We start from the raw sequence: 259,445 nt of genomic DNA on the forward strand, positions 1-259,445 counted from the left end.
ACTCTCAGCTCAGCATCTCCCAATTCAGTGAGAACTGTGCTTCCCAATTCAGTGAGAAAAGAGAAGCCATCAGAAGAGACAAAAAGCTCCTCTCCTCCCACCACACTTCGCTGTGCCTTCCTCTTGTTATTAGGGCTGAACTAACCATGCTTCCAGCTAAGGTCAACCTGCCACTACTTCCCATTTCATCATCTTGTTTTCTTTTTGGTTGGATCACTACCATTAGTATATAAATATGATTTTTCCCCTTCTTGTCTTAAAAAGGAAAAAAAAAGATCTTTTGAATACACTATACTCCTCCCATTATTGCTTCACTTCTTTGTTTTTGAGAGAGACAGCACATGCGCGTGCACAAGCAAGGGCCAAGTGGAGGGAGGGAGGGAGGGAGAGAGAGAGAAAGAATCTTGCGTGGGCTCCACGTGGAGCTGCCGGGCTCAATCTCACAACCCTGAGATCATAACCTGAGCTGAATTCAAGAGTTGGATGCTTAACCGACTGAGCCACCCAGGTGCCCCTCTTTGTGGTTCTTTATAGCAAAACTTTTTTTTTTTTTTAAGATTTCATTTATTTTATTTGAGAGAGTGAGTGAGAGAGAGCATGAGCAGGGGCGGGGGAAGCAGAGGGAGAACAGACTCCCAGTTGAGCGGGGCTCAATCCCAGGACCCCGAAATCACGACCTGAGCTGAAGTCTGACGCTTAACCAACTGAGCCACTCAGGTGCCCCAAATGATTAGCATTTTTAAACAACATATTTTTTTAAGATTTTATTTATTTGACAGAGATAGCGAGATCCGGAACACAAGCAGGGGGAGTGGGAGAGGGAGAAGCAGGCTTCCTGCTGAGCAGGGAGCCCGATGCAGGGCTCGATCCCAGGACCCTGGGATCATGACCTGAGCCGAAGGCAGACGCTTAACGACTGAGCCACCCAGGTGCCCCTAAACAATAAAAGTATTTTTTGATGAAGGTATGTACATGGCTTTTAGACATAATGGTATTGTATACAATAGACTACAGTGCAGCATACACATGACTTTTATGGGCACTGGGAACCAAAAAACTGATTTGACAGGCTTTATTGTAATATTCACTTTATTGCGGTGATCTGGAACCAAACCTGTAATATCTCTGAGGTATGCCTGCGCTTGATTCCTACCTTCTCCTCCACCACTTTCCTCACTTGTCTTCTAGAGCACACTCATGGATTTCCTCCTGCTCATTCTCTTTTGCTTCCTCATCTTAACTCCTAGGTCTCAGAGAAACAGCCAAGATGCCACTGTGAACTGGAGGCTCCATGGAAGACTGAGAGCTCAGTCCTCAGACTTCTTTTCACCATTTACACCGACTCCCTCGGTGATCTCTTCCAATCTCATAGTCTTAAACACCATCTCTATGATGGCGCCCCGAGGGTGTTATCTCCAGCCCAGACCTGAGCTCCACACTATATGTCCAACAACGTATTAACACCTCTGCTTGGACTTCAAACAGGCAGCTCAAGCTTGGCATGGCCAAAATCAATCGCCTAAACTTACTCCCACAACCTACTCCTTTCGTGGTCTTCTCACCTTTCCATTTCCTTAAGTAAAAAACCTTGGAGTTATGCTTGAAATACCCTCTCACAGCCCACATCCAACCCATTAGCAATTCCTTTTGCCCCTTTTATTTTTTTAAGGTTTTATTTTTTTATTTATTTGAGAGAGAGAATGAGATAGAGAGAGAGATCATGAGGGTCAGAGGGAGAAGCAGACTCCCTGCCGAGCAGGGAGCCCGATGCGGGACTCGATCCCGGGACTCCAGGATCATGACCTGAGCCGAAGGCAGTCACTTAACCAACCGAGCCACCCAGGCGCCCCTTGCCCCTCCTTTTAAAATATAACCAGTATTGGGCACCTGGGTGGCTCAGTTGGTTGAGCGACTGACTGCCTTCGGCTCAGGTCATGATCCTGGAGTCCCGGGATCGAGTCCCGCATCGGGCTCCCTGCTCAGCAGGCAGTCTGCTTCTCCCTCTGACCCTCTTCCCTCTCGTGCTATCTCTCATTCTCTCTCTCTCTCAAATAAATAAATAAAATCTTTAAAAATATATATGTAACCAGTATCCAACCATATCTTATCACCTTAGTCCAAGCCACCATCAGCTCTTACCTGCAATATGGCAACAACCCCCTAACTGGTCTCCTGCTTCTGCTCTTGCCCCTGCCGTCTCTTCTCAACAGAGCAGTTGGAAGGATGCTATTAAGGGGCGCCTGGCTGGCTCAGGCAGTGGAGCATGTGACTCGCTCTCAGGGTGGTAAGTTTGAGCCCCACCTTAGGTGTGACATTACTTAAAAATAAAACCTTGGGGCACCTGGGTGGCTCAGTCGGTTAAGCATCCGACTCTTGATTTCAGCTCAGGTCATGATTTCAGGATTGTGGGATCGAGCCCCGCACCGGGACTCCACAGTGGGTATGGAGCCTGCTTGGGATTCTCTCTCTGCCCCTCCCCACCTCTCCCTCTCTAAAAAATAACAAAATAAAATATTTTTTTAATGATGCTATTAAAGCAAGAATCAGTTCATGATGCTTCTTTAAAAAAAAAAAGATTTTATTTGACAGAGAGAGACACAGCGAGAGAGGGAACACAAGCAGGGGGAGTGGGAGAGGGAGAAGTCACGGGGCTCGATCCCAGCATGACCCGAGCGGTAGGCAGACGCTTAACGACTGAGCCACCCAGGCGCCCTGATGCTTCTCTTTTCAAAACTCTTCAACAGTTTCCCATTTTCCTCAATGTAAAAGCCGAAAAGCCTTAATAATTAGGATAACCACACTTACCTCATGATTCCTCAACTACAGTCCCACTACAGTGGCTTACGCCTGTTGCCTGAGTTCAATTGTTAACAAATCCCTTTGCTCAGAAGCGACCCAGGGTGGTCTATATATTACATGGCCACTCTACCCCCCCCCCCCAAGCCCTACACAATAGGCAACCCACCCTCACCTCTCCTCGTTTCCTTGCCCCAGCCTCCAAAAACGCGCTGTGGCCCAGAAGGCATGAGCTCCCTTTGTGTTCTGGACGCAGATACTGACTTCATAGTGAAATCTCCTCCACCAATCCCATTTAAATTGAACCACAGCCTTCACCCCATGCCCCTTTCCTATTTTTTCTCTATAGCACTAACACCATCTATGTCATGCACTTGTTTATCTCGTTCCCTGACTGCCTAGTCCCAACAGAAAGTTAAGCTCCACGAAACAGGAACTTCTGCCATAGCTTCGCACCCCTAGCTCCGCTGCTTCTAACAGACCCGGGCTCGGGCGGCGGGGGGGGCTCCTCACGTCACTGCAGCGGCCCCCGACCCGCCTGCTGGGAAGGGAAGATGGCTGCGCCCAGGGTGGCCTCGGAGAGAGAGGGCAACCAACGAGAGGGCGCCTGCCCGCTAGAGCGTCCACGCCTCGCCTAGCTCTGCGGTTGCGTCCTGAGAAGGCGCGAATTCTGGGGCTACGTGCTGGTCTTCCTCCTCACCATTTTTTTAAGGAGGAAGGAATTAGCTCGTTCTCTGAGACGCTTGGTGTGACCTGCCTACTGCTTGCCCGCCGCTTGGGATCCCCGGCATCCGAGGCTTGTTGGACGAGGTTCTGGGATTCAATATATGGGTTTTTCTCCCCTGGTACTGCCTCCTGGATCAACCTATGAAGTGACCTTAGAGTGTCAGTCCAGCCTCCAGTTCTGGGCACCCCCGAACACACCCGAACCGCCCCTGGGGACAAGGACGTCCAATCCAGCCCGCAGGTGCCCCACTCCGATTTTAGGCCCCAAATGGGAATTCCCGGGCGACCCACCGTTCCCACCCCCGCCGTGAGCTCCCCAGTATTGTCTGGTGAATCCGGACCCCCTCCCCCAGGCCCCAGGGGCAGATGAGCCCTTGGCCACCGCCCCTGCAATTTCCTGCAGACCCAGCAAACAAAGGCTCGGGAAGAGAGGCGAGGCTGAGCTGGGCGCCCTTCCTGCAGGAACAGCTGATGGAGCAAAATGGTCCAGGAGGGAGCGGAGGGGAGGGATGAAATTCCAGGATTCCTGGAGGACCAGAGTGGGAGGCCAGACTCTGGATCCCGCGGAGGGAGGGATTCCAGCGAAGTGGATGTGGAGGGCCCAGGCAGGACATCGGAGTTTGCTGGGCTCCGCCAGATCCCAACTGCCCTGGTGGGGTTGATGTCAACTTTTGGGAATGGAGGGGGTGGGGTGTGTGTGGGGGGGACACTGGAGTTCAGGTGAGCTCTCAGGCCCACAGGCTGGAATGGGGGGGGGTTGGGAAAAGCCTGAAGCCCTGCGTCATCTCCTCTGGGGCCCAGCCTACCTCCCCCTGGCCCGACCTGCTACCCTCTGTGCTGGCCCCACCCAGGTCTGGCTTCCTGCTCCTCCGGAGGCACAAAGCTTTTTCTGCTAAACCCCATGAACCAGCCCCCCTGGGGTCTTCTGGTCCTTTCTGGACCCTGGTAGTCTAGCCCCCAGCCACGAATAGTCCTTATATTCCCTCCTAGAGCCAAGGCCCCTGCCCCCATTCCTGTCAAGGACACAATGGTAAGGGAAGGGCCACATCCAGTGGGTGGGGGGATGCTGGCATGGAGGGGGGGCTTGGCCTCATATCCTGTCAGGCTGCCAAGGGAAGAGAGGAAACAAAAGACTTCCCCCTGCTAGGACAATGAGCCTCCCATACCTCTCCTCCCCTACTCCCACTCCTCCACCTCTCCCTTTTAGCTCTGGTCTTCAGCCCCTTCACTCTCCCTTCTCTCGTTGCCCGCTGGTAGCCTTGGCTTCTGCTGTAAGCTCTGCTGGTCCCCTTCCCACCTGCCTGTTAAGCTTGCTCCCAGTCCTAGCTGTTTCAGTCCGCCTGCAATTCCCTCCCTTCTGTCTCCAGCGCCAAGATCGGGGGGCTGGGTGGGCAAAGCTCTAGTGAGTGTAAATCACACCCCTTTCAAGCTAGGGGCTACACAAGAGAAAGGGGCCAAAGCAAAGGACGGGAAATGCCCTCTGGCTGGACTGGGCGAGAGAAGAAAGAAGAGGCGGTGCGGTGTCCTACAGGTCCTTGGGGTGGGGCTGGGAGGCCTGCCTTTGTGTCCTGAGCGCCACAGTGGAGTCGGCCAACCTGCTGACTACCGGCTGAGTGCACTGGACCAGCCACTTAACCTGAGCCTGTCTCATCTTTAAAGTTGATGTCGGGGGCGCCTGGGTGGCTCAGTCAGTTGAGTGACTGACTCTTGATTTCAGCCCAGGTCGTGATCTCGGGGTCCTGGGATCAAGCCCAGTGTCCCGGCTCCATGCTCAGCAGGGAGTCAGCTTGAGGATTCTCTCTCCCTCCCTCCGCCCCTCCCTGCCCTTGTTCACACATGCTCTCTCTCACGCATGCTCTCTCTCAAATAAATAAATCTTTAGAAAAGAAATAAATAGGGCGCCTGGGTGGCTCAGATGGTTAAGCGTCTGCCTTCGGCTCAGGTCATGATCCCAGGGTCCTGGGATCGAGTCCCACATCGGGCTCCCTGCTAGGCGGGGAGCCTGCTTCTCCCTCTGCCTCTCTCTGTCTCTCTCTCTCTCTCTTTCATGAATAAATGAATAAAACATTAAAAAAATAAAAATAAATAAATAAGGTGGATGTCAGAATACAGCCCAACCTGCCTCCCTAACAAAGTTCTTTTTTTCCTAAGATTTTATTTTATTTTATTTTATTTAAGGTTTTATTTATTTTTTGACAGCGAGAGAGGGAACACAAGCAGGGGGAGTGGGAGAGGGAGACGCAGGCTTCCCGCGGAGCAGAGAGCCCAATGCAGGGCTCAATTCCAGGACCCTGGGGTCATGACCTGAGCCGAAGGCAGACGCTTAACGACTGAGCCACCCAGGTGGCCCTATTATTTTATTATTTTTTGTTGTTGTTGTTAGAGCATGAGCAGGAGGAGGGGCAGAGGGAGAAGCAGACTCCTCGCTGAGCAGGGAGCCGATGCGGGGCTCGATCCCAGGACCCTGAGATCATGACCTGAGCTGAAGGCAGATGCTTAACTGACTGAGCCACGCAGGTGCCCTTCTAACAAGGTTCTTATGATGAATTAAATATGATAATACTTGCTTCTAAAAATAAGTAAATAAATAAAGGTGAAGTGTAAGACTTTCCTCAGCCTTCCCAACCTATAGTCTCCTTCCACCCTACCCCCCCGGCCCCCACACCACGGGGCAGCCTCCATCACCACCATATACCAGTAACTCCTGAAACTTTATCTCCAGCCAAAAAGCTGCCCATGAGCTCCAGACCCATTGAGCTCAGTTCTGGTTGCCTGCCTATCTTCCTCCCCTTGTGGCCCCTGGTTCCCTCGCTCCTACCTAGTTACCCAGGTCTGAAACTTGAACCATTCCCATAGCTAGGCTCCAAGACCTACCTGCTCTAGCGTGCCCATGAACACTCTGTCCTTTCGAGCCCTCACTGTCGTTTGGAAAAACTCCATAAGGTTTCTCTGCCTTCGGTCCTGATCCCTTTCAGTCTTTTCTCCAAAGTGGTACAAGTGGGATCTTTCTCTACAAATCTGATGGGATTGCCTAAAACCCTTAAGTGGTTCCCAAGGTGTTCAGGACAAGCCTGCACTCCTGGAATGTTCTTTGATGACAGAGGCTGGCCCCTGCTCTCCTCTCTAGCTCATTCATTGTCACAGTCCTAGCAGTCTACACCCTGGTGTCCCAAACTCTGGCAGCTCAGGGACAATCTCACCATATCCATACTCTTGTATTTGCTGGTCCTTCTGCCTTTTTTTTTTTTTTTTTTTTTTTTGAAGAGAGAGCACACTGGGAGGGGATGGGCAGGGGGAGAGAGAGAGGGAGAATCTTACGCAGGCTCCATGCCAGCACGGAGCCTGACTCGAGACTCAGTCTCACGACCCTGAGTCTGAGCCAAAATCAAGAGTCAGATGCTTAACCATCTGAGCCACCCAGGTGCCCCAACTGTTCCTTCTGCCTTTAAAACACCCTCTCCCACCAGTCTCCTCTAGGGCTCATTCAGACAGCGTCATCTTCAGAAAGCTCACTTTAAAAAAAAAAAATTTTTTTTATTTATTTGTCAGAGAGAGCACAAGCAGGGGGAATGTCAGGCAGAGGGAGAAGCAGGCTCCCTGCTAAGCAGGGAGGCTGATGTGGGACTTGATCCCAGAACCCTGGGATCATGACCTGAACTGAAGGCAGACGCTTAAACCGACGGAGCTACCTAGGCATCCCCCCAGAAAGTTCACCTTGAACCTGCAGGTTGGATTAGGTGTGCTTCCCCCGGTAATCCCATAGGACCCTCTGGACGCCACCACTGATGCTCCACACATAGCCTCCTGTGTTCTATTGAAGTTTCATGCCTACTTACTCCCCTGGGCTGTGAAGGATGACTTTGGGTCCCCAGTCCTGGTCCATAGCAAAACTTCAATAAAGAATTGCTGAGTGGGGCGCCTGGGTGGCTCAGTTGGTTAAGCGACTGCCTTCGGCTCAGGTCATGATCCTGGAGTCCTGGGATCGAGTCCCACATCGGGCTCCCTGCTTGGCAGGGAGTCTGCTTCTCCCTCTGACCCTCTTCCCTCTTGTGCTCTCTGTCTCTCATTCTCTCTCTCTCAAATAAATAAATAAAATCTTAAAAAAAAAAAGAATTGCTGAGTGAGGGACGTCTGACTCGTGATTTCAGCTCAGGTCATGATCTCATGGGTCGTGAGATGGAACCCTGTGTGGGGCTCTGCGCTCAGTGGGGAGTCAACTTGGGGTTCTCTGTCCCTCCCCTCGCTCACTCTCTTTCTCTAAAATAAATCTTAAAGGAATTGCCAAGTGAATTAAAAAATAATGATTTAAAGGAATAAGTAGTTAACACATTTACTGAGTATTTATTACGGGCCAGACCTACACTGGACTCAGCAGTGAGCACAACATATGTTGTACCTGCTTTCATGAAACTTGGGGCCACAAACAATCAAAATACAATCACTAATAAATTAATGAAAGCTTTACATGTGTGTCTATTACAGCTTCATGTATGATGAGTTCAGCAAGATTTGTGGTGGTCAGATAAGGAATGGATTCAGGTTTCGTGAGTCCTGAAGTTATTACGATTTGGGGAACCCATCCTAAGAAAAACAAAATTATGAACATGAAATTAGGTATAAGAATTTCACATTTATTTATTTTTTTTAAAGATTATTTATTTATTTGACAGAGACACAGCGAGAGAGGGAACACAAGCAGAGGGAGTGGGAGAGGGAGAAGCTGGCCTCCCGCTGAGCAGGGAGCCCGATGTGGGGCTCCATCCCAGGACCCCAGGATCATGACCTGAGCCGAAGGCAGACGCCTAATGACTAAGCCACCCAGGCGCCCCTCACGTTTATTTAAACGTAGAAATCACAGCCAGTTGCAAAAGTTAAGGTGACAAATTCTATAAATAGTACCAAATCTGGAAAAACAACACAATAGGTATGGTAAATAATTGCCCAACACCCCTGTAATCATACTTTCATGTCCTACCTCTTTCTTACATGTGTACCCAGACTACCTCTTCATATGACAATGACTGTGATATTTCCTATTTCTCTACATCTCTGTCTCCCTGCTATTACGGCCGGTTGAAATTTTTTTCTTTCATTATTGAAAGTTTACAAAGATCTCACTGAGCTTTACAACTCATTCTTGGCAATGTGGAAAGCTCTACCAAATTCCTTTTGTGTAAGAGCCGGAAGATTTCAGGCCACTGCAAACATTCTTGTGCTGGGATTCACCTTAAAAACTGTTTAAATTGATGGCACTCATTAACCAGGGCGGTGGGAGGGGCCAGGTGGGTGAGGGGTGTAAAAGCTTAAACTTCACCGGCTTCCAGTAAACTTAACTCTAGATGTGACAGGGTGAGGCAGACCCAAAGAGAGGGGGGCTGGGATATGGGAAAAGGAGTGACAGTTTCTGTAATTTATGGTGAACGGGGATGATTTGTTGTTTACTACATATAGGAAAAATCCTAACACCGATGCTGCTCCAAATAACTCATGGTGTGGAGAGCAAAAAGAAAGCCCAGGACCCCTGGCTGGCTCAGTCGGTAGAGCATGGGACTCTTGATCTCAGGGTTGTAAGTTCAAACCCCACATTGGGTATAGAGATTACTTAAAAATAAAAAAAATCTTGGGTCCCTGACTGTCTCAATCGGTTAAGCGTCTGCCTTGGGCTCAGGTCGTGATCCCAGGGTCCTGGGATGGCACCCGTCAGGCTCCCTGCTCAGCGAGGAGTCTGCTTCTCCCTCTCCCTCTGCCCCTCCACCCCCCACTCATGCTCGCTCGCTCACTCTCTCAAATAAATAAATTTTTTAAAATCTTTAAAAAAAAAAAGCCCAACCAGCTGTTGGAGGTGGGGGGTGGATGCTCCACACAGGTACTCCCATGGCAATGAGTGATAGCAGCATACTGATCATGGGCAGGGAATGGGGTGATTGCCTAATATTGGGGTCGGAGGACAGGGAAAGTGCTCCAATAATAAGGAAAGGAGGGCTTGAGCTTTGTTCGGGTCTATGGAACAAGCATCCATCCAGGTAGTGACATGGCTGCTCACCCATGTAACATAATACTGTGGGATAATGAATTAGCTTCCCTAGGAAGTGGTCCTGGGTGGACGGAGGGTGGAGGAAATGACCTCACACCCACAGGATAGACACTCCTGCGCATTGGAGTGCAACTCTCAGATACCATCTCCATGAAAAGGGGAAATAATGGGATTTCTGCCCCATCATAAGATCTTTGAGACCAGGAGCCATGCCTTAAAAATCTTCAAACTAGCAGTGATCACTTGGCACACAGTAGATGTTTAATAAAGGTTTTGTTTTATTCATTCTTCTACTTTTTAAAAAAATTTTAAAGTTTATTTACTTATTTACTTATCAAGCCCCCGACATGGGGCTTGAACCCGTGACCCTGAGATCAAGAGTCACAGGTTCTTTATTCTTTTTCTTCATTTCTTCATTCTTTTATTGGTTGGTATACATTTACATTAGATATTGGGAATTGGATTACATGCTGGGAGGTGGGGGCTGAGGACCCATGACACAGGATCGACTGGGTATTTTCTTACCTAACTTGTTCCCTTCCCTCTAGCTGAGGGGGCCTGGTTCTCAGAAATCTAAGGTTCGAATCTGCGGTGAGCTGTTAGACCTCTGCACCCCTCTGTCTCATCAGCCCTCATCCCCACCACCCCCGCCTCATTTCCCTGTGCATCTGGGTGGGTCTCTCTCTACCATCCAGGTCATGCAACCCACACACACCCCCCATAAGCATGAACTGTATCCCCCACCAAATGAGACAATTCAAACAATCAAGGGCCAAGGGAGGTTGAGCACAGAGCTCAGGGGGAGATAGAGACATAATTTTTAGAGGAAAGAATCTTGAGTGCATAGTGAGAACAAGCACAAGTGCGTGTGTGTTCTGAGTGAGGAGGTGGGTGGATAACCTGGAGGAGAAGCTGAATAAGAGAAGGGAGACAGGGCTTGAATCAGGGAGGGAGGAGGGAATTCCCGGCCAGGGGCTGGTCTGCCTGGCTCCAGCCAAGCCGGCTGTTTCCTGCCCTCTGTGACCCCCCACCCCGGTGCAGGACCCAGGCAGGGCGACGAGGAAGGGCAGGGGTGTGGGGAGCACCACTTGTGGCAGGGAGATAAGTGCGCTGGGACAAGAGGTCACTGCAGGTCTGGCTGTCCTCTCTGCGGGGTTAGAGACGCTTGGCCGTCCCCTACCCCACCCCCCCCCCCGCACCCTCCCCAACCCTTCAGGGCATCAAGGATTCCTCCTTCCCTCTCTCGGCTCCTAGGGAACTCCAGACTCTGTCTCCCTTAAATTTCTGAGTCTAAACCCTTTCCTTCCAGCTCTTCACTGGCGGACTCCAGGCAGCATCCCCCATCCAAACTGCTACCCACACTATAGGTGCCCTGACCTAGAGGGGGGTTGGTGGGAGGAGCGCTGCTTTCCTGGACCCTCCCCTCTAACTGATGGGATGGGGGGGAGGGAGGTGGCGGCAATGAGAGGAAGGGCCCTCCCAGACATCCCGAGGGCCCCCAGGAGCCAGACAGGAAACAGCCTCGGGAAAGACAGCAGCGGCTCCGGCCCAGCCCCAGGGGTCAGGACTGCGGCGGCCGGGAGCTCTCCCAGCGAGAGTGAAGACGGTGATTTTGGGAATCCATCCAGACCCTTTACTCTCTCGGTCCCACCTACCTTTTATTTACTCTGCTTCCCTTGTTTCTATACTCCTCCCCATCTCAAGCCAGGTGCCCCACTTTCCACAGTTTCCTGCGCTATGTTGCGCGCACAGTAGGTCCCCAATACCTAATGTTTGTTGAAAGATTGTGTGAACGTTCGCTCCAGGGTCATCTAAGCTGGGGTCGCTGCCTCGGGGCCCAACGCGCCACCCTCCATCCTCAAAAACTTCCCCCAAACATGGTCCCCTGCGCCAACTGTGGGATGGTGGGCGCATCCAGAAATAGAATCCGAAGTCCGCAGGAAGGTTGGAGCGGCCTTAGAGTGCGTGGTGCGCGTTTACGCGCACCTCGGGGGAGGACCTCAGTGCTGCTGGATGTGTTTCTCTGCTGCCTGCTGCGTGCTGGGTTCGGACCTGCCCCGGGGGTCGCTGGGCCCCGGCCCCGACACGCGCGGTCCCCGTCGGGGCGCACGGCCACTGTGCACGTCTGGGCGATCCCCGGCCTCCGAGGCCGCCGCCCCTCCCCCTTCTCCAAACTTTCTCCCAACTTCCCGACCTGCTCCGCTCGGCGCCCCGCTCTGCTTCTCTCATGAATTATTCAGCAGCGCGCGCTCCAATCAGCGCGCCCCGGCCCCCACGCCGAGCCCGGGCTGGGGGAGGGGGGAGCTCCCCCGCCCCCCCCCCGCGCGCCCCTCCCTCCCCCGCCAGGCGCCGCCCGGCCCAGTCCCAGCCCGGCCCAGCCCCGGCCCGCCCGGCCCCGCGCCGCAGTCTCCCTCCCTCCCGCTCCGTTCCCGCTCCGCTCCCACCCTCCCGGCCGGCGCGGAGCGCAATCGGCCCGGTGGCGCGAGCAGCACCGCTCCAGGGAGGGGGGGAGACCGCGAGCGGCCGGCCCACCCCCAGCCAGCCGGGGCGGGACCCCGAGGCCCCGGCGGGACCTCCAGCCACGTCTCGCTCTGCGCCCACCCGGCGCAGCCAGTGTGAAGACGCTCCCCGCCCGCCCGCGCGCGCGGCGGGGACGCGGGGCCACACCTGGGCGCTGCCGCCCGGTGTCGGTGCCGGGCGCGCCCGCATGGGCCCACGCTGAGGGCCCCGACCGAGAGTCCCGCGCGGGGAGTCGGCGTCTGCCCTCTCAGGGCGGGTTCAGACCTGGGGGGGCTAGTGCCCCCCAAACTCGGATCGGATCCAACCCGAGAGAGACGGCGCCATGGAACTCCGGGCTCTGCTTTGCTGGGCTTCGCTCGCCGCCGCCTTAGAAGGTGAGTTTCCCAGGGGGCACCCTGGCACTCGAGGGGCCCCTAAAGTTGGGCCTCGGAGTGAAGGGGCCGGTCTCTCTGCCCCTGGCCCGGCACCCTAACCCCGAACACCTCGGACCAATGGTGCTAGACCGGGCGGGGGGCGGGGAGGAGGCGGCCCAGCGGGGAGTGGAGTTTTCTTTTGTTTGGGAAAGAGAAGGAGTGGAGCTCCGTCCCGGGATGTGTCCCTGCCGCAGCTTCCCAGACTCTGAGCCCTGATTCTGTACGCGCTTTTGGCAGCCTTTCCTTTTCTCCCTACTCCAATCTCTCCGAAGTTTCTGTCCCTTTTCCCACCTCTGGCAAACATGAGGAAACGTTTCTGGAGGAGGAACTGCAGACAGGGCAGAACTTCGTGCTGGGCCAGAAAACTGCCCCCACCCCCCATTCCTCAGCGTTCACACCTTGATCCTGCTGTTCCCCGGGGCCTCTGGTAGGACGGCCGCCTTCTGCGCTCACTCTCCAAACGCCCAGATCTCTCCCAAAGCCACTGCCTCTGCTGCAGTGAGTCCCCCTCCCTGGTTTCCCCAGGCTGCCCCCCCCCCGCCCCTTAAATGCTGTCTAGACCCCCAGCCCTGCCCGAGTTCCTTTCTCCAACCCTAGAGGCCAGCAGAAACTGACCTTCACAGCCCCCCCGGGGCACCTGAACTTAGCCTAACTACCCACCTCTCTAAATTTCTGATTTTTCTGTGTCTCCCCCCCCAAATGTTTCTTCATCCATGAGGCACTTCCCTCCCCTCACCCCTTAGAGGGGGAGCCAAGAGCCCTATAAACCCTCCTCCTACAGCCCTAATCTCCTCTCAATGAGCTGTCTCCTTCCCCCCCCTTCACTGCCTGGAATCAAAGGGGTCTCTGGGGGGTGGGCCGGGGGGGCGCTGCTGAGGAGGAGTAATCAAAGGCAGTTAGAAACCCCTCTCCCCGAGGCTGGGCAGTGCTGCTCTGGGCCGAGGATCAAAGGCTGGGGATGGGGAGAGGAGACCCTTGCCCGGCTCCGAGGCAGAAGGGGAAATAACTGGGAGGAAGGCAGGCAAAGTGGGGAGAGTCCCCCCCTCCAGGGCAAAGTGTGGTGAGAGGGAGGGAAAGAGGCGAAGAGAAAGGGCCTGCCACCTAAGTGCTTTCCAAGCCCGAGGCGCGCACTAAGCGCTTTACATTTTCACCTTCCCAACAGCCCTGCAGTAGGAGGGATTGTCACCCCCATTTTACGGATGGGGAAACTGAGGCTTAAAGAGGCGTTAAGTAACCTGCCCACGGCCTCGCGCCCCGTGAAGGCAAAAGGCGGGAGGTGGAAAATGGAAGAGAGACGGCGACAGTCTGAAAGGGAGGTGGACAGAGCTGGGGAGAGAGGGGAGAGGCAGAAGAACTGACAGATCAAGGCAGGCTCTCTGAGCCCGAGATAGGAGGAGAGAAAGTGAGTCGCTGCGAGCGTGGGGAGGACAGCCCTGAAACAGACAGTGTGTAAATTGGAGACAGGAAAACACTATCCAGGCTGGAACAATGGAGGGTGGGGACGGCAGCCTCTCTCCACTCCCTTCCCAGAACCCCGGCATCCTGTCCCCAGCGTGCAGGGCTGGCTCCTGCCACCCCCGGGGGGCCCAGGCCTCACCTCGGCCTGGCTGGGGTCCTGCCTGACCCCTTGCCCTTGAGTGGACATCACTTGGTCCCTGGGAGGAGGCTGCCCCACCCACCCACCTTCCCTTCCCTTCTCTCCTGTGGCCCCCACAGAGCAGGGGTGGGAGCGGGGAGGGAGGCTGGGGGAACCTGGTCCCAGGTGTGCTGCTGGCTCTCCTGGGGGCCCCCCACATGGCACTGGCCTCCCGGGGGATTCCCCTACCCTCCCTCCACCCTCCACTGCCAAGGGGCTCTGATGTTTCTCCTAATCCCCCCCTTCCGCCAGAGCCCCACCCCTCCCTCCACGCCCCTCCCCTGAGGCCAGGGCGGAGCCAGGTGTGTTCACCCCTCCCTACACACACCCCTAAAATCTCCTCCCCTTTTCCTTCCCGTAACCAAACCCAGATGTGAGGCCTCTGCAGGCGGGGGCCTGGGCAGGAACCCAAGCGTCCTGGCCTCCAGCATTTCCTCCTCTGACAGCAGGGAGAGCTCGTGGGGGGCGGCAGGGGGTGGGGGGCAGCAGGGCTGGGCCTCAGGAGCGGAGTACCACCCTCCGGGATCTGAAGGACTGGAGGGTTTGGTCTGAGAAGGGGGTGTGGGCCTGGAAGAGGGGAGTGGAGTTGGGGAGAGGGAGGCAGTGGCTTCTGATCTGGTGCAGGGACTGTGGAGTGGCGGGGAGGCAGGCCCTGTAAGGAAGGGGTAGCCCCGCACCTGCTGTTCTTTGCCCTCCTCAGGTCAGGCCAGGTGGGGGCTCTACTTTAACCCTGTCTGAGCCATTTGGCCTTCCTCCCCTCTCCTCAGGGCACAGCGCACAGCGGTTCTCGGAGGCCTAGATCTGGGAGCCATGGGGTGGGGAGGCAGCCCGGTGCCTGCCCGCCATGGGGGGTGGGGTTGGCGCTCAGAAACAGAAGGACGAGAAAGGGGACAGCAGAGGGCAGGACTTGTCCCCCTCTTCATCTCTCGGCCCAGTCGGCCCCAGTGCCACCAGCTTGGAGCTAAGAGGACCCACCTGTCTCAGTCAGTTCCCAGGGACCTGGTCTTCCTGGTGTCTCCCTCAGTGCTGACCGTCTGTCTGTCTGTCTGTCTGTGTTAGAGACCCTATTGAACACAAAACTGGAAACTGCCGATCTGAAGTGGGTCACGTTCCCTCAGGTGGAAGGGCAGGTAAGAGCTGGGCCCAGGAGCCGGGGCCTGGAGGGACACCCAGGGAGGAGGGACAAGGCACGCCACCAACCCCCCACATCCCAGCAGCTGGGGCATATGACCTCCTAGCCCTTGCTCTCAGGGGTCGCCTCCCTCTAGCCGCTCCTTGCTACAGGACGGACATCCTCCCACTGACCTTCACCCCCAAGCTGACCCCCTTCTCCCCACAGTGGGAGGAGCTGAGCGGCCTGGATGAGGAGCAGCATAGTGTCCGGACCTATGAGGTGTGTGATGTGCAGCGGGCGCCGGGCCTGGCCCACTGGCTGCGCACCGGCTGGGTCCCGCGCCGAGGAGCCGTGCACGTATACGCGACACTCCGCTTCACCATGCTCGAGTGCCTCTCCCTGTCGCGGGCTGGGCGCTCTTGCAAGGAGACCTTCACCGTCTTCTACTTCGAGAGCGATGCTGACACGGCCACAGCCTTCACGCCGGCCTGGATGGAGAACCCCTACATCAAGGTACCCGGGCGCCTGGGGCCCGCCGCCGGCCAGCATGGCCTAGGAGCAGTGGATGGGCTTCCAAGGCCCTGGGCAGGGGCACTGCGCCCTAGAAGCAGGAGGCTCCAGTCCAGGGAGGGAAGAAGGTGGTCTGCTATGTGGAGCGGTCATGGCCAGGGCCTCTCTGGCCCCCAGGGGCGGTCGTCTGGGCCACCCTCTGCCGCTTCCCACATTCTCTGATCTGAGCACCACCTTGCCCTTCAGAGACCCCTCCTTTGTGTCAGCTGATGCCTCACCCCGGAATGCCGTCTCTCTGGGTCTTCTACCCAATTCCTACTTGTCTTGGAAGCTTCAACTCCCCTGGGACGCCTCTGCTGCGGTGCCCACCCTGGGGTCTCACCTGTCCTAGGTCTCATCATGCTTTAAACATACCTATTTCCTTCATTTCGGTTCCCTTGGCTTTAAGTCCTGGGCCTGGCAGAGAGTAGGTGTTGATAAATGTCTGTGGGATGAGTGAATGAACAGAAAGGGGGTACGGGACAGAGACTGGGCACGTGGTAGGAGCTCAGCAAGCATTAATGGGTAATGTTGGGGCCTGCAGGAAAGCGCACGCTGGGAAAGGTGGAGAGAAGGCTCTGGAATAGGAGCTGAGGCGGTCAGGGAGAGGGTGAGCTGGGAAGAAGGAAACAGTTCGCCTGCCTGGTCCTTGGGGAGTGGAGGACCACAGCAACAAGTCCCTTCCCTCACCCGGCAGGTGGACACAGTGGCCGCTGAGCATCTGACCCGGAAGCGCCCTGGGGCCGAGGCAACTGGCAAGGTGAACGTCAAGACACTGCGTCTGGGCCCACTCACCAAGGCTGGCTTCTACCTGGCCTTCCAGGACCAGGGAGCCTGCATGGCCCTGCTGTCCCTGCATCTCTTCTATAAGAAGTGCGCCCAGCTGACCGTGAACCTCACCCACTTCCCGGAGACTGTGCCTCGGGAGCTCGTGGTGCCCGTGGCAGGGAGCTGTGTGGCTGACGCCGTCCCTACTCCCGGCCCCAGCCCCAGCCTCTACTGCCGGGAGGATGGCCAGTGGGCCGAGCAGCCGGTCACAGGGTGCAGCTGTGCTCCCGGGTTTGAGGCCGCCGAGGGGAACACCCGGTGCCGAGGTAAGGGCTGGCGTCTTTTCTGGATAGCTTGGCCATCCAGGCGGGGAGGGTCCTATACCCGGCTCTTGCACCCACTTACATTTCCATTGGGAACATTCTTGGTTCTCGGGGGCGCTTGGAAGGCCTGTTTCCAAAGCCCCGGGCAAAGGTCTGAGCTCTTGCACCCTCTTTCTAACCCCTTTCTGGACGAGGGATGCAGGACTGTCCTCAGGATGGCGGGGCCTTGTTGGGCTCTGAGGACAAAGGCATCATGGTCTCTATTTCTTGCTCACTTCGGGTTTCCTCTGACTCCCTGATACTGAATTCTCACTCAGCTGTTTCTCTAGAGTGGGCGTTCAAAACCCGGGCTTTGCAGATAGAACGTAAGGGATCTGTGAACTTCTATAGAGAAAGAAAATGACGTTATTGTCCCTCGTCTCTGCCCGAAATTGGTCTTGTGTGTGGAATCACAGTGACAGGGCCCAGCGGTCACTTGCACATCCTTCAAACCCTGGCTATTTTCCCAGCCTGCTACAGATGATGCAAGAATATCAAAATGCTCTTCTTGGCCCATGATGTCTTCAGTACTACAGTGGCCGTTAGACCTGCCCCTCTATCTTGTAAATAGAGAAATGCACGCGTTCCTGTGGCACAAACCTGCTTTCTTCATGTTTTGATCGTTGTATTTATTTTATTTTTTTTTAAAGATTTTTATTTATTTGTCAGAGAGAGAGAGAGAGCACAAGCAGGGGGGAGCAGTAGAGGGAGAGGGAGAAGCAGGCTCCTCACTGACCAAGGAGCCCGATGTGGGACTCGATCCCAGGACCCTGGGATCATGACCTGAGCTGAAGACAGACGCTTAACCGACTGAGGCACCCAGGCATCCCCACTGTATTTTTTTTTTAAGATTTTATTTATTTAGGGGCGCCTGGGTGGCTTAGTCGTTAAGCATCTGCCTTCGGCTCAGGTCCTGATCCCAGGGTCCTGGGATCGAACCCCGCATCGGGCTCCCTGCTCAGTGGGGAGTCTGCTTCTCCCTCTCCCACTCCCCCTGCTTGTGTTCCCTCTCTCGCTGTCTCTCTCTCAAGCAGGGGGAGTGGGAGAGGGAGAAGCAGACTCCCCACTGAGCAGGGAGCCCAATATGGGGCTCGATCCCAGGACCCTGGGATCATGACCTGAGCTGAAGGCGGGCGCTTAACGACTGAACCACCCAGGCATCCTTTGATCATTGTATTTTGATTCACTGGGTTTCCTTTGTGATCCTGTGTGTTTTGTGCTGTGCATTTATTTTTTTAATTATTTTTTAAAATGATCTACTTAGGGGCGCCTGGGTGGCTCAGTTGGTTAAGCGACTGCCTTCGGCTCAGGTCATGATCCTGGAGTCCCGGGATCGAGTCCCGCATCGGGCTCCCTGCTCGGCGGGGAGTCTGCTTCTCCCTCTGACCCTCCCCCCTCTCATGTGCTCTCTCTCTCTCGTTCTTTCTCTCAAATAAATAAATAAAATCTTAAAAAAAAGTAAAATGATTTGTTTATATGAGAGAGAGCGAGAGCACAGGCATGGGGAGGGGCAGAGGGAGACGGAGAAGCAGGCTTCCCGTTGAGCAGGGAGCCCGATGCGGGGCTCGATCCCAGGACCCCGGGATCATGACCCGAGCCGAAGGCAGATGTTCAGTGACTGAGCCAGGCGTCCCTGTGGTGTGCATTTAAAAACATACTTCTGGGGCACCTGGGTGGCTCAATTGGTTAAGCGACTGTCTTCAGCTCGGGTCATGTTCCTGGAGTCCTGGGATCGAGTCCCACATGGGGCGCTCAGTGGGGAGGCTGCTTCTCCCTCTGATCCGCTCCCCTCTCATGCTCTCTCTCACTCTCTCTCTCTCAAATAAATAAATAAAATCTTTAAAAAACAAAAACATACTTCTGAGCAGGGATCTGTAGGTTCCCCAGACCGCCACAGGGTGTTTGGTGATGGTGGGAGGGTGTGTTGAGGTTAACAAAGCTTAGAGTCCCTGATCTGAAGGGAGGGTCTCCTTCTCGTAGATGTTCAGTTTTTGAGCTCTTTCTTCTCTGCTCCCCACTTTGCGCTCCATGCAACCTTGGGAGCAGCTGAATGTTTTTGATGCGTGTTCTTGATGAACGCAGTTTCTCTTTCAGCATGTGCCCAAGGCACCTTCAAGCCCTTGTCTGGCGAGGGGTCCTGCCAGCCGTGTCCAGCCAACAGCCACTCCAACACCATTGGCTCACCCATCTGCCAGTGCCGCAATGGGTACTTCCGGGCCCGCACGGACTTCCGGGGTGCGCCCTGTACCAGTAAGTGACCGGTGGCCCCCGGGGTGGCGGGCGGGCACCCACGGCAGCCCCCAGCCTCCCTGGCCTTCCTCCGCTTGGCCCTGGCCTGCTGGTGCCCAGCCAAGACAAGAAGCCAGCGGGGCTGCCTGGGTGCTCCGCTGTCCCCCCTGCCCCCTGCGACGATCGGGTCAGCCTCTGACTCCCTGATGTCTCGCAGCACCACCCTCTGCTCCCAGAAGTGTGGTTCCCCGTCTGAACGGCTCCTCCCTGCGCCTGGAGTGGAGTGCCCCCCTCGAGTCCGGGGGCCGAGAGGATCTCACCTACGCGCTGCGCTGCCGGGAGTGCCGCCCCGGGGGGTCCTGCACACCCTGCGGAGGAGACCTGACCTTCGACCCTGGCCCCCGGGACCTTGTGGAGCCCTGGGTGGCAGTGCGCGGGCTGCGCCCAGATTTCACCTATACCTTCGAGGTCACCGCCTTGAACGGGGTGTCCTCTTTAGCCACCGGGCCGGTCCCGTTTGAGGCTGTGAATGTCACCACTGACCGTGAGGGTGAGGCGGGGAGCCGGTGGTTGGCCGGGAGGGAGGCGGATAGCCTACGGGCCCGAAGGGGGAAGAGGCAGTGGTGGGGCCCTGGGGTCCCCAGGAAGCATGGAAGGCCAGGACTTGCAGGGTGAGAGGCAGACAGAAGAGTGAAAACAGGTGCAGACTTCAGGACGGGGCAGAGAGGGTCAGAGGGAACTCTTGAAACAGCGGGGGCGCTGAGACGAGTGTAGCCGGCAGAAGCAGAGCTGGGAAAGATCGGGGCAGATCTGCCACGTGCAAATCCCCTAACGTGTCCTCCCCCTCACAGTACCGCCCCCCGTGTCCGACATCCGGGTGACACGGTCATCACCCAGCAGCTTGAGCCTGGCGTGGGCTGTTCCCCGGGCACCCAGCGGGGCCGTGCTGGATTACGAGGTCAAGTACCACGAGAAGGTGAGACCAGGACGCACCCCTAGGGGCTTGGGGTGGATAGTGGGACGTGTTCTGGGGGCTGGCTGAATTCCAGGCACCTGAGAGGCGTCTGAGGTCCAGCTGTGCTGAGTACTAGCTGTGTGACCTTGGGCCAGCCCCTTGGCCTCTCTGAGTTCAATATCCCCAATGTAGGACAGTTACAATAATGGTACCGGTCCCACAGAATTGCGGCGAGGATTAAATGCCGTTAACGAAAGCCAAACACACAGCACAGTGCATTCGTAAATGAGCACAGAGGCCCCACCTGCCACACCGTGGAACCAAGATGCAAGTCATGGGGGCACAGGGTTGGGGGAGAGACGTGGGAAGAGCACTGGAAACCAGGGAGCCCTGGCTTATGGCCAGCCTCCCCCGCCCCCCCACCCCTCCCCACCCTGACAGGGTACAGAGGGCCCCAGCAGCGTGCGGTTCCTGAAGACGTCGGAAAACCGGGCAGAGCTGCGGGGGCTGAAACGCGGAGCCAGCTACCTGGTCCAGGTGCGGGCACGCTCCGAGGCCGGCTACGGGCCCTTCGGCCAGGAGCACCACAGCCAGACCCAGCTGGACGGTGAGTCTGGGGAGCAGGGCATGGGCAGGGGTGCTGCCCCTCCATCACGCGGGAGGCCTTGCCTGTGCCCTCGAAGGACCCCTAAAGTCACATTCGCATGCTCCTCTCTCTATCAGCCACGAGGCATTTTTGGCCTAGTGAGGAGAGCATAGGCTGCAGAAGCCAAAACCCAACAGCTGGGAGAGAAGGCCTGCCCAGTGGCTTTCCAGCTGTGTGACCCTCAAAAGCCTGACCCTTAAGCCCCATCTCTCCTCCCCAAATTGGAGATATCACAAGGCCTCTCTCCCAGGGCTCCAAGGATTAACTGAGGTGACACCTGTTCATTTTTTTTTTTAAGATTTTTTTTGGGGGGCGCCTGGGTGGCTCAGTTGGTTAAGCGACTGCCTTTAGCTCAGGTCATGATCCTGGGGTCCTGGGATCGAGCCTCCTGTCGGGCTCCCTGCTCAGTGGGCAGTCTGTTTCTCCCTCTGACCCTCTTCCCTCTCTTGCTGTGTTTCTCATTCTCTCTCTCTCAAATAAATAAATAAAATCTTTGGGCGCCTGGGTGGCTCAGTTGGTTAAGCGACTGCCTTTGGCTCAGGTCATGATCCTAGAGTCCCGGGATCGAGTCCCACGTCGGGCTCCTTGCTCAGCAGGGAGTCTGCTTCTCTCTCTGACCCTCTTCCGTCTTGTGCTCTCTATCTCTTATTCTCTCTCTCTCTCAAATAAATAAATAACATCTTTAAAAAAAATAAAATCTTTAAAAAAATCTTTTTTTTTTTAATTCATTAGAGAGAGAGTGCAAGCATGAGCAGGGGGGAGGAGCAGAGAGAGAGGAGAGAAGCAGACTCCCTGCCGAGCAGGAAGCCCGATGTGGGCCTCGATCCCCGGACCCCGGGATCATGACCTGAGCTGAAGACAGATGCTTAACCATCTGAGCCACCCAGGCGCCCAACACCTGTTCATTGTAATACGCTTGTTGGCCCGGTGACTTTCTAAGCCTTTTAACGGTTTGAGACGATTCACATACCATATGATTCACCCTTTAAAGAGAGTACAGTTCAGTGGCTTTTAGTATATGTCCAGAGTTGTGCAACCATCACCACGATTCATTGTAGACCATTTCAGCCTCCAAAAAGAGACACCCCTTCAGTCACCCCCAGCCCCCAGCAAACACTACCTTACTTTCTGTCTCTATGGATTTGCCTATTCTGGACATTCATACAAACAGAGTCTTACGTTATGTGGCCTCTTGTAACTGGCTTCTCCCTTCAGTCGGCACAATGTTCGCAGGGTTCATCCATGTTGGGGTGCGTATCTGTGTTGTTTATGGCTGGAAGATAGTCCATTTTATGGCGATAGCATGTTTTATTCATCCATTCATCTGTTGACGGACATCTGGATTATTTCCACATTTTGGCTACAGACCTTTCCATTTTTAGCCCTTGGGGCCTTCTGTGGGCCACCAGTATGTATAAGTGAACAAAACCAAACCCGCTCTTGCTGTAACGAACGAGGTTGGGAAACTTCCTCCCTTGCCCTGAGGGACTTCGGGGGAGCCCGCGCCGGTGGAAAGCAGTTTGGAAACCACTGTGCTTTCCCGCACCTGCCACACCTCCGGGGGCCTGTTCTCAGGGGAACACAGCTCATGCCTTGAGGCTGGTGTAGGGTCCCCGGGGCCCGTCGGCTTCTTTTGATCGCAGCTTTTCTCCCCTAGAGACCGAGAGCTGGCGGGAGCAACTGGCCCTGATCGCAGGCACGGCAGTTGTGGGTGTGGTGCTGGTCCTGGTGGTCATTGTCATTGCTGTTCTCTGCCTCAGGTGAGCACTCTGGGGCACCTGGAGGCCCTTGGGAGGAGGGCCCGTGTAGATGGCCACCTGCCCTCTTGCTCCAGGCAAGCCTCCCTCAATGCCCCAGGATACTTGTTTTCTCTTGGAAGCTTCTCTGATCCCCGCTCCTCCTCCCCTCGGTCCTGTCCCTCTGGAAACGCAGAGATGGGTGATTCCGTTTACCTTTTCTTTCCCATCGGCCACAGGAAGCAGAGCAATGGGAGAGAGGCTGAGTACTCGGACAAACACGGACAGTATCTCATCGGGCACGGTGGGTAGGCCTATGCTGAGGGACACGGGGTTGGGGCAGGGGCGGTGAGCCCAGAATCCGGGCCTCGGAGTGCAGGGGAGGTTGCCTCTCGGTTAATGGGACCCCGCATGGTTCCTCAGGGACTAAGGTCTACATTGACCCCTTCACTTACGAGGACCCTAATGAGGCTGTGAGGGAATTTGCAAAAGAGATCGATGTCTCCTATGTCAAGATCGAGGAGGTGATCGGCGCAGGTGAGAGGGAAGATGGGCGCCCGGGGTAGGGGTGCGGGGTGCGGGGGGAGTAGGGGGACGGAGGGCCAGACAACAGGCAGAGGAGGGCTGACCCTCAGCATCCTTCCCGAAGGCGAGTTTGGCGAGGTGTGCCGGGGGCGGCTCAAGGCCCCGGGGAAGAAAGAGAGCTGTGTGGCCATCAAGACCCTGAAAGGGGGCTACACGGAGCGACAGCGGCGGGAGTTCCTAAGTGAGGCCTCCATCATGGGCCAGTTCGAGCACCCCAACATCATCCGCCTGGAGGGCGTGGTCACCAACAGCGTGCCCGTCATGATCCTCACCGAGTTCATGGAGAACGGCGCCCTGGACTCCTTCCTGCGGGTGAGCCCCCTGCACCCCAGCCTCCCGCGGCCTCCCGTCCTCCCCCAGCACAGCCAAGGAGCTCAGGACCAGGATGGTGGGGTGCACATCCCACCCCCTGTGCCCCTCGTTCTCCCTCCAGGACAGCTAGAGTTCCCAGGACTCGCCTTTCCTGCGGCCGCGAGTGGAAATGGCCCGTCTGTGGGGCCAGCGGACCCAGGACTTGGAGGGGTGGTCATTCGTCCTCTTGACAAATGCTTCCTGAGCGCCATCTGGTGTGTCAGTCACTGTCTTAGGCCCTGGGAATAAAGCCGTGAACATCTCTGCCCTTGACAGTGTAATGGAGGAGACAGGAAACAAACAAGCTTTTAAGAAACAGTTTGGAGAAGTGGCTTGAGATGCTGGGGAAGACCTTATTTTATTTTTGTCACTTGAACAGGTTTTACTGGGTATTATTTTATTTTTCCACTTTACTGTACATCCTTTTTAAAAAACCAAAACGTTTTCCTACAGAGCAAAACATTGCATTGGACAGAATTGTGACACTTTCATGGGATCATCCAGTACCCGGTCACTATTCACATTTCCCTGGTTGTCCCCCTACATGTCTCTTCCTCCTGGTTTCTCCAAACCAGGATCCAGTTCAGGATCAAGCATGGTACCCGGTGGTTATTTCTTTGAGCCTCTTCAACATCCAGGACAGTCCCTTGTTATGACACTGACATGCTGAAAAGCTGGGCCTCTTATCCCCCTGAATGTCTCTTCCCTGTGGGGTCGGTTAGCTTGTTTCTGTAATTAAGAGAAAATAGATCTAATGTTTTGATAAGTCCAAAAATCAATATCCGTGGCCAGCCTCCATCGGGGGTGCTGTGTACCTTGCATGGCACCCCATCCGGAGACAGGCTACCAGGCTGTCATTGGGAGAGATGCCAAGGCAGACCCCGGGTAGTGTGATGACAGCCGGACCCTCCACCGTCGACACAAGGGTCTGTTCCGTTGGTACCAGACAAAGGTCCGGTTGCCTGGGAGGAAAGGGGATTTATTTTAGAGGAGATGGCTTTTGGGTAGAGAAAGAGCCAACCATGAGCAGATGGAGGAGAAGCACATTGGGGGAAACCAGAGTGGGCAGGAACCCGGCATGTTCAAGAAGCAGAAAGGTCAGGGGCTCCTGGGTGGCTCAGTTGGTTAAGCATCTGCTTTCAGCTTAGGTCATGATCCCAGGGTCCTGGGATTGAGACCCACGTCGGGCTCCCTGCTCAGCGGGGAGTCTGCTTCTCCCTCTGCCTCTGCTCTTCCCCCTGCTCGTGCATGCACGTGCGCGCTCTAATAAATAAATAAATAATCTTTACAAACAAAACAAAAGGCCGGGGCAGAGGAGCAGTGGTAGATCTCAATGTACGTGGTGGTCACACCACGTGAGCCTCGTGGCCTTAGTAAGGAGTTTGGATTTGATTAGAAGTTCCAGGGGAAGCCTTTGGAGGGTTTTCAGCTGGAGAGGGATGATTTTCAGAGCTCCCTTTGGTGGTGCTGGGGAGTAAGAGCCAGGAGCCAGTGGGGAGACTTGCAGTCCTTTGGGGTGTGAGGGTTGTAGCAGGGTGGGGAGAAGTGGCTAGATTCGGGACATGTTTTGGAGGCAGAACCTGCTGATGGATCGTAAGTGGCGGGTGAGGAAGAGAGGAATCACAGACTCCAGGGTCTGCCCTGAGCATCTCGCCAGCAGTGTTTCCACAAGCTGACATTCAAGGCCTACGGTGTGCAGGCTTGGAGGATGGGTTCAGAATTTTCAGGTTTTGGACTCTGGCCCTGGCCCTGCTTGGCCGCCAAGGGTCCCCTGCGTGCTTGCTGAACCCAGAGTATGGGATTCTTTTACTGTGACTGGCTAGCTAATCTGGTAAGAGCAGACTCTGTCAAGATCAAGGTCAAGCTTTAGGTCTTGGTTTGGGGGCTGTGGTCATTGATCACACCCAGTTTTTCACTGCTTTCTTGCAAGCTACACACAGCTGGCCCAAGAGAGCTGAGCAAGATTGCTTTGGTTCAGCACGGATGCATCTGCACCTGTAGACAGGTGGCTCCGAGCCCACGCCGACTATCAGAACTCTGTGGCTGTCCCATAAAATGAACATGTTCAATCAAAAGCATTTGTTGAGTATGCCCTGGATGTAAAGCTCTGTATTAGACTAAATAGAAGAAAACGTTAAAGTGATCTCCTTACAACATTTTTTTTTAAATCTTTAAGATTTATTTATTTATTTGAGGGAGAGCACGCACAGCAGGTAATGGGCAGAGGCAGAGGCAGACGGAGAGAGACAACCTTCAGACTCTGTGCTGAGCACGGAGCCTGTTGCGGGGCTCGATCTCACGACCCTGAGATCATGACCTGAGCCAAAATCAAGAGTCGGACTCCGAACTGACTAAGCCAGCCAGGAGCCCCTCCTTAGAATCTTAAGCATTGTGTCGGGTTAGTGCGGTGAGAGCTGAGAGGGCTCAGAGTAAGAGAAAGGAAGAGGGCTTACCTGGGGGGTGAGCAGGCCTGCCTGGCAGGGGAGCAGCACATGGATCTGCGAGTGGCAGATCTGGTTCAGAGCGCGGAAGGCGTGGGCAAGGGCGGGTGAGCTGTCCTGAGCCGTGTCCTCTCCCTTGTCCAATCTCCAGCTGAACGATGGGCAGTTCACCGTCATCCAGCTGGTGGGCATGCTGCGGGGCATCGCCTCGGGCATGCGGTACCTTGCTGAGATGAGCTACGTCCACCGAGACCTGGCCGCCCGCAACATCCTGGTCAACAGCAACCTTGTCTGCAAGGTGTCCGACTTTGGGCTTTCCCGGTTCCTGGAGGAGAACTCTTCTGATCCCACCTACACGAGCTCTCTGGTGAGGCCAGGGGACCCGCGTCGGAACTCAGTTCTTAGGGCCAGGTGGGGAGGGAAGGTTGGAAAGGTGGGAGGCGGAGAGTTTGACAGTTCCAATTCAGGGACTGGACATAGGCACAGACCATGGAGGGGGCGGTCAGCTTAGGGAACCCGACTTCCAGTGTCCAGGAAAAGAACAGAGTTGAGGAGCTGTGTGTCTGAGTCCCAGAAAGAAAGGAGGCCCGGGGGAAAGGCGTGGGGGGGCTGGAATGCCTGGGTCCTGTGAGTCCCTCAGCTCACCTTTTCCTCTCCCATCTTTAGGGTGGAAAGATTCCCATCCGATGGACAGCCCCTGAGGCCATTGCCTTCCGGAAGTTCACATCTGCTAGTGACGCCTGGAGCTACGGGATTGTGATGTGGGAGGTCATGTCATTTGGGGAACGGCCATATTGGGACATGAGCAATCAGGATGTGAGTGTCCCGTGGTCCTACCAAGCTTTCCTGGAATGTTCTCTCACCAGGGACATGGAGGTCGGGGGGAGTGGGGTCCCCAGAGAGCTCATCACTGTTGGGTCCTTGAGGGTGGCAGAAAGGAGAGTTAATCTTTGCATCCAAGACTTTGATACAGCACGTCTGGTCACAGAAGGACACGGAGGAGGAGGGCAGGGCTGGGAAGTTACTCATCTAGATCTTGGCCCAGGAGCCACTGGGGCATCCAGCCACAGCCAGCTTCGGCCCCGGCCAGGAGGACCCCGAGTCTGCCATTCTCGGGGCCTATGGCACCTCTTCCAGCATCTGCTGAGTCACCTTCTTCTGGGGGTCCTTTGGCACCCTTGTTCTCCCGGGAGATCCTCACCCAGTGCTTCTACCTGTCATTCCAGGTGATCAATGCCATTGAACAGGACTACCGGCTGCCCCCGCCCCCAGACTGCCCCACTTCCCTGCACCAGCTCATGCTGGACTGTTGGCAGAAGGACCGGAATGCACGGCCCCGCTTCCCCCAGGTGGTCAGCGCCCTCGACAAGATGATCCGGAACCCGGCCAGTCTCAAAATCGTGGCCAGGGAGAATGGCGGGTGAGGACCCCAGAGGGTGGGCCTCCTTCCTGCACTCTGCCACCGCCTGAGAACCCCCTCCTTCCCCCTCAGAAGTATCCGGCCCTCTGGTGGTACGTGGGATTGTCCATTGTCCCCGTCCGCTGCTCCAGGGCTGGGCTCAAAGTCCCCACCCTGACGTAGCCCCGGAACTCAGCCCACCCCTCCCCATCCTTGCCTTGTCCAGGGCCTCACACCCGCTCCTGGATCAGCGGCAGCCTCACTACTCAGCTTTTGGCTCAGTGGGTGAGTGGCTTAGAGCCATCAAGATGGGACGATACGAAGAAAGTTTCGCAGCCGCTGGCTTTGGCTCCTTCGAACTGGTCAGCCAGATCTCTGCTGAGTAAGTCGTGGCAGGTGCTGGAGGTGGCGGTTGAGAGCTAAACAGTGTCGGGGCACCTGGGGACCAGAATCAGGCCCGCCGGTTTAGCAGGGACCTTTGGGGGCAACTCCTGGTGCCAACTCCGTTATCTAGAACACCCCCAAAGTAGCAGCTCCGGGGGCTGAGAGCCCAGGGAATCTTCCAGCCCCGCAGTGCCCGCCTCACCCCCCTCACCCCCCCCACCCCCGGGCCATCTTGCTCCTGTCCTGCCATGGTTACCTATCCTTGTGCATCTATCTACATTCCAGACCCTGTTCCCACATTAACAAAGTGTCAACTCTGGCTGCTTCCTCACCCGTAAAACGAGAAGGTTGGACTGGGTTTTGGAGATCATTTCCAGCTTTAATGTTAAATGGTTTTATGGTTCCAGCACCTCCCGAACACTGTGTTCCCCTCGTTGGCCTCTCTGGTTCTCCACCTTTCTGCCTGCCCGTTTCCCTCCCAGCTCTCTTCGCAGCCCAGGTTTGAATAACACATGGAAGGAAGAGAAATCTGGAACCAGAGGGCGGGAGGCAGCCTCCCGGCAGGGCAGCTCATACACCCGCCCCCCTGCTCCCTGACTTGTTCCAGAGCCGCCCTGACCCAGGTCCCTGCTCTCCATTTCCCACCTCTGCTGTTTTCCCTTATCTCAGGCTCCAGGCCTCAGGATGGGGGCCGGGGCGGGGGGGGGGGGGGGGGGGGGGGGGCGGCGGGCAGCTCGTTTTCGCCCCACCCCGCCCCTTCCTCCCCACCCGCTCTTCCTCTCTCAGGCCTTTTCCTTCTGACTTCTCTTCTAGAGCAATCTGTGCAGCCCTTCCCCCACCCTCATTTTGTGCGCTTTTCTCTCTTTCATTCCTCCCCTTCGCTGATTCTCTGCCTTTTCCTAATCCTTGTCGGAGCCCCAAGCTGCACCCCCCCACCTCCCATCTCTGGCCAGCCCTGCTCCACCCTGTACTGCGGCTGCGCAGAAGGACTGCAGCCGTCTCCTGAAAGCCTCTGGAAACTGCCCTCAACTATTGGCAACTGTTGACGTGTACCCCTCCCCTGCTGGCCTTCCTGATTGGCTGACAGTCCAGGGCGGGGCGTGGTCTCGAGCTAAGTGACCCTCCCCAGGAGTCCCTGTGGCCTCACCTAGCTCTCCCTTCTTCCCCAGGGACCTGCTCCGAATTGGAGTCACTCTGGCGGGACACCAGAAGAAAATCCTGGCCAGTGTCCAGCACATGAAATCCCAGGCCAAGCCTGGAGCCCCAGGTGGCGGGGCGGGAGCACCAGCCCCCCAGTACTGACCTGCACCTGCTTGTCTGGCCCCACCGCTCCGGAGCGGCAGGAACTCCTGGCTGGGGACACAGCTCCCCTTCTTCCTGGGGCAGAGTCGGATGGGGACCCAAGAGGCCGCCGTACCAGGGCCCCACTGGATAGCACTTTGAACCCGTGGGGGTGGGGAGCTGGCAATTTGGAGAGACAGGATTTGAGGATTCTGCCATAGGAGTGTAGAAATCATCACATGCCCCCCAGGCGGGAAGCCCTTCCCTCAGGATTGGGTGTGACCAGAGGGAAAGGGAGCGCCTCTAATCTGCCAGCTTCCCAGGGGTGGTTGGGCTCGAATCCCACAGCCTCCCTCTGATCCCCAGTTAGGGCCCCACGTGCCCCTCCTCACCTGGAAGGGCCGATGCACTGCCCTACAGACCAAAGAGAAGAGGGTGACTAGCCTGTGAGCTCGGGAGTGGAGCGCACCCGTCGTGGCGGGAGGCGGGAAGGGGCGTTGTGGCCCAGTGACAAAATCATTGGACCCAGATGTCCCCAACCTTGCTGCTGTCTTCCCGAACTCAGTTTTCCCTTGTAAATGCCCCTCCCCCATCTGCTGCCTTCATATTGAAGGTTTTTGAGTTTTATTTTTTGTTTCTGTCTTATTTTTTCCTCCCCCCCCATTTTTTGTCGTTGTTTCTTGTCGTTTTGTTTTTCTACTGTCCTTGTCATAACTTTCTGTGTTGGGGGGGAACCTGTTTCGGTATTGCCTCCTTTGCCTAGGGTGAAACAGGGGCTCATCGTCCTGTTTCCGGAACAGTGCCTTGGTCGCACCGCAACTCCCAGACACTTTCCTGCCCCCAAGTAGCCCCAAGCTGTGTCCGTGAGGGGGTGTGGGGGGGTGATGTGGTGGTGGAAACCAGAGACAGACACTGGTGCTTGGAGGGGTTCTTAAATTATATTTAAAACATTTTTTTTGTATAAATAAAAGAAAATGGGAAGCGAAGCAGTCCTGGGGGTGATTGGGGGCGGGGGATGGACTGGGTTCCTGCGGAGACTGGGGCCTGGGTATGGAGGAGGTGTCGGAGGTCTGGAGACAGGGCTGTGGGGGGCTGCGGGCATGCTTCCCCGTCCCAGGATGTGTTTGAGGTGGTGGGGTGGGGGCAGTGGGAGATGAGTCATTGGCAGCTGCTTCTAACGGCTCCAGATGGCTCTGCCAAGAGCCTGGGGCTCCTCCGGGGTGGGGCTGCCCCATCCCTCCCCTGTCCTGGTTCCCCAGCCCTGGTAGGGGGCCACGGGAGGCCGGGGAGGCCTTGAGCTTATAGCCCTGCCCAGCCCCCTGACGGGGAAGAGGGGGGCATTGGCTGGGGTGGGGGTCCACTCAGATGGAGACAGATGTGGGCCAGATGTTGACAGCTGGGGTTGGTTCAGAGGCAAGGGGGGGAAGAGTCTGCATGGGCTGTGGGGGAGGGGCAGAGAGCTGGAGTGAGGGATGTGGACCCCCCGCGGTATGTAGATGTACACACACACACACACACACACACACACACACACACACACACACACACGCTGGGCTGAGTCATTGGGAAGACAATTTCCCCTTTCAAGATGCTGCCCAGGCAGGTTCTCCCAGCCTCTTGGGAAGGGGAGGGGAAACCACCTGAGTGTCTTCTCCCAACTTCTGTCTCCCAAACAGGAAGACGGGAATGGGGTCAAGCCCCTGCGAGTCTTTGTGGCTGTCTTCTGTTCCTTCCCTCCTAGTCTGCCCACCCCCGGGGACACCTGCAGGGGCCAGCGCTGTTTACCTGGGGCAGCCTTGCTGTTTCTGCCTAGTTGCCCCCTGTTGTGCTCGGGTCTGTGCAGGACCCCAAATAACAGCTTCTGCCCTTCCCAGCCCAGGGAACCTTGGGTGGTGATCCTGTCTACAAGTTCCTACCTACCAGAGTCCCTAATACTCTGGAATCCTCTGTCCCTTCCCTCGATGACCCATCACCCATGTTTTGTACACCCAAGGGGTCTGTGGGAGGGACTCTATCCCGCCACAGATGGAGGGGATCTGGGTCCTGGAGGAGGAGGTCTATCCGGAGGATGCCCACCCAGGCCAACCCTTTCCTCTGCCAACCAGACATCCGGGCTAGATAAGTGACCTTAGTTGTTGAGGGGAGGAGCTGAAGTCAAGAGGACAGGGCACAAATGAATAACCGGCCAAAGGGCAAAGATGAGGTGAAGGGAGCTGGGGGGGGCAGGTGTGCAGCAGGGAGCCCCACCATGCCCAGGCTAAAGCATCAGCAGTTCATGGAATCCCCTGAGCGCTCCTGCCATGCCCAGCTCCAGAGTGGGAGCTGCTCCCCGACGGCTAGCCTGGTGGGGGGCCATCCCTCCCTCCCCAGGGCCCTTCCCCACCCAGCTGGGATCTCAATTCCTTAAACATAGGTGGCTGCTGGGGTCATCTCAGAGAATAAGCATAGGACCCAGTGTCCTGTCTGGTTGGGCACCCCCCTGTCCCTTGGGGTCTTCCATCCTGACCACTCCTACCCCAGCTGGTGGTCTTCCTTTCCTTCTTGGGACCCAAACAGGATGTCCCAGCCCCCACCCCCAAGCAAGGACCTGCCTGATGGGAGGCACGGGACCCTGGGGGAGGGGTCAGAAGTTTGCCCTTTGGCCTCAGGCTGAGGTGAGCCAGCCACTCCTCCTAGGATGGGGCTCTGAACTCCTGGGCCCCCAGACCCCACCCTCAGTTGCCATAGTAACCCCTAGGCCCTTTTGGGAAGTGGACCGGTGCAGAAGGTGGAGCCCCCCCCCCCCACCGCCGCCGAGGGTCACAGGCGGTTGGCCCTTTGGAAAAAGCCACATTCCCCATCTTTAGCCTGCACCCAGTGATGAATCTCATCGTTAGAAATGTCAGAGTCCTCAGGATCGCCTTCCACAAGCCATGGATTCCTGTGAAGACGGACAGTGCAGTCTTTTCTCCTGTTCCCCAGAAGCCAGAGGGCTGGACGCCCCACCCCCAAACGGCTTTGTCCAAAGAACAGCCAGACTTCGGTCCCCCTCCGTCCCCTCTGGACGTTTTGCAGGGCACCCAACCCTAGCCTCCCCCACCGCCCGCACACTGTGTCCCTCCGTCCCATTTCACCCCCCTCACAAGACCCACCTCACAGACCCTTCCTCCACCACAATCATGTGGAAATTCACATTTCAAAAATAAATTTTATTTTCTCTCTCCCTTTCTGAGGACAACTCAAAACTGAGGGACTTGAAGGGCATGCTCCGGAACAAAATCTGAGGAGTAAGCGAGAAAACCTGTATCAGAGGTGGACTCAGCTCCCGGTTGCCAAGGTTCTGGGGTGGGAATGGTTCTCACCAGCGTCTGCCAGCCTGCCTCTGTTCTGGCTCTGCGTTTTCTCCCTGGGGGTTGTGGGGAACAGAGGAGGGTAGGTGCCCGCTCCCCTGCTGACTCATCCCCACCCACCCCTGCTCTTCCCGTTTCCCAGAACTCACCTCCTCCTCCTCTTCCTGGAAACACATTCTCTGGTCACTGTGGGCACTAGGACCACCACAAGCACAAGCGTCCCCAACAGGACGGCCCCAAAGTTGGATGCTTCCGGGGTGCATGAGACCGAATGTAGGGACACAGGTCAGGAAAGCATGGGGGGAGAAGACACTCCCTTTGTTTGTTTGTTTGTTTGTTTGAGACACTCCCTTTGGATCCTAAATTGCCACCTAGAAAGGACAGCGGCCCCTAACTCGCTGGGTGTGGCTAGGTCTCCCTCCAGAAGGCTGTTGCTGCAAGACCTTGGCACCATACCCCTAGGATCCCTTTGAGTTTCTGGACACACAACGCCCATCAGCCTTGTTAAGGGAGATGTTCATCCTGCTGGTCCCCTAGAGTACCATCTAGGGGGTACCATCTTGGCCAGTGCTTCTCAAAGAGCAGACTTGGAATCACTTCCCTCAGTCACCTGGGAGCTTGGTAAAAATGCAGATGTCTGGGCCTACTCCAGACCTACCTAATCCAAATCTCGGGGCGGGGTGCGGGGGGAAGTCCTGAAACGAACCGTTTGAAAAAGCCACCCTTCCCCACCCTGGCCCGATCTGAGGGGAGATAAATTTGGTGAGAACTACTGACCCAGGGGCTCAAGGGAAGTCTAGTTTGGGATGGGGAGAGGTACTGGGGAGGCTCAGGAGGGACACAAGGTGGGCAAATAAGAGCAGGGTGAGGCAAGACCAGAGAAAGGAGCGAGGCTTCAGAGAGAGGATCCCAGACTACGGCCAGTAGCCCCCTCATGGAGTGCTTGGCTTTCCACAGTTTCAGCCACCCACAGTCACCCGCGGTCCAGAAGCAGATGGTGCTCCTTCTGACGTAGCATCAGAAGGTCAATAGCAGCCTAAGGCGACCTCACACGGCCCACGTCATTCCGCTCACCTCATCCCCTCCCTTAGGCACCTTATCATTTTCCATCATCACGAGAAGGGTGAGTACAATACAACCCGACAGTTTGAGAGACAAACCACGGTCACGTAACTTTGACTACAGTGTATTGTTATAATTGTTCTATTTTGTTGTTGTTAATCTCTTATTGTGCCTAATTTATGAATAAAACTTCATCATTAGTATGTACACGTAGGAAGAAACACAGGGTTTGGTACTGTCTGTGGTCCCAGGCATCCACTCGGATACGGGTCTCGGACCACAGATTAGCGGGGGCTACTGCATGTTGGTAGGGGCTGGGCACAGGGACTCAGATTCTTTGAGAGCCCTCATTCTGCTAATATCTAGGGCTCATATTAGATCATTATATTTTTTTTAAAGGGAGAGTTATATTTTATTGTTTTAAAGATTTTTATCTATTTGACGGAGAGGAGACAGCGAGAGAGGGAACACCAGCAGGGGGAGCGGGAGAGGGAGAAGCAGGCTTCCCGCGGAGCAGGGAGCCCGATGCGGGACTCGATCCCAGGACCCTGGGACCATGACCTGAGCTGAAGGCAGACGCTTAACGACTGAGCCACCCAGGTGCCCCGAGATCATTATATTTTATAGAATACACATTATATTAATAATATGCTATCTGTTATAGGTCTATAATAGATATCTATTAAACGATAATATTCTATCTATGGAATAATACTAGAGCAGCTGGTGGTAGGGAAGGGGCTGCGAGGCTACAGGGCCCGGGATGGAGTTCTCACCGGCCTCTCCAGGGGGTGGCACATCCCGAGGCTCCGTGCAGAGGTGTCCCCCATAACCAGGTTCGCACTCACAGGCGAAGTGGGTTCCCTGCTCCCAGCACCGCCCATCATTCTGACAGGGGTTCCGTAGACATGGGCTTTCTGTGAGGATAAATGGGGTTATGGAAAGTTCTAGGAGGACACCCACAACCACAGAGAGGGGAGGTCACAGAGAGCCAACGCCAGGAGAAGCCTTCAGCACCGGGCCTGGCAGACAGCAACTGTTCAGTCCCTCGGCCCCTCCGCAGAAAGGAGGAAAGAGCGGGATTACGCGGCCCGACTTCCTGACGGCGAGCAGGAGGGTCTCAGGCACAGGACCGGGAGGGATGATCCTCCATCCAGCACCCCCACCCCACATACGGGGGCAGCTTGAAGCCCCGGGGAGGTCTAGGCTCACCTCGGAAGCAGCCACGAGTGAGGTTCCCCAGGGTGCAGATCTCCCCAGCACGGCAGCTGAGGGGCTCACACACCAGCACCCCTGAGCGGGCACAGGTGCAGCGCTGGGAGCAGTCCTCAGTCACAAAGCTGTCACCCCGCTGGAGAGGGGAGAAGGGCCGGGAGGAGACGGGATGGCTTTCCCCCCGCTCCTCGGGCTCTCCTGCCCTCCGCAGGGCCTCCCCCTCCCAGCGCGGACCTGGTAGTAGACGCCGTGGTTGGTGCAGCCACAGTGGGCCAGGGGGAGGCTCCGGGCCCCACTGTAGATGTAGCCCGGGAGGCTGGCACAGCCCTCCACACAGGGGCCCTCGCAGTCCCTAGGGGCCGTCGGGTGGGCACAGGAGGCCGGGCAGGGTGTCATACAGCTCTGGTAGACGGTGTTGGCCGGACATGCCAAGGCTGACGGGAAAGTCGGAGTGAGCATGAGTGGGTGGCCGGGCAGGGGTGGGGCCAGCAGGTATGGGGACCGTGGAGCTGGCAGCTGGTGGGGGAACAAGGTCACCCACCAGGACACAGAGCTTGGTATAGGCCCGGGAGGCCGGAAGAGTGGGCCGGCTTCGGGTGCCTTCTGGTCTGGCATTAAAGCGTGCTAAGGACGCGGAGGAGAAAGCTGGGCACTGACTGGCAAGAAGGAGAAGGAGCGGGATGGGCTGACAGGGGTGCGGTGAGGCTTCCTGGGCGCGGCAGAGAGGGAGGCTGGCTGGGGAGCACGCTGACGTGGGGCGTCGGGGAGTCGAGGAGTCAAGGGCAGGGCGGGAAGGCCAAGGCGGGCAAGGGTTGGGGCTCAGAGCTGAGCAGAGGGCAGAAATGGCCGAGCAGGTCGGGAAGCAGCTTCTGGGGAAGGTCAGAGCCTCACCGCAGCGGGTGTGGTCCCGCCAGCTGGTCAGGGTGGCGCCCGCCTCCTGGCAGATGATGGCGTACCCGCTGAGGACCTGGCAGCGCAACTCCTCCTGCTCTCTGGGGCTCCCGGCGGCACACAGATCCAGCACACAGTGCCTGGGGGCAGCAGGGCGGTCAGGGGGCTGTCGGAGGTGGGGAGGCAAGGAGACCCAGCCCAAAGACATCAGGCAGGGTGTGCGCGCGTGTGTATGAGTGTGAGCACTTGGGGGGCGGGGTATCGCAAGGACCTCAAGCGACAAAGAGAAAGAAGTGAGCCATACAGAGCTCGGATCCCAGAACTGGCAGCAGGACCCAGAGAAAGGCCACTCCCGTGGGGCCTGGGCCCTTGACTCACTCCTGGAAGGGCTCTGGGGCCACGGTCTGGTGACAGGCGGCAAAGGGGCCCTGGGGGTCCACCAGCACCCCACACGCCTGGGTGCTGTTGATGAGCTCCAGCTGCTCTGGGCTGCATTCCGACACAGGGAAGCCTGACTCCTTCCCCTCCTCCTCTTGTATGGCCCTGGGGCGGAGAGCAAGATGGGGCCAGGTGAGGCCCCTGAGGATCGTGACCTTGAGAAGAACTGGGGAGGAGGGGTGGGGAGGCACGCGGCACAGCCTGGGACCCGGAGGGCCGGTGCCCCCACAGTCAGTCTGAGAGGCAACGGCAGGATGAGAAGGTCAGACAGATCTGTCTGGGCTCTCGCCCTCGGGAGTCCTTCTCTGCTGAGGGTACGGGGTGAGCGGGCGTGGACAGAGACCGGGCTGCTACTCGCCTCCCCAGGGGCCAGGCCTCCCTGCTCCGAGCCCCAGCCCTCTCACCTTGAGAAGCGGGCGAGGTCACCTCCCTTGATCCTCTGTACCTCCCAGCTGTTGCCAAAGCCGACGAGGTTCTGGGTGACGGTGCCGTTGGGCAGCATAAAGTCATTCCTCTTGTTCCCGTCATAATTCCCACACAGGCCGCGCACGAGCCCCTTATACTGGTTGGGCAGCATGATCACTGCAGGAGGAAGGGGTGTCCAGAAGTGAGGCGCCCCCACCTCCTCTCCACCCCTCCCGGCTGCTCCCCTGGCGCTCGGGGCCCTGGACCCACTCGGGGCTCCTCACCGTGGCTGGCCCCCCGGCCCAGAAACACCCCCTCTGCTCTCCCCCTCCCCACTCTCAGATACCTGCGTTTTTGCCTCCATCGAAGGTGACAACCATCTTGAAGTCGGTGATCAGATACAGGCGATGGCCCCGCAGGGCAACCTGCAGACGGTCGCTGGGCTTGTAGGGGATGCCCATCTTCTGGTTGTTGACCTGGAGAAGGCAGCCAGGAGCCACAGAGAGTCCGGGGTCGACCTAACCCTCCACTGCCTCTCCGCACGCCTCGGTATCTGGGTGCCATCATTCCACGGAACGAGGTACCCCCGTAGGCCCTGCTGCCCCGCGTGGCAAAGGCTTCCCCAAGGTCTACGCCCTTTGCAGCCATAGCCTCTTCCTTGCAAAACACTTGACAGAGAGGACGCCCCCCATACTACTCAGCCCGGCTTCCCCTTTGCACCCCATGTTCTCTCCTTCCCTCTCTCTCCCTGTCTCTCTCCAACCTTTCGCTCCAGCCAACTGCTCTCCGCTGCCTCTCCCCAGGATGTGAGTGTGGCACCGATTCTGACCTCAATGACCTCGATGACGAGGCAGCCTGGGCCAGGAACTTCCCGGCTTTACTGTGTTCAGTGGCCTCCCACAGCCCAGCCTGCCTCCCCAGCCCCTCCTGGCCTGGCCTGGCTCTTACCACCAGCTCCAGATGAGCCTTGAGCTGGACTGTGTAGTCGTAGATGATCACGATGATCTCGTGCAGGTAGATGGGTCTCCAGGACGAATACACTTTGTTGCGCCCCTCCACGACCAGAGGCACCACCCCAGCAGGGAGCTTACCAATGGTCTTTATCAGAGTGTAGGTCATGCGGCCCCGGAAGAGGTAGGTGAGGCCATCAAATGTACGGTAATGGGGGTCCCCATAAATGGAGCATTGTTTGGACTCTGCCAAGAAGGGCCAACCCTGAGAAGGGACCCTGCCCAGATATAACAACACCCCCCCCGAATCCCTCTATGGCCCTGATGTCTCTGGTCACCCTCTCTCTTAGCCCTGGGGTCCCTGGCTCCTTGATCTTCAAACTTCTCCCTTTCCCAGCCCCAATTACAAACCTGGTTCCATCCCCTCTTTCTGCACTTAAGAGAGTGAGTCCCAGAGTCGGCCACAGAGCTGGTGAGAGCCCGAATGAGGCCCCAGGCCCACCCTGCGCCCGAGCTGGGGCCCCTTCCGTCTCCAGACCTGCCCAGCCTGAGCCCCTCTTGTCCCGTCTCTTGCTCTGCCTCCCCGATGAGCCCTCTTACTGTTAATTTCACAGCCACCAGTGCCCCCAGGCTGGGGCTCGCAATGGGAGCCAGGGGGGCACCTGAAGGGCTGGCAGTGAATGGTTCCTGTGGTGCAGGCACAGCTCTTCGTGCAGCGAATGGAGATCCAGGTCTTACCGTCCTAGAGAAGCCACGGGGAGGACCAGGGAGTGAGGAGGGAAGGGCCAGTTCCCCTTCCTCCCGCCCGGTCAGCCTAGGCCCATGGTCTGAATGGCTTCGTTGGCCCAGGCCGGAGGCAGTTACGGGACACCTGCGCCCTGATGTCCCTGTACCACATCCTAGAGGCATCGTGTCTGGTGTCTTACATACGTTGTTCAGGAAGTACCCATCTTACAGATGACAAAACTGAGGTAACAGACTCGGGAGTGGTACCCGCAGGATTTGAGCCAAGGCCACGCTCCTTCCGCTATGCCATGCCCCATCCCCGTTATGTGGATCCCTCAGGAAACCCCAAACCACCACGCACCCCCAGCCCAGGCCTGGACGGACAGCACCCGGCCCGGTCCCCAGCCTGCATCCCCCAGGGCCAGCCGCGGACACACGGGTGCCCCAGGCTGACAGAGCCACAGGGAAGGAGAAAACGCCAACCTCGAGGTGTCCCCACCCCTATTTCCTGTCCCCACTCACGGGGAAATAGCTGCTGTAGTCGTCCGTGCAACCACACTGAGTCCTGCGCACGCACTGTTGCCCACTGAGCATGTAGCCAGGCCGACAAAGGCAGCCCTCCTTGCAGGTGGAGGGGACTTTGGGGCCACTGCACCGGCCCGTCAGGTCCAAGCAGGAAGGTGGGCAGGAGGGAAGGCAGGTTGAGTAGCTGCTGTGGGCAGGACATTCCAGAGCTGGGGGAGGAAGGGGGGAAATGTGTACTGAGCGTGGGCTCCAGGCCAGGCTCCAAGGAAAGAAAGGAGTAAGAATGGCCCTCCCAGTCCAGTGTGGGAGACCGAGGTCAGCCAGCAGCCACAGCATCCTTGATATGTATGGTCAGTGAGCGTGGGACAGGCGTGCGCAGGTGACAGGCTCACAGAGCAGGGCTGCTGGAGGAGTTCAATAAAACCCTTTAAGTGAAGTACCTGTGATCACATGGAAATGTTCGCGGATAGCAAGAGTCTGCAACATAAAGAAGTCAGTTGTCCCTAAGTTAGCGTATTCGTTTCAGATGATCCCAATAAAATACACCGGCAGGATTTTGTTTGGGTTTTTAGTAGGGCGAGAAGATATTAAAGTGGAGAGGAAGATATGAACAAACCAGAAAAGCCAGGAAAACGCTAAAAAAGAAAAAAGAAAAGAAAAGAGCAGTGAGTAGTGAGTAGTGAATGTCCCTACCAGACATGAAACACAGTTGAAACTCTCAACAAACACAACACTGGGTTACTGGTAAGTGAAGACAGATGGATCAATGGAGGGGAGAGGAAGCCCACACAGGGACCCAAATACGGACGGGAACTCAGTATAGGATAAATCATGGCATCTCGGTCAGTGGGAGAAGAGACTAGTCATTTAAGTGGGAGAAGAGACTGGTCATTTAAGACACCCAGGTGTCTGCCAGGAGGGGTGCCTGGTTGGGTCAGTCGTTGGGCGTCTGCCTTCGGCTCAGGTCATGATCTCAGGGTCCTGGGATCGAGTCCCATATCGGGGGCTCAGTGGGAAGCCTGCTTCTCCCTCTCCCACTCCCCCTGCTTGTGTTCCCTCTCTCGCTGTGTCTCTCTCTCTGTGAAATAAATAAAATCTTTAAAAAAACAAAACAAAATAAAAAAGTTCCTGAACCATGTGAATGCATCACATACTAAAAACATGTTAACCACTGTCTTAAAGTTTAAAAGGTTCTGGAATTACATAATGTGTTGGTTGCAGAACCTTGTAAAGATCCTACAAAACAGTGAATTGTATATACTTTTAAAGTGGTGAATATCATGGTATGTGAATTCTAATTTGAAAAAAAATGTTTTAAGAGCTACAGAAGAATGCCCAGGTGTCTGCCAGGAGACAAGAAGAAAGAACTTTCCAAGTGCCGGGAGCAGCATGGATAGAGGCAGGGAGGGGTGTGGAAAAGCAAGGCCTGTGGGGGGGGGGGCGGGGGAACAGGGTAATCTGGTGCAGGGGGTGGGCAGGCACACAGGGAAAGGGTCGAGAGAGGACAGGCCAGGACAGCCGGCAGGGTCTCAGCCGTCTCCGAAAGGAGCTTGGACTTAACCTTGCAGGCAGGAGCCATGCAGAGAAGTAACAGTCACATTTCCTTTGGGAAAATGGTGCTGGTGAAGAAGCGGATGAGAAGCAGCCCGTGCTGTCCCGGTGGTAGGAGCGCCGGCTGACAGTGTATTGTGAACGAGCCACGTCAGAACAACGAGGCCAGGCATAGGTCAGGAACAAGGAGAAAGGAGGACAGGGAGCTTTAAGGAGTACAGAGACAGAAACGAGGTGCGGGAGGGCCTGCGGTGACCGTAGGGGACACTCACGGCAGAAGCTGCTGTTTCTCCAGATCGGGGGCTTGAGCCCCTGGGCCCGGCAGGCGGCCCCGAAGCTTTCCAAAGATTCACAGAGGGTGCGGTTCAGGCCTCCAAACTGACAGAGGTTGTTGGTACAGCTGAGCAGGAAGGGCCTGAGGACCATGTGGCTGGCACACTTAGCCCAGGCTGGAGCCTGAAAGGCCTTCTGGCACCGTTCCTGGGCTCTGGCTAGGTCAGCCTTCCTGCAGTTTGTATTCGGCTTCTCCTGCGTTTCTGTTTGGATCTTCTGGTCATCTGGTTGGCATCTGCAGGAGAAAAGGATCATCAGAGGGACGGCCACTGCCCCCCCCCATGAAAATGACTTGGCACTCCCAAGTGACTCAGAAGACACCCCCCCACCCCCGCTTGTCTTCAGCAGGAAGCCAGTCTGAGACCTGGCCACGTTCCCTGCAGCCTCCGTCCCCTCCCACGTTTTGAAGCCAAAAAAGGGAAGACTTTCATGTTTCCCCAGGTAGGTTCCCGGGACCCAGAGGCCATGCTCTGTCAAGGTACACACATACGGGAACGCTCCGGTCCTCCTACCCCCTGCCATATAGTCTGGGATCCCAACTCGCGTTCCTATGAAGATATAGAGGCTTCGGGGACAATTACTTTGGGTCATTCGCCCTATCTTGCCAACTGTCCACCAATTCAGTGTCATTCTGGGCTAGTTCATCACTGGGCATCATGAGCTCATCTTCTTCCTCATCATTGAAGTTCCCACACAAGCCGCAGACCTGGGGGGGGGGGGGGCAGGCGAAGGTGCTCTCAGTGGCCGGGGGCAGGCAGAAGAGTCTTTCTCCTAGGTGCTCGCATTTCCACTCCTAAGAAAAAGGCGCCCTCCCGGCCCTCCTCCTTTCCGGGGAATGACCCCTTGGGTCTGGAGAGGGCTCAGCGCCCTCTGGAGGCGGACTCCCCTGGAAAAGAGCTAGGGGTTTCCCCCACCTTTTGGTAATAGGCCGTAGGGAGCTGAACCTCTAAGAAGCCCTTGCCGTCAAACTTGACCTGCAGCCCGATGTTAACATTGAGTACGGTGTAGATGCCGCTGGCTATGATTCTGACCCCCCGGATCTGGGTGGTCGAGGGAAGAGTGACCCGTGTGCCGTTGATCTACAGAGGCGGGCAGGGCAGGTGAGTGGGAAGAAGGACCGGAGCCCCCTCCCCAGAGCGGGGCTGGCGTCCTCCCTTCCCCACCCACGCCGCCACCCAGCTCACCAGCACGTGGTGGTTCTTTCCCAAGGTGACCCGGGTGTCAGAGATGTCCATATTGACCCGGCGGAGGTAGAAAGCAGTGGAGCGGCCTCTCAGCTTCCCGTGCTTGCCACTGATCTTGAAGAAAGGCAGGTCCATGGTGGAGTGGCACACTTTCACCAGGACATAAGTGCAGGTGTCCCGGATGGTATGGCGAGCGCCATCGAACGTCACATACGGGGAGCGGTCCGAGGTATGGCACACTCCCATGCCTGGCAGAGAGGCAAGGGTGGCTGAAGAGCCGTCTGGCCCCCACCAGGATGAGGCTTGGAGGCCGAGTGGGGATTATTGTCCCGTCAAAGCTCATGGCTGGGAGAACCATGAGGTAACCCGAGGAGGAGCCCTTCTTGATGGCACAGGGGTCATCGTTCCCCACCAGAAGCTCTTCGGGACAGCATGGAGGGGAGCCGGAGTGCTACAGGTGGCAGGAGACCGGGAGGGGGAGTCGGGGAGAGCAGGCACGGTGACTTCAAGGGCCTCCTACCCGCTTGGCGGCAGCGCAGCAGGCCGTCCAGGGGCCAGCACAGCCGGCCCGGCTTGCAGGTGCTCTGGTGGCAGGAGATGTTGCTGTTCGCGGAACAGGTGCAGAGCCTGGAACACGTGTTGTCTGTGTACCAGCTCTCCCCGACCTGTGGGACGGGGGCATCGGCAGAGCCAAGGGCAGTTTGGAAGCCGACGATGGACGGAAACCCCCCTCCCTGCGCCCCCGCCCCCGGGCCCGCTGCCCTTGACTCTTTGTCTCCATCCCTAGCCTTCCTCAACCTTTTGGCTTCTGGACTGGCTGCTCGGCCCCCTACACGGGACTCCCCGCCTCCCCCACTACCCCTTCACAGGCTCTGAGCCCTCTTGCCCTCAAACATGGGGCGCTGCGGTCTAGCCCCTCACCGGATGGTAGGAACCGTCCTGGTGGGTGCAGCCACACTGGCTGAAGGGCACACAGGAGGTTCCGCTCAGGATGTGGCCTTTCTGGCACTCACAGCCTTCGGTACAGGGCAGCCCTGCTGGGCAGTCTTTTGGGGTGTTCAGGCTGAGGCAGGTGACCGGGCAGGGATTGGCACAGGGGCTGTAGCTGCTTCCGGGGGGGCACTTCAGAGCTAAGAAGAAACCAGGGTGAGGAAGAGCAGTGATTTCCAGCTCCCTGACCTCGGGGCATCGAGAGTTCCCGAGAATGTTCATCAGATGAATGGATACATAAAACGAGGCCTATGCATAGAGTGGAATAATTTTCAGCCTTGAAAAAAACATACTCTGGCCCACGCTCCAACATGGATGAACCTTGAAGACATGCTAGGTGAGACAAGCTGCTCACCAAAAGAGAAATATTGTATGATTTCTCTTATGTGAGGTCCCTGGAGTTGTCAAATTCATAGACACCCAGCAGAATGGTGGTTGCCGGGGGCCGGGGAGGGGAGAATGGGGGGTTCGTGTTTCATGGGTGCAGAGTTTAAGTTTGGAAGATGAAAAAGTTCTAGAAATGGGTAGTGGTCCCGGGTGCACAGCAGTGTGAACATACTTTATACCGCAGAACTGGATACTTAAAAATCATTAAAATGGGAAATTTTGTGTTATGTATATTTTACCACAATTAAAAAAACAAAGTTTCTGGAAAAGAGAGTAAGAAAGGAAGGGAACAGCGCTGGCCTAGGTCAGACAGGAAGAAGGCAGAAACCAAATGGGGGTGGAATGTCTTGGCGAGGAGGGAGTCAGATGGAGGAGGCTCCCAGGGCTAGCAGACAAGTTGAGAAGGGGGATTGGTCTTGGAGAGACTGGAAAGAGGGCAAGGGAGGAAGGTTCCCTGTGGGGCTGAGGGCCAGGCTGTGAAGGGAGAGCAGAGAAGCAGACTTGAAGGAGAGGAAGAGAGAGAGGGATCTGGCAGCTTTGGGAGCAGGTGGTCGGGTCACTCACGGCAGAAGCTGCTATTTCGCCAGGTGAGGGCCTGGCCGGCATGCGCGCACAGGGATGCATAGGCCTGCAGGGAGCGGCACAGGGTCAGGGAGTCACCCGTGGTCTCACACTGGCCATACACACAGCTGGCGAAGCTGGACTGGGGGGGCACCACCCCGTGGCACTGGGAGAAGGGTCCTGGAGGATGAAACAATGTACCGAGCGTCGGCTTGGAAAGGAAAAGAACCACCTAACTCCTTTAGGGTGAATTCAACATCCAATTCAATCAAAACCCAGTAATTATTGGGGTGCTTGGGGGGCTCAGTCGGTTAAGCACTCGACTCTTGGTTTCGGCTCAGAGCATGATCTCAGGGTTGTGAGATCGAGCCCTGCGTCAGGCTCTGCACTCAGCGTGCGGAGTCTCCTTGAGATTCTCTCCCCTCCCTCTCTACCCCTCTGTTCCTCCCCTTGCTCGCACTCTCTCTCTCTTTCAAAATAAATAAATAAAATTTTTAAAAACCCGTAATTATTGAGAACCTACGGTTTGAAATGCAAAAAAGAAAAGTGACCGATCCATCTGAGCTCCCGAGGTGAGCACCACCTCTGCCTTCCCTTTGCTTGCCTTCCTCCTGACTTTCCCTCTATTTCGTGTCTCATCCTTCCTCCCTCCGTGACCAGTCCCCCTCCTCAACCTCCCCCGGGGTGTGGGGGGGGAGCAGCTATCAAGGGATGCTTACCCCGAGGGTTCATTAAGATATCACAATGCTTTTCCCAGTTGTTTGCCTCTTTGTTCTCCAGGCATCTGGAGGGCTTGCCACCCTCAACAAAGCAGCTAAACAAGGAGAGGGGAAGGGATAAGAATTTAGGATTGGAGGAAACTCCCCAAACACTGATGCAAGAGTGGAGAGGGATAAGGACTGGAGGAGAGAACAAAGTGGTCCCTCAAGTAGGAAGGTCAGAAGATGTAGCAGGAAGGAACCAGGTTAGCTTTCAGGATGGACTTCCCAAGTGGTCTCTCCAAAGACAGATTGGTAAGCACAGGAGCAAACGGGAGCAAAGGAGGTCCAGGCCAGCCTTGGGGAGATCAGGGGTGCCCGGAGGAACCCCCCAGGCTGCCCACCGAGGCTCCTCCCCAGGTCCGGCTCCACCACATTCCCAGCTCACCCCGGTTCAGAGTACTCCGGTAACTTCCAGGCGACCCCCAGGTGGACAGAGCTGGCCGTAGGCCTTTTACTGGGGAACAGACTATCATCCAGGCTATTGTTGTTGTAGTTGCCTGGAGGAGGGGCCAGTTAGAGGCCACTGAGGCACGCTACCAGGCGACCCAGCCCGGGACCACCACCTGCCTCCCAGAAGAGTCAACGCTCACTCTGCCCTCAACAGACCAAGGTTCCTCTCTTCTTTCTCTTCACCTTGGCGTCCCTTCACACCTACCCTCATGCACAGCGCCCTCAAACAATGAACGGGCAGACAAGCACTTAGGGCACCTAATTAAATGTATGGATGAGCACGACCAGGACAGACTCCTGCCCGTTGTCCCCACTTTGCCCGCAGATGCTCAGGGAACTCACCACACAACCCGCAGAGCTGCCCGGTGTAGGAAGACGGCACTGTCACTTCGACCAGGTGATTCCCATCATAGCGAACTTGAAGCCCAAAGTCCGTGTAGAGGAGGGTAAAGGAGCCACTGGGCCTTATGCTCACCCGGCCTTGTGCGGGCCACAGAGGCAGGGCCACCCGGCGACCGTTCAGCTACAGAAGCAGGGAGGATGCGGTAGAGAAAGGCGCTTGGGACAAGGACAATGGGGGGGGGGGGGGCAGGACCAGGGAGCAGACAGGGATGGCGATGCGTCTCTGGAATCGGGGCTGGATCTGCTGTGAGCTACCCCCAGGGGCTCTAGAAGCCGGACAGGTGGGTCTGCCCCCCGCAACATGAGGACGGGCATAGAAAAACCGCTGACCGGGCTGGGGGTGTGGGGTCCTGGGAGGCGGGCGGAGGCACGCACCATGACCTTATGCCCTTTGATCAGTGAGATTCTCAGGTCGAAGACCTGCACATTGACGGCTCTGACATAGGAGGCCTCCAAGTTCCCGCCGCGAAACTCATTGGTGGTGCTCACAATGAAGTAGTTCTCTAGGTACCTAGACTGGCAAGGTCGGGTCAGGATATAGGCGCAGGTGCCCATGAAGTGGTGCAGGGCTCCGTCGAATGTCAGGTAGTGGGGGTCCCCTGAGACACTGCAGGTGGCAGTCCCTGGGGTGGAGGAGATGGAATTCAGAGACCACCCCCCCACCCCGAACGCTGAGCTGCCATCCCAGCCAGTCCATGTTGGATTGGGACCCAAGGCTCCTCTGTGGGGTTGGCTTGGCCTGGAAAGGTCAGGCACAGGGACTGCCCCAACCTCACTGGGTCCGTGAAGAGGTTGCTCAGGCTTGGGCCAATACCTTCCAGCCCCCAGTCAGGCCCCAGCTCTCTGGGGTGCCTGCTTTAGGGCAGAGCCATGTCCCCGCTCAAGGCCACGTGGGCAGCCCCCCTGCCCCCGTCCCAGCTCACCTTCCACCTGGCTGCTCACCTTGGGCATGGCAGCCATAGGTGCCATCCTGCTGACGACAGATCTCCTGGGCCTGGCACCTCCACTGCATGCAGTGAACTTTACCGTTGCCCGCGCAGACACAGAGCTGTCTGCAGCCTGGCTTGAGCCACTGCTCCCCTACCTGGGGGACGGAAGGAAGGAAGGAAGGAAGGAAGGAAGGAAGGAAGGAAGGAAGGAAGGAAGGAAGGGAGGGAGGGAGGGAGGGAGGGAAAGAGGTCATTCCCAGGTCTGACTGCCGGCCCATGGCTACTCAGATCCCTGGTTTGCTGGCCAGGGAGCTGTTCCCGTCATCCTGAAGCTCCGGGCTTAGCTACAAAAGCCTGGGATTCGCCCTTATTTAGTCATTCACTTGTTTGCTCCTTTGCTGTTTCAACAGATAGTTATCTCTCTGCACTAGACAGGTGTTAGGGATTCAGGAATGAACTGGATGGACCATGTCCCTGCCCTAACAGCTCACAACCCAGTCGGGAGGATGGTGGGGGCAGTAAACAAGTAAACTAATAGATCAGGGGCTCCCACACAATATGCACCCGAAGAAGACAATCAGGGGACCCAACGAGAGTTTCCTGCCATCCACACAGACAACAAGCACTTGCAACGGAAGTTTTGAGGGAAGCCTTCTGACTCTGCTTATCAGGGAGGCTTCAAGGAGGAGGTGGCTGTGAACAGAGCCTCAGAGCAAGGTGAAGGACTCCGGCAGGCACAGTGGCTGGGGGCAGAGCAGAGACAAAGCGGCTGCAGAGAAGGTGAAACTGATAGGAGAGCAAGGCAGGGATAGTGTTTGGTGGGCCAGCCCGGAGCGGGGCTGAGGGCTGTGACGGACACCATTCCCAGGGACAGGGTGAGGGACAGGCAAACAAGGAAAAGAGAAGCACTGCAGACGAGGGTCTGGCTCCAAACACTGCTTCTGAGGGAGTGTGCAGACAAGGGCCCAGGCTGGGGCCAAAGTCGTTCATCAGGGAAAGGGGCCCGTGACAGGGAGGACATGGTGTTTGGAAAGATGTCTGCGTTTGTGCAGATGACACAGAAGTGCCTGGGCCCTCAGAGGACGAAAAACTCCAGGAAAAATGATTCAGGGGCATGGAAGGGAGAGAGGCAGGGGTCTCAGCTCTGCCGGCAGCGTGGGCAAAAGCTGCTAGGGCTCCCTCCCAGAACTGGAGAAAGAAATGGGGAAGCAGATCCGGGCCCAAGCATCCCTTCCCCCAGCCATCCACGCACCGCATGGCTTCCCGGCCTTCTGTCCTACACACGGCCTCGCCCAGACTTCAGAACCCGAGGCGGCAGAGCGGAGCGACCCAGGCCCAGAGGCTCACCTTGAAGTAGCCCACCATGGGGTCGAAGCACCCGCACTGGGACCGAGGGACACACTGGAGACCGCTGAGCACGAAGCCCGGGTTGCACTCACAGCCCTCCACGCATCGGTTCTGGCAGGACATCCCAGAGAAGCTGGGATGGCAGGTGGCTGGGCACAGCCCGGCGCACAGAGTGTACCTGCTGTTGGGCGGGCAGGTCAGAGCTAGGGGAGGGAGAAGCAGACGTGAGAAGAGCAGAGGGCGGGACAGGGAAAGGGAACGAAGTCCATTCGGAGGCCAGCGTTCGGAGGGCCCACAGCTAGAGGCTTCTGCCCAATCCCAAGAAGCAGAGAGCGACCAGGAGAAGCGGGACCAAAGAGAGTGACCTGCAGGGAGCTACCAAGAGGCAGGTCTGAGAGCGCAGACAGATCCAAGCGTCTCAGCTGCTGTATAGACATGCCCAAGTGAGAAGTCAGGGTGAAGGAGAGCAGGGGAGAACACCCATGGGGCCTCGATCAAGGGCATGGCCGTGCCCTAAAGCAGGCTCCCCGGAGGCCATGAGGGGGCTGTGAGCCAGTCACGGTGCACCCAATCACGCTGGGAGTCTGTGTTCTGTTTGCGGAGGACGACCTGGGCATGCGTCTACACAGACGTGCGTTGCTCCGCATAGCCTCGAGCGGCTGGGAGGGCTCCGAGTTTGCCAGGGACTATGATTTTTCTTGGTGGAGGTTTCTGACTGCAGCTTTCCCTGTGCAGGCGTGGAAGCAAAGGGGTTCCACCAGGGGTCCCCCAGCCTGTGCGAACACTCGGATGCCCGCCCTCTGCTCGCACCTGCCTGTGAAGGAACGGGCCCCGACGCTCGGCACAACTCACGGCAGAACTGGGGTCCCCTCCAGGGCTTCACTGCGTAGCCGGCATCCTGGCAGATCTCGGTCAAAGCTGCCATGTGGGCACACAGCACTGACTGCAGCCGCTGGAATTTACACATGTCAAACACGCAGTTCTTGAGGAACAGAGAGGCCTCGAGGTGAGGCAGACATGCCCTGAGGAGAGAGGCCAGGTCAGAGGGAACGACCCCAGGTGCCAAGGGACCCCCTCTCACAGCCCTACCGTCGGTCGCCCTTCATACTCAAAGGCTCCGTGGGTGTTCACGAGCCGTCCACACAACTCTAGTGCCGACAGACTGTTGAGAAAGCCCCGGTTGCAAGACGGAGGATTTGCCGGGTTCCTCTGGCACCTAGAAGGGACCCACCCCACATGCCCTGGAGGCTCGCATCCCGGCCCCGGCCCCGCCCCGGCCCCGCCCCGGCCCCGGCCCCGGCCCCAGCAGTGTCGCGGCTCACGGCTGCCCCTAGTGGACAGCGTCTGAACGCCGAGCCCGAAAGGAGCCAGGAAGACCTGGGGCTGAGCCAGCGGGGGAGGCTGCTCAGTGTCCCCCTAGCGCGGCCGAGGTGGGGGCGAGCGTGGTGGCCACAAGCTCGTGAACTTGGCCGCAATGGGAGCAGGGAGAAGAACGACAGATGTGGGGGGGGGTTGCATGCAGGAGAGGAGAAAGAAGAAAAGGGGTGGTGCCGGTCGGGTGCGTGCTTCTCAGAAGGGAGAAGGAGCAGAGGGCCGCGGCGGGCGTGGGGGTGTCCTCACTCCTTGTCCTCGCCCCCCGCTGTCTGCCAGCTTTTGCCCAGCTCCTCCACGTCCTGCGCTGGGCTGCCGTCCGGCTTCTGGTTGTCGTTGCTGCCGTCCCCGTCGTAGTTGCCACAGAGGCCACAGAGTTTCCTAGAGTAGGTGCTGGAGCCATGGGGAGTGGCGGCGGCGTTAACGGAGAGAAGGGGCTCCGATCGCCCGAGGGATCAGGGCAGAGAAGGGCAGAGCGGAGGATTAACAGGGTGCAGCGGCGAGCCAGGGGACGTGCCAGGCACCAAGTGCACAAGGACCTCCCACCCCTCACCCCGGAGCCATCCTTACTGCTCCCTTCCACTCACACGCCATCTCCCCACATTCCCGTTTTTTTTCCTTGCGTTGGCATTCACCACCTGCAAAGGCATTCTTTCCCTGGTTGGTTCCTCTGGGGAACCACTCTCTCTGGAAGACTGGGGTCAAGGGACCACTCTTCAGAAAGCTCCCAAGGCCCATTATCGACTCCTTCTAGCACATTCTCAAAGCATTGTGTGTATATCCTGCTATTATCACACTGCCCTGAAGCCATGTCCCCTTGTCTCTCCCTCTGGAGGGAGGGAGGTCGGCCAGTGGATGTACTTCCTACACCCGGATTAAGAGTTAGTGCCTGCGAGGGAAAGGGCGGGGGAGGGGAAGTGCTGGGAGAGGGAGGGAGGGGCAGAGCACGAGTGGCAGCCGCCTGTGCACCCCTCACCTGGGCACACTCATATACAGCTGCTGGTCACCATCCCATCTCACCCGCAAACCAAACACTGTCTGCAGCTCCACAAATCGCCCACTTGAAGCCAGGAAAATGCCTTTCGAAGGTATGGCGGGGAGGGTGACTTGCTGACTCCCAACCTGGAAGGTAGGTAAAGGGAGGAGACGGAGACACAGATGGGGGGGTCAAGGAGAACCCTCCCACCCCAGCAGACTACCACGTCCATGCTGGAAGGCAGGACAGCCCTCCACAGCAATCCTTGGTAACGCACGGAATGCTCTGGAAGCTGTCCCTGAGAAGGTCGGAGGCTGCAGGTGCCGGCCAGGACCTGGCAGCCCACAGGACAAGCCACAGCCAGGCCTGGAGGCCCCGGTACAACTGAAGAGGAAAGGACACTCACCAGCACGCGCCTGCCCCTGAGCAGCGTGATGGTGACCTTGGGTAGTGTCACGTAGATTTTGCTCAGGCTGGAGATGCTTTCCTGTCCTCCGCCCTCATTCTTCGCCGCCACCTTGAAGAATGGCTCTGGGTGGGAAGAGGGGTGAAGAGCATCCAGGGGCTCATTCAACAAGCATTTCTTTCTTTCTTTTTTTAAAGATTTTATTTACCCATGGGCGCCTGGGTGGCTCAGTCGTTAAGCGTCTGCCTTCGGCTCAGGTCATGATCCCGGGGTCCTGGGATCGAGCCCCGCATCGGGCTCCCTGCTCCGCAGGAGGCCTGCCTCTCTCTCTCCCACTCCCCCTGCTTGTGTTCCTGCTCTCACTATGTCTCTCTCTGTCAAATAAATAAAATCTTTAAAAAAAAAGATTTTATTTATCCATCTGAGAGAGAGTGCACATGTGCGAGCACTGGGGGTGAGCAGGGGCAGAGGGAGAAGCAGACTACCAGCTGCGCAGGGAGCCCGATGCAGGACTCAATCCCAGGACCCTGGGATCAAGACCTGAGCAGAAGGCAGACGCTTAACCAACTGAGCCACCCAGGCGCCCCTCAACAAGCATTTCTGAGGGTCCACTGAGGATGGCGCCTACACCTGGCGCCGCAGGGATAAAGACCTCCCCAGGCCCTGGCTCTGCAGTTTGGGGGGGGGGGCAGATGTGACTGTCGGAGCGCCTGTAACTCTGTTGAAACTCTGTCTCCCCTAAGGGACTGGAACATCCTCCAGGGCAAGGCATTTATAATAGTTCACTCCTCCCGCTATGGCCATTATTCCAGGCGGCCCCTCGCTGAACGTGGGCCCAGAAAATGGCTGATAAAGGGAAATGTCCTACAGTGCATTCTTGCCAGTCCTGCGAAAGTCCTGTTTCTGGGGTGGACGTGTCAACCCTTACTCTACAGAAGGCCTTGTTCCCACCTTGCGTCTCCCGCATCTGCCCCCGCCCCCGGCCCTTTCCTGCCTTCCACTGTGCTCCCACAGCAGCTGTTCTGACCTTAGACCCTGGCCCAGACATCTCCAGGGCCCCACCTGTCGAGTTGCCACAGGGTTGGGCCAAGATGTAGGTGCATTTGCCCATGAAGTTGAAGTGCCTCCCATCAAAGGTGATTTGATGAGGGTCTCCATAGACGACGCAGGTGGCACGGCCTGCCGAAGGGAGGGGGTGGAGAGCACATGAAGCAGCAGGCTAGGCCCCACAGCCACCTCACCCACCCGGTGGCATGCCCCAGTTCCTCTGGTCAAGGGAGGGATTGGGACACTGGTGTCGTACCCACTCGGACAGGCTGGCGGGCGGGGGTAGCATGATGGGAGGGTCTCACCGTAGGGCTGGCATCCGTACTGGCCGTTTTTCAGCTGGCACACCGTGTGAGTCCCGCACTGGAAGATCTGACACTCCATCCGACTGCCAGGCTTGCAGCGGCAACGTTCTGTGCAGTTGGAGCTGAACCACTCCGCCCCAGGCTGGGAGCAGGGGATCCAGAGTCACAACACTCTAGCTCCTGGGGCCCATCTCCCTTCCCCACCACACCTTGCAGACCTAACCTTGCTCATACTCTTCCTCTTCCCACCCCCTACCAGATACTCCTGTCTACCACAGGACATTGGCACATGCTGCTCTCTCACCCTGGAATGCTCTTCTGTTCCTTTCCAAATCGTTCTTATGCAACCAGCAAGCAGAGTTCAGCTCAAGGGTCACAACTTTCTCGGGAAGACTTCTCAGACCCCCCTGACTAGGTCATCCTCACAGCCCTGGGTACCTTTCTTTCCCAGGACTTACCACAATTGCACCTTCGTGTTAATTTCTGCGGTTGTTTGATTGCAAGCACTCTGTGAGGGACCATGTCTCTTTATTCACTATCGTAGCCTCAACACAAAGCACAGTGCTTGGCAGGAGTTCTCATTCAAGAAACGCTTGCTGTATCAGAGTGACCCAAGACCCAGGGTGTCCCCCAGGGTCTGAGAGCATTAGGAGAGCAAGGACCATGCCCTATTTGTGGTGGCCCCAATTCCAGGAGGGTTGAAAGTACTCAAGAAACATTTGTTGGATGCATAAATGAATCTTTATAAGACATGCATACATGTCTCCTGGGGCTGGCAAGACATGCTGAATGCTGATGGTTCTTTCTGAGGCTGAAGCTAATCCTAACCCTGACACAGGGACACCCAGGAGACTGGTTAAAGGGAGGTGGGGGAGAAAGTGGTCCCCAAACAGACAAATAGGAACTCAGATGACAGATGGGAAGAACACCTGTTCTGAGAAGAGCCACTGGACGGTAGTGAATAGCTTAAATCACTTTTAATAAATTACATGTGATATTTATCATAATTAGCTAATAGTAGTAACATTTATTAAGTACTCGGTCTGCATCGGGATCTAATTTCATCTTCACAACAATCTTATGAGGTAAGTAGAAATTATGGGCATATTTTGTAGACACAGAAACAGATCTGAAGAGGGAAAGAATCTTGCCCAAGGTCACCCAGCAAGTGAATGCTGGAGCCCAGATTTAAAGCTCTGATCTGCTTGACTCTAGGGTGGCTCTGTCCCAAATAGCCGCCACCAGCCCCTTGTGGCTATTGAGCTCTTGAAATGTGGCTGGTCCAAACTGAGATATGCCCTAAGTGTAAAAATACACACTGGATTTCAAAGAATTGGTATGGGGGGAAAAAAGGAATGTAAGCGATCTCATTAATAACTATTCATCACATGTTGAGATGAGAATAGAGATCAAGTACATTATTGGAATTCATTTAACCTGTTTCCTTTTACTTTTTTAAAAATGTGGCTATTAGCAAACGTAAAATAACTTTGAGGCTTGCATGCTAGCCCTTTTGGACAGCAATGGCCCAGAGCCTGTGCCCCTTCAGAGCCTCTGCATGCGTCGAGTCTTCCCAGGTCGGGGGGGCTACCAATTCCAGGAGACAGTAACTGCCATGTTTTGACAGGATTTGCAAGTTCCTTTGGAAGATCCTGGAATGCTGTGTTTTGCCCTGAACACGCCCGAAGCTCTACTCAGCATCCAGGACTCTCTGCATATGCAGGGACCCCCAGCTTTCCTTAAGAAGGAGATGAGGAAGGCCTTGGACCACCTGGCTGGCCCAGTGGGTCCTAGCTGGGCCCAAGTGGGTACTTAGCAAATATTTACTGCATGAACAGAGAGGACAATGAAAAGCCACATTTGCAAAGAATCACTCCACCATTGTGTAACTCCACCAGCTTGACAGCTGGCCCTGTGGGACTGTTCCACAGATCCAAAGTCCTCTCTCCTGGGGAGCAGATGGAGCCAGAACCCACTCCCCATCTCCCTTACGGGCTCTGGCATCCCAGTGGTCTTACCTTATAGTAATTGTTGTTGTAGAAGCAATTGCAGGAAGAGGGATGGATGCAGCGGGACTCATGAAACAAAAAGCCAGAATTGCAGACACAGCCGGGTTTGCAGGGGGGCCCACAGTTGGGCTTGGGTCTCTGGCAGGATGCTGGGCAGGCGCAGGGCTCATAGTGGGCATTTGGGGGGCACCTCGCTAAGGGGAGAACGGCCTGCGTCAAACCTTCACTCTAGTGCTTTTCTCAGGGAGATTTCCTGTCTCCTCTACCCCCACCCTCAGGTTCTCTAAGAAGGAGGTCCCTATGATTCAGCCATAAAAAGGAAGAAGATCTGACGTGTGGATGAACTTGAAGTTCTAGCACACGGACGAAGCTTTAAAACGTGATGCTGAGTGCAAGGAGCCAGTCACAAAAGACCACATGTTACATCACTCTACGTGTGTGCAATGTCCAGAACCGGCAAATTGACAGAGACAGAACATAGATTAGGGGTTGCCAGGGGATGGGGCACAGTGGGGGTTGGGGAGAAGGTGGTGACTGCTAATGGGTAGGGGGTTTCTTTGGGGCTGATAAAAATGTTCTGGTTTGGGGCGCCTGGGTGGCTCAGTCATTAAGCATCTGCCTTTGGCTCAGGTCATGATCCCGGGGTCCTGGGATCGAGCCCCGCACCGGGCTCCCTGCTCCGCGGGAAGCCTGCTTCTCCCTCTCCCGCTCCCCCTGCTTGTGTTCCTGCTCTCACTCTCTCTCTCTGTGTCTCAAATAAATAAAAAAAATTTTTTAAAAAAAGTTCTGTATTTAGAAACTGATGTTTGCACAATCTTGTGGATACACTAAAACCACTGAATTATACACTTTAGAAGAATGGATTTTACGGTATATGAATTATATACCTATTTTTTTAAAAAGATGTTGTAAGCCTAGTGCTTGGCTCCCAACAACCTCCACCCCACCTATGCCCTGCTTCCCTCTTGGTCAGGGTGGTCCTCATTTTTTCTAAAGTTACCATGTCCCATTCATCTCTCCTCTAAGATCGCAGTTCTCTATTAGACGCATCCATTTATCTAATTCTCATTCCTATTCACAGTCTCTTACTTTCAGCTGTTTGTCCAACGCTCCATCACATACCTGGAGTATGTCTAGGGGTTGTAGTGGTCATGGAGGTACTTGGAGTAGTTGTAGGAGGCATCACCAAGACTGTTGGCCCAATTGGTACAAGTGTTGGGCTGGGCTGGGGTGTCGTAGGAACTGTGTGCCTTTCAGTGGGGACAGTAGATTTTTCTGCGGGGATGGTGAGTTTTTCTGTGGGGACAGTGGATTTTTCTGTGGGGATGATGGGTTTTTCAGTGGAGACGGTGGGTTTTTCTGTGGGGATGGTGGTCTTTCCAGTGGGGATGGTGGGTCTTTCTGCGAGGATGGTAGTTTTTTCTGTAGGGACAGTGGGCTTTTCTGTGGGGATGGTGGGGCTTTTAGTGGGGACAGTGGGTTTTTTTGTGGAGATGGTGGTCTTTTCAGTGGGGATGGTAGGCCTTTCAGTGGGGATGGTAGGCCTTTCAGTGGGGATGGTGGGTTTTCCTGTGGGGACAGTGGGTTTTTCTTTGGCAATGGTAGGTTTTGCTGTGGGGACAGTGTGCCTTTCAGTGGGGATGGTAGATTTTGCTGTTGGGACGCTGGGTTTTCCTGTGGGGACGGTGGGTTTTCCTGTGGGGACGGTGGGTTTTCCTGTGGGGATGGCGGGTTTTGCTGTGGGGATGGCGGGTTTTTCTGCGGGGACGGCGGGCTTTTCTGTGGGGATGATGGATTTTTCCATAGGGATGACAGGTTTTTCCGTGGGAATGGTGGGTTTTTCTGTGGGGATGGTGGTTCTCTCAGTGTGGACTGTGGGCTTTTCTGCAGGGATAGTAGGCTTTTCTGTGGAGATGGTGGTCCTTTCAGTGGGCATGGTGGGTTTTTCTGTGGGGATAGTGGGCTCTTCAAGGGGTACAGTAGTCTCTTCAATGGGGACAACAGACTCTTCAGCAGAGGCAGTGGATTCTTCAGCGGGGATGGTAGACTCTTCAGTGAAGACAGTGGGCTCTTCAGGAGGAAGAGTGGTCTCTTCAGGGGGGACAGTGGTCTCTTCAGGAGGCACAGTGTTCTCTTCAGTGGGGAAAGTCGGTTTTTCAGTGGGAATAGTGGGCTTTTCTGTGGGAACTTTGGGCTTTTCTGTGGGGATGGTGGGCTTTTGAGTGGGGATGGTGAGTTTTTCTGTGGGGAAGGTGGATTTTTCTGGCGAGACAGTGGACATTTCTGAGGGGACTATGGGCTTTTTTGTGGAGACAGTGGCTATTTCACTGGGGACAGTGGGTTTTTCTGTGGCAGTTATAGGTTTTTCTGTGAGAGCCACGGGTTTTTCTGTGGGGACAGTGGCTATTTCACTGGGGACAGGGTGTTTTTCTTTGGGGACCATGGGTCTTTCTGTGGGGACAGTGGCTATTTCACTGGGACCAGTGGGTTTTTCTGTGGGGACAGTGGCTATTTCACTGGGGACAGTGAGTTTTTCTGGGAGAGCCAGGGGTCTTTCTGTGGGGACAGTGGCTATTTCACTGGGGACAGTGAGTTTTTCTGGGAGAGCCATGGGTCTTTCTGTGGGGACAATGGCTATTTCACTGGGGACAGTGTGTTTTTCTGGGGGGACCATGGGTCTTTCTGTGGGGACAGTGGCTATTTCACTGGGGACAGAGTGTTTTTCTGGGGGGACCATGGGTCTTTCTGTGGGCACAGTGAGTTTTTCTGGGGGGACCATGGGTCTTTCTGTGGGCACAGTGAGTTTTTCTGGGGGGACCATGGGTCTTTCTGTGGGCACAGTGAGTTTTTCTGGGGGGGCCATGGGTCTTTTTGTGGGGACAGTGGCTATTTCACTGGGGACAGTGTGTTTTTCTGTGAAAGCCATGGATCTTTCTGTGGGGACAGTGGGTTTTTCTGTGGGAGCCATGGGTTTTTCTGTGGGGGCCATAGATTTTTCTGTGGGAGTCATAGGTTTTCCTGTGGAGACAGGGGTTTCAGAAGGGCCAGGGAGGGAAACTGGAGATTTGGAAGGAAGCTCTGTTGGCACTGTTCCTGCAAAGAAAAACAAAGAAACAAACAAATCCTGGAGTTTAGTGAAAATCATACCATCACCTTCTTCACTCACTTCGAGTTGGAGTGGGTAGGCTCAAAGAGTAACTGACACCTCTCCCATTTCCAACCCCAACCTTCACTCACTTAACAAACACTCAACAAACACTGCTCCCATTTCCAACCCCAACCTTCACTCACTTAACAAACACTCAACAAACACTGCCCCTCAGAAATGTCCACTGTCTTCCCCAGATACGGGAAACACAACAGGAACAGGATGTCGGTCCTCCCTTCAGGATCACCGTCCACTAGGTAAGGGGTTGTGGATCCAGCCACAGAAATCCAGAGCATCAAAGTCACACTCACTCCAGCAAGCATCCTGGTAAGACCAGGAAGGTAGAGGTGGGCAGAACATGGAACACAAAGCTGTGTGAAAACTCAAGCATGACCGAGAACTTGATTTTCAACAGTCCCAGAGATGGTCATCTCAGAACATGGCCCCCTTTCTGGGGCCCTGGATTTTGTCTTACCTCGACAAGTCCCGTGATTGATCAAGATAAAACCCACAGCAACGACAAAGGCACTGTGGGTACCCCTGATGGCCTCCAGGATCAGCTGAAGGTAATGAGGGACAGAGAAGAGAGAAATGCAAGTGAATCCCCGGCAGCTCAGGGACTCTCCCGGTCAGTCTGTCCTCTGCCAAAAGGCCACCTTGTTCTAGCCTCGACAGTCCAACTCTGCCCCCACTCCTTTTCAGGAGCCAGGTATCCCTCTTGGGGACACCAAGTTCACCTCTGCTCTCTTTCCAGTGGCCCATCTTGTCAGCCCTGGTTGTACCCAAACATTATGTCCCCCCCCCACCTCCCGTCACCACGTTCCACACAGACGCTGACAGGGCGCTCTCTCTCTCTCACCTGCATGGGCTGTTGATGCCCCGAAGGGATGGTGACAGAGGTGTTCAGCCAGCTGGGACTCTGAGACCCAACGCGGTGCCAGAGAGTGGATGGGGCACTGCCCGCAGGACTCTCCAGCAGGAGACTGAGCTTAGTACCCTCTCCGGGGCCATACATGTGGTAGGGAAACTCCACACAGATCGCAGCCGGGGCACAGAAGGGCCGGCTCACCAGTCTGAAAGACTGGCCCGCCTTAGAGAACTTGTCGGCCTCCACGTAAATATAGTGACCTTCCAGGCGGAAAAGAAGGGAATCGAAAGGGTAAGATGACAAACCTCCACAGGACAGCCTAGTGTTTTCTCTCACAACACCGTGCTTTCCAAAGAGGGTCTGATGCAAACACGCAAACTCCCTACATTGTAGCAGGGTTGGGTTTTTTTGTTTTGTTTTGTTTTTTTCCCTGCTTGTTTTGGACTTCTAACTGAAGAAGGCAAGATCAGAAAGAAAGGGAAAACCAAGCCAGCAGCCCAGACTCCTTTGCTGGCTGCATCAGTAAATGTCTTGACTGAAAATGAGAGTGTGGATTTTGAAGCCTTGGGCTCAGCGAAGTGAGATGCCTGCATTTTCTGGGGGGGAGGGGTAGTTTAGGGACCCCACAGCCAAGAGAATCTTTAACTCACTCTACTTCTGTCATCTCCACAGCTTGGGCCCCATGGCAGCTTCCCAGGAAATACCTGCAGGCTGATCTTCACCACCTACAATATCTTCTCCCATCAATCCAGCCAACCCCCCAGCTGAGACAAAACTCAGTAATTTTGAGGGGTCCTAAATCTCCTCACCTTCAAAAGCGCCTGCACCCTGGATGTGCATACTTTTATTTCCCCGGGTCCAGCGTCCGCCATCCCCTAATGCCTGGGCCCAGTCACAGAAGGGATGGGCATCATCTTCAAAGTCACACTGAGGAAAGCTCTCTAGGGGGTCAAAATGGGAGATGTGAGCAACGTGGGCCATGCTCTCTATTCCTCTCCCCCCCCCCCGCCCCGTCCCAGCCCCAGTTCTGAGCGATCTGGTCCTCCCGGGCCTTGTTCTCACCCCCACAGGGAGCAGTGCTGATTGCATCCACTGCCACAGCTGGCTCTGGGGTCTCTCCAAACACACCCACCAAGGTGAACTGAAGAGAGAGAGAAAGGGTGCTGGGAGTGAAGAACCAGCCCAAAAGCCCCAACCCTCCCCCCACCTAATTTTATTCTATTCAGGAACCCAGGCACCCTGCTCCCAGGGCCCAGACCCTCAATCCCTTTCAATATCAGAGGTGCCTACCATGTGCAAGGAATGCTGACCTCTTTGCTCGTCTGTACCTGAATTTGTCCCTGGCCTGTGTAATTGACAGAAACAGGCTGCCAGTTGGGTCCAGGTTGTCCTGAGAAGAGAGTGTGTTTCCGGATGCTGCCTGCAATGGAAGGAATCCGAGAAATAACTGACTTATTAAGGGGACTGAAAAATGACTTCAAACCTATACTCAGGGACGCCTGGGTGGCTCAGTTGGTTAAGCGACTGCCTTCGGCTCAGGTCATGATCCCAGGGTCCTGGGATCGAGTCCCACATCAGGCTCCCCCTGCTCTGTGGGGAGCCTGCTTCTCCCTCTGCCTCTGCCCGCCACTCCCCCTGCTTGTGCTTTCTCTCTCTCTCTCTGTCTCTGTCAAATAAATAAATAAAATCTAAAAAAAAAAACAAAACCTATACTCAGAAGGATGAGTAGCACAGAGACTACTTGGGAGTGTATTCTTCTCTCCCAAATGCAAACACAACCTTCTCTCTCACTCTCCTGACACTTGTATCTGTTGTTCCAGAAGCCGGTGCTCTCCTGGCTCCCTGATTCCACTCCATGGAGTAACCTTGCATATATCCTAGATTTCCCTAGACTCTGAGGGATGCCCCATAGTTTCCCGTCAACCCAACCCTGGGAGATGAGCCTCAGGTCCGTGTAAAGCCAGCGACTGCCAGTCTTACCCAAGACGGAAGCATAGACGGTGAGGGCTGCACCAGGTGACTGTCCATGGAGGATGTAGTGGAAGGACAGACTCAGACAGCCAGAGGAATGGCTCAGGGGGCTCAGGAGGACAGATTTCTGCCCCGGTTTTGCATTCTTGGGGTCCAGGAGCATGTAGAAGCCACCTACGAAGTAAAAGGCCAGTAAGGTGGGGTGGCTGAAATTGGGGGAGTCCCGCACAGGGATAGGGCCCTGTGCCGGCAGGGGTCCTGGGCCTGGGAAGCCCCAACAGCTGCCTAGGATCAGCCAGCGCTGAGGTGGGCCTACATCTGGCCAAGGCCTTCGAGCCTTCCGGAAACGCTTAGCAAGAGTGGCTTACGAGGGCGCCTGGGTGGCTCAGTTGGTTGGGTGGCTGCCTTTGGCTCAGGTCATGATCCAGGAGTCCCTGGATCGAGTCCCGCATCGGGCTCCCTGCCTGGCGGAGAGTCTGCTTCTCCCTCTGACCCTACCCCCTCTCTTGTGCTCTCTCATCCTGTCTCAAATAAATAAATAAATAAAAATCTTAAAAAAAAAAAGGGTGGCTTACGAAATGCGGCATCCTCTCAAAAGCAGCAGCCAGAACCCTGCCCTTTGGGTTCTGATGCTTTAGGTCCCCGAAAGTCATGCCCTCTTCCTTTTCTTGATCCACTGGATATAGTTGATTCACAGACTAGCGAGAGAGGGCCGGTCCAAGGCCCAGAACCGAGCATCTCCCCACCCTACCGACCCCAGCAGCTCAGGCAGCCAATCAGCTTGGACCTCGCTCCCTCGCTCCGTGACGCAACTGGTAGCCGGGGAGGAGAATAAGGCTGCGCAGGCGTGCTGGTCCCTGACTCCCTCGCGTTCCTGCCGGGTGAGCGCGCTCGCACCCGGCCTGGAAAGGCGGGCTTCAGGGAAGCAGAAAAGAGGGTTTGAGGGGAGGGAGGGGGGGGGTAGGGAGTGGGAGAGAAGAGAAAAGAGAGGAAACAGCAGGGAAGGAGGAGGAAGGGGAAGGAAGGAAATGGTAAGTGGTGAAAGAAAACGCAAGGAGGGCGACGCTGGGATATCTGGTTGGTGGAAAGGAGCAGGAGAAAAAGAAAGGGAAGATGGAAAAATGCGAAGCAAGAGGGGAAAAGCAAGAGAGAGAAAATTAAAACAACCGCCAACATTTACTGGGCTTGGCCTGGGGTGCTGATGCTGCGGGGCGGGGTGATGCAGAGATGGGCTGGCCCGCCCTGCTTTCCAGGGCGTCTGAGTGAAGGGGAGAGGTGGTTCTCCAGGTCTTTCTAGAAGGCAGACCTCAGGGAGCGGGAAAGGGCACGGGAAGGAGAGCATGCCCTTGGAGTGAGCCGAAAGGGCTTATGGGCGGTGGGGGGAGACGGAGGGGAAGAGGGAAGAACAGGAAAACGAAGGGGGATGATTGAGAATGGAAAAATGCAAAGGGACGGAGAACAAAGAAGTGGGAATTTAGAAAAGAAATTAGGGAGCGTGGGTTAGGATTAGTTTGTGGGACGGTAGGGGGGGAAGCTGAGTGTGTGGAGTTTGCTTTCTGCTGAGTAACTTGAGCTGACAGAGTTTTGAGGTTGCTGGCGTTCACCCCAGGCCATCCCTGGGCAGTTACTGTTAGGCAAACATCGTAAACTCCTGCAGAGGTCACTAGAAGCCCAGAAAGGCAAAGGATGGAAATATGGCCTTTACTCACTACCAGGGCTAGAGAAATCCTCAGGCCACACGTTCGGCACCCCGGACGACCCCTTCTTCTGGACCCACTTGGCCCCAGAGGCTGTTGGGATCCAGCTCCAGCCACAGAGATCATTTGGAACATCGAAGCTGCACGTCTGCATCATGCAGACTGAAGGGAAGAAGAGCGGGGAGGATTTAGCTTTTTCTAGGAGGATGCAGCTCCAAAAAGCATGCCTCAGCCTGGGGTCAGAATTCTGAGTTCCAGTCTGTGTCCTACTGCCAGCCATGGTGGGCTCTTGAAGCAGATACAGTCCCAGCCCTTAGCAGTTCATTCCTGGGACAGATTATTTAAGCTGCCTGTTAGTTTCCTCATCTATAACTGGGAACAACAGTACCCACCTGTCGTAAGTTAGATCGTATGTGGAGAGCAACTGGCATAATCCTGTGCTCAGTGTTAGTTCCTTGCACTCAGGTTCTGGAATTTTCCTTCACTTGAATTTGCTCCCCTTGAGTCTCTAAAGCCCTCAGCTTAGAGGGCTGATCCTGGGTGAATCTGGGGTAATAGCTAGGGTGACCAGACATCCAGTTTGGGCCAGGAACTGAGGGTTTCCTGAGATGCAGGATTTTCAGTGCAAAAAAAGGGACAGCCCAGGGCAAACTGGAATGGTTGGTCACTCTAGGAAAGGTATTACCACAACCCCGTTAAAAGAGAACCTCTCTTTAGGTGTGGCTGCTTCAGGATTCAGAGATGTGAGATGTAGAGGCAGAGGGAAGCATGTAGCCCCAACTCTGGGAGAAAGCAGGACCGTGATCCCTGAGCTACTTCTGCCACGCTGGGCAGCTGGTGGAGGCAGAGAGGAAGAGGGACAGGGGCTTACTGCGATTGCAGGAGCCCCGATGGATAGAGATGGCATCCAGAGAGATGTCCAGGTAAGCCGTGCTGCCCCTCACTCCCTCAAACACCACCTGTGGGAGAAAGCAGGGGACCACCCACCCTGTAAGGTCCTTTGCCTCAGGCTCCCAGTTTTCCTGCCTGAATTCAGATGGCTCAGCCCCGCGCCCCCTCCTTGCTCCGGGCCCTCCTGCCCACACCCCCACACACCCAGGTTCCCCCCCCCCCCCCGGGACCCAAGGCTCTGGCCTCAGCCTCACCCGGCTGGGCAGGACAAGCCCCATAGGCACGGTGACAGCGATGGGCATCCAGGAGGGGCTCTGGGTGTTAATATGCTTCCAGAGCAGGCTGGGGTGCTTTTTCTTGGTGTCCCTGAACAGTAGCAGTCTGAGCTGGGCGCCCCACGACAGCCCGAACATGTGGTAGGCGAAGTGCACGCAGAGGGGGCCTTGCTCCCATATGGGGGGGCTGCGTAGGCGGGCCACCCCGCCCCGGTGGAAGGTGCTTGAGTTCATGTGCAGGTAGTATCCCTCTGGGGGAGGCAGAGCCCAGGATGGTGAGGAGGCCCTGCCACCCCTGACGACTGCCTCTCCCACCCCCATCCAGAGTCCAGGCACCCCCTTCCAGCTGCCTCCCTTCTCCCTATGCCCAGGTCTGCCCGACCCCAGCTCCCAGCTGTCTCCCTAAACCTTAGGCTTCCTCACCTCCATTAGGGTACCCCCCGGGGGGACCAGCGCTGCCGGTGGGGGAAGGCCCACTGGTTCGAATCCAGTCCCCGTCATCTGTGGACACTTGGGTCCAATCACAGAGGGGTTTGGAGTCATCCTCAAAGTCACACTGGGTGAGAATAGCTGGGAAGAAAAGACCGCCCTGAGGCCAGGATGGGGGAGAGGGCCAAACTGGGGTCTGGGGGTTGGCCGAGCTGCTAAGTGCAGAGAAGGCAGCCACTAGGAGATTTAGGGTCCAGAGCAGAGCTTCTTAAAAGAGAATCTGAGAAATAAGAATCTCTTAGGAGAAATTCAGGGTGGGGGTCAGGGCAGAATGACTTCTGGGACAGGGGTCACAAACTGAGGTGCCAGGGGCTGGATTCTCCCCGGGGGGGACAGGCTTTGTCTGGGTGCATACATTTTGTTGTCAATTTGAACGTGACTGTCCCAGGTAGGGCTTGGCCTCTACTCCTCCATGTTTCCTCCACCCTCTAACATTCACTACATGTCTGTGCCACCACTCAGCCCCAAGGGCACTGGAGGTGGCCACCCCTGAGGGCAGAGAGAGATCTGAACGGTGCTGGTTTCCAACTCACAGTTATCCCTAGAGCTGCGAGCAACTGCCTTCCAGTCCGCAGGCTTCTCTTTCCTTGGGGTTGGTTTGGAGAAAGAAAAAAGAAAAAGAAAAAAAAGGGGGAATACTTGTCATTATCAAGAATCATAAACCTTGATGAGCGTGAGCTTTCTGAGCGGTCACTCATGGAAGACTTCCTTTCGTGTTCGCCGAATTGTACCAAAGTGTAGGCAGTGAGCGTATATTTACTTGTCTTCTTTAAGGTTTTCAAAAGGCCACCCAGCCTCCTCATGTTAAATTCTCATCTATCTCCTAAAGAAAAGAAAAAGCGTCTCCCCTCCGAGCTCCTCCGAGCTCCTCCCATCCCCGCGGTTTCCCTCGGCTCCTCTGTGCCCGAGGTACCATGAGTGGTAGAGGCTCGCTCAAGGAGGAACCAGTTCCTGTGTTTGGAGATCCTACAGCAGTACTTAAATGTTGGCACCTGGGGAAGCTCCTTCCTTCGGACTGAAAGTGGGGATTCTGTGGGTCCCAGGCTGCCCGGTGGGTGGCAGGTGGTCCTGCCTCAGTTACAGGCCACTGAACATATAGATGAGTTACAGAGGGATGGCCCCTCCGAGCCCTCTGAACCCCGCAGAGAAGCCAGCTTCCCCTCCCCAGGTGGCACGGGCCAAACCCAACAGTGCTCCCCTTTACTTGTTCAAGTTCTACTTGCTCAAATCCCCCCAGACAAGCTCCAGGATACCAAGCCATCCATCATGTCTCGCTGCCTCTACTTGAAGTGTCCTATCTGCTGAATTTGCTCTGGGTTCGGCCCATTTTCTGAGAGCCCCAGCTCTCTCTCCTCTCTGTCTCCCCAGCTCCGTGCCTCCTCCCTCTCTCTCACGTCTGGGCTCTGTCCCGTTCCCGCTGAGCTGCTCACACCCCTCAGTTCCAGGCTCTTGGGCTGCAGGGCTCCCCCCACCATTCCTGTTTATCATTCTCTTCCCAGGGCTGTGCCCTTTGTGGTTACCCTGCTTGCCCCCTCCAGCTTTGCCCCTCGCTCTCCCTCGGAGCCACCCCTAATCCCCCCCTGAGCCCAGCTTACCGGACAGGGGCAGGAATGTGGCCCCGGCCCCAGGCAGCCCCCACCAGCAGCACCAGAGTCCAGACTGGAGGAGCCATGCGGGACCTCAGAGGCAGCTCTCAGGGGAGAGGGGAAGGCACAGTAAGCCCAGACCACTTTATCCACCCCTGACCCTCCTCACTTGACAGCCTTCGGAGGATGCCGTGAAAACCAGACAGAGAACACGGGAGCGCTCTGGGAAATGGAAACTACAAGGGTGGAAATGTAAAAATCCAACGGAGAGAAATGAAATGAGAGCAGGAGAGAAGGAAGGCAAGAAAGACACTCGGAGAATCCGTCCGGGAAGTCTAACATCCAACCAAAAGAGTTCAAAATAGAACCAAGGAGAAGAAAAGGCTTAAGAGAAACCACACAAGAAGATTTCTCGGGACCGAGATACAAGTCTCTTGATTAGAAGGGGTCTCACATGATGAATGCAAGGACACCCACGGAAGGCATGTCATAAGATTTGAGAGTAGCAGGGGGCAAGAGAAGACCCTAACCACTTTCAGATAGAAAAAAGCAAGTCACATACTAAAGGATCAGGAAGCAGCGTCAGGCTTTTCAATAGCAACCATGGGTTCTAAGAGGCCGTGGAACATTGTCTGCAGAATTCCAACAGAAAATCACTTCAAACCTAAAATTCTATAGGGGGCAACAGCGGCATAAACGATTGGCTGGTCAAATAAGGTGGAACTGGAAACGCTTAATGGCAAAGAACAGAAAAACACAAGTCCCAGAGTGCCAGACGAGCCACCAGCCAGTAAACATCAGAAAAGATGTTGTGCTTCACTTGTACTAAGGAAAATGCTAATCAAAACTACAACTGTGATGGTGACCACCATTTAAGAGACTGAAAGCGTTGCGCGTTGGCCAGGATGTAGGTAGACACACTCAAACACTCTGACGCTAAGACTGTAGGGTGGGGAAAACTTCTTGGAAGGTAATGCGACAGTGACTCTCAAACTTTGTAGCGTGCATGGTTTTGACCCCGCCTTACCTTTCTAGGAATCTCCCCACAGAAATCCGTGTGTATTTGCCCAAATCTGGGCACACCTCAAAGATGATCACTGTGGCATGGGTTATAATGGGGAAAAAAAATCGAGATTACTTAAATGTTTACCAGCAGATAGGCAGTTGGATCATAGTCAAGGAATATTTTTCATATGAAGGAATATTATGGAGGTATTAAAAAGAATGGCGCTCCTCCAAAAATTAAAAATAGGCTTATCATAGGGTCCAGCAATTGCACTTCTGGGTGCGTAGACCCAAAAGAATTGAAAGCAAAGACTTGAAGAGATGCCTGGACACCCATGTTGATAGTGGCAGTACTCACCATTGCCAGAAGGTGAGAGCAACCCAAGAGTCCACAAAACAAACAAAATAGGGTGTATTCATACAATGGGATATCATTCCATCTTTGAAGTGAAGGAAATTCTCACACAGGCTACAACCTGGAGGACACAATGCTGAGTGAAACAAGCCTGACACAGAAGGACAAATAGCATAGGATTCCACCTATCCAAGGTACCTACAGCAGTGAAACTCATAGAGACGAGAAGTAGAACGGCGTTTGCCGGGAATAGGGAGCTAGTGCTCCCTATTCTGTCCCAAACTGGGACAGAATTTCAGTTTGGGGAGATGAAAGTTTCCGTGGATGGCCTGCGGTGATGGTTGCACAATGTGAATGTACTTAATGATGCTGAACGGAACACTTAAAAATGGTTAAGACGAGGGGCGCCTGGCCGGCTCAGCGGGAGGAGCACAAGACTCTTGATCTTGGGGTCGTGAGTTCGACCCCATGTTGGGGATAGAGATTACTTTGATTAGAAGATTTTAAGATTTAAAAATGGTTAAGAAGGGGCACCTGGGTGGCTCAGTCGTTAAGCGTCTGCCTTCGGCTCAGGTCATGATCCCAGGGTCCTGGGATCGAGCCCCACATCGGGCTCCCTGCTCGGCAGGAAGCCTGCTTCTCCCTCTCCCACTCTCTCTGCTTGTGTTTCCTCTCTCGCTGTGTCTCCCTCTCTCTCTGTCAAATAAATAGATAAAATCTTTAAAAAAAAAAAACATTATTAAAAATGGTTAAGAAGATAAATTTTATGTTATGAGTCTATTTCCACAGTTAAAATTTTTTTTTCAAAAATATCACTTGACGTTCTAACACTGTTCGTTAAAGTTCATTCCTGACTTAAGAAAGATAGGATGGTAGATGGTAGATCCGTATGTTCTGATGGTGGAAAGAGGAGCTGCATGTTATCAAATGAAAGAGCCCAAAGAGTCCAGAACACAGACAACAGGAGGGACAAGCCAGCTCCGGGAAGGGAGGGAGTGGGGAGGGGACCTCGCTGAGGCATGTTTAGCAGCCTCTGTTTTTTGTTTGTTTTTTGAAAGATTTGATTTATTTATTTGACAGAGGGAGAGAAGGAATAAGCGGGGGGAGCAGCAGAGGGAGACTAAGAAGCAGGCTCCCCGCTGAGCAGGGAGCCTGACGCGGGGCTCGAATTCAGGACCTTGGGATCATGACCTGAGCCAAAGGCAGACACTCAGCGAACTGAGCCACCCAGGCACCCCTGAAGATTTTATTTTTAGTAATCTCTACACCCAAGGTGGGACTCAAACTCATAACCCTAAGATCAAGGGTTGCAGGTGCCACTGACTAAGCCAGCCAGGAGCCCATAGCGGTCTCTGTTCTGTCTGTGAAATAGGAGGCGAGTGGAGAAGGCTCTGGTGGCAAGCAGGCCACAGCAGTACCCCTCTCGGGGGGGCTCCATGCCAGTCCTGCCCACAGCCAACTCACCCCTACCTTCCAGCTCGCGCTCATGCGGGCCGCCCTCCTCTGGCCCAGGCCTTCCTTCCCACCTTGCTGCAGCACACTTTACAATCATCAGGGCTTCTCTCCACACACACCCCCTAAGGGACTGGCCGGTGGCCAGGCAGAGAAACACTCTGGTAGAGAGAGTGTGGAGGGGGTCCCTGCCCCAGGTCACTGGAGACAGGAAGGGAAGGCTTTTGGAAAGAGGTGACACTTGAGAGGCTTTCTAAACCACAAAGACATGGTAATGAGGCAAAGAAGTTGGAAAGGCACATCCAGGAAGAGAGAACGTTCCAGGCTTAGAGGGAGAATGACATTTTTGAAGAATGGTCTGGTGGGGGGAGGGGAGGGCGCCTGGGTGGCTCAGTTGGCTAAGCATCTGATTCTTGATTTCAGCTCAGGTCCTGATCTCTGGGTCTTGAGATCAAGCCCTGCGTGGGGCTCAGAGCTCAATGTGGAGTCTGCTTGAGACTCTCTCCCTTTCCCTCTATCCCTATTGCACCCTGCCCAGCCAGACCATGCACACACGCACGCATGCACACACACACACACGTGCTCTCTCTAAATAAATAAAATCTTAAAAAAAGAAAGGAATGGCCTGTGTGTGTGTGTGTAACACTGGGAGGAGGCAGGGGCTCTGTCTTGGAGAACCTTTGAGGAGCCACCAAAAGTTTTTAAACAACCAGGGTGACTTGATCTGACTGGCAGCTCGGGCAGCCTGAGCAGCTGTGGACCCAAGGGGACCTGGCTGGAGCTGGGGACACAGGAGAGGAGGCTATCAAGGGTGAGAGATGATGGTGTAGTTGGACGCTAACATTGAGACAGCAGGAGTGTGGACATGAGTGGATCGAGAACTTTCCGGGAGCCAGAAACAGCCATTCTTGCAGGCTAACCTCACTGGACCTCATGTCCTCCTCACTGCGAAATTGTTGTCCCCATTTTCCATGTGTAGAAACTGAGCTCCGGAGAAACGAATCCAGATTTCCATATCCCAGCACACCCAGGTGTTCCTAGAAACCTTCGGTTTCCCTCCCTTCACCTCGGCAGACCCCTACTCTTTGCCATCAAATCGATGCCCAGGGCACCGGGCCTTTGCCCCTGGCAAGTGACGGTGATGCCTGGGGCAGCCATTCTCACGAGCTGTCAGGGAGGGGCCAGCAGGGTCTTGCACCAGGCATTGAAGACGAAAGTCCCAAACCCCCTCACAGTCCTGGGGACTCCTGCTCAAATGAGCACCAATAGGACCACGGAGGGGTCAGACCTGGGGAGAGAGAGAGATCCTCTGCCTCTTGACATCAGAGCGGGACATGTAAAGGATGCCCAGCCGCGACCCTGATCGACCTTTCCTCCATACCAGGTTAGGAGAGCAATCAAAAGAGGGAAAGAGGGCACCTGGGTGGCTCAGTCGTTAAGCGTCTGCCTTCAGCTCAGGTCATGATCCCAGGGTCCTGGGATCGAGCCTCACATCGGGCTCCCTGCTCCGCGGGGAAGCCTGCCTCTCCCTCTCCCACTCCCCCTGCTTGTGTTCCCTCTCTCGCTATGTCTCTCTCTGTCAAATAAATAAATAAAATCTTTAAAAAAAAAAAAAAAAAGAGGGAAAGAGCCAGGAAATGGTTAACCCAGGGAAGAACCACCAAAGCCAATTGATCCACAGCCCCTCCTGGTTGGGCAATAAGTCCTCTGAGGGCTGCTTCCGCTGACCTCCCTTTGGCGCCATGGACAGTTCCAGCTTCCAACCTGTCTGGGGCGGGGGTTGGTGTGCAAGGCAGGACAGAACAGGATGGCGGTGTGGAAAGGCACCACGGGGCCCTGCATTTTGAGGGGTCGGGAATGCGCAAGGCCCCCGAGAGTTTGTCACTTGTCAAGCCTAGCAGCTGCAGGCATAGTGTGAGGGACCCCGGCATGTGGAATAAAAACCCCCGGAAGTGCTCCAGAGAATTTACGCCAGTCTTGGCTTCGCGATGTATCCTTGGACCCTTCACTCACCCTCTCCGGGCCTTAGTTTGCTCTTCTGCAAAATGGAGAGACTAGCATAGCTAAGTTTGTTGTTGTTTTTTTTTAAAGCGGAAATTGCGTGCGGGTCATGTAATTCTTTTTACTAATCAATTTTTAAAAATCAAGAAGTGAGAGTTCATGGACATTTGGGCATGACTCACATAAGTTGGGAAACCATACTACTGTCTGCTTTTCTGTTGCCAATCATCTTTCCTAACATCATTTTATGATGGAATTTTAGAGGAATTAGCCTCAACCAGCTGGGAAAAACGTAGTTAACATTCAGCTTAGATTCCAATGTCTAAGAGGCCCCATTTAGCTAATTCAAATCCAGCAACACTTGTCTGCTGTGATGCTTAGAGGATTCTGAGTAGTTCCAGGAAAATCTTAGGTGGTCTGTGGGCTGGGGTCAGATCGGTGCATTTGGTCAGCCTGATGCTCAGGCCCAGGGAGGGAGTTTGGGCCAATAGGCGGCAGTCAGGGTGGGAGCTAGGGCTGCAGGAGGTGGCTGAGTTGGTCCCGAGCACTGGGAGACTTGGGTGGTGGGGAGGGTAGGAGGGGAAAAAAGTGGGAGCCCAAGGCAGTAGATGATGTGGGGGGGAGGTTTGTTTTTTTTTTTTTAAAGATTTATTTATTTATTTATTTATTTATTTATTTGAGGAGGGGCAGAGGGAGAGAATCTCAAGCAGACTTCCTGCTGAACGAGGGTCTTGATCCCATGACCCATGAGATCATAACCTGAGCCAAAACCGAGAGTCAGACACTCAACCAACTGAGCCAGCCAGACGCCCCTTGGGGAGGCGTTGATGCTGAGATGGATGGGCCTCCTTCTTTCTCCCCTCCAGCCACTCCCTCTACTCTCCTTTCCCTCTGATCCCTGCTTCTGCTAGAAGAGGGAACAGAAGTCAGAGAGCCTGGCTCCTGGTCTTTATCTTCCTCAGTGTCTTACGGCCTGGGCCAGGCCCATAATCTCTCCGGGTCTCGGTTTCTTCCTCTGCAAAATGGAGATCCTCTACCATCTCTGCCCTCCTCGTGCAGTTAGGAGAATAAATAAGAAAATGCCCAGGAAAGCACCCATGATCTTACATACATCTTACATTACAATCGCAAAGCGCTCTACCAACAGAAGACATCTCCATTAAACAATTATGTAACCCGCTGACTCAGAACTGGGCCGCCCTGGCTCCCGTCCTGCCAGGAAGTTAGAAGAGCTGGCTCCGCCATTTCCCTGGTGGAACTTGGTTGTATTTTTCCCCATCTGGCAAATGGGGATGATACCTGATGATACCTAAGGGCCCCCCGTTTCGTGGACTTGTAGTGAGAATCGCAGCAGATCATGCAGGCACCAGAGTTTAATATGTTGTGGATCATCACAATAATAGCACAGAAGAAAGTTCAAATTCCCAGCCCACACTTGAAGACCCTCTGAAATCTGACAACATCCTCCTTGTGTATGTGTGTCTCTCTGCAGGGACATGGGCCCTCACCAGGTCCTTCCCGTCCCGGGCCTGTCCACATGCAGTCACATACCAAGCTGGCTATACCCTTAATGAGCTCGTGTCTTTTCGCCTCCAGGGGAATCCCGGGAGGACCCTGGGCTGCGAAAGGCATAGACTGTCATTTCATGTTTTCCTAACACTTGGTGCAAAAGCTGCCACATAGTTGGCACTCCGTAAATGTGGAATAAATGAGTTATGTTTTTAATGTTTTAACATACTGGCCCGGGGCATATAGTTCAGGTTCCATTGACTTTTTTTTTTTTTTTTTGTAATAGAAAGCAGTAAGTAGTCTGAAGAGAAGTCAAGGAATAAGGTAGGTGGCCCTGACTTGTGGGGAAAAAAGATCCAGGTACTAGGTGGGCCTGGGGATGTCTAGGTGGCCCATCAGGCTAAGGTGTGCTTGGGGGTTATGAGTCCTAAACCTTGTGTTTGGGTCCTAGCTGCGGGTATTAGCAGCATGCCTTGGGTTTCAGGATACCTGTCTTAGTTTTGACGTTGCTATCGAGAAAGACAGATTCCTCCCTTCCTGATTCACAGCAGTGGGACAAGAACCAGATGCCATCTGTGGAAACCGCAATACAAATTTTTATTGGAATGTGCAAAGATCAGAGCCCTAAGAGTTCTTTCCCTTGTAGATTTTGCTAACATTTCCCAGTAGGGCCTGAAGAGGGCACTGTACCCCAGGAGCTGGGTTGGCCAGGGTGAAAATTCTCCTTTGGGTCCACCTCTCCGTTGATTCCTCCCACCGCGCTTCACCACGGCTCCCAGCACCCACATATACATGGCAAATACCCTCCAAGCCTACCCATAATTTGCCCTGCTGCAGATGGCAAAAATTCTCTCTTTTGCATATTTTCAGGGGTGCAGGCTGACTTCTCTAAGTTTTGTGATAGGAGCAGAAAGACTGATCCCCACATACATGAGAATGGTCAGGACTGCTGTCGGGTGGTACGCTGCAGCTGAAGCATTATTTCTGAGAAGGAATTTGAGGTGGATTGTTGGAGTAATGGGTGAAATTAGAAGTAGGGATGGAGAGCGGAAGCTCAGTTAGTTTGTTCCGTGTCCCGCATCCCAGGGAACAGGGCACAGGTAGGGATTATGAGGAAGGATAAGCAGAAGAGGAAAGGGATAAGAGCTGGGGGCACTGGGGGTTCCTGCTGTCTTGGCTTTGGGCAGTTAGTTTATTTCTTCATCTGTTCCATGGGAATGACAGTGGAAACTTTCTCATAGAGTTGTGCAAGGAATAAAATGAGGTCATGTAAGCAAACCACCTAGAATAGCCCTGGGCACAGAGTGAGTGTTCAGCGAGACCGCTGTCGGGGACCATGGCTCCTTCTGCAAGTTCCAGGGGAGAGCATTAATGGTGACCATCCCCAGGCAAGGAAAGGGGTCAGCTGGATTGAGAGGTGGCAAAGGCTGATGCGGGAATGTGGCTTTAGCCAGAGGCACCACAGAGAAGAAGCAAGAAATAAATAAGGGCCCAGTGGCCAGGACTGGAAGCTACCACCAGCCCCTCTGGGGGCTCCTGGTTCCTTGATGGCAGCTGTAGCTCACGAAAGAGGGTTACCAGCTGCCTACTGAGGAATAGCCTTGAATGGAACCACCTTATTGACCAGCGTGGGCAGAGTTTGTGGCCTCAGGCCCAGTGGGGTCAAGAGGTCAGCCAGGCTATGCGAGGCAGCACGTAGGGCCCGACCCCCTCCACCTCTAGTTTTCCAGGACTGTGGCCTGCTGCCAGCATGGGAGCAGGGCCAGGGAAGTAGGGAGCTCCCGGGGAAACAGAAAAGTCAAGAGCCATGTTGTGATTTCAGTTCTTGCCAGTGAGATTGAAAAATACACAAAACTTGGGCCCAATGAGAGCCAGGGGCCAGCCCCCATCCCATCTTCATGGCTCCCACCACCCTTCGTCCAGTGGCTCTCGCTGTCGTGGGAGTATCCATGAGACCTGGAGAATTCATGGCTTGCCACCTAAGTTCTCCAGTCCCTCCTGTCCCTGCCTCATAGGTGCAAAAAGAGATATTTGCCCTCCAGTTTGTCCTGGCATCACCGCTCGGCAGGGCACCAAGGTGAGTTTGGGTGTCTCCCCAGCAGGGCTCTGTCCCCAAGCTTAAGCTGATTTCCTCCGACTTCCTCCTGCTTTGGGGCCTCAGGCTGGCCCTGTGACATCCTTCGATCTGAGTTGAGCTCTGGACAGTTCCTCTGGCCCTTGAGATGTCACCCGTGGCCTTGGAGTGTCCATGGGACAGGCTGGTGCTGAGCTGCTCACCCCTCGATGGGTCAGGAGTGGTGGTGCAGAGGCGTGGTACAGGCAGTGGTGGTGAGGGAGGTGGTGGACGTGCCCGGGGTGGGAGCACCTGGTCACCTGTCCCCTCTCCTGCAGGCCTCCCCCGTGTACAGCGTCAGCTTTCCCCGCAGGAAATTGGAGTAGATTCGGAAAAATTTGCACAAAGTATCAACAGTGAATGTTTGGAGTGGAGCAACAGAGGCTTCCTCTGGAAGGGAGATGGCCTCCTTCTGCCAAGGAGAGAACAAAAAAGTTATCGCAGTGCCGTGCAGCACCGGGGGAACCCTGGAGGGAGAAGGGATTCGGGACAGAACCGGAGGGGGGATGAGCAGGGCCCTTCCAACGAAAGTGCGTGCGAGGGAGGCTCCCACCCACCTGGGCTCCCAGCGCCCGAAGCAGGGAGGTGAGGCTGCGCAGGCTGCTGATGGCTTTGTCCACATGCAGCCGGAGGGTCTCAGATGGCTGCGAGGAGTTGGCCAACAGGGCCTGGCCCCGCAGGATGGCTTCTGAGAGCAGGGCCAGGCCCTGCCAGACTTCCACGGCCTGCTGCCTGACCTAAAGGAAATGGAGACTCGGGGTTAGTGGCCCAAACAAGCCCCTCCCTCTCAGCAGCCCCAAGCACCAAGCTGAGCAAAGTGAAGACTTAGAATCAGTTTGGTTGAATGAATGAATGAACAAAGAACAGAGAACAAATGAACGAACATATTGCGTCCAGCCCTCATCTTCTTCTGTCGTTCTCCCGAGCACCCCCTCAGGTTCCCCAAGATGAGACTCCCCAAGAAGAGGGAAAAAACAAACTCACGTCCATCCTCTTCCAGGTATAGAAGTTAACCTTGGTGTCTGGGACGGTGATATTCTCACTGAAGCTGCAGCCTTGAGCACAGCCCATCTGAAATGCACGACCTGGGGTAAGGGGCGTCAGCCTCCCCAAAAGCTCCCTCCACCTTTGCCCCTTACCTAGCTTCCAGGTATGCACTGGGGGCTACCACTTGTATCACTTTTCCTGGGGGCTCTGGCTTCCCACCCCCATCCCTGAACCAAGTGCCAGGAAGGGACTCCAGTTCCTGGATCTTGGAGGAAACCCCTGGGCTCTTGAGAGTGAGTTCTGTGGAATGTCCTGAGGAGGGGGCCTCACCGTGACATTTTCGGCCTCCCTGGCCTCCAGGATGTACCTCTCCAGGACTCGGCTGTCACAAATGAGGCGAGGGGGGGCGCCCAGGACTGGGAGGCCCAGAGGAAGCAGCAGCAAGGACAGCAGAAGCAGCAGAGCAGGACATTCTAGAAAAGAGTGCCGGGCTGAGTGTGTGGGTTTGGAGGGGCAGGTTCACACATCCCGCTCCTCTGCCCCCAGCGAGGCGCTCCCGACCCCCCACCTTCCCAGCGCTCAGGTTCTGCCTCCTCTGCCTTCATTCAATCCCGCTGCGACGCGCACCCCCCACCCCCTCCCCAAACTACCGGCATCCACTTCTCCCGGCCAAACTTCAATCCCGGTGTGACAGAGGCTTCCCCTCTCGCAGATCCCGGTGATTGCTCCAAGACCCAGGTGTCAGCTTTCTCCCCACGCACGTAGCAGCCCCCTCTTTTCCCCGAACCCCGAAACTGCGTCCCAGTGTCCAGGTCAGATTTCACCTTTCCCAGGGGCTCCCTAAGCCCTGCCGGCACGTGGAGGCTGCCCCACCCCCCTTGCCCTTCCGGGGTCCTTGGCAAGTTGTCGGTCCTTGAACCCAGCCACCTCGGGGCCACTAGCCCCAGCGGTAAATTCCTGCTCAAACAGGGGCCCGGGCGGGCGGGGGCTCCTCCAGCCGGCGAGTACTCACCGCACGCCCCCATCTCCGCGCCTCCCCCGGCCCCTCAGCGACCAGGGGCTCGGCCGGCGCCCTTGCCGGGAGCCCTCATCCCGGGAAGCGCGGTGGAGCAGGGCCGTCCCCACGGCCCGAAGGAGGGGGTTGCCGAGCCGGGGTCGCACAGAGCGAGCGCAAGGCTCTTGGCCAGGGTCCGCGAGGACTGGCGCGCGGCGAGCGGCCGGGGTTGGCCCGGGGACTGCGGCTCCGCCGGGGGGTCGGGGCTGTTATCAGCATGTGTGCGTGCGTGTGTGGGGGTGGGGGGCAGGCTGCGTGCGTGAGGGGTCGCCAGAGGTAAGGGCCAGAGGGGTCAGACCGGGGCAGGACGCCTGGGTCGGGGGCTCGCTGGGGCGGGAGCAGAGCGGCCGCAGGCGCGGAGCTAAGGGCACGGGTCTGCCCCGCCGACCCCGGGTTCTGGGAGGCGCGGCTGGGTGCGCACCCGCGGGAGGAGTACCATTGTGGGAAAGGCTGGGGACCCGACGCTCCCTCCACCCGGTGGGGGAGGGGGGGCGCGTCCCAGTCTTGGGCGGGGGTTCAGAGCTGAGAGCACCGGTTCCTGCGAGGCAGCTGGCTTTGGACGCCGGGAAGGGGCTGGCGGAGGCAAGTTGCCTGCCTTCTCACAATCCCAGTACTTGTTCTAGAAGCCGGTTTTGTTCGTGTTGAGGAATCTGATGGGGGCACACGGAGTAAGAAACTTGGGGGTCTTCTAGCCCCCACTCTTTACTTTTCTAGGACTCCAAAAACCCAGAAATTGAACGTTTAGGGCACAGGATATGTGTGCAGGACCTGCATGCACTTTGACATCCTTCTTGTTTTTTGTTGTTTCTGGTTTTGACCTGTGATATAGGTTAGCCTGCATGGCAAAATTCGTTAGAACTCTAAAAGAGAGCTATCCCCCAGACTGAGGTGGTTCAGATTTGCAGCGAAGCCTTCAGGGCTTCTAGGAAGCAGGGGGGCAAGCTCCCTAGAGCAGAAGTCTGAGGCTGGCTGGCCTCTCCAACCTTGGACAGTGGTCTCAGTCCTGAGCCTCAGTGCCCTCACCTGTCAAAGGGGGGTGATGAAGTCCCAGTTCCAAAGTCCTACAAATACAGGTGGTTATGTGTCTTCCCTCACTTTCTTCCCAGTTCCATGAGATTAAAGATATTTTATTCACACAATGATCGGTGCCTTCTTTGTGCAGGTCAGCTGACTACACACTTTGCAAGACGAAAAGATGTGTTTGAGAGTTCCTGCCTCCTGGAGTTTATAGCTTTCAGCAGAGATAAGATGGGTACACAGTGTGGTGGTGTGTGAGGACCGGAGTGTTCAGAGCCTAGCCGGAAGAGTTTGGAAGAGGCAGAGCTCACTGTTAGCTGGGGGAATCAAGGAAGATTTGATGCAGAAGGTGACATGAGCTCAGCCTTAAAGGGCCCGTAGGATTTTAATAGGAAGAGATGTGAGATGGGGATGAAGCTGGTTCAGCAAGGGGAAAGGGGGGGGGGGGTCAGGTGTGTCAGGATGGAGGGTGTGGACTGCAGAGGTGGAGGAGACCAGGCCAGAGGGCTGGTTAGGAAGTGGTCAGGCTGTGAAGGGCCTTGAATGACACTCAAGGATTTGGATTTGGGGCGCCCGGGTGGCTCAGTCAGTTGAGCATCCAGCTCTTGGTTTCAGCACGTCGTGATCTCCTGGGTCATTGAGCTAGAGCCTCGCATGGGCCCCAAGCTCAGTGGGGAGTCTGCTGGGAAGATTTTCTCCCTCTGACCCTCCCCCCAATGTGTGCAGGCATGCTCTCGCACTCTAAAATAAATAAAGAAATCTTTTAAAAATTTTTCTAAAAAAGGAAAGAGTGTAAAGAGTGGGGAGCACTCATTCATTCATTCATTTGAGAAATGAATATTCATCTAAGAAATATATATGAGTACCTCATGGTGGCCGGGATCTGGGGATGGAATGAAACAGACAAGAGGGCCTGCCCTGGTGGAGCTGACATTCTAGTGGCGAGGTGGGATGACCCCAAAAATGAAAAATAAAAGACCACGGCAATAAAGGACCAAGGAGAACAGGCGTGGAAGGGACCAGGAGTGTTGGAGGAGGCTGCACATTTTGATGGGGCAGTCGGGGAAGCCGTGCTGAGGGTGACTTGAATAAAGGCGGATGGAGGTGAGGGAGGGAACCCTAAGGTGGGGAGGGCATGATTAAAGAGGGGGTCAGGAGAGGGAGAAGCAAGATGCAGAGGCTGGTGTGCTTTCCGTGGAAAGTCACGAGGGCCTGACTTGTTCCGATCCTGCTCCTCTGCCCTCTGCCCACCTCCAGGCCCTGCTCTGGGGTCCCTCCTCAGCCCTGGCATACTGACTCTCAGTCTGCACACCCTGCTATGCCCCGGGTCCTAGTTTCCCTCTCAGCACCCAGGCAGCTTCCCAGCCCTGCTTGGCCTTTGGAGCCCAATTCTGCTTCCCTCCCAGATCCCAGCTGTGGGACAAGCGCACACACACTCACGTCCACACACGTCCACACATGCGTTCTGTCCCGACCCCCCCCCCCCCCAGCCTCTGCTCTCTGGTCCCCTGACTCCTGCGTCACTGCCCTGACCTGACCATGGAGAGGGGCCGGGGACAGATTGGGGGGGGGTGGGTAGACACCGCCTAAGGAGACGGAGGAGAGGAGGAGCCTTGTGGGCTGTGGGACCTGCTGCTTCCCTCATAGCAACTTGGAGGCCTGCCTTCACTCCTGCCTTCAAGGAAGGAGGGGAGATGGGCCATAAGCACCAGAGCCTAGGTGCTAGGGCCTCATGGACAGGGCTGGTGCTGGCTCATCCTCTGGGACTTTTGGAGAGAGCCCTTTGGTCGCAGCTTGGGAGAGAAGGGGCAGGAGAGGATCTTGGTCCACCCCACACCCACCCCCGAAGTTGTAGTAATCCTACCAGAGGGCAGTTTGGGGGCCATCTTCAACCCAGGTGCTCTTGGCTACTGCCCAGCAGGGTCCAGCTACCTGCCCTTGATATCAGGACCCTGAAAAACAGAGAAAAAACAGGAAGCTCCTTGGGGCTCCCCCTCTAACACCTCCCACCCCCTGCCAGTGCCCCCTCCATCTGCCTCCTTGTGTCCCTCTGGCATGGTGCTGGCCACTGCAGAGGGTCTCCTCCCTGACCGCTCCAGTCAATCCCCATCAGCTTTCCCATTGAATAGACTCGTTCGTGTCATGCTCCTGAGCAGGAGCCTGCCATGGCTCCCAGTGGCCCCAGAACTAAGACCCTCTGTGTTCTGCCATCCACCTACCTCTGCAGCCTATTCTCCCACTTTGCTCATTCCCAATCCTTCCATGGCATGAACTCGGTTAGATGCTTCCTGCCTTTTGCTCACTCTGTGCTTTCCACCTGCATCACCTTCTCACACTATCTCCCCCCCTCCCCGTTCCTCAAAGCCCACCCCCAAGCCTTAAGCTCTTCTGTGAAGGCTTCCCTGATCGCCCCTGCAGAAAGTTCTCTCCTTCTGCACTGCCATCATTTAGGGATGTGGCTTAGGCCTCCTACCGGCTGGGCCACCACACACAGCTTTCAAGATGGAGCACTGCACAACTCCAGGGGGCGCCATTCACACAGACTCGCTAGGAATGGTACTCTCTGAAGTCATGCAGCACAGGTGACCTCTTCATCAAAATGAGCAGAGGACAGTGTATGGCGGGACTCGTTCACCTTGGGACCCCCCAGGGACCCAGCAGTTGCCTATTTATGGTTATGTGTGGCTGGTATGAGGTGGTCCCTCCACTCCAGGCACCTCAGCCAGAGAATGGGAGATGTAGAGTGGGGAAGTGAGCCATTCATCCTCTGAGTGCTTGCGGGAGCCAGCCTGGACAGCCCAGCTCTGGGATCTCGGGGGCCTGTGAAGCCTCCATCTGCTTCCTGAGCACAGCCACTGAGGCAGGGTCTGAAAAGGGATGGCTGTGACAGGAGGGTGGCGGGGGTGGAGGCAGGCTCTGCTCCATGGAGTCTTCCTGGCAGCCAGTTCAGACTGAAAGTCCAAGGAGAAGCAAATTTACAGCTCCCCTGAGCTGCCCCAGACCCCAAGGCAGCACGAAGCCCCAGCTGCCTGGAGTCGTGTTGGGGACAAAGGGGGGCCTCTGGGCCTCCCTTCAGTGGCTCCCGGCTTGGCTGGAGAGTTCAGCCAGTGGCCCACAAGACCTTCTGTGCTGGGAAGTGAGGTGGCCAGGGACTGGGGAGGGTGTGGTGGGGGAGGGCTTCCTGGCCCTTGGGGAATTGGGAAGGGAGCAAGAATACTGGAGAACAGATTCCTGCTGGAGAACCGAAGAAAGTCCTGTCCAAAGGCCGATTTGGAGAAACTGAGGCAAGGGCTGCTTGCTGGGCCATAAAGTAGCCAGGAGAACCGGACATCCAGGTGTCTTCTCTCAACAAGCATTGGCTCTGTAGCCCAGCAGCTTAAAGGGGGTTGTCCTGTAAACAGGGGAGCCCAGATTAGTGGCCTGAGCTCTGCCACTTGCTAGCAGCCGGCTTGGACGTGTGACTTGACTTCTGAGCCTACGGATGGCAGACGGTAGTAACTGCTTCCCACGGCTGTCGTGGGTTATGTAACACCTGGAGGAGGGTGATCAATAAATTCTGGTTGTTATTACTGCACTCACTCTGCTTTAGTATCCCTCCTACTTGTCTTCACTTTGGAGGCCTAGAGACCAAATCTCCAGCATATTCTCCAGACCCCCTCCAGCACCCTCCCCTGTTCCCTCTGGGGAGCTGGGCACAGGCTCATGGCACCGTCTCTGCCTTTGTAGCTGCCCCGCCAAGCAACTCGCCCGAAGACATCACAAGAATAGTGGGGTGTGAATGGAGGTATCTCTGGGTATATGCGCTGACTGCACTTTGGAGAAACTTGCCCCTGAACACAACTGCATGAAATGGAGTCTGTGGGAGTTGCTGGTGGGTTAAGAGGCAGGTATCAAGCCTATAGGCTCTTTTTTTTTTTTTTTTAAGTTTTTTAATTTATTTGACAGAGAGAGAGGGAACACAAGCAGGGGGAGTGGAGAGGGAGAAGCAGGCTTCCCGCAAAGCGGGGAGCCCGATGCGGGGCTCGATCCCAGGACCCCGGGACCACGACCTGAGCCGAAGGCAGACGCTTAACGACTGAGCCACCCAGGCGCCCAAGCCTATAGGCTCTTTCTACTTAGAAGAATACAGGCCAAGATCTCCTCAAGGGAAGTTTATAGAGGCCTTAGACATACTCGTAAGCATCCAAATTTAGTGAATACTTTCCCAAATGGTTCATGGTTCACTGAGAACCAACAAATACCCAGAACCTATTGCTTGACCCCATAGGCATCCCCTGATCTGTATATAAGGGAGCTTTTCTGCTTCTGTCTTATTTCATGAACCAGAAAATGAGTTTAATACTTTCAGGAAAGTGTATTTTTCTTGCAGCGAACAAAATTCACAGACTCTGAACTGGAAAGGATCGAGGAGGTCCCATGAAAGCGAAGGTCCACCCTCGGCTTGCAGTAGCAAGACATACGGTGTTTCTCGTTAGAGCAGAGGCTTGTTATAGAGTGGACAGCAAGCTGCATCCGTCCGCGCAGCGATATTTATTAGTTACTGGATTGGGCAATGAAATCACTTCTCCTTGAGATTATCTCATCAGTCTGATAACTAACTGCCCTAATCACCCCACCTAGAGAACAGAGCAAAGGAACAAGCTTTGTAAAAAATTACTGTTTATTACAAAAATGATCTGTTATCATTGAGAATTAGGAAATATGGCTAAACCAAAACATAGGAATGAAAAGCACCCATGGGGTGCCTGGATGGTTCAGTCGTTAAGCATCTGCCTTCGGCTCAGGTCATGATCCCAGGGTCCTGGGATCAAGCCCCGCATCGGGCTCCCTGCTCCGCGGGAAGCCTGCTTCTCCCTCTTCCACTCCCCCTGCTTGTGTTCCCTCTCTCACTGTGTCTCTCTCTCAAAAAAATAAATAAAATCTCTTAAAAAATAAAGAAAAGGAAAAAAAAAAAGCACCCATAGGGCGCCTGGGTGGCTCAGTTGGTTGGGCGACTGCCTTCGGCTTGGGTCATGATCCCGGAGTCCTGGGATCGAGTCCCACATCGGGCTCCCAGCTCAGTGGGGAGCCTGCTTCTCCCTCTGACTCTCTCCCCTCTCATGCTGTTTCTCCCTCGCTCGATCTCTAATAAATAAATAAAATCTTAAAAAAAAAAAGAATCACAACAGGTTTAAAAAAAAAAAAGCACCCATAATGCCATTAGGAAGGCAGAGTCTTTTTTTTTTTTAAGATTTTATTTATTTGAGAGTGAGAGAGAACATGAGCGGGGTGAGGGGCAGAAGGAGAAGCAGACTGCCCCCTGAGCAGGGAGCCCAAAGCAGGGCTCAATCCTGGGACCCCGGGATCACAACCTGAGCCGATGGCAGATGCCTAACTGACTGAGCCACCCAGGCGCCCCAGGAAGGCAGAGTCTTAAATGGTCGTGTCCAGACATCTTTCTTGGTGGGATCACTTTCACTTCACCCCAAACCTCCATGCAGTTGGACATCTGCTCCCTGGGGCACTACGTTGAGCGCAGACTTTTAGTCCAACTTCTCCAGAGGTTCAGGAGTTTACAGAACATGCCATTCTTTTGCCAGCTCCTGACCAAACACCAGGAACTCACCTGAGACAGAGTACAAGGACCTCCCTAGGTGGGTCATCACCCCATCCAAACCAGTTCGTGTGTCCTGAGGGCCTGTCTTCTTCCCTGCCGGGCAAACCACAAACATAAAAGCTAACAGAACTAGTAGCCTGGCCTTGTAAATCAAACACACACAAATCACCTTTCTTCCCCTCTCCCTATTCCCACGAAGAGGCCCGAAACCATTTTTTCACAAAATGACTCATACTAACCATAGCAGCTTTTTTTTTTTTTTTAAAGATTTTATTTATTTAATTGAGAGGGAGAGAATGAGAGATAGAGAGCATGAGAGGGAAGAGGGTCAGAGGGAGAAGCAAACTCCCTGCTGAGCAGAGAGCCCGATGTGGGACTCGATCCCGGGACTCCAGGATCATGACCTGAGCTGAAGGCTGTCGCTTAACCAACTGAGCCACCCAGGCGCCCAACCATAGCAGCTTTTACAGCTTAAAGAGCCCTATACTAATGCCAGGGACAGTTCCAAGCACTATGCCAATTACTTGTCTTCTTAAAATCCCGCCATACTCCCTATTGACTTTTTTTTAAAAAGATTTTATTTGACAGAGAGAGACACAGCGAGAGAGGGAACACAAGCAGGGGGAGTGGGAGAGGGAGAAGCAGGCCTCCCGCGGAGCAGGGAGCCCGATGCGGGGCGCGATCCCAGGACCCCGGGGTCATGACCTGAGCCGAAGGCAGGCGCATAACGACTGAGCCACCCAGGCGCCCCGCCCTGTTGACTTTTGAGGACCAGTTTATACCTTTCTGGGACGGCCAGGCGCTTAACACAGATCCCTACAACTAACGCGTGCTCAATAATGCTATGGGTGATGAGCAGATGTCTGCATCCTCCTCCACAACAAAGCATTTCAATTCTGGCCTCTGCGGATCTGAAGTTGGGGGTCACTTCAAACTCACTGTGGCTTCTGCCGCTGTTGAGTAAAAAGAAGGGGGGGCACTCATGTGGACACACCTTCTTCCCCTATCCCCAGCCCTGATGGAAGACACTTCAGTCAATAGGAGGCAGGGGACCAGTGGTAGTCGGCCTCCCTACGGGAGGGACTCGGAGTTCCCTGCCCTGCCCACCGTGCCGGGACTCCAGCAGATGCAGGAGCCTTCCCCACGCCCCCTACCTGCCCACACACGCAAAAGGGTGAGCTCCCGGACCCTCACTTCCTTCAGCAGCGAGGTCTAGGGGCTGTTTCAGCGGACCTGCCCCTGAGGGAAGCCCCACTGGCAAGCAGTGAGAGAAATGGAGTAGAAACAACAAATAGGCTGGGAGAGAGAGCTGCCAAAACAAATGCAAAAGAGTTGCCTGCCACCAGCTCTGCCGGGCCCAGGCCAGGAGCATGGAGAGACAAGAATACATACATGCAGGGAAACATGGTTCCAGCAAGCTCCCTGCTGGCTCCCCATGCTGCTACTGGGGGCTCTGGGGGCAAGGGGGCCTTGCAGTCGAGGCTGACAGGGGAACGAGGTGGGCGGTATGGAGGGCAGGGGGGATCTGAGAGAAATGCCTCTCATCTTGTCTCCCTTAAGTCTCCCCAGTGCCTCCTGCTTTCTAGCCACCCTGAGTGACCCTTAAGTCCCACAACACCCTCTGCCTATTCACGAACCCCCTTTGCACACGTGGACCCCTCTGCCAGATATGTCCTCTCTTCTCTTTGCCTGGCAAACTCCTATTCATCCTTCAATACCCAATGTCAAAGGTGAAGCATTTTGGACCCCACCCAGATGCTAGCCATCTCACTCTCCACATTTCCAAATCGTGTCTACTTTTTTTTTTTAATTTTATTTATTTGAGAGAGAGCGAGCACAAGAGGGGGTAGGGTCAGAGGGAGAAGCAGACTCCCTGCTGAGCAGGGAGCCCGATGTGGGACTCGATCCCGGTACTCCGGGATCATGAGCTGAGCCGAAGGCAGTTGCGTAACCAACTGAGCTTAACCAACTGAGCCACCCAGGCACCCTCCACTCTTAATTCTTACATAACTCACCTCACTCACAAAAATGGGTATATCTACCTTCCCAGTGAAATGGGGGAGCTCCTTGAAGGCAGGGGCTTTTGAACTGGTTTTTTATCCCCAGGACCCACCCTGGGCCTTGGCCCAGAGTAGGCACTCCGCATGTTTGTTTGAATGAAGCACCAGTTCTCCTGTCAAGAGTCTGCTTTCTTGAGTTGCAGGCAGTCATCATCCAGTATCCAAGTCCCTCGACAGGCATACCCAAGCCTGAGGGAGGGATTTTGATAAATGAGAAGCCTGATTTTCAGACCCCCAAACCAAACTGCCTGCAAGCAAACTTGAGTAACATTGTTACTGTTAGATCAGAGGCTTTCAGACTCTTGTGATTTGGATCAACAGTAAAAAACACAATTTATATCGTAACTAGCACATGTGTAGTACACACAGATCTGTAACTGAAAAGCACCAACAAAACATGACCATTTCAGGTCCATTTCTGTAAAAAGAGAGAACTTTTAAAAGGCTCGGACCCAGTAAATTGATTTTGAGACCCACAAATGGATCACCACCCACTTTGATAAACATTGCTTTAGATGACTCTAGCTTGATAAACATGAGAAATCAGATCCCTTTACAAATATCTGAACAAAAAATACTTATTATCTGTGTGCCCGGTAATTCAGGCAGGAGGCACTCCCTTCCCACTAGAGCAGCCCACCCAGGAGGGTCTAAAGAACTCTGGACCACAGCTGCTTGGAACCACTTGGGCCCAGCAGGACCGGGAATCAAATGAAGCAGTGTGTTAGTCCCTATCACAGAGCCTGACACAAAGGAGGTCCCAGTCTTTGCTCCCTTCGTCTTTAAATGCTCACCTCCCTCGTCCTGGGAACCGCCACCAAGAAGCCTGGTGCTTCCTGAGTTACAACCATCCCAGCTGCGCTTTCAGCAGGTAAAAGTATATACCTTATCCACTCGGCCTGCCTCTGAGAGTACAAAAAAATTTAAAGCAAACACTGGGATTCTCAGGCTTTTGCTTGTACTAAAGTTTGTTTTGTTACACTGTCCGTAGTACTATCTCTGCTCTCTGCAAAGGCAAGAAACACCTGGGGGTCCCTCCTGTATGTAAATACTTGTAAAGGTGCCTACTCTCCCTTTCCCCGTACATACAGAATTTACACAGGGCAGAGACAGTGGCAGTGGGGTGGCTGCATACTAACACAACTTGGTAGTTTTTATTGTCTAGGACAATGGTTACAGACCACAAAGACTCGCGAAGACCCATTGCTTGGGCCCAACAAGAGACAATACTCTCCCTCGCAGTTCAGAGTCCTCTGGGCTGTAAGGGGACAGGCTTTTTCTTACGTGGCTCTGGTAGAAGGTCCATGACTGTACTCAGTACAAGAAGAGCCATAGCTGAGCCTACTTATGTGGGGGTGGGTGGATAAGGTGGCCATCCTCATTGCCATTACTTGGGTGCAACCCTGAAGACCCGGATGTGGATGGCCGAGTTGTTGCGGATGCGGGTCAGAGGCTCTCGTGTATCAGTCTCTGGTTCCAGCTCATCGACAAGCTCCACGGTGGAGGTATTGGCAGCCACCTGCAAGGACCCGAAGCTGCCTGCCTGAAGCTGTAGGGCAATGTTGATGGCACGGTTGATGGCCAGGCCCAAGCCATGAATGTAGATCTCACTGCATGAATTCTGACCCCGAGCCCCTCCGTCCAGAAGCTTTTGGCAGCGAGCCAACTGGGCCTTAAAGTCAGTCTTCATGTTGACATAGATGTCATTGGGCCTCCGGGGCAGGCGGTGGGGGAGCCGCTTCCGAAGGGTATACTCCACCGGATCCAGCTCAGCCTCGACGGCCCCGCGGGGCTCTCGGTTTTCCGCCATGCTGTGTGCCCTGACGCGGGGAAGAGAGATCAGAGAGAGGTGACAAGAGACTTTGTTGCCTTTGCCACCCCGTTTCCAGCCCAAACGGTGCAGAGAGGAAGGGACGCACTCAAACGCCCTCCTGCCTTCCGGCCTCGGTTCCCTCCCACTCACCTCAAGCTCCCGGATCTCCCTCACCCCCAGGTCCTATTCATTGAGGGCATCGCCCCCAGCATCAGGCCCCTCCACCCGCTCCCTTCCCCCGCGCCTACACTCTCCAGTCCACAGTCCTCTTCCCGAGCACGCGGCCCGCTCCGGGCCAAGCCACTCAAGCGCTGCGCCCACCCGCTCGGACTGAGCGCGCGGCGCCGGACACGCAGGACCGAGGAAGAGAAGAAACGCGGCGCGCCGGAGGATCGCGAGACCGCGGCCGCCCTTAACGGCTGGGGGTTCCCGAAAGGGCTGCGCAGTACGCACGCGCGCCCGTCCCCCGCGATCCACGAATCGCCTTCCCGGCCTCCGTTCTCCCCGCCCCTCTGGGCGTTCGCGCGACCGTGCGGTGTGTCTAAGTAACGCGAGAGCGCTGGGAGACCGGCTCCACCATATGTACGCCACGCAAGCGGGGTGCGGAGGCAGGAGGCGTGTACTAAGTCAAAGCTTGGGAGGGTAAGCTTTTCTAGGTCAGTCCAAGTTCTTGGACCCTACGGAGGGGTCCTGAAGGGGAGAAAGGGAGAGAGGAAACTTTTCAAGAAGCGCGGAGGATTTGGGGTAGGGGCTTACAAAGACAGCCGGGAGGGTTCAAGAAGATTAAGGGACCTAAAGGCAAGGGTGGACTCCCGCGTCCGTCGCAGTACCTCTGGTCAGAGGAGGCGTGGCTGAGTTGGCAGAACCGATCTCCTGCCCAAGGTCCCTGCTGCCCAGAGACTGAGTGGGGATTGAGGGGTGAGGCTGGGCGCTCGGCAGACGCCGCCGCCTCTGGTCTCCCCTGTAGGACACGGGGACCCGTTCTTCTCCCCTGTGTCTTGCAAGGGCTGACCCCTCAAGTCAGCCTTTGGGGCCCCAGGCTATGAACCGTAGGCCCTACCTTCACGGCTCCCCCGAGAGCACGCTGACCCACCCATACCCCTCAACCTTTACCGATCACCTAGCTCATCGGCCTCTGTCCACCCCAGCAGGGACGTGCGCCCCCTGGCGGGCAGGGCGGGACGGCACCTGGAGGTTCGTGGCTCCCAAGGGCCAGTAGGGAGGAGTTTCCTCTGGCCAGACTGGTATAGCTTCGGGAGAGTTCCCTTCAAAAATGAGTTAGACCTGCACTGGGGACCTAGAACTATTCCCTACTTGAGTTGTCCCAACACTCAAATGGGGAATGATAATTCCTTTTTTGCAGTTGTGAAACCCAGTATAACCCTGTGAACTGTAAGCCTACACATGAGAGTTGGCATTTTTATAAGCCCATTTGACTGGAGGTTGGAAGGGGGTCAGGTTCCTGAGAACTTCGCTCCCAGCACCATTTAAATCCTGTAGTTCTCCTTTTAGCTTCAGATTCTTTCATTAATCACAAGTTTGGGGGTTTATGTGGGGGTAAGGAGGAAAAGCTGGCCACAACCCTATTCAGCCTCCTTGAGCTGAGTTGTTTTAAGATTTTATTTATTTATTTGACAGAGAGAGAGCGCGCACAAGCAGGGGGAACTGCAGGCAGAGGGAGAGGGAGAAGCAGGCTCCCCGCGGAGCAGGGAGCTGGATGCAGGGCTCTTTCCCAGGACCCTGAGATCATGACATGAGCTGAAGGCAGATGCTTAACAGACTGAGCCACCCAGGTGTCCCTGAGCTGAGTTTTGATGGATAAACAGGAGTTCTTCAGGGAACCAAGTATTCTGGAAACACTGAAGGGTATTTTTAAAAGAATGGAAGTGTAATCTAAGCTTCCACCTCAAGGAACTAGAAAATGAAGAGCCAAATAAACCCAAAGGGAAGAGAAGTGAGGAAATAATAAAGAACAAAAACCAATAAAACTGAACACAAAAACAGTAGAGAAACTCAATGTAAAAGGTGGTTCTTTGCAAAGATCAATAAAGTTGATAAGCATCTAGCAAGACTGACAAAAAAGAAGAACGAGAAGGAAAACTGGAGGTGCCTGGCCAGCTCAGTAGAGCATGCAACTCTTGATAGGGGGTTATTAGTTTGAGCCCCATGTTGGGTGTAGAGATTACTTTAAAAACATCTTAAAAAGAAGGAAGACTCAAATTATGATTACCAGAAACGAAAGCAGGGATGGCACTAAAGATCCTCATATGCAAAAGATACTTAGAGAATATTACAGGCATGCCTTAGAGATATTGTGGGTTGGGTTCCAAACCACTGCAATAAAGTGAATATCACAATAAAATGAGTCAAATTTTTTTTGGTTTCCCAGTACATACAAAATTTATGTTTACACCATACGTAGTTTATTAAGTTTGCAATGGCATTATGTCTAAAGAAAAGTAATTTAAAAAATACTTTATTGATGAAAAATGCTAATCATCATCTGAGCTTTCAGTGAGTTGTAATAACTGATTACAGATCACCATAACAAATATAAGAAGTTTGAAATATCAAGAGAATTACCAAAATGACAGACACAGAAGTAGGCAAATGTGGGGCGCCTGGGTGGCTCAGTCGGTTAAGCATCTGCCTTCAGCTCAGGTCATGATCTCAAGGTCCTGGGATTCATCCTTGTGGGGCTTCCCTGCTCAGTGGCCTGCTTCTCCCCTCTCCCCCTTGTGCAGGAGCACTCCCTCTCTCAAATACCAATTTTTTTTAAATAGACTTTATTCTTTTTTTAAAAAAAATTATTCATTTGACAGAGAACACAAGCAAGGGGACCATCAGGCAGAGGGAGAAGGAGACGCAGAAGCAGGCTCCTTAGCAGGGAGCCTGATGCTTGATTCCAGGACCCTGGGATCATGACCTGAGCTGAAGGCAGATGCTCAGCCACTGAGCCACCCAGGTGTCCCAATAAATAAAATCTTTTTTTTTTTTTTAAGAAGGAAACAGATGCTGTTGGAAAAGTGGTGCTGACAGGATTGCGACAAATGTTCAACTTGTAAAAATTGCAGTACCTACAAAGTACAATAAAATAAGTTATGCCTGTACAAACAACTCTATATATACAAATTCAGCAACTTAGATGAAATGGACCAATTTCCTAGGCAACCACAACCTACCAAACTTACCTGAGATGAAGCAGATCATCTGAATAGTCCTGTAATTATTCAAGTAATTACATTCATAGTTAAAAAAATAAACCTTTAAAAAAAGAAATATCTAGGTCCACATTTCAGTGGTGAACTCTACCAAAAAAAAAAAAAACAAATTATACACAATCTCTTTTCTATAGAGGAGGAACATTTCCTAACTAATTTTATTTTATTTTATTTTTATTTATTTATTTTTTAAAGATTTATTTGACAGCAAGAGAGGGAACACAAGCAGGGGGAGTGGGAGAGGGAGAAGCAGGATTCCTGCGGAGCAGGGAGCCTGATGTGGGGCTCGATCCCAGGACCCTGAGATCATGACCTGAGCCGAAGGCAGATGCTTAACGACTGAGCCACCCAGGCGCCCCTCCTAACTAATTTTATGAGACCAAAACCAGACAAAGATTATACAAATGAAAGCTACAGACCAAAATTTCTCATGAACAAAGACGTAAAAATTCTCAACAAAATTCTAGCAAACTGCATCCAGCAGTAAGTATATAAAAAGAATTATAAATCATGACAAAGTAGAGTTTACTCCAAAGTTGCCAGACTGGTTCAACATAAGAAAACCAATCGCTTTCATTTACCATATTAACAGGCTAAACAAACAATGTATATGATCATACCAATCAATACAGAAAGAAACATTTAACATAATTTAGTATTCATTTATGAAAAAAAAACTCAGCAAAGAATAGAAGGAACTTCCTCAACCTGTTAAAGAACATCTACAGAGGGGTGCCTAGGTGGCTCAGTCAGTTAAGTGTCTGCCTTTGGCTTAGGTCATGATCTCAGGGCCTGGGATCAAAACCAGAGCCCCATGAGCCCAAAGCCCCATGAGCCAAGAGCCCCAGGAGTCCCACTGCAGGCTCCCTGCTCAGTGGGGAGCCTGCTTCTCCCTTTCCCTCTGCTGCTCCCACTGATTGTGCTCTCTGTCAAATAAATAAAATCTTTTTTTTAAGATTTTATTTATTTATTTGACACACAGAGAGAGCGAGAGAGAGAGAGAGAGAGAGAGAGAGAGGGAGGGAGAGAGCACAAGCAGGGGGAGCGGCAGGCAGAGGGAGAAGCAGGCTTCCTGCATGAGCAGGGAGCCCGATGCAGGGCTCGATCCCAGGACCCTGGGATCATGGCCTGAGCCGAAGGCAGCGGCTTAACCAACTGAGCCACCCAGGCGCCCCTAAATAAAATCTTTTTTAAAAAAAGTCTACAGAAACCCTACAGCTATAATCATACTTAATGGTGTAATACCAGACAGTTTTCTCTTAAAATCAGGAACCCTCTCTCGTGGTTAAAGTCCCAACCAGTTCAATAAGGCAAGGAAAGGATACAGTGCAATAAGGCAAAGAAAAGATTAGAAAGGAAGATATAAAACTCTCTGTTTGCAGATGGCATGACTGTATACATAAAAAGTCCCAAGGAATCTACAAAGAACTTGTATAATTAATAAATGGGTTTAGCAAGTTTAACAGGATACAAGATTAACATACAAAAATCAACTGTATTTATATATACTGTCAATAAATAATTGGACACCAAAATTTAAAATACAATACTATTTACACGGGGGGGGGGAATACAGGGGGTGAGGAGGGAAGTAGAAGGAGGGAGAAATATTTAGGTGTAAGTCTGACAAAACATGTATATAGAATCTGTATGCTAAAAACTACAAAACCCTGATGAAGAACTTAAAGAAGATCTAAATTAATGGAGAGATGTCCATATGTCCATGTATTGGAAGACTGAACATAGTAAAGATACCAATTCTCTCCAAACTGAACTCCAGATTTAAGGCAATTCCTATGAAAATCCCAGCAAGAATCTCTGTAGTTACAGACAGCTTCATTATAAAGTTAACATGGAAGGGCAAGGGAAGTTAAAGCAATTTTGAAAAAGTTGGAATCGTGCTGATTTTAAGACTTACTACTACATAAATACAATATCAAGACAGTGTGGTATCTGCCAAGGGATAGACACACAAATCAATAAATTGGAATAGAGAACCCAGAAATAGATTCACACAAACACAGCCAGACAAAGGTGCAAAAGCAGTTGAAGGGAAAGAATAAGTCTTTTCAGCAAGTGGTGCTGAAACAATTTGATAAAGAGGCAAAGAATTGAACCTTAGCCCTACGCAAAAAAATTAACACAAAATGGATCATAGGTCTAAATAAAAATGTAAAATTATGAAACTTTTAGAAGAAAATATAGGAAAAAATCTTCATGAACATAGGGTCAGGTGAAGAGTTCTTAAGAAACAACACAAAAAGCACAATCTATTAAGAAAATTGATATTTTATCAATTATATCTCATAATGTGGCAAAAAGTGGAAAAATCAAAAACTTTCACTCTGTGAAAGACCATATTCAGAGAATGAAAAGAGAAGCCATAGACTGGGAGAAAATACTTGCAAATTACTTATCAGACAAAGGACTTGTATTCCGAATAGAACTCTCTAAACTCAAGAGTTAGAGGGGCACCTGGGGGGCTCACACGGTTAAGCATCTGCCTTCAGCTCGGGTTGTGATCCCAGGGTCTTGGGATCGATCTCTGCCTGCATCAGGCTCCCTGCTCAGCAGGGAACCTGCTTCTCCCTCTCCCTCTGCCTGCTTCTTCCCCTGCTTGTACACTCTCTCTGTCAAAAATAAATAAAAAATCTTTAAAAAAAATAAAAAATAAACTCAAAGAGTTAGAAAACAAACAACCCGATTAGAAAATGGGCAAAAGTCTTGAACAAACACTTTGGCAAAGAGGGTATAAGGACGGCAAATAAGCACATAAGATAGTCAACATTGTTAACCACTAAGGAAACGCAAATTAAAACCATGACAAGGGGGCGCCTGGGTGGCTCAGGTGGTTAAGTGTCTGCCTTCGGCTCAGGTCATGATCCCGGGGTCCTGGGATTGAGTCCCATGTCGGGCTCCCTGCTCCTTGGGAGCCTGCTTCTCCCTCTGCCTCTCTCTCTCTCTCTCTTTGTCTTTCATGAATAAATAAATAAAATCTTTAAAAAAAAATAAAAATAAAAAATAAAATAAAATCATGACAAGGTACCACCACGTGCCTAGTAGAATGTCTACAAGGAAGAGTCTTGACGATACCAAGTATTGAAGAGAATGTCTCACATACTGCCAGTGGGAATGTTAAATGGTCCAGGTACTCTGGAAAATAGTTTGGCAGTTTCTTCTAAAATTAACCACCAGACATACACTCAGCATACGACCCAGGAAGAGCACTCAAAGGCATTTAAAAACCTGTTCATGAATGTCTATAGCAGTTTTGTTTGTAGTAGCCCTGAACTGGAAACACCCCAGGTGTCTTTCAGTCGGGGAATGGTTAAACAAAATGGCACATCCATACCATGGAAAAGTCCTCAGCGGTAAAAGGTGGATCAAAAAGACTTGACAGGCTGTTGGAATACTAGCTACATCACAGTACACCATGCTGAGCAACTCGTGGAAGGCAAACAAGATGAGCAAAATAGTGTGCCCAGTGCTAAATGGGGAGCATGTACGGGATTCAGTGGAACCCCAAGGAGGAATAGTCAATATGACCTTGGGGAGATCTAAGGTTTTCCAAAGGAAGCAGTGGCTAAGCTGAGATAGGAATGTCTAGCAGTGGGGCTCATAGTCAGTGCAGTCCATCCTGTTACAGTGGAGAGGTCTGGAAGGACTGAGTCCTGTGAGTTAAGGAAGAAAGAAGGAACCAGCAAAGGACTCAGAGCAGCTGGTGAGATGGGAGGAAACCCAGGGAGTATGGTGTCCTGGAAACGAGGTGAAGAAAGCATTTCCTGGAGGAGGGAGTGACCAGCCTGTGACATATACCGCTGACAGGCCAGGTAAGATAATGGACCAGTGGATTCAGCAAAGTGTAGGTCATTGATGACTTGACAAGCTGTTACATTTGATAGACTGAAAAACTTAGCTCATGGCAGAAAGTAATTCTGAATGCAACAAATTCATTTTGAGGCCCATTTTGTCTGATAATTAACAATAAACATAGTTTATGAACGATTATCAGTCCAGGGGCATCTGGGTGGCTCAGTTGGTTAAGCGTCTGCCTTTGGCTTGCTGGTCATGATCCCTGGGTCTTGGGTTTGAGCCCCATGTGGGGCTCCCTACTCAGTGGGGAGTCTGCTTCTCCCTCTGCCTCTCCCTCTGCCCCTCTTGCCCTGCTTGTGTTCTCTATCTCAAATAAATAAAATCTTTTTTTTTTTTTAAGGAGAGAGAGAGGGCATGAGCCAGGAGGAGAGGCAGAGGGAGAGGGAGAAGCAGACTCCTTGCTGAACAGGGAGCCCAGTGTGGGGCTCAGGTCCAGGAACCCTGTGATCATGACCTGAGCCAAAGGCAGATGCTTAACTGAGCCCCCCAGGCGCCCCAATAAATCAAATCTTTAAAAATTTTTTTAAAAAGGAACTATCACTCCTTTACTCAGGGTATGTGTCTTTTCATGAGATCTGAAGTATGTTTTCTAAACTTTGACATCCAGATAAATATAAAGGCTCATGATATAGGTGGGTGAAGTCAGGCACTGTAATAAGCTAATTTGACATTAAGATGGCCCTTATCTTTTTGCATTTCGTTGAAGGCAAACACCAGAGAGGCACTGCCATTAGGAAAAAAAGGCAGAGCTTGGCTTTTTAGACTTGAAACCTCCCTTTCATCTCAATTAATCCCCTAACCAAATCTTTCTTTAGTTCAAGAGCGTGCCAATTTACTTATTTAAGTGTTTATTTGAGGGAGAGAGAGCACAAGCAGGGGGACCGGCAGGCAGAGGGAGAGGAGGAAGCAGGCTCCCCGCCGAGCTGGGAGCCCGACGTGGGGCCCGATCCCAGGACCCTGGGATCATGACCTGAGCCGAAGGCAGATGCTCAACGACTGAGCCACCCAGGCGCCCCACAAAAATATTTTTTTAAAGATTTTATTTATTTATTTGAGAGAGAGAGAATGAGAGATAGAGAGCACAAGAGGGAAGAGGGTCAGAGGGAGAAGCAGACTCCTTGCTGAGCAGGGAGCCCGATGTGGGACTCGATTCCGGGACTCCAGGATCATGACCTGAGCCGAAGGCAGTCGCTTAACCAACTGAGCCACCCAGGCACCCCACAAAAATATTTTAGATCTAAGTGATCTTTTGGTAATTCTTTTTCATTCCGTATGGGAGATGCACAGTTCTGATTTCAGTTTCCTTTCTCAAAGAGGGCGCTTAACAGATTCAATTCCACAGTGTCTTCAGCAATAGGGGCAGCAGCATCTTTCCCAACTTGACAGTTGGAGGAGATTACTTGGCCAGGGTCACAAGCTGGAACACAAGGCACCCTCGGTGATCACTCCAATCTTGTACCCTGGAGTCCAGCGTGTGCTCCTTGCCAGACTGCATCTAATGGGTTCTACTCTCAGATCAAACACATTTTTATGGTGGCATTCAAAGCCCTCAGCTGAAGTTCTGCTCCCCTTCACACCCAAATAGCAATCCAGGTACTCTTCTCCCATCAGCCTGGATTGCGGCTATTGTAAAGCTGACCCCCACTTTTCCTAAACCTACCCAAATGCCTTCCATCCAGCTGAGCACAGGCCCCCACCATCCCCTACAGACAGCATTCCACAGAGGGCCCCCCTTCCCCTATACCATTTCTCCACCAAAATTTGCAATCTGGCATTTGCTAATTAACAATTAAAACATGCTAAGACCTTACTCATTCAGAGATTAGGCTGCTGGGAACTTGAATGGCTCAGGACACACTCTAGAAAAGTTAAAAACAAACAAAAAGCAACAACAGATTTTGAGTAACAAAAAACTGTTGTCTGTTTACGAACTTTAGGTGAAGAATTCTCACCCAAGCCTGGATTCTATTGATACATTTTTATACAGTGTTAACAATCTGAACATTGTCCACCCTGTTGGAACCAGAAGCCCCTGTCAGCTAACATTTGTGGAGTACTTGCCCTGTGCCAAGCACTATGTTAAATGCTTTACCATACATTCCAGAGACGGAAGAGATTATTTCCAAGGCCACCGGCAGTAATGAATAACACCCGCATGGGAACCCTTGCTTTAAACAATTGCCATTTTCCAGCCTCCGAGCAAGCTGGGAGACTGGCAGCATTAAGACAGAAGTCCTGACTGCAAGAAAGTGAAAGGAACTGAAAAAACAGACCCTAAAACTACAAGTGCATAGAAGCCTGGGGAACACTCAGTGCAGGAACAAAGGGCCTTCTGGTAGCTCCTGAGGTCTGTGCTCAAATATGGCACAACACAAGGGCCTCAAGTTCTCAGTCTGACTTTACTTTTCCCTGTCCTGAGAAAGATTACATTGTGTTTGCTAACAGCTGTTTCAGGACGCTGGAAAGTGAAATATACATTCTGGAATTAACTATCCAAAGAAAAAAAAGGTGAAAATACACAGGAGGCAAAAAAACAAACTTTTCGTCCCCAAAAGTTCAGGGATTTGGAAGTATTTCTTGGAAAACCACTTTCTTCAAACAAAGGAGGTGTCAATCTACTTCTCACATTTGCATAATAATTTCTCTTTTCACAGCTTTTCATATTCACCTATTTTAATTCTTTCAGCACTCCGGGAAGGAGAAGCGTGGAGATCGGGGTGGGGTGGAGAACAGCATTAACACCTGGCTGTAAAAGTGAAACGGAGGTCGAAAGCATCAACTGCTTTCTCCCGGGGTCTAGAAGCTAGTCAGTGGCGGAGCCAGATGGAATGGGTCTCACCAGTCAGCACTGCCTCGGACAGTGTCCAAATCATTAATTCCTCACTTATTTCACATATCCCAGGACGTCTGATGAACGCACCTCGGGATTATATGTTATCTCCTTCAATCCAGGCGGGCTTCCTGGAGGAAGCCGACTGGCGAGGCAAGCCCTGCGATGCCACCTGCGGCGGCCTCCGTCGCGACGGTCGCGCGTCACGTGCCGGAGAACAGCCGGGGAGCGCCCCGGGGGGACCCGCGACACCCCCCCCTCCGGCCCGCTGCAGGCCCTGCATCACGTGACGAGCCAGGCCCCGGGTCACGTGCCGGGGGGGTCGGGGGCGGCGGGCGTCCGGGCTCCCCACTGAGCAGGCGGGGCGGGCGCGAGGCCGTGCGGGTGGCTAGGGGCCAGAGCCGTGGAGGGGGCCTGGGCGGCGGCGGCGGCGGGGGCGGGGGCGGGGGCGGGGGCGGCGGCGGCGGCGGCGGCGGCGGAGGGGGCGGCCCCGCGGCCCCGCGTCCGCGTCACGTGGTGCGAGGCGGGCAGCCATCTTGCTACAAACACAAACAGAGAGGAGCGGCCGCCGCGGGAGCGCCAGCGCCCCCTCCCCCGCCGCCGCTGCCGTCGCCGCCGTCGCCGCCGCCCCCTGGCCCGCCGCGCGCGCCGCCAACGCCCCGGGACCGGAGCCTCGCGCCTCCCGCCCGCCGCGGTAAGCGCTCGGCGGCCCCGCGGACCCCGGCCCGCCGCGGGGCCCGGGGCAGGCCCGCCCCCGACGCCGAGGCGGCCGCGCCGAGCCTGCGAGAGTCAGAGCGAGAGCGCGGGCCGCCGGCACGGACCCTCCCGCGTCTCTGTCCAGGCCGCCGCCGCCGCTGCCGCCGCCCGGTGCGTCCGCCCTCCCGCCGGCCCCTCCCAGGCGCGGCCCCGAGGGAGGCCGGGCTCCTCCCGGTGGGCGACCGCCCTCGCCCCTCGCCCCGCGCACCTGGCGCCCCCTCCCTGAAGGGCACGCCGTCCTCCCGGGCGGCCCGCCTCCTTCCCACCCCCGCGCTCCTAACGGTCGTCCTCCGGCCCCTCGGCAGCCCTGCCCGGCCCCCTCCCGTCCGCGCGCATCCTCCGTCGGGCCCGCCCGGGGGCCCCCCGACCCTAATGCCCGGCGCTCCCCGGAGACTTCCCCAGTGTGCCTCCGGGCTCTTATCGGAATCAGCTGGGCCCTGCATGTCTTAGAGTCCAGGCGTTCCATGACTTTGGCCAACGTGGAAGCCTTTCTTCTTACGTGAAGCACCTCCGCTGGGTCTTCACCTAAATTTCCTTTCAACGACATTAGTGCTTGGTCATTGGGGTCTTCTTCCTCCTTGTTGCTGGGCCGTTTCAACACCTTAGTCTTTCGTGTCTCCAGGCCAGTCTCTTCCCAAAGCCCCGCGCCTCTGATGCAGCAGCTCCCTGGCCTCGGCCCCTCACACTTTGCCTCCCCCCGCCCCAAGTTAACTTGAAAGAGATCCTCATTTTGCATTTCTTATCCAGTCATTACCACAATTCCCAGCAAGCGTCCCGCTCTGGTCTTTCATAGGGCTCCAGCCCTGGAAGATGCTAAGTCAATTGTCGGCCTGTTCTTTCGTCCACCCACCCCAGTCTCACTCACCTCTTGCTTCTTATTGCTGCTTATCCAAAACTTAGCCTGCACACCACATCTCCACTGTTTCTCCGAGCTGACATGCCAGTTGCACCTTGGCCCCCCATCCCTGGACTCTGCATCTGAAGCCCCATGGATACCAACAGGCTGGTCCCCCTTGCCATTCATGATGTGGGAGTTTGCCCTCAGGATCCTTCATCTGTACTTTTCCCTGTGCAGTCCCAGGCCACCAATCCCTCAGCCAGCTCCAGAGGTCTGCTGTGTAATTGCAAAGGGCTGAAACAGATCTGGACTTGGCGTTGCTGCCCCGGCTTGGGGACCAAGGGCCTTAAGGGTCCCATATGGTGATTACAGTCAAGTGAGTTGTGTTCCTAGACCTCTGGCCTGGCTTTTTTAGCCAGTGGACAAATGAGTTTTGTTGTGATTTGATGTATCCAAGGACCCCAGTTTGCCCTTGTCTGTGGTTGGAGTTAGGGATAGAAACACTTCAGAACAGAGAAAGGGAGAAGAGGTTGCCATGTGAGGAATTTTAAAAAATCTAAGGAGAAATTTAAAATGGCTTAAAACTCACAAAGTACTTAGGGAGGTTCCTGCTGCTTGTGCATCCCTTCTCTAGTCTCGAACGGAGTGTCTAGGAACACGGGGTACCCTGTGGGGGCAGCTGCATCTTCCTTTCCTTGTTTTCCCTGGCTGGGTCCCAAGACTGGGCAAGTGGGCAGAAGGGATCAAATGAGGTAAAGTGTGAAAGCGCTTTGAAAACGTAACCAGTAGACGTGCCAAGGGGCGTTATTTGTCATGACGGCTCAGAGAGTGGAGAGCTGCGCTAACTGACCGGGCGGGGGGAGCACGGGCTCGCACCCTTCCTAAGCCTCAGAGTTATCCTGCCATGCATGGAGAATCTTTCCATCCTGAGAAAGGGCGGAGTCACCTCCCAACAGGCTTGGGACTGGGCGGTTGCTGGTTGCTCAGATGTTGGGGAATTTGGGACTCCACTTTGTTAATAGTGGTACCTTTCCGTGCCAAGGCACATTGCTCTGGAATGGGGCTAATTTTAGGGGTGATGGAATGAGGAAATAATGTTAACTTAGTGTGTACTAGGACTGCCTCTTGTTTGGATCTTTTTCTTGTGAGAGTTTTGAACCCCAGAGAACAGGCTTCCCTCCTGTTCTGCAAGCCTATTGTGAGCACCCTGGACCAGTGTGTGTCCTCTCTTCTCAACTCCAGCAGGGGGCGGCCTTTTAATAGCAATAATTCCAACACCGAGGGAGGGAGAGTATGCTGAGGCCTGAGAAAGAAGACTGGGCAGGCAGGCACAGAGGGAGTGCGTTGGGAGATGAGGCAGACAGATGCTGAAGGTAGGACCATGGGGTGGCAGGTAAGCTGGAATGAGCCTGTGAGGAGAGCCTTAGATTAACAAGCCAGGAAAGGGTGCTGTGCCCAGTCCTGTGTGCTGCCTGTCCCTGCTCTTTCCTTCGCTGGAAAGGGACCCAAACAGCTGGCTTTGAGAGTTTGTGATAGAGAAACTTAGCAGAATGTTTTAAACCTCTTCTTGAGGATTTCCCTCCTGGCAGGATTTCAGATTTCTCTCATGGGGTAGTATAATTAGGAAACGATTTCCTTGTTTGCTCTTTAGAGGGGAGACTGAACTGGAATAAATTGGTTTCTCTTGTCTCCGTTCTTCCCCATAAACACCAAGTAGGCTTTACCTGCGCTCGTGATACGGAGGAAGGGTCCTCAGCCGTGGCAGTGTTGATACGTTGGGCCAGCTAATTCCTTGTCGTGGGGGGGCTGCCCTGTGTATTGTAGGGTGTGGAGCCGCATCCTTGCCCTCCACCCGTTAGAGGCTAGTGGCGCCTTCCAGTCATGCCCACCAAAGCCATCTGCAGATACTGCCACATGTCCCTTAGGGAGCACAGCGCCCCTCCCCAGTTGAGAACCACTGGCTTGGGAGGAAACATGGTGCCAATGCCGCGGGTTTGGAGGGGTGGGCACCATGGGGCGGCTCGTGTGCTGCCTCACAGGCCGGCGGCCACCAGCTGCTGGGACCATGTCCTCCTGTGGCTGGGCTTGCCTGGAGACGCGACTTCTTTCTCTAGCCGCTCTTCTCCTTCCTCTGCCCTGACTGCCTCTTCCTTGCTTCTGCAGTTGCCCTGCTGCTCACACCAGGAGCCACTCCTCCTCAGTTTGCTTCTGACAACCAGGACGGAAAGGTGAAGGCCAGAAGCGGAAGCGTCAAGGAGAGCCGCCTTTGCCACTCCCTGGAAGGGAGGGAGAGTGAGTTGTCCCCTGTCCCCAAAGCCTTCCGCACCCAGAGGGCTCTTCTGTTCCCCACCTTCCCCCTGAAGATGGGGCCCTTCTGGAACGAACTGCAGGAAGCTCAGAACAGTCTTTCCTGAGGTTTGTTTGAAGGAATGTGGGGTGTTTTCCTTGGAGTGAGGAAGACTTAGGTATGCAGTAGCTATTCGCAAATGTCTTTTTGTTTCCTAAACCTTTTTTTTAACGGTGGTTAAAATGTACCATTTAACTGAGTTTTCAACCGAGTTTTTGAGTGTCCAGCTCTGTGAGGTTAAGTATGTTCGTGTTGTGCAACCGTCACCACCATCCATCTCCACAGCTGCCTCATTTGCCTCATTCAGGCTGAAACTCAGTACCATTGAACAGCTCCCCGCTCTCCTCACCCCCCAACCCTGGCCCGTTGTTCTACTCCCCGTGTTTCTAAATTTGATTCTTTAGGAATCTCACATAAGAGGAATCCTAGGGTATTTGTTCTTTTGTGACTGGGTGGTTTCCATTTGGTGTAATGTCTTCAAGGCTGATTCACTGGTCAAATTAAGTAGGGATGGTAGCATCGGTCCTGCGAGGCCTGCTCGAATCCAGTGAAAGGGAGAGCTTTTCAACAGATGTGTCTTCTCACGGTTGTGTGTGCCGTGGCATGCTGCATCACCAGCAGCGGCCAGCGAGGGCTGTTGTAGAAGAGATGCCCATGTCGGGGGAGGTCCACCCCGCTCGAGATGCTCTCCAAAGCTGCATTCCCTGCTAGGATGCTGGGGTTCTGGGACTGGGTCCCGCCTCTGTCAGAGCATTTTGCTTCATCTCCCCATGTGCAGCTGTACGTGAGAGCTGCTCTCCCTTGGCCCCTCTGCTGGAAACCCTTCCTCCTCTCTTGCCAGAGTTGTGGAGTCTTGGAATTGATGGAAACTGTGGAGGTACTCGGGTCCAGCCTCCCCTCCAGCCAGTGAGGGAAGCCCCCGTGCAGCTCCCCGAGACCTTGCCCACCTGTCCTCGCTCGGAACCGCCAGGGATGAGCCGCCTCCTGAGAGCCTCCTCTGCTGTTCCTTAGAGGGATAGGTCATTGCCACTGCCACTGCTTCTATCAGCCTCATTTCTGCTTTATGGTGAGGGGAGCGCCGTACTAGTCTGTAGCATAATAACGTTCTCTCCTTGGTTCTTAGTAGTTACGGTGGGCTCTTCCTGATCCATGGAAAGGGTCTGGGTGTTGATTCCTGGTGGGTAAACCAGCCCAAGGAGGGCACTGGCCAGACTTACCTGCCCGCAGCCTTCCGTGTGCCCTGCCTTTGGCCCTTAGGGCCTCCCCACCACCACTCCCCTTTTTCTGGCCCCCTCCCCCCAGTTGAATCCCTAGATTCTAGCCACCAAACAGGCAGCCTTGAGTTTTTTCCAGAAGGGAAATAAGTTTGCTCCCAGACTTCGTGTGTAATTTTTTTTTTTTTTCAAAACGAATGTTTTTTTGTCTTTAGAATATCTGTGGCTGTGTTGGGTTTTTTGTTTGTTTGTTTGCTTGTGTTTTATCTTTGTGTTGAGCATTCCCACATACCTCAGCCAGCCCTTTACCGAGTGCCACACCCCACTGCGAGGGTGCTGAGACCAGTGCCTCACTCAGCTCTGCTGAGGGAATTAACTACTCTCGAGGCCTAACGTGGGGGACAGAGATGAGGAGGAGCAGAGGGTGTGGTTCTCTGCCCTGGATAACTGGAAGCGTCCAGCATCTGTAGATCTCCCCATTGTGCAGGACAGAGGAGGCCCAGAAGTGGGGAGGCCCATCTGGCCCACTGGTTTAACCCCAGCTTTGTTTCCTCACCTCTCGGTAAGGATCTTTCTCGGATGTGAAGCTCCCTCCTCGGGCGCCACTGCAGTCAGATCATCGTCCTGTAGCTTGGGGACCTCGGTTCATTCCAGCATAGGCCCCTGCCTGAAGAGAGTCCAGTCCCGGCCCTACTTGCTTCCTGGGGGCAAGGCTGCCAAGTGAGTCTGGGGTGGAGGGAGGCAACCCCTGCTGGAGCTGGAAGGGGCTCTAGCTGCCCTGTTTCCTCCCTTCCCCCAGGTCTTCCCTCATCGTGACAGTTCGCCTCACTCATGCTGGGTGGCACGTGGCTGGCTTAGGTGAGCCCTTTCAGAGTTCAGTAGGTGGGAATCTATACCTTACTGCCTTGTGGTTCTCCGGGTGTGCTGTCTCCGAGGCCTAGTGTCCCGGTGCCTCCACAGGTGTTTGGAGAGTGAACGCCAGGTCCCCCCCTCTTCCCTTCAGCCCCTCTGACCTCGAGGACACGCCCAGCTCCATCATGGCAGCGGAGACCCTCAATTTTGGGCCTGAGTGGTGAGTTAGACATGCTCTGGATGGCCTGGAGAAGCCAGGAAGAATGGGGTTGCTCAGACTCCTGTCTCTTTCCTTCCCTGTGTCCCTTTCCTAGGCTGAGGGCCCTTTCCAGTGGCGGCAGCGTGGCCTCCCCACCCCCATCCCCTGCCATGCCCAAATACAAGCTGGCTGACTATCGCTATGGGCGAGAAGAAATGCTGGCTCTCTACGTCAAGGAGAACAAGGTGGGGGGCAGGCGGGTGTGGGGTGTGTGGCCCCGTTGCCTGCTTGGTCTCAGCCAGTGGAGAGAGTCCAGGAGCAGGTGGGATCCCGGCTCTCCTGCCCCGACTGACAGGTGCCGGATGAGCTGCAGGACAAGGAGTTTGCCGCGGTGCTGCAGGAGGAGCCGCTGCAGCCTCTGGCGCTAGAGCCTCTGACTGAGGAGGAGCAGGTGGGGCTGGGCTGGGGCGGTGCAGGGCAGGGCGCTGGGTCTTCCCCTTGCAGAGACGGCCTGAAGCTGGGAAGATAGGTGGTGGAGGTTGTGGTTCTGGGCAGGGATCGGCGGCAGGGCGGGGGGGGGGGGTACGCAGGTGCCTGGGTCCTCACTGCCACCCTTGGCTCCCTCCTCAGAGAAACTTCTCCCTGTCAGTGAACAGTGTGGCTGTGCTGAGGCTGATGGGGAAAGGGGCTGGCCCCCCCCTAGGTGGCACCTCCCGTGGCAGGGGCAGCACTCGGAGCCGAGGTAGAGGGGGGTGACGGTGTGTTCTGGGGGCGGGCTGTGGTTTTGAGGGTGCAGAGAGATGGCCAGGCAGGTTTCCCACGTGTATCTCCTCCTTTATCCAGGCCGAGGCCGTGGTGACAGTTGCTTTTACCAAAGAAGCATTGAAGAAGGCGATGGGGCCTTTGGTCGAAACCCCCGGGAGATCCAGCGTAGCCAGAGTTGGGATGACAGGTGCTGGCAGCATAGTGGCAGAGCGGAGAGAAGCCCTGCAGCGCCGTCCCTGGACGGTGGCTCGGGTCTTTGTCCGCAGAGGGCAACAGGAGACCCACCAAATCAGCCCTGGCCACAGAGTGTCCCCTTTGCCTCTGACTGACTTCCTGTGGCTCTCTTCCTTTGCCTTCTGATTCTCCTAGTCCTCGTTTAGCCTGCGACCTTCTCTGCGTGCCCCTCTGGGCTCCCTTCCGAGGCTGACATCTCCCTAGTACCCCGCCCCTGGGCCTTCCCCCTTCCCACCGCTCTCAGGACAGAGCGGACGGGCTCTGTGGGCGTTCCGCAAATTGGAGGGCGGGCTGGGATCCATCCTCCTTTGACCTAACGCCTTTTCCTTCTGCAGAGGCGAGAGAAGGTTTGAGAAGTCGGCCAGGAGGGATGGAGGTATGGAGAGTGGCAATGGCCATGTCCCGGAGGTCACTGGGGGGGGGGGTGGGGGGGGGGAGTGAAATGGGCGGTGCCATTAGGGGAGTGTTTTCCTGAGGGAGGTGGGGGGGGACAGGAGGGCCTGGAGCTGGACTCCTTTTTACTGCAAGGTCTGTAGTAAGAGTCTTCCAGGGACCGTGGCTGCTGTTCCGCTGACTGTGTCTTCCCCACCCCCAAGCACGATCCGGGTTTGAGGAGGGAGGGGCTGGCCCGAGGAAGGAACATGCCCGCTCAGATAGCGAGAACTGGCGTTCTCTTCGGGAGGAGCAAGAGGAAGAGGAGGAGGGCAGTTGGAGACTTGGGGCAGGACCCCGGCGAGATGGCGACCGCTGGCGCTCAGCCAGCCCTGGTGAGGTTGGGGCCGGATGGGGGTCGTGGGGTCAGAGGGTGGGCTCCCGCGGCCGGGTGGAGGGACCAGAAAGCTTCCTGGAGTGGACAGGGGTGGGAGGGCAGGCCTGGCAGTGCCGGTTGGTCCCGGGGTGGAGGGGGAGGTCCCGGTGGGCAGCAGAAAGGCGAAGGCTGGCTTGACCGGAATACCGACCTTCCTTCTTTTGACTTTTCCCGCCCAGATGGCGGCCCCCGCTCTGCTGGCTGGCGGGAACACGGGGACCGGCGTCGCAAGTTCGAATTTGATTTGCGAGGGGATCGAGGAGGGTGTGGTGAAGAGGAAGGGCGGGGTGGGGGAGGCAGCTCTCACCTCCGGAGGTGCCGAGGGCCTGACGGCTTTGAGGAAGACAAAGATGGTCTCCCGGAGTGGTGCCTGGATGACGAGGACGAAGAGATGGGCACCTTCGATGCCTCTGGGGCTTTCCTGCCTCTCAAGGTATCGGAGGAAACACAGGGAAGGTCTCCGCTGGAGGGGGAGGGGGGTGGGACCTACCCTGGTGGTGGCCTCTCCCACCTGTTCATCCTCTGCCTCTCGCTCCCCACCGTGTCCCCTAACCCTGTGCAGAAGGGCCCCAAGGAGCCCATTCCTGAGGAGCAGGAACTCGACTTCCAGGGCCTGGAGGAAGAGGAGGAAGAGCCTCCTGAAGGGCTAGACGAGGGGGGGCCTGAGGCAGGTGAGCCTGCGGGGGGCGGGGGCAGTGCCTTGAGCCCAGGCCAGGCAGGCAGAGGGGCCCTCACCAGGCTGTGCCACCCACCTTTAGGAGAAGGCAGCTTGGGCGAAGAGCAGGTGTTGCCGGGTGGGGGAGGAACGGAGCAGGGCCGTGTCTGAAAGGCAGAGTGTCAGTTCAAATTCAGGCACAATCAAGATGATCTGTGCAAATCCTTGAAAGAATCTGAAGAACGCAGTGTTAAGTCCGTGGTGGTATGTGTACGGTCTTGGGCAGTGACGCGGACACGTGCACAACGTGTCCAGTGTTGCAAGGTGGGGTTTGTGGTGCTGATTTGCTGGGTGTTAGCAGAGTTGAGCAGTTAGATGGGTGGATTCAAGGCCCAGAGACCTAGGTTCTGGCCACAAATGGGAGACCCGTGTCAAGTCATTTTTAAGGCCTTTTAGCTCTTTGTTTTGAATTCTGGTAATTACCCGTGTCTTTCAGGAGGGAAGGAACTGACTCCACTACCTCCTCAGGAGGAGAAGTCCAGTTCCCCATCCCCACTGCCCACCTTGGGTCCCCTCTGGGGAGCTAATGGGGAAGGTGACGACGCTGCAGACAAGGACCTGCCGGCAGCTGAAGGTAGTGGAGGGGGGGAGACGCTCCTCTTCCTTGGGGTGGGATGGAGGTACCTAAGGCGTCTTGGGTGGGGGAAAGAGGTAGAACTAGAGTCCACTTTTCTGGAACGACGGTGGTTAGGGAAGCGTCTCATTCTCTTCTCTGGACCACCATTTCACTTGCTTTCTTTGCTTCTAGATGATATGAGGGGAATGCCGCTGAGTCCTGTGGTAGGCTCACCCTCTGGCCCGCCTGGAGATCTGGAGGATGATGAAGGCCTGAAGCACCTGCAGCAGGTGTGAGGAACCTCAGAAGGCTCTGGGGATCCTGCCCTACGGGGGACGGAGAGCCGTTGCTCCCTCTGTCCCTCTGCATTGTGACCCGACCTCTTGACTGCACCCTGATCTTAGCCCCAGCCCCGTCCTGATGTCATGTTTGGGCTGTTGAGGCTTCCTCTCTCCCTGGTCTCCCAGGAGGCGGAGAAGCTGGTGGCCTCCCTGCAGGACAGCTCCCTGGAGGAGGAGCAGTTCACGGCTGCCATGCAGGCCCAGGGCCTGCGCCACTCAGCAGCTGCCACTGCCCTCCCCCTGAGCCATGGTGCGGCCCGGAAGTGGTTCTACAAGGATCCCCAGGGGGAGATCCAAGGTGCCTGTGGGCAGTGGGGACCGTGCCAGCGGGGCTGCTGGGGGCAGGGGGACAACACCGTTCTTGTTCAGGGCTTCACCGGCTCGGCTTTCTGACCGAGGTCCCCCTTCCCTTGGTCCAGGCCCTTTCACAACACAGGAAATGGCAGAGTGGTTCCAGGCGGGCTATTTCTCCATGGCGCTGCTTGTGAAGCGGGGCTGTGATGAGGGCTTCCAGCCACTGGGTGAGGTGATCAAGATGTGGGGTCGTGTGCCCTTTGCCCCGGGACCCTCGCCACCCCCACTGCTGGTGAGCCCGGCCGCCTTGGCGAGGAGTGGGGTGGGGAGGGGAAGCGGGAGCTGCGCTGGGGGCACAGGGCGGAAGGGCAGAGCCACAGGCGCGCCATGGGCCTCGCACAGGGCAACATGGACCAGGAGCGGCTGAAGAAGCAGCAGGAGCTTGCCGCGGCCGCCCTGTACCAGCAGCTGCAGCACCAGCAGTTTCTGCAGCTGGTTGGCAGGTACGGGGGCGCCTAGAAGGCTTTGGTGGCCAGGCGGGCTGCGGGCTCGGAGCTGGGGGCCCCCGCCCTCCTGACGCCCATGTCTGGGCCCGCAGCCGGCAGCTCCCACAGTGTGCGCTCCGGGAGAAGGCGGCTCTGGGGGACCTGAGCCCGCCGCAGCAGCAGCAGCTCACCGCCTTCCTGCAGCAGCTCCAAGCTCTCAAACCGCCCAGGTTCAGGGGCTGGTGTCTTTTGGGGGCGAGGGGGGCAGACCCAAGAGGAATTCGGAGTTCTGAGAAACCCTGCTCTGCTCCTCAGAGGCGGGGACCAGAACCTGCTCCCAACCATGAACCGGTCCTTGTCAGTGCCGGATTCGGGCCCCCTCTGGGATATACATACCTCAGCCTCATCACAGTCAGGTGTGTGGCCCGCCTGTTCCCTGCCCCCATGTTCTGAGCCGCCCCCCCCACCAAGTCCCTGGGTGAGTGGGGGGGAGGGCTTTGTGTCTGCTCCCGCCTTCTGGGCGCTCCAGCCCAGCCTGAGTCGTCTGCTGCTGCTGCCCTTGCTTCTGCAGGCGGTGAGGCCAGTCTTTGGGACATACCAATTAACTCTTCGACTCAGGGTCCAATTCTAGAACAACTCCAGCTGCAGCACAAAGTGAGTAGGCTTCCTGGGACTGGGGTCCTCGGGCAGCGAGGGCCGGGCCAAGGCAGAGAAGGCCGGGGGTGTGTGTGGGGGGCGCCCAGGTCTGCCACCTGAGCTCGTTGGACATGCCAGTTCCAAGAGCGCAGAGAAGCGGAGCTCAGGGCGAAGCGGGAGGAGGAGGAGCGCAAGCGGCGGGAGGAGAAGCGGCGGCAGCAGCAGCAGGAGGAGCAGAAGCGGCGGCAGGAGGAGGAGGAGCTGTTCCGGCGCAAGCAGGTGTGTGCCCGGCTGCCCCCAGCCCCGCTCGCCCACGCCCCCGGGGCCCAGGCCGCTGGCCCTCACCACGCTGCTGCCCCGGCCCAGGTGCGGCAGCAGGAACTCCTGCTGAAGCTGCTGCAGCAGCAGCAGGCGGTGGCGGCTGTCCCGGCGCCCCCCGCACCCCCGGCGCCCAGCTCCCCGCCCCCGCTGTGGGCCGGCCTGGCCAAGCAGGGGCTCTCCATGAAGACGCTGCTCGAGCTGCAGTTGGAGGGCGAGCGGCAGCTGCACAAGCAGCCCCCGCCCCGGGAGCCATCGCGGGCCCAGGCCCCCAACCACCGCGTGGTGAGCAGGCTGGCCCTGACATTCCCCGACCCTGCCGACTGCCAGTTTTTGAGCCCTCGGGAACCCCTTCCGGTCAGCTCCCAGGGTGACCCGTGGGGTGGGGGGAGTCGCTGAGCCCCGACTTTCCAGCCTGAGCGCTGGTCTGTATCTGACTGTGAAGCGTCTTCTGGGCGGCCCTCACCTCGTCCCACTCGGCTATCTCCGTGAGCCTCCCCACCTAGTTGTTCTAGAGTGAGAGAGAGAGACAGAGAGACAGAGAGAGAGAGAGAGTGTGTGTGAGAGAGTGTGTGTGTGTGTGTGTGTGTGTGTGTGTGTGTGTGTGTGTGTGTCCCCGTGTGTCCGTGTCCGTCCATATTGGGGCTGATTTTTGCCATCTGTAGCAGCTTGGGGGCCTGGGCTCGGCCCCCCTGAACCAGTGGGTATCTGAGGCCGGGCCCCTGTGGGGCGGGCCCGACAAGAGTGGGGGCGGCAGCGGCGGCCCGGGGCTCTGGGAGGACACCCTCAAGAGCGGCGGGAGCCTGGCCCGCGGCCTGGGCTTGAAGAACAGCCGGAGCAGCCCCTCTCTCAGGTGGGTGCCGGGGCCTGCAGGCTCCGTCCGGTCTCGGGCAGGGCTTGGAAGGATGTGGCAGGCCTCCGCTGACCTCTGATTCGTCCCCGGCCCACTCAGTGACTCGTACAGCCACCTGTCCGGTCGGCCTGTGCGCAAAAAGACCGAGGAGGAAGAGAAGCTGTTGAAGCTGCTGCAGGGCATCCCCAGGCCCCAGGACGGCTTCACCCAGTGGTGTGAGCAGATGCTGCACACGCTGAGCACCACGGGCAGCCTGGATGGTACAGGCGACAGACCCGGGGAGGCCGGGCGGGGCCGGGGCTTCCGCACCTGCCTCAGTCAGGCGGGCCCTGACTGCCCGTCCCCTCCTGCCCTGTAGTACCCATGGCTGTAGCGATCCTCAAGGAGGTGGAATCCCCCTACGACGTCCACGATTACATCCGTTCCTGCTTGGGAGACACGCTGGAAGCCAAAGAATTTGCCAAACAGTTCCTGGAGCGGAGGGCCAAACAGAAAGCCAGCCAGCAGCGGCAGCAGCAGCAGGTGAGGCTTCAAGGGCCCTTGGCAGGTGGGGTGAGGCTGCCCCTCACCGTGCTGACCCAGCTTCCCTGTCTGAGCCTCACAGGAGGCGTGGCTGAGCAGTGGCTCCCTACAGACAGCCTTTCAGACCAACCACAGCACCAAACTCGGCCCTGGGGAGGGCAGCAAAGCCAAGAGGCGGGCGCTCATGCTGCACTCAGATCCTAGCATCTTGGGTGAGTTTGGGGGTGTGGCCATGAAGGGGGCTTTTTACTCAGCAGGGGCCAGGAGCCTGGGGAGAGCTCAAACCCAGCTTCTTCCCGGCTTCAGGGTACTCCCTGCACGGACCTTCTGGTGAGATCGAGAGCGTGGATGACTACTGACCAGCCCGTCCCACCAGCCCCTGGGCTGTAGGCCAGGGGCGGCAGCAGCGGCTTGGACCCGTGGGTCCCCAGCCTGCAGGCTCCCCACAGGGAGCATAGGAGGAAGCAGGGGCAGGGTCCCCAGCACTTGTTACAAACCACACGATGCACCTTAACTCACCCACCACGAGGCACTTTACAGATTGGGGGGAAGGGTTTTTGTGTTTTGGGTTTTTGTTTTTGTTTTGTTTTTGTTTTTTCTTTAAAACATTTAAACAACCCTGAAGAAAGTGTTAGGAGAGACAAAAAAAAAAAAAAAAAACATTGTTAAAAACTAGACTCTAAGCACCCCTTCCCCCTCTAGGGACAGTGAGGGTGACAATGGAAGGTCCACAGAGGTTTTTTGGGACTTTTGGTTTTGGTTTTTTGTTGTTTTTTTTTTTAAGAAAAAAGAAATGAAAAAAAAAAAAAGGTTAGGAGATTGAAAGAAAAAAACACACTGTTTTTTTGGGGCAGTGGGGACACAGGCCCCACGGACCTGTTCTGCCTGGCCCCCAAGGCTGCACTTACCCTCCCTGCCCCGTAAGGTGGGCCATTGGGGTAACTGGAAGCTGGGGTGCCAGCAGTTTGCACAGCGAGGCCCCCTCAGCCCCGCCAGCCGGACCCGCTGTGAACGGCTCCCTTTGTTGCTGTGACTGTGGCGGAGGTGTCCGGTGTAGGGGCCAAAGTAGCCCCTTGGCTTTGCTGCTTTGGGGGAAAGTTGCACAAATGGGCCGGGCCGCCTCAGCTCTTCAGGCTGCCGTCCTGCGCTGGCTGACGAGGTAGAGGGGGAAGGGCCAGCCAGTGCCAGCCTCATCTGGCTGTCAAGGTGGAAGAACTTCCACTCTGGCCCCGGTGAGGGTTTCCCCCACTGCTGCCATTTGCAGGGGACGGCCTGGGTGTGAAGCTGAAAGCCTCAGCTCCCTGCCTTGCCACATGAATGTATTCTTTGGGCCACAAGCCCCTGCTGCGCCTTCTGCCTCAACCCTGTGCGAGGTGGGAGCGGAGCAGTTCCTCCAGGAGCTGGAGAGAGAGGCACCACTTAATGACTATTTTCTCCTGTGAAAGGGGCAAGAGGAGGGCCTAGGAGGCCAAGGGCATGGGGGCAGCGTGGGGCTTCAGGATGCGGTGTAGGGGCTGTTAGAAGGGAGTTCCCTGCTTGCAGCCAGCTGTGTGGGACGTGGACCACCCAGCTCTGCTCTGACCCCTCCATTGACCAAATGGGGAGGAGCAAGTGGCCTCTCCCTTTTCTGCTCCCTGATGCCGTTTTTAATGTTGGGTAAGGTGCGAGGGTCAAGAATAGAAGTGTTGTCTCTCCTGGGTCAGGGGTAGGCTGCCCTTCTGTTGCTCACCAACTTATTCCCAATTACCTGCCTGGGTTTGTCTCCATTTGTGGTTTTTTTTTTGTTTGTTTTTGTTTTAAACAGTTTGTTGTATCTTTTGGGTTTCTCGAACTTCTCCCATCGACCTCATTGCTCAGAGCGCAGTATTAGGGCAGGACTCTGCCACTGCCTCCCCTCCATGAATGTATTTATCCTTCCTGCCCTGGGGAAATGGGGAGTTCCCATGCATCCCCAGAGAGACCACATTTTTTTTTTTTGTTTTGTTTTGTTTTGTTTTGCACCAAAGTGGCAACTGGGTCAGTGTTGGGGGATAAAGCTGGCCTTGGGGGTGGAGGGCTACCCTCCACCTGCTTCTCCCTGGTTTCAACAGTGTTAGCATCCGTGAAAAGACTTTATTCTCTCTAAAGCAATAAGGGGGTGATGGGCCAGGGGGAAATGTCTTGCTGCTGCTGGCCCCCCAGCTCCCCCCCTTCCTCACGCCAGTATTTGGCGGCATTAGAGGTGTCGGGGGGAGTACTGTTGTGACTGAATGTAACTGCCCCCACCCCTGCCGCAGCCAATGCAGGGGAGGGGGGTGACACTCTTCCCTGTCTCTTCCTTCCCCTTCACCCCCAGCTAAAGAGACTTTGAACTTAGGGGGCCCTTGAGCCTGGAGAGGCCTTAACCCTGTGAGGAAGTGTAGGGGGAGCCCTCTCCCACCCCCATCCCCTTCTGAGAGTGGTCAATGTTTACAAGCCCCTGAGCCCCCCAGCCCAGGGACTCCACCCCCATTGCCGTCCTTTCCCACCTGTCTTCCTGGGCCCCAGCTGCTCTCCCACCCTCCTTGGGTTGGGGTGGGTGCAGGGGTTCTTCTGTATCCCCTTGTCTGCCTTGGGCCCACAATCTCCCCTACCCCCACCCTGTGTGACTCCCTTCTCTTCTACCTGCCCATGTAAATATTCCTTCCCCCAATAAAACTTGGCGTGTGTTCTCCCCTTCTGCTTCTGTGTCTTTTCTTGGAAGAAAGGGTCTTTGGGGAACAGGGACAAGGCTAAGCGCAAGGAACTGAAAGAGCTGTGGCCAGGGGCAACTGTGGTCAGCCAGCCAGCCAGCCAGCCAGCCAGCCAGTCAGAGGGCTGTGTGTGTTTGGGAGCACCCACGGCCCTGCGGGGCAGAAGATCCTCCTGCCTGACTTGAGCTGAGAAGCTGTGAGAATTTCTCTCTGGTCCCTATTTATAAGGGGCTATATCCACCCCCCACCCCCCACCCGACACACACACTGGTCTACCCTGGGAACAGAGATCTACCTGGAGTGAGAAAGACACAAGGGTAGAGACCAGGTACAGAGTTGGAATTGGTTCCTTTATGGAAAAACTGAAAATATAATAAAAATTAAAATAAAACCAGTTTTAAAAAAGCCAGCCCCTGGAGTTTCTACCTCCTGCCTCTGGCCCTCCAGAGGGACAAGGCCCCAACCCCAGGGCAGCAAAAGGATGAGGGCTTTCTGCCCCTCCTCTTCCCCCATTCTATCCCCATCTTTATCTCCACAGTGGGGGCCCCCGGGAGGAACCAAACCTGGGTAGGGGAGCAGGGACCCAAGGCCCCGTGGCCCGGGGAGGGAGGCTTGGTGTGCACCCAGCCCCAAAGCTCCCGGCCTGTAGTGTGGGCATGGGCAGGGCCCCTCTTGGCCTGGGCCCAGCGGGGTGGTAGCTGTTAGTTCCAGATCTTGAGGAAGGAGTCCCAGGAGCCTGTGGCCACAGCCATGCCATCATCAGTGACCCCGAGGCAGCTCACACGGTTGTCATGGCCAGCGAGGACACCTGTGAGGAAGGACCGTCAGAACCCCGGCTCCCTGCCCGCCCCCCCACACCCCGTCCTCCTCCCAGCGCCCAGCACGCACCTGCGCGGTCGCCCTTCATGGCGTCCCAGATATTGCAGTTGAAGTCGTCGTAGCCGGCGAGCAGCAGCCGGCCGCTGCGGGAGAAGGCCACGGAGGTGATGCCGCAGATGATGTTGTCGTGGGAGTACATGAGCAGCTCCTGGTCAGCCCGCAGGTCGAAGAGGCGGCACGTGGCGTCGTCCGAGCCAGTGGTGAAGGCGTAGCCGTTGGGGAAGAACTGCAGAACACAGGCCCCGAGCCAGATGAGGGCACAACAGAGCTGGGAGCCTGGCAGACAGGCCAGCCCAGCTCGACCCAGAACTTACCGCCACGGCATTGATGTCTGACTCGTGGCCAATGAAGGTCTGTCGGCACATGGAATCCCGCACGTCCCACAGCTTGATGGAGGCGTCACAGGCACCAGACACAAAGGTGCGGCCATCAGGGGCCAGTGACAGGGACATCACATCGCCACTGTGCCCAGCAAAACCCACCGTCTGCTGGCCTGTCTCAATGTCCCACAGGGCACTGGAGAGACAACAGAAAGAAGGAAGGGATCACAGAGGGGTACAGGACAGACTCCCTGCCCTCCGCCATCCTCTCCCCCATGTGAGCCCAGCCCTGACAGAACCTCCAAGGAAAGGGCACACGGAGCCACTGGGTCACAGGAAAGGGAAGTGAAGTGTTCAGAAGGCCCCTGCTCGCTCAGGGCACGTACTACATGCAAAGCACCAAGGCAGGGGCACCCCAGGCAGTAAGTATAGGTGAGCCCCAACTACCTAGCCCTGGCAGGGCCTCACCAGGTGGTGTCCCCGGAGCTGGTGATAATTTGGTTGTCATCCAGGAAGCGGCAGCACGACAGGTACCCTGGGGAAAGAGGCTGGTCAGCCGAGTCTCTACGGGCGGGCAGCACAGCCCCTCCCCCCGCAACAGCGCCCGAGCCCTGCCAGGTCCCTCTCACCGGTGTGGCCGGGCAGCTCCCGGCTGACCCGGACATTGCCCTCGCGGGTCTTGAGGCTGTAGATGGAGCAGATGTTGTCCAGCCCTCCACAGGCCACAAAGTTCCCTGAGGGCGCATAGGCACAGGTCATGACCCAGGAGGAGCGCAGAGGGATGGCATGGACCTGGAGAGAAGGGGGCAGTGCCCAGGGTCGGAGCCAGCCAGGGCCCGCGGCCCCACCCCACCCAGCCTCAGGCACCACCTCTACCTTGTTGGTGGTATAGCTGTCCCAAATGATGAGCTTCCCATCCTGGGAGGCGCTGACCAGCAGCCTATTAAAAAAGTGGCACGGGAGAGGCAAGAGGGGTCAGGGTGTGAGGCTCCCTCTGGAGACAGGACACCTTTCCTCCTCTCTCAGCCGGTGGGAGGCCCTCCGAGACCACTCCCGGGAGCAGCCGTGGAGTTCCTGCCGGAACCGGTATGGTCCTGTTTCCCACCGCCCGGGGCTCCCTGTCTTCCCAAGCACACGTTCAGCAACATAGGCATCCTGTTCATCCCAGATCGGGGAGGCTGCAACCCCTGCCCCCCTCTGCCTGCTATAAACTCAGCCCAGGGCAGACACAAAAGCTCAGCACACGGCCCCAGCCACACACCCACACACCCACCTTGAGTCTGTCCCCCAGTGCATGGCATAGATTTTTGCCAGGTGCCCACGGAGGGTCCTCCGTGTCCTCATCTGGATTCTCCCCACTGGGTCCAGCCCAGCTGTGATCTGGAGGGAGAGGCAGAATGGGCTCAGGGAGGCTCGGGCGGCATGGCCCACCAAGCACTATGCCTCAAACCCTTGCTCCTTCCCTAAACCCCAGGTTCAGCCCTGGATTCATCTCACCTGGGTCAGTGTTGAATCCCCACATGCTTTTCGGGCATCCTAGAAGAGATGGCAGAGCCCATCAGAAAGGGGCAGGAGGAGAGGGGTTGGAGGAGAAGGAGGAGCAGGCAGGGAAAGAGGTGACAGAGGAGTGGAGAGGAGGAGACAGTGAGACACCAGGGTAGCCACACACACACAAATCCACCCCCCACCAAGCCAGTACATGCAGGCCACCTGGCCCTGCCCGCTCGGCCTCCCCAGCCCAGCGGCCAGGCCCTCTCACCCGGATCTGGTTCCGGAGCTGCTCAGCCTCCTGTCTCAGTTGCTCCAGCTCACTCATGGCGCCGGGCCCGTGGGGCGGGGTTGGGGGCGGCTGGGGGCCGCGGGACGGGGGCTGGGGGAGACAGCTCCTCGCCGCTGGCCCGAGGCCTGGGGGATGCAGGGCTGACGTCAGGCCCAAGGCCGCCGGGGAAGAAGGGGGAAAAGGCGGGGTTGAAGCGCGGCCCGGAAGGGGTAAGCGCCGGTCGGAGGAGGGGGAGGGGACAGCAGCGGTGGCCGCGGTCCCCCAGGCAGAATCCGGGTCTCTGGCACAGGAGGGAGGTTGCCCAGTTAGAGCTGACTTCCCCAATCTTCCTCCCGCCCCCCGGAAACGGAGCGGGAAGTGCAAGAGGAAGCGCAGGGGAAACCCCTCCCTCGGACAGCAGCCCGGGCGGGACACCCGCGGCAGGAACTGAAGGGGGGGACGGGGGGAGGGGGCGGGGAGAGTCCCTTCGAAAACAGACCTGGCGTCCGCCCGGGCCCGCACAGGCACCGCCCTCCTAGCACCTAATTTTAAAAGGGGCGGTGCCTCTTTAAATTCACCCCCACACGCCGCACACCCTCCACACACACCCCCAGCTTCGACTGGGGTGGGGGAGAGACCAGAGGGGGAAGCTAGGCTGTTCGTGGGGTTGCCTAGGCAACCGTCACCCGGACTAAGAGCACCTCATTGGTGAAGTGCCCCCACCCTAGCCCTGTTGCCAAGGCAACCGCATCCACGGCAGAGACCTGTAGGGTGGGTGACCCCACCCCCGGCCCCATCGCCCCCGCCCGACCCAGCCTCCCGCCCCGACCCAGAACCGGCCAGGGTGGCTGTTTACAGGATTTGGGAAAGCCGATTGGCACTAATAGGTTCGGGACGGATCACCCCGGATAATCCCCGGGCCGGCTGCGCCCCATTAGCCGCCCCCCGCGGGCGGAGGGGAGGGTGGCGGGGAAGGCAGCCCCAAGCCTCTGCTCCCTCCAGCGCCGAGGCCGCCCGCCCCGGCGCGCCCGCAGAAAGCCCGTGGGAGCTGCTCTCGGGTAATTAGTGCTCCGAGGACAGGTCCCCGGCCCCGAGGCGCGGAGCTGCTCTCTCCCAGACGCGGGCCGGCGGGCGGGCTGGCGTCGCCCAAGCGGCCCGGCCCTACGCCCTCGGCACCCCAGGAGCCCAGCCTCCGAGCTCCGCGCGCCGGGGCCCCAGGGGCCTGGCTGGCTCCGCTCCAGGGCCCGGAGTTCTGCCCCCCCCCCCCCCCCGGACACCTGTGTGCTCCGGCCATGCTCACTGCACTCTGCCGACCCAGACGTTCCCCCACCCAGCTCCCACTTCCCCCAGGCCCTGGGCGTTCCTCTTCCCCACTGACATTTCCCCTCTGCCAGTTCAGCTTTCTACGCTAGCGCCGGGGGATGCCCCTCCAAAAAAGCGGGGAGCTGGGGGGGGCGCAAGCAGAGTCTCCCACTCCACGTCCCCAGCTCCGGACAAAGCCCCTTCCTTCCAGTTGCCAGCAGTCCAGGCCGAGAGGCAACGCCAGAGGCCAGGGGCAGAAGGAAGCAGGCCGGGAGGAAGCCGCTGGGGGCAGGGGCGACGCTTCCAGCCCTCAGTCCCCATCACCCTCCAGGGCCCCCTCGGCGACCCCCGGATTCTGGGCATACAGCAGCCGGGGCCCTAAGGAGAAATGGGGGTGCCACCGCCTCCGCAGGTCTGGCGGGGCGAAGGGGAGGGGACATGGGAGGGTCCCGGGTCTGGCAGCTGGAAGGCGCGGGCCGGTGCCGCGCTGCGAAGCGCAGTGGGCCCGGCCCTCCGGCCCCCACGACCTCCATTTTGCCCAAAAGAAAGCTAGGCGTGGGATGAAGGCGTCCCGGGAGCTGGGCTTGGGGTTAGGGCTAGTAGAGGGAATAGGGTGCCGAGGTCCCCGGTCTAGAGTAAGGGGGCCAGAAAACACGGACAGAACCCAAATCGAGGGGAGGGTGGGGGCGAAGGGAAGGGTGGCCTCGCGGCCTTGCCTGCCTCTCTGAGGATTCTGGAGTTTTGCAAGGCGAACGCCGGCATGGGTGCAAAAATGGGAGGACACGAGGGGTGCTACCCAGGGGCAAACGGGAGGGTGGTGATGGGGAAAGGGGGCGGGACGGGGCCTAGAGGAAGCCCGGAATTTGGCCCCCCAACTTCTCAGGGAGCAAGAGGCAGGAAAGGCTGGGATGGGGTCTGGGGTGAGGCAAAATGCCCCTGACGGTGCAGGGAGGGCGTGCATTACTGGGGACGAGGGTCCCCCCAGTTCCCCTTCCGGGTTTGGGAGCGACGGAGCCAGAGGAAGGGAGGGGAGGTCTGGGGTGCTACGTCCGCTCCCAAGAGGCCAGACCAGGGAGACAGAAGGAAGAGAGCTTCCCCCACGGGAATTTGGGGCTGGGGGAGAGGAGGACTTCTTTTGTCAGCGGAGGTACCTGTGGCGGTGGGATTCTGCGAAGGGTCGCTAGAGGAGCGCGAGAGGTCCGGTCTTCCTCCGCGGCGGAGGCGGCAGCGGCGGCGACGCGGATGGATTTCCTCAGTCACCCCAACTCAACCGTCCAGCGCTGCTCTCCCCAGAGCGGAGGGATCCCGCCCGCCAGTGACGCGGCCGTCGCCGCCGCGCCCAGGGCCCGGCTGGGCGAGACCAACTCCTTAGTGGGGGGACGCCGGAAGACAGAAGACCCCTTAAGGGGCAAGGATTAACTCCGTCACAACAAAGATAGCACACCACACGATTTCGACGCAAAAAGGACCAAAATAAGTGCTTTGCTTCCCGAAAAGGAGCAAGACCTCCCCCCTGGGACTGACAGAGGTGGTACCGGCATAGGGGAGGGGAGGGGGAAACCGCTCGCTGGTCACGTGACCTGCTCTCCCGGATTGGGCGGCTCCAGACTGGGCAGGGGAGCTTGACGCCCCAGTTCTCGGTTCAGCACGCCCCTGCACCCGGCGAGGCCACGCCCCTCCACGGGCTGGGACCCAGCTGGAGAGATCCCGACCCGCGCGGGACGGGGCTGGCGGCCCTGACGCGGCAGAGGGAGAGAGCTGCTCTTGTGAAAGTCCTCGCGGAATGGTGCGGGGCCCCTGAACCTGGGAATGGTGAGAAGAGTCGTGCCCGGAAAGTGCCCCAGCGTTGCCCACTGGGCTTTTGTAGAAGTCTACCGGAGTGCGTGACACTGTAACAACAACTCGTATTTATTGAGTTCCGTACTTAATCCTCACGACAGTGCTGTGAATTTCGGTACTAGCGTTGTCCCCATTTTATAGTAGTGGAAACGGGTTCCTAGGACTGCAGAGTTGAGATACGAACCAAGGCAGCTTTAGCGACTTAACTGTGCAGTCATATCAGTACTAGGCTCTTGAGGAACTCTCCCGTGGACCATCCCTGTAAAGGATTGAAAATGTAAGCATAGGTCTTAGTTTCCACCTCTGTAAAATGAGTGTTGACTGCTGCCTGCGAGTCACGTTGGAGTGCTACGAGATTCTGACAGGTTGTGAAAATGCTTTGGAAGGTTCAAATCAATGAATAGCCTTCACTGAGTCCTCATCCAACTTAAAAGTGAAAGTATCGAAACAGACAACGTCTTGCAGCCTCCGTTAAAGGCATCACAAAAAGCGTTCAAAGCACAAGATATATTTTTTAAGAAAATAAGAAACCAAAGTCATATTCCTCGTTGTGCACAAACCCCATTTATGTGCACTTACCAGTTCGATGATATATTAGCAGGAGATGATAGATGTCAATTAGGCATTAGAATTTGGAAGGGACCTTACAGATGATTTTCTTCAATTTCCTGTCAATCTACAGATGGGCAAAGTGACTTCCCAAAAGTCACTTAGAAAACTGGCAGCCTAGGACTAGAACCCGATTTTGTTAATCTCCATAGGGCATCTGACACTGCTTCCTCTCACTTTTGGCTTCACTTTTCCTCTCACTTTTGGCTAATATGGTTTAACTCATTCAGCAAACGTTCACTTAGTCTCAGTGATGTATGAGGCACGGTCCTAGGCACCAAGGATACAGCCATGAACACGTGCACCCTTCCTCTACCTGCAGGGAGATCATCATCTACAGAGGAGACAGATGGTAGATGATCGTTGAAATGACAATTAGCGCTGGTGGCTTGGAAGTGCCATTTGCTAAGAGCAGAACATTTGCGAGGGGACACATTTGGGGAGGAAGATCAGAAGTTTTAAGTTGGCACATGTTAGGTTTGTAGTGCCTAGGAGAAGTGCAAAGAAGAATATTCAGAAGGTGGCTGTCAAAGCAGGTCTGGGGCTCAACAGAAGAATATGAGTTGGAATAGAGCCTTGAGAATGAATAGCGTTTTAGAGCAGATGAAGTCAGAGAGAGGTTCAGGAAAAGACAAGATGGCCTAAGACCAAGCCCTGAGGAACTCCAGCATTAGAGGTCAGGCAGAGGAGAACAAGCTGCCAAAGGAGAAGCCAGAGAGCTAACAGGAAAATCGGGAGAATGTGGAGTTCTGGAACCCAGAAGAAAAGAACGTTCCAAAAAGGGAATGACAAACTGTGTTGAATGCTGCAGAGGGATGAAGCAAGCCTGGACTGAGAAATGTGCCTAAGATTAAGTAACGTGGAGGCCATTGGTGACTTGTGTCAAGAGCACTTGCAGTGAATGCTTCGCTTGCAGTGGGCTGAGGGTAAGTAAAAAAAAAAAAAAATGAGGCAGTGGAGACAACCAAAGTGGCCAAAGCTCTGGGAATCTTGACCTGGAGGGGGTGGGGCGTAGAAAGTTGGGGCTGCGCATACGGTGAGAGGAGAATTTCAAATCAAGATATTTGCATTTTGATAGGAGCTCCTGAAACTTCTTTACATGATAATGGGAAAGATGGGGGTTGGGGGAGGTGAAGGACACAGACGGGTAGGGGATGGCCAATGGATGACCAACTCCTCTGAGAAGGCAGGCGCCCTGGGGCAGATGTAGAGAACCTGGCTCTCATGGGGCATGGGACACTTCCTCCTTCCTCTGACTCTCCTCGGTCCTCTCCTCCGCCTCCGGGCATCTGTATACATTATTTCTCCCAGGATCCCAGCTTCAGTGTTTTTTCACTGGTGACTTCCTCCATTACTGTGACGATCCTTGAATTGCTTGTACCTCTCAAATCTCCATCTCCAGCCCAGATGTCCCCCTGCCCTTGGTGTATACTTGGTGTATGTCCAACGGCAGCCTGAATATTTTCACCTGGATGCTCACAGACACTGGTGCGCTGGAGTCAGCTGTGGCAGTTCACACCAGCTCACAAGAGCCCAGTGTGTACCTCTTTTCCCAGCTCCTTGTTCAGTGAAGTCATGTAGATAGTAGTTAATTTTTAACTGTCATGGTGGGAGTATTTACACCATGGAAATCGGCAAAGGCTTCAGATCAGGGCTCCCCTTTCCAGAAGAGCTGATTTTTATTTTTTTTAAAAGGTTTTATTTATTTGTCAGAGAGAAAGAGAGAGAGAGAGAGCACAAGCGGAGGAGGGGTAGTGGGAGAAACAGGCTTCCTGCTAAGCAAGGAGCCCGAATGCGGGACTCGATCCCAGGACCCCAGGATCATGACCCAAGCCGAAGGCAGATGCTTAACCGACTGAGCCGCCCAGGCATCCCAAGAAGAGCTGATTTTTAAACCATTTACTATACACCACTGGTCACAGACGTGTCACATTCAACACATTCAAAACTAAATTAATCCTCTTCTACCCCACCCCACCCCACCCTGCCCAACCCTACCCTTTGTCTGAATCTCTTGGCCCAGTTAATAGCATCTCCCACCCAGGAGCTTCTCAAGCCCTCATTCCCCATTATCCAAAGATGGTCAGCTAGTTATGGCATAGGCCAAGCTGCTATAAGAAAGAGACCCCAAAATTTGACGGCTTAAGAGACAACTTTATTTTTTTTTTAAGATTTTATTTATTTATCTGAGAGAGAGCACAAGCAGCGGGGAGGGGCAGAGGAAGAAGCAGACTCCCCGCTTAGCAAGGAGCCCGGTGCTGGACTCGATCCCAGGACCCTGGGATCATGACGTGAGCCGAAGGCAGATGCTTAACCAACTGAGCCCCCCAGGCGCCCCAAGAGACAACTTTTTAAAATAGATCTTCCAGGGATACCTGGGTGGCTCAGTCGGTTGAGCGACTGCCTTCGGCTCAGGTCATGATCCTGGAGTCCCGGGATCGAGTCCCACATCGGGCTCCCTGCTCGGCAGGGAGTCTGCTTCTCCCTCTGACCCTCTTCCCTCTCGTGCTCTCTATCTCTCATTCTCTCTCTCAAATAAATAAATAAAAAATCTTTAAAAAAAAATAAAATAAAATAGATCCTCCAGGACTAAAGGGGCATCTCTGCCATCCTTAATATCTAGCCTCCATCTCTGTGTCTAGTGTGGCCCAAGCAGCTTTCCACAATCATACCTGAATTTCATCCATTGGGAACTGGGGTGGGGTGGAAAGCACAAGTTCTTTCCTGTTTAAGGACAACACTAACATCTGCTCAGAGGTTGGCCAGTTGCAAGGAAGGCTGGGAAATGTAGGCTCTAGCCATATACCCAGCTAAAACATTATTAATAAAGCAAGAAGGGAGATGGCCATTGATGTAAGCCTAGCAATCTGTGTCATTGGTGGATACCTCTTGTCCATGCTCCCTCTTGTATACTGCTTAAATCCATCCCTTCTGCCGTACGCCAAATGCTATTACCCTGGTCCTCGCCTATATCCTGGCCTCTAAGATAGTTCCTCTCTATTCATCTACCAAATAGCTGCCAGACATACCTTTCTAAATCACAAATTAGATCGGGGCGCCTGGGTGGCTCAGCCGTTAAGCATCTGCCTTCGGCTCAGGTCATGATCCCGGGGTCCTGGGATCGAGCCCCGCATCGGGCTCCCTGCTCCGCGGGAAGCCTGCTTCTCCCTCTCCCACTCCCCCTGCTTGTGTTCCCTCTCTCGCTGTGTCTCTCTCTGTCAAATAAAAAAAAAAAATCTTTAAAAAATAAATAAATAAATAAATAAAAATAAAAAAATAAAACACAAATTAGATCATATAACTTTGTTGGTCAAAACTGTGCAGTAGTTCCCCCACCCCCCAGAAGGGCCAAACTTCATGACACACAGGCTGGGTCCTGTCCCCTCCCAGAATGCCTTCCACCCCCACTCCAGTTCGACTTCCTTGTCAGCTGGGAAAATGCAGTTCCATTTTCTCAGGCTTAGTTTCAGTACTGCCTCCCTGACCACACTGTTGTTTGTGCCCCACTGCAATGCTGGCCCCGTTCCTATTGCAGCCTTTACTGGACTGTTTATTTCTGGGCATTCACCACCTTCACTAGGGAGAGGCTCCCTGTGAGGCCAAGACACTTGATTTATCTGGCAGAGGACTGGGGGAGAGCTCACCAAGCAAGGCACAGACCCTCACAAGATGCCAAATCATTTCCAAAGTGTGGGGTCTGAGGGTCCTGGCCCTACCACCTTTAACCTCATTACCAGATGTTCAGCTTTGGCCAACCTGAATGTAGGCCTGGAGGGTGTGCGAACCTCCAGATGATTTTGATGAATTAGTTATTTAACCCTCCATCTTCCAACATAGACATTAAACCCAAGGAGAGTCACATCAAGTTATGTGAGCCATTTTATTCCTGGTGTCTTATCAGGCACCTAGAGAACATCAATGAAATGAATAGAAGCAAGGCAACATTTTCCCCGGGATCAGTACTTTTCACACGCCACAGTTTAAATCTCAGCTCTGTCGCTTACCAGCTGAGTGACCTTGGGCAAGTCACTTAATCTTCCCATGCCTGTTTCCCCTACAAAGTGGGGATAATAATCAGGCCATTATAAGAGCTAAATTACTTAACATTTGTAAAGCACTTACAATGCTTTACATCCAGGCACTGGATGTTTTGTGTTTGCTAAACAAAAATTGAGTTTAGGTATGAACGAATTGGTCTTTGGCCACTTTTCCAGTCTCATTTCCCCCTGACTCTAGTCTCTCTGCCACCAGCTCATCTGCAACCTTCCTTCAAGACCTAGCTCCCAGCTCCACAGATGTTCATGTCTCTAGAGCTTTGCACATGCTATTCTCTGTGTGGAAGACCTTTCCCACCTTGTTCACCAGTGAACCCCTATTCATCCTTCACAATTCAGCTCAAACTTTGCTTCCAGAAGCCTCCCTGGACTCTCAGAAACAGGTATCCCCTCCCTCCTCTGGGCCCCCACTCCCCCCCCCACTTTCATGCATGTCTGAGCTCCTCACTGCACCAAAACCCCTTGAGAGCAGGGATAGAGCTTATGCATCTTGGTATTCCCATGCCTTGCACAAAGATGTTTGCTGAATCAATGAATGGATAGTGAAATATATTAATAAGTTTACCATATCCTCTTACATAATACACTAGAATCATAATACAGTACAATGACACATGAACATTGGCTACGGTTGACTGGTAGGTAAATCAAGTCCAGTCATGTAGTCAGCCAGCTGTAGTTTTTCCACCAACCATTAGAGGAAAATTCAGTTCTCATTACAATACTACAGATTTCTAACTTATGAATAATAGTAGTAAAGACTCAAAAACTCCCAGGAACATTCTTAGGACCAGTGTTTACCGAACACTCCTGCGTGCCCAGCCCTGGCATCAGATTGAGTCCTCACTCCCAGCTATCCTTCAGCTAGAGAGAGTGAAGCTTGGACTGGGACACAGATTTTGAAATAAGGTCATCTCTCAACTGGTTGATGAGAGATTTGAGTTCTAGTCCTGGCTCTGCCCCAGTCGACTGTGTGACCCAAGACAGGGCCCTGCCTCCGTCTGGGGAAACCCCTGTGAAATCTAGGGTCCGGATCCATGATCAGTAAGGTTTCTCCTGGCTTGGGGCAGTCTCTGAATCTGAGACCCTTGACTGGGTAAAGGGATGGGTGATGGAGAAGTGAAGTTTTGTCATTAAATGTCAACAAAAGGAAAGATGCAGGCCACGAATAGAATCACTTTCCACTCCAGTGTCCCTGTGAGCCTCACCTCAGCAATAATAATAATAACAATAATAATTGTGTAAGATAAAGAAATGCAGGTGCCAAGAGGTCAAGGGGCTCATCTGGTCATCCAGGTCTCATCTATAGAGGCCATGACTGAGTCACTCAGGAATATTTCAGTTTCCCAGTAGAGTCAGCTCTCTCCCCTACAGCTCACCTCTCCCACTTAAGCCCGGAGGCCTCCAGTCTGAGGTGCTAGGCCTGGACTCCCAACCAACCTTGGGCATGTGAAATGCCAATGGTGCCAATGGGTAATCAATGAGCCACCTTAAACCATCCGTCCTTTGGGTGGGGACAGGTGAAGTCTCTTCCAGAGTCGGCATCTGGTGAGCAAACTACTGGAGCATTGGCTGTCACAAGGTACCCTCTTCCTTTGCCATCCATGGTCTTTTTGGGGGGGGCGGGGCTGAAACCAGCCATCCATGGTCTTAACGCTCCCCCCACCCTCAGCAAGTAGGTGGGAGTGCCCTCAAAACAAACATTCATATGCATATACGTACACACACGCACACATGCACACGCACACATATCCTGACACACATAAGCCCATACATACAGGCACACACCTATGCACATGCTCACAAAGGAGTCTCTCAGCTAAGCCAGGCTGTCAGAGATGCTCCTTCCCCTTTGCTATTAAAACTGCTGTGGAGGTGGTGGCAGGCCAGGAAAAGAGCTAGGGAGAAATAATGAGGAAAGGAAGCTAAAGATGGGTTAGCTGAGCACAGGTACACGCGTATGTATAGGACCCACGCACCGGGGATGGGAGAGGAAAAGAGGGGCCATTAGAAAGACAAGGGTGGTTGGGGCGCCTGGGTGGCTCAGTCCTTAAGCGTCTACCTTCCGCTCGGGTCATGATCGAGCCCCGCATCGGGCTCCCTGCTAGGCGGACAGCCTGCTTCTCCCCCTACCACTCCCCCTGCTTGTTCTCCCTCTCTCACTGTCTCTCTCTCCGTCAAATAAGTAAAATGTTAAAAAAAAAAAAAGCGGTGGAAAGAAACAGGGAGAAGATGGAGACACACCCCCTCCTGTACTTCTTCTTCCCTTCTTCCTTTCCCTCCTTCGCCTGGTGATTTCATTCAGGCTTCAGTATGGCAGAACCTTGCTCAGGAGCCTGAGCATGGACAACTCCAGGGCTATGGTGCCCTCTCCTCGACCCCATTTAAAAAAGTAAGGGAGCAGGGGCCCCATCAGCCATCCTGCGGCGTCCTGGTCTCCAGATGGGCAAGGTTTCCATCTCTTTTGTACGCCTGCTCTCCACCTGGCTATCCCTGAGGGTCAGTCTCAAAGTCCTTGCTATCCTCCCCCAAATCTTAAAGTTGCGGTGTCTGCCCCTTTAAAGCAGCAGCCCCCGGTCAGGTTATTGTCTAGCCTTGCAGCCAATCGGCGGCGCCATTGGGGGCGGGGGATCCGGCCTCCTGATTGGCCACCGCGCGCCCCGCCCCGCTCGGGATCCCCGGAGCTGTCCGGCCGCCTCGGTGCTGATCCCGCCGCCGCCCACGGGCCGTGAGCAGAGCTGAGAGGGCATTATGAGCGGGGGCGTCTACGGCGGAGGTGAGCTAGCCTCGGGCTTCAGGCTCCCCAGCCTGTAGCGGCCTCACCGGCAGCCCTGCACCCCGAACCCGCGCGACCTAAGCTCTGGGCACCCCAGGGCCTGTCACCCCGGCGCTCGAACGGGTTTGGGTCCTGCGCCACTCCTACCTTGGTCCTCCCAGGTCGGTCGGTCGCTTGCGCGCCCTGGGCTCACTCTCCACCATCCAACTCACCTCCTCCCGCCCCCCCCCCCCCACCGGCCCCTTCTTTCCCGGCAAGGAGAGTGGCCTGAATAAGGCCACCGGGCAAGAAGGGACGCTGGAGGCTTGATCCCCACTCCCAGAACCCCGGACTCCAGGCCGAGCTCCCACCTGCCCCGGCAAGCGTTGAAGGTGGCGAGACTGTGGCTCTGCCCTGACCTCCTCTTGGAGCTATCCAGGGGGAGAGAGTTTGGGAGAAGTCCCCTCACACACCTGTCTCCCCGCACAGATGAGGTGGGGGCGCTGGTCTTTGACATTGGCTCCTTCTCTGTCCGCGCTGGGTACGCTGGGGAGGACTGCCCCAAGGTGAGCCTTCCAGCCCCGACCCCAAGTCCTAGGGGCTCCGGACTCCTCTCAAGGCTTCCCAGTGACCCAGGGTTCTCACAACACAGAGAGCAGCTCTGCAGAGCGGGAATGTGGGAGTAAACCCAGGGGCGGGCTGAGGGCCTTGCTATGGGCCTGGACAGGGGCAGGAGGTTGATCCCTCTTCCTGCCCGTGCCCCCCTCCAGGCTGACTTCCCCACCACGGTGGGGCTGCTGGCCGCGGAGGAGGGGGGCGGGCTGGAGTTGGAGGGGGAGAAAGAGAAGAAAGGGAAGATCTTCCACATCGACACCAACGCCCTGCATGTGCCTCGGGATGGAGCAGAGGTCATGTCGCCCCTCAAGAATGGCATGAGTAAGGAGCCCCCACCCACCGTCTCCCGCCACAGACCCGGAGCCCACACACCACAACCCGGGACACATCACCCCACACCCATGGAGTCTACCTTGCAGCTGCCCACAGCTGCCTGGTTCCCAGCCCAGGGTCCCGACAGATACCTAGGAAGGGGGGATTTCTGCTGGAACTGATCTCACTTCCCCTCCCCTGGACTTGGCCTCCCTCCTTGCTTTGCTTCCTGTCCCTGGACCCCTGCCGGCCCGCCCTCATCTCTCCATGCTGGTCTCCTGGCCCCAGTTGAGGACTGGGAATGCTTCCGTGCCATCCTGGATCACACCTACAGTAAACACGTCAAGTCCGAGCCCAACCTGCACCCAGTGCTCATGTCTGAGGCCCCGGTAAGTGCCTCACCCAAACCCTAGTCCTGCCCCAGGGGCTCCCTGCCTCCTTTCTGCCATTCACTTCTCCCCTGAAAGCATCTGCCATCCATCACTCCAACTTAACTTTTCAGACTTTTCTTCCAACTCCACCATCTTCAAGCACTTTTTTTTCCTCCCTGGTTTTAGTCTCTCTCCCTCTCCCTCCTCCTGTTTTATCCATTCATATCTTTTGCCCATTCGGGCTTACCCACTGCTGTCCCCCCCCGCCCCCAAAGTCCTTTTTGGACCTTTTAACTTAAAATTTTTGTCAATGTTATATATGCACATAACCAATTTGCTTTATAAAGTATGTTAACAAAAAACTGCCATTCATATTCTCTTCCTTCCATTCCCCTTTTCCAGAGGCAACTGCTTTTCTTTTAGATAAGTTTTGTCATGTTCTTCCATATCTCTGAATATCATACTCAAAATGCTACTTATGGATTTTTGGGGTTTAGGCATTGATTTCCCACCGTAGAAAATAAACATTGAGGGGCACCTGGGTGGCTCACTCGGTAGAATGTTGGGACTCTTGATTTCAGCTGAGGTCATGATCTCAGGGTCATGAGATGGAGCCCCACCTGGGGCTTCATGCTGAACTGGAGCCTGCTTGGGATTCTCTCTCTCCCTTACCCTCTGCTCCTCCCCTGCCTCGTGCACGTACACTCTCTGAAAGAAAGAAAGAAAGAAAACATTGAGCTCTCTTTCCTCCTGCAGCTCACACCACACACTTCCCTCATTCCCCAACTTTTTTTTTTTTTTAAAGATTTTATTTATTTATGAGAGAGAGAGAGAATGAGAGACAGAGAGCACGAGAGGGAGGAGGGTCAGAGGGAGAAGCAGACTCCCCGCTGAACAGGGAGCCCGATGCGGGACTCGATCCCGGGACTCCAGGATCATGACCTGAGCCGAAGGCAGTCGCTTAACCAACTGAGCCACCCAGGCGCCCTCCCCAACTTTAAATACAGTTGTATTTTAGATTTTTAAAAAAATCATTATTCAGTATTTACACTCTTATGTTTATATATGCTAATCAGGTCTGAGGCGGGCAATAAACTACAGTCACTTTTCTTTCCTGCACAGCTGTTTTCCCTAGAACTGAAAATTGTGCTGGTTTTTATTTTGCTTAGCTTTCTATTTACTTAATAATATGACCCTAAGTTATTCATCTGTTTATTACTCATCTGCTTATGTTAGCTATATCCTTTCTCAAAACATTAACTCCATTAGGTATTCTGTCAATTTCATCTTCTTGAAGAAATCTCTCCAAAGACCCACTGATTTGCTCCACTTTGGACTTTTTGCCTTCTACACAGAGGACACAGCTCTCATCCTGACATCTCTCTTCACCATCATCTTAAAGCATCCCTTCACCTCTCTCCTATGCTGGAAGTCCTATTTCTTGTATCTCATTACTCCTTTTCTTGATGTACTCCCTTGTTTTCCTGGAGCACATCCTCCAGTAACTTTCTTAGAAAGCTCATGAGAAGTAAAAATTTTTAAGACCTTGCATGGCTGACCCTGATCGATAACTTAGCTAGGTATAACATTCCAGATTGGAAATCGTTTTTCTTTAAAATCTTGAAGGTACTTTTCCATTGTCTTCCAGCATCTACTGTTGCCATCTAGAAGGCAGAGCTATCTAATTCCTGATCTTTTGGTGTAATGTTTTTCTTTGTGAAAGTTTATAGAATTTTCACTTTGTCCGGGGCACCTGGGTGGCTCAGTCATTAAGCGTCTGCCTTCGGCTCGGGTCATGATCCCAGGGTCCTGGGATCAAGCCCCACATTGGGCTCCCTGCTCGGCAGGAAGCCTGCTTCTCCCTCTCCCACTCCCCCTGCTTGTGTTCCCTCTCTCGCTGTGTCTCTTTCTGTCAAATAAATAAATAAATAATCTTTAAAAAAAAAAAAAAGAATTTTCACTTTGTCCTCAGTGTTATATAATTTCTGAATATTGTATTGTTTAATATTCATCCATTGCTCTAGACACTCAATATGTCCCTTCAATCTGAAAACCTATGTCTTTCAATTCTGTGAAAAAATAAGTCAGTAATTATTTGATTAAATAGTTTTAATTACTTATTTGATGATTTATTTCTCTCAATAATCTCTGTTCTCTCTTTTGGAAAATATTATTTGGGTTTTGCACCTCCTGAACAGGTCCTCTCATTTTCTTATTTTTTTCTTATGTTTTCCTTCCTTTTCTCTTTTCCTCTAATTACCAAGATTTTCCCTCAACTTAATTTTTCAACCCTTCTATTGAGTTTTTCATCTCTCCTCCTGTATTTTCAATTTCCAAGAGCTCTTTTTTGTTCCATGAATGTTACTTTTTAGGACATCCAATCCTTTCTTCATGGGTGCAGTATCATCCGTTATCTCACTCAGAATATTATTAGTTTTGTTTCTGTTTTTGGAAGTTTTCATGTCCCTGCATGATCTCTGTTCTTCCAAATTGCCTTTTTCCCCCCTGCCCTTTTTTGGGGGAGTCTCTATCTCCTTTTTGAGGCTTTTCTCAGATTTCTGAGGAATCCTTGTTGTCTGCTTATGTTTGCAAGTGGTGGACTGAAACACTGTTTGGAAGCTGTGTGGGACGGGGCACTCGTTGACTGTGGTGGTAAAGGATGTTGCTATAGGATGACCTGCCTGGGATGATTGTTAGGCAGCCTCTGATAATTGGCATCTTTAGATCTCTGATGTAACCCACAGGGAAGACTTGTACCCTACATAGAGGCCTGGTCACCCCCTTTCTGGGAGCCAAGTGAGGGAATAGGGCTGAGGTTCTCATCATTTAATATGCATGGAATCACTTACTTCTCCTGTTTTAAGTATAGTGTCTTCACTCCTGACAGTGTCAAGTGTCCCACCAGTCCAGAGACCCTCAGTTTTACTCTAGGGAATAAACTTCCCGTCTTCTGCAGAGGTTGGGGTGGGTAATAACCCAGTGACATGGAACTGGGAGTTTCAGGAGCCGTCACCTGAATAGCTTTAAACAATCTTATTTTAGCTTTCCCTTAACCTTAACTGCCAGAGGTACCCGAAACTACCAGTTGCTGAGCCCTCTGAGGATTCTGCAGTTTGACACAGGCTGTTCCTGGCTTTTTCCACTACCAGCTTAGAAGTCAGTGTTTTTGAATCTGTTAAGTCGGTTACCACTCAACTATCTGATTTCCAACCTTCAAAACTATGTTACTGTTTTCTCCTTCCTTATTATTCCCAAACCTTGAGGGTGTCTGTCTATCTCTCCCTCTCTCTCTTTTTTGAGTTAAAATTCACACAACATAAAATTTAACTTTTTTAATGTTAACAATGTGGTGGCGTGTAATACATTCACAGTGTTGTGTAGCCATCATCTTTATCTAGTTCCCCAACATTTTCATCACCTCAAAAGAAAGTACGTTTTCATTAACCAGTTTCTTTCTACTCTCCCTGCCCTTGGCAACCATCAGTCTGCTTTCTGTCTCAATGAATGTATCTATTCTGGATCTTTCTTATAAGTGGAATCATACAACATGTGACTTATGTCTGTATTCTTTCACTTAGCATATTTTCAAGGTTCATCCATGCTGTAGCATTTATCAATATTTTATTCTGTTTCATGGCTGAGTAACATTCCATTGTATGGATATACCACAATTTGTTTTTCCAATTTATCCATTCATGGATTTTTGGGTTGTTTCCATGTTTGGCTATTGTGGATAGTGCTGTTATGAATAGTTGTGTATATGGATTTATTTCAGTACCTGTTTTCAGTTCTTTTGGTTATATAACTAGGAGTGGAATTGCTGGGTCATATGGTAATTCTATGTTTAACTTTTTGAGGAACTACTGATTGTTTTCCACAGTGGCTGAACAATTTCACCTTCCCACCAGCAATGTACAAGGGTTTCAGTTTTTCTATATCCTTTTTTTTTCTTGATTATTATCAACACTCTAGTGAGTATGAAGTGGTATCTCATTGTGCTTTCGAATTGCCTATCCCTAATGGCTAACAATGTTGAGCATCTTCTCATGTGCTGGTTGGCTTTTGTGGCTTTATGTCTTTTTTTTTTTTAAGATTTACTTATTTATTTTAGAGAGACAGAGAGAGCACAAGCAGGAGGGGCAGAGAGAGAGGGAGAGAGAATCTCAAGCTGACTCTGTGCTGATTACAGAGCCTGATGAAGGGCTCAATCTCACAACCATATCACGACCTGAGCCAAAACCAAGAGTCAGACGCTTAACCGACTGCACCACCCTGGAGCCACCCCCTGTTTTAAAAAAGTAACCTCTGTGCCCAATGTGGGGCTCGAACTCTTGACTCCAAGATGAAGAGTTGCATGCTCTTCCAACTGAGCCAGCCAGGCATCATGGGTTTATGTCTTCTTTTGATTGCCATCCTTTTTTAAAGATTTTATTTATTTATTTGAGAGAGAGAGAGACAGAGAAAGAGAGAGCACGAGTTGGGGGGAGACGCAGAGGAAGAAGCAGATTCCCCACTGAGCGGGGAGCCTGATGCAGGGCTCAATCCCAGGACTCTGAGATCATGACCTGAGCTAAAGGCAGACGCTTAACCAACGGAGCCACCCAGGTGCTCCTAAATTACCCCTTTATTATACTTTTGCTGGGATCTTGGAAGAGGATAAAATTGGATGTTTGTATTCAATCCACAATTTCTACCAGAAATCCTCTTCCCAGCTTTCTTGCCTTTGAGATGATTAAAATGAGGAAGAGGGATAAACTCCTTTCAGTAGCCCGAAGTATATACTGTACAATAAAGAACGGTGGGCCAGCAGTCAAGAGACTGTGACTCTACCAAGCTCTACCAAGGGCTTTGTGTGTGAATGTGGTCAAGTCACTCTCCCTCTCTGAGTTTGGATTTCCTTAGCTGGGTTTGGATTGTAATCTTTAACGTTCTTCATAGTTCTCACATTCTTAAGGTCTGTGTGGATCAAGAGACCTGACCTCTGTCCCCAGTCCAAGTTGTGTGTGTGTGTGTCTGTGCCTCTCCCTTTTTGAATCCTCCCCTCCTGCACTTTCTCCCCAGTGGAACACACGGGCCAAGCGGGAGAAGCTGACAGAGCTGATGTTCGAGCAGTACAACATTCCTGCCTTCTTCTTATGCAAGACAGCCGTGCTCACCGCGTATGCTCTGGCTTGAGCGGCTCTGGCTGGGTGGAGGGCCAGGGTGGGGTTTGTGGTGTGCCAAGCTGGAGGCTGGACCTGATTCTGTAGAGATCACTGTCCTGGATGGGTAGACACCCACCCTGTGCCCCATTAGTGCAGAGGGGCCCCTGTGGGCTAAGTGCTTTTGACCCTGGGGTGGCCAGATCAGCAGCTCTTTCCTAGTCCTTGGATCAGGATGAACGGGATGGGGGGTGGGAGGGGTGGGGGGGGGAGAGTAGAACCATGTAGATAGCAGGGGCTGGGATGGGAGAGAACAGGGAGGAATATAGAACACTGAGGAGTTTCCTCCCCAAGCAGCCAATCAGCATTCATTTTTTAAGGATCTGCCTTGCATTGACCCCTGTGCTAGGCTCTCGGGCAATGTGGCCCCTCATTTCAAGGGGCCCACAGAGCACTGAATCAAGACTAAAGAGAAACTGGGAGCTCAGAAGGAAGGAAAAAGAGGAAGAAGCTGTGATTCAGACAGGGAAGAAGAGACAGGGGTCTCAGGAACCTTTCTCCAGTGATGGGTCATAAACCAGAATGAGAGATCAGCAGACTGTGGATAGGCTGGACCAGGAGAGCAGAGTGACCGGGCCAGACCCCAGTCCCAGTCCCCTCACTTGCTGCCGCTGTCTCTTTGACCTACCCATCCCACGCCAGCTTTGCAAACGGACGTTCCACGGGCCTGGTGCTGGACAGTGGGGCCACCCACACCACAGCCATCCCAGTACATGACGGCTACGTCCTGCAGCAAGGTGGGGCCTCGACCGGGGTCCCGGATGCCTTGGGGGGAGGGGAGGGACCAGCCCCTAACGCCCTGTCCCTTTCCAGGCATTGTCAAGTCACCCCTGGCAGGAGATTTCATCTCTATGCAGTGCCGGGAACTCTTCCAGGAAATGGCCATTGACATCATCCCGCCTTACATGATTGCAGCCAAGGTGGGGCTTCCAGGGAGTCTTGGGCACTCACCCTATGACTATTGACCCACGGACCCTCTAGATATCAGAGAGGGGAGCAGCAGGGTCCCCAGAGGACCCTCGGTCCAGTTCCTTAATTTACAATCGGACAAGCTGAAGGACGTGGCCAAGGTCATATGGGCAGCTGGTAGGAGGATGTATGGGGGCCAGTGTGATAGACCCAGGTTCAAGGTCTGCCTCTGCTATGTGAGAGCTGTGTGACCTAGAGCAGGAGATCGAAGCTCCCCGCACCTCAGTTTCTTCCCCTGCAAAGTGGAAAAACAGCATACAGGGTTGCTGTGAGTGTTGAGACACTGCATGCAAGCGTCCACCCTGGACCCCCATGTGGAACATGGCTGCTTCTTTAAGGTTCTCGTCTCCCAGTGTATTCCCTATGCCCTCCGCTTCCTCTGGCTGGGGCCTTTCAGATCAGCTGTACCTGCTGCATGAGTGGTGGACATAGGGACAGGCTCTCCCCATTCTCTCCTTTGACAGGGAAGGAGAGACCCCTTTTGTGGGCAACAGAGCAGAGAACCCCGTGCCTGTTAGCTGCAGGAGCACAGGTGTGGTCAGGGTGGGCTGGGCAGGGGTGGAGTGGGGAAGGGTGCTCATAGGCTTTGTGCCCCACAGGAACCTGTTCGGGAGGGCGCCCCTCCAAACTGGAAGAAGAAGGAGAAGCTACCCCAGGTTTCCAAGTCCTGGCATAACTACATGTGCAATGTGAGGAGAGAGTCCCCCGAAACAGCCCCGGCCCCTCCCCAGCTCCTAGTCCCCTGCCATGAGTAGAGGGGAAGGGACAGAGAGGCCCTGCAGGTGCGCAGCTTGGGGGTGCTGTGGAGGGAGCCCAGGCCCTCACTAGCTCCCTGGGTCCTCAGGAGGTGATTCAGGACTTCCAGGCCTCGGTGCTGCAGGTCTCAGACTCTCCCTACGATGAGCAGTAAGTGGAGCCCACGGCCCAGGCGTGGGAAAGAGGGCAGGCCTGGGACTCTGGGGGTAGCTCTGGCCCTCTGTGAGCACCCCCAGGCAGAGTCTCTCTCTCTCTCTCCTGGGCAGGGTGGCCGCGCAGATGCCCACAGTGCACTACGAAATGCCCAACGGCTACAACACAGACTATGGGGCTGAGCGGCTCCGCATTCCTGAGGGCCTGTTTGACCCCTCCAATGTCAAGGTTGGCCTGCGTGGAGGGTATCGAGGTGGGGGCTGGTTGGATTTCCCAGATGCCAGCGTGTGGGGGTGGGGGGCTGGGAAGGATCCCTGGGGTCTGGGGAGAGAGGGCAGAGGCCCACAACCCAGGTCACCTTTCTCGGCAGGGCCTGTCGGGGAACACCATGCTTGGTGTGGGCCACGTGGTGACCACCAGCATCGGCATGTGTGACATCGACATCCGCCCGGTGAGGCCCGAGCCTGTGTCTGGGCAAAGGGGCCCAGGAGCAGTGGGGAGATGGGGAGGGGCTGTGCCCTGAAGGCACACTCCTCTCTGCTGTCAGGGCTTGTATGGCAGTGTCATTGTCACGGGCGGGAACACGCTGCTCCAGGGCTTCACGGACAGGCTCAATCGAGAGCTTTCCCAGAAGACCCCGCCGGTAGGAGCCCACCCCGACCAGGGTCCTGGCTTAGCTCTTCAGGACCCAGTCCTTCCTCCTTCCCCAACGGCAAGCCTTCGGGCCACCAGAGCAGACCCCTCCCCCTGTGGCTTCCCAGTCTTCCCCACTTCCAGCCCTGTCCCTTCCCAGAACCCAGGTGTCTGCTTCCCCCAGCCCCTCTTTCCCCCCAGAGCATGCGGCTGAAGCTCATCGCCAGCAACAGCACCATGGAGCGCAAGTTCAGCCCCTGGATCGGGGGCTCCATCTTGGCCTCACTGGTGAGAGGGAAGGGGCCTTGGCCTGGCACTGACTGTGGGAAAGAGGCAGACCTACACAGCCCCATCCCCTTGCCCGCCGCCTCCTTATTCATTCATTCAACAAACATTTATTTTTGAGAAAGAGCAGTCAGTGCTTCCAGAAGGGTGAATAAGCCATCGGGACAAATCAGGGGGCAGGAGGACAGGAAGCTGGAGAGATTGGTTGGGTGAGGCACCCGCTGTGCTTAGCAGAGGGGAGACACTGAAGGTTTGGGGCGAGGAAGTGATGTGACAGTCCCAGACATGTTTGGGAAGCCTACGTCAGGAACGAGTCTTTGGAGATCAGGGTGTGAGCTGGACACGGGGGGACCTTGGGAGGAGGCTCCTTCCATTGTCCCAGAGTCCCAGAGTGAGCAGCAGTGAGGATGGGGTGGTGGGCAAGAGGCAGATAGAGAAGGAGGCAGGCTCTTTCTGGAGCAGTAGCTGGAGTTTTGTCTGGGCCTGCTGCTGGGCACAGGCAAGATGCTGAGCAGGGAACTGGAGATGCAAACTTTATCTCACAGGTGTAGGTCACACGGAGGGAACAGTGGGGCTATGACAGAGCAGGAAGGTCATCTCCTAGAAGGACAGCCCCCGAGGAGACAGAAACAAGGGTCAGAAATGCAGGAAGCTGACGGTGTGAAGTTAGCTGGGGGCTGGGAACCTGTCAGCCGCCCAGTTCCTGTGGGCCCACCTGCATGCCCGACATAGTCCCCGCTCCAGGAGCAGGCCCAGTCCAGAGGCTGAGAGCATTAAACAGGAAGTCACCACAAAGTGTGGGGGGTGTTCCTTCAAGGGAGGACCTGATCTAGTTCAAGGGTCACGAAGGGCCTCCTAAGGAGCATTCAAGCTGAGATGGAAGACTGAGTAAGAACTCTTGAGGCAAAGAGGGAGGGAAGGTGCCTGGGCCATGGAGAGAGGCAGGCGAGACCAAAGGCAATGGACAGACGTGGACCCGAGGTCAGGAAGCTCACTGGGGCGGTAGAGTGGAGGGTGGCTTGACCGGGGCTGCTGTGGTCTCCACTGTGACTGGGGCTTGACAGAGGAGTGGGTATCAGGCTGTGGAACCGGGAGCTCATCAGGGGCCCAACGGACAGAATGTGGACAGCTTTTGGCTACAAGAAGTTAGAGAGGAGTCCAGGACAATGCCCAGGATGTTAGCTCCTGGCAGCTATATCCAACAGGAATGTAATGCGAGCCACATATACAACTTTAAATTTTCTAGTAGCTGTATTTTAAAAGAGCCCCAAGAATCAGGTGAAATTAAGTTTAAAGAATATACTTCATTTGGGGCGCCTGGCTGGCTCAGTTGGTAGGGCATGAGACTCTTGACCTCGGGGTTGTGAGTTCGAGCCCCATATTGGGTGTAGAGATTACTTAAAAATTGAGTCAGCCAGGGCGCCTGGGTGGCTCAGTTGGTTAAGCGACTGCCTTCGGCTCAGGTCATGATCCTGGAGTCCCGGGATCGAGTCCCGCATCGGGCTCCCTGCTCGGCGGGGAGTCTGCTTCTCCCTCGGACCCTCTTCCCTCTCGTGCTCTCTATCTCTCATTCTCTCTCTCTCAAATAAATAAATAAAATCTTTAAAAAAAAAAAAAAAATTGAGTCAGCCAGACGCCCCTACTTAAAAATAAAATCATAAAAAAAAGAATGCACTTTATTTAATTCAATATATCCAAAATATTATCATTTCAATGTGTGATCAATATAAAAATGAGATTTTTACATTCTCTTTCCTGGACTTAGTCTTCAGTATCCGTTGTGTGTTTTTTAACTGTAGAGCACATCTCAGTTCCGACTAGCCACACTTCAAGTGCTCTAGGACCACTATATTGGCCAGTGCTAATATAGAAGGTAAGAAAGACCACCGAAGCAGCTTTGGGCTAGGCCTGGGGGAGCTCAGTGGTGGACATGCTGAGTTTGCGGTCCTGAGGGACTCCGAAGGCTGTGTCCAAAAGACAGCTGAGTATTTGGGTCTAGTATTCAGCTTCAGAAACGGGAGATTGAGGGAGGAGTAGGGTTTTAGTGCATGAGCAAAAGTCCCAGGAGTGGATGAGCTGGTTCAGGAAGGCTTGAACTGTGAGCCCAGGAGACAAACAGGGACAGTACCAGGGGCACAGGCACTAGCTTTCAGGCAGAGATTAAGCAACCATCAAAGAAAAGGGAAAGTCTGAGATGCCCAGCACAAGAGACCCTCAAGGGGCAAGGTTCAACGTGGGGAGTGGCGTGCAGAGTGAAGACAACTCCCATCCAGAAGTTAGGTGGTACAGGAATGGTGAGGGTAGAGGAAAGATTCTTCTTGGGAATGTGGGAGACTGGACAAGTTTATAAGGTCTGATGGAGTGATAGGTGCAGGAGGAATTGGGGGAGGGAGGTTGGGAGGCCAGGCTGGCTGGCCTGAGGCTGTAAGCTCCACTACCCAGCTCTAGCCCAGCGCCTGGCCCAGGGCAGACAGATGTGCAATAAATACTTGTTGAATGAATGAATCAACGTCGTGATTGAACGACTGGAGCAGGGGTATTCACCCTCTGAATATGACGGAGGGCTGGGAGGCTTGGGGAGGTCGCTGCGGAAGGGATTGGGCGAGGGTCGGAGGGCAGGGGGAGGTTTTCCGAGGGGCTGGGCCTGCACGGGTGGAATGTGGGGAGGCGCGACCACCCCCCTTCCTCCAGGACCCTCCTGATGGCCTCTGTCGTGCCCCCGCCCCCAGGGCACTTTCCAGCAGATGTGGATCTCCAAGCAGGAATATGAGGAGGGAGGGAAGCAGTGCGTGGAGCGGAAGTGCCCCTGAGGGCGCCCCTCAGCACCCACACGCCAGGCCGCCGCGCTGGGGTAGGGGACGCCAAAAGGCGGGGAGAGGGTTTCCCGGCTCGGCCTCGGCTCGGCCTCCGCCAGCGCAGATCGAAGCCCCCACCCCCATGCCCTCGTCTCTCCCCATCCCCTCTCGTCCGCTTAGATTGTGATGTTTCTGGGTTGAAAGGAGTAAAAATGTTTTAAGGAAAAAAAAGTTTGGCCTCCTTGGTGGGGGGCGGGAGTGGGGCAGGGGCCTGGGGGGAGGCGAGGGGAGGGCCACACCTACGTCCCTTGGTGATCCCACGGTGGACGCCGGGGCAAAGTCTGCGGGCCGGGGCAGAGCCACAGAAGCCTCAGGTTTCAAAGGGGCGGCGACCCAGGGAGGATAACGCAGCGAGGATCCGGCAGAGGCCCGCGAGAAGGCCCCCCGCTAGGAGCGGAGTTGGGGCGGGAAGGGGGCGCTGGAGACCCGATCCCCGGGCAGGGGTGGGCGGGGCCTCAGGTGGGAGGCGGTGCCTAAGCCTCAGCGAAACGGCTCTCAGGTGAGCCCGGCTGCGCCGCGTCTTCTTTCTTTGGGTTCTTGGCACTGGCGAGAATGGGGCGGGGACTGGGGCACTGGTGCGCCCCAGCAGCTCTGAGTTTCTCTCCCAATTTGGGTAGGAGCTGAGGTTTCCCAAGGGAGACCCTGACATGGGGCCCCTGAGCCCTTCTCTTTCAGAGCTACTCGTCTGGGCGTCCTCCGTAGGGCTTGGGGACCTGCACCCCCGCTTAGTAAAACTTAGCCGTTTGTGCCTGTGATGTGTTCCTGGGGTGCCCAGACCCAAGAGAGGTGGAAGTCAAGTCGTCCCGTCACCAAAGAGACGCAGGTGCCCAGAGAAGACCATGAGTTGTTTTTTTTTTTTTTCTTTTAAAGATTTTATTTATTTATTTGAGAGGGAGAGAATGAGAGACAGAGAGCCCAAGAGGGAAGAGGGTCAGAGGGAGAAGCAGACTCCCCGCCGAGCAGGGAGCCCGATGCGGGACTCGATCCCGGGACTCCAGGATCATGACCTGAGCCGAAGGCAGTCGCTCAACCAACTGAGCCACCCAGGCGTCCAGACCATGAGTTGTTGAAGGTCATCCGACTCTGGCCAGGCCTTGACCAGGGCTCTTTCCGTCAATGCCTGGTGGGCCTCGACCCCGCAGCTCCAGGAGAACCCCAACATGGAGCACGCGCTGGTCCCGCTTAACCATATGCTTCCACCCAATGCCCCTCCCTCCCCAGAAGTTAATAGGAGCCTGAGACCCACTTTTCATCCTGATTGCAATGAGACAGGCATCTACATGGCCAGACCAACGCCCCCCCCCCCCCCCGCCCCCCCCCCCCAGGTCACACCACTGTGGCAACTTCAGTTTAGGATCGCTTGGGGGCAGGTGTCAGAACCAGGAACTAATGTGTTACAAGGCCTGGCTGGGCACTCACTGGTGGGCCTGCAAGCCGGATGACTTGAGGGGGGGCGAGGTTTTTGTGGTGCGGAGCTGAGGAAGGGGTCCCCAAGGACACTGGGAGGGGTGGAAGCAGGAGAGGGCATCCTTATCTTTTGCCCTCCCCGGCCGTCAGCCCCCCTCCCCCACCCATGACGGGAACTGGGAGGCCAAAGTCTGCCCCAAGGTCAAAAAATTGATTGTTTTGCAGGGAGGGGACAGGAGTGAGACTGCAGAGGGATTTGCAGGGGAGGGCACAGCCCCTCGTCCTCCAGCCTGGGCTGGGGGTTCCTACCGGGAAGGCTGGACTGAGGCCAGGACTGTGCCCCCACCCTTTCGGGGGGAGAAGAACGGCCTGGGCTCAGGCTGCCTGCCAGGGCTGATAAGGGGCCCTCCTGGGGCTCCCACAAACGGTTTATCACTGTGGGGGGAACAGCCTGCAGGGCTCAGGAGGGGGCACGAGCATGGAGCGACTTTGGGGTCTACTTCAGAGAACGGTAAGACCAAGTGGGGTTGGGGGGACACTTTAGGCCTTCTCTCTGGGTCCTTCAGCCCCCTCCCAAACCCCAAGGCTGGTCCCTCCGCTTCCCACCTCCATCTCTCCCCTCCAGCTTGCCTCTCAGGACCCTTTCTTTCTCTTGCCTGGTGCTCCTTTGGCACTCCAGAGTCACCGTTGTGCCCAGATCCTGCCCCATCCCCCATGCCTCTTTCCCCAGTCTCATGCCCACCGTGCCCCCCGCAGCAAAGGTTGTCCCCACGACCCTCTCAGACCATCTACAAGCGTGTGGAGGGCACCCAGCAGTGGCGGCTGGAGGAGGAAGAGGAAGACAGGGAGGAGGGGGCTGAGCCAGCAGCCCACTTCTGCCCCATGGAGCTGAGGGGCCCTGACCTGGGCTCTCGAGCAGGGAGGCAAAACCTCGGACTCTGGGCAGCAACAGGACGAAGGGCTGCCCCTTACCTGGTCCTGACAGCCCTGCTGATCTTCACTGGGGGTGAGAGTCTTCCCACCCCCACCAGTGGAAGGCCTGGGTTGGGGGGATTTATGGAGTCCAGAGTGGGGCACAAGGAGAATCTCCACCTTGCCATCCCTCAGCTTTCCTTCTGGGCTATGTGGCCTTCCGAGGGTCCTGCCAGGCATGTGGGGATGACGTGCTGGTGGTCAGTGAAGACATAAACTATGAGCCGGGCCCGGACTCCCACCAGGGCACATTGTACTGGAGCGACCTCCAGGCCATGTTCCTGCGGCTCCTGGGGGAGGGGCACCTGGAGGACACCATCAGGTAAGGATCAGCCTGCCCCCTTGCCGGCCCTTGAAAACCCTCATCCACTCGCTTGGACTCAGAGTCCTTTCCTCTCCTCCCAGGACCCTGATGTGGGGTCCCTTCTGAGTCCTTCCACTTGCCTCCCTGGCCTCCCTGTTTGATGGTCCTGGGAAGGATGTCAGGCATTTGGACCTGAGGGGAGGGAGGGTGTTCCAGAGATAAGACAGCAGAGGGCTTGGGGTCTGAACGTGGCACTTGGGAGATGCGGGAGCTGACTGTCTTGAGTGAGAGCAGAGGGGTCCAGTATCCAGACAGGAGGTGGGATGGATCCAGAAAAGTCCTGAATGCCACATCACGGAGCTTGGATTTTGACGTGCGACTGCGGTGAGATTGGGGGGGTGGGGGTGGGTGGGCACTGAGAAGGGACATTTTAAGAAATCAGAAAAAGAACAAGCAAGCCAATGCATTTGTGAGCACAGACCACCCCCCTCCATCTGCATTATGAGAGATGCCAGCCAGACACAGACCTGCAGGCCCAGAGCCTGGAGCACAGCACAAGCAGGTCGGGGTTTCTCTTGTTTTGCTGAGGTCACTTTCCCCATTGGGAAGCAGCTGCCCAGGTAGGTCCAGAGAAGAGGTGGGGCCACCAGTAGCCCTCTCTTGGGTCAGGAATAGTGTTTCAGTGGATTCCCCTGGGTTTTCTAAGTAGAAGGTCACATAAGTTATAGACAGTGAGAGATACGTAGCTTCTTTCTCAGTGCTTAGACCCTTTATGTCATTTTCATTGCTTTATATTATTAGAGAAGACATGAGTTAAAAAAAAATGTAAAAGGTAATGATGACAGCAGATAGGCCTATCTCCTGACTTGCGTAGGAATGTTTTTTTTTTTTTAAAGATTTTATTTATTTATTTGAGAGACAGAGAGAATGAGAGAAAGCACATGAGATGGGGGGAGGGTCAGAGGGAGAAGCAGACTCCCTGCTGAGCAGGGAGCCCGATGTGGGACTCGATCCAGGGACTCCAGGATCATGACCTGAGCTGAAGGCAGTCGCTTAACCAACTGAGCCACCCAGGCGCCCGCGTAGGAATGTTTTTATACAGCTTTGTTATTGAGTGTGAACTTTGCTATAGACTCTGGATAGTTTTTTTTTTTTAAGATTTTATTTATTTATTTGAGAGAGAGAGAATGAGAGATAGAGAGCACAAGAGGGAAGAAAAGAGGGTCAGAGGGAGAAGCAGACTCCCCGCCGAGCAGGGAGCCCGATGCGGGACTCGATCCCGGGACTCCAGGATCATGACCTGAGCCGAAGGCAGCCGCTCAACCAACTGAGCCACCCACGCGCCCCTGTCACCTGATTTTTCTGCTTTAATTTGTGTCTGTATGTTTTTAGTTTTGTTTCTGTAGTAATTGGTATTGATAGATTTTCTTGTCTTCGTGGGATCGATTCGAAACTTGATCGAGGCGTATTATTACTCTTTGGCTACACTGCTGGGTCCACCTTGCCCAAAGACCTTACATCTGTGGCATCAACAACATGCAGGCCTTCTTATTTTCTTGAGCCACACTCGGTCATCTGGGTACAGGCTGAGCAGGTGGATGGTTTGTCAGGTCCCACGGTGAGGTGCGGCACTGGGGATGCCATCAGAGGGCAGGGAGGCAAGAGGGTGATGGTGGGGGGAGTGAGCAGTGAAGTGATGCACGACTCCAGGGTGGATGGAGAAGGAAGGAATGGAACTGTCAGGAGCACTCAGTGTGGTTGAAGAGCAGGCGTAGTGGGGGGTCAAGAAGCAAGCTGGAACCTGGAAAGATCTAGTCAGAGAGTGGGATATTGGAACTTTTAAGATTTATCTGATCAGCTGTGTCCTTTTTATCTGGATGTGTCCAGCACCTAGCACAGTGCCTGGCATTTAGTTCGTGTTCAATAAATCCCCAGTGGATAAAGATTCCAGAGATGGGGGCACCTGGGTGGCTCAGATGGTTGAATGTCTGCCTTCGGCTCAGGTCATGGTCCCAGGGTCCTGGGATTGAGTCCGCGTCGGGCTCCCTGCTCCTTGGGAGCCTGCTTCTCCCTCTGCCTCTCTCTCTCTCTCTCTCTTTCTGTCTTTCATGAATAAATAAAATCTTTAAAAAAAAAAAAAAAGATTCCGGAGATGGAATTCGGGGTAACGCCAAGACCAGTGGGGGTGTGGTGAGGGAAGTGAGCAGCTGGAACTCAGTGACACTGATGAGGTCATTCATTCATTTATCCACCAAATACCTTTGAGCACCTACTATGTGGCAGGTGCTTGGCTAGGTAGGTGGGGGCGATAGGGCAGAGAACAAAAGTCTGGGCCTTGTCCTTATAGAGCTTACAGTCTATGGGGAGAATCAATATTGAACTAATAATCACATTCACGACACATATTTATTACTAGGAACACTGTTTTGAAGGAAAAGTAAAAGATGTGGGGAATGAGTATAACCAGGGGGACCTGACTTAGATTGGGGGCCAGGGAAGGCTTCCTTGATGAAGTGATGAACTGAAGGCTGAGGGGTGAGTCGTTCACAGACAAAGAGAAGGTGGAAAAGCATTTCAGGTCAGAGAACAGCAAGGGCAAATGGTCTGGGGTGGGAAATGGTGGCCTATTGGAGGAAGAGAGGCAGGTCCATGTGGTTGTCTGAAGGAGAGCAGAGGGGTCCAGTATCCAGATAGGCAGTGGAACAGACCCAGAGAAGTCTTGAATGCCACATGATGGAGCTTGGATTTTGACCCATGACCCCGGGGAGCTGTAGTGTCAAGGTGGATACGGCCGAGGCCATAAAAGGCCTTAATGGCTACACAAACTGCTTTGGATTTTATTCTAAGAGGGAAGAGAGAAATGAAGAATTTAAAACAATAGAGAATCATGATCAGATGTAGGGGGAGGGTTTTGTTTTGTTTTTTAAGGTTGGTGCAAAGAACAGAGTTTATGATACTCCTGACGCGGTAGTTCAGTGTCTCAGTTGAAGGGCTTTTTTTTTTTTTTTTTAAGATTTTATTTATTTATTTGAGAGAGAGAGAGCATATGAGAGGGGGGAGGGTCAGAGGGAGAAGCAGACTCCCTGCTGAGCAGGGAGCCCGATGTGGGACTCGATCCCGGGACTCCAGGATCATGACCTGAGCCGAAGGCAGTCGCCCAACCAACTGAGCCACCCAGGCGCCCCTGGTTTTGTTTTTTAAAGATTTTATTTTCAAGTTATCTCTACACCCAAAGTGAGGCTCAAACTTACAACCCTGAGATCAGGAGTCACATGCTCCACTGACTGAGCCAGCCAGGCGCCCCAGTGAAGGGCTTTTTTATTTAATTTCCCTCCCTAGCCCTGAGCACTCTTTCCCATCCCCTCCCCCAGAAGCACATCAAATGTATTGTCAGGGGGCGCCTGGGTGGCTCAGTCAGTTAAACGTCTGCCTTCGGCTCAGGTCATGATCCCATAGTCCTGGGATCGAGTCCCGCATCGGGCTCCCTGCTCCGCGGGAAGCCTGCTTCTCCCTCTCCCACTCCCCCTGCTTGTGTTCCCTCTCTTGCTGTGTCTCTCTCTGTCAAATAAATAAATAAAATCTTAAAAAAAAATGTATTGTCAGGCACAGGAATCCACAGTGTGCATCATCCATTTTACGAACACACTGACACATGCAGTTTCTTTTTTTTTTTAGATTTTATTTATTAATTTATTTTTAAAGATTTTATTTATTTATTTGAGAGAGAGAGGGAGAGCATGAGCATGGGCATGGGCAGAGGGAGAGGGAAAAGCAGACTCCCCACTGAGCAGGGAGCTCGAGGAGGGGCTCAATCCCAGGACCCCAGGACCCCAGGATCATGACCTGAGCCAAAGGCAGCAGCTTAACGGACTGAGCCACCCAGGCACCCGGACAGGTGCAGTTTCAAACAAATGCTCACTCTCCTGGATCAGGACAGGAGAGGGCCACAGGAACGGTACTGAGGAAGCCACAGTGACCATGGAGTCCTGGGGTGCAGGGGTCTTCTTGAGAGCTGAGGGGTGGAGGCTGAGACTAAGGCGCACCCTGCACTTGGATTTTGAAGTGGTGACACAGTGAGGGGACCATGGTGTGGAGAGGAAAATGCTAAACCAGATGCCAAAGTCCTTGATGACAGCAGACAAGTGACCAACTGGCTGGAAAAGGGGCAGAGGAGGGGAGAGCTGGATGGCACAGGCTTCAACGGAAGTGAGGTTTACCGGAGGAGAAAAGGGCAGGAATTCCAACAGTGGAGCCGGGAGCCTTCCCCCGCTCCAAGCCCAGGTAGTATGAGAACCTGAGTTCTCTCCTGAGCTCGAGAGCCCCATAGGAGACCTGGCCTCTCAAGGGACATCTTGGGTTTCCGCCAAGGCAAAAGGTGGAGGGGTATTCAATGAGGATGTGGAGGAGGGAGGAGTCTGCCTTGGAGAGGGCACAAGTGAAGCCCTTTGGCAGGGAGGCCATGTGGGTGCAGCCTGTGGCGGGGTGAGATGGAAGAACAGGGGGAGCTCAGGGGACAAAAGGCTCAGTTAGGTGGTGACTATGGAAGAAGACAGGGTGAGGTCTCCAAGACAAGGGACCCCGCGATCATATCAGTAACCATAGTGTAAGATGTCTCCGTGAGGCGCAGCTGCAGGACGGGGCAGATGGAGGGCCGCCTCTGCCCACTGAGTCCTGTGGAAGAAAAGCGCTTCCATGCGTGGGGCAGAGCACAGGCCTGGGTGCGTGCGTGCGTGCGTGCGTGTGTGTGTGTGTGTGTGTGTGTGTGCGCGCGCGCGCAGGCAGTAGATAGATTGGTGAGTTGGGCCTGGACCAGGAAAAACCTAAGGGATGGTGGGCAGGATACCGCGCTATCGGAAACTAAGGCTTTAAGCAGGAGGCGGCGGCCTTAGTGACAGCCCGGGTGGTGACTGGATGGATGGTGATGGCAGGGGTCAGGGAGAGACTTAGGAGCCCCTCACCGTCCAGGGCCCAGGGCGACCCCTCCCTCTCCTCCAGGCGCCCAGAAGTCCCTCTCGCCTTCCGCGCCCCAATCCCACCTCTTCCCGTTCAGGCAAACCAGCCTTCGGAAAAGGATGGCCGGCTCAGCCGGGATGGCCGCTCTGGCTCAGGACGTCCGGGGGGCGCTCTCGAGCCAAAAGCTGGACCACGTGTGGATGGACACGCACTACGTGGGGCTGCAGTTTCCGGACCCGTGAGTGCGCGGGGGACGCGCTAGGGGCGCGCGGGGGGCGCGCGGGGGGGGGGGGCGCTCACCACCTCTGTTCCTCAGGGCTCATCCCAATACCCTGCACTGGGTCGGTGAGGCTGGGAAGCTCGGGGAGCCCCTGCCGCTGGAGGACCACGACGTCTACTGTCCCTACAGCGCCACGGGCAACGCCACGGTGAGAGCCCCCTGTCCCGCCCCCAGGACGGGGGCAGCGAGCGCCCTTTCCCGGGTGGCGGAGGAGGGACCCGGAGGGCACGCCTCACCGGTCTCTCCATCCCCAGGGAGAGCTGGTGTACGCCCACTACGGGCGGCCGGAGGACCTGCAGGACCTGCGGGCCCGGGGCGTGGAGCCGGCGGGGCGCCTCCTGCTGGTGCGCTTGGGGGAGATCAGCTTCGCCCAAAAGGTGAGGGTCCCTGGATGGGGGGGTGGCGTGGAACCGGGAGGGTGCGGGGCCGGGGAATGCGAGGATAGGATAGCGGCAGATGGGAAGCGTCTAGGAGGCTGTTGGAGAGAGAAGAGAAAGAACCAAGTGGGTCGTGAGAAAATGCTGGCGGGAAACAAAATCGGGAGGTTGGGATGGGGGACGAACACGGAGGAATGCAGAGGACGGTGGGGTTTGAGGGATGCCAAGGCACTGGGGGAAGGCGGGAAGATGGGGGTCAGGTGGTGCCCACAGCCTTGCTGTGACTCCATGAAAGCGGAGTGGAAGTAAGTGCGACTTCACTTTTCCTTGCTTCTCCTGCCCTTACAAATCAGTTTTCTCTGGGAAAAGGAGTCTGTTAGCCACTTCCCTTCCCCAGGTGGCCAGTGCCCAGGACTTTGGGGCCCGAGGAGTGCTCATATACCCCGATCCAGCCGACTTCTCCCAGGATCCACACAAGCTTGGCCTGTCCAGCCACAGAGCTGTGTACGGACATGTGAGTCTGGGAGCAGCCAGCAGTGGATTCTTGGGGGCCCCAGAATTGGACCTCCTTGTCTGGGATGGGGCCGGTAAGCTAGTCTTCGGAGCCCAGCTCACAGCTTCGGTGTGGACACCCCTTTCCTCACAGGTGCACCTGGGAACTGGGGACCCCTACACGCCTGGCTTCCCTTCCTTTAATCAAACCCAGTTCCCTCCAGTCCAGTCCTCCGGCCTCCCTAACATCCCCGCCCAGCCTATCAGTGCGGACATTGCCTCCCTCCTGCTGAGGTGAGGGGCCTGTGGGGGCGGGGTGGGGGGGGGAGGGAGATGTAGCTAGCCTGTAAAGTGCTTTTGGGTGAACTAGGAAAAGACGGATCTTCTGAATGGGCCCAGCCTCACTTTGAGCAGGACACAACCTGCACAACTGTCCAAGGCAGCAGGCAGAGTGCAGAAGTAGACCTGGAGCCAGAAGGTGGGAGGGAAAGAGCAAAGAGGGATCTCTGGGCTCTTTTATAGCCTGGGCCTCTCTGCCACTTCTGACCCTTTCTGCCCCACCTCTCTCCAGGAAGCTCCAAGGCCCTGTGGCTCCCCAGGAATGGCAGGGGCGCCTCCCAGGCTCCCCTTATCGCCTGGGCCCTGGGCCAGGCTTGCACCTTGGGGTCAACAACCACAGGGTCTCCACCCCCATCAGCAACATCTTTGGCTGCATCGAGGGCCGCTCAGAGCCAGGTGTGCCAGCTTGCCCAGCGTCACCCGCAGCCAGCAGGAGGGGAGCCGCCACTCATGAACCCTGGCTAGAGATGGGGCTGGAGCAGGAGGCCCGGGGGAGTGGGCAAGAGTGGTGCCCAGTGGAGGGGGTGGCAGGGCTGAGCCAGGGAGGGAGGCTGGCAAGTTGAGGCTGATCTGGGACTGAGGGGGGATGGCAGTGAGTAGATCCCATGGTCAGATCTGTCCAGAGACAGGATGGGTGGTTTGGCACAGTAGTGAGTTCCCTAGCACCGGAGGTGAGCAAGCATGAGTTGGGTGATACAGCATGAATGGGAGTTCTGATGAGATAGATGAACCTTTCAAGCCTAACTAGACACGGATAGCAGTGGGCAGTCAAGGTGGGTTCTTGAGCCGAAGAGTGTGGTACCTAGAAGCACTGAGGGAGAGACACGGGGGGGCCCGTGATGCAGCTCAGAGGAGAATGCTGGAGAAGGGGCGGGGGTGGATTAGAGAGAAGCATGAAGGAGGAAAACCTGTCAGGACTTGTGCGGGACATGGCTGACCAGGGAGGTGATGGAATCCAGCATGAGGCCAGGCACCCCGCTGAAGGAGCAGGCCATCCAGGCAGGGCCGAGGGGAAGAGGGGCACCCTCCTGCAGGACAGCAAGGATCGCAGGGCTGGGGCTGCAGAGATGGGAGGGGCTGGAAGGTGGAGAGTGGTGGGGGCGGGGCTGGGAAATGGAGGTGAGGCCCCGGGAGCACGCAGCCTCCCAGGTGGTCTCTAGGTACTGCCAGTGTAAGAATATGGACCCCAAGAACCTCCCCTCCCGCAGATCACTATGTTGTCATCGGGGCGCAGAGGGATGCGTGGGGCCCAGGAGCGGCCAAGTCCGCTGTGGGGACGGCCATATTGCTGGAGCTGGTGCGGACCTTTTCCTCCATGGTGAGCAATGGTAAGGTCAGGGCCTGGGCCGGGCAGCTGGGGCTGTGGCCCGAGCCAGCACAGGGCACAGAGGCGGTCAAGAGCGCAGGCTAGCGGGCGGCCACGCAGACCTGGGCTCCAGACCCGGCTTCCTCGTGTCCCAGCTGCACGGCCCCGGGCAAGTCGCTTTACCTCTGTTTCCTCATCCAAATATGAGAGTAGAGTTGGCCCTTGAGCAGCGCCAGGGTTAGGGGCGCCGACTTCTCTGCTCAGTTGAAAATCTGCATGTAAGTGGACCCCAGCAGTTCAAACCCACGTTCAAGGGTCAGCTGTAGTAATAAGTCCTTGGTCTGAGTGCAGCATTAAGCAGGAGACTCCATGTGAAAGCAAGCTCCATCACTGTGATAGTGGAGTCAGGGCAGACCGGGTGAGCTGGGCCGGGCCGGGGGCTTGGTGGGAAGGACGGAGAGAGCCCAGGGCCGCAGGACAGAAGACAAAGATGGGTCTTTGCTTGGCCTCCAGAGGAGCCCATCCTCCTGACCCTCTCTGCTTCCAGGCTTCCAGCCCCGAAGGAGTCTTCTCTTCATCAGCTGGGACGGAGGTGACTTTGGGAGTGTGGGCTCCACAGAGTGGCTGGAGGTAATGTGGGGTCCAGGGCAGGGAGTCAGGCAGTGGGAAGAGGTGGGGGGCTTTAAACTCCACATCTCTCACCTACAGGGCTACCTCAGCGTGCTGCACCTCAAAGCCGTGGTCTATGTGAGCCTGGACAATGCAGTGCTGGGTGAGTGCGGGTGGTGCCACCTGCTGGGGCCCCTCTGGTGCACCCTGGCCGCGGGGCCCAGCTTTGAGTCTGGCATCCCTTCTCCTCCCCCTCTGCAGGAGACGACAAGTTCCATGCCAAGACCAGCCCCCTTCTAATCAGCCTCATAGAGAACATCCTGAAGCAGGCAAGAGGCTGGCCAGGGGCAGGGGATGAAGGGAAGCTGGTGGCGGCCAGAGCCTGACCGGTGCCCCCTACCCTGTCCCCCAGGTGGACTCTCCTAACCGCAGTGGGCAGACCCTCTATGAGCAGGTGGTGTTCAACAATCACAGCTGGGATGCTGAAGTGTAAGTTGGGGCCAGGAGGGAGGGAGGGAGGACAGCTGTGGGGGGGAGCCGAACCCACAGAGGCCTCCCACCTGCCCACTCCCAGGATCCGGCCACTGCCCATGGACAGCAGTGCCTATTCCTTCACGGCCTTTGCGGGGGTCCCTGCCGTTGAGTTCTCCTTCTTGGAGGTGAGACTTCCTGGCCCTGCCCCAGAGCAGCAGCCCCTCCGCCTGTCTGCACCGCGCCCCTGCGCCAGCCTGCGCCCTGTCCCGGCAGGATGGCCAGGCGTACCCGTTCCTGCACACGAAGGACGACACATACGAGAACCTACACAGGGTGCTGCGGGGCCGCCTGCCCGCCGTGGCCCAGGCTGTGGCCCAGCTTGCTGGGCAGATCCTCATCCGGCTCAGCCACGATCACCTGCTGCCTCTGGACTTCGGCCGCTACGGGGACGTGGTCCTCAGGCACATCGGCAGCCTCAACGAGTTCTCTGGGGACCTGAAGGTCCAAGATACCAACCCTGCTCCTGGCTCCTGGGGGTGGGGGGCGCTATATCCCCTCAAAGTGTCGCCCAGTCCAGAGGTCTGGCCCCTCCTCCCCACAGTCCTTAGGGTCTAGTCCCCTCTGGCAACCTGGCCCCTTGACTCCTGCCTTAGGACCCAGCTGGTACCCTCCCAAACGCCCAGGTCTTCTTCCCTCTCCCAGCATCCCGTCCCCCTATAGCCCCTCCTCCTGCCAGCCCTGGGCTCCCAGCCTCGGCCGGGGTCCTGGCCCCTGTGACCGGCCCCAGCCTGCATCTCCACCCCCAGGCCCGCGGGCTGACCCTCCAGTGGGTGTACTCGGCGCGGGGGGACTATATCCGGGCGGCGGAGAAGCTGCGAAAGGAGATCTACAGCTCGGAGGAGAGCGACGAGCGGCTGATGCGCATGTACAACGTGCGCATCATGCGGGTGAGGCCCCGCCCCCTAACCCGCGTCCTCCGGTGGCTGGAGCCGCCAGGCCTGTCCCGGGCGCTGTCCCCTGTCTCCGCCTTTACTTCGCCCCTGTCCTCCGGCTCCCTGTCCTGGACTCAGCGCGCACACACCGGCCAGGCTGGAGCGACCACTGAGACAGGCCCCGCAAAGTGATAAAACTGACAGGGAGGGCCCGCTGCTGGGCCGACCGCCTGGCAGACCACGTGGCAGAGCTGGGACACCCCCCCCCCCCCCCACAGAGCCCTCCACTGCCTCCTCACCCTTCTGGAGGGGAAAAGCTTGTACACGATTGTCCACAGTACAAGAGGCCCAAGCTTATGGCCCAGGAGGGGCAAAGGCTTAAGAAATTCAGAGCAAGGAGAGCTCTCTTCCTTGTAATAAGGTGGTTGAAACCCAGAGAAGCTGCCTGGGGGAGGTGTCATGTAAAGTTGTATACAAGACCTTAGTCCTTGGCCCATTCCTCCTGCTTAGTTTTTTTTTTTTTCCTCCTGCTTAGTTTCGAATACTTTGCAACCCACATTCCATCTCCTGTTCCAAGCCCTCCACTTCCTTCCAATTCTTTCCTCCAAGGACTCAACCTGGCCACTGATTTTGGGGAATGGGCTAAGTAGGGACTGTGGGTGTGGGGATAAGTCTACAGGGCGAAATTAGAAACAGGACCATCCTCTGTGAGTGTAGGCTGGACAGGGAACCCATAGTGTATGCACGAGCATGGTTTTGGAACATGTCTGCCCCCTTTTTTTTCCTCCTTGAGTCCCTGCCTGTTTCCCTTGGCATCGCTCATTCCTACTTTCTGTTCACAAACCCCCCCCTCTTGCTCTTTCATCCTTGCTCCTTTTTCCTGATCCCCCTCATTCTCCTCTCTCTGCAGTTCCCTCTTCCTCCCCCACTTCCTGACCTCTCCATCTCTCCCTCCCTTTGCCCCCTCCACTGAGACACTGGTGATCCTGCAGGTGAGACAAGAGGTTGGGCCTGGTTCATTCTCATTCACAGATCTTGCTTTAAGCCCTGCTGTCCCAGACTCCAGGAACACAAAAATGTACTCCCCTCACCCAACCCCCTAAGTTGCCACATGCCTCCCCCCACCACCCCCAGGGAATAAAGGGCATCTGTGCGTAAGGGGCATGATTCAGACTCAGGGCTGGAGAGTAAAAGATTCCAGACTTCAGAACCAGCAGCACAGAGCTGGGCCAGACCCAGGGAACTTTGTGGCTCTAGACCAGGGGTTGGCAAACGATAGCCAGTGGGCCAAACTTGGCCTGCTGCCTGTTTCTGCGAATGAAGTTTTATGGAAACACGGCCATGCTCATTGATTTTCATATTGTCTATGGCTGCTTTGGGGCCAGCTGTGGCGACCAAGTTGTGTTTGCAACAGAAACAAAGACAAAAATATTTACTACCTGGCTTTTTGCAGAAAAAGTTTGCTAACCCCAGCTTTAGACCATGACGTTGGTCTTGAAGAATGGACAGAACTTGGGCTGGTGCAAAGAAAAGACATTTCAGAGTGGAGAGACCCAGAGTAAGGGTGTGGTGGGAAGTAGGCGTGGCTGTCCTTGGGAGTAGGGTGTGGACCCGCAGAGCCAGAGCAGAAGCCTGGGGAGAAGCAGAGGGGAGAGGGGCACCAAACAGTGGGCTAGAGATCACCTATGGGGAGCCCTGAATGCCAGGATGAGAAGTTTGGATTTTTAGGGTCTGGGCATCAAGGAAATTAGGAAGGTGTTTGAGCAGGGAGGTGGTGTGGGCGAAGTGGAGTTTTAGGAAGGATTTGGCCAGAGTGTGAATGGTGAAGAGGGAATTGAAGTTAGCGAAGACCGAGCTCTGGATGAGAGTGGCAGAGGCCACCTGTGGATGAGGGGACTGGAATGAAGTGAGACATTTGGAAGGAAAATGGACAGACGGGGTGTTGAGGGAAGAGGAGGAGGAAAACCATAGCAGCTGCCATTTACCAAGGGCTGTGTGTGAGGCTGGTAAGATGCCCTCTTACCCAGTGGGGAGGTTCGGAAGGGTGGAGAGCAAGATTCCAGTGGATGATTTGTCAAGTAGGCTTGGCAGTCATCCCCACGAGGTCCTGACTGCAGCCAGGGACATGGATGAGCCTTTGGAGTGAAAGATGGAGGACTTGAAAAGATACGAGCCTAGAGATTCCAATGTTGCCGGGGAGGCACCCCCACACAACGGTCATTAAAAAGTTCCCCAAGTGATTCTAATACGCAGCCAGGCTTGAAAACAACTGGAGTGTAGGTGAGGAGAACAGAGGGTGGAGGTCGAGCCTTGGGCCTGCCCAAAGGTGGGAGCAGAGGGAACCAGAGAGGGTGGAAGGAAGGTGGGAGAATCGGGCTAGTAGAGTTGCCATCTCAGGAAAGATGAACAGCATCTGAGTTATGCAGGGAGGACAGAGAGTCAGGCACTTCATTAGGACTGGCCGGTCCCTTTGACCTTTGACTCCGGGCTGTGGACATTGGTGGTGGTGAGGGGGGAGTGCGTGGGGGTGTAGGAGAGTGAGGAACAGCAGGACCATAGACTGTTCTTTGAGGCTTCAGCCGGGTAAGTGACTAGGTGAAGAGGGAAGACTGGGGAGACGTGGTTGCAGGCTTGGAGGCTCAAAGCTTAGAAAGAACGGGATGGAACCCAAAACACAGCAGGAGGACGCATCCTACCCAACTGCTGGTGACGTCAAACAATGGCGGCTCCCGATTGGGTAGCCGAAGGGAGGTGGGGCTTAAGGCAGCTGCTCTGCAATGGACGCTAGGCGAGGACCAGGTAAGGAATTGCAGTTCCGGTCCGCGCTCCCGGAGGAGCCCCCCCACCCCGACCTGATCCCCTTTTTGGCGCAGGTGGAGTTCTACTTCCTGTCCCAGTACGTGTCGCCGGCCGACTCCCCGTTCCGCCACATTTTCCTGGGCCGCGGAGACCACACGCTGGGCGCGCTGCTCGACCACGTGCGGCTGCTGCGCTCGGGCGGCTCGGGGGACCCAGGGGCCGCCGCCTCCCGGGTGGCTCCCGGCCTGGGCTTCCAGGAGGGCCGCTTCCGACGCCAGCTGGCCCTTCTCACCTGGACGCTGCAGGGGGCCGCCAACGCACTTAGCGGGGATGTCTGGAACATCGATAACAACTTCTGAGGTCCGCGGGGCGGGGCGGGGGGGGGCGGGTGTTGGCATATGCCCGGAGCTCCTGTTCTCCCGTTAGAGTGATTTCTGGGTGATGGAGGTGCCTAGTACCAACCTGTCGTTGCTGACCGATCTCTCATTAGCCCTTCCCATCTCTGCAAGGGGCCCAGCCAAGAAGCCAGCGCAGACATCCACACCCGGGCCCTGCAGTGTAGGTGTAGGTGAGGTGAGCGGTGTCTTCCACAGTGGGCCGGCCGTACTGTCAGCCAATCTGAGAGCACCCGCTTCCTCATCACACAGCCCCTTACCCTTCGGGAAAGGGGTGCCCCACACCTAGTGATGCCTCTGGAAGGTTTCCTAGGCCCTGGGACGTGGCCAGCCCCCTTGGTGGGAGAATGGCTGGAACCATAGCCTATAGCCCCAACAGGTGGTCTGTGGCGGGAGGGCCTGGGGTTTGGACCTCAATAAACCACCTGGTGGCATCTGTTGTTTATAAACACCTTTATGCTTCTTCCTTACCCTCAGTCATCCTTCCCTTAAGAGGGGCAGAAGGGCCAGAGAAGATACAAGTAGCAATGCTGTCTCTCCACATCTGAGGGGGCTGCGGCCTCCTCACTCTCACTCCCAGGGCAACTGCATAAATCCTAGGGCTGGGCTTTGGGGTACTGGGTCCTCTTTTGCTCCCAATATGGCATGACAGGTCCTACCCTGGTTCCAGGATGAAACTCTGCCTCTCGCCCTGCCCCCTCCTTGAGGCCCCTCTGAGCCTGACTGGGTTCTCAGGAGCCCGGACCAGGGTCAGAAACCTCCTCAACTATTTGCTTCTCTGACATACTGTTCAGAACACATTTCCCAAAGTGGTTTCCCAAATTGGTTTCTCAGCCCTTCACTTTGTCCATTTGCTCCTTGTAGCACACAGAATAATGGTCTGGAAAAAGATGTTCACGCCCTAATCCCCGAAACCTGTGAGTGAATGTTACCTTACACAACAAAAAGGACATTTTGGATGTGATTAAATTGAGGATCTTGAGATGGGGAGTGTTTTGAGCTGAAATATACCGCCCCCCCCCCCCCAATCCATCTGTTGAAGCCTGACTGTCAGTACCTCAGAGTCTGTATCTGGAGATCGGGCCTTAAGTTCAGATGAGGCCAGTAGGGTGAGCCTAATCCAATCTGATCAGTGTCCTAAGAAAATTCGACACAAGGATGTCTGGCTGGCTTAGTCAGTTAGATGTCGGACTCTTGACCTCAGCTCAGGTCTTGATCTCAGGATCCTGAGTTCGAGCCCTACACTGGGCTCTGCACTGGGTGTGGAGCCTACTTAAAAAATAAATAAATAGGGGCACCTGGGTGGCTCAGTTTGTTAAGCGTCTGCCTTCGGCTCAGGTCATGGTCCCAGGGTCCTGGGATCGAGCCCCGCATCGGGCTCCCTGCTCCGCGGGAAGCCTGCTTCTCCCTCTCTCACTCCCCCTGCTTGTGTTCCTGCTCTCACTATGTCTCTATCTGTCAAATAAATAAACAAAATCTTTAAAAAATAGTAATAAAATAAGTAAATAAGTAAGTAAATGGGGGCACCTGGGTGGCTCAGTCAGTTGAGCGTCTGCCTTCAGCTTATGATCTCAGGGTCCTGGGTTTGAGCCCCACATCAGGCTCCCTGCTCGGTGGGGGGCCTGCTTCTCCCTCTCCCTCTCTCTGCCACTCCCCCTGCTTGTGCTCTCTCTCTCAAGTAAATAAAATCTTAAAAAAAAAAAAAAAAGGACAGAGAGAGACACCAGGGATGTGTATGCACAGGGCAGCCACAGAAGCTTCAGGGGAAATCCAATCTGTTGACACCTTAATCTTGAACATCTAGCTTCTAGAACTGTGAGAAAATTAATTTTGGCCATTTAAGCCTCCCCCCCCCTTCTGTGCAGCCCTACCAAACTAATAGGGAGATTATCCTGGACTGGGGGAGGGGGGACGTGTAATCACTAGGGTCCTTTCAAAAGGAGGCAAAAGGAGCAGAGGTGGATAATGGAGATGTGACAGCAGAAGCAGAGAACAGACTGAGTCTTATCTTGCTGATTTTTGTCCCCAGTCAACAACCTGCCAGTGTCACTGGCTGCCCCCTTCCTTTCTTCTCCCTTGCCCTGCATCTGAAAAAGGGCTGGACACATACCTTTCGAGGATCCTCTCCTTTTCCTGTGCCTTAGTTTCTCCTGCCTGGTTAAGTTGAGGTAATGTCAGGCAATGCCATTTCCCCCAATCTTGGCAGGGGACGTTGGTGTTTCTGATGCACTGGAGCTGAAGTCTTTTTTTCTTTTTTTAAAGATTTTATTTATTTATTTGAGAGAGAGAATGAGATAGAGAGCATGAGAGGGGGGAAGGTCAGAGGGAGAAGCAGACTCCCTGCCAAGCAGGGAGCCCGATGCGGGACTCGATCCCGGGACTCCAGGATCATGACCTGAGCCGAAGGCAGTCCGCCCAAACAACTGAGCCACCCAGGCGCCCGAGCTGAAGTCTTAAAGGGAGAGACAAAATAAGGCAGATAAAGGGCCAAAAAGCAGAAAAGGATTCTGGGTATTGGAAGCATCTAGGTAACCCTGGCAAGAGGCTCTGATGGCTCAAGACTATGAGACTGGATGTCTGCAGTAGGCGGGATCAGGCAGGATTTGTTTGTTTCTCTGTGGTTTAAGTACATCAGTTTAGGGGTAGGACCCTATGTGGGGGGCTAAAGGGGCCCTTAAAAATCTGCTTGCCCAATTCCCTCATTTTAGAGGTGGAACTAGAACCTCAGAGAAATTCAGTGACTTGCTCAAGGTCACACAGTTTTCCTGGTGTGGCACCAGGACCAGAACCCAGGTCTTCTGTATCCTCACTGGGCCCCTTGACTGCCCCCCCATTCCTGGGTCCCCTGCGGCTGGGAGGAGGAACTGGAGGAAAGAAGTGGGAAGAAAGGGGCTGCTCCCTCCATTTCTCAGTTTAATTTTAAAAATTTATTTTATTCAATTTGGAAAATGAATACAAATCCCTGGGTGCCTGGGGGAGGGCGGCTGGGCAGGAGGAAGAGGAGGAGGAACTGAGGTGAGGCATGAGCATCAGAGTGGCTGTCTCGTGTGCACGTCCAAGTCCCTGCCCCAGGAGGTGGGGGGAGGTTGAGCAGGGAGCTCAGGTCCGAAGGAACACCATGGTGAGGAGTCCTGGAGAGGGGAGAGAGGACAGCAAGCTGGTGGTGAGCAGCGCTGGGGCTCTGCTGGCCTTCCTCCTAGGCCCCCGCGCCCCTGGCCACTACTGTGCTCACCCAAGATGTACGCTGCCACCAACTTCTGTCCCAGGGAGACGTGCAGGATTTGGGGCAGCTGGCTGCCAAGCTCGTCCTGGAGTGGGAGCAGCAGGAAGGCCACAGAGACTATGCCCGTCAGCAAGAAGAGGAGGAAGGAGCTGGTGGCCAGTTGTGGGGGGTGGTCTGGGAAACAAGGCTCATCAGGAGCTCCACCCCCCTCCTGCCCAGCCCAGGGTCCTCCAGGGAGGAAGATGAAGATGGGAGGTGTATTTTTATTGCCCTCCAGGGGGCATACTGCAAGTGTCCCCTCCTCCCTGGAGCCTCTGTCCCCACGGTCACGAGAGACCCTTCCCCCTCCGGTCCCTCAGCACTTTTTTCTCTTCACCCTGCCTTCAGTATTGGCTCCTGTGTACATGTCCATCGGGCAAGGGACTCTCTCTCCCATATGCAGCCCACAACTTGGTATGGGTTTCTTATGGAACTGAGCTGAGCTGGTACATGATGGGAAGTACTGAAGTTAGAGCTAAGGAAGAACTTTTCCCTCTAGGCAGAAGCCAGAAACCAGGGAAACTACAAAGTCTGCTTTTTTGCCTAACCTGATATAAAATCTGAACTCCTAGGAATGCTTCTACCAAAAAGCAAAAGACAGAACCAGAAGACCCCTTCATCTCCAACTGAGCGCATCTCTAGAGTAATGCTCAATAACTCAAGAATTCCCATCCCCCAACTCACTCTCTGGGAAGTGTCTGGCCGTGGGTGGTGCTGTCCAGGAAGGAGGCCCTGGGTGGGGCGTTGGGTCAGGCTGTCCCTGAAGCTCAAGGGGGTAGGCTGGGGCCCTCAGAACCGAGGTGATGTCCTTGCGCCCCACCACTCGACCCTCAGCTCCCTCCTCAGACAGCTCAATGCGGAAGCGGTCCTGGACGTCATAGTGGCTGGGAATGGGGGCCACGTGGCGAATCACACTGGTCCCAAAATAGGGGAGAGAGACCCATTGAGAGGAGGTGAGTAACAGGCAGTGATCCAAGTGGATCCAGGCCCCGCCTCCCAGGAGCCTTTCCCTTAGGGATGTAGACAGAGGTGGGGAAAAAGGTTGCCAAGAACCAGGTCTGAGCCCTGTTGACACGGGCATGGTAATTCAGAACAAAGGTGGCAGCGACCCCTGGCTTCCCGGAGTCCCCTCCACCCTCCTCACTCACATGTCAATGCAGGATTGAGGTTTCACATATCCTTCTGCGTCAAACACCGTGTATTTCGCAGGTGCTGTGCACAGGACTGAGGGGTAAAGGCACACACAGACCCGACTATTGCTTCAGAGACAAGTTTGCCGGTGGAGGGACATTAGAGTCCCCCTTCCCTTCTACCCCAGGGCTGGACATGACTCTTCCAGTCCGCCAAGGTTGGCTATCTGACCCCACTCATCTCACTCCTCCAGCCCACACAGCCCCGCGGTGTCCTGCCGCCAGACCCAGATCCCTGGCATGAGGCACCCATCCCTTCACCTCGGAAGCGAAGCGCAGCTCCCGTGGGGTTATAGAGGGTCAGCAGCTGCCGGGGTCCGCTCCGCTGGTCCGCCCTGAATACTAGGTCCGGGGGAAAGACGAGGACCGGGACAAGTCCCGAGGGAGGAGGGGCGCCCCGGGACCCCCGCCCAGGAGCCCCCGGGCCCACCAGCTCCTGGTCCTGGGGCGCCCCACGGCGCATGCAGGCTGTGGACGGTGGACATACGAGGGCAGAGCTCAGGGGACAGGGCCTGGAGTCTAGAGCTGGGGGACGACAGGGGAGAAAGGGATCGGAATGAGATCGGGGGGCAGGGCCTGGTCTGATGCTGCCGCCGCCGCGTCGGAACCCCGCTAGATGAGGCTCCCGCAGACCAGGCCCAAGCCCCCCAAGCCCTTCCCTTCTCCAGCTCTGCCCGGGGTCCCTTTGGGCCCCGCCCCAAGCCCGACCTCATGGTCACGCCCACCCCATAAACCCTGCCCCTAGCTGCTCCCAACCCGGGCCTTGTCTCCAGGCCCGGCTCCCGATCTCCAAAAGCCCCGCCCGCCCCACCGCAGGCCCCGCCCCTTCCGGGCGTCCCTGCTCTCCGGCCAGACCCCGCCTGCCTCAGCGTCCCCCTCCGGAACCGCCCCTTCTCCAATCTCTCCAGAGACCTTTATCTGTGCCTCCAACCTCTCCCTGAGCTCGGCGAGCAGCTTCGTCGTGCCTCAGCCTGCGAACGGCCGCTCGCGCTGTGAGGCTTACGTTCTCGTCACTGCACCTGCCCATCAACTTTTGGCCGGACCGAGGCTGCCATTTTCCCGAGAGACCATTTCTACACTTCCGCCGTACGGCCTCTGTCATTGGCTAGGGCGGCCTCGTTTCCGCCGTCAGTTTACGCCGATTGGTGAGTTTAAAGACGTGATTGGCTTGATCCCAGTGGCGTAAAACTTTACGGGCGACTCCGGCCAGAAAGCTCTGCTCTGAGTAACTCCGGGGGACCGGCGGAGGCTGGGAGCTGGGTCTGTTCCTCCCCGCTCCCCACTGTTCCTCCCCACTGCAAGTCACTAGAATCACATCGCAAAGGGAAGCCCTCTTTCTCTATTTTAGTCCCAGGCTCTCCTAGAAGCCTCTGCAGCAATCATAGCAGTTTTCCATAGTACTATTTGGGAGGTTGCTTCCAGTTGGACTAGGATTGAGGCAGGGAAACTGCAGGGACCCCATGAAAAAGAGCCGGGTTTTTTGTTTTGTTTTGTTTGTTTTTAAGATTTATTAGAGAGACAGCACGAGCGGGAGGGGCAAAGGGAGAGAGAGACTCCTGAAGCGGACTCCCAGCTGAGCGGAGAGCCTGTTGCCGGGTGAGGCGGGGCTCTGTCCCAGGACTCAGATCATGGCCTGAGCCAAAATCAAAATCAGGCGCCCCAAAGCCATTTTTTCCCCTTTGCTTCTTTTCCAGCTGCTTTTCTTGCTAGGACTTGCACCCCCCACCCCACTCTACACATGCCTCCTGATACAAAAAGCATATGTCCTCCTTGTGAGGGACAAAGAGGTAAGCCTCTTTGGAGGCTTCCAGTACAGTAGGTGATACCTAGGGAATGACCTGACAGAACCACCATCATGTGCCTATTTCAGACCACTGGCACTGGATCTCTCCAGGCCAAGACCCCCTGGCTTCAGGGAATGAGTGACTTATGAAGGACACCTGGACCCTATCCTTGTTCTGACTAGTTCCTGGATGCCTGAGAGGACACGTGCACCAGACCCCAAGAAAAGACGAGACTCATGCTCTTTTCCTCTCCAAGTCTCCAGAACGCTCAGTCCATCTCTCTCTCTCTCTCTGTATATATGTACATATTGGCTCTCCGCACCCAACCTGCCTGCATCAGGATCTCAGCCCACGGCTCCTCTCCTGAGTCTCCCTTTCCTGCATGGGACTCAGAAATCACTCACATTTGCACAAAGAAGTAGGAGTTACCAACCCTGCCACTTGCAGCATCCCACTGAATCTTCGACTCCTTTCACAAAAGAAGTGGCCTCGGCAAGGTGAAGGATCTCACCCAAGCCACACAACTGGTTAGCAGTAGAGCAAAAACAAAGTTCATCTTATCCCAAAGCCCCCCCCCCCCCAGCAAATGTAGAAACCCCTTTATCCTTTTAGGCTTTTGTTTTCTTGATAGCACAGCTTCATTTGACACCGTGTTTATTTTATTATTTACATGCTCCAGTAGAATGTACTTTCCTCCCCACAAGAGCAGAAACTTTGCTTTGTCTTCTGGTTCATTCCAAAGTGCCTGACATTTGGAATGAACAAATGAGTGACTAGGAATGAACTTTGAGCTGAGATCCGATTGACGTTAGGAAGCAAGCCATTAAAAATCAGTGGAGAGCATCCTGGTTGGAGGGGATAAGCTAAGGCAAAGCCCCAAAGCAGGAGGGTCCTAGAAATGCCAAGGAGCCGCCGAGACGGGATGGAACGGCACTTGCACGGGAGACAACAGTGAGAGATGACATAAGGTGGGAAGGTTGGATGCAGGTCACCTAGAGCCTGAGTCTGCAGTAGGACTTTGGATTTTATTCTGAGACGGACCTGAAACTATGGGAGAGGTTTTCTTTATTTCTGTTTTTTTTAACAGCTTTATTGAGATATCTTAGACATATAAAAATTGTATATATTTAAGCTGTACAACTTGAGGGGCGCCTGGGTGGCTCAGTCAGTTAAGTGTTTGACTTCGGCGCAGGTGGTGATCTCAGGGTCCTGGGATCTAGCCCTGCATCGGGCTCCCCACTTGGGGGACGGGGGAGGGCGGTTTGCTTGTCCCTCTCCCTCTGCCCCTCCCCCTACTTGTGCTCTCTTTCTCAAAGAAAAAATCTTTAAAAAAACAAAAGGTGTACGATATTTGGATTTATGTACACAGTGTGAAAAGATCACCACAGTCAAGCTAATTAACACATCTGACACCTCTCCGTAGTTCGATTGTGTGTGTGTGTGTGTGTGTGTGTGTGTGTGTGTGTTGAGAATAAGGGAGAGTTTTGAGTAAAGGGGTGACAAGGTCTTACATTCTTAAAAGATTGCTCTGTATACTAAACATCTGCTGAGTTTAACGAACGAATGAAATCTCCTAGATGGGCACCCCCAGACCATAGAAATGGAGATGTGACCCCTTCCTCAGTCAAGAAACATTTATTTGGATCAGAAAGGAGTCTCTAGGGCTCTGGGCTGGGAAGGCCGGCAGGGGTTTCAGGCCTGGGACCCAGCAGCCCGAACAGGCTGGGAGGGGCACTTCCTCTTGCTGAGGTTGGTGAGGATCTGGTCCTGGTTGGGCCGGTAGAGCACCACAAAGCTCTCTGCAGGAAGGACAGGCCCTCTGTTCTCTTCCACCTGGCCCATCATCAGATAACTGGCTCCTGGGGGAGGAGAAGGAGGGAGCGAGAGTGTGTTATGGAGACCTTGTAGACGCACCTACCTCCTTGTCAGAGTCCTTCAGATTCTATCATTTTCGTGAGGCTACGTCCTCTCCCCATTTTGCCACATCCGTTACCTTTCTTCATGGGGGGGCACTGCTTGCAGGGCACATAAAACTTCAGGGGGGTGTCAGTGAGTGGAGAGGGCAGGTCCAGGCCTCCAGTTTTATAAGCACCAATGAGACTGACAGTGACAGTGAGGCCCTCTCCTGGGCCCCGAACCATGGACTTCACTGTTGCGGTCACCACTGTGAGAGAACGGGGGTGAGAGGTGAGGAGACAGGAGGCCAGCTCAGGGCTGGAGCCAGGAGGGGGACTTTGAGCACAGGAGAGGAGGTTGGAGCTGTTGGCAGGGGGGGCTTCTTACCCAGGCTGCTGGAACAGAAGTTGCTCTGCAAGGTGCCTGTGCGGCGGCATTGCTTAGGGCAGGACGCAGCGGGCACGTCTAGGAGGGAGAGAAGGTGCTGTTTGTGGAGGGGGACCCACCCAGCAGGTAGGAAGGGCCACTTTCCTCATAACAACTTCACTGATTTCAATTCATTCAGAGCTCCATCCAGCGTTGGGCCCCAGCACCCAGTACCAGACCTCAGTACAGAGCACCAGTGAGTGATGTATGAATGAATGAATGAATGAGTTTGGAAAGGAGGTCTCTTTGAAACACTCTCTTCAGTCTGTGTCCCCTTCCTTCCCCTTCCCAGACTCACTGGGGGCCCCCGGAGTTGCCTGGGCCTCAGAGGAGGCCTTCGGTTTTTCCGCAGACGGGAGTCCGGGCTTGGGGAGCGCGGTACCCGGCCGGGCATCCTCCCCCTGGCTCCGGGCCTGCCCTTCAGCACCTCGCGGCAGGGTCTTGTAGGAGGCGGAGAAGCCATCCGCCGTGACACTGAGGTCAGAGACGAACTGGACGAGGAGCTCGTTCCCTTCGGAGGAGATGGGACTGCAGGTGGCGGGGCACCGGGGGAAGCGTCAGGGGGGGGCTTGTCATCTCCGCCCTGGCTTGGCTGTAGCAGCTTCCTGACTTTGCAGGACCTACTCGCCTCTCGATCCGTGGACCCGTCCTGGTGCCAAGCCAGGTCTCTTGCCTGGTCCCGTACTTGTTCCGCCCACCCGTTTGGGGCTCACGGGTTCAGATCCCGCCTCTTCAGCTAGGCCTGGCCTCTCCCCACCCCCCACCCCCACTCCCTTCCCTAGAAAGGCGGAGACGCCCGGACCCACCAACCCCCCCCCCCCCCCCCGGTCTGTCCCCTCACCCCGGGGCCGTGTCGCCGCAGAACTTCCCCAGCCTTTTGGCGTCATCGCTCACGGCTCCGTTGAACACGCTGACCGAGTCGTAGCGGCAGTAGGTGTCCGGCTCCAGGTCAAACTTCCCGAAGGTCAGCGAGATCACCTGTCCGCCGGGAGAGAGGAGGCTGCGCGGCGGGACCCCGGGCGGCTCGAGGGCGCGGAAGCCCTGCATCCCTGGCCTCCTCCGGAAGCCCGGAAGCTTGCGGCAGCCTCCTCTCCCCCCTCCCGTGTCCCCCGGAGCCCCCTCTTAAAGCATTCACACCACCGCTCCGAGGGTCACACGCCCAGGGGAACCCTTCGGCAGCATCTTCCGTCTTGGGCAAGGTCTAGTCCAGGCTCACGCTCGAGGAACAGACCCAGCATCACCTCCAGCGCCACCACATACACACACAAAACACCGTTTATAGATCAGCATTGTGTACCTCGCTCTCGTAAGACTCGTCACAGGTGTGATTTTACATTTTTTGTTTGAGTGCAAGCAGTTCTGGGTCTGTTTTTGCTCCCTAGCGCGAGCTCAATGGTGGGGACATTAGCAGATGGTCAGTAAATCTTTGCTGGCTGCATGCTGGAGAACGCCGCCTGGGTCCCCGAGGGCAGCCCGGGCAGGGGGTCGGTACCTGGTCCGGGGGCGCGATGATGTGCCAGGAACAGCTGATGCCCGGGGGGTAATCGGACTCGGGCCAGTTGGGCGTGGTCAGGGTTCCCTGGGCCTTCTCCAGCCGCCCCCCGCAAAATTGGTGCTCTGGGGAGGGGAGAAAGGAGTGGGGGTGGGAGGCGGTGGAGACCCTCCGTCAGCTCGAAGAGAGCTCTAGGCTGGAAGCCTGTGCTGGAAGCTCGGACGTCTGGGTCTCAGCATGAGGGGACGAGAAGAGGGGTAGGGAAGGGGGAGGTGTGGTTAGCAGAGAGGGGGCTTGGAGGAGCAGGGCTCAGGGGAGTCTTGGACCTCCGGCGCCCAGGCAGGCGGTGGAAGGGGGAGGAGGCATTGGCTGGACACGCTCCCTTCTCTCCCCTCCCCCTGACCCGCGACCACACCGCTCCTCTTCCCCTGGGAGATCCCATCTCCCCGGTCCGGCGGAAGAGTCCCCTTTGCAGGCTGGGGAAGCCCTCACGTTGTGAGGGTGCCCTCAAATTGGGGCACAGCCCCAGAGGCCTCTTTGGGGAGGTCTCTGCCTTAAACATTAAAATGTTTAATGGGGAGACTTCGGCCGCCAGGAGGGGGTGATGGGACCGCAATCGGGAGCCCCGGGCTGGGTGTAGGGTGCTCCGGGTCGGGGGAACCTAGTCCCCCAGCCCGGGGGTGCCCGCCCCCTCACGCCCGTCTGAGGGAGCCCGATTGCGGACGGGGGCGGGCAGTTACTCACCGTCCCAGTAACCCCAGGCCGCCCATTCCACCCGCGGGTCGGTGACCCATTTCCGCCTCGCGCCTGGGGGGGGGCCTGGAAGAGGGGGTGGGTGGGAGCGGGAGGGGGGGAGAGAAGACGGGGAGGAGGGACTGAAGGGGCAGTTAGTGAGGAAAAAGGGTAAGGGAGGTAATGGGGGCCCTAGGCTCTCGGGCGCGGGGTTTGGCTCGGGGTGGAGGTTAAGGCTGGGGGCGGGGCCTGCGCCGGGGGCGGGGCCAGGGGAGGGGGGAAGGCGGAGGTGAGGGAGGTCTCACCAGTGCCTGAGGTGGCCCTCCCGCTGTACCAGAGCAGGAAGCCTCGTCCTCCCGTGCCCTCGTCCGCCGTCATTCTTAGGGTCACCTGGTTGCCGGGGGCGACCAAGGGCGCAGGCCGGAAGGTCCCGCAGAAGCGTCCAAGCCGCTGGCCCGAGGTTCCAGACCCGACAAAGACCTCCAGGGCATCATAACGGCAGGCCGAGTGCTGCTCCAGGTCGAAGACGCGGAAGGAAAGGGACACAGTCTGGCCCTCAGGGACCTGAAGGCGGGGACAGCGAAGAGGACCTGCAAAGTCAGGCCACACAAAACCCAGGCGGAGGGTACTTCTCTTTCCCCAAGCATCTCATACAGAAACCGGGCCAGAACAGGAAGGGACCCCATCAGAGTGCAGAGCAGAGGGCCTGGGCCCCGCAGCAGCTTGTGGCTTGCGCAGGGGACAAGACCTGAGGGCAGGAATGGGGTTCGGAGTGGACGAGCGGGCCCTGAGTTAAGGAAGGTGTGAGGACACGTTGCCACGTGTTATTGTGGGCACTGCCGCCCTCAGTGACCAGAGGGGACGGGCTTGGACTTCCCTGGGAGAAGGGGTGGTGCAGGGACCGGAGTGGGGAGCAGGGGGTCGGTCGGCAGACTGGGGTTCCCTTAGCAGTCAGGCCTGGGAGACTTCAACAAGGGGGTAGTGATCAGAAGGGCCTTCTCACCGTTATTGTCCAGATGCACTCCTTATTGGGGGGGTAGAGGTTGGGGAAACCCTCACTTGCCACGTAACCTGACTCCCCGGTCACATCCCCTCCACACAGGAACACGGGTCTGGAGAACAGGAGAGGGGTCAGCCATGAGTGAAGGAGAGCTTGGGAAGGATAGGGTACTGAGGATGGGGGGGGGGCAGGGAGGGAAGCCAGGGGGATGGAGGAGGAAGGCCTAGGGGATCTGGGGCAGCCTCAGCCAGCCAGACCTGGATTGAGAGGATTAGGAACAAGTGGGGCCAGCAATTTGGCTGTCTCCAACACCCCTAAATCCCCACCCCCACCCCAACAGGAATTCCCGGAATCCTCCCCGGGCTGTTCCTCACTCTCCCCCCTCGCCCTGCCTGGCAGTCGGGGACAGGAGCCGCCTAACTACTTCCAGATGTGGACACAGCCACGAGGCCATGGGGGGGGAGGGGGCGGAGAGATGAGCAGCAGCAATGATGGCCCTCACGTTGAACCTGGAGACCAGATTTCCCCAGCTCCCAACCTTTGCCCTGCTCCTGTTCCTGCTAAATACTTGAGTATCTGACTCCCAAGTCTCCCACTCGCTCCCCCCTCCCCCCCCCCACCTCTAATTCCCTCCTGGAATCCAGATGTCCAGCTACCAGGCAAGTTCAGGGTCTTGGTGCTCTCAGGTTCCACGGGGGGCCAAGGGTCTGGGTGGATGGGGAGACTTAGGGGACAGGGGACAAAAGGTGGAGGAACGGTGGGGGGGGGCAGTGGTGACCCGCAGAAGATTGTGGTCTTGCAGTAGGGAGGGAGAACTTGGGGGCTAGGGAAGACTTGGGGCTGCAGGAGATCTGGGGGGTGGTGTGTTAGTGAAGGAATCCACAGGATCCACAGGCAAAACCCCCAGGAATCAGGGCTTTTGACGCTCACTCAAGCTATCTGGAAGGTGCCAAGAGACCTACCTGGTATAGTTGGGGGTCTGGCCCTGGGCGAAAGGTAGCAGGGCCCAGGCAGTGAGGACCCCCAAGAGGGAGGCTGTGGCAGCAGGCAGCATGGCCGGGGGGGAGAGGCGCTGGGGTCCTCGAGGCGGCAGCTGAGTTTAGCGGCGGCAGCAGCCGGGATAATCAGTGCCAGATGAGGCGGCCTCGGGTGTGTGGGCGTGGGGACTGGCCAGTGGGGCGGGCGGTGGGGAAGGCGGGACAGGGAGAGTTTAGTCGGGACAGTGGTGAGTCCAGGGGCCTCTCTACATCCAGGACACATAAATATTGACCTAAGGAGGGGGTGGAGCAATGAAGGGCAGAGGGAGCATCGACCCTCAGCCATAATGCAGGCATCAAGTACTGTCATCTGGAAGCCCACTCTGCCGGGTGCCCGAACATCCTGCGAACAGCCTCTGGTCCTTCCTCATGATCATCCCCATGTCTGCCTCCTCAGCACCCACAGGAAGTCCTTCCCTTGACCCCCCAACATCCAGTCACTCACCCCTTCCTAACTCCCCCCCCCCCCCCCCCCCGCCACCGCCACCGCTCCAGCTTATTTTCCACTTCAAATTTCTACTGTCTTCTCCCCATCCCTGGGCCAGACCAGGCCAAGGAGAAAATTCTTTCTGCTCACCCATTTTTCTCTCCCAAATATTTGGAGGCATGGGAGTGGGCTAGGGAGGCATGGTATGTGGATAAAGGGAGCCTCCCCCTCATTGAGGAAGAAGAAGATGGAGGAGAAAGTGAGGGAAAGGGACAGCACGTGAGACTACAGCTGGAAGGTAAATGGGAGGAGGGGAAGAGGGGCCTGACTCCGCAGGGACCGAGGGAAATGGGTAGGAAGCTCTGTGAGGTCAGAAACAAGTGGCCTCCTCAGGATGGGAGTAAGTCTGAGGGACAGAGGATCCGAGTAAGAGAACCAAGTAGCATATGTTGACTGCATTGTTCCAGAAGGTGGGGCTTGGACTTCCAAGTCTAGAAGCCTGGGCCAGTCTTGGGAGTGGGAGGGGAAAGCAAACAGAGATTTAGGGGGTCAGGTCCGCCGCAGCACCTGAATGCTTGAGCCGCTTCTGCCCCGCCCACCCCCGGCCCCTCTCCTGCCCTCTGTTGCCCACCGAGCCAGGCATTGGGCCCCCGTTCCCTGCCCCATTTTCCTCCCAGGCCCCAGGGCTCCAAACCGGGCCTCACTTCAGCCTTTTATTCTATTTGTCCATCAAATCTCTTGTCCATGATAGATTGGGGGCCCCTCCTGGGCAGCCCCCCGAACAATCTTACAAAACAGTTCCCGGTTCATCCTGGCACGTCTAGCAATCTCCACCCCACCCCCCCCCCCCCATGTGCACATGCAGTGTTTACTGCTACCACCCCATTTCTCCTTAGCTCCTGGCCCAGGGCCAGACTCTCCCTCCAGGGGTGAGATTAGGAGAGGGGGGTCAGCTCTCAGGGGTTGGGGGGCCTGAGCCAACCCCCGCAGCAGTCCTCTGCAGCAGGTCCAAGGCCTCCCAAAAGAAATCCTTCTGTGCGGCCATCAAGGGCATCCAGCCCACGATCTCCTTCATCTTTTCCATGCGATCCTGCAATGTGGGGCAACTGTGGATCTGGTTGAGGTACTCCTCACAGGCCTGGGCCGCCCCCCCAGGGTCCTGGGATGCTCCGGCCCCCAGGCTGGGCTCGGGGGTCCCCACCACCCTGCTGGCTGGAAGGTCCCGATAGGTGGGGTGGTGCTCGATGTCATGGCTGGACAGCATGTAGAGACACTCTCTGGTAGAGCAGAGGGAACAGGCACACAAAGGGACCTTGGAGGAGAGAAGGGGCGTGGCTGAGTGGGGCCTTTACTGAGGGGCTCCCAGGAAGCCCCAGCTGTTGTGTTCTTCCCTCTCAGACCAGCCCCGAGCCAGCAAATGAGCTCGGACTGGCCAAGCCCCAAGGTTGTGTGAGGTCAGAGAGGGCCAGCAGGGTCTGCTAAGGGAGAGAGCCAGGAGCCGTGGTGTGGGGCTGGGAAGGGAGGCAGGTGGTGCTGGGACGATGGGGCCCCCGGGTTCCTGCAGGAGCCCCGGCTACGTTGCTATGCCACCTCGCTCTAATTGCTCCTGCCCTCCCTGGTTGCCTGCTTGTCGGACAGTGCTCTGACCTTGACGTGGAGCTTCACGAAGGAGGCACTCCCCTTAGGCCAGCCAGGGAGGCGGCCCCCAGCCCCACAGCCGCAGCCCAGCAGCTCCTTGCTGAAGTCCGAGCCCTGGCTCAGCACCAGGGAGTGGTTGAGGCCACACCACAGGGCAATGGGGCGTTGCAGATAATGCACCTGAGGACACAGAGCCAGGATCCCTAAGGTGGGAACGCCAAGGACCTGGGGGCCCGGATAGGACAGGAAGGCCCAGGGAAGGATCTAGGGAAACGAGGAGAGGAAAGCGAAGGGACTCAGCACCCCCCCCCACCCCACCTGCCACCCAGCCAGGAGGGAGACCAGCAGCAATCTCCCCCTCCTTGGTTCTCCTGCAGCCCCAGTCGGACTGCACGGGGTCTAGCACTTCTGCTGGTTCCTCGTCTTTGCTCCCCAGAAAACAGGCTACTGGTCTGAGCCCAGGGTCGGCTATCTGCTCCCTCATTGTCACCCCAGGCCTGTGCCAGGCCAGCCTCTCATCCTGCCTTCCAGCCCGGGGAGGAGGGCTATCCTTCCTCTTCCCAAAGCTGAAAGACCCCCTCCCTGTGCAATTCCAGGTCGGGCCCCAGGAAGGACTTTCCTTCCACTTACTCCTCCCTTCTCTCTCCAGCATGTTCAACTTGTCCTATCGCTCTCTTTCAAACTGGCGACCCTATTTTGAAAAACAACATTGCCACCTGATTCCTGCGGCTTCCGATGGCTGTCTTTTAGGCAGCAGAACTGGTTACATGACCAGTCTGGGGCTGACCCCATTCTTGTTCTCACCACAGCCGGGCTTTCTCTGCTTACTAAGCTACTGACATGTTCTCTCCAAATGCACTTGACCTCCCGGCTGCCAAATCCCAGGGCCTCTCCTGCACACTTCCTCCTGAGATCATGAGGGCTTTAATTTTGAAGATACAGGTTAAGTAATTTAGGGTCATCATAGAAAAATTATAAAATATTGGCGAGCAAAGATTAATTTAAAAATCACTGGCAAGGGGCGCCTGGGTGGCTCAGTTGGTTAAGCACCCAGACTCTTAATATTGGCTCAGGTGTTAATCTCAGGGTCGTGAGTTCGAGCTCCGTGTTGGGCTCCATGCTGGGTATGGAACCTACTAAAAAAAAAAAAAAAAAAAAAATCACTGGGAATCCCACCACCTACTGTGAATATCTTGCTGGATATTCTTCTTCACTGCTGCTTGTGTGTGTGTGTGTATGTGTACATATGTATAAATTGTATATATATATTTTTAAATTGTATATTTTTAAACAAAAATGGGATTGTATTATATAAAATAATTTCACACTTTTTTTTTTCACCGAAAAATATGGCCTGACCATCTTTCTGTGTCAGTAAGTATAGTCCTGCATTATCTGTCACCATGAGTCACCCCCTCCTGTTTGAAACTCTCTGAGCCCACGGCTTCTGGGATTTGGCATCTGAGGGTGTGCCCCTCCGGTCTCAGAGACGGCCTTTTCATTCCCTCTGCCTACAACATCGGCTCCTGCCCGGGCTTTGCTCCTCTATCCCTACTTCTGTCCGTGTCAGCCTTGTTCTGACATGGAATCTAATGGCAAGGAGACATTTCCACTTTAGAAAAAGTCCAAATTCATGCCCTGCCTCTTCCCTCAAGCCAGCCTCCCTTCCACGTTCGTAGGCATGCCATCTTTCTTCAAGGGGTCTCGCGCCAGAGCCCCTTTTGTCCTCAGGGCCTTCTCCTCACATCTCAGCAGGGCCTGTTCATTTCCTTCCAAAACATCTCCGGGATCCATTCTTTTGGGCCCTCACTGCCCCCGGCTCTTGTCTCAAGTGCTGTTGGGGCTCCACAGTCTCCCAGTGGGCTTCTCATTCCGCAGCCTCCTGTTCTCAGTCATCCGTGGGGGTTACGTTCTGCTCCCGAAACCTGCAGTGACTCTTTCCCAAAGCTATGCTTCTCCGGGCTCACCCCCACCTGCACCGCCTCATATCTACCGGTTTCTGAAACACCGTCTCTGCTTTAGGTATGTGCCAGCTGCGTTGTCGTCCCCACTATGCAGAATGCCTCTCCCTGTGCCCACCCGAATCCGATCTCAGCCACCAGGACCTGATCACATCTCACCTCTTCTGGTTAGACCAGCCCCCCCACCCCACCCCCCACCCCGGTCTCCCTGCTTCACTGAATTCCTATTGCACTTACAGCAAGCACTGCACAGAACGGACCTCATAGTGCCAACCCTGGGAAAGACATGCACCAGTAGTACCACAGGCCTTACGCACTGGTTGGCTTAACTTCCCCAGGGAGTAAGGAGTGGATTCTAAAGAGAGTGGAGAATCGGAGAGATCCGGGGGTTAGGGAATTGGAGGAAGGGGGTCCGGATGAGAGTAACTGAGAAACAGTCTCACCTGTGTGGGTTCCCCTCGGTCCATTCTGTCCCCTGTTCCCAGCTGCCCGTATCTGTTATTTCCCTGCATGAAGAGTCGGCCAAATTCATCCACCAGGCCAAGGTGATTGTAGCCAAGAGCGCAAAATAGGACCTAAGAAGTAAGAAAGAGGAGGTGGGCATTCAGTTCCCTCCAGAGGAACCCTGAGCTCCGGAATCTCCCAGGTGCTAACCTGCCATTCCCAGCTGACTTCTTTTGGCCTTGCCCGCTGGCCTCGCCCGCTGCCTCGCCCCTCTCTCTGGGTCCCCTGTCCCTCCCTGAGCAATCATTTGATCCCTGCTCATATTTCAGACCTCTGGTACCTTTCAAACCCTAACCCACCCCCCTCTGCCCACCCCCTGGTCTGCCCCATTCCTCCAGTATCCTACCTTGGCAGGCAGTGAGAGAGCAAGTGGCATCTGCTGGTCCAGGGGGTCAAAGGCTTGAAGGGTCCCAAAGAGATCACGATACACCCCTGGGGTATGCACCTCAAAATACACTCCCCCCTGGTCTGGGGGGTCAGGAGCCCTCAGCTCAGCAGCTTTGGGCACCTATTTCCTAGAGCTAAGGCCCTACCTGGGATAAAAGCTGTAAGACCCGGGGTGTCTCACACCCACTAGCAATACACCAGCTATGATATCTGGGGACCTAAACTCATCTTTTCACTAGGATGCCCGAGAGGGTCCACCACAGAGCTGGAGTAAGTATCAGGGGGCGCTGTCCATATCTAGAAGGTCTGTTTAAGACCAGGGTCTGGGGAAGAAGGAAGGTGGTCCTTACCTGTGATGTAGAGAGTACTGCTCTGGTTGGAAGCCATGCCGGCCACACGAAGGTGAGGCAGGCAACGGGACACCTTCCTCAGGGCCAGCTGAACTGTGTAGGAGCGCGGCTGGTCCAGCTGGGTTTCATTCACTACCAAAGAGTAGATCTTTCCTTCCTCTGGGAGATGGGGAGAGGCAGATAATTATGTGGGGGAGGGAACCCCCCCCAATATCCACATTAAGTTCCCAGTAGACCCTCTAAGCCATACGGATGAAACATTTACTGCCCTGGAGTGGGGCTGGAAGAAAAAGGGTAGAAATGGAATAAGGGAAGAGTGACCTTGAGTTGTCCAAACTCTAGCCCTTTACCACCAAAAATAAATCAGGGAAGTCCTTGGGTGTGAAAGACGAGTGGAGAGAACACCTAATAGTCAGATTTGGCAGAATCCAATTGGAGTGTTAGGAAGAATGATGCTGACAAATCGGGGCCCTGCCTGGCATGAAGAAGTCCAGAGGGTCTCAAGCTTGGGAGTGTGGTCAAATAAGGGGGACAGGGGCACGAGTCTGGCTCAGTCAGAAGATTTTGTGACTCTTGATCTCGGGGTTGTGAGTTTGAGCCCCACATTCGGTGTAGAGATTGCTTAAATAAATAAAACAAAAACTTAAATATATATATATACACACACACACACACATATATATATATATATATATATATATATATATATATATATGACAATGAGCAAGTTGGGGGGGGAAATTTGGGGAATTAAGTGTAGTGTCTAACAGGGAGGTTACAAAAGTTAGAATTTTTAAAAACTGGCCTTCCACTAGAACAGTGGTTTCTAAACTATTTTTTGCAGCAGCGCCCTTTACTCATATGAAACACACAGAATCTTAGATGAGGAGACAGACAAAAAAGCAAAGCTCTTGGGTTTGAGAGCAGGATGAGTTGACTTGCAGAAACCCATGTGAGAGCCCTCCCCCTCCCCTGCAGCAGGTCCCGAAGAATCTGTAGAAAGCAATTTGCAAACCACTGCTCTGGGCCATACCTGTGAGAAGCAACAGAGCCCGCTGGGTCTCCTGACCGACCAGCACGATCTGTTTGAAGCTCATGGAGTGGTGGAAGGTCATCTTGAAGACCCGCTGCCCACTGGACTGCAGATAGACCTCGACACAGTCACAGGCCCGGCTGCCAGTTGTGCCTACCACACCTGGCTGCTCCCGAGTGGCCAATACATAGAGGTATTTACGGTAAACTGTGTCACATCTTGGGTCCGAGGCAAACTGTAGGAAGAGATGAAGGTGTCTGGGATCTAGGCCTTGGAGTGGAATGAGGCTGGGCCAACGGGATCCTGGGGTGAGAGATGAGGTACTTGGGTTCAGGGCTGGGAAACGAGGACTTGTTTCTCAGTTCCTGGGACAGGAGGGCAACTGTCCCAAGGAGAATATCTCAGGGCTGGTGTGGGCCCTGGGTCCCCCCCCGCCCCCCCGCCTCCGCAGGAGGGGTGGGGTCTCGGCTGCCAGGGCTCTGCTACTCACATCCTTGGCTCCGCGACACAACACAACATAGCGGCAGGCTCGCTTCCACTGGATCTGGCCAAGGGTAGAGGAGACCAGGGCATTTTTGAGAAAGAAGAGGGTCCCCACGTAGTCAAGAATGAAGACGTGGTCCTTGGTGGGCAAGAAGCGGCGGTAGCCATGGGCTAGCAGGGGGGCTACACTCTTGCTGAGACAGCGGCGGCGGCCCCCAAATGCCTGGAAATACAGGCCCTTCGTGTCTGGAGAAGGGAAGGAGATGGAAGGCTCAAGGGGTCAGGATGGCACAAGGGAGAGGAATCAGAGCTTGGGCAGACTAGATTTCTTGGGTAGCATGGTATTTAGCAGCTCCCGTACCTAAGACTGGGGAACAGACCCCTTCTAAAGGACACTGGAAAGCTCAGAGGACATCTTTAATAATCCCCATGCCTGAACTTGAGTTCTCTGTCCCCCTCTGCCCCTCAGCCCAGGGCACTACACATGCTTTTAAGTGAGTGCTTCTTCAGTCCAACCTTGCATCAGAGATATCAGGGGGAAAATAATACATAGAAAAGCTGCAAAAAGAGGACTGAAAAAGGATGACTGAGAAAGGCCAGTAACCCCCCTCACCCCTTGCTCTGGATCTGCTATCTGGATCAGATCTGGATCTCCCTTAATCTCAAGTACTTGGATAGGGGCTCCCTGGGAATGGTTTAGAGCATGTTTCTCAGCCTGGGGTGATTCTGTCCCTCAGGTAACACTGACTGTCACAACTGGGGGGAGGTTTGCTCCTGGCATCCGGTGGGTGGAGGCCAGGGATGCTGCTAAATATCCTGCAATGCACAGGACAGCCCCCCCACTCCAAATAACTATTTGGCCCCAAATGGCAACAGTGATGAGGTTGAGAAACCCTGGTTTAGAGGAGGAAAAACTCCAGGTTTGGGGAGTGGAGGAGGTGTCCGGGATTTGGACAGAGACTTTGAATATGGAGGGAGGTTTGTCATGGATGCTAGTAATGCGGGTCCATCAGAGGGTGGAGCTAGAGGCTTGCAGGGGTGGAGGGCGTATGTTTTGAATCTCTTCCAGAGAAAGGGGCCCCGGAAGTTTGGCCGGGAATGCTGAGGCAACTCTAGGAAACTGGAGGGACCCCAGAATAAGGTAGGACAGAGGCAAAGAGAAGGGGAGTTTCTGGGGAGGTGTACAGTTAAGAATGGCAGCTCTCTTCCAGGGCCGGACCCCAGAACCCTGCTCTCGTAGGCGAGGACTGAGCCTGCGACAGATGCGTCTCCACACGCCCTCGGCATCGCACACTTCGTGGAAGTAGTGGCAGGTCTGGCCCAGAGCGACCACATCTCTGACTGGGAGGAATGAGATGATATGCTCCACCTGGGGGGCAGGAGGGAGGAAGCAGGGATCACCGGGGCCCCTCAGCGCTCTGGCCCCCTGTCCTTTACTCTTAATACCACCTCCCTGCGGAGGACTCACCAGCTCTGGGGGGAACAGCTGAACAGAAATAGGGTTCCCTCTCCCCTTCTTCTCTTCACCCCCAGGCTCTGGGCCACATGAAGGGCAGCTCCGCTTCACCTACCCAAGGAGAATGGGGAGCACAGGGGTTCCATGAGAGTCATGCCTCTTTTGCTCCCTTCTCTCAGCCTGTGTTTCATTAGCTACTTTCTTGGGGGCTCACAGCTCTGTCTTCCAGCTCCGTGTCCTCAAATCCTCCCATCTTTCTCTCTAGGTCCATGGGTCACCCCTCCCTATCTGCCGTGTTCCTTGGTCCACCGGCTCCAAAGAACCCCTCCCCCCGATCTCTGGCTGCCATCTTCTTGTCCTTCCCTTGGCTCGCTCGCCCCTCACCCGGAGCCCCTCCTCCCGTCCGCACAGCCCGGTGACTTTTTGCAGCTTTTGTCTCCGGCTTCTCCTCACCATCCTGACTGCCCCCTCCCTGCTCCTGCCCTCATCTCTCCGGGCCCCTTGGCCCCCCCGTAGTCAGCTCCCTGGGCCCCGTCCCTGCTGCCTTCCCCACACCATGTCCCCCGCCTGGGCTTGGGGGACCTCTGGGGCCCCTCTGCCTCCTAGGCCCCTCCCCCATGGAGTCTGGGAAGACAAACCTCTCTGTGACCTCACTGCCCAGCCACTGTGACCTATTTTCCCCAACCTGGCCTGGGATTTTCTCTTAGACAGCTCCTGGGTTCTAGCTCAGCTCTAGCCACCCAATGGCTCATGGGATATGCATTTTACAGGAGAGAGAAAGTGTGAACTACTGGTAGATGAGGCCTTTCCTTTTGGGGAGTAGTTGTGAGGTTCCTCCAATTGAGGCCCTTTTAGCACTAACTCTACTAGAGAAACACTGGTGAATTCTTCTATCTCAGCAGGCTAGGGCCTCCAGGGGATTTGTAGTCCACGAGTATAAACTCAAAAAAAAAAAAAGTATAAACTCAGTTTGACAGGTGAGCGGGGGAATGGTGACCCTGCTAGACTCTCCTACAGGAGAGCATGCACCAGATGAAAGTGGGAATGATTCACAAATTCTTTAGTCTCATAAAGCACACTCAAAAGCAGATTTCCTGGACAGTAACATCAATGCCTGTATGAAGGACAACCTATCAAGGTGGCAGAAAGGGACAGAATTACTCTGAACCTTGGGGTATCTCCCAGAGTCTAAGCTTTTAACGTAGTCTTATGGGGGGAGAGGGGTGCCATGTACGAGCAACAGCAGGATTTGGGAGTGTGTCTGTCTAGGTAGGACCAAAGGATCTACACCAATAAATCCAAGGAGTAACCGGGTCTTCCAGGAGCTCAAAGCTATCCAGTCCTGGACAACCAGCACTCAGCTGCCTAGTACTACTGAATTTATAGCGCTAGCTAATCGTCAACCACCCAAACTCCCTTATTCATGGTGAGTAGTAAACAACTAGTTTGAGACACCGTGGATGGAATTTTAATCATTCAGTAAATGTTTAGGAATGTCAACATTTGAGATGTGATTTATAAGAAACTTAAAAGTGGTTTGCGTTCAGGCAACTCTGACCATAGTACATGGACTATGTTATGCCACCTAAGAGGATGCTGAGATCTCTCAGCAGACAGAAAAAGGATCGTCGGCTTCCTCTGGTGTCTGGGTCCCCTTTGATCCACTCCATTTCAGCTCAGGAGGCGAAGAAAAGGGTGCAGATAGAAAAAGCCCACCACAGAAGCTGCTGGGAAACGGTGGGAAACCGGGCTTCTAGAGCAAGCGGTCAGTAACTTGCGGTTTGCTCTTGCCAACCCATCAACTTCTCTCCGCCTCAGTTTCCTCATTCGTAAAACGGAGGGCTTCTTCTGGAGGGCACGGTCCCTTCTGGACTAACACCCACCCCCACCCACCCCCCCGGCTCGTCATCACAGTTCCCGTCCAGGCGCGCTCTTCGGGGCGGGCTGGCCAGCCGGGCGGCAGCTCTGAAGGCTCTCCGGTCTCCCGTAACCCTTCCTCCAGGAGCTGAGCTGCGCCTCTCCGGTCTCTGGGAAGCCCCCCGCCCGCCGGGGCTCCGGACACCGCCGCAGGGCCTCAGCCTCCGCAGCCGGAAAGGCCTCCACGGTCCCTTCGGATGTCAACGACCCGCTGCGCACTGGCCTCAGGCGTCGCCTGGCCCCCACCCCGGCCTCCCTCGCGCCCTCAAAGCGGGCTCGCTCCCTAACATTTCCAGGTCGTACGCGCCACTCCAGCCCCTACACTGTTCCACCGGCGCGCAGCGCTCACATTCTTTACCTCAAAGTTCTAGCTCACCCGCCTCCTCCTAGGCGAAGGGACCGCCTTCTCGCCCATGCTATTGGTAGGTACAGCCGTCCCTCAGAGAAGAGGCCGGGCCAGGTTCCCTCCGGAGGATCTAATTGGCCTTCTCGACAGTCACTCGCCTGTATCTGGCTTGCGATTGGCCTCCGTTGGAAGAAAACCAGGAGCCCCGGCTTGCGGTCACTCGGCCTCTATCCCTTCTAGCGGAGGGCTGGCGTCCCCGTCTCCTAGTTAGACCTGATTGGCTCCATCCCCAGCCCTAAGCATTGCGATTGGATGCGGCTGCGCGGGGCGGGCCGGCCTGAAGCGTCGGCCGTTGGCGAGCGCTCCATTCTAGCCCCCTCCCTTCTGTCGCCTCACTCCGGCGCTGGAGTCTCCACCCCCCCCGGCGGGTTCTGATTAGCCACTTCCGACGCGTCTCGGGGCCGCGATTGGTCCGCCGGGTCCCTGAGCCCGTCTCCCCCCCCGTTGAAGCGACTACGGCGGCTCCAAGGAGGGGGAGGGGGTGGGAGGGACGGCCGGTCCCGTCAGTCAGGCAGCGGGAGCCGCCGGGAGCGGATGGCGGCAGCGGTAGCGGCCCCACTCGCCGCCGGGGGTGAGGAGGCGGCGGCCACGACCTCTGTTCCAGGGTCTCCGGGTCTGCCCGGGAGCCGCAGTGCAGAGAGGGCCCTAGAGGAGGCCGTGGCCACCGGGACCCTGAACCTATCTAACCGGCGCTTGAAGCACTTCCCCCGGGGCGCGGCCCGCAGCTACGACCTGTCAGACATCACCCAGGCTGGTGAGTGCACCCGGCCCGGTACCCGGCAGGGACCCTCATTTGCATAGCCCCGCCCCTGGCTCGTTTCTCGCCGGGCTCGAGAGTCTAGCCCGCCCCTTCACCTGACCGTCGGGGTTCTCGACCCCGCCGATTTGCATAAGCCTGCTACCTCCCCCTCCCCACTTTGAGAACTACCAGACAATGAACACATTTCTCGTTTGCACGGAATGCCCGGCGCCCCGGCCGAGCGTTGTGAGAATTCCCCGTCTTCTGCTTCTCTTTATTTGCATATCTGCGCACCTGTAGAATGGTCCCGCCCCTCACCTGGTTGACTCATTTGCATGACCTCTTCAACCTCGGTTCTGATCGTTCCTTAAAGCAGCCCCCACGATCCCCTCTGAGGACTCCTTTCTCTTCCTCCACTTCGTCTCCCAGCTCTTTCCTCCCCGTTCCACCGAGACCCGAGCAGCCTTAGGCCCCCCCACTTCCCTAGGATTTGCCCCTAACAACCTGGTGTTTCTGTTTACTGGGCTTGTTGTCCCGCCCCCTAAGGTCGCTGGCCCTCTCCACTCTTCACTCAGCTAGCCTATGGGAAAGAAGCAAATCTTCCACCTCCCCTAACGCTGTTCTCCTCGAGCTCTTCCACCTATTACCCTTGACCCCCGTATCCGAGACTCCTCCTCCTCCTTGCGTCTGTGAGGTCACTATGGAGCCTGTGACCTCATAGGGACCCTAGAATTCCCATTTCCGCTTCTGCTTTCCCAAGGGGGAGGGACTTGAGGCAGTTGCTGAAAGGAAGGAAATCTTATCTCCTGGCTAGGAGTGCTGGGAAGCTAGAGACTGTCCCACTGCCTGTCCACTCCCCCACTCACAGATCCCTCTAAGCATGCTCCCTCTTTCCTGGCGTCTTGCTGCCAGGGTGTGGGGGACTCTACCATGACAGGTGAGTCAGGCCTCAGCTGCTCAGGAGGCAACAACCTATGACCTTGGGCTGGCAGCTGGGGGGTGGAGATTGGGAGTGAGGAGGAGGACTGCATTCCCGAAGCCCCACCCTAGCCTAGCCCAGCGTGGGACTTGGGGCTGGGTGAGCGTCCTCCCGTCCTCCGGATGACACTGCTCTGCGACAGCCTGTATTTCTTCTCCAGCAGGTGCCGCCTCACCTGCAAACACTCAAGTGGGCACAGGCACTCTCTTTCCTCCACTGTTCTGGGGAGGACCAGTTTAAACCTCTCCACTTTTCTTGGGCTGCTGGGTAAACGCACTTGCCCACCATGCCGTGAGTGATTTCAGGGAACGGGTGAGCCCCAGGAGCCATTCGTCTCCCTCTCAGTCTCCCCCAGCCACCTAACCCCCAAGCTCCAGATTGACCTCAGCAGCTGTGTGACACTCGCCCGTCTGTTCCCTTTCCCCTCCCCCTTGCTTGTTTTTTGACAAAGACCAAATGTTATTCTTTACTTCCTTAGGGCTCTGCCTCTGTGAGTGGACTCCTGGGGGAAACTACCAAGAACTCCCTGGCCCCTCCCAGCTCCTGCCCCCTCCCACCCCCCTCCACCAGCATTCCGGCTCAGGGTGCAGGCAGTTCTGAGTGAGCTTGTGTGTTGAGGCGGGAAAATCCCAGCTTCCTGAGGACCTCTTCCTGTCCTGCTCTCCACGCAGAAACCCTGAGTCCTTTCTGGGCCCAGGTTGTAGGCCAGGTGGAATCTGTCTCATCCAGAACGTTCTCCTCTGACCCCTCTCCCCAAGCAGAATGCTTATAGTTTGGGGTGGAAAAGGGAAGTGACAGTCAGTGTTGCCCATACCCTGTGCTCTACACCTCCTTGCCCTCCAACCCAGACTAAACACTTCAACACTCTGCCACATTATTTTGAGCCCTATCCTGCTTTCCCAACTCTTTCTGACCCATTGTTTGCCCTGCATATTTCCTATTGCACAGGTCTCTGATATCCCCTGGACTCTGTTCCTTGGGGCCCCTGAAAGTAGGATGAATCCTGAGATGGCGGGGAGGGGCGGCTCTCGCAAAGGAGAAGTGCAGCTCATTCTCTTACAGACCACATCCTGTGCCTCCTGTGCCCTGCCTCCTCCAGCCTGGGCTCCCTTCCGCTCCTAGCTTTTGCCCCCACCACTGCTTAGCCCATCTTGTCCTCCACCCCCTTCATCCACAGCATGCGCGCGCGCGCACACACACGCACATTTGTAGATGCAGGGAGAGCAGGCAGGTGGAGGGCCAACGTAGGAGGACTGCATCTGGCCGTCTCACCCTCTCCGGAACTTGGTCTTCTCCCTTGACTGGTCTTCTCTCTCTGCATACCAGGGCTGTGAGCAGAGAGGGAGATAAAAGGAGGCCTGGTACATCAGGCTATCATCCGCCCTGGTAAACATAGGGCCCACCAGAGACGGAACCTGACAGATCGTTTCTACTCCGTTTCCTGTCATGAGACTCATTTCCTTTGGGGATATACCCCAGCTTCCCTCCCATCAGCTTTTGCTCACCCCTTCCTGGGGAGGGCTGCCTAAGAAGCTCACCCAAGTTCTATTGCCAGGGACATCCCCCTGCAGGCCCTGGGCCCCTCCCAGTGCAGGCGAGGAGAGAAAACAGAGACCCAGGCTTGCAGAGCTCTGAGCGGTTAGTGTCCCCAGACTGGCGGAAACCCCAGAGGCCTGACTCCTTTCACTGGAGTGGCAAGCGACCGCTTGAGATAAGGGGTGGTCATAGGCTTTACCCTCCCTACTTCCCTCCCCGCTTCTCACCCACACCAAGACACCGGCAAAAGAGCTGAGTGCCTAAAGCCCGGGTCAGTAAGAGAGGAAGGAGAGAAAGGCCGGTGGGGCTGGAAAAGGGTGGGAAGGAGGCTGGTCCTGAAGAAGGTGTATCCGGATGGGAGGGACCTGAGGACTCCAGCTTCCACCTCCAGCTTGGTCAGCTCGCCTTCCCCTCCTGGTCCTTGGGAGTCTATTCCTTCACAGACCCTTGGACCTGGCTTGCTGATCCCAGGGGCTGATGAAGAACCGTTGTCCAGTGTGTCAGGAGCCTCACTTATTCTCGAGAGCCAGACTCTAATGACCCTTGGCTTCTTCCCTGTGTTGAAAAGAGGTTGAGGCTGGGGACAAGGCCCCCAAGGAGGGACGGAAGAGGGATGAGCTATTTCAGTGGTCTCCCCGGGGGGCTTACCACATTCTTATCTCGAGCCTCCCGGCCCATTACTTTGCTGTTTTCTTTGGAGCCCCAGCCTTCTCCATAGAACAGCAGTAAGCACAAGAGTTCTAGAAGCCAGTCACCCTTTCCAGGGTAGTCCTTCATTTGTGTATTTGAAGGTGGTGGTCATGGTTTGTCCTCCTAAGTCTGAGCTTCTCCAGCCCAGTGACCCTACGGCCTTTGCTGTCCTGGTAATGCTTGGAATGTGCTCGGTTTTGCAGAAAGCTTCTCTCCAAGGAGCCCAGGTTTATAGGCCTGATTCTTTAGGTCCAGTGGGGAGGCGGACAGCTGGGCAGCTGGCTCTAGGAAAGTTCAGGGCCCTGCTGTCCAGGGCTGGGCCTGTCCACAGCTCTCCCCTGACACTTGCTTCTAGACCTGTCCCGGAACCGGTTCCCTGAGGTGCCGGAGGCAGCATGCCAGCTGGTGTCCCTGGAGGGCCTGAGCCTCTACCACAATTGCCTGAGATGCCTGAACCCAGCCTTGGGGAATCTCACAGCCCTTACCTACCTCAACCTCAGGTAGGGAGGCACGGCCAGGCAGGGGCAGGGAGGGGTGGGAGCCCCAAGTCCCAGCACACGGTACCCCGAGTGCTCCTCCCAGAACCCTGAAAAGAGGAGTGCCCTGGGGACTGAGCCCCATGCTTTTCTCCCTTCCATAGCCGAAACCAGCTGTCATCACTGCCACCCTACATCTGCCAGCTGCCCCTGAGGGTGCTCATTGTCAGCAACAACAAACTGGGAGCCCTGCCTCCCGACATCAGCGCCTTGGGAAGCCTGCGGCAGCTTGTGAGCACAGGGAGCAGAGCAAGAAGAGGGGCTGTTGAGCCAGGCACCAGGGGCCTTTGGGGAGTTTGGGGAGGGGGGGACCAAAGGAGGTGGCCAGAGACCGGAGGCAGTTTCTGATGCCCCTGGTCTCGTGGCTCCTGCCCTACTTCTTTCCTCATTGCAGGATGTGAGCGGCAATGAGTTGCAGGCCCTCCCGGCAGAGCTGTGTAGCCTCCCTTCCCTGCGGGACCTCAGTGTGCGCAGGAACCAGCTCAGCACCCTGCCCGATGGTGAGGAGAATGAAGATCTGGGGGGGTGTGTGTGTGGGGGGGGAGTGTGTATGTCTACACTGGAGAAGTCGCAAAGACTCTTCACAGAACATCACTGTCCAGGTGCCCAGGGTTTTGCAGTGTATAAAACAAACTAAATTATTTGTGCTTGACCAGCAACCCTCTGAGGCTGGCAAGTCATAGGTTATTAGCTCTATTTTCACAAATGAGGAGCAAGGCACAGAAAGGAGAGTGGGTAAGTGTGTTGGCACCCTGTAGAATTCCAAGGTTGCAAGGGGCCTTTGGGATCACCCAGGGTCATCACTCACCCAGTGGGAGCTCTCGGGCACCTGAGTCAGATGATGCCCTATGCCTCCTCCCCTAAAGATTCTGAGTCAGTGGAGCCATGAGCTGGAGCCCAAGCAGCCCCCAACCCCATTTTAACGAGGTAATTGTGATCTACTCCGACATTTGATAGTCTCTGCTCCAAAGTGGGCCCCCCCTTCCCTTATTCAGCCAGCACTGTTGTGTGCGTCCTGTGTTTTAGGTGGGGGTCAGGTAGATGTGAGTGATGTCACTCCCACCAGGGGCCAACTCTGAAAATGTATGGGCTTCATGAGGAGAGACAAGTGGAGGGACGTGCTAGAACGGGGCACGGGAAGAGCTGCGGGAGCCGGAGGGAGGCATCTGCTCGGGGAGCTTGAGGAAGACTTTGCCCCAGAGGCGTGGCAGGCGCTGACCTGTGAAGGAAAGTTCTCCTTCCTTCTGCATCCCAGGCAGAGGAAGCCCATGTGCAAAAAAGCATGTGGGTGGGAGCCAGGGCCAGGTGGGAAGAACCGGAGCCATGCTCATCTCGGTTTTAAAGAACAAGAGAGGGGAGTCAGGTGGTCACCCATTTTCTCTGGGCTCCCCCTAGTCCTACTTTGGCCCCCTTTCCTTCTAAGTCGGTAGCAGTGTAAACAAGCATTTGATCAGGGTGCTCTCTGGGCCATAAGAGAGACCCTAGCAAAATGCCCTGGGGACACAGAGGAAGGAGCAGTGAATTCCAACCTGAGTGTCTGCAAAGATTTCGTGGAGGAGGCAACACTTGAGCTGAACTTTGAAAGATGGTCACAAAAATGAGTGTCCCAGCTGAGCAAACAGCATGTGGAAAGGTCCAGAAGCCGAGGGGTTGGAGGTTGTCTGATGTGGTGTGAGGGTGGGTAGTGAGATGGGAAATGTGGATCAAGCCAGATCATGAACACCTTGACCGTGCTGGGCCAGGGAGTGGTGAGTGTTATTCTGTGTCTCTAGTCATCACTCATCCAACTGTGCATGTTTGAGAAGTAGAAAAAGGCACCCTTTCCTGTGGGTGGGCACAACCTTGCCTGGGGTGGGAAGGGCTCAGCTAGTAAAGTTCGGGCGGGATTGCAGGCCCCTCCTGCCTAGGTGCCTTTGTGCAGGGCACAGTCCGCTCACCCTCAGCAGCCTCGGCTGCAAGTCATGGAGGGTGTTTGAGCCGTGCAATGTCGCAGTTTGGTTTGGGTCTCGTGATAGTCACTTGGGCATGAAGGAACGGTTGAAGTATGGAGTGGGCAGGGTGGGGCAGGGGAGAGAAGCACATGAGATGGGCAGGAGCTCAGGGAGGGGAGGCCTGGAGGTGGGCCCGATTTGAGCAGGAAGGGAAGCGGGGAGGTTGTTCCTGGGGAGTGCCCTCAGCCAGCCAGGCCAGAGAATGTGGTGGACCCAAGGGTGGCAAGTGGGCCAGAACAGAGGGCAGAGGAAGTGAGCACAAGGCCCCACCCTTGGGCAGGTTCCTGACTCTTACCTCACCCACCCCCAGAGCTGGGGGATCTTCCTCTTGTCCGCCTGGATTTCTCCTGTAACCGTGTCTCCCGCATCCCGGTCTCCTTCTGCCGCCTCAGGCACCTGCAGGTCATTCTGCTGGACAGCAACCCCCTGCAGAGCCCACCGGCTCAGGTGAGGGGTGGATTTGGGCTGGACCATGGGGACAGGGCTGAGAATGGGTAGGAGTTGGGAGGTGAGTCCCTTTAGTAGCCAAGCAGGATCTGGGGAAGCCCCCTTCGCTTCCCTTAACCCCTACCATGTGCCTCCTTATACCTAGATCTGCCTGAAGGGAAAACTTCACATCTTCAAGTACTTGTCAACAGAAGCTGGGCGGCGCGGGGCGTCTGCACTGGGGGACCTGGCCCCTTCCCGCCCCCCGAGTTTCAGTCCCTGGTAAGTCCCAAGTGGGAAGGAAGGAAGCCCCTGGTTACTGACTGCCCCTTCCTGGCAGCACGGACTCGATGGTTTTCGGTGGGAAGATGAGAGGGGTTGCTGCCCGGTACTGGACTGACCAGCTCTCCCTGGCGGCACCAGCCCTGCTGAGGACTTGTTTCCGGGACGTCGGTACGATGGCGGGCTAGACTCGGGCTTCCACAGCGTTGACAGTGGCAGCAAGAGGTGGTCTGGAAATGAGGTAAGGGCCTCCTTTCCACGAGACATTGGGGGGTCTCGGCCCCCGGGGGGAGAACCTCTGAGTCAGGTGCTTGGTGCCACTGAATATCAGAGTGACATTGGTGTCTAGAGTGGTCTTCTTCCCTTGCCCGGGTATCTCAGGGAGGGGCTGGCTCAGCAGCAGACCCCAAGGGCATGAACCCCATGAACCCCCAGCACCACAGAGCAGCTCTCTCCCATTTTTGCATTTCTAGTCAACAGATGAATTTTCGGAGTTGTCCTTCCGGATCTCGGAGCTGGCCCGGGAGCCTCGGGGGCCCAGGGAGCGGAGGGAGGATGGCTCTGGTGAGTGGTGGGGTCAGGGTAAGGGGGCTGGGGTCATGGACGAGTGCCTGGAGGCCCCCAGTGCTTGCTGACATGCCCTGGCCTCCCCAGCTGACGGAGACCCTGAGCAGATTGACTTCATTGACAGCCACGTGCCTGCGGAGGACGAGGAGCGAGGCGCTGCTGAGGTGAGGGTCCCAGGGCCGCTGCACATGCCCTGGGCTGGGGGAGCCAGCGCAGGCTTGGGGGCGGGGGGGGGGACCCTCCCTCGACCCCTCTGCTGCTCTTCCCTTAGGAGCAGCGGCCGCCAGAATTAAGCCCTGCGGCAGGGGACGCCGAGAAGGCATCCAGCAGCAGGTACCCCAGAGCCCCCTGAGCCAGCACCTCCTCCCGCCACGCCATCCCCCTGGACCCTCCCTCCTCTCCCGGACCTCCCTCTGCTTCACGGTCCTGCCTCTCCCCTCAGGCGGGAGGAGCCCGCGGGGGAGGAGCGGCGGCGCCCGGACACCTTGCAGCTGTGGCAGGAGCGGGAGCGGCGGCAGCAGCAGCAGCAGCAGCAGCAGCAGCAGCACAGTGGGGTGTGGGGGGCCTCCAGGAAGGACAGGTGTGAGCAAAGGGGCAGGGTTGGGGGGGGGCCTGGAAATGAGTGGGAATGAGCCCTCGTAAGCTCCTCTGCCCCTCGGGGTTGGCGGGTCCCCTGCCTGTGCTGCTGGCCCCACATCGCCTTCATTTTCCAGTTTTCTGAAGCTGGGGATCAGGGCTGCTGGCGGAGGTGCTGCTGCCTCGTCCACTCAGGCCTCCTACAAGTATGTGCCCTCCCAGATCCACCTCCCCGAGCTCTGTCCCCGCACCCCGTGCCCCTGCCCCTCCTCTCTGATTCGCTTTCTGTCCGTCCTCAGCGGCATGCCTAAGTCCAGTGGCACCCAGCTGGGAGCTTCAGGAGGGCAGGGAGTCCCCGCCCCCGCCCCCGCCCCCCAGGAGCCCCTTCCTGCAGCTGGACCAGGTGGGACACGGACTGGGGGACGAGGAGGGGGGACTGCGTAGGTGAGGGGGTGGCTGGGGCCTGCTGGCCTGAGGGAAGGGGCTGGGACTCTGAGGGGTGTCTTTTCTCACCCGTCCCTGGCTCTGGCCCCCAGCAACAGTGCCTGCTCCCCGGCCACTCGGCTCCATTCAGAGACCAAACAGCTTCCTCTTCCGTTCTTCCTCTCAGAGTGGTTCAGGTGGGTTTCCCCTGTCCCCAGTGCTAACCCAGCCCTCACCCCTGGGCTGCGGACACCCCTTCTGGCCTGGCAGTTCTCTAGTCTATTGTCCCTTTGTGTTGAAAATCCCATAAGCACAGGGGCGCCTGGGTGGCTCAGTTGGTTGGGTGACTGCCTGCGGCTCAGGTCATGATCCTGGAGTCCCGGGATTGAGTCCCGCGTCGGGCTCCCCGCTCGGCGGGGAGTCTGCTTCTCCCTCTGACCCTCCCCCCTCTCATGCTCTCTCTCTCTCTCTCTCATTCTCCCTCTCAAATAAATAAATAAATCTTAAAAAAAAAAAAATCCCATAAGCACAAAGGCAGGAGATGTGGGTGCCAGACACTGCGACCCAGCTAGGAAGTCGGCGGGGCGGGTGGTAGAGACGGCCCACATTCCTCCTCCTTCTCCAGGCCCTTCCTCACCAGACTCTGTCTTGAGACCTCGGCGATCCCCCCAGCTTCTGGATGAGAAGGAGCTGATGGCACAGCTGCGCCAGGTAAGAGCGGTGGGGCCTGTGGGGCAGGGCGGGGTGGGGCCTTGGCGGCTGCGCTAGGCCTCCTCGAGTTTCCTGGCTTCCCGCCGCATCCTTTGGGTGCTTCCACTGAGGACACAAGGGCCGGGCGGGAGTCCCCACCGACCCCTCCCCCTGCCCCCACCCTCCTGCCTCCCAGGTCCTCGAGTCAAGGCTGCAGCGGCCCCTGCCCGAGGACCTGGCGGAGGCTCTGGCCAATGGGGTCATCCTGTGTCAGCTGGCCAACCAGCTGCGGCCCCGCTCCGTGCCCTTCATCCACGTGCCCTCACCTGCCGTGGTCAGTTGGGTCCCAGGGCGGGAGGTAGGGGGTGGGACAGAGGACTGCCGGGCCTCGCCCTTACGCTCTTCTCTTTTTCCTTTCTCGCCCTCCCCCAGCCAAAACTTAGTGCTCTCAAGTCTCGGAAAAATGTGGAGAGTTTCTTAGAAGCCTGTCGAAAAATGGGGGTGCCCGAGGTATGGGGGGGTATGTTCTCGGGAGCCCAGGGCTGGTCCCTACTATAGAGAGTGGCGACGTCCTGGGCTCAGCTGAGCACTCCGCACGGGTGGCAGGGTTCCATTCACAGGGGTGTCTGCTCCCCAGAAGGAAGCATGTCCGCGCGTCCCTGCCCTGCACGCCTCCCTTCCCTGCACTGCGCATGTTGGCGCGGCTCAGGCCCCGGCACGTGAGGGCAGGGGCGGGCGGGACTGTGTCGCTGCTGCTGCTGCTGACGTCTGCTCTTTGTCCTTGTCCGTCTGCCCCTACTCTCCCTTCCCAGGCCGACCTGTGCTCGCCCTCGGACCTCCTCCAGGGCACCGCCCAGGGGCTGTGGACCACCCTGGAGGCTGTGAAGCGGGTGGGGGGCAGGCCCCCCCCGCCCCTCTGGCCCCCCTCTGGTCTGGGCGGCTTCATCTTCTTCTACGTGGCCCTCATGCTGCTGCTCTATGTCGTCTACACTCGGCTCCTGGGTTCCTAGGACCTGAAGTCACCCTTTCTCCCCGCCCCCGTCGCCCTGTTTCTATTTATGACTCCTTTGCGACCCCCGTCCCTACCAGTGGTGCCTTCAGCCCCTACCAAAGACACTAGTGAACCCCCTCCCCTCACAAACACTGACCTCAGAGGCCCCACTCTGGTGCCCCCAGACCCTGGGCCCCCAGCCTCTGGCCACCCTCCTGTAGCCCCTTCCCTTCCCTCGCCTCCCAGTGCTGATGGTGCCTTCATTCCCTCCAGGCCCTGCTCCCTCAGAGGGTAGATCTCAACCTTCCTCCTTGTGCCGTCCCCCCGCCGTCCCCCCACTGTTATGGGGAGCTAAATTATCTATATTTTGTAGAGAGAACTCTATATTTGTAGGGGATGCAGGGGCCCAGGCTGGGTCCCTGTCTCTGTGTATAAATTGTACAGACCGTGGCCGCCTCTGTGTGTGTGTGTATGTGTGTGTGTGTGTGTTTGCGTCTGCTCCTGCTGTGGCCAGGCCCAGCCCTGGCCGTGCCCCTGAGGCTCTATTTGTCACCCTGCCTGTTCCAGCATTTCCCTCTGGAAATGACAGGTCTCTCCTCCCCTGAGCCTTGGTCCCCTGTGGCATCGCCCTTCTGTTACCTGCTGGCAGCTTCCTTGCATCTCCTTTGCCCCCAAGCCGTGTCTGGGGTGCCCCTGACCTTTGCCACCTCCACCCGAGGGGCCATCCTGTCAGCCCTGTTTGCCCAGGCTTCTTTAGGGTTTCTCCCACCCTGCCCTCTGAGAAGGGCAGGGAAGCCAGAGAACAAGGTGACATGGGGAACTTAACCTGGGCCCCTCCCCCCAGGAGTCCCTGTGCCAGCCCCACCACATCTTGGAAGAGGAGGGGGCCCCGGGAAGGGGCCTCACCTACATCGCTGCTGTCGTCCACGCACTGCTGGAACGGCCCTAGAGGTCCAGGCCGGGGCGCAGGGCTCCGACCCGGGCCGGGAACCCAGGAACAGAGAAGACAGCCGCCCCCGGCCGCTGCTCCCTAGCAAGGACTCTGGTGAGGGCGGCCTCGGGCCTGGCCCTGTTCCTTGGGCGCCCCGCCCCGGCCCGCCCGAGGGGTTGGAAGCCGGGCCGGCCCGGCGAGGCGCCTGGCCGCATCTGGGTGTGGCCAAGGGTCTGGGATAGAAGACGCGCGGCGGATGTTGTGTCAAGTGCAATAAAGAAGAAGCCGGGCCCTCCAGGCTGCCCTTCGGGGTGTGTTAGTGTGTGTCGGTCTGCGGATGAATGCGGTGCGTCGCGGGGCAGGAGGCGCCAACACGCCGGCGCCGGGGTTCTGCAGCTGGCCGCGGCGGGGCGCCACTCCTCCGGGCGGGACGGCCGGCGGCGCGCGGACCGCGCCGACCCCGCCGCCAGGGGGCGCCCGCGAGACCCCCGGCGGGAGCGCGCGCCACGTGGCCCGGAAACGCGCTGGGCGGTGCCGTGGTCGCGAGGCCCTGAGAGGTGGGCCGGCGACGTGGGCTCGTGGGGCGAGAGGGCGGGCCGCTGCGGGAGGTGGGGGCCGCGAGGGGCCGCGTGGGGCCGCGAGGGGCGAGGTGGGAGGCGCGGGCGGCGGGGACGGCGCGGACGCGGGGCGCGGAGGTGCTGCCCGGCGCTGCCCTCCCCTCCCCCAGACGCGGCATGTTGCCCCGGCCGCCTCGGCTGTGGGACGCGGGCAAAGAGCAGGCGCCCACGGAACAAGGCCCCTCGGCGGGCGGTGACCCCGGCGGGGCATGGACCTCTGGAGAGGAAGCACTGGGGCAGCCAGGGACTCCCCCACAGGACAGGTGAGGGGCTCCGCCGCAGGGAAATGCGACACGGGGCCCACCGTGTGAGGAAATCTCAGTCGCCCACGTTGAGGAACGGGTGTGCTGAGACTCCCGGCCCCAGGCACCCGTGGCCCTGCCTCAGAAATAGCCGGGGAGGCCGTGAGGGCTGCAGCTCAGTCCCCCCGCCTCCCAGCCCGCAGCCCCGCTCCCGAAGGCCTTCCTGCACCCGGAGAGCGCAGCTGCTGCCCTGGGCCCCCCCAGGCCTGGCTGCCGTGCAGTCCCCGGGAGCCCCAGGTAGGTGCAGGCCTCGCCGCCTCTACCCCGCCCCCCCCCCCAACCTAGACCCCTTTCCACCGACTCCTGAGCCTGTTTTAATCTCTTCAAGTGTTCCCTCCCCCAGGCGCCCTTCCCCCCCACGTGGCCTGGGAGGTGGCCCCCTCAAGGATGACCGTGCTAGCCCCGTGGGACCCCCGCTACAAGGCTAAAGCAGGACCGCGGCTGGTGTGGGTGAGTTGGGAGTGTCTCCGGCTCTGGCCTTGGGATGGGGCAGGGGTGCCCTGGGAGGGGACCGAAGCTCCAGCGGTCTTTCCTGCCCCTTCCACAGGGGCCCAGCTGTGCGTCAGGCGCCTCCTTCTCAGGCCGGACCTTGAGTCATCCCTCGTTCTGGCCGCTGTGTGAGGCAGCCCCAGGCCGGGACCTCAGGCCCCTGGCCCCAGCCGCAGGGTATCAGAACGGAGAGCATGCGCGCAGGGATGCAGGTACTTTGCTTGGCCGCCCCCCGGCTCTGGCGGTGCCCTGCATGAGCTCGTCGGGGAACCAGTGCGGCCCTCGCTGGTGTGGGAAGCGCCGCCTGCTGCCCTACCGGCTTCTCTTCTCCAGGGTTCCCGGCGGTGTGCCGTGAAGCTGTCTTTCTGTCAGACCCGCTGCTGCCCTGTGGGCAGCGGGTCCCCCTGTACCTGTCGGAGGCCTCTCAGCAGGTGAGTGCAGTTCCTGCCCTGGCCTCGCGCTAGTCCTCCTGCAGGGCTTGGGAGGAGACCACTTCTCCCTTCTCTCTCCTCAGGTCACGGGCTCTCTGAAGCTGCTGCTCCCACCCCCTGTCATGTCTCCCTGGGTCCTCCGCACCCCATCCCCGGGCTGCTCCACTGCCTGGCTCAGTGGGCCTGAGCTGATCGCCCTCACTGGCCTCCTGCAGATGAGCCAGGGGGCCCCGAGACCTGCCTCCCCGGGGGCTCCCACGCCCCCTGCTGGCCCCCCAGATCCTGTGGCTGATCACCCAGGCCCCAGGGGCAGCCCCAGCTGTTCTCATTGCACCGACCCATCTGTCCCACGAACCCCAGACGCCCGTTGAACGTAGATAGCTCTTTTGTGGGTTGAGTGGGATCCCCTACTCCCCCAGGCAGGTTCTGTTGACAATAAAGCAGTGTTTTGGTTTGCAAAGAGGCTTCTTGTAGCAAATGAGTAGCGGAGTGGGGCATGGAGACAGGGATGGGGGTCTGTTCTTCTACATGGCTTAGGCTGTCCTCCCCTCAAATTTTTGTTACTCATTGGTCACCCCTGCACCGGGGCAGGGGAAGCCATGGACCTCAGACCTTTCCAGACCAAGCAGGACCACTTTAATAGGGCGTGGGGTGGGGGTGCGGGTCCACAGTACAGTATGTGGAAGACAAACATACGGAAGCAAGAAGTCCATCAACTCCACCAGGCTCCAGAGAAGGGAGGATTGTGTGAACACATGGCTGGCACTGGAAGAGGGAATATTAGGAAGGGAGCGGCACAGCACTTTTGGGAGGCAGTAGAGGTAAGACACCTGGTACTTCAGCCCTCTTGCTCTGGCGCCCTGGGGCGGGGGACTGGTTCTTAGGCCGGGAGGAGACACAAGGCAGGCCCTGCAGGTGCGGGGTGGGGAGGAGCAGGTCCATGTGGGACAAGTCATTGGAGGCAGGGTCCGGGGCCAAGGCTGACCTGAGACTCTGGCGTGATGCTGTGGGAACTCTGCCAGGAAAGAAAGGATCGGGGCTTTGGCTGAGGAGGCCTGGCGTTCGTAGGGGTTTGTGGGTGGGAAGAGGGGAGGAGGGTGGTTCTAAAATTTTCTCCCTTAAAAGAATCCAGCTTCTTGGGGAGCCTTTCCTGAAGAATTTCCAGGTACCACATCTGGAAGGGGTGGAGTAGGCAGCAGGCCCTAAGGGGGCAGCTCAGAGCTTCTGCAAGTTGCAGGTCCTAGGGGGCCTGCGAGCCCCTCTACTTTGGGAACAGGTCCGGGAAGGCCTTCATAACTCTGCCCTGTTTTCTCCCCTCCTCCCCATCCATCCCTCAGCTAGACAGGGCGGGGCTGCCCACATTTCCTCACCGGAGCCTCTCTGAGGTTCTGGAACTCGATGCAGGCATAGCTGTGCTGGCGGTTCCTGACGGACCCGGGGGCGTCACCTCGAGCCTCCAGCGGAGGGATCAGGTCCAGGTCCACGTAGTTGAGGTGGCCGTTGGGGGCTTCTTGTATGGCACTGCCCATTCCTAAGTAGTCCGGGGCCACGTACTTGATGCACACGTACTCCCCTGCCAGCTCTGAGGGCGGCTGCAAGGAGGAATGAGCCGCTGCTGGTCCCCAACGTTCCCCGATGCTGCGGCGGGGGCCTTGGAAGGAAGGTCCAGGCCCCCCGGCCCCGAGCTCATAGGAACGGGGCAGGGAGCTCGAGGGCGAGGACCCTGGCAGAGAGCGGCTCATGGGCACGTATTCGCTGCCCCCGCAACCTTGGAGCGGGTGGTGGGGAGCTGCGGGGGCAGAGGCCGCAAGGCGAGCGGGTGCCATCACCATGTAGCCACCTGCTTCGCCACCCCCCATGGGCTCATAGTCGCTCTGGGCTCCCATGGCTATGTAGCCCCCGCCCCGCTCCAAGCCCTCGGGCTGCGAGGCTGCGGTAGCCGGCGTCTGGAGGGTTGCTTTCCCCCTTCTCTCCCCCAGGCCCCTGCAATGGCTCGGGCCACTTGACTGGGCTGCCGAGGCCAGGGTCGCATAAGGTTGGGAGGTGGAGGGTCTGTAAGCGCTCGTCGGGGGATCCCTTGGCAGTGGCTCAGCCCTGCCACCGGCACTGCCATCCCCGAGTCGCTTCATGGCGGCCAGTACGGTCTCGTGAATGCTTTGGGCCACCACAGCATCGGGGGCCTGTAGCCACAGCTCCCCGGGACCCGTGGGCGCCGAGCGGCCGAGCTCCAGGAAGAAGAAAGAGTCTGCGTGGCCGCAGCGGCGCACACTGAGCAGGGACAGGCGCAGGGCGGGCGGCGGCGGCGACGACGACGAAGCCTGGGTGTCCCCAGAGCCTCTGCCCTTGGGCTTCCGCAGCAGGCTCAGCACCCCCGAACCCAGGCACAGGCGGTAGCAGCCGCTGCCCAGGCCTCGTGTTCGCCCCAGTCCCTTGGGCCGCAGTGTCACGGGCCAGACGTCCTGAAATGGAGCGAGAATCCAGGCGGCGGGGTCCTCGTGGAAGCTGGGACCTGAAGAGACGGGGCTGGTCACAGGGGGCTCCTGGACCGGGGGGTTGGAGTCACTGTGCCGTGAGAACTAAACGCGTGTAAACGCCTCATGTTTGAACTTGATTTCAGAGACTTACGGGGAGGGACAACCCACGATAAACTAAACTCGCCATCACCCAAGCCCCGGCTCCCGCCCCCCACCCCCTTCCCCGGCCCCGGCTCCGGCTCCGGGCCGCCCGGGGCTCAGGCCTCACCGGCGGCCGCGCGCGCCTCGAGCAGGGCGCTGTACCACGCCTGCTGCTCCGCTTCGCAGGCCGCCGCCACGCCCAGGCTGCGGTCGCGCGTGTAGAGGACGATCAGGTGGCGCTGGCGCGCGTCCACGCGCTTGCTGATGGTGCACGCACCCGCCAGGCTCACGCTGAGCTTGGGCGGCGCTCGGCCGGCGCGGAACTTTTTCTCGCTCTCGTAGCACTCGAGGCGCGGCGGGTCGGCGCGGAGCACGAAGAAGCGGCGGCGCTGGGACTTCTGCTTGCGCAGGTGGCCGCAGAGCCGCACGTCAGCGGGACAGCCCCAGGGCCGCGGCAGAACCAGGGGCAGGCCGGCCGGCTCGGACTCCGGGGCCGCCGGCGGGCCACCGCCTCCGGGCTTCATCCCGGGCCAAAGGCAATGTGGTGGCCAGAGTAGGGGCTGAGACTCAGCAGAGGTGGGGTGGAGGCGGCGGTTTCCGGGGAGGGGGACAGCGTCCTGACAGGTTGCCACCCGTCTTGATGGCCAGCGTCTCACCCCTGCTCCGGACTTGAAGTTTGGGGCCGAGGGTCTGCGGTGGCCCCTCGCCGCGTGCAGCGTGTGCCCCAGTGACTACCCGGTGGCCGGCGACACGCGGGGCTCCAGCGGCCTCCTGCGAGGCTCGACCCCGGCCGGCTCCCCGCGCCTCGGATCGCCTCCTGCCCCCTCCCTCCCTCTGCCTCTGCCGACTGCTGCAGAGTCCCCACCCCCGCGGGGTTAACCCTTTGCGCGCCCCGGGCGCTGGACGTCGGGCCGTGGGAGTGAAGTCTGATTGGGAAAGTCCGGGAGAGGCGGCCTCCTCCCCACCCCAAACACCCTTGGGCTGGGATCGCAGGGCGGGGAGTGTGTGGGCGTCTCCACGGATCCGAGCTGACTGCTAAGGGAGCAGCGAAGTGAGGCCAACGTGAGTGGAACTGGGTCGGGAGTGCGCAGTCCTGGCGATTAGGGGACGGCCCTTACAGCGGCGCCACTTCCCACTCTAGGCGTCCAGCACCTGTGTTCCCAGCCCCCTTTCCCCCAGTGGTTCTATACTCTTCCTTCCCAAGCCAGCCTAGTTGCCAGGGCCACCAAGCATTGGGCTGTGCTGATTTCAGAAGAGCTGGAGGTTCGGGTTCTCTCTGGGTTGAGGGTGATAGGAGGGCTCTTCAGATAAGTTAGCCACCAGAATTCCAGTCAAGAGGCCACTGAAGGAGAACCCGTGACAAAACCATCTCTCAGGGGCACTTCCCTGCCACTGCCCTCAGCCCCTTCTCACCACCACTGTCCAAAAAGGCTCTGATTAGAGGTGCGGACTCTCTGGCGGAGGTACCCCTTGCCTCTTACATCCTAAGATTTTGAGATAGGTTTGGGATTCAGACATTTTGCACCCCTCTTACACCACAGACTCCTGCTGGGGGGGATGGCACTGGTCACCGCACACTCTGCAAGACACACCAGGCGTTGACGCATGGGTGGGAGCCTTAGAGGACCTTGTGCTATCACTGTCGTGGCAAGTAAGAGCTAAAGCAGGGGGAGGGGGGCGAGGGTTGAGGAGGGGAAGTGGGCAACCGAGGACCCTGTTAAAGATGGCATATGGGGGCGGGGGAGGAGATATAACAAGAGTACTGAAGCCAGGGAAGCCTGTTCTCTGCCTCAGACCCGTCCAAAGGCCACGACAACCTGAGCTGGGAGGGCTGGCCTTCCCACCTACGCTTCTCCATTTCCCCAGGCCTGTGAGGAAGGGACTCTTCTGGAATACTGGGGAAGCCAGTGGTGCAGTGTGCGTGCAAGCTAGGGTCCTCGAACATCTTTTCAAGGATCATGTTGAGAGTGAGATGCATGGAACCAACCAGCATGGTGAGGATGGGCGTCTGGCTAGTAGGCAGGTGGTGCCCAGGGCCCCCACCAGGTGCATCTGGGTCAGCCGTAGCTTCCCAAAGTGTGGGGGAGGCGTCGGCAGCTCATGCGTGCCCCGGGGCTAGTGGCAGCCTCTGCTCCTGGTGGGTATTGGCCAGGGAGAGGCAGGTATGTGATAGGTCTATAAGCGGCCACCAAAACAGAAGTATGTTCAAGGCCACTGCCTCCAGTGTGGTCTCGACAGATGTACGGTGTGCAAAGGAGCGAGCAAGAGATCTGCAGGACCCTCCCCTTCCCACGCTTGGTGCTGCTCGGCTGTGCTCCTGGCCTGGAGCCTTCCTCTCCAGGTTTGATTTGAAGCTACCCACAGGAGGGGCTCTTCATCCTTACTCCTTCCCAATCCCCATCAACCGGGCCACCATGCAGCACCCCAATCCTCATGAAATCACGGCTGCCTCAGAGAGACCAGCTCCTGCCTCAGAGACCTTGTGTAACTGAACCCCGAAGAGCTGGGTATGGACGGAGCAGGAAGGAGCTGGGATCTGAGTACCTGGGCTCTGGGCAAGCAGCAGCGGCACAGTGGGCTGGCAATCAGCACCAGGTGATTAAGCGTGCCGGGTACCAGGAAAAAGCTGGAGCCAAACAACTGGCCTAATCAGTTGCCCTAGCAACAACGTTGCCCTTGGCCCTACCCAGATGAGATCTATTTTAGCCTGTTGCCCTGGTAACTCCAGCTGCTCCCCAGGGACAGGAAGTGGCAGAACCTCAGCTCTGCTGGGTGAGAACACCTCCCCCAACCCGAGGGGTCTCCCTGTGCATCCCTCTGTTGGGTGCAGGGTAGCCGTGGGATGGAATCTCCCCATTCTAAATCCCTATGGAAGAATCTTTTTACCAGTGACAGGAGCCTACGGGGAGGAGGCTGGGGTACTAAGGCTGTTCCTGTCAGCCCCTCCCTCCTCCATCTGGAGTTTTCCCCAATCTGTGGAGGGGGATGCAGGGACAGCCTCCATCTCTTTCCTTCACCAACGCCTCCCCCCCCGCCCCCCCCCCCCCCGCCATGGCTCCCAGGCTCCAATGTGGAGGGAATGGAGTTCTTCATGGCCGTCCTGGGGACTGGCTCCTGCGTTGTCACCCACGGGGGGCAGGTGACCTGCTGAAGGCTGGGGCCAAGCCAGAGGACTCTCCATCTGCAGAGCATGGCCACAGCATTGGCCGCTTGGTCGGAAGCCCAGTGGGAGCCTGGGCGAGCTCCATACCGTGCCTGTGGCCCCACGGTTTGTCTGCAGCCGGGGTCGGATGTGTAACCACCGGACAGGGCCGTGCAACGACATGCTGGGGGCGAGGTAAGGGGAACACAGCCCAGTCATTTAAACATTTTCTAGGAGGCCAGGGATTTTCCCATTCTTTGCTGCTCGCCTGGATACCGGAGGCCCCATGGAGGCGGCCCTTGTGGCTGCTCCGTGCTGGGATTGGCAGCTGCGGTCCTCGCCTTGGCCTGTGCCCAGGGAACTCGGGTTTTCTGTCCTGGAGTTGGAGGCCGACCCAGCGTAACTTCTCTGATTGGTCATCCTGCCCTGGCCAGCAAGCTGGCGAGAGTCCAGGTTGGACAGAGTGCCCTGGGGTGCAGGGAGGGGGACCACACCGAGCAGTAAGGAGATCCTTGGGAAACAGCTGGAGTGTGACTGAAACTCACAGCAAGGGCCCTTGCAATTTCACCTCCAAACCTCAGTGCTTTTGGTTACGGAAGGGAGTTGGGGGTGGCTGGGGAAAAATAAGAAAAGGCTCCTTCTCCTCCTACACAACAGGCCAGCCTCCTCCCCTTCCTGGTTCTAAGCAGAGAAAATGGGAAACACAGACAGGGACGGGGACAGAGAGGTAATCAAGTGTGACAGAGACAAATACAGGGAGAAGGGGACAGAACGTGAAAAACCCAGGGATGGTGGTCCACCCTAGGAGATCCACCAGGTGAAGGAAGGAGGGAAGGGGCTGGGAGCATGGAAACACAGACCCAAGACAGGATGGGTTCTGAGCCTTGCAAAGGTGGGGAGGCCACGCCTGGCTGGGCAAACAGCAGCAGCTAGAAATATTTCTAGAGAAGTCCTCAAGGTAAATAAAGTGATAATACAGTCCCCACCTCTCCTTGCTGTCCTGCTGTTAAAGGTCATTGGGCGGAAAGACCCAGAGAATCCCAGGAATGAACAGCTGAAGGGCCAGAGTCCCTGCGCAATGTGGAAAAGGGAGGAACGTCTCTTGATAGCAAGGCGGAACGCTGGGCCTCTCCTCTGCCACGGGAGGTGTTTAACCCACACTGGCCACCTTGTCACCACACAAACAGCCCGGACACCATGGCTGTTGACACAACATCCTCAGGTAAAAACAGTCTGGGGAGGGGCCAAGGATGCCCCGGCCTGGGAGCGGTCTACTCCTGTACTCAGGTCCCACCATCTCCATCTTGGAGTGTCACTGGCACCCCCCGGGGGAGTCACCCCCTCACTGCAGCCACCTAACTCCCACTGCACTGGCTCCCACTGCTAACATGGCCGGCAAGGAATTCCTGTCCTTGGCCAACAGCATCAGCATCTTCACGGACCCATCAGTCACGCTGGGGTCCCGGGAACTAACCCAAAGTGAGACCAGGAGAGCCATTTCCTTTTTCTTTCAAATGCAGTTCTTTTCCAACATTGCCTGCAACAGCTTTGGTGCAGAGATTTCGGGGGGTGGGGGAGGCACATGGGGAAAAAGAAAGGAAAAAAACCAGCCAATTGCACAAAGCCTTTCCCTGGAAAAGCCCAGGCTCTGGGGTGGTCAGGACTTGTGACTGCCCTCCCCACCACCCTCTGGAGCTCCGGCTTTGCTGGTCGAGGCACAGATGGGGATCCATTCCACTCCCCATGTGAAAGAGCTGTCTGGGAGCAGGAGAATGGCGGCATGTGTATATATATCTCTGTGTGCACGTGTGTGTGTATATATAATAGGCTATATTAGAAAATTCTCTATGTATAAATATAAAACACTGGTATCCAAACATGACACCACAGCAAACTAAAGTGCTTGACAGGAGTTGGGCATGTCTAAGTATGTAGGTAAAACTATTATTCATCCTGAGTACCCAGGATGAGGGAGGGAGCTGGGGAAGCAAAATCATGGAGGGCCTTCTGCCCTGGTAGGGGTGGGAAGAAAAGGGGGATGCTGGCCCAAGCGCCCCCCCAGCCCCTCCTCAGCCTTCTCAGCCTGTCTGATCACTGTCCCAGGTCAACACCATGCCTCAACTCCACCTTGACCCTAATTTTCCCACTGTGCTTCTGTCCACAAGGAGACCAGTGTTGGAAAATTGGGGATGGGGGAAGGCTTGCTCCCACAGGGGAATGTGGGTCAGTCTGTGCCCACAGCTTCCTCTGCCCACACTGTTGGGAGTGAAGGGACCACCAAGTATGCTGAGGGCAGGAGAGGAGGATTATTGTCATTATAATTAATAATTTGAGAAATCAAACATCATCACTCCTCTAGGCCACGCCCTGCCTTCTCTCCTCCTGGGCCTCCTGCCTGGGTAGGGGCTGGAGGGAGGATGGGAGGAAGCCTTGGGGGCAGCTGATCCAGGAAGCTGCCCTTTTATCTGCAAGCCCCAAGCAAAGCATTAGCATCTCCACCATCCCCAAAGAGCCCTTCCCTACAAAACAAAGCCCATTCTGGTCTCAGACCCACAGAAATGCCACAGGCAAATGGTCACCAGAGCTCCTGGGAGTAGAGGGGCCCCAGAGGGCAGGGAAGAGCCCCCCCCCCAGGACAAAGTGCTACAAGAATGGGTTGGTGGTTGGAGGTTTGGAGGCAAACGGGCTTGACGAGGATCCAGTCTGGAAAGAAACAACCACAAATTAGGGGATTAGGGGAGAAGAGCTGGAGGCCAGAGAAAAGATGCAGTCCAGGATTCCTTTCTCCCCCAGAATTCCTGTGCTGAGGGTTGTGGGAAAGTCAGTGGGCTGAGGCAAGTAGGGGGCGGGGGGGTGTGGGAGACAACGGGGCCCACTGACTAACCCACGCACCCCTGCGTGGCCAAGGCAGGGCTTCACGAGGGAGGGGCACAGCTTCCGGCCCACATTGCCCCGTTCTCCTCGAAGGATTCTGTCCCCGACCCCCAGAGAGAGGCCATACCCGCACTCACCATGAAGGGGTTGGTAGAGGTCCCAGCTGGCTGGCTCAGTTGCCTCTGCCCCAACTTGGCTGATCCTAAGTCGCTGAAGGAAGAACCTGGAAGCAAGAGCAGAAACTCAGCTGACATAAGCCCTCCCCTCATGCTGATGCTGACCACTCCGCTGGGCCTCCCTGCAGGGCAGGGACCGCTCCATCCTACAGCGGCAGCAAGAACGGACCTTTCTAAAGTCGGGGATTAAAAAAAATAGTAATAAAAAAATAAAGTCGCGGAATAAGGGTATGGAGCAGAGTCAGAGAACACAGGCGGGTCTGTGGCTTCTCTGCCCTCCCCCTACTGGTCCAAAAGGGAACTAGCTCAGATGTCTGGCTCCCTAAGAGTCCTAATATTCATTGCCACCCCCCTGCATCCCCGCAGGCCCTGGGGGTGGGGAATGGGGGTAAGAAAGGAAGGTGTGGTCTGAATCCCTTACCATTCTGCTGCTGAGTCATCGAGGTCTGTGGGGGGAACAGTGGCGGTGGGAAGGTGCTGACAAAGGCCCTGGTGGGTGGCACTGTCTGGGGGAAGCCAGGCCCCGCACTGCTCATCCCAAAGCTGGGCCCTGTAGAACAAGGACATGAAGTTCAGGCGAGGTTCTGGAAGGCAAGCTGGAGAACGGTTCTTCCTAGATCTCTCCATGATAGGGACATGGGATAGAGTGTGACCCTAACCAGAGGTACCCAGTAAAAGTACCCTGAGTGAGCCTTGGAAGTCTTCAGCTTCCATGCAATCTAGCAAACCTGCCCTCTTCCTGTCCACGGTGGCCTGTGGCACGGAGGGCACAGCGGTGCCAAGCAGGGGCGTGGCCCAGAACTGGGGTCAGCTGCCTGCTTCTATTAACCTGCACCAATGAAAGCAAAGTACTGGCCCTCTATGTATGTGCCTCAGTGGTCTCATCTCTAAAAGTGGGCCGGGCCCCTTTCCTAGGGCTGCTGGGCAAAGCAAATAAGGGCTGCAAGCTCTCAGCAGTGGAGTTTGCCACACCGGTCAGCGGTCAGTGGTGCTAGCTGCTACCAGTCTCTCCTCCCGGCCTCAAGGTTTTTAAGAACAACAACAACAACAAAGGCAGGGGTGGGGGCGGAGGAGAGCATGCCTCTGAAGAGAGAAGAGCTGAGGCTGCGGAGGAACAGGGAGCGAGGAGATCACAACACTCCGGCTGATGAGAGCAGGGACCAGGGGCAAGGCTGCAGGTGGGACACAGAAGGGGGGTGCGCACTGCCGAGGGGCAGGAAGGGAGAGTCACTGCCACGTCAGCCGCAGAATCGGCTCGGGTCGGTAGTAGCCTGCTTTTCGTAATTCTGAAATTCTGATTCTGGGACTTGGGTGCTTCTACTCTTTGCCCACTAGGCGGCCCGGAAATTCAACCTGGTCTGGCCCGGTGAAGAGAGGACTGAGGCTGTCTGCCACTCCTCCTGACAGAGACAGAGAGAGAGAGAGAGAGAGACAGAGAGAGAGAGAGAGAGAGAGAGAGAGAGAGTGTGAGAGAGAGAGAGAGAGAGAGAGTGTGTGTGTGTCTGTGTGAGAGAGAGAGTGAGTGTGTGTGAGAGAGAGAGAGAGAGTGTGTGTGTGTGTGTGTGTGTGTGAGAGAGAGAGAGAGAGAGTGTGTGTGTGTGAGAGAGAGAGAGAGACATGGAGAGAGACAGAGAGAGAGAGAGAGAGAGAGAGACATGGAGACAGAGAGAGAGAGAGAGAGAGAGAGTGTGTGTGTGTGTGTGAGAGAGAGACATGGAGAGAGACAGAGGGACAGAGAGAAGGGAAAGAGAGAGGGAGGCAGAGGGAATTTGCGCCCTGGAGAGAGTTAAGGCCAGGGCAGAGTCTGGAGGCTTACCTGTGGCCAGGCCATTGGGCTGGAACGGGTTGGTGGAAGGCAGCTGAGGGTGGGCGGCAGGAACTGTGAAAGGGTTGGTGAAAGCTGCTCAGGGTGGAATGGGGTAGAGGCGGGAGAAAGAGAGGGTTACTCTTTTCTCATCTGGTTAATACTCGGATGACAGCATTCCTCTCAACCTTGCTCCTTCTCCCCTCCCCTCCCTGCAGAGTCCCCAGGTTCCTCTTGGCCTTGGATCTCCTCCCTGGGTCTCCACAGGCAAGACTCACCTCCAAAGGCAAGCCCCGTGCTGCCGCCTCCACCAGCTGTGGCCGACTGGAGCGTGGGGACCTGGCCGGCCACCCCGAAGATGCTGTGATGTGGGAAGAGAAGTCAGCATGCAGGGCAACCGGGATCAAGCGGAGAAGCAATGCAAGGGACCAGGGGACGGCAAACCTTGTCCTGCCCGACAGGAGGAGCCGAGCAGGCTGGGAAAAGCAAGGCTCTGCGGCCCCAAGGCAGATTCCCGGACGTCTGCACGTACCTGCTAGGGATACCTCCAGGTGATGCTCCGGGCGCCAGGAGGCTACCCATATCTGCGACGCTGTTGGGCTGACTGGCAGGTGCGAGAGGAGAGGCCGCAAATGGAGTCACCTGGCTGCTCCCTGGGCAGTCACAGGAAACAGAACAGGGAGTGCTGGGGTGAGGCAGTGGGGAAGGGGTAGAAGAAGAGATGGAGGTGGGGGGGGCAGGGGAGACGGAGCAGAGTGATGGCATGAGTGTACCCACTGGGTTCTCTGAGCCCATTTCCCCCTGGGTCGTCCGGTTCCGAGGGCCTTGACTCCCGCCAAGAATTCTAGGTAACATGATACTCAGCCTTTGTCAATCTCCTTAGCGCTCAAAGCTGCTGCTGCTGAGAGAAAGCAGCCTGCCCTGGCGTCGGGTCAGTGTCCCTCCTGCTCTAGTCTGACAGTTCCCATTTTTTCCTCAAGATGTGGAAATGTCTGTCCTTTCCTCAAACCAGCATTTCCATTTATGGATAAATCCTAGGAAGGGGCAGGTAGAGGGAATGGAGGAGGGCAGAAAGGCCCAGACACTCGGGAGCCTCTTATGGAAGGTGGAGCCCACACCGGGGCACGGATAGCTCAGTTCCCACTCCCACCGGAGCTGCCCCCTCTCGGGAGGCCACCCTAAGCCAGGAGCTTAGATCAGGATTCCTCTGCCCTCTCTGGTCATCACATCTCAAAAGAAAAAGCCCGGAGGGCGAGCCCATGTGGGAGGTGTACGAAACAGCCTGAGGAGCAAGTCCAGGAAATCCCTGTCCTTTGGAGAAAGCTTCTTTATCTGCGTGTCTCAGCCTCATCTCTATGGTGGGATCCAGTCAACCACTCTGGGCTGTTGTGAGGGTAAAATGAAGCTACAAACGGAAAAGGCTTGATTTTTATGAGTGCTGGAAGACTCATACCGAAGGGAAACACACTTTGCGTGGTGTCTGCCACATGCCAGTGCTCAGAAATTGTTTGCTGAATGACTATGTGAGAGGAAGAGTGAGAAGGACTGGACTCCAGTCAGGGCCCTCCCCCCGCTACTGCTGTGACCTGCGCAAACCATCTTACTCTCCTGGGCCCATATTTTTGCTTGCCCTCTCATAGGCTGGCTGTACAACACCGCCCCACCTCGGCTGAGGTAAGTATTTTCAATTAAGTATTCTGCAGTCTGTAAAGCGTGCATAAATGTGAGCTATCATCATAGCCTATGATATAAGAAACTACTTCCGGGGTCAGAGAAACAAGACAAGGTCTCGAAGGAAAGGTGATGGTTGGCTCAGGTGGTAAACAAAGTGAACGAGAGCCTCGCCTGGACGCTTAGCTCCAGTCTTCCCACGTGCTCTGCCTTGTGCAGGAGGCCCCACCCACGGTCCTGCCCACCCTTCGGGCTTTAACAGAACCTTCAGATGGGCCTGCCTTGGCCTCAGTCTGCATTAGAGCCTGGTTTTCCTCTCCTAACACCTTGTTCTTCGCCCTCGTGGCACTTGACATCCTTGTAGTGACATATTTTTGTTTTTCTATCAACTGTGTTCCCCTCTAGACCAACTCCCTTGCCGGGTTTCTCACAGATAATCAGTTGCAAATGTGCTAAACGTGACACATGCAGGATGATTCACAGCAGCGCTGTTTGTAGGCAAAAGGCTAAATATTCATCATTCGTTCTACATAGTCATCAACTGGGGATGGATTAAATAAATTATAGTATATACATAAGCAGGACTATTGTGCAGCCATAAAAAAACAATGAGGAAGCACTTCATGTGCTGATTAAAAAAAAAAAATCTAGCAATACTGTTCAGTTAGAACGTAAATCAACGTACAGAACGGTATGTCTATTATGCCATCAAGTGTGTTTAAAAAAAAAAAGAGGGGCGCCTGGGGGGCTCAGTCAGTTAAGCGTCTGCCTTCGGCTCAGGTCATGATCCCAGGGTCCTGGGATCGAGCCCCGCATCGGGCTCCCTGCTCAGTGGGAAGCCTGCTTCTCCCTCTCCCGCTCCCCCTGCTTGTGTTCCCTTTCTCGCTGTCTCTCTCTCTGGCAAATAAATAAATAAAATCTTAAAAAAAAGAGAGAGAGAGACAAAGAGAAAGAAAATAGGATGATAAAAAAGTAAGTGAAGGCCACAGGCTCCTCTTCCCAGGGGCATGGCGATGGAGAGGCGGTAGGACAGCAGCTGAGCGGGGAGTTGGGGGGAGCTGCAGAAACATTTGGAGGCTGGATAACCTGAAGCTTGTTTGTGGGGAAGGGGGAATGTGGTGGCAGAGGTGGACAGAGTGGAGGGGAGACTCAGCTAAGAAAACCCTGTAGAGAGAGAGTGGGAAGGATGAGCAGGTAACTGTCACAAGGGAAGAGAAGATATCCCCCCCCCCCCCCCCCCCCCCCCCCCCCCCCGCCCAGAGATGAGAGGAAGAAGGGCAAGGAAAAGATAAAGACACAAGGCAAGGGACGAACGGCCAAGCCAGGCTGGTTCTCAAATCTGTGTTGCTCCCTGGTCCCCTCAAACTTCAGCCTGGTTTCTCCTAAGTTTGGGGCTTTTTTTCTGAAGATCCCGGAACGATCATTTGAAGCTTGATGCTCTTCCTTCCCTAAAGGGTAAGGCTGTATTTACCCAAAGCCCTTTGGTAGGGGGGATCTTCCCGGTGCTAGGCATCTCGGCTCGGACTTGGAGAAGCGGAGTCCAGCAGGGAAGGCAGGTGCCCAGGGCTGGCTGGGCTCCGAGGTTCCACGGGTGGGCTGCTTCCCGAGTGCCTGTGCTCGCCTTGGCCACCCTCCCTCTCAGCCCCTGGCCTTTCTACAGGAACAAGTGCCAGGCTACCACGCCATTGAGCACACTTGGTCTCTGTCCTCTCCACGCCCCAGGCGTCAGGAAGACTGGAAGCCAGCAGCCTAGTGTTGAATCTTCTGATTCTCAGGGGCCCCTGGCCTTTCCTGGGCTATGACTTGGGGTATGTGGAATTTCTGAGTGAACACAGCTCCCTGTCCTCACTTAGGTCAGACTCTTCAGTCCTGCTCTGGGCCTTTCCGTCAGGTCAGGGAGCTCCCAGGCTGTGTGTCTCCTGGCGGACACTAGAGGGCAGAGCCCGCCCTCGCCACAGCGGGGTCGACCCCCGCCCTTTCCACCCTTTCCGCCTTTCTCGGGGAACCTAGGAATACCTGCGCTCTTGTTGGTTTCTTCCGCACTTGCAGAGCCCCATTCCCTGCGGCTGGATTGGTATACATGCCTTCTAGCAGTTTCAGGGGAAACTGCAGTTTTAGAAACGTCCCCTCTCCAGGCTCCCCCTCAGAAATACAAAAATACAACCAGGCTTGTCAGAAAAGACACCCACCTCTCACCCAATTCTCCCTACTTCATCCCCAGTAGTTCTTTATGTCACACTCGGAGAACCACCCTCTCGTGATCCCGGTGCGGTGGGAAGTGAATGGGAGCTGCCATTCATCAGCCATTCGGGTTTGGCCAAGTCACTGGCCAAGCGGAGCTGGTTTTGTCAACTGCAAAATGGAGATCTCTCCTTCTTCATGGAGAGCATACGAGGATGCTCCTAGCAGTGGCATGAGCCTCACAAGGGCTGGTTGGCTCTGGCTGGCTACAGAGTCTGCTTTTGGAGATGACCAGACACTGGACAAAAGTTCAGCCCAGGTTCGGCCAAGGAGGGCTCCTGACACCTCCCTTCTCTCCTTTAAAGGTTGGCCCTTTAGGCAAGGGATTGTGACAAGCATGCATTTCTCTTTTATTATTGTTTTTTAGATTATTTGAGAGGGAGAGCGTGAGCACAAGTGAGGGGAGGAGCAGAAGGAGAGGGAAAAGCAGACTCCCTGCTGAGCAGGGAGCCCAACGGGTGGCCGGGACCATAACCTGAGCCCAAGGCAGACACTTAACTCACTGAGCCACCCAGGCCCCAACAGGCATGCATTTCTGACCGGACCAATTTATAACCGCCTTGTACAAGCGGCTTCCTTTCAAGCTCTCATTCTGCGGAGCACCTCCCTCTTGCTACACTGGATATTCCTGTGCCAACTTACATTCTTACTGATAGCATGCAAAAGGGCCAGTTTCCCCACACAGTACTGGCCATTACCAATCTTTAAAACTTTTGTGAATACAATGTGTGAAGTTATTATCTTACTCTTAATTTGTGTTTTCCCTGATTAGTCAGGTTGAGAACATTTTCATCATTTTTTTCTGGGTATTAGCTGCTTGTATCCATTGCCTGTTATCCTATTCTGTCTTATTTATAGGGGTTTTAAAAAAACACATGATGGCTATTAGCTTTTTGTCTGTTTTCCATATTGTAATTATCTTTTCCCTGTTTCAGGCCTTCAAGGACAATGAAACATTGTTATGGGGACATCTTTTGGGACACCTTTTATCATATAGAATGTGACCTAAGCAATTTCTATTTGTTAGAAATTGATATGGTGTCTCCTGGTCTGTGGTCAAATTATAAAAGGGTTCCGTGTTTGAAAATCCTGTCTTTTGATTACAAAGTTCTACTTAGATATATTAGGTCAAACTTGTTCAAGTGTTACTCAAATGGCCTCTTTTCCTCCTTATTTTTCTATCTACTTCATCTGCTGTTAATCTTGTGAGTCCAGTCTCACCCCCTCTCTGTTGCTGTTACATTTGCATTGTGCCTAACAGTTTTTGCTTTATGACTTTCAAGGCTACCCTGTCGGGTACTTGAAGTTGGTAACGTGAGAACTTTTTTGTGAATTTTAACTTTTTATCAGTATAAAATGTCCCTCCTTGTCCCGTTCAAAAAAAAGAAAAATAAAATAAAAAGGAAAGCACGCAGACAGTTCGCGGTGGCACAGTGGGAAGGCTGTGGGCCGAGCGAGAGTCGGGGAATCTGGGCTCTGGGCCGAGCTCTGCCATGCTGTGGGTTGCACGACAGGGAAACTGCCTAACTGTTGGGAGATGGCTACATTTGAAGGGTTCCTTCCAGACCTCAAAGCTCTCGGCTCAGAGGACCTGAGATAGGCTTCTACGTTGGGTGGGCTGTGGAGTCGGAAGAATAACTCACCAAAGCTGTAACTTCCAGTTAGCATCCGACTGGCTGGCAGTGAGGGTGGAGAAGGGGAAGGGTGTTGGGGGGGGGAGGAAGAAAGAGAGAGCGTGTAAGTCACTGGCTTTCCCCAGACATCGGGTCTTTAGGGCACTCGGGCTGCCCTCCCATGTGTCCAGGACGGGCAAAGGTAGAGGACCAGCCCCAAGGCTGTGAAGACTTGATGTCTGGGGACTCAGGGAGGAACTAGATGCTTTACGGCAGCAGCCTTTAGGGTCTCCTTTTTGCGGGGGAGGTTGTCTCAATTGCTAAACAACACAACACTGAGTTTACAGTGTTCTGCTCTAACAGGGGTGAGTGAGGACTTCCAGAGACTATCTTGGACTCTGACCCAGCCCTCGCCCTTTGGGCAGTGCACAATATGGACCATCAGAGCACTCCAGAGGAAAGGTCACGTCCACTCTTGATTTTTCGAGGACTGGGGTCTCCCCAACTTGCCGGTCAGAGATCTCCTATGCACACCCTGCACAACTCCTGCTGCAATTGAGCTGTTTTCCTTCCATGACAAAATGGAGCAGGAGGCCGCCTCTTCCTGCCAAGAATCTCCTCAGACCCCTCTCTCCCTTTCCCGGGCCTGCTTCTCTTCCTTCTCTGTCTCCTTTGCCCAGCTCTCTAGGTTGGTGCAGATGTGAATGAAGGGCGATGTATGGACGTGGGAAACTGAATGCAGCTGGGAGAGAGAAGGGGAGCAGAAGAGAGCAGGGCAGACTTTACCTGTGGGTGTTGGCTGGGCCTGGAACGGGCCTTGGCCAGCTGGAGGAATGCTTCCAAATGCAGAGGAGCTGGGGCTACTGCCAAAGGCATCGAAGTTGGCAAATCCTCCATGGGAAGGTGTCTGGCCTACAGGTGGAGGGAATGCAAAGGTCAAATATATAAAATGGACATATAATTGATATAATATGCACTAATTCTGAAGGCCAAAGGCCACTGATGGGACACTGCCTTTCCACAGGGTCCTGTTCAGGGAGAGATGGCAAGGGCCTGGGCAGAAGGCCAGACACCCGCTGGGGGACAGGGAGTGTCAGAGGCCTCCAAGTTCACTCCCCACCATCTTTTATCCTTACTCCATGAGGAATTTGCATTTTTGCAAATGGGCCTACTTTGGGCTGAATCATGTGGGAAAAAAAAAAAAGTTGTTTTTGGTGGGGGAAGGGGCTTAAAAGGAAAAAAGGAAACTAGATACCATTTTATTCAACTGCTGATCTTTGGGAGGAGAGCAGGGGAAATGGAACACATGACAAGCCCCCACCCCCATTTTAACGGAAAAAGAAGGTAATAAAAAGGCAATTTCCAGTGTTCTGAAAGGAAGCGTGGATAGTCCCTGACTGTAATGTTTTCTGGTCAAATTTGCAGACATAATCCGGGCTGCTCTCATTTGACCCCAGCCCTTCCAACCTTGATGCTTCAGGATTAGCATCACATTCATTTGTGGGATGGGAGCTAGAGACGGCTGGGGGGTTGGAACTGGTCACCCCAAGGGCGTGAATGGCCTTCTGTCAGGGGTAATACATCGTGGAATGTTCTCCTCCCAGGTCCCACTTACCCCCAAAGGCTGGGAATGCAGCGAAAGCTGGTGCCACCTGGGGAGCGGCAAAGGGGTCTCCACCTATGTCGGCCAGCAGGTCAGTACTGGCTTTCTTGACTGAGGAGTGGGGAGGTGGCTGAGAGCTCCGGGGCTGGGACGTCCGAGGCTGAGACTGACTGACAGACTTGAGAGGAGAAGGCATGACATAGAGCACTTGGGAGTCCCAGACATGACCCGGCCCCTGCATGGCTCCCTAGGCTGCCCCCAGATAGGCAAGGGGAGAGAGAAGAGAGGGAGAAACTGCCCTCAACTGAGAGATTTCCTGGGCAGCAGCTGCCTGAGCCCCTCTCATATCTAACTTCTCTGTCTTCTCAGCACACCATCTCCCAGAAGCAGACATTTTAGAGCCCGTTGGTGAAAGTAACCCTGAGCTACAAGGGATATTGCCAAGAGCCCCCCGCTCCCGAGCTGTTACTTCCTCATCTTTCCCGGCTGCTAGAGGCAGTGTCCGGGCCCCTCCTGCGTTTCCTCGGAGCAATGTTCAGGTTTGAAGTCGATACTCCGACTTCCCTAAATACCACTTCCTGTTGGGTTCTTTTCTTCCAAAAAGATAGGAGGCCAAGGTGAGTCCAAGACATAGGTAACAGCAGGGCCGAGAACCAACTCACACCAGCCATACTGTCGTCTGCTAAGTACGGGGCGTTGGATTTAGGAAACTGACATCCCTGTCTCCCAAATCCCCAACTAGTCTCTAAGGGCAGGTCTGAGAGTTACCTGGCTAGAGGTGGAGGCAGCAGCTGAGAGAGACGGCACAGGATCCCCCAGAAGAGTCCGCAGGGGCTTCCCTTCCGGGACGGAGCCCTGGATGGGGGTGGAGGCACTGCCTTTGGTATAAGCGGGCCCCTTGACTTGGTCTGGGGGGACATACCTTTGAGAAAGAATAGTCAGGCTGAAAAGAGGGGGTAACACCGTGGGCCGTGCTGAGTGTAGGCACCTGGGAAGCACAGGTGACGGCAGTCCGGGTCCCTTGGACTTTGCCCACTGATTCTCTTTTTTGAACTAAAGGGAATTTTGTAACTCAGCAAAGCTCTGCCCATCTTGAGCATCCCCTTTACTGTCAGATGCTCGTTCTTTTCTGCGGGAATGTTCACGTCGCTCTGACTTGGGCCTGTTTTTCTCTCCTCTCTCCTTTCTCTGACATCAACCCATTTCGAGTAATAACCCGTCAATAATGCTGCTGGACAGGTGATCCTATTTTCCAACTTCCTTTTCCTTTTCTAGGTGTTTCTGCAGGTTTCTCCTTTTCAGTCCCACAGAAAGTTTCTGCCACCTCCTCTTCTAAGTGCTCACAGTCTATCCTGTCAGCTTCTGCGACTTCTGATAAAATGCCCTCCACTCCAGTGTATGTATGTGGTCCCTACTCCAGAAGTATTCTCTTTTTCTGAGGGACACCCCCAGGAAGGGCTCCAAAATGCTGTTTTGTCCACATCGATCTCCTTGCTGTCTGCATTCTCTTCTCCAGCCTAGAGCTACCCACCCCCCCAACATGCACACACCCCTGAGATCAAGCCATAGAAAGTGCCACCTGGGGAGAGAAAAGGCAAGGGAGAGCAGAGATGCTGTTCTCGTCACCAGGAAAAGAGAACACACATAAATCGTGGAAAAACGATGGGTTAAAAGCACAGAGCTCTGGGACATGTGCTTCCAGCTGCCTGCCTCTCTGCATGTATCGGCCCAGCTGAGCTTTGACCTGCCCCACGCTCCCACAGGCCCAACCCCTCTCCAAGCAGTCTAATTTCTCTCCAAAAGAACGGCATCAAATCTGCAGGGTTAGTGACTGGGAGTAAGTCCTTTTGGTAGTTTTATAATTCTGAAGTCAGAATTGAGCCCTAACTGAATCTGGGTGGAATCCATTCAACCCAAGTCTGGCCTTTGAGAAAAGCCCCAATTCAAGTCTAGACACCGGACTGTCAGATGAAGCATGTTTTGGGACATGGGTCTCCGTAGCAATCTCTTTCCTCCTCCTTACCATCTCTTTTTCTCATATTTTTCCTGGAGAAACTCCTTCACTTTCTGAGGATCCCTGGAATCTGGTATTAAAGATGTCCGAGCATCAAAAAGACCCAGCCAAATCTTCCTGCAAACCTAAAGGAAGGGAATCAGGTAACAGAGGAGTTCAGACAGAAAGCATGGGATGGGAATGATACCACTTCCAGTTTATTCGTCAACACATATTTACTGAGCAGAGACACAGCTGAGGGTCTGGGTATACCTACAAAGCAGACACAATCCCTGGCTTCACAGAGTTGACCATCTAATGGGGAGGCCGTGCCTTAGGTAAGTAAAAGTAGATTTATAAGTACATATTATGAATCAACTTAGAAAAGAGAGGGCCATGAGAATTATGGGGAACTAAATCTCTATGGGGGTGGCGTCAGGGACAAGTGTAAGAGCTGTGTCTTCCAGAACACCCTCCAGAGGCCTTCCTTCATTGGCGCCCTCCAAGTAAGCCAATTCCTGCAAGCTAGGAGGACTGCTAACACCAAGGCCAGCGTCCTTCCACCGCCCGCAGATTTAGCTGGGGAAGGGGTTTAACCCACGTTTGCGTGCATGGCATGGGCTTAATCCCACGGTGCTGAGGGTCGGGTGGGTAGAGCTGGCTCCAGGAGATTTTACTCCTGAGGCGCCGGCCCCGTCAACTCTGAATGCTAGCAATGTGGAGCTCTAACTGTCAAGGGGCAGTCTTCCTTGTGAGTGCCCAGGAGTCACCCACTGCAGAGATTTTGCTCCTTCCCCTCATTCCTCTAACAAAGGCCTAGACAAACCACAATTTGTATAAATAAGATTCCGCAGATATACAAATATACATAAGACAAGATATGCTATATACTGAAAAAAATAAAAGAAACTCGACCAAAAAAGAAAGCTGTAGGGTTTTTCTGTAGTCTTGAGGCAAAGCGCCCCCGGCCCATAGGGCAACTACAGCCAGTAGCCATTCCATGGGTGGTGGCTCACCTCGTTTCCACGGGATTGCAGGAATACTACTTCAGGCTCAGTGAAAGTTGTCATGGAGATAGACTTGACGCGATGAGGGGGGTTCAGGCCTCTCCTGTGGGAGAGAAACAGGAAGAGAAGTACAAGGCAGTTAGCACCGCAGGTCTGTTTACGGGAGGAGGGGGAGGGAGAAAGGATAAAACAACACAGAAATTAAGCTCAGGTAGAATTCCCTGACTGAAGCTACTTCTTAATTCAAGGAGAGAAGGGAAGAGAGAATGTTTTGGAGGCTTTTTTTTTTTTTTAAGATTTTATTTATTTATTTGAGAGAGAGACAGCGAGAAAGGGAACACAAGCAGGGGGAGTGGGAGAGGGAGAAGCAGGCTTCCCACTGAGCGGGGAGCCCGATGCAGGGCTCGATCCCAGGACCCTGAGACCATGACCTGAGCCGAAGGCAGACGCTTAACGACTGAGCCACCTAGGCGCCCAGCCCCTGGAGGCTTTTAATGAGACTCAAGAATGTGTCGTGTTCCCTGTCATTCTCGAGAGGAAGGCAGAGCCTGCCCATCCAGAAGCCTTCTCGCCCTTGCCTCAGTTCCGTGTTCAGCCTGCAGGCTGGGGGGTACTTCCGGGAACTCAAGAGATGTGCCCACTTGCCATTTCCTATTTTACCACTGTTTGACACCTGCCTGCCCCTCTTCGTCTCGACAGAAGGTGTGGTGGTAGGGATGGAGAGGGCCCCTCTCTTTCAGGAAGAGATCTCTGGGAAAAGAGATAATCTAGGTTTTCTCAGCTCTAGATCTTTTGAGGAAGCAGGAGGAAGTCAGGCTCAACAATGAATCTGAGATTGGCATGAGTCAGGAACATCTATCCTGACCAGCTCTGTGTGTTGTTAACTCTCTGGGAGTCTAGTTGTGCCCCCAGAAGCCCCGTGGAGATTACAGTAGACAAGAAGGCTTCCTTGCCCCCACTCAGCTGCTCTCTGGAGTGTTCTCACAAGGGAAACCTGGCGCTAAGCCAGGTTCCCCTTTCCTTTTCCCTTAAGTTTTACTCTGGTCTAGACCAACTGCACTCATCGGATGAAAACAAAACTGGCCAAACCACAACGAATAAACGAGCGCCTGGGACCAGCACGTGCAAGAGTGTATAGGCATATGCAGGAAAGACAGTCTCAGCTGATGAGGCTCTTCAGACTTTTACGCCCCTGAAAAAAAAATGGGCAAATCAAGATATGAAAATAAAAGTAACTCCAGAAGAAGAGGGTCCTGGTTGATGCCATCAGGAAAGCAAAGAAGGAAGGCGGAGATCACAGTTTACCAAATGGAAACCCTAGAGAAAATTCAGGCTTACAGGTGCACCCACAAAATGAAGGTGTCCCCGCGAGTCTAGAAGAACGGCAGTGTCGCGTTAGTGTACGTGCCCGTGCACGCCACGGCAGTGGGGGCGAGGGAGGGGGACAGGTGCCACAGCACAGCGTGAACAGTGAAGAGCGGCAGCCCCTTTAGATGACAAATGACCAATTGTGGGATTCTAACAAAGGACAGGACACCAAAGGCTACAATTGACGGCATTGTCAGCAATTCTGCCGCTAGCCTTTTAAGTAAAGGGTCTCCAAACACTCCTTTAAAAGACAGTATCAAAGACGACTGATGCCCCAAGGAAAGATTAGAGCAGTGAAATCCAAAAGCAAGGCTTTGTAACTACATGGCAAACAACAGCTCCTAAACCTGATCTGCCCTGAAGACTCTCTTCTAATCGCATTTCAGAGATATTCCAGTTTTCTCTCCTAAAGCCTCTCTTACTAATGGCCTTGTTTTGTTTTGAAGTCCAGACAGCCTTTTATATTCTTTCCCTAGATCTTGCTCACCTTAATCCCTAGGCCCTTCCCCCTCAAAAGGCCAGGCCTTCCGAGGTCTAGCCAGAGCCGACCTCTCCGTCTCTATGACCCCAGTCCTTATCTTCACCTCCCGCGAACAAATGGTTCCTTTACCAAAATACAAGGCATGATGGTAGGCACTTTGGGGGATACAACAGACAGTTGCTTATCACTCCGTATTATATATATCACTTGTCATGTAGGACCTAGTTCTTGATCACCCGGTGATTTCTTACAATGACCCCAGGAGCCTGGACAAAGATAATTGCCCGCACAGTTGGGTGCCATGTAGGCACACACAGAGCCGGATCAGGGAGAATGTGGCACCAGGATGCAGCAGTGGGGGAAGGAAGAGACATGGTCATGGCAAACGTAAAATGTATTATGTTGACACTGGAAAAACAGATTCAAAGTCTATCGTAAAAAGGGCATTGACATTTCCTGACGGGACAACCAGGAACTGTGAGCAAAGTGTAAACAAGGAGGTGTGCTTCCTCGTAGGGGGAGGGGGGGGGACTTGACCCACTCATCAGTCTAGAGGGGATGATTAGAACAACAGAACTTTCTACGGCTGGGCTTGGACTGGAGGGGTTTTTTTGGGGGGAGGGGAGGGGGTGTGGAAGATAGGATGAAGGGAAAGCAGAGAAAACAAGTGATTTAGGTGCTTTGGGACAAATGAATCTGAGGGAACAGGATGTTTCCATAGCACAGTACAAAAAGCATTGCTCTGACCTTGATGTCTGTAGACTGGATTATGTATAACTAGAGCCACAGTTTGGGGGCAGGGAAAATTCTCTACAAGGCAACATTCTGCAGCCCAGGAAGAGGACCTAGTTACATGGCCTATGAGTCAGAGCGTTTTGTTTCTGAATCAGAGAGAGGCCATTGCTGGCTGACAGGAGCAATTTAGAAACAAGAGCCCCTCTCCTTCCAGTAGCTGAAATCTAATGGTCGAGGGGTACTGAGGCTAGCTGGGGACATAGCAGGGTCATGCGAGGGGCCAGATCTGAGTTACTGGCCTGGAATCAAACAAACCCAAGTCTCCAAGCTGCACCCAGTCTCCCCAACACGACTCGCAGGTTCTCCCCCAAAGAAGTGAGAGCTAGAAGGAGACACTGCCCTTAGGTTATCACAGCAAATGTTATTTCTAACCAGGAGGTGCTGGGGAAACGCAGAGAGATAAATGTATTTGCCCAGAATAGGGCAAGTGTTTCCAACTGAAAGCAAGTTCATTACTAGGACTCGGGCCTCAGCCCAAGTCGGGAGGGGTTCGACTTCGGTTTCTGTTTCCAGGAGCACCTGACTGGCATTTGAGGTACTCTGCATCCCTCTTGGAAGTGCCCTGAATTACTGGCAGTGCAGCGACCTGCAGGGCCCCTAAAGCCCGCCCAATTCACTCTCCCTGCCTCTCTCCCCCCTGCCTTTGATGCTATCAAGTGTAGGACTATTTTTACAAATACCACACCTTTTGTTTTTCTGTGGTCATCACCCTCACAACGGCCCATATTTTGCTTCTATCTTGCTTCATGAAAGTCTCAAACCTGCTCAGCGGCTCAGATAAGAAAGTTGTCAGGTCAACAATGGAAAAAAACAGTTTTACCCGGCACCCAAGTTCTTTCCTTTGTGCCAAACTTGGACTTGGGAATTCCTGACTTCTGAATATTTCGTGTTCGGATTCATACCCCCCACGTGGGGTTTCTTTGCTCCTGGGATTCCAGTCCTCTGCCTTTGAGTGGGGTTCAGCTAAGTAAGCCACGTTGGCTCTTATCTTGGATCCAAACATCACCAAAATAGTCCCTATTAGAGACTCTTTCTAGTCCCTAATAGGAGAGCTCACCGCTTACCCTGCTCGAGGCTCAATTTCACTAAATTTAGTGAAACAAGAGCCCCTTGTTTTTAATTTTCTTCCTCATCGATAATCCCTGCTTCAACCCATTTCCTGTAGTTCTTCCTTAGTGACAATGATAAACTGCTGTCCTCTGCCTTCCTCTTCAGGCTCATTCTCAATCCTTTTACATTTTTTCCCCTTCTTCTCATGTCTTTGGATAAAAGGTGAGGTGGGAGGGGACGGAGGGCCGAGACTAACATAGGGCCAAGGGACACATCTACTTCTCTAACCCAGACAGATGGAAGAGTACTGAATTACTGAACAACACACTATGCCTTTTCTCCCATGGAGATAAAAGTGCTTAATGAGGAACCGCTACGAGCAAAGCCAGATGGGGAAACTAAGGCACCGGGAGGTTAGGAACTTGTCACAAAGAAAGAGCTGTCAAGCACATCTCCTGGCACCCAGCCCAGAGCTCTGTCCACCCGAATCCTGACTTAATCCCACTATTGGAATAAAGTTGTGCAGAAGTAGAGGAGACAAGTATCTATTACTGAGTCCCAAAGGACAATGGATTAAAGATGGACCCAAACAGGGCGCCTGGGTGGCTCAGATGGTTAAGCGTCTGCCTTCAGCTCAGGTCATGATCCCAGGGTCCTGGGATCGAGTCCCACGTCGGGCTCCCTGCTCCTTGGGAGCCTGCTTCTCCCTCTGCCTCTCTCTCTCTCTCTCTGTCTTTCATGAATAAATAAATAAAATCTTAAAAAAAAAAAAAAAAGATGGACCCAAACAGCCAGGTTAGGGAAGCATGCCACAGACTTTACTGAAAAAACAACAAACAAAAAACACCAAAAACTGGGTGTCAAAGACAGTGCCCATCCCTGATGTCAACGACATTTCAGGCCTCAAGATCTATTTTCTTACTAAAGAAACTTGGTTTATCCATTGAGGCATCCAGGCAAACCAGAAGAAGAAAAAACACTGAAGGCACTGCTTTGGAAAAAGCACTTTTTAGCAGCAATCTTTACCCTGCCCTAGCTTTGCTCTCTAGTAGAAGAGTCAGACACAACCAAACAGGCGGATATATATGCTGGGGAAATGAAAAGGACCTATATCCGGGTTAAGGAAACTAGGTATTGGACGAAAACCAAATGAATAAAACTAGGTCAAATTTGGGACCTACAATTGTGGCAGCATGTATATAAATTTAGAAACAGCCAAAACTAGCAGCTTCTCTCTCAGTCCCTCACACCAACGCTGTGGTTTTCTGCTAGAGCTGAGAAAATATTTCTCATGAAAAAAGAAAATGAGAATGAGCTCTCACATGTAGTGATGAACCCATAGTCACACGCACCCACCAGTATTAAAATTGAAAATTTTCTCCAGATCTTGGGAAATTCAACTTTGGCTTACAACAGTCAACTTTGCAGTATCAGCCTGTGCAGCCAGCTGGGAACTCTGGTAATTGTGCTCACTGCCCCCAGAACACCCCACTCCCGAGAGGTGGACATATTTGTAACATCCTCAGCAGAAAGCTGGCTTTCAAAATAAAGCCAGTCTCACTGTCTCCTTTCTCTGGCTATGGTGCTAAGTGTGGTACTTGAATTCTTGCCCCCCTCAATACCCTCATCCTTTTTTTTTTTAAGATAGATTTTTTTTTATTTTTAAGGATTTTATTTATTTATTTGACAGAGGGAGATAGCGAGAGCAGGAGCATAAGCAGGGGGAGCAGCAAGCAGAGGGAGAAGCAGGCTTCCCGCTGAGCAGAGAGCCTGATGCGGGGCTCGATCACCCTGAGATCATGACCTGAGCCGAAGGCAGACGCTTAACTGACTGAGCCACCCAGGCGCCCCACGTCTTTTTTTTTTTTTTTTTAAGGTTTTATTTATTGATTTGAGAAAGAGAGCACAAGCAGGGGGGAACGGCAGAGGGAGAGGGAGAAGCAGGCTCCCTGATGAAGCAGGGAGCCCAACACGGGGTTCGGTCCCAGGACTCAGGGATCATAACTGAGCCAAAGGCAGATGCTTAACTGACTGAGCCACCCAGGCGCCCCAATACCCTCGTCCTTTAAACAAAGAATATTTCTTCTTTTCATCATCATACCTCAACATGAGTTCCCATCACTCTCCAGCCCATGCTAAGCTTTATTTTACTTCTCAGCACTTATAATCACCGGCAATTATATATTTAATGATTGATTTAAGGTCCATGGCTTCCACTATGGTGTAAGCTACATGCAGATGGGTACAATTTTGTGCACTGCCATATCTCCAGTGCCTAAGACCGTGTCTGGAGCTTGAGAGACACTCAATAAATATATATTGACAGATTGACTGAATGAAAGTAGAGCCTCTTGGCCTACCGTGATTTTCACTTCCCAGTACCACGAAATCCTAATCTGTGGGCAATCAACCATGCGGATTTAAGATGTTACTTGGTCCATGTGTCACCCTGAGCCATGCCCCTCCATTGCCTGCTGAACTGTGTGTGCTCCCCCTTTACTCTGCAGCCAGCAGTAAGCCACCCTCACCTCACACCCTCTGTTTACGGCCCACCCGCCGGCTCCCAGACTTTCCCAAGGTCCATCAGAGGACACAGGCAATACTTTGTGAAGACCCTTTTGTAAGGTTCCTATGCCTTGCCCTACTTAGCTCATGCTAATTAGAACTTCAATTAGCACATGAGAAGTACCACCAGAATTTAGGCAGACAAACACAGCCAGGGAAACTACAGCTTTCTTCTAGAGTTTCCTCTGGTATTTCTCTCCTTATAATGTCAACATGCCTTCAGTTCAGCTTCATTTAGTGGCCCGGCCTTTTGATCCTTCACTAAAGACCAACAATAATGAGCATGGGGAAAAAGTGGTCAAGTTCTGTAAACTGTGCCCTGATATTTAAGGAGTTAACTGTTCTAGCAAAAGAAATCAGGTTTTTAATGTGTGCCAAATCCCTTGACCCTCCTTTTGTCCTGATTGAGGGATATTCATTATAGAAGGGAAATGTTATCTATGGGATACTTCAAACCAAGATCTATAAAATAATAATAATAGTGTCAGCCCTCCCATTTAGTCAGTGTTTTATCTTTTGTGCTGTGCAGCTAACCATGGGGATGAATTAACACTGTTTCCAAGCATTTTCTTCCTAGGACCTAGACTCTGATATGCCATCAATTTTATCCCCCTGCTCCCAGACTCTGGGAGCAATAATCAGATTTTCCTCATCATAACAGGATCCTCAGGAATCTGTTCTTTCTCTTTCTGCTATAAACAGTCCTAAACTTTGCTCCTTTTCTCCTCAGAGTATTTGTCCCAGTCTCAGTTCTACCCTTTTGCTTTATTTAAGTCTCTACCTTTTGACACATTCCTGTTTGGGTTCTAATCATTGTCCCAAGAGCCATAATAGCTTTTACTTGGGCCGAAGTCGTAACACACAAGTGAGGTTGATCAGAACACAAGAAGTTTGGCAAAGGAGGTAAAAATCTCGTAGAGAGATAATCCTACACTGTATCTTAGGAGACCTGGATCTTCATTTCTGGTCTGACGTGATCATAACTAATATCCAATAACAAATGCTGAAAATAGCAAACCCCATATGGCACTGGTAAACCTCTCTTTGCTTCTGTTCTCCCATCTGTCATGTAAGAACAATACTGCTCCCTCCTTGGCTCCTAAAGGTGTAAGAAGAAACAAGGAAAGCACCTCTTGTTAAATACAAAACCATCCAACCAGACAAACCAACATGTTAAAACAATACTGAAGTCAAAATAAAATCTCTTGATGAACTTATACAGAATAGAGATACAGGGTTGGTAGCGAATGTTAATCAGGCATCTAACCAAATAATTCCCTACAGGGAAAAAGAACCTTACTCTATCACCAGAAATCTGGCCTAGAACTGTGGCTCTAAATTAGCTCAGGCATGACCAAATACAGTGCCAGTGCCAAGTGTAGCATTGCAGATTATACAACAAAACTCCCCCAAATCTAGAAAGAGCTGCCAGATGCTACTACCAGGACCAAGCCATGGCAACAAGAAGCTTAAAGGTGTAAACTATTACACTTAAGGATGGCTCATCCAGATCCCCAAACCTTTGGAAAAGTTAAGCTCTCTAACACGGTAACCCATCAGCTCTCATCTCTTAAGATTTGTAAGAAATCTACCTCTGGGTTACACTCCAAAGCCCTGCAACATTAGGACCTGCACCCGAACGCTGGAACAGGGCTCCTTACCTGTCACAATCTCTATGCTGTCAGCCTGGGTTAACTTACCTATTTTAAATTGGTTTCTCTATCTCACACTCTAGGATGGGCACAAGCCAGAAGAAGTACACCTTCATCTAGAGCCCAGTTTACTCTACCCCTTTCCTATTTGCCCCTCAGCTACATACAGTTCCCTTTCAAGGTATGTGTCATTCTCCGGCCCTTTAAATCTTAACCCCCACCCCGTTCCCTTCAACTCTCCCCCACTTTCGGTTCGGTTCGTTTTGCCTCCCTTCCCTTCGGGAGTTTCTCCCTTCTTCCCCGGTGCCCTTCCTTTCCCCTGCAACGCGACTCCAATCGCGTCTTGTCTCCTCTGCCAAATTCCCTTCCCCATGACAGCTCTGCAGCAGACGACCCTGTCAGCGCATCAGGGGCGTCCCCAGGCCTCCCCGCCGCCCCTACCTCGGCTCCGTTCCCTTCGCCCCGGATCCCCGCTGTCCCCAACGCCGATACTCCGCAGCCCCTTCCCGGTCCTCCCCCCTCTCCTACCCCGCGCCAGTCCACTCACAGGAGGCCGGAGCAGGTGGTGCAGACGAAGCTGCCCACGGTGATATCCACGTAGGTGACCCCGCGCTGGGCGCACTCGAAGCAGTGGCGGTTCCCCGCCTGGCTGCAGCCGCCCAGCTCCCGCACCCGGCGACACCACACCTCCGAGGCCGCCTCCGCCTCCGCCTTGCCCCCGCTGACCCCGCCACCCGGGCCTGGACCCTTCTTCGCCGCCATCACCATGGTTGCCCGCTCCCTCGGACCTCCTCCCCGCAAGTCAGCAATTGTCCCTTCAACCACAGCCGCCTTCCCGCCTCCTCTGCCTCCTCCGCACGCCGGGCTCCCCTGACAGAAGCTAGGAAGCCGGCGACGTCCGCGAGAGACTCCTCAACCCCTTGCCTTGCCTATTCTGCACGCTGATTGGTTAGTCTCCTCCCACCTCCCCACTCTGATTGGCTCGACATTGGACGGCCTTGGGTTGCGGGAGCCGCCAATGCCACGCCCCACCGCCTTCACCCTCAGGCCTCTCCCATTGGCCCGCAGAGACACTGCCGCGAGAACTGTGCGTGCCCTCTCCCTGTCACCGCCCCCTCTCGCCACTGCCTCCCTGGCGGCCCGCCTCCCAGATTCGATTGGTGAGTCCTCGGAACACGGGCTCCGACGCTAACTCTGATTGGCTGTCTGGGCTGCAAAGTTAGCGCGCGAGAAAGAGTAGGTGTCTCGCGCGTGCGCAGCCCTTGTCCTCCTGAATGATGACGTTAATTCCCGCCAAATTTCAAAGGCCCAGTCTTCGCTAGACTGTGCAGAGAGGTACGAAAAGCAGAAGAGAAGTGGCCACAGGAGGGACGGGGCGGGGGGAAGAGGGAAAGAAGGGAGCTCTCAGAGGAAGGGAGGAAGGAGAGGGAGTGCTTTATAAATGCTATTTCGTTTACTCCTACCCTATGCCACAGGAAATTTCATTCTACAGAGGGTTTAGGTTATACGACTTGTGGTAGGTCACACCACGAGTACATGGCTCAGCCAGGATTCTGATGTGGGTCGTCTGACTTTAGAAACCCTGCTTTTAACCACCACACTATCCGTGGAATAGTATTTGACAAACACGTGTTGAATTTCTAATTGGTTTCAGGCACTGTTCTAGAGAGGGGAAGTCCAGCAGTAAACCAAACAGTCAAAAAGTCCTATCCTCGGGGCGCCTGGGTGGCTCAGTCGTTAAGCGTCTGCCTTCGGCTCAGGTCATGATCCCAGGGTCCTGGGATCGAGCCCCACATCGGGCTCCCTGCTCCGCGGGAAGCCTGCTTCTCCCTCTCCCACTCACCCTGCTTGTGTTCCCTCTCTCGCTGTGTCTCTCTCTGTCAAATAAATAAATAAAATCTTAAAAAAAAAAAAAGTCCTATCCTCGTGGAGCTTACAAGCTAGGAGGGGGAGGCAGACGATAAAAGAGAGAATCATCAGTTAGTGATAAGTCCTACGCAGAGAATTAAAATAAGGTATTGTAAAGGAGAGTGACTTGTTGGGTATTTCAGATTGGTCAGGGTAACCATCTCTAATGATGTCTCTCAGTGATATTTAAGGTGAGACCTGAATAACTAAAAGGAGTCAGCCATGAGAAGATCTGAGGAGGAGCAACCCAAACGGAGGGAAAAGCAAGTGCAAAGTCCCTAGAGCATGAAGAAACTTGGTGTTTTGAAGCAGCAAAAAAGAAAGCCAGAGTGACTGGAGCATGGTGAGTGAGGGGAGAATGGAGGGGATTGTACTGGAGTGGGAACCGATCGTGTAGAACCTTCCAGGCTTTCGTAAGGAGTTTGGGTTTTCTTCTAAGTGTGATGGAAAGCCGTATTAGTTAGAATTAGGTCCTACTATGACAGAAAACCTCAAGTAATTGGGGCTTAAACAAAATGAAGTTTATTTCTCTCTCATGTAAAAATCTAGGTAGGCGTTTCAGGGCTGGTGGGTTTCTCCACTATCTCAGGGAACCAGGCTCCTTCTATCTTGTTGCTCACAGGGCATTACCTCCGCTCCCAAGTTCACCTTGTGATCTATTCCAGCTTCAGCCATCATGCCTGTTACAGCAGCAGGAGGAGCCTGCTCTTTTTAAAGACATGCCAGGAGACTGCACACAACCTCATTGGCTCTCTCTGGTCAGAACTCAGTCACATGACCACACCTAAGTGCAAGGAGGGACTCTGGAAAATGTGTTCTTTATTTTGGGCTTCTGTGTGCTCACCTAAACTTCAGAGGTTCTGTCGTTGAGGCAGAAGGAAAGAAAGGACATAAAGGTAAAACTACAGTCTCTGCCACAGAAGTCATTGGAAGAATTGTAGCAGGGGCAAGGCATGATCTCTGATTTTCGGTTCTGAAAAACAAATTATTCTGTCTGCTATAGGGGAAATGGTTATAGGTGGGGAAGATTGGAACTAGGGCAACCAAGAAGTGAGTTCAGCAGTCCAGGTGGAAGGTGATGGTGGCATAGACCAGGGTGGTAGGAATGGGTTGGAGAGAGTTGGATTGATTCAGGGAATGTTTTGGAGATAAAATCCATAGGATTTGTTAATGGATTACATGTGGCGGTGAGGGAAAGAGGAATCACTGGCAACCTTGCTAGAGAAGCACTGTCCAACAAAACACTCTGTGATCGTGGAAATGCTCTGTATCTGACTGTCCAATATGGTAGCTACTGGCTACTGAGCACTTGAAATATGGCTACTACAACTGCAAACCCGAAATTTTAATTTAATTTTAATTAACTTAAATTTAAATTTAGAGGCGCCTGGGTGGCTCAGTCGTTAAGCGTCTGCCTTCGGCTCTGGTCATGATCCCAGGGTCCTGGGATCGAGCCCCGCATCCGGCTCCCTGCTCCTCAGGAAGCCTGCTTCTCCTTCTCCTACTCCCCCTGCTTGTGTTCCCTCTGTCGCTGTCTCACTCTGTCAAATAAATAAATAAAATCTTTAAAAATAATAATAAATCTAAATTTAAATAGCCATATGTGGTTAAGGGCTACCATATTGGACAAGGGTAGCTTTAGATTTTTGTTTTGAGCAACTGGGTCGCTTATGGGGCCATTTATTTAAAAAAGAGGGAGACTGTAGCAGGAGCAGCTAAGTGGATGCTGATAGCCAGAAATCAGTAGTTTTGCCTTGGACATGTTGATTTGAGATCCTTATGAGGCCTCCAAAGGGCTGATCAAGGAGGCAGGTGGATATATAGTCTGGATTTGTAGGCGAGGCTCAAGCTGGACATGTCTGTTTTGGAGTTAATAACCAGGAGTTATTTAAAGCTATGGGACTGGATGAGGTTGCTTAGGTGCAGCATGTAGACAGAAGGGGGCCCAGAACTAAGCCCTGGGCACCCCCATGCGTTACTTTGTTCCACCTCTCTACTTATCACAGCCACAGATGTACTTTGGTGTCCTAAAAGGAGGCAACATCAAACCACATCCAGATAAAACGGATGTGACATCACACCTTAAACGTTCCTTCTAAGTTTCAGAATTCACTGTTGCAACGTGCTGCCCATTCCTCCTATATTTCTCGGTCGCCCAGGGTTAGTTCTTACTATTCTGAAACCTCGAACAAATTGGTAGACTTAGCTCCCACCAAACTCTGATGTATACAATAGTGGGAGAGGAAAGTTAGTACATTTATATGGATTGTGATGGTTTTCTGTTAATTTGTGCCACTGGGTGTGGTGGTACAAGGAGGCAACAACCTCCCTCCCAGGCCCTATCAGAGAGTAACAACCCCACTTCCCCTTCGTAATCAGGGTAGCAGGCTAGCACAGGAACACCCTTTCATGCCATTGCCCTAATGGGGGGAGGAGTCCCAAATGGCCAGGTGGAAACCTTATTAGGTTCCCCGGTGACACCTCACCTTGGACCATTATGTCTACAGAGCATGAGTGACTTTGGTATTGGGAAGCAAATATTTTTAAAGAGAAAAGTAATAGTGAGAGCGGCCACCCTCCACCCCCCCCACCCCCCCCACCCCCACCCCCAGTCCTTGGTTTCTGGACCTTTGTATTGGCCGAGGGAGAGTTGACACTGCATTTTGGTCACTGTTTGGGATCACATATCACTTTCTACAAGAAAGTGTCCCAGCTTCACAGGTGCGGTCTCCTGGATACTGCTAGATCTGTTTTCAGAACACCATTTCATTGTTCTGTAAGGCCAGCTGCTTCTGGTGGATGGGAAATATGATAATGGCCCATGGCTTGCCAATTGTCTCATTTCTCTCCCCAGGAAGTGAGTTTCTTGGTTGGAGACAATTTTATCTGGACCACCCTGTGTTATGCAAAGTCAGAAGTTCCAAGAATGGTAAAGTGGAGGCATAACCTGCAGGGAAAGCAAACCCAAATACAGAATAAGTGTTTCTTCCAGAGTGCATTATTCACCACACCCTCTGTGACACAAGGGACCTGACAGAGTTGACTTGCCACGAGATTCCTGACAGGTCCTCAAGAAGCCTGGTGCTCTGTTAGGGCTTCAGGACTGTATCCAGCTTCCTTCTGAATTAACTTACTGTTTATAATACTTTATTTTTTTTTTTCATTTGCTTTTCTTCATTTTTCTAGGTAGAGATCATGTTGAATTCAAATAATGATAGTTTTAACTTCTCTTGATTGTTTTCGTCCCTTAGACAGGGAATGTTCTAGAGAGTGTCTTCTGTCATTAAGTTGTTGGAACATCTAGAACTAGTTAGATAATAGTGCATATCTTTTCTTCTCCTCTAAAGAGAGAAATATCAGAAGAAACTCTAGAAGAAAGCTGTAGTTTCACTGGCTGTGTCCGGCTGCCTGGGTTCTGGTGGTACTTCTCATGTGCTAATGGGCGTTTTAATTAGTATGAACTAGGGCAAGGCGTAGGAGCCTTGCAAGAGGGTCTTAACAAAATATTATCTAGGCCCTTTGTTGTACCATGGGAAAGGCTGGGAACTGGCAGGTGGCTCATAAGCAGAACATGTGAGGTGAGGGATGCTTACTGCTGGCTGCAGATTGAGGAGGGAGCACACACTGTCCAGCGGGCAGCGGAGAGGCAAGGCCCATGTTGACACATACACCAGTTCACATTTTAAAATTCTTTACTGTAATGGGGGTATCTTTATTTCCCTATAAATCTTGATGTTGACTTTTTGGCTAACATAAATGTATTTTATTATATATATTAATACATATGAAAGATTTTATTTATTTTTTTGAAAGAGAGACAAAGGCAGTGAGAGAGCATGAGCAGGTGGCAGGGGGAGCAGGGGGAGGGAAGAGCAGAAGAGCCCCCGTCCAGGCTCAATCCCAGGACCCTGGGATCGTGACTTGAGCCGAAGGCAGACGCTTAACAGATTGAGCAACCCAGATGCCTCATATTTTATCATGTTAAAGAAGCATCCAGGGGCGCCTGGCTGGCTCAGTCGGTAAAGCATAGGACTCTTGATCTCCGGATTGTAGGTTCACGCCCCATATTGGGTGTAGCGATTACTTAAAAAATAAATAAAATCTTTAAAAAAAATAAAGAAGCATTCATCTTTTCCCATTTAATCTAGTAGTTTGACAGTGTTTATTTTCTAACTTAATTTCTGATTATTTCTGTTAATTTATTTATTCTGCCCCTCTTTGGTTTATTTTATTCTTTGTCTAATTTCTTTTTTTTTATTTTTTTAAAGATTTATTTATTATTTATTTTGAGAGAGTGAGAATGAGAGAGAGAGAGAGAGTACATGAGAGGGGGGAGGGTCAGAGGGAGAAGCAGACTCCCTGCTGAGCAGGGAGCCGGATGCAGGACTCGATCCCGGGACTCCAGGATCATGACCTGAGCCGAAGGCAGTCACTTAACCAACTGATCCACCCAGGCGCCCTCTTTGTCTAATTTCTTAAGCTGTATGCTTACTTATTGTAATTTTTTATTAAGGACAAAAACATTTCTACATGAGTACTGTTTTAGCTGTGTCTTATAGATTCCAGTATGTTGTAGTTGTTACTGTTATGTTTAAAATATTCTGGGGGCACCTGGGTGGCTCAGTCCGTTAAGCATCTGCTTTCGGCTCAGGTCATGATCTCAGCGTCCTCGGATTGAGCCCCAAGTCGGGCTCCCTGCTCAGCAGAGAGCCTGCTTCTCCCTCTCCCTCTGCTGCTCCCCCTGCTTCTGCTCTCTCTCTCTCTCTGTCAGGTAAATAAATACAATCTTTAGAAAAAAAATATGCTGTACTTTTATTTGTATTTTCTATTGGCTCAAGAGTTTCTTTTATTGGGCGCCTGGGTGGCTCAGTTGGTTAAGTGACTGCCTTCGGCTCAGGTCATGATCCTGGAGTCCCAGGATCGAGTCCCGCATCGGGCTCCCTGCTCAGGGGGGAGTCTGCTTCTCCCTCTGACCTTCCCCCCTCTCCTGCTCTCTCTCTCTCAAATAAACAAATAAAATCTTTTAAAAAAATTAAAAAGAGTTTCTTTTATTTTTCTTTTTTTAAAAAAAAAAATTTATTTATTTATTTATGTAGTCTCTACACCCCAATGTGGGGCTCGAACTCACGACCCTGAGATCAAGAGTCATGTGCTCCACCAGCTGAGTCAGCCAGGTGCCCTTCAAGAGTTTCTTTTAAAAAAGAATAATAAAAAATATTCAGGTGATAGGGACATTTCCCCCCTTTGTTTTAATATTAATGTTTAGTTATATTACATAGTGATCAGAGAATGATGCATATATTCGTTCTTATTTCTTCCTAACTTAATGAGACTTTCTTTGAAGCCTAATATATTGCCAACTTCTATGAATTTTCTCATTGGGTACCTGAAACTGGGCATGTTTAATAACATGAGATCTACCATATTAATTATGCTGTCAAGTTCATCCACCTTCTTACTTGTGGAGTTTTTCATAGTGGAAAGTCCTTCTTTTCCCTTCCTACCAGAGAGACACTTCCCCTTGCTGTGGGTTGCCTGTCCCATTGTCATTTACCCCACCTCTTCTGCTTCACAGAGCTAAACTAGGTCCAAGAAGCTTCTGCCCCTCTGCCTACTCAGTTCCCCCATCCCAACCATCTGAGACTCATTCTGAAGGGGTTTTTGTGCTCCATGGTTTGCCCCTTCACCATTGGAGCAATGTATTGCTGGCCCTTATTGAGATCGGCAATAGTAGTGACTTGCCATGCTTCCTTCCACATACACCTCTTCTAGAACTCCTCTACTTTTGGCAGTGTTTCCACCTGAACTGTGGGTTGGGGTTTTAGCTAGTTCAGGATTGTGCTGAAATTCGAATGTGTGTTTCTGTTTCTTATTCTCCGTATTGCTCTTGGATTGTTGCAAGAAGATAAAAGGGGAAATACTGCCTTTATGCTGCCATCTTCCAAGTGGGACTTTCCTGGGCTTTTAACATAATAATGCTGAGGCAGTCCCCTTCTGGATGGTACAGCATACCACATAGAACCATCTGTAAATTGGCCAGCGCCATTTACCTTTGCTTAATTAATCATAGAGGGGCTCCCTCCAATGGGCTAATGTTGAGGGTGAGGAACAATGGGGCAAGTGAAAACCAACTTGACAGGGTAGGGGAGAAGGATATAAAGACATAAACAACATGCTCAAGTAACTTACTTAGGCCTTCAGGATCTGGAGTTGACATAATAAAGGAAAGCCCAATTCTGGGTTGCCCAATTTTGAGGCGAGATGGAGTTCAGGTCTCATGGTAACTTTTCATCCCAGATATTTACACCAGACTTCAGAAGCAGCAAGCTAGGGGATGTTTCCTGAAAGGAGAATAAGTTATATGCTGAAATGTGGTCTTGCTTCAAAACCCCAGGGGCCCCAGCTGTGACTCTCTGTTAGGCATGCTAATGGTTTGGTCAACACCTCCAGCACCATTGGCTTAGCAAGGCCACAAGGGCATCTTGCTCTGCAGCCTGGACTACTTTCAAAACTTCCTTTTTTCTTCTTCTCCTCACTCAAATGGACATATTTTCAGGGCAACCAATCAAGAGTCAAAGAAGGTCTCTTCTGCCTCCCCCTCTGCCTGCCGCTCTGCCTACTTGTGCTCTCTATCTCTCTGTTAAATAAATAAATAAAATCTTTAAAAAAGAATGAGGTCAGTCCTACCATTGCTCCAGCTTGTGCCTGGAGAGAGTTCCCAGTCTCAGGACAAAGAGGGGAACCCACACAGAACCACCTGGAATTGAGAAGACAGAGCTGAGGCCAAGAGAGCTTGAGTTTATAGGACAAAATATTGGAGGGAGAGGTGCAGAGACAGAGGAAGAGTTCCTAAGATCTTCAGAGCATCCATCTCAAGTCTTGAGCTGAGTACCTACCATTTTATATATATGTGTGTATGTGTATATACATACACATATATATATATTTCTTCATATATATATATATATATATGAAGAAACTACTCAAGGCTTGATAATGAACTATCAGAAAGGAACAAGTGAAATGATTTCTGGAGATCACACAAGTCTGGGAATAGTTCACATTCTTAACAGCCAGAATAGAGAAATCTCATAATACACAAGACATTCTGAGTACTCTGAAGGATACTGCCTTAGTAGAAGAGCTAAAGTAGCCCTAGACCAAATGCTGCTTTGGTCCTCACTAACAAAATTTAAAAGCAAGACTTGAAAAAAAAAGTCACAGTGGTATCTGGGTGGCTCAGTCCATTAAGCGTCTGCCTTCAGCTCAGGTCATGATCTCCACGTCCTGGGATCCAGCCCAGTGTCAGGCTTCCTGCTGACAGTCTGACAGGGAGTCTGCTCCTCCCTACCCCTGCTCCTGCTCACTCTCTCTTGCTCTCTACCCTCCCCCTCAAATAAATAAATAAAATCTTAAAAAAAAGAAAAGAAAAAGAAAGTCACAAACTATTTCCAAATAGCTTGGCTACATCCCAAAAGAAAGGTCAAAATATTTAAAGGAACACAAAGAAATCCAGCACCCAAATGTAAAATTCACAATGTCTGGCATCCAAAAAACAAACAAACAAACAAACAAACCAGAGATGCAAAGAAGCAGGAAAATATGACCCATGGTGTGGTGAGAAAATCTTGGAAATTAAAATATGAAAACCTAAGAAGAATGGTTCAGAGATAAAGTTAAGGAAATCTCCCAAAAAGCAGTTCAAGATGAGATACAAAGAAAATATGAAGTAATTAAAGGAACAGTCCAAGAGATCCAATATATAAATAGAAGTTATAGAAAGAGAGAAGAGAAAAAAAGGAGGGAAAATATCACTGGAAAATTTTAAGAAAACTACCCAGAATGGAAGGAAAATTTAAGAAAATTTCCCAGAATGGAAGTTTCTAGATATAAAGGACCTAGGGCACCTGGGTGGATCAGTTAATTAAGCTGATTTGATTTCTTAATTTCGGCTCAGGTCATGATCTAAGGGTTGTGAGATCTGGTTCCCTGACTGGCCTGTGCTGGGTGTGGAGCCTGCTTAAGACTCTCTCTCCCTCTTCCCCTCCCCTTACCCTTGTGCAAGCACACAAATGTGTACGCATGCACTCTCTCTACAAAAAAAAAAAAAAAAAAAAAAAAGATATAAAGGACCTATAAAGAGTTCTGATGCAATTGAGAAAAACTAAGAACCTCACCGAGGCACATCCTTGTGAACTTTATTTTTTTAAAGATTTTATTTATTTATTTGACAGCAAGAGAGAGACAGCACAAGCAAGGGGAGCAGCAGAGGGAGAGGGAGAAGCAGGCTCTCCACTGACCAAGGAGCCCAAAGAGGGGCTTGATCCCAGGACCCTGAGATCATGACATGAGCTGAAGGCAGATGCTTAACTGACTGAGCCACGCAGGCACCCCCATCCTTGTGAACTTTAGAATAGAGGAGATAAAAAAAAGAACTATGTAGGGCGCCTGGGTGGCTCAGTTGGTTGAGCGGCTGCCTTCGGCTCAGGTCATGATCCTGGAGTCCCTGGATTGAGTCCCGCATCGGGCTCCCTGCTCAGCGGGGAGTCTGCTTCTCCCTCTGACCCTCCCCCCATCTCATGTGCTTTCTCTCTCATTCTCTCTGTCTCTCAAATAAATAAATAAAATCTTAAAAAAAAAAAAAAAAGAACTATGTAAGTTTTTAAAGGTACAGAAGATCCAAATTAGAATTTATAATAGAAACTCTGGAAGCTAGAAGGCAAAGGAGCAGTGCATTAAAATTCTGTAGGAAAATGACTTAACCTGCAATTTCAAACACAGCCAACCTACAATTATGATTACTCTAGAATAAAAATAGTTTCATTAAGTAAGTTTTAGATTCAAGTGACAGAAAACCTAAACAATAGTTATAATTTTTTTTCCTGTTTCACATAAAAATCCAGGTCACTAGAGTGGCTTTGTTCCATGCAACCTAGTTTCATTCCGTCCCCACTCGGCCATGCCCAGGTTATGGCTCTCAACCTCATGGTCCAGGATGGCAGCATCCTCCAGATGGAAGAAGGGATGATGAAGAAGGAACAAGAGGTATTTGTCAGCTATTTCCTCAGGAAGTTTCTCAGAGGCTGCCAAGTAACACTTCTGCTTACATCCCATTGGTCAGAATTTGGTCACATGACCACCTAGCTTCAAGGGAAGCTAGAAAATGTAGAAATACAGACTTTATTTTGGATGGTCTTGTGCCCAGCTAAAACCTTTATTACTATAGAAAAATAGAAGACAGGGCGCCTGGGTGGCTCAGTCGTTAAGCTTCTGCCTTCGGCTCAGGTCATGATCCCAGAGTCCTGGGATCGAGTCCCACATCGGGTTCCCTGCTTGGCAGGAAGCCTGCTTCTCCCTCTCCCACTCCCCCTGCTTGTGTGCCTGCTCTCTCTGTCTCTCTCTCTCTCTCTCTCTCTCTCTCTCTCTCTCTCTCTCTGTCGAATAAATAAATAAAAATCTTAAAAAAAAGTAAAAGAAAAATAGAAGACAGACATGGGTGGAATAAGTAGCAATCTCTGGTACACAGTCTTGAACGTTTTCTGAGCACTCTTTCTCAGAAGCTACTGGGAGAGTATACTACAAAATGAAGGGATTAAGTAAGAAGGAGGAAGACTTGGGATCCATGAATGAAGGTATCCAACACCGGAAAGATAAAAGGAATTCTTAGGGTACTGGTGAAAGGAGATTCCGAGATGACAGCTGAGTGGAAGCCTAGACAGCAGCCAGTTGAGAGTGGAGAAGGTCAGGAGGTTCTAGGAGGGATTTCTTTTCTTTTCTTTTTAAAGATTTTACCCATTTATTTGAGAGAGAGAGAGCAGGAGAGGGGGAAAGTCAGAAGGAGAAGCAGACTCCCCGCTGAGCAGGGAGCCCGATGTGGGACTCGATCCCGGGACTCCAGGATCATGACCTGAGCCGAAGGCAGCCGCCCAACCAATGAGCCACCCAGGCGCCCTAGGAGGGATTTCTTTAAGAAGGTGAAACTGATAGAAGACCTAATAATTTCCCTTCACCTGGCAAGCACAGCAACATACCTTTACTTCTGTGACAGTCTACTCCATATGTTTGAAAATAATGAGAAGACATTTATATGTCATTGTTTCTAGGAATATAGCTAGAAAACTATGCAAACAAAAAGACAAGGCAATTACTAATACCAAGGAAAACAAATGGAAAAACAATAACATTATAATCTATAGCTCAATCATGAATGGCATTTATATAGTTATAAAAATATAACTCTAAATATCTTTCTAACTACATAACTTATATTTGGAGGGTGGTGGCGTGAGAAGTGTGTGTGTGTGTGTGTGTGACTAGGAAGTGACAGAAAGCTAGATCTCACTGCGGATGGTGCTAAGTCAATAGATAATGGCTAAAACTGAAAAATATCAGGAATTCAAATTATAACCTAATTATTTGGAAATATGAGGTTAAATACCAAATATCAAAATAATCAGCTACAAGAACTGAAAAGGTCCTTGCTTCAGAGGAGCTGGAAATAGAGAAGGATTGAAAGGGGTCTTCTATTTTTTTTTTTTTCTAACAAGCCTTTGGAAGTATTTAACTCTTTAAATTATGTACATGTCAAACTATATTAAAAATAAAACAAATTTAAAATAGGAAAGGCAGTTAGATTCTCTTTCTTGGGATTTTCAGGTGAGAAATGTGGAATCAGATGGAAGGAGATAGACAGTGGGGAAGCCACATAAATAATCTGGAATAGAAGAAAATCCATAAGAGCTCCTGGGTGGCTCAGTTGATTGAACATCTGATTGTGTCTGCCTTTGGCTTGGGTCATGGTCTCCAGGTCATGTTTCTCCCTCTCCTTCTGCCCCTTCCCCCGACCCCCATCGCCTCACTCATGCTCTCTCTCACTATTTCTCTCTCAAATAAATAAATACAATCTTTTAAAATTAAGAAAAATTCATAAATTCTTATTCCTAGAGTTTTCCTGGATCCAGAGCTTCCTTGAGTTTCAGTGTCTACATGAAGTCTGACCCCACTATAGCCTCAGATCCAGGACAGTTGGTCTCTCTCATCTGGTTCCCTTAGTTGAGCTTCGTTGAATGAACTTTTGTTTCCTACAGTGGAAAAAAACCCTGTTAGAATAGAGGTATGTGCTGCTTCCAAAACTTCTTATTAGTTGAAAGGGTATAAAATGTAGCAACTTGCCCTTCATTTCCTTCCGAAGGAGATATTCCATTACACTTTATTCCAGTGGTCTCCTAAGAACTTCACTCATGTGGCAGGTCCTCATACTTCTTCAAGTTTTTTTTTTTAAAGATTTTATTTATTTATTTGAGAGAGAGAAAGAGAGACAGAGAGCACGAGAGGGAAGAGGGTCAGAGGGAGAAGCAGACTCCCCGCTGAGCAGGGAGCCCGATGTGGGACTCGATCCCGGGACTCCAGGATCATGACCTGAGCCGAAGGCAGTCGCTTAACCAACTGAGACACCCAGGCGCCCTACTTCTTCAAGTTTTACCTTACACCCCCATTGCCTTCACGTCTCAGCAGGACATCAAAGAGACATGCTACTTCCTAATGTTCAAGGCTAATCAGCATGATATCACAATGTAGCTGCTTAAGGTGACATTCATGGAGGAGTAAATTAGTGTGGTCACTCATCCCTGTTTCCCAGTGGTTTCCTGGGATTTAGAACTTTCAGATCACCATGAGCAAACCCAATACTTAGTCATCCTAGGTCAAGTGGACTAGGTCCCTGTGAGGATATGCTACTACCCCAGCCAGCTGCCAGATGGTGTGGGTAAACAGAAACAGAAAGAATAGTTTTACCATATATCAATATACCTATTTTTTTTTTTTAAGATTTTGTTTATTTGACAGAGAAACAGCGAGAGAGGGAACACAAGCAGGGGAAGTGGGAGGGGGAGAAGCAGGCCTCCCGCGGACCAGGGAGCCCGATGTGGGGCTCGATCCCAGGACCCTGGGATCATGACCTGAGCCAAAGGCAGGCGCCTAACGACTGAGCCACCCAGGCGCCCCTCAATATACCTAATTAAGCTTTAGGTAACCCTCCATTATTTTTCAAGTCCTGTCAATCTTTTCTACCAACCAATCTGGAGAACTGAATGATTTTGAAGCAGACTTCCTACAAGGCTTCTGTCCTCCTCTTCAAGGAGCTCTGGGTCAATAACTCATTCAGGGATGGTAATGGCCAGAGGGACTCTGACTATGTAGTATGCTGGCTTGAGTTACATCTTTGTTCATTAAGCTAAGGAATTATTTTGCCGTACAAATCAAGCAGAACCCAGGCCTGCCCATCTGTTCTGTTCCTGCCAACACTTCAAGCAGAAGCCAAAACCTCAACTCAGTGTGCTGGGCCATTTCTTGCGCCAAAATTACCACACCTACCTGGCTTTTGCTTTTTTGTGGCCACAGCTAGGGGTGATATTCAAAATATTTAGCAGCTGGTTACCACATGGCCCCTAGTCAGTTAGAATAGACACTGACTTTAGTTAGCACTAAATCAGATTCCAGGAGGCCAACAGCTGTGCTGGGTGTTAACCCTTCAGTTGCCGAATGAAGGGAGGTCTGGTGGCCTGGAGGCAGGTTGACAGGGGTGAGGCATCAGGGGACTCTAGGTAGCAATTTACCAGCTGATAAGAAAGCATTTCAGTATTTCAACAACCTGCATGGTCATAGGCAGAATGTCAGCTTGGCTGTAGCAAAGTACAGAGACTGGATGGTCCACCCACTTTGCTTTTAAGACTTGTCTCCCCTTGGGTCTAACCACCTGGTTTCCTCCTTTCCCAATGTTATCAGTAATTTCATTTTGATTAACAACCTTTCTTCCTTGTTCCTCGCTGGGACAACTATTCCTGTGACCTGCCCCTTGCTCTGCATTCCCCATCCCCATCCCCCAAAAGAGGTTTTGCTAATAATTACTCTTTCATCAGTGGTGAATTTTTCTGAAGAAGATGACGTGTGGGTGGAGGGAGGCAGCCATAGCAGGTCAGTGGCAACCTGCTGTCATTCCCGTCTCCTTCATTCTTGGCTCTTCAGTGTCAGCTTGACAAAGTATAATCAGCCAAAATGTATTCAGGAAGAGAAGGAAAATGGGGGTGGGAGGAGGGAACAGAGACAGAGACAGACACAGAGAGAAATAAAGGAGGAAGGAAATAAAGTAACAGTCTACCGTGCTTTACTTCCTTGATTATGAACCCACGGGATTCAAGTCTACACAGTCACTCCTGCAACAATTCCTTAGAAAATTCCTGCAATTCATTTGCCTATAATTCCTCTTTCCCCTGCTCAGATTTTGCACACCATTCTTGGTTTCATGATATTTCCAAACTCCTATGACCACATGTTCCTTATTATGAGGTGACTCATCACATTTGCTTGGTAATCGTGAATGCAGTAGAAATTATTTGGAGGGGCCCAGGAGACTGGGGAGCTCCATTCTCTCAAGATACTGCTGTTCCAGCTGCCAAGATTTCAGTCTTTGATAATCAAGACCTTAATTTTAACCATGGAAAACCAGCATAGTTGTGAGCTTAACAAATGCTGTAATTTGGCAATTTACAGTATCCTTTCTTATTATAAAATATTTGGCAGAAAATTTTTGTGGTAACGTATTTGAAGACATACAAAGAATACATATTAAGCATATTAACTGTTGTGCGTAAAAATAAATGAACATTGGTAAACCTACCACTCAAGAAGTAGAATATAATCAGTATTCACTTTAGGGATCCAATTTTCAATGGTTTTCAACTGCTGGCTAATAGTAAAAGGTATTTCTTGTTGCAGGGCCACAGACTGGCCTTAAATACTGTTATCTACTCAGGTGCCCTGGGACTAATATTTGTTCTTTCTTGATGCAAATCACTTAATGCTGTAAAAAATGTCCATTTAACCCTACAGTCTTTATATTCCTTATTCCTTTAGAATGTCTCTCAAGCAGTGATTCTCAAATGCTGATGTACTTTAGGATCAACTGGAGAGATCTGAAAAATCCTGATACCCTAGCCCTGTCCTGGAACAATTAAATCAGAATCTCTAGGGATGCAATCCAGGCACCCATGCTTTTTAAAGAACTTCAGGTGATTTAATGTGCTCTAAAGGAATGGCAATAAAGTCCACCAAAGCTTTATTTTCAATGGATATAGCATCTGAATACCAAGACTTCATTAACAGTTTTATCAATTGATGAACTTCTAACTTCCCCTTCAGGGATGTCGAGATCATCTCTTCCTCTTTCTCCACTGTTATTATAGAAGGTTCCATACCTCTTCTGAGATTCTGTTGCTTACAACTCTACTCCTGGAAGAAAATTCAATGTTTGTTAGGGTATTTTGGTATTTCATTTGCAAGAAACAGGGCTACCTCTGAAAATTTTAGGGAAAGAAAAGGGTGTGGGCTTAGTGTAAGGCTATAAGTGGGCTGGAACTAGAAATCTACTCAGAGTCTGAGGTTGGGCTGGGGACTGGTTACTGTCTCTTCTGTCTCTTATGACCCACATACCCTCTCTCATGTCATCCTTCTTTTCTCTCTCGTCACGTCCCTAAGCAGTGGGAATCTCATTAGTTTGGCTATTTTCAGACTCAGATTCTCTATTAGGGAGCCCCTGGTCCAATCACCTGTGGCCAGCATCCACTTAGGATCACTCAAAGCCCAGGGCTTCAAGTAAAAGGAAAATAGCATGAAAATAACAAAAAGAAGAAACCATACTAACATCAGACAAAAGACATTTTAAAAGAAAAAATGTTATTAGAGATAAAAAGGGGGGCACCTAGGTGGCTCAGTCGGTTAAACATTTTAAAGATTTTTAAGATTTTATTTTAAAGATTTTATTTATTTATTTGACAGAGAGAGACATAGCGAGAGAGGGAACACAACCAGGGAGAGTGAGAGAGGGAGAAACAGGCTTCCTGCTGAGCAGGGAGCCCAACGTGGGGCTCGATCCCAGGACCCTGGGATCATGACCTGAGCTAGAGGCAGATGCTTAATGACTGAGCCACCCAGGCGCCCCTAAATAAAATCTTTAAAAAAAAAACTTTGGGCGCCTGGGTGGCTCAGTTGGTTAAGTGACGGCCTTCGGCTCAGGTCATGATCCTGGAGTCCCGGGATCGAGTCCCACATCGGGCTCCCTGCTCAGCAGGGAGTCTGCTTCTCCCTCCGACCCTCTTCCCTCTCGTGCTATCTCTCATTCTCTCTCTCTCAAATAAAAATAAATAAAATCTTAAAAAAAAAGATTAAAAAATTTAAAAAAACTTTGTTTAAAAAAAGAGATAAAAAGGGACATTTTATAATGATAAAAGGGTTAATCCATCAGGAAGATGTAACAATTACAAACACATACACAACTAACAATAGAGCCCCCAAATACATACAGTAAAACTGATAGAATCACAGGGAGAAATAGACAATTCAGTAAAATAGTAGGAGACTTCAGTACCCCACTTTCAGTAATAGGGAGAACTACTAGGTAAAAAAAGACCAACAAAGAAATAGAAGCTGTGGACAACGGTAAACTAACTAGACCCAACAAACAGAGTAGAAGACTTTAGTAGACCCAACAAAGTAGAAGACTACAACCACCAACCACAGAATATATATTCTTGTTAAGTGCACTTGGAGCATTCTGCAGGCTATGTTATGCCATAAAACAAATCTCAATAAGTTTAAAAAGACTGAAATCATGCAAAGCATGTTCTTCAACTTTAATAAAATGAAATCAAGAATCAATAAGAGAAAAAATTGGGGAAATTCACAAATATGTGGAAGTTAAACAACACAGTCCTAAATAATCCTGGGTCAAAGAAGAAGTCACAAATGAAATTAGAAAGTACTTTGAGATGAATGAAAATGAAAAACATACCACAACTTATGAGATGCAGCTAAAAGCAGTACTCAGAGAGGGAAATCTATAGTTGTTAATGCCTATGTTACAAAAGGAGAAAGACTTCAAATCACTAATCAATCTTCCACCTTAAGACACTGGTAAAGGAAGAGCAAACTAAACCTAAAGCAAGAAGAAGGAAGGAAATGATGAAGATTAGAGTGAAAATTAATGAAATAGGGGATAAGAAGACAGTAGAGAAAATCAATAAAACCAAAATCTTGAAATCAAAATTTACTTATTTGAAAAGATGAACAAAAGTGATAAGCCTTTAGCTAGACTGAGTAAGAAAAATGAGGGAAGACTCAAATTACTAAAATTAGGAATGAAGGAGAGGCATTACTACTGACCTTACAGGAAAAAAAAAGGGGGGGAGGGAATATTATGAACAATTATATGCCAATAAATTAAATAACTTACATGAAATAGATCCCTAGAAACACACAAAGCATGGAAACTGACTCAAGAAAAAAATGTAAAATCTGAATAGACCTATAATAAGAGATTGAATTACAAAACAAAACAAACTATACATAAAGAAAAGCCCAGCCCATATGTCTTCACTGGTGAATTCTACCAACATTAAAGAAGAATTAATGCCAGTTCTTCACAGACTCTCTTCCAAAAAAACAGAGTAGGAGGGAATGCTTCCCAGCTCATTCTATGAGACCAGTATTACCCTGATACCAAAACCAGACAAAGACATCAAAGAAAAGAAAACTATTAGAACAATATGCATATGGACACAAAAATCATCAACAAAATATGAGCAAAATGAATCCAGAAACATAAAAAGGGTTATATACCATGGCTAAGTGGGATTTATCTCTGGAATGCTTGATCAGCTTAACATTCAAAAGTCAATTAATGTAATGCTCCTTATCAGTAGGATAAAACCCAAAAACCATATGATCATCTCAATAGATGCAGAAAAAGCATTTGATAAAATCCAACATCCCTTTATGATAAGAATACTACACAAACTAAGACTGAAGGGAACTTCCCCAGTCTGATAAAGGGAATCTACAAAAAAACCTACAGAAAAATCTACAAAAAAACCTTGATCATGCTTAACAGTGAAAGACGGAATACTTTCCCCTTCAGGAACAAGACAAGGATGTCCTCTCTCAGCACTTCTATTAACATTGTCCTGGAGGTCTAGCCAGGGAAATTAGGCAAGAAAATTAAATAAGAGGCATCTTGATTGGAAAGGAAGAAGTAAAACTATTTCTATTCACAGATGACATGATCTTGTATATAAACACCTTAGGAATCCACTAAAAAGTTATTAAAACATGAGTTCAGCAAAGTTGCAGGATACAAGACGAACAGACAAAAATCAATTTAATTTTTATGCACTAGCAATGAATAGTCTGAAAGTGAAATTAAGAAAGCTCAATTTATAATAGCATCAAAAATAATAAAGTACTTAGGAATAAATTTAACGAAAGAAGTATAAAACGTATACTCTGAAAATGACAAAAAGCATTGTTGAAAGAAATTAAAGATGAGTGAAATAAGTGGAAAGACATCCTCTTACTGGGTTGGAAGATTAATATTATTAAGATGGGAATACTTCCCAAATTAATCTATAGGTTCAGTGCAATCCCTATCAAAATCCCAGGTGGATTCTTTGCAGAACTTGACAAACTGATCCTAAAATTCATATGGAAATTCAAGGGACTCAGGGAGCCAAAACAATCTTGGAAAAGAACAAAGTTGGAAGACTCACACTTTCTGATTTCAAAATTTATGACAAGTCTACAACACAGTTGTGATATTGGCGTAAGGATAGACATACAGATCAACTGAATAGAATTGAAAGTCCAGGAATAAACCTTTATGTTTATGGTAAATCAATTTTTGACAATGATGCCAAAAAAAACCAATGGGGAAAGAATAGTATTTTCAACAAACATTGATGGGACAACTGCATAGTTATATGTGAAAAAATGTAGTTGAACCTCTAACTCACACCATACACAAAAATTAATTCAAAATGGACCAAACAGGGACACCTGGGTGGCTCAGGCGTTAAGCGTCTGCCTTCGGCTCAGGTCATGATCCCAGGGTCCTGGGATCGAGCCCCGCATCGGGCTCCCTGCTCAACGGGAAGCCTGCTTCTCCCTCTCCCACTCCGCCTGCTTGTGTTCACTCTCTCGCTGTGTCTCTCTCTGTCAAACAAATAAATAAAAATCTTTAAAAACAAAACAAAACAAAAAAAAAAAATGGACCAAACACCTAAAAGCAAGAGTTAAAAGTACAAAACACCAAGATTAAAATGTAGGCATAAATCTTCATGACCTTGCATTTGGGAAAGTTTCTTTGATATGACACCAAAAGCATAAACAAACAAAGGGAAAATAAATTAGGCTTCATCAAAATTAAGAATTTTTGTGTTTCAAAGGACATCATCAAAAAACAAAAAGACTGGGTGCCTGGGTGGCTCAGTCGTTGAGCATCTGCCTTTGGCTCGGGTCCTGAGCCCAAGGTCCTGGGATCGAGCCCTGCGTCAGGCTCCCTGCTCAGTGGGGAGTCTGCTTCTCCCTTTCCCACTCCCCCTGCTTGTATTCCCTCTCTCGCTGTGTCTCTCTCTGTCAAATAAATAAATAAAATCTTAAAGAAAAAAAATAAGGCAAAAAGACTGGAGTACCTGGCTGGCTCAGTTGGTGGAGTGTGCGAATGTTGATCTTGGGGTGGTGAGTTCAAGCCCCATGTTGGGTGGAGAGATTACTTAAAATCTTAAAGGGGTGCCTGGGTGACTCAGTTGATTAAGCATCCAACTCTTGATTTTGGCTCAGGTCATGATCTCAGAGTCGTGAGATCGAGCCCCTTGCTGGACTCCGGCCTGGGCATGGAGCTTGCTTAAAATTTTCTCTCCCTGGGTGCCTGGGAGGCTCAGATGGTTAAGCGTCTGCCTTCGGCTCATGTCATGATCTCAGGGTCCTGGGATCGAGCCCTGCATCGGGCTTCCTGCTCAACGGGAAGCCTGCTTCTCTCTCTGCCTCTCTCTCTCTGTCTCTCTTTCTCTCATGAATAAAAAAAAAACTTCTGTCCCTCTCCTTCTGGCCCTCCCCACTCCGTCTTTAAAGCAAAAGACAGGGCACCTGGGTGGCTCAGTTGGTTAAGCGACTGCCTTCGGCTCAGGTCATGATCCCAGGGTCCTGGGATCGAGCCCTGCATCCGGCTCCCTGCTCAGCAGGAAGCCTGCTTCTCCCTCTCCCACTCCCCCTGCTTGTGTTCCCTCTCTCACTGTCTCTCTCTCTCTGTGTCAATTAAATAAAATCTTTAAAAATAAATAAATAAATAAATAAAGCAAAAGACAGCATACAGAATGGGAATATATTTTTAAAATGAGCAAAGGATCTGCATAGACATTTCTCTAAAGAAGATATACAAATGTCCAATAAACACATAAGATGCTCAATATCATTAGTCATTAGGGAAATGCAAAACAATCCCCCAAATCAATGAGATACCCCTTCACACCCAGGAGGATAGCTTTAATACAAAAAAAGTAGAGTATAAATGTTGGTGAGGATGCAGAGAAATGGAAACCTTCATATGCTGCAAGCGGGAATGCAAAATGGTACAGCTGTTTTGGATAGAGTCTGGCAGTTACTCAAATAGGATGCAATTCCACTTCTAGGTGTATACCCGTGAGAACTGAAAACATATGTCCACTCAAAAACCTGTACGTGAATGTTCATAGCAGCATTATGCATAACGTTAAAGAAGTGGGTGAGGGCACCTGGGTGGCTCAGATGGTTAAGCGTCTGCCTTCGGCTCAGGTCATGATCCCAGGGTCCTGGGATCAAGTAACGCATTGGGCTCCCTGTTCCTTGGGAGCCTGCTTCTCCCTTTGCTTCTCTCTCTCCCTCTCTCTCTCCGTCTCTCATGAATAAATAAAATCTTAAAAAAAAAAAAAGTGGGTGAAATGGTAAAGGAGATGAAGAGTACACTTACCGTGATGAACACTGAGTAATGTATAGAATTGATGAATCATTGGGGCGCCTGGGTGGTTCAGTCCATTAAGTGTCTGTGTTCTGCTCAGGTCATGATCAGGGTCCTGGGATTGAGCCCCACATCAGGCTCTCTGCTCAGTGGGGAGGCTGCTTCTCCCTCTCCCTCTGCTTGCTGCTCTGCCTACTCGTGTGGTCTCTCTCTCTCTCTCTGTGTTAAATTAAAAAAAAAAAAAAAAAAGTTGAGGCACCTGGGTGGCTCAGTTGGTTAAGCGACTACCTTCGGCTCAGGTCATGATCCTGGAGTCCCGGGATCAAGGCCCACATCGGGCTCCCTGCTCAGCGAGGAGCCTGCTTCTCCCTCTAACCCTACCCCCTCTCATGTACTGTCTCTCTCATTCTCGATCTCTCAAATAAATAAATAAATCTTAAAAAAAAAAAGAATTGTTGAATCATTGTATTGTATGCCTGAAACTAATATAACACTGTATGTTCATTGTACTTCAATTAAAAAAAAAAGTGGAAACAATCCAAATTTCCACCAACTGATGAACAGGTAAACAAAATGCAGTATATCCATACAATGGGATATTATCTGGCAGTATGGATGACCCTTGAAAACATTATGCTAAGTGAAAGAATCCACGCCCTAAAAAGACCACATGGTGTATGACTTCATTTATATGAAGTTTCAGAATAGACAGATCTGTGGAGGGGCATCTGGGTGGCTCAGTCGTTAAGTGTCTGCCTTCGGCTCAGGTCATGATCCCGGGGTCCTGGGATTGAGTCCTGCATTGGGTTCCCTGCTCAGCGGGAAGCCTGCTTCTCCCTCTCCCACTCCCCCTGCTTGTGTTCCTGCCCTTGCTATTTCTCTCTGTCAAATAAATAAATAAAATCTTAAAAAAAAAAAAAAAAGGATCTGTGGAGACAAAAAGTAAATGAGTAGTTGTCTAGGACTGGGCAGAATGGCAGCATTGAGGATTGACAGCTAAAAGGTAGGGGGTTTCTTTGGGGGATCATAAAAATGTTCTAAAACCGATTGTGGTGTGGTTGCACAACTCTGAATACACTGAAAACCACTGAAATGTATACTTTAAATGGGTGAATTGTAGAGTATGTGAATTATATATTGATAAAACTATATATGTATATATATAATATGTTATAATATATATATAATTATATCTTGATAAAGCTGCTATATATATTATATATATACATAAAACCAGGGCTGCTTTTCTTTAGCAGTGTAAGCAGTGTAAGTGGAAAGCATGAAGTTTTACAGCCTGCCCTAGACAGGAGGCCAAAATGGGGAAGACTGAGCTAAGGCAGTGGCAGTCGAGGTGTTAAAATCAATAGCAGGTGGGGCACCTGGGTGGCTCAGTTGGTTAAACCGCTGCCTTCAGCTCAGGCCATGATCCCAGGGTCCTGGGATCGAGCCCCACATCGGGCTCCCTGCTCATGCAGGAAGCCTGCTTCTCCCTCTGCCTGCCGCTCCCCCTGCTTGCGCTCTCTCCCTCTCTCTGTCTCTCTCTCTCTCTCGCTCTCTGTGTGTCAAATAAATAAATAAAATCTTTAAAAAAAATAAAATAAAATCAATAGCAGGTGACTGATGCACATGGGGACTGAGGGAAGGGAAGGTCCAGGAAGACTCTCCCCCACTTTCCATGTTCAATTAGTTACAAGTCCTGCTGACCCCTAACCGATGTCCCTGTTGCCTATCTCTTCCCCTACAATAGACTGAATTTTGTGTCCCTCCAAAATTTAGGAGTTGAAATCCAACCCTCAGCGTGATGGTGGTTGAAGGCGAGTCCTTTGGGAAGTGATTCCTTATGGCAGAACCTTCATGAATGCAATAGTGCCCTTATAGAAGAGGCTCCAGAGAGCTCCCTTGTCCCTTCTGGCACGTGAGGTTAACGAAAAGACAGCTGTCTGTGAACCAGGAAGCGGGTTCTCACTAGACACCTAATCTGCCAGCCAGCACCTTGATCTTGGACTTTTTAGTTCCCAGAACTGTGAGAAATAAATGTTTGGATTTTTTTGTTTTGCTTTTTTTTTTTTAGATTTTATTTATTTATTTGACAGAGAGACACAGCGAGACAGGGAACACAAGCCGGGGGAGTGGGAGAGGGAGAAGCAGGCTTCCCGTGGAGCAGGGAGCCCAATGCAGGGCTCGATCCTAGAACCCTGGGATCATGACCTGAGCCGAAGGCAGACGCTTAACGACTGAGCCACCCAGGTGCCCCAACGTCTGTTGTTTATAACCCCCCCAGTCTACTGTATTCTGCCATAGCAGTGCAACTAAGACCCCACATTCAATCCATCTTCTAAACCACCACCATAGTTTCCTTCCTAAAACTCAGATCTGATTGTACCACTTTCTCAAGATCTTTCAAATAATCTAAACCCAGTTTATCTCCCACAGCCCCCTCCTCCATATGCGAGCACCTGCACATACACTCATCCTTCATCACAGCCACAGGGAACCATGTGTCTTCTTTGAATTTGCCACGTCTCTCCTTTGCTCACCTGTTCCCTCAAGCTGGAATGTCCCTCCGCCTCCACATCTACCAGGGTGGAAATTATCTCCATTCTTTAAGACCTGATTATAATTCCACCGACTTCATGCAACCCTCTTTTTTTTCTCCTTTTTTTATGCCCCACTACTCTTGGAGCCCACAATCTGGTGGAGGAGATAAACGAGACAATTGAGTTCTGTACTACCACGTGGTTAATACTCTGGCTGTCGTGTGCGCAGTGTCCTAGGAGGGCCGGGGAGGAAGGCAGAAATAGGCAATATGGTCAAAACATTAAAAATCCAAAAGGTCGGGGAGCCTAGGTGGCTCAATTGTTAAGTGTCTGCCTTCAGCTCAGGTCATGATCCCAGGATCCTGGGATCGAGCCCCGCATCAGGCTCCCTGCTCCGTGGGAAGCCTGCTTCTCCCTCTCCCACTCCCCCTGCTTGTGCTCCCCCTCTCGCTGTGTCTCTCTCTGTCAAATAAATAAATAAAATCTTTAAAAAAAAATCCAAAAGGTCTAAGGAGATAATGTGAAAAATCTCTCTTCCTAATTTCCAGACTGTGTGGTCCACAGCTTCACCTCCAGCTCCCTTATCTGGGAGAAATCATGTGTACCAGAGGCTCCAGTCTTGTCATGGACATATACAGGCATACCTCATTTTATAGTGCTTTGCTTTATTGTGCTTTGCAGATAGTGCTTTTTTCACGAATTGAAGATTTATGGTAACCGCATGTTGATCAAGTCTGTCGGTTCCATTTTTCTAACAGCATATGCTCACTTTGTATCTCTGCATCACATTTTGTTAATTCTTGCAATATTTCAAACTTTTTCATTATTATTATATTTGTTGTGGTCATCTGTGATTAGTGATTATGACTCGCTAAAAGTTCCAATGTTGGGACACCTGGGTGGCTCAGTCGGTTAAGCGGCTGCCTTTGGCCCGGGTCATGATCCCAGGGTCCTGGGATCGAGTCCCACACCGGGCTCCTTGCTCAGCAGGGAGCCTGCTTCTCCCTCTCTCTCCCTCTGCTTGTGCTCTCTCTGTCAAATAAGTAAATAAAATCTTTAAAAAATAAAAAAATAAAAGTTCCAATGTTGGTTAGCATTTTTTAGCAATAAGGTATTTTTGATTTAAGGTATATACGTTGTTTGTTAAGACATAATGCTATCGCACACTTAAGAGACTACAGTATAGTGTAAACATAACTTTTATACACACTGGGAAACCAAAAAATTCACTTGAATCACTTTATTGCAATATTTGCTTTATTACAGTGGTCTGGAACCAAGCCCACAATATCTCTGAGGTATGACTGTATACAACTTGCAGCCCACTGCTTTTTCAACTCGCTTTTTTCACTAACTATATATCTTGGGGGCGCCTGCATCGCTCAGTGGGTTGGGCATCTGCCTTTGGCTCAGGGGCTCAGGTCATGATCCCAGGGTCCTGGGATTGAGCCCCGCATTGGGCTCCCTCCTCAGTGGAGAACTTGCTTCTCTCTCTCCTCACCGCTCATGCTCTCTCTCGCTATTTCTGTCTCTTGAGCTCAAATGAATAAATGAAATATTTAGGGACACTTGGGTGACTCAAGTCAGTTAAGCGTCTGCTTTAGGCTCGGGTCATGACTCCAGGATCCTGGGACTGAGCCCCTTGGCGGGCTGTCTGCTCAGCGGGAAGCCTGCTTCTCCCTCTCCCACTCCCCCTGCTTGTGTTCCCTCTCTCGCTGTGTCTCTCTCTGTCTCAAATAAATAAATAAAATCTTTTAAAAAATAACAAACAAACCCAGTGTATCTTGGAGATCTTTCCATATCAGTCCCTAAAGAGCTTCTTCATTCTTTTTCGTGGCTATTATTCCATTGTATGGATATTCCTTAATTTATTTACATTTTGCATATGTACAAGTATATCTGTGGCACTAATTTTATTTTATTTTTTTTAAGATTTATTTATTTATTTATTTGATAGAGAGAGACACAGCGAGAGAGGGAACACAAGCAGGGGGAGTGGGAGAGGGAAAAGCAGGCTCCCCGCGGAGCAGGGAGCCCGATGCGGGGCTCGATCCCAGGACCCTGGGACCCTGACCTGAGCCGAAGGCAGACGCTTAATGACTGAGCCACCCAGGTGCCCCATCTGTGGCACTAATTTTAGAGATTTCTCTTTAACACCTAGAGAAGGTTTCATTGGTCTCCATGCAGATAGTTGTACTGCTTGCTGATAGAAAAAATACATATTACAAAAGCTGAATTAAGGAATACTTTTACGTGAATTTGTACTTTTACGTGTTGTATAAATTTGAAACTCGGTATGTGTATATGAAATATATCATTTATCCAGTCCGCAGACGATATTTGGTGTGCATGTGGATCCACACACCCGCCTGCCCTAACTGGGTATTGCCCCTGAGTGCCTGCCCCTCATTACAAGACTTAGTGTCTTAGTGGTTTGGGGGGGAAAGCAGAGGTAGAAATACAGAATGGTGCCTAGGCTTTTGATGTCCTTCACTGGAATGAGGACACCAGGGGAACAGCAGGTTTGGGAAAGGGACAGGCACACAATTTGGGCATGTTGAATTTACTGTGTCTCTAGAACACATATGTGGGATTTTCAGCTCTGCAACGTTGTACTAATATCCCATCCTAAACCAAGCCTGAGGGATTTGCTAGGAGAACATATAGGGCATTCATGGAGGAGAGGTTGGACGGCCTGGACCACTGCATCTGAGTATCTTGAGCCCATTCTCAGAGGCCAGAGAAGGTTCAACTGCCCCATAGTCAGGGTGATTAAATTCTCTGACATCCAAGAAATAGTTAAATAATCTTTCAGCACTCCCTTATTACCAAGCCCTGTGTCAGACAGAGCCCTGGTATGGGGGTGCCTATAGACTAGTAGGGGATACACGGAGAAACATGTAATTAAATATTATGTAATACAAAATGGTTGTGTTGGTCCTAAAATATGTCCCCATTTCTATGATACTGCCCCCTCCAGACAGTAGAATCCAATTCCCCTCCCCTTGAATGTATGCTTGGCTTAGGGACTCACTTCCAACAAATAGAATGTGATGGAAGTGATAGTGCATGACTTTTGAGGAGGTTATAGAAGACATTATGCTTCTACCTTGCTCTCTCTTGGATTCCCCCTTTCGGGGGAAGCCAGCTGCATATCATAGGGCCATTCAAGCATCCTGTGGAGATACTCATGCAGAGAGGATCTGAGACATGTGCCAATAGCCAGCACCAACTTGCCTGCCATGGGTCTGAGCCATCTGGGAAACAGATTCTCTAAGCTCAGTCAAGTCCTCCAGCCTTCTCCTCTTCCAGCTGAGGCCCCAAACACTGTGGAGCTGACACAAGCCAATCGCCTCATGTCCTGAATTTCTGACTCATGGACACTGTGAAATAATAAGTGATCATTGCTGTTTTCAGTCACTCTGTTTTGAGGTAATTTGGTATGCAGCAACAGCTAACTAGTATAATGGTGGCAGGTGAACATAGAGCACTAAGGGAACACAAAGAATGGATAATTAGCTCAATATGAGAGGTCTAGAAGGCTTTCTGGAGAAAAGGAAACTTGACCTGAGTCTTGAAGGGTGCATAAGAATTGTCCAGAAACGGGGCGCCTGGGTGGCCCAGTCATAAAGATCTGCCTTCAGCTCAGGTGCTGGGATCAAGTCCCGCATCGGGCTCCCTGCTCAGCAGGAAGCCTGCTTCTCCCTCTCCCACTCCCCCTGCTTGTGTTCCCTCTCTCGCTGTGTCTCTCTCTGTCAAATAAATAAAATCTTTTTTTTTTTATTTATTTATTTGTGAGAGAGAGAATGAGAGACAGAGCATGAGAGGGAAGAGGGTCAGAGGGAGAAGCAGACTCCCTGCTGAGCAGGGAGCCCGATGTGGGACTCGATCCCAGGACTCCAGGATCACGACCCGAGCCGAAGGCAGTCGCTTAACCAACTGAGCCACCCAGGCGCCCAAATAAATAAAATCTTAAAAAAAAAAAAAAAAGAATTGTCCAGAAAGATTGGAAGGGTATTCCAAGAATAGGGAACAGGACAGGTAAAGGCAGGGAGGCTTAAAACAGCATGGAGTATGGGCATGAGCTACATATATAAGTTACCCCCTTTGAATAGGGGCCCAAATAAATGGGCTTGATACCCAGTTCTCTCTAGAAAAACTGTTTGCTACATGTTTCCTACTGGCAAATATACTTAGCATATGACAAAGTGTTTGAGCTTGTTCATGTGTTGACCTTTCACAAAGAGGATTGCAGAAGTTCAAGAGTCTCAGACCACACACGGTTTGAGTTTTGTTTTGTTTTTTAACCATCAGAACACTGCATTTTCTGAAAAGAGATATCCAAACTTAGATGAGCATCAGAATCCCCTGGGAACTTTAAAAAACAACAACAGCAGATTTCTGGAGTCCAGTGCAAAGCTAGAGATCTTACCTGGATAGGGCTCAGGATTTAATCCAACCTTCTCGCTTTACAGATGAGAACAAGAGACACATGGACAGAGTTGAGACTAGAACCGTAGCTTTTTTCATTTCTTTGTGTGGTATTTCCTCCTTCTTCCTCTACTGCCTACCAGAGCACCTTCCTTTCTTAGCATCATGGCCAATCCCAGCCATGTGATGGTTAAATATTGTGTGAGCTACAGAGGTTTGGCCTATAATGTAGATCCCACTCTACATTTCGCCTCTCCACAGTCCGTGACTAAAAGAGAATTTAATGTACTATTGAAGTTTTACGTCCCTTACTTAATTTTTTTTGTCCTAGCTTTTACTCCTATTCCTAACCACAAACGTCAAAAAAAATTGAGATATAATTAACATATCATAAAATTCACCTTCTTAAAGCGTACAGTTCAGTGGTTTCTAGCATATTCACAGTGTTAATGCAATCATCATCACCATCTAATTCCAGAACATTTTCACCACCAAAAAGAAATTCTGTACCCATTCACAGTCATTCCCCATTCCTCCCTCCTTCCTATCCCCTAGCAGCCACTAATTTACTTGTCTACATTCTGTCTGTATAGATTTGCAAATTCTGGACATTTTGGATAAATGGAATCATACACTATGTGATCTCTTGTGTCCAACTTCTTTCACATAGCATGATGTTTTCAAGATTCATCTATGTTATATACATCAGTACTTCATACATTGTTGTGGCTGTATAATATTCCATTGTATGGATATATACAACATTCTGTTTTTTCTTTTTTTTTTAAGATTTTTATTTTTTTTAAAGATTTTATTTATTTGAGAGAGAGAGAATGAGAGATAGAGAGCATGGGAGGGAAGAGGGTCAGAGGGAGAAGCAGACTCCCCGCCGAGCAGGGAGCCCAATGTGGGACTCGATCCTGGGACTCCAGGATCATGACCTGAGCCGAAGGCAGTCGTTTAACCAACTGAGCCACCCAGGCGCCCAACATTCTGTTTTTTCAGTCATCTGCCAAAGAACATTTGAATTGTTTCTACTTTTTGGATATTATGAATAATGCTGCTATGAACACTAACGTATACATTTTGTGTGGACGTATGTTTATACTCCTTTGCCCTGGGAGTGTAATCATTGGGTGATATGGTCACTCTGTGTTCAACTTTTTGAGGAACTGCCAAACTGTTTTTCATAACCACATCTATATTTACACTAAGGAAATAATATTTAAAAAATTGAAAGCCACTTACCCACAAGGGGAAAAATATCAGAAATCATGTCACTCAGAAGTAACACAATTTAGGGACTTTGAGTAAATATGGAGGTACACTCATGTTTACCTCTTCTCCCTCCTGAAACCCCACTAAAATGGTAGTAAATGATTTTCTTTTAAGATATAAACCTTCAGGGGCAAAGAAGATAGAAAGGAGAAAATGGCAACAAAATGTCTTGAAGTTAAAAAACAAAAGGGCTGTGGTAGCTGATTCACAGCGGACCAGAGAAAGCTCAGTCCTAATGAGCAGGGGGGAAGGGCAGTAGAAAGCTGACTGGCATCACAGCACCCCAGAAAGCCTCCCTTGTTAGAGATACCAGATATCCCTGAAAGTGGGAGTGCAAATGGGGGTGAACAAAGCGATCAGATAAAAATTCATAAGAAATTTGCACACCCATGCTCATAGCAGCATTATTCACAATAGCCAAAAGATAGAAGCAACCCAAATATCCATCAACAGATCATGGATAAACAAAACGCAGTACATACATACAATGGAATATTATTCCACCTTAAAAAGGAAGGAAATCCTGACACCTGCTATGGCATGGATGAACCTTTAGGACATTATGGTAGTGAAATAAAGCAATCCCCAAAGAACAAATACTACATGATTCCATTTCTTTTTTTTTTTTTAAGACTTTATTTATTTATTTGACAGAGAGAGACAGTGAGAGAGGGAACACAAACAGGGAGAGTGGAAGAGGGAGAAGCAGGCCTCCCGCCGAGCTGGGAGCCCGATGCAGGGCTTGATCCCAGGACCCTGGGATCATGACCCACGCCAAAGGCAGACACTTAACAACTGAGCCAACCAGGTGCCCCTACATGATTCCATTTCTATGAGGTCCCTAGAGTAGTCAAATAGAGACAAAAAGTAAAATGGTGATTGCAGGGGCTGGGGGTAGGGGGGATGGGGAATTACTGTTTGTTGGGTACAGTTTGGTTTTGCAAGCTGAAGAGTTCTGGAGATTGGTTGTACAACAGTGTGAATATACTTGACACCACTAAGCTGTACCCTTAAAGACAGTTAACATGATAGATTTTATGTTAAGTACATTTTACCACAATGAAAACAAAGTTGATAAAGAAACAGGTTCTTGGGGTGCCTGGGTGGCTCAGTCGTTAAGCGCCTGCCTTTGGCTCAGGTCGTGATCCCAGGGTCCTGGGATTGAGCCCCACATCAGGCTCCCTGCTCCTTGGGAAGCCTGCTTCTCCCTCTCCCACTCCCCCTGCTTGTGTTCCCTCTCTCACTGTCTCTCTCTCTCTCTCTGTTGAAAAATAAATAAAATCTTTAAAAAAAAAAAAAAGAAAAAGAAACAGGTTCTTGGCTCCCCTTCACTACCCCTGAGCAAGATAACAGTTTCTCCTCAAATCCAAGCTGAAGATGTGATGTTGACTTTCTGGGGAAGTTTAAACAAGAGGAACTCTGAGCCAGAGGATGTAACACAGCTGAGGGCAGGGGGCTTAACAGGGTAAGTGAGCTCTCTAGCCAGCCCCTCTCTCTTTGATCTCCTCTTCCCCCACTTCCATGGATGATTGGTGGAGTCCTCTCTGGAGTAACCGACTTGCTCAAGAGAAAGTCCTTCAGATATTGATACATAAATAGAGAGCTGAAGGTCACACCAGCCTGTGACATGAAAGATAGAAACCAAAGCAACAAAGAAAGAAATGACCTTGGAAGAAGCAGGAGCAGAAAACCTTAAAGAAAAAATTAATATTGCTAGTTGTTGGAAAGATAAGATTAGATATGTCATCCTTGAAGCAAATACAAAAGGCCATTAAAAAAGGAACATTCAGAACCAAAAAAGGCTCTTAAAAGTTTTAAATATGGTATTGAATATGAAAAATTCAGTAGAAGGGTTTGAAATAAAAGGTGAAAAAAATCCCCTGGATAGTAGAACAAATGACAAAGATACAAAACATAAGAGAGAAAAAATTAAGAAAATTCAAGAATCCATTTAGGAGATTGATCCAACATCAAAAACATTAGTTTTAAAGGGAAAACTATATGGGAAGAAATTATCCAAAATAACAATAATAATAACAACAACTAGGAGAATTGCCAGAATTGAGAAATTTAATCTCTAGGTTGAGAGACCCCATACCGCATATGTATTAAATATAATGGATTAAAAGAAATCTATATTAAGATGGAAAATCTTGAAATTTCAGAACATAGAAGCCAAACCAAAGATCCTGAAAGTTGATAGAAATAATAGGGAATCAGAATGACTTGAGACTTCTCAACAATATTATTGAAAAGTAGAAGACCAATTTTTATTTTTATTTATTTATTTATTTTTAAAGATTTTATTTATTTATTTGACAGAGAGACACAGTGAGAGAGGGAAAACAAGCAGGGGAAGTGGGAGAGGGAGAAGCGGGCTTCCCGTTGAGCAGGGAGCCTGATGCGGGACTTGATCCCAGGACCCTGGGATCATGACCTGAGCCAAAGGCAGACACTTAACAACTGAGCCACCCAGGCACCCCAAGACCAATTTTTAAAAAGAAAGAAAAGTAGAAGACCATCAAGCAATGCCTGAGGAAATATAGATACATTAAATCATTATATTGTACACCTAAAACTCATACAATGGTTTATGTCAAGGGGCGCCTGGGTGGCTCAGTCGCTAAGCGTCTGCCTTCGGCTCAGGTCGTGATCCTAGGGTCCTGGGATCGAGCCCCATGTCGGGCTCCCTGCTCCGCGGGAAGCCTGCTTCTCCCTCTCCTGCTCCCCCTGCTTGTGTTCCCTCTCTCGCTGTGTCTCTCTGTCAAATAAATAAAATCTTAAAAAAACAAAACAAAACAATGGTTTATGTCAATTCTAGCTCAATTCTTAAAAAGCAAACCTTCCATGGAGAAGCACAGTATTAGTACTTTTTTTGTTGTTTAAAGATTTTATTTATTTATTTGACAGAGAGAGACACAGCGAGAGAGGGAACACAAGCAGGGGGAGTGGGAGAGGGAAAAGCAGGCTTCCCGCGGAGCAGAGAGCCCCAGGCAGGACTCGATTTCAGGACCCTGGACCATGACCAGAGCAGAAGGCAGATGCTTAATGACTGAGCCACCCAGGTGCCCCCACAATATCAGTATTAATACATTTTTGTTGAAGACTATTGTTAAAAGAGACTGATTACTAAATTTAAAAAAAATTCTGAGGAAAGATTATTGCAAACCTAGAATTCTGTACCTACCCAAACTATCAATCCAGTTAGGGTAGGACATTTTCAGGTATGTGAAGTCTCAAAAAAAAAAAAAAAAAAAGGAAGATCTCCTGGCATGCTTTTCCAAGGCGGGAATAGGCTCCCATGAAACGAGGGACTAATCCAAGAAAGAGGAACCATGGAACTCAGGAACAGGAGCAGGGAGAGAGGTGAGCTATGTCCCAGGATGACAGCTGTGTCACAGCCGACAGCGGGCATTGTAGAGTGTAACAGAGATGAAGAGCTACAGGACAGAGGTCTCCAAGAAAAAGCTTCAGCTGATGGATCACCTGCTGGGGTTGAATTTGTGTTAGGCACCTGGAAACGAGACAAACAAAAACTTGAGACAATTAACTCCAGGGAAAGAAAACTCCAAGAAAGAAAATACAACCATAGTCTATCACATGGCTGGAAATAATATGTACATAATAATATTACAAACACTGAATTCTGCTCTGATCAAAAACTAGGATATAACTTTTTTAAAAGAATTTTTATTTTGGGGGCACCTGGGTGGCTCAGTCAGTTGGGTGTCTGCCTTCAGCTCAGGTCATGATCCCAGGGTCCTGGAGTTGAGCCCCACATCAGACTTCCTGCTCATCAGGGAGTCTGCTTCTCCCTCTCCTTCTGCCCCTCACCCTGCTCATTCTCTCTCTCTCTCAAATAAATAAATAAAATCTTTACAAAATATTTTAAGTACTGGGCACCTGGGTGGCTCAGTTGGTTAGGCGCCCCTAGTTTGTATTATTTCTTGTTAACGATTGGCTGTTGACCCCTGGTTGCATGCACAATGTAAGCTTTAAAATCGTATTTCTGGGGGGCGCCTGGGTGGCTCAGTTGTTAAGCGTCTGCCTTCGGCTCACGTCATGATCCCAGGGTCCTGGGATCGAGCCCCACATCGGACTCCCTGCTCCGCGGGAAGCCTGCTTCTCCCTCTCCCACTCCCCCTGCCTGTGTTCCCTCTCTCGCTGTGTCTCTCTGTCAAATAAATAAAATCTTAAAAAAAAAACAAAACTTAAAGTGCTAGCAAGTAATGAAGGTTGGAACTTGAAGGTTTTTTTTTATGATTTTACTTATTTGACAGAGAAAGACATCGCGAGAGAGGGAACACAAGCAGGGGGAGTGGGAGAGAGAGAAGCAGGCTTCCTGCAGAGCAGGGAGCCCAATGCGGGGCTCCATCCCAGGACCCTGGGATCATGACCTGAGCCAAAGGCAGATGTTTAACGACTGAGCCACGCAGACGCCCCTAAAGGAAGGTTTTGTGTATTTACCCACCCCCACCAGTCTGAATTAGTAGTAAGAAGTCTTACTGGCATACTCAAAAACAAAAACACACAGACTTGTGGACGGAGGAAAGCTGTTAGGTTTTAAAATAGGAATCTCAAGGTACCATGTTCAATTTTATATATTTTTTAAGTAAGCTTTATGTTCAACGTGAGGTCTGAATCCAAGACCCTAAGATGAAGAGTCTCATGCTCTGCAGACTGAGCCAGGCAGGCTCCCCCTGTCAAAGTACCATGTTCTAAGTATTAAGATACTCTAACTCAAACTTTCTTGACCTCAACATTCAAGGTTTATCCACCTCGATGTTATTGACATTTCAGACCATATACTTTATTGTGGCGGGGGAGGGGCTGTCCTGTGCACTGTGGGATGTTTAGCAGCCTCTCTGGCCTCTACCTGCTAGATACCAGGAGCAACCCCATCCTTAGTTGTGACAGTGAATAATATTGCCAGAAGGGCGCCTGGGTGGCTCAGTTGGTTAAGAGACTGCCTTCGGCTCAGGTCATGATTCTGGAGTCCCGGGATCGAGTCCCACATCGGGCTCCCTGCTTGGCGGGGAGTCTGCTGCTCCCTCTGACCCTCTTCCCTCTCGTGCTCTCTATCTCTCATTCTCTCTCTCTCAAATAAATAAAATCTTTAAAAAAAAAAGAAGAATATTGCCAGAAGTTCCCTGGGGGGCAAAATCACCAGGTGGAGAACCATGCTCTAACTACTGATTAGCACATCACCTGAGTGGTAGAATTTTCTCTTGAGCTGCAATACCACCAGGGTCGGGGACTCATGTCTCCTGGGCCCACCCAGGGCACCAAGCATCCCTAGATCACTTTCTAGTCACCTACGCTCATCCCACTCACCCTTCTGGGAAGGATCACCGCTTGCTTCCTTGGTGGGGCACCTCCATCACGGCACCCTGTCCGTCCTCTCCCTGAGCCTGGTCGGTGGTTCTGTGCTGTGTCCTCATCTGCACCTCTGGGAGCAATGGCCAGCCTCCGGAGCTGCTGTCCTCTTGTACCTCCCCCACCCGACACTGTCAATGCAGAGTGGTCTCTCCCTCCAAGGTATAAAGAGCGGTGGTCTGTTGGTGGACAGGGCAATGCCCCCTCCCTCTCCTTCAGAATGGCAAAGGAAGGGAAATCATCCACCCCAGAAAGGGTGGGCTGGGGGCAGGTCTCTTTCAGAGCAATGATTGAAGGTGGCAAGGTTAGGTGGGAAGGAGGTAGATAACCTACACACCCCAGGAGGGAATTCTAGAAGCTAACTGTCCCTCCCCAGGTCTCTTTTGTTGTCAGGGTCCCCTCCCACCGTGGGCGTGTGGGTTTGCCTCTGGGAAAAGTTCCTGTTAGGACCATCTTTATTCCCTTATTTTAGGGCCTCCTAGATGGGAAAGGTAGACCGAAACATGGAGAAGGAGGGGAAAACTTTTCCCCATAGATTTCCTCACTCAGCCCCAACCTCAAAATGGGGGGGAATGTTCTCCATTTTTAGATTTCCATATCTCTAAGTAGATCAACCATGACAGTTTTATGACCCATATACAAGGATACATTTTATGTTACTGAACGAACAAAATGCCTTCAGATCTGAATGGGCAGGGAAATAAATACTACATATAATTAAAATTTTCCGTCTAGTTTCTAATTTTCCAAAAGGTTTCCCCTCATTACTCTGAAATTTCTGGAATGTGTACATCTCGCTGTCCCACCCATCCCTGGGCTTTAAGGCAGGAATGTCAAACACAATAAGCATAAGGTCACCACTTGGTCAGTGGAAATTTTTTAGATGGTGGTAACATCATTTCTGGTACTTCCAGCCTAGGGTTTCTGACTTGAAGCCATTTTTGGTGGCAAAAGATTGCCCTGGGGTGGTGGCAGAGGCCAGTAGATGGCCTGGATGAGTCCCCAGCCAACGTGCTCCTCACTCCATCCTATGGGCAGTTTGGAGATGGCAGAGGTGCAATGGAACCTAGACCCTCAGAATGGGCTGCCACTCTGAGGGCACATGCATCAGGGGCACCTGGGTCTGAACAGCAAGTGAAAAGAGGCTCCAATTTCCCAGTACCTGTAAACTGTACAGGTACCTTGAGGAAGCAACCAAGCATATGTGGGGAGTGTGACATTCTTTGAGACAAACGGCCTAGGCTATTCCACAAGTCAGAGTTATGGGAGCAAAAGAAGCAAAGATAGTGTGCCAAACTAGAAGAGACAAGAAACATAACAACCAGATGCAATTCCTGGTTCCAGATAGAATGTTGGTCCATAAATCACATGTTGATGCCTTAACCTCCAAAGTGATAGTATTTGGAAGTAAGACTTGGAGAGGTGATTAGGTGTAGGTGAGGTCAGGAAGGTGGGGCCCTAATGATGGGATTAGTGTTCTCCTAAGAAGAGAAAGACCAGACCATCCCCCGACATCCTTCTCTGTCACTCTTTTTGCACTTTCTCGCTCACCGCTATGTAAGGATACAGCAAGAAGGTACCTGTCTGCAAGCCAGGAAGAGGGCTTTAACCAGGAACCAAATTGGCCAACACGCTGTTTTGGATTTCCTGGCCTCCAGAGCTGTGAGAAATAAATGTCTGTTGTTTGAGCCACCTAGTCTATGGTATTTTGTTATGGCAGCTGAGCTAAGACTCCAGAACACTTTGGGACAGATTAGGGAAATGTACATATAGCCTGGATATTAGATAAGATGAAAATCTATTGATATGGGGAGGCGGAGACCATCAATGGAGAAAAGCAGCTTTCAAAACATCATGTGCAGGATGATCTTGTTTTGTTAAAAAACATATGCATAGAAAAAGTCCTGTGATGTTATAAGGTAAGTTTTTAAATGGTAACCTCTAGGTGGTAGAAATGTGGTGTTTTATTTTTGCTTTTCAGTATTCGATAACTTTCTACAATGAATATATATTGCTTCATAAAAATAAAAGGTTATTTTTAATTGGAGAGAGAGTATGTTCTGGGAGGGGTTTCCTAGAACATTTGCTCCCAACCCTCATTTTTTTCAAAGGAGGAAATTTTTTGATTCATCACATTGACTTAAAAAAAAAACAAAACACTTTTTATTGTGGAAAATTTCAAATAGACCCAAGTGCAGACAGAACATTCATCCAGCCTGACAATGATCAACACATGACCATTCTTATTTTGTCTTTTCTGGCATGTACTTTCTCTTTTTCTGTTTTATTTTAAAGCAAATACCAGGGGCACCTGGGTGGCGCAGTTGTTAAGCGTCTGCCTTCAGCTCAGGTCATGATCCCGGGGTCCTGGGTTCGAGCCCCGCATCAGGCTCCCTGCTCAGCAAGGGGCTTGCTTCTCCCTCTCACACTCCCCCTACTTGTGTTTCCTCTCTTGCTTTGTCTCTCTGTCAAATAAATAAATAAAATCTCAAAAAAAAAATAAAGCAAATACCAGACCTCAAATGATTTATCCCATTAATATTTCAGTATTATTTCTCTAAGGACTCTAAAAATATATAACCGCAATACACTATCACACCTAAAAAGTTAATAATAGTTCCTTAATATCCTCAAATATCCAGTCAGTGGTCATATTCCCAATTGTCTCATAAATGCAAGAAGCAAAGGTTTTTTAAAGTTTGTTTGAGGGGCACCCGGGTGGCTCAGTTGGTTAAGCATCCGCCTTCGGCTCAGGTCATGATTCCAGGACCCTGGGATCAAGCCCCACATCGGGCTCCCTGCTCACAGGGAGTCTGCTTCTCCCTCTCCTCCCTACTGGTGCTCCCTCTCTCTCTCAAATAAATAAATGAAATAAAAAATCTTAAAAAAAATAATCAAGATCCAAATATGGTCCATGGATTGCAATGAGCGATATGTCTGTTTTAGTTTCTTTTAATCAATAGGTTGCCTCTCCGTCTCTTTATTTCCCCTAGCAATACATTTGTTGAAGAACCCAGGGAGTTGGCCCTGAGGTGTTTCCCACAGTCTTGATTTTGCTGTTTGCGTTCACTGGTGTTCAATGCATTCCTGTCTCCTCTGTATTTCCTGTAATTGATGGCAGCATCTAAAGGCTTGATGATATCTCTAGGTTCAATTTTGTGGGGGCAAGAACACTTCATAGATGATGGTACATTCTTTCATCAGGAGGCACATAAGGTCTGGTTGTCTCTTACAATGTGATATGGGATATTTGTCTTTGTTGGAACTCAATACCTGGATCCATTACTTCATGGTAATATTCTTTTTTTTTTAAAGATTTTATTTATTTATTTGACAGAGAGAGACACAGCGAGAGAGGGAACAGAAGCAGGGGGAGTGGGAGAGGGAGAGCAGGCTTCCCACCGAGGACGGAGCCCGATGTGGGGCTCGATCCCAGGACCCTGGGATCATGACCTGAGCCGAAGGCAGACGCTTAACGACTGAGCCACCCAGGCGCCCATTCATGGTAATATTCTAATTCTAAAATTCTGTCGTCATTTATTAGCCAGAATGTTTCTTTAGAGAGAAGCTTTATAATTTAAAATAATGAATTTATTCTCTAGCAACCTCCAAAGGTGAGTACATTTTTTTGTCAGTATGAAGTAATGAATTTAACCACATTTCTTTTCAATCCATTGTAGTTTTTACCTTGATGCTTAAATTATCCTATCCTTTGGTTATTAGGAGCCTCTTCAAGTTTGCTCCCAAGACTTTTTGATATGACTCTAGTTACCTTTGACTGAAATCTCTCTTCAGAGCTGAAATATCTCAATGGGTGATATGGGCCATGAGAAATAAGGCAGAATATTATTTCTGAAGTATTTCTTTTCTCTCCCCTGTAGTTTGAATGTGTTACCTCCCCAATGGGGGTCTCTCCATGCTGCTCCTATCTCCCTCTTGACTTGAAGGCTCCCAGCCCCTCTCACTTCTAGCTGAACTGCCCGAGAGTCCTCTGCTGTGCTGGGGTCTAGAAAGGTAGAAAGTCAGTGTTGGAGATGGCTTTGTGACCCTAGGAGGGGACACAGGTGTAGTCCTAGGTGAGTTTTACCAGGTGCCGGGCAGGGAGGGCTGCGTCTGGGCTGACTTCCCCAGGGGTGCTCATCCTTCCATCCTTCATGTGTAGTTTATAAATTTCCAGCACAGCTTAAGTTCTTGAAACTGCAAACTCTTCATAGGTCTCCAATCTCAGGTAGCCTGAGGGCTCACATCAACCTCAAGCATCTGCCTAACCTGAGCCCTTCCTACACTAACTCTGTTCGTTCCTGACTCTCACTCCATCTCTGCAGAGGTTCTAGTGTCTGTCCCTACTCCTCAAAGGAGTCGTTGCGCTATCTGAAAGCGAGAAACTTGGCTTTATGTGCCAATCTGGGATTTGAACCCTCACATGCCAACTCCTTGGTGCTGACACTTCATGCCTGCCTTGCTTTTTGTCATGGAGCACAACCCCTGTCTTCATCCTTCCTGAACACAGAACTACTTATTTTTCTTTTAAAAAATTTTTTTCTGGGGTGCCTGGGTGGCTCAGTTGGTTAAGCATCTGCCTTCGGCTCAGGTCATGATCTCAGGGTCCTGGGATCGAGCCCTGTGTGGGGCTCCCTGCTCATCAGGGAATCTGCTTCTCCCTCTCACTCTGCCCCTCCCCCCAACTCGTGCTTGCTTGCTTGTGTGTGATCTCTCTTGAATAGATAAAATCTTTAAAAAAATTTAAAAATATATTCTCTGATCTCAGAATAAAGATCTACACATAAAAATTCAAGCAATATAGATTTTTTAAAAGAAAATTAAGCCCCCTCTCTTCTCAGACCTCAAATAATCACCATCAAATATTTAGTTTATTTTCTTTCAGACCTACATAAAAATTTATGAATAAATGATTTTTTTAAAGATTTTATTTATTTATTTGACAGAGAGAGACACAGCGAGAGAGGGAACATAAGCAGGGGGAATGGGAGAGGGAGAAGCAGGCTTCCCGTGGAGCAGGAAGCCCGATGGGGGACTCCATCCCAGGACCCCGGGATCATGACCTGAGATGAAGGCAGACGCTTAACAACTGAGCCACCTAGGCGCCCCTATAAATAATTTTTCTAAAAATGTGCTTTTTACGAACAATTTTTTTCTAAAAATGTGCTTTTCCGCACATTTCTTTATTCACTTATTAAGTTATTGTGACCTTTTTTGTGTTTAGAACATCGAATCTTCTGTGTTCAATTTAACAGCTTCAGTGTTCCATTGTTACTATAAATTAGTGCTATACTAATGAAATTGGGGTGGTTTCCAATTTTTCATCATTTCAAACAGCACTGCAATTAGCACATTTGTGCATCTAGCTTTGTATATTTGTGTAACCATTTCCGTAGGCTAAGTTCCTGAAAATGAAATTTGAGTCAAAACCATGTACATTTAAATTTTTAACAAATATTATTAAACTGACCTCCAGAAAGGGTGTATTTACTTTTTTTTACGCAATGAGTGCCTGTTTTCCACACATGCTTGCCAGATTGATGCTATGAATTTTTTTCAGTTTTGTCAGACAGATAAAAAGAATTTATTATTGCTTTATTTCACGTCACTTGTGTTATGGTTGAACATGTTTGTTGGTAATTTCTGTTTCTTTGGTGAATTATCTGCTCATGTCCTTCATTTGGGTTGTTTTTTCCTTTTCTTATCAACTCACGAATCTTTCTGATATACCGTATCAATCTTTTTCTCATGTTCGAAATCTTTTCCCATAGGGCGCCTAGCTGGCTCAGTCAGTGGAGTGTGTGATTCTTGATCTCGGGGTCGTGAGTTCAAGCCCCACCTTGGGGTAGAGGTTACTTAAAAATAAAATCTTAAAAAAATATATTTTCCTAGTTTAATGTTCATAGTTTGAGTTTGCCATATAGAAGTTTTAGTTGAGAACATGATCCAAAAGTGTTTCAGTCTGTTTCCGTTTTCATGTCATTTTTGAAAGGCCTTCTCCATCCCAAGGTTAGAAGAATGTTCACCCATTTTTCGATTTTAATGTTTTGTTTCTACATTTAAATCTTTTGGCATAATGAATGAAATAGAAATCCAGCTTCCCACACTCTCCCTTGAGTAGCTAGTTGCTCAAGGAACAACCATTGAATAATCTTTTTCCCCACCCTTAAAATACTACATTTATCATATACATGCCAAATTCCCATGTGCATTTGGAACTACTTCTGGACTCTATTCTGATGGATGTGCCAGTCCTATGCCAATCCCAGTACACTGTGCTTTTGTTTCAACTTTTAATATTGGTAGGCCAGGTCCCCCCATTACTCATCTGTTTCAGAATGTTCTGGTTTTTCTCATTATCATTCTGGATGAACTTTTGCATTATTTTGTCAAGTTTCCCAACTCATCCTTTTGGAATTTAGAGACTGCATCAAATTTATGGATTCAGGGAAAACTGACATCTTTTATATTATGGCCTTCTTTTCTAAGAACAAGTTATTACTCTGCTTACGCAAATATTCCCGGTTTAAGTAACTCAAAGACTTTAGTTTTATTGATTGGTCGAATATAAGTCCTGCACGTTTCTTATTAAAGTTATTCTGAGGGGCTCCGGGGTGGCTCAGTTGTTAAGCGTCTGCCTTCAGCTCAGATCATGATCCCAGTGTCCTGGGATCGAGCCCCGCATTGGGCTCTCTGCTCGGTGGGAAGCCTGCTTTTCCCTCTCCCACTCCCCCTGCTTGTGTTCCCTCTCTCCCTGTCTCTCTGTCAGATAAATAAATAAAATCCTTAAAAAAAAATAAAGTTACTCTGAGATATTTTATGATTCTTGTTG

At 53.4% G+C, this 259,445-nt stretch overlaps 15 protein-coding genes and 2 long non-coding RNA genes across 44 annotated transcripts; 8 read left to right on the plus strand and 9 right to left on the minus strand.

Annotated features, from left to right (window-relative positions):
* Positions 1–11,940: 11,940 nt before the first annotated feature.
* EPHB4 (EPH receptor B4) lies at positions 11,941–29,552 on the plus strand. Of its 2 annotated transcripts, none has more exons than XM_027613340.2 (17): positions 11,941–12,450; positions 15,185–15,255; positions 15,465–15,752; positions 16,486–16,882; positions 19,013–19,168; positions 19,365–19,697; positions 19,999–20,123; positions 20,544–20,718; positions 22,406–22,508; positions 22,724–22,788; positions 22,908–23,021; positions 23,134–23,381; positions 26,013–26,228; positions 26,528–26,677; positions 27,088–27,281; positions 27,487–27,642; positions 28,814–29,552. In XM_027613340.2, the coding sequence occupies exons 1-17, from the start codon at positions 12,399–12,401 to the stop codon at positions 28,944–28,946; spliced, it is 2,976 nt and encodes a 991-aa protein (XP_027469141.1). In that variant the 5' UTR covers positions 11,941–12,398; the 3' UTR covers positions 28,947–29,552. The 2 variants fall into 2 exon arrangements, with proteins under 2 accessions (XP_027469141.1, XP_027469142.1); XM_027613341.2 differs by having other exon boundaries at positions 11,942–12,450; positions 20,544–20,709.
* A 2,542-nt stretch (positions 29,553–32,094) lies between these two features.
* Positions 32,095–62,359, minus strand: ZAN (zonadhesin). Its single transcript, XM_027613890.2, has 44 exons — positions 62,305–62,359; positions 62,031–62,118; positions 61,172–61,321; positions 59,472–59,636; positions 58,820–58,911; positions 58,554–58,632; positions 58,301–58,432; positions 57,483–57,751; positions 57,099–57,183; positions 54,598–56,568; positions 53,485–53,669; positions 51,467–51,608; positions 51,177–51,293; positions 50,115–50,239; positions 49,709–49,854; positions 48,982–49,125; positions 48,470–48,523; positions 48,214–48,383; positions 47,362–47,564; positions 46,028–46,169; positions 45,461–45,708; positions 45,026–45,206; positions 44,619–44,730; positions 44,192–44,286; positions 43,476–43,652; positions 42,456–42,664; positions 42,055–42,199; positions 41,535–41,782; positions 41,265–41,429; positions 40,932–41,056; positions 40,290–40,585; positions 38,464–38,675; positions 37,816–37,957; positions 37,214–37,461; positions 36,612–36,741; positions 36,265–36,442; positions 35,801–35,965; positions 35,423–35,562; positions 34,766–34,965; positions 34,529–34,667; positions 34,093–34,233; positions 32,404–32,503; positions 32,267–32,310; positions 32,095–32,184 (listed from the first exon to the last, which is right to left on the minus strand). The coding sequence occupies exons 1-44, from the start codon at positions 62,350–62,352 to the stop codon at positions 32,144–32,146; spliced, it is 8,388 nt and encodes a 2,795-aa protein (XP_027469691.2). The 5' UTR covers positions 62,353–62,359; the 3' UTR covers positions 32,095–32,143.
* LOC113933602 lies at positions 60,436–65,994 on the plus strand. Its single transcript, XR_003523404.1, has 3 exons — positions 60,436–60,493; positions 61,877–62,082; positions 64,577–65,994. It is a non-coding gene; the product is annotated as an uncharacterized LOC113933602 (long non-coding RNA).
* A 6,603-nt stretch (positions 65,995–72,597) lies between these two features.
* On the minus strand, positions 72,598–74,968 carry EPO (erythropoietin). Its single transcript, XM_027613891.2, has 5 exons — positions 74,835–74,968; positions 74,153–74,295; positions 73,820–73,906; positions 73,393–73,572; positions 72,598–73,247 (listed from the first exon to the last, which is right to left on the minus strand). Exons 1-5 carry the CDS (start codon positions 74,845–74,847, stop codon positions 73,092–73,094), a joined length of 579 nt encoding a protein of 192 aa, XP_027469692.1. The 5' UTR covers positions 74,848–74,968; the 3' UTR covers positions 72,598–73,091.
* Positions 74,969–84,681: 9,713 nt separating this feature from the next.
* On the minus strand, positions 84,682–85,817 carry POP7 (POP7 homolog, ribonuclease P/MRP subunit). Of its 2 annotated transcripts, none has more exons than XM_027611377.2 (2): positions 85,513–85,817; positions 84,682–85,369 (listed from the first exon to the last, which is right to left on the minus strand). In XM_027611377.2, exon 2 carries the CDS (start codon positions 85,357–85,359, stop codon positions 84,937–84,939), a length of 423 nt encoding a protein of 140 aa, XP_027467178.1. In that variant the 5' UTR covers positions 85,360–85,369; positions 85,513–85,817; the 3' UTR covers positions 84,682–84,936. The 2 variants fall into 2 exon arrangements, with proteins under 2 accessions (XP_027467178.1, XP_027467177.1); XM_027611376.2 differs by having other exon boundaries at positions 85,611–85,816.
* Positions 85,818–95,907: 10,090 nt separating this feature from the next.
* Positions 95,908–110,707, plus strand: GIGYF1 (GRB10 interacting GYF protein 1). 2 transcript variants are annotated; one of them, XM_027611375.2, is made up of 29 exons: positions 95,908–95,980; positions 99,044–99,172; positions 100,069–100,293; positions 101,009–101,161; positions 101,241–101,299; positions 101,445–101,513; positions 101,608–101,737; positions 101,848–101,943; positions 102,123–102,234; positions 102,336–102,444; positions 102,827–102,867; positions 103,088–103,258; positions 103,479–103,732; positions 103,862–103,970; positions 104,451–104,588; positions 104,763–104,860; positions 105,038–105,209; positions 105,331–105,497; positions 105,608–105,708; positions 105,804–105,920; positions 106,006–106,106; positions 106,262–106,344; positions 106,465–106,605; positions 106,693–106,929; positions 107,310–107,497; positions 107,597–107,757; positions 107,856–108,019; positions 108,102–108,231; positions 108,326–110,707. In XM_027611375.2, exons 6-29 carry the CDS (start codon positions 101,479–101,481, stop codon positions 108,376–108,378), a joined length of 3,108 nt encoding a protein of 1,035 aa, XP_027467176.1. In that variant the 5' UTR covers positions 95,908–95,980; positions 99,044–99,172; positions 100,069–100,293; positions 101,009–101,161; positions 101,241–101,299; positions 101,445–101,478; the 3' UTR covers positions 108,379–110,707. The 2 variants fall into 2 exon arrangements, with proteins under 2 accessions (XP_027467176.1, XP_035578140.1); XM_035722247.1 differs by having other exon boundaries at positions 107,313–107,497.
* A 352-nt stretch (positions 110,708–111,059) lies between these two features.
* On the minus strand, positions 111,060–116,308 carry GNB2 (G protein subunit beta 2). Its single transcript, XM_027614141.2, has 10 exons — positions 116,142–116,308; positions 113,689–113,834; positions 113,427–113,465; positions 113,203–113,309; positions 112,806–112,869; positions 112,559–112,721; positions 112,398–112,464; positions 111,924–112,125; positions 111,619–111,835; positions 111,060–111,538 (listed from the first exon to the last, which is right to left on the minus strand). Exons 2-10 carry the CDS (start codon positions 113,743–113,745, stop codon positions 111,432–111,434), a joined length of 1,023 nt encoding a protein of 340 aa, XP_027469942.1. The 5' UTR covers positions 113,746–113,834; positions 116,142–116,308; the 3' UTR covers positions 111,060–111,431.
* A 7,843-nt stretch (positions 116,309–124,151) lies between these two features.
* ACTL6B (actin like 6B) lies at positions 124,152–136,550 on the plus strand. 4 transcript variants are annotated; one of them, XR_003523157.2, is made up of 14 exons: positions 124,152–124,269; positions 124,738–124,814; positions 125,019–125,184; positions 125,464–125,564; positions 130,608–130,705; positions 131,390–131,484; positions 131,561–131,667; positions 132,316–132,405; positions 132,561–132,622; positions 132,739–132,853; positions 132,996–133,076; positions 133,173–133,268; positions 133,443–133,546; positions 136,273–136,550. XR_003523157.2 is itself a non-coding variant. In XM_027612411.2 (14 exons), exons 1-14 carry the CDS (start codon positions 124,245–124,247, stop codon positions 136,351–136,353), a joined length of 1,281 nt encoding a protein of 426 aa, XP_027468212.1. In that variant the 5' UTR covers positions 124,152–124,244; the 3' UTR covers positions 136,354–136,550. The 4 variants fall into 4 exon arrangements, 2 of the variants coding, with proteins under 2 accessions (XP_027468212.1, XP_027468213.1); XM_027612411.2 differs by having other exon boundaries at positions 133,460–133,546; XR_003523156.2 differs by having other exon boundaries at positions 133,173–133,546.
* Positions 136,551–138,029: 1,479 nt separating this feature from the next.
* Positions 138,030–153,024, plus strand: TFR2 (transferrin receptor 2). Its single transcript, XM_027613988.2, has 18 exons — positions 138,030–138,316; positions 138,562–138,811; positions 138,913–139,099; positions 144,132–144,272; positions 144,351–144,462; positions 144,569–144,691; positions 145,089–145,205; positions 145,338–145,477; positions 145,755–145,918; positions 146,731–146,850; positions 147,376–147,458; positions 147,537–147,600; positions 147,699–147,766; positions 147,850–147,926; positions 148,012–148,096; positions 148,185–148,412; positions 148,718–148,858; positions 151,717–153,024. The coding sequence occupies exons 1-18, from the start codon at positions 138,284–138,286 to the stop codon at positions 151,999–152,001; spliced, it is 2,418 nt and encodes an 805-aa protein (XP_027469789.1). The 5' UTR covers positions 138,030–138,283; the 3' UTR covers positions 152,002–153,024.
* Positions 153,025–154,945: 1,921 nt separating this feature from the next.
* On the minus strand, positions 154,946–157,560 carry MOSPD3 (motile sperm domain containing 3). 5 transcript variants are annotated; one of them, XM_027611849.1, is made up of 6 exons: positions 157,493–157,560; positions 156,751–157,014; positions 156,448–156,523; positions 155,984–156,213; positions 155,270–155,345; positions 154,946–155,168 (listed from the first exon to the last, which is right to left on the minus strand). In XM_027611849.1, the coding sequence occupies exons 2-6, from the start codon at positions 156,950–156,952 to the stop codon at positions 154,970–154,972; spliced, it is 783 nt and encodes a 260-aa protein (XP_027467650.1). In that variant the 5' UTR covers positions 156,953–157,014; positions 157,493–157,560; the 3' UTR covers positions 154,946–154,969. The 5 variants fall into 5 exon arrangements, with proteins under 5 accessions (XP_027467650.1, XP_027467647.1, XP_027467649.1 ...); XM_027611846.1 differs by having other exon boundaries at positions 157,402–157,558; XM_027611848.1 differs by having other exon boundaries at positions 155,270–155,377; positions 157,402–157,558.
* Positions 157,561–159,715: 2,155 nt separating this feature from the next.
* On the minus strand, positions 159,716–165,257 carry PCOLCE (procollagen C-endopeptidase enhancer). Its single transcript, XM_027611778.2, has 9 exons — positions 164,782–165,257; positions 163,823–163,931; positions 163,125–163,383; positions 162,088–162,212; positions 161,437–161,573; positions 160,894–161,123; positions 160,557–160,634; positions 160,267–160,437; positions 159,716–160,132 (listed from the first exon to the last, which is right to left on the minus strand). The coding sequence occupies exons 1-9, from the start codon at positions 164,871–164,873 to the stop codon at positions 159,966–159,968; spliced, it is 1,368 nt and encodes a 455-aa protein (XP_027467579.1). The 5' UTR covers positions 164,874–165,257; the 3' UTR covers positions 159,716–159,965.
* A 659-nt stretch (positions 165,258–165,916) lies between these two features.
* On the minus strand, positions 165,917–175,713 carry FBXO24 (F-box protein 24). Of its 7 annotated transcripts, none has more exons than XM_027611771.2 (10): positions 175,389–175,713; positions 173,108–173,206; positions 172,825–173,008; positions 171,647–171,885; positions 171,157–171,391; positions 170,124–170,282; positions 169,733–169,854; positions 169,326–169,457; positions 166,931–167,101; positions 165,917–166,595 (listed from the first exon to the last, which is right to left on the minus strand). In XM_027611771.2, exons 1-10 carry the CDS (start codon positions 175,425–175,427, stop codon positions 166,233–166,235), a joined length of 1,743 nt encoding a protein of 580 aa, XP_027467572.2. In that variant the 5' UTR covers positions 175,428–175,713; the 3' UTR covers positions 165,917–166,232. The 7 variants fall into 7 exon arrangements, with proteins under 7 accessions (XP_027467572.2, XP_027467574.2, XP_027467573.2 ...); XM_027611773.2 differs by lacking the exon at positions 175,389–175,713 and adding an exon at positions 173,549–174,509; XM_027611772.2 differs by lacking the exon at positions 175,389–175,713 and adding an exon at positions 173,480–174,509 and having other exon boundaries at positions 169,733–169,785.
* A 111-nt stretch (positions 175,714–175,824) lies between these two features.
* On the plus strand, positions 175,825–186,925 carry LRCH4 (leucine rich repeats and calponin homology domain containing 4). Of its 3 annotated transcripts, none has more exons than XM_035722301.1 (18): positions 175,825–176,172; positions 179,718–179,862; positions 180,003–180,129; positions 180,293–180,398; positions 182,200–182,336; positions 182,482–182,597; positions 182,739–182,838; positions 183,071–183,161; positions 183,252–183,328; positions 183,436–183,497; positions 183,607–183,744; positions 183,878–183,946; positions 184,040–184,143; positions 184,277–184,360; positions 184,789–184,874; positions 185,050–185,187; positions 185,286–185,363; positions 186,689–186,925. In XM_035722301.1, the coding sequence occupies exons 1-18, from the start codon at positions 175,953–175,955 to the stop codon at positions 186,791–186,793; spliced, it is 1,983 nt and encodes a 660-aa protein (XP_035578194.1). In that variant the 5' UTR covers positions 175,825–175,952; the 3' UTR covers positions 186,794–186,925. The 3 variants fall into 3 exon arrangements, with proteins under 3 accessions (XP_035578194.1, XP_027467568.1, XP_027467569.1); XM_027611767.2 differs by lacking the exon at positions 186,689–186,925 and adding an exon at positions 185,666–186,681; XM_027611768.2 differs by lacking the exons at positions 175,825–176,172; positions 186,689–186,925 and adding exons at positions 176,696–177,094; positions 185,666–186,681.
* Positions 186,812–189,068, plus strand: SAP25 (Sin3A associated protein 25). Of its 5 annotated transcripts, XM_035722304.1 has the most exons (7): positions 187,296–187,332; positions 187,503–187,655; positions 187,831–187,931; positions 188,023–188,144; positions 188,242–188,395; positions 188,517–188,614; positions 188,698–189,068. In XM_035722304.1, exons 2-7 carry the CDS (start codon positions 187,510–187,512, stop codon positions 188,983–188,985), a joined length of 909 nt encoding a protein of 302 aa, XP_035578197.1. In that variant the 5' UTR covers positions 187,296–187,332; positions 187,503–187,509; the 3' UTR covers positions 188,986–189,068. The 5 variants fall into 5 exon arrangements, with proteins under 5 accessions (XP_035578199.1, XP_035578195.1, XP_035578196.1 ...); XM_035722306.1 differs by having other exon boundaries at positions 186,812–187,332; positions 187,651–187,931; XM_035722302.1 differs by having other exon boundaries at positions 186,980–187,332; positions 187,503–187,931.
* A 168-nt stretch (positions 189,069–189,236) lies between these two features.
* On the minus strand, positions 189,237–194,252 carry LOC113932642 (insulin receptor substrate 1-like). Of its 3 annotated transcripts, none has more exons than XM_027611932.2 (3): positions 191,357–194,252; positions 189,985–191,123; positions 189,237–189,629 (listed from the first exon to the last, which is right to left on the minus strand). In XM_027611932.2, exons 1-3 carry the CDS (start codon positions 191,751–191,753, stop codon positions 189,567–189,569), a joined length of 1,599 nt encoding a protein of 532 aa, XP_027467733.2. In that variant the 5' UTR covers positions 191,754–194,252; the 3' UTR covers positions 189,237–189,566. The 3 variants fall into 3 exon arrangements, with proteins under 3 accessions (XP_027467733.2, XP_027467732.2, XP_027467731.2); XM_027611931.2 differs by having other exon boundaries at positions 189,237–189,379; positions 191,357–191,786; XM_027611930.2 differs by having other exon boundaries at positions 189,237–189,523; positions 191,357–191,786.
* Positions 193,110–199,575, plus strand: LOC113932644. The gene is made up of 3 exons (XR_003523102.2): positions 193,110–193,223; positions 194,292–195,593; positions 199,444–199,575. It is a non-coding gene; the product is annotated as an uncharacterized LOC113932644 (long non-coding RNA).
* Positions 195,861–218,196, minus strand: AGFG2 (ArfGAP with FG repeats 2). Of its 4 annotated transcripts, none has more exons than XM_027611933.2 (14): positions 217,812–218,195; positions 209,363–209,456; positions 208,377–208,492; positions 207,122–207,275; positions 206,366–206,531; positions 205,537–205,662; positions 204,781–204,813; positions 202,913–203,038; positions 199,758–199,878; positions 199,504–199,586; positions 199,238–199,321; positions 197,843–197,971; positions 197,383–197,468; positions 195,861–197,074 (listed from the first exon to the last, which is right to left on the minus strand). In XM_027611933.2, the coding sequence occupies exons 1-14, from the start codon at positions 218,030–218,032 to the stop codon at positions 197,015–197,017; spliced, it is 1,599 nt and encodes a 532-aa protein (XP_027467734.1). In that variant the 5' UTR covers positions 218,033–218,195; the 3' UTR covers positions 195,861–197,014. The 4 variants fall into 4 exon arrangements, with proteins under 4 accessions (XP_027467734.1, XP_027467738.1, XP_027467737.1 ...); XM_027611935.2 differs by having other exon boundaries at positions 196,932–197,074; positions 199,238–199,300; positions 217,812–218,196; XM_027611936.2 differs by lacking the exon at positions 202,913–203,038 and having other exon boundaries at positions 195,862–197,074; positions 217,812–218,192.
* Positions 218,197–259,445: the final 41,249 nt, after the last annotated feature.

The sequence above is a fragment of the Zalophus californianus genome, chromosome 10, assembly GCF_009762305.2.
Source record: "Zalophus californianus isolate mZalCal1 chromosome 10, mZalCal1.pri.v2, whole genome shotgun sequence".
NCBI lineage: Eukaryota > Metazoa > Chordata > Mammalia > Carnivora > Otariidae > Zalophus > Zalophus californianus.

Bases quoted from the DNA above. Each gene is read 5' to 3' on its own strand.
- GNB2 (XM_027614141.2), bottom strand. From the start codon at position 113,745: ATGAGTGAGCTGGAGCAACTGAGACAGGAGGCTGAGCAGCTCCGGAAC. The intron at 113,466-113,688 runs GTGAGAGGGCCT...CATCTCTTCTAG, and splicing joins AGCTCCGGAACCAGATCCGG to GATGCCCGAAAAGCATGTGG. The intron at 111,836-111,923 runs GTAAGTTCTGGG...TGTGTTCTGCAG, and splicing joins CAGACATCAATGCCGTGGCG to TTCTTCCCCAACGGCTACGC.
- GIGYF1 (XM_027611375.2), top strand. From the start codon at position 101,479: ATGGCAGCGGAGACCCTCAATTTTGGGCCTGAGTG. The intron at 102,235-102,335 runs GTAGAGGGGGGT...TCCTTTATCCAG, and splicing joins GGGCAGCACTCGGAGCCGAG to GCCGAGGCCGTGGTGACAGT. The intron at 108,020-108,101 runs GTGAGGCTTCAA...TGAGCCTCACAG, and splicing joins AGCAGCGGCAGCAGCAGCAG to GAGGCGTGGCTGAGCAGTGG.
- ZAN (XM_027613890.2), bottom strand. From the start codon at position 62,352: ATGCCCATCGCTGTCACCGTGCCTATGGGGCTTGTCCTGCCCAGCCGG. The intron at 62,119-62,304 runs GTGAGGCTGAGG...TTTCTCCCACAG, and splicing joins GGCTTGTCCTGCCCAGCCGG to GTGGTGTTTGAGGGAGTGAG. The intron at 59,637-61,171 runs GTGAGTAAAGGC...TTTACTTCGTAG, and splicing joins GGATTTCTCTAGCCCTGGTA to GTGGCTTCTACATGCTCCTG.
- LRCH4 (XM_027611767.2), top strand. From the start codon at position 175,953: ATGGCGGCAGCGGTAGCGGCCCCACTCGCCGCCGGGGGTGAGGAGGCG. The intron at 182,839-183,070 runs GTAAGGGCCTCC...TTGCATTTCTAG, and splicing joins AGAGGTGGTCTGGAAATGAG to TCAACAGATGAATTTTCGGA. The intron at 184,144-184,276 runs GTGGGACACGGA...TCTGGCCCCCAG, and splicing joins CCTTCCTGCAGCTGGACCAG to CAACAGTGCCTGCTCCCCGG.
- EPO (XM_027613891.2), bottom strand. The intron at 73,573-73,819 runs GTGAGTTTGTTT...CATTTCCTTTAG, and splicing joins ATACCTGGAAGAGGATGGAC to GTCAGGCAGCAGGCCGTGGA. The intron at 73,248-73,392 runs GTGGGTGGGAGC...TCTCCTTGGCAG, and splicing joins TTCGGGCGCTGGGAGCCCAG to AAGGAGGCCATCTCCCTTCC.
- EPHB4 (XM_027613340.2), top strand. From the start codon at position 12,399: ATGGAACTCCGGGCTCTGCTTTGCTGGGCTTCGCTCGCCGCCGCCTTA. The intron at 20,719-22,405 runs GGGAGCAGGGCA...TTTCTCCCCTAG, and splicing joins CCAGCTGGACGGTGAGTCTG to AGACCGAGAGCTGGCGGGAG. The intron at 27,282-27,486 runs GTGAGGACCCCA...TGCCTTGTCCAG, and splicing joins GTGGCCAGGGAGAATGGCGG to GGCCTCACACCCGCTCCTGG.
- AGFG2 (XM_027611933.2), bottom strand. From the start codon at position 218,032: ATGGTGATGGCGGCGAAGAAGGGTCCAGGCCCGGGTGGCGGGGTCAGC. The intron at 199,322-199,503 runs GTGAGTCTTGCC...CACCCTGAGCAG, and splicing joins CACGGGGCTTGCCTTTGGAG to CTTTCACCAACCCTTTCACA. The intron at 197,469-197,842 runs GTAAGGGATTCA...TCTTGCTTCCAG, and splicing joins GATGACTCAGCAGCAGAATG to GTTCTTCCTTCAGCGACTTA.
- MOSPD3 (XM_027611846.1), bottom strand. From the start codon at position 157,516: ATGGGCAGGTGCAGTGACGAGAACGTAAGCCTCACAGCGCGAGCGGCC. The intron at 157,015-157,401 runs GTCTCTGGAGAG...GTCGTCCCCCAG, and splicing joins GGTTGGAGGCACAGATAAAG to CTCTAGACTCCAGGCCCTGT. The intron at 156,214-156,447 runs GTGAGTGAGGAG...TTTTGGGACCAG, and splicing joins CCTCAATCCTGCATTGACAT to TGTGATTCGCCACGTGGCCC.
- SAP25 (XM_035722302.1), top strand. From the start codon at position 187,113: ATGAATGCGGTGCGTCGCGGGGCAGGAGGCGCCAACACGCCGGCGCCG. The intron at 187,333-187,502 runs GTGGGCCGGCGA...CCCCTCCCCCAG, and splicing joins TGGTCGCGAGGCCCTGAGAG to ACGCGGCATGTTGCCCCGGC. The intron at 188,615-188,697 runs GTGAGTGCAGTT...CTCTCTCCTCAG, and splicing joins TGTCGGAGGCCTCTCAGCAG to GTCACGGGCTCTCTGAAGCT.
- PCOLCE (XM_027611778.2), bottom strand. From the start codon at position 164,873: ATGCTGCCTGCTGCCACAGCCTCCCTCTTGGGGGTCCTCACTGCCTGG. The intron at 161,574-162,087 runs GTACCGACCCCC...CCCGGCGGACAG, and splicing joins TCATCGCGCCCCCGGACCAG to GTGATCTCGCTGACCTTCGG. The intron at 161,124-161,436 runs GTGAGGGGACAG...CGCCACCTGCAG, and splicing joins TGCGGCGACACGGCCCCGGG to TCCCATCTCCTCCGAAGGGA.
- FBXO24 (XM_027611769.2), bottom strand. From the start codon at position 173,551: ATGGTGAGGAGAAGCCGGAGACAAAAGCTGCAAAAAGTCACCGGGCTG. The intron at 173,009-173,107 runs GTGAGTCCTCCG...CCTGCCCCCCAG, and splicing joins AGCTGTTCCCCCCAGAGCTG to GTGGAGCATATCATCTCATT. The intron at 166,596-166,930 runs GTCAGAGCACTG...CTCTCCTCCAAG, and splicing joins TCGTGAAGCTCCACGTCAAG to GTCCCTTTGTGTGCCTGTTC.
- TFR2 (XM_027613988.2), top strand. From the start codon at position 138,284: ATGGAGCGACTTTGGGGTCTACTTCAGAGAACG. The intron at 144,273-144,350 runs GTGAGTGCGCGG...TCTGTTCCTCAG, and splicing joins GGGCTGCAGTTTCCGGACCC to GGCTCATCCCAATACCCTGC. The intron at 147,767-147,849 runs GCAAGAGGCTGG...CCTGTCCCCCAG, and splicing joins TAGAGAACATCCTGAAGCAG to GTGGACTCTCCTAACCGCAG.
- LOC113932642 (XM_027611931.2), bottom strand. From the start codon at position 191,753: ATGAAGCCCGGAGGCGGTGGCCCGCCGGCGGCCCCGGAGTCCGAGCCG. The intron at 191,124-191,356 runs GTGAGGCCTGAG...CCGTCTCTTCAG, and splicing joins CGAGGCGCGCGCGGCCGCCG to GTCCCAGCTTCCACGAGGAC. The intron at 189,380-189,984 runs GTGAGGAAATGT...TCCCTCTTCCAG, and splicing joins AGAACCTCAGAGAGGCTCCG to TGCCAGCCATGTGTTCACAC.
- POP7 (XM_027611377.2), bottom strand. From the start codon at position 85,359: ATGGCGGAAAACCGAGAGCCCCGCGGGGCCGTCGAGGCTGAGCTGGAT.
- ACTL6B (XM_027612411.2), top strand. From the start codon at position 124,245: ATGAGCGGGGGCGTCTACGGCGGAG. The intron at 131,485-131,560 runs GTGGGGCCTCGA...GTCCCTTTCCAG, and splicing joins CGGCTACGTCCTGCAGCAAG to GCATTGTCAAGTCACCCCTG. The intron at 132,854-132,995 runs GTTGGCCTGCGT...CTTTCTCGGCAG, and splicing joins TTGACCCCTCCAATGTCAAG to GGCCTGTCGGGGAACACCAT.